The sequence below is a fragment of the Nerophis lumbriciformis genome, linkage group LG04 (genome assembly GCF_033978685.3).
Source record: "Nerophis lumbriciformis linkage group LG04, RoL_Nlum_v2.1, whole genome shotgun sequence".
Classification (NCBI taxonomy): Eukaryota; Metazoa; Chordata; class Actinopteri; order Syngnathiformes; family Syngnathidae; genus Nerophis; species Nerophis lumbriciformis.
Genome location: NC_084551.2, coordinates 24,618,800 through 24,877,500, shown reverse-complemented (window position 1 = coordinate 24,877,500; position 258,701 = coordinate 24,618,800). Strand labels below are relative to the sequence as shown.

The 258,701-nt window shown below is 39.6% G+C and overlaps 3 protein-coding genes across 5 annotated transcripts; all 3 read left to right on the top strand.

Annotated features, from left to right (window-relative positions):
• The first annotated feature begins 25,927 nt into the window (after positions 1-25,927).
• On the top strand, positions 25,928-138,999 carry adamts16 (ADAM metallopeptidase with thrombospondin type 1 motif, 16). The gene is made up of 24 exons (XM_061945085.1): positions 25,928-26,147; positions 26,303-26,381; positions 38,666-39,024; positions 56,911-57,328; positions 60,770-60,972; positions 71,942-72,025; positions 73,823-73,982; positions 75,203-75,308; positions 75,395-75,532; positions 83,681-83,834; positions 89,975-90,070; positions 104,660-104,808; positions 106,014-106,186; positions 108,745-108,875; positions 109,009-109,132; positions 110,829-111,073; positions 111,245-111,380; positions 114,501-114,627; positions 130,846-131,050; positions 133,561-133,755; positions 133,824-133,880; positions 133,962-134,165; positions 134,248-134,395; positions 137,850-138,999. Exons 1-24 carry the CDS (start codon positions 26,040-26,042, stop codon positions 137,963-137,965), a joined length of 3,915 nt encoding a protein of 1,304 aa, XP_061801069.1. The 5' UTR covers positions 25,928-26,039; the 3' UTR covers positions 137,966-138,999.
• A 14,755-nt stretch (positions 139,000-153,754) lies between these two features.
• Positions 153,755-171,014, top strand: ice1 (KIAA0947-like (H. sapiens)). 2 transcript variants are annotated; one of them, XM_061951068.1, is made up of 20 exons: positions 153,755-153,986; positions 154,106-154,164; positions 157,389-157,500; positions 158,134-158,210; positions 158,288-158,325; positions 158,403-158,485; positions 160,466-160,542; positions 160,725-160,762; positions 160,846-160,928; positions 161,014-161,050; positions 162,315-162,371; positions 162,450-162,533; positions 162,644-162,993; positions 163,080-165,422; positions 165,630-165,792; positions 166,038-166,198; positions 169,340-169,530; positions 169,703-169,803; positions 169,884-169,982; positions 170,077-171,014. In XM_061951068.1, exons 1-20 carry the CDS (start codon positions 153,897-153,899, stop codon positions 170,256-170,258), a joined length of 4,425 nt encoding a protein of 1,474 aa, XP_061807052.1. In that variant the 5' UTR covers positions 153,755-153,896; the 3' UTR covers positions 170,259-171,014. The 2 variants fall into 2 exon arrangements, with proteins under 2 accessions (XP_061807052.1, XP_061807055.1); XM_061951071.1 differs by lacking the exons at positions 169,340-169,530; positions 169,703-169,803; positions 169,884-169,982; positions 170,077-171,014 and adding an exon at positions 166,284-166,367.
• A 1,494-nt stretch (positions 171,015-172,508) lies between these two features.
• On the top strand, positions 172,509-194,828 carry LOC133598281 (terminal nucleotidyltransferase 4A-like). Of its 2 annotated transcripts, none has more exons than XM_061951067.1 (12): positions 172,509-173,447; positions 180,617-180,740; positions 184,833-184,879; positions 185,102-185,222; positions 185,308-185,415; positions 185,482-185,610; positions 189,941-190,151; positions 190,233-190,359; positions 190,463-190,566; positions 190,743-190,927; positions 191,072-191,194; positions 192,785-192,984. In XM_061951067.1, exons 1-12 carry the CDS (start codon positions 172,756-172,758, stop codon positions 192,788-192,790), a joined length of 1,977 nt encoding a protein of 658 aa, XP_061807051.1. In that variant the 5' UTR covers positions 172,509-172,755; the 3' UTR covers positions 192,791-192,984. The 2 variants fall into 2 exon arrangements, with proteins under 2 accessions (XP_061807051.1, XP_061807050.1); XM_061951066.1 differs by having other exon boundaries at positions 172,510-173,447; positions 192,837-194,828.
• Positions 194,829-258,701: the final 63,873 nt, after the last annotated feature.

The following is a 258,701-nucleotide window of genomic DNA, read 5'->3' as shown; positions in this document are numbered from 1 at the left end:
TTTTGAGTTTGTTGGTGTTTTCCTGTTTTGTGCTTTTATTTTCGTTGCACTTCCTATCACTGTGGTTATGCAGCACCTTTCCTTTTTTTTGCCAACAACACACCTGTTCCCTGTTTGCAGTCAAGACTAATTAAGTTCAGCTATTGCTGCTGGTTGCCGCTCATCTTCTGTTTTTTCTTAGATTAAATACCCTTTTAACTGCATGCTGTTTCCTGCTGGCTTCTGCACATTGGGATCATGACAACCACTATACGACTCCAGCGTCACAGAATGTTCTGACCAGAGAGTGATCCCGCGGCAGACTTCAGGAAATGAGGTATAGCGAGAGGAGAATTTTTCAGGGCATAGAGGCAGAGGCACAGCTTTACTCTCCAAAAGACTCAGAGACTATGACATACCGTATTTCCTTGAATTGCCGCCGGGTATATAATATGCGCCTGCCTAGAATTACCGCCGGGTGAAACTCGTTTCGCAAAATAATTAGCGCATGCTTAGCATTACCGCCGGGTCAGAATTACGGCCGGGTCAAACTCGTTTCGCAAAATATTATTTTTATTAGCGTATGTATAGAATTTCCGCCGGGTCAAACTCGTCACGTCACGAGTGACACTTCACCTGTCAACATTTTCAAAATGGAGGACACTGATTTCAATAATTTAAAATCACATAAAGGGAAGAAGATAAATAGCTATTCAGTAGGATTTAAGGTCCAAGCTATTGAATATGCTAAAAAGAAGAGTAAGCAGCTATGTTTTATTAATAAACCGTAGCTGCGTGTGTCAAATATGAGTCATTAAATGACTCCCACCTCCTGGTGGTAGAGGGCGCTAGTGATCCTTCTTGCGACTACTCGGCTGCAGAAGAAGTGACAACAAGCAGCAACAGTTAGCAGCGATCGTTTATTTTTTCCTCTCGCTTGCACTTTTAACATGGAGGATTATATATCTAAAATAAAACAGTTTTCTAAACTGGACTTTCAATCGAAGCAGGAGGTAATAATTAAAGGAGGATCTCCATCGAGACAGAGAAACTTTTAAAACTGAAGAAATATAAGGAAGACTTCCATAAACAAGTTATCGATGCTTTTGTTCAGAAGGAGCTGCGCATGGACTTCATTTATAAGTAAAGGTAAGACCATTATAACGTTTTTTTTATTAAATGTGCTTTTCATGATGGTATCCTTACATCACACTCAAATTTATAAGCGCAGGCCTAAATTTACCGCATGCCTTTGGTAAGCGCCGGAGTGAGAAGAGGTTTTAAAATAATTAGCGCATGCTTACATTTACCGCATGCCTTTGGTAAGCGCCGGAGTGAGAAGAGGTTTTAAATTAATTACCGTCCCGGCGCTAATTCAAGGAAATACGGTACACACCTTTTGGCCGAGTGCCTTTCTAGATGAAAGACAACCCCAGTGGCTTTTCCAAACAAACCTCCATGATGGCAGACTCAGGTGCGGACGTCTCCTCCTACCTCACCACCTCAACTTAAGTACGGTTATCTAAATGCACACACGTAGTGTCCGCCCTGAGATCGGTAGGTTGTGAGTTCAAACCCCGGCCGAGTCATACCAAAGACTATAAAAATGGGACGCATTACCTCCCTACTTGACACTCAGCATTAAGGGTTGGAAATGGGGGTTAAATCACCAAAAATGATTCCCGGGCGCGGCACCGCTGCTGCCCACTGCTCCCCTCACCTCCCAGGGGGTGAACAAGGGGATGGGTCAAATGCAGAGGACAAATTTCACCTCACCTAGTGTGTGTGTGACAATTATTGGTACTTTAACTTTAACTTTAACACGGTTATCCAGCGTGGTCAAGGCCCGAGGGAGCCAGCTGAAGCCTGGCCCCCGCTATTACTGCTTCCCCATAGCCCAGCCCCCACAAATACCAACACCCGACTTGTCAAAGTCCTGCCCACGCTAGTCCTAGTATCTCTGCTTCCCAAACCCTTGGCTTCTGCTCCCGCTGAGGTCGTGGGTCAAACGCTCCCCTCTCAAACCGTTACATTGCCGCCGCCGCCAGTCCTACATCCAGCGAGGCTGCACAGACGCCGCCGCCGCCAGTCCAACGTTTAGCCCGGCTGGCCGTTATGTCCTGCACTGCCGCTGACCCTACTGTACGTATGTATTAGGGCTGCGAATCTTTGGGTGTCCCACGATTCGATTCAATATCGATTCTTGGGGTCACGATTCAATTCAAAATCTATTTTTTTCCATTCAACGCGATTCTCGATTCAAAAATGATATTTTCCCGATTCAAAACGATTCTCTATTCATTCAATACATAGGATTTCAGCAGGATATACCCCAGTCTGCTGACATGCAAGCAGAGTTGTAGATTTTTGTAAAAAGCTTTTATAATTGTAAAGGACAATGTTTTATCAACTGATTGCAATAATGTAAATTTGTTTTAACTATGAAATGAACCAAAAATATGACTTATTTTATCTTTGTGAAAATATTGGACACAGTGTGTTGTCAAGCTTATGAGATGCAATGCAAGTGTAAGCCACTGTGACACTATTGTTCTATTTTTTTTTTTTATAAATGTCTAATGATAATGTCAATGAGGGATTTTTAATCACTGCTATGTTGAAATTGTAACTAATATTGATACTGTTGTTGATAATATTCATTTTTGTTTCACTACTTTTGGTTTGTTCTGTGTCGTGTTTGTGTCTCCTCAATTGCTCTGTTTATTGCAGTTCTGAGTGTTGCTGGGTCGGGTTTGGTTTTGGAATTGGATTGCATTGTTATGGTATTGCTGTGTATTGTTTTGTTGGATTGATTAAATAAAAAAATTAAAAAAAAAAAATAAAATAAAATAATGAAAAAATAAATACATTTTAAAAATAAATGATTTAAAAAAAATGAGAATCGATTCTGAATCGCACAACATGAGAATCACGATTCGAATTCGAATCGATTTTTTTCCCACACCCCTAGTATGTACAGTATGTATGTATATTTCTCAAGCCCCCAACTATATTCTTTTAACCCAATGTGGCCCTCGAGTCAAAAGGTTTGGGGGACCCCTGGTGTAGAGCTTCTTTTTTGTAAATAGCCCCTGCAAATTCTGCCATGTCTGGCTGAGGGAAATCCAACAAGTCAAGCTCCTCCAAGCCTAGTGCGCCTCCCGACGCAGATAGCATAGAGGAGCTTGTATATCTTCTTCTTGTTTGCACATTCGATTGAAGTAATGGGTTTTGATAGGCGGCTGTAATTAAAAATATGTTATTTTCATATTGCTCAAACGTTTACCTTAATGAATTTTATTTGTCAACAAGATGTCACATTTTTGGCGCCTACTGAGTTGTTTGTCATTGTAAAACAGGTGCCATGGTTTTTTGGGGGGAGGAGATGCTGTGGCACCCTGTTTAGAGGAATGCTTCTTTGAGAGCTTTGGGGTGGGGGGTTGACAGCTACTGTTTTTTTTTTCTTCTTTGCATCTGTCAAGTTTAATTTTTTTTGTTTTACCACAGACTTGCATTTTTGTATACTGTATACTTGCATTTATACTTTGCATCTTATTGCTAAGACTCAACCTAATCTAACAGCGGCATTAGGTTTACCAGTTTTAATTGTAAAGGTCCTAATAATCCTATAGAATGAAGTAAGATTTTACATTATGTCTGTCATCTGGGCACCCAGGTAATCTTCTTGCAGGAGCCTCATCTTAAACTTTCTGATGACTGGAGGCTGAGAAGAGGATGGATAGGACAGACTTACCACTCTTCATTTTCGGGCAAATCGGGGGAAGTTTCTATTTTGTTACATAAATTCAGTTTTGTAAATATCCCTAATTTGTCAACGTACTATTCAATACTAGGAGGAGGCTTTAACTGTTGGCTCGATCCCTAGCTTGATCGCTCATCACCCAAAACTTGCCCACCATCAAGGTCTTCTAAATTAATCCAGTCTTTTATGAAGGAATTCTCTGTTTCAGATATATTTTTTAAATCCCTCTAGAAGGCAATATTCTTTCTTTAACGTTCACAATACTTTCACCCGCATTGATTACTTTGTAGATGATAATAAATTACTCTCATCTATATCTATTTGCAAATATGATGCGATTGCTATCCCTGACCATGCTCCAATTTCAATGGATTAATCCTTAAAAAACGCATACTGTATCTCTGTTAGATAACTTGGACTGGACCTCTCAAAACCCAGACACTTATAAGGAAAGGCTCTCTCTACACACAGAACTTGATGTCCTTGCGACAGACAGTTCTACTGAACAAATGTCCTGTTCAAGATCTCCGTTTTATGAACATGGCGATACAGCTGGTAAACTATTTGCTCATCAACTATGCCAGATATCAGCATCCCATTAGATTAATTCCGAATCAAGTATAGTTACGGATGATCTTGAGATCAATAATGTATTCAATAATTTGTTTGCGTCCCTCTACTCATCTTCTCATAGTTTTACTCCTGAGCTTGATAATTATTTCACCAATTTGAACAACCCCTCGTTTGACCAGTCAGCTGCGGTAGAGTTAGAGCAGGCCCGGGCAATTATTTTGACTCGGGGGGCCAAATTTAGAGAAAAAAATGTGTCTGGGTGCCGATATTTTTGTCGGAACACTAATACAAAACCTCACAATAATGTCTGATTGAATACTAAAAACTTTATGACAGACTGCCTTAAAAACGGAATGGAATTTCAAATTTTTTTTACTGAATGAGACACCCAGAATGTACATGAAGATAAAGTATGTGACATTTACAATATTAACTATAAACGATAAAACACTGAATATTGACAACATTTGAACGTCACACCCCCTCTCCATCCACATATACAAACACAGCAAAATATGATCGCCAAGGGTAAAAAAAACCAAAAAAAACACCTACTATCTGATGTATCTGATACATCACTAAGCTGTAGAACTTTGTTGTAAAAATCTCCTTCCGCATCTGTCCCTGTCACCCACATTTCAGGCTCTGGAAACACTCAGTGGAAACGCTCCCCACCCACACTGCTTGGTGCCTCGTCTGAGCTGCTGTGACTTCGATTACCATGTAACTAGTATATCATGCAAAAGTGCAGATTCCAACCATTGAAATACTTTGTATCGTTCAAGACTTACGGTCATTAGAAAACATGACTGCACATCATAACGGCCGGTACACTTTCCAGCTTAAAGATCTAAAAAAATTATTTGAGAATGTCCGGCGGGCCAGATTGAAAAGCTTAACGGGCCGCATGTGGCCCCCGGGCCTTAATTTTCCCAGGTCTGAGTTAGAGGTAACAAATACTGCTGCGGAATTAAATGATGCAGCGTTATCGCTACAAAACGAAAAATCCCCAGGACCAGACAGCTATGCTCCCAAATTTTGCAAAAATTGTTGGCATAAACTAGCCCCCCTACTGTTGGACATGTACAATGAATCCTTTGAATCCGGCCGCCTTCCGGCAAACGCTCAATCAAGCTTCAGTTTCTCTACTCTTGAAAAAAGGACACGGGTCCTTTGTCGTGAAGTTCGTATCATCCTATTAGCCTGTTAAATGTGGACTTTAAATTTTTATACCAACCGCAAACGATGCTCTTTATTTTTTCTAACTGGAAAAAATTAGACTCAAATTGATTGGTTGTTCTGTTAAGTTAAGGAAAAAATGGGGTGGTTTCCTAAAATATGTAAAGGAGACTGATCTCCAGCTTGGCCTCGATTTGAGACGTGGTTAAATTGTGGTTGATTTATTTATTTGCTTTTCTCTAATGCTGCGCCATTCAGAAGTGCAGTTGACTGTGGCTTTAAAACAATATTTGCTTGTACTTAATTTTATTTTTTCGACTTTTTTTAATTCCCATTTTATATATATATTTTTTTGGGGGGGGGCATTTGATTTGTATTGTATTGTATTTATGTTAACTGTTTTGTCAAAAAAAATCTAACAAATGTGTTTCAAGAGATGTTTAAAAAAAAAAAGTTATGTTTTTGACTAAGACTTGCGCTTGGGGAATGAGAACGCAAATTGCAGCTGCAGTGTCTGCGATTCATGATAGCCCAATGTCTCAAGTATCAGTCTTTTGTTCCAGATATGGAAATATTTGCTGACAAAACAAATGAACCTATGTCACAAATAACGGCAAACGTCTCGTCTGGAACAAGGCAAAATTATTTCATAGGTATCGCCTACATGGGGATCCCAAATACACAAAAAAAGGCAAAAAAGGTGGGTTTTGCATAAAAGATGATTCCGTAATTTACGGTCTCAAAGCTGTTACTTTTTCATAACGCTTTGAACCATGCTCTGTAGACAAGGCTATTTTATAGCGTGTTACAAGCCCTGTATCTTGTTAAAATTGTGAATGAACACAAGCACCTGCGTAAATATTTCATATTTCAATGTGTCCACTTGCGGCTGATAGAGGTGTGTGGCCAATATACAGTATGTACAAAATAAATATTAGTCCAAAAATGTGGTGGGTGTGGTTTAGAATTGTACAGCTTTAAAGGCCGGAAATGACAGGAGATAGGTAGGTATACAGTAGCTTGAGTGTAAAAAAACACATGTGTTACACATCAAAATAATGAAAATACAAACATAAAAAAAGGACACTGGTTACATCTAAAAAAATATATATAAAAAAATGACCCCTTTAGGTTAGATTAACTGAATAACTGGGAAGTGGTCCAGCAGTGGCCCGAAGCCAAACTTTTTCACCATCTGCAAATATTTACATGAAACATTAGTCTTGAGTGGCTAAATCCACAGTGCATGTATGTCTGATAAGGTCAAAACGTGACAGTGAATGAATCACTGTTCTGAGACGGCCATCCCCGGCTTTGTGCGAAGCTCGGCTAAACCTGCAGTCGTCAAACTTACTGCCGTCTCCCTTTGCTCCGCTCTCACCTTCATCTTCCTCTCCCACCTCCCTTCACTCTTGCTCCCTGTCAGCTCACATCAGCCTCCCTTCTGTGAGGCTCTGAAAGGAATTTTACAGCTGCCGTCAGCGTACGCTACACACACACACACACACACACACACACACACACACGCACAAAAAGACCACAAACGTGTGAGCACGTGCATGTGCAGGTTCCCACTCCAACAATGCATGCGGGCACACATAGAAGTAATTCACTTATGTGTTGGAAGAAAAACCATTAAGACATACTGAAAAGCTTTAACCACCCTACTAGGGTTGTACGGTATACCGGTATTAGTATAGTACCGCGATACTAATGAATAATTTTCGGTACGATACCGCCTCTGAAACGTACCGGTCCCGGACCCCCCCTCGACCGCGTCGAAGTCACGTCGTGTCATTGCTGGTTTACGAGCAGACGAGCATGTTCGGCGGCACACAATCACGGAGTACTTACAAACAGACACAGTGTGTAGACAGAAAACGGACAATGGACGCATTTTGGCTTAAAAACTAAAGATAAAGGTGAAGTTATGACACTGAAACACCCTCAGGAAGAGGTGCTTTAAGACATGGCTAGCTAACTAGCGGCTAACGTCCTCCGTTGGCAGTGTTGTAGCGACTTCTAAATCACTAATCTTCACCTCCATGACGACAAATAAAGTATGTTTCTTACAAGTATCATCCCTGCAGGACCAGGAATAGCTGAACGTGCTTCACTACACACCGTAGCTCACCGGCGTCAAAATGTAAACAAACGCCATTGGTGGATCTACACCTAACATCCACTGTAATGATATCAAATATGTCAAGACTTGGTCCTTGGATTTTGTTTTTCCAGAAGGCAACGGGAAGTTGGCTCGGGCGAGACGGGAATGGGAGTACATATTTATTTTTACTATAACAAAAGAAACAAACGAAAGGCGCGCACAAGGCGGAAGTACAAACTTGACAAATGAAACAAATACTTGCACGTGGGCAAAAAACTAAGGACATGAACAAAAGTCGCTAACTGTGGCATGAATAGAAACAACTTACTTGGACATGGCATGCAGTGCGCAGAGGTAAACAAAGTGGGAAGTAGAGTGTCAGGGGTATGATGTCGCCAGAAAGACAAACTGAAAACAATGAACTTAAATACTACAGACATGATTAGCGAAAAGAGGTGCGTGACTCAAAATGTGAAATAGGTGCGTGACGTGACAGGTGAAAACTAATGGTTGCTATGGTGACAAAACAAGAGTGCACAATGAGTCCAAACGTGGAACAGGTGAAACTAATGGGTAACCATGGAAACAAGACAAGAGAGTGAAAAGCAGGAACAAAAAAGAGTCCAAAACCAGACAACACATGGCCAAACAAAAACATGATCAACACAGACATGACAAAATACAGGCGTGTATCTAGTCGATACTACTATGATTACGTTGATATTTTTTGGTATCACAACATCTTCTTTCGTTTTTTTTTAATGTATATTGTGTTTATAAACTCAGGAAATATGTCCCTGGACACATGAGGACTTTGAATATGACCAATGTATGATCCTGTAACTACTTGATATTGGATTGCTATCCAAATTTGTGGTATCATCCACAACTAATGTAAAGTATCAAACAACAGAAGAATAAGTAATTTTTACATTTTAACAGAAGTGTAGATAGAACATGTTAAAAGAGAAAAATAAGCAGATATGCAATAATAACCATATGTTTAATGTACCCTAAGATTTTTTTTTCAAATAAAGCCAATAAGGCAATTTTGTGTGGTCCTCTTTATTTAGAAAAGTACAGAAAAGTACCAAAATAATGTTAGTACCGGTACCGGTACCAAAATATTGGTATCGTTACAACACTACACTCTACTGTGAGACATGAATTTACTTCCATTTTTCTTAGTTAGCACGCAAGCCTTTTTATTTTATTTCATGAAAGCATGAAGTGAATGATTCTTTGATAAAAACAGATGCGCTGTGGAGAATATCATGAAATCCCTCAGCGTGCCAGCTCGTTCCCGTCGTGCGTCTCTAGATGAAAGACAGGCAGGCAGGCAGGGAAATGGTCAATCTGATAGCGGGGAGGGCAAACAGACAAGGCAGACTGGGAGGCATACGGCAGCTAAAGGGTTCATAGGTCAGATCTTTCACGGCAGTCACCACAGGACGTTTATCTATGCTCAGCCTTCTCAAATAACTATCTTGTCTTTTATTTCTCCCTCGTACTGTTTGCTTCCAGACAGACAACAAAGCATTCTGGGATGCGCCACTCCACAGCGCGCTTTAATTAAAAAATGTTTTGAAACTTTCAATCATCTTTGAATTTTTGACTTGAACTGAACGGACATACAGAACATCTTTTACCCACATTTATAAATAAGAGCGACACAATCCATGTTTTACGTGTGTGTGTGTGTGTGTGTGTGTGTGTGTGTGTGTGTGTGTGTGTGTGTGTGTGTGTGTGTGTGTGTGTGTGTTGCCAGAAATGTATGGGCTCATATATCTTGGGGTCATATATCTTCTGTGGCAGCTGCCACCCTGAGCTACCAAACATATGGTAAGAATTGGGAATTTATCACTAATGAAAGTCATGATTGGCAAACTAAAGAAAAAAGTTGGATCAGGTTTGGTATGAGAATCAATTTTACAGTCTGAGAACAAATTAGTCTAAGACTGACAGTGAGACGTAAACTCCAAGAAAAATTATTCCATTTACTATTCACAAAATGCTGATTTGATCTCGGTGTTCTACAAAACCCAAAACCAGTGAAGTTGGCACGTTATGTAATTTGTAACTATAAACAGAATACAATGATTTTTCAACTAATATTCAATTGAATAGATTGCAAAGACAAGATATTTAATGTTCGAACTGAGAAACCTTTATTTTGTATGCTAATAATCATTAACTTAGAATTTAATGGCAGCAACACATTGCAAAAAAGTTGGCACAGTGGCATTTTTACCACTCAGTAAACGTTTGGGAACTGAGGAGACCAATTTTTGAAGCTTTTCAGGTGGAATTATTTCCCATTCTTGCTTGGACAACAGGCAACCAGTATAGTACCCGCACCCTTTTACTATGAAGCCACGCTGTTGTAACACGTGGCTTGGCATTGTCTTGCTGAAATAAGCAGGGGCGTCCATGATAACGTTGCTTGGATGGCAACATATGTTGCTCCAAAACCTGTATGTACCTTTCAGCATTAATGGCGCCTTCAAAAATGCGTAAGTTGCCCATGCCTTGGGCACTAATAGACCCCCATACCATCACAGATGCTGGCTTTTGTACTTTGTGCCTATAACAATCCGGATAGTTCTTTTCCTCTTCCGGAGGACACGACGTCCACAGTTTCCAAAATCAATTTGAAATGTGGAATCATCAGACCACCGAACACTTTTCCACTTTGCATCAGTCCATCTTAGATGAGCTCGAGCCCAGCAAGCTGGCCGCGTTTCTGGGTGTTGTTGATAAATGGCTTTTGCTTTGCCTAGTAGATGTGTAACTTGCACTTACAGATGTAGTGACAAACTGTAGTTACTGACAGTGGTTTTCTGAAGTGTTCTTGAGCCCATGTGGTGATATCCTTTACACACTGATGTTGCTTTTTGATGCAGTACCGCCTGAGGGATCGAAGGTCTGTAATATCATCGCTTACGGGCAGATTTCTCCATATTTTCTGAATATTTTGATGATATTACGGACCGTAGATAGTGAAATCCCTAAATTCCTTGCAATAGCTGGTTGAGAAATGTTGTTCTTAAACTGTTTGACGATTTGCTCAAGCATTTGTTCACAAAGTGGTAACCCTCGCCCCATCCTTGTTTATGAATGACTGAGCATTTCATGGAAGCTACTTTTATACCCAATCATGGCACCCACCTGTTCTCAATTAGCCTGTTCACCTGTGGGATGTTCCGAATAAGTGTTTGATGAGCATTCCTCAACTTTCTCAGTCTTTTTTGCCACTTGTGCGAGCGGTTTGGAAACATGTTGCAGGCATCAAATTCCAAATGAGCTAATATTTGCAAAAAAAAAAAGTTTTCCAGGTCGAACGTTAAGTATCTTGTCTTTGCAGTCTATTCAATTGAATATAGGTTGAAAAGGATTTGCAAATAATTGTATTTTGTTTTAATTTACGAATTACACAACGTGCCAATTTTATTGGTTTTGGGGTTTGTAATATAAACTCTGATGTGTATAATTCTAGCTCAACTGTTCAAAAGGAATATCATCTAATTAGATGATGATCATACTATTTTTTTATCTAGTGTAATTAATTCACATTTTCATCCATTTATATTCTATTTGCGGGAACTATTCTATATATTAATTATATTTTCATCAGGTGGTCGGGTGGTACCTTATCATTTCCCCACCGTAAATATATGAATTTAAAAGTGAATTATCCTACCTAGTATGTGTAAACCTAAACTACGCTACTTTTAAAAATCCATTACAAAACAATGAACCAGAAAAGTGCAACCAAATGTCTCTAAGTTTCCATCTACCCGTGGTCATTTGTGAGTTTTTTTTAGTCGATGTGACTCCAATTTATTCGGGTGGCTTAAAAATGGCCCTCAATTGAACTGCAAATCGATTCTTATCGTTCACTTGTGAGAGCCTTTAAAAAAAAAAGCAGTATATGGGGAGCATTTTGATGCATTTTGTGCATTAAAGATACTAAAAAACAATACAATGTAGGTTAATTAATAAATGTAAGCTATCGGAACAAGACATTTACATCTTAGCTTTGTTTTACAGGAATCAAGGCTAATTAGTGTAACCCCCTTAAGATATTAAATGTATTCCTATTCCACATCGAGAGAAGCCAGATGAGGTGGTTCGGGCATCTGGTCAGGATGCCACCCGAACGCCTCCCGAGGGAGGTGTTTAGGACACGTCCGACCGGTAGGAGGCCACGGGGAAGACCCAGGACACGTTGGGAAGACTTTGTCTCCCGGCTGGCCTAGGAACGCCTCGGGATCCCCCGGCAGGAGCTGGACGAAGTAGCTGGGGAGAGGGATGTCTGGGCTTCCCTGCTTAGGCTGCTGCCCCCGCGACCCGACCTCGGATAAGCGGAAGAAAATGGATGGATGGATGGATATTATTCTTTACTAATAATAGAGATGGGAGTTCTGGCCTAAGATCTATATCATGCAGCCTCCTGCGTTAACGTTATATCCATTTGTCCATCCATCCATCCATTTCCTACTGCTCATGATATATTATTTTGTATATAAATGATAAAAGAACCATTTCAAAACCGGTTACAAAGGCTCTTAATTCGGCTGCTGACGTATGCAGTAACATATTACGTAATTTCTGGTTCGTCAAAACTAATACAAATCTTCTTGATAATTTACTGTTAATAGTTTGTTTTGTTGCAACATTATTTTTTTCTACACTTTTGTTCAAATTTGATAAGCGCTTTTTCTTCTGGTATTTGGATTCTTCATATTAATTTTTGGAGATACTACACATTTGGGTACCATATGATACTGACACTTCAAATTTCCAAGATCAATGAATGATTAATATTTTCATCACATTAACCATTAGACAAAAAGACAAGACATATACATTGTACACATGTCATCAGATCATCAAAGACCATATACAGTAAGACAGTAAGGTATGAGGGGTATTGGACTATATCAGGGGTCCCCAAACTACGGCCCCCCAGTATCCAAAATCCGGCCCGCGGGAAGTCCCAAGTTACATTTTTTATTTTTTATTTTTTATTTTTTATTTTTTTAATTTTTTAATTTTTTATTTTTTTCAAAGAAATGTATTTTACCATCGATAACGTGACATGCAGCAAGTGCGCTCTTTAAGTCAATTAGTGCGCGAGGAATATATATATATATATATATATATATATACATATATATACATATAAACACATATATATATACATATATATATACATCAGTGGTTCTTAACCTGGGTTCGATCGAACCCTAGGGGTTCGGTGAGTCGGGCTCAGGGGTTCGGCAGAGGTCAAGACCCACCCGACTCATCGTGTAAATACAAACTTCTCCCTATCGGCGTATTACGGATACGGCAACAGCAGAAGTCAGACTGATTTGCAGGTGTGTAATTTGTTGTGAGTTTATGCACTGTGTTAGTTTTGTTGTTTGAACAAAGTGATGTTCATGCACGGTTCATTTTGTGCACCAGTAAAAAAAAACATGGTAACACTTTAGTATGGGGAACATATTCACCATTAATTAGTTGCTTGTTAACATGCAAATTAGTAACATATTGGCTCTTAACTAGTCATTATTAAGTACTTATTAATGCCTTATTCGGCATGGCCTTATTATAACCCTAACCCTGGCCCTAACCCTCTAACCCTAACCAAATAACTCTAAATTAAGTCTTTGTTACTTAGAATATGTTCCCCATACTAAAGTGTTATCAAAAACATATAACTTTGTCTTGAATTTGAAAAACATAATTTTATTTTTCACTAAAGAAGGGTTCGGTGAATGCGCATATGAAACTGGTGGAGTTCGGAACCTCCAACAAGGTTAAGAACCACTGATATACATATATACACATACACATATACACTGTATATATACATGGACATATGGGCTTTGTACCGAGGATGTCGTTGTGGCTTGTGCAGCCCTTTGAGACACTTGTGATTTAGGGCTATATAAATAAAGATTGATTGATTGATTGATATACATATACATAGACATATACATATATAGACATTTACATATACATATACATATACACACACACACATTTACATATAATATATATATATGTATGTATGTATATATGTATATATATATATATATATATATATATATATATATATATATATATGTATATATATATATATATATATATGTGTATATATATATATATATTATATATATATATATATATATATATATATGTGTATGTATATATGTATGTATATATATATATATATATATATATATATATATATATATATATATATATATATATATATATAGCGCAGCCTCCAGCCAAATTGTTTTACCCCAATGCGGCCCCGGAGTCAAAAAGTTTGGGGACCCCTGGACTATATGGTTATTATTGTGGCTGGCGATTGCACTGGTGGACAGAACTGCATACTGACAAATGTTATATATTGGTTACCACACTTAGTTCCATGAGGGGAAGAAATATTCACACTTCTCCGTTATAATAAACATTTTGGTTGCCAATTCAACAATGTCAGTGTAAACTGTTTTTGCATGCAACTTGTGGATTGGATCTCGTAAGATTGTGCAGACGTACCTAATGTTGTGGCCCGTGAGTGGAAATTCCTTGCTGACTTTCCAATCTCTTTTAAGATTCCATTCCTTCCCATTGAGATCCTGAGCAGGCGTCAAAATGATCACACCGTAAACTATCAAACGTATCCCCTGCTGAGGTGCTGCAATCTCATCTGGTTTTCTTCGAGGAGGATGAAATGTTCCAGGAATATGAAATTTAAAATGTTCTGTCTCCCACACCCTTGAGCACTTTTGTGAGCACCGGTAGAGAATCAAAATGCTTTGGCAAGTTGCCTATCAGCACAGCTGCTGAATACAAGAGAGGAGTGAGCAATGATGAGCAGATTGAACGGGGTCAGAGTTTGAATTTCCTAAACTCATCACAAATGACCCACTGCATTGTGGGTGGAATCCACCTGATTTGTTTTAGGTTATAAGATCCAGACTGCTGGAAGTTTAACTTCATATGCTCGTACGACTGCAGTCTGTGACTTGGTAATGACCATAGAATGCAACAATGTAATGTCAATAAAGTTTACTAAATAAAGTTTAGTCAGGGTAATATACACTCACTGGACATTTCATTAGGTACAACAGTGCATCCGGGAAGCATTCACAGCGCTTCACCTTTTCCACATTTTGTTATATTATAGCCTTATTCCAAAATAGAATAAATTAAGGTTTGTTCTCAAAATTCTACAGATAATACCCCATAACGACAATGTGAAAATGTTTGTTGTTTTGTTTTTAATTGCAAATGTATTACAAATAAAAAAATATGATTTACTTAAGTATTCACAGCCTTTGCTCAATACTTTTTTGATGCACCTTTGGCAGCAATTACAGCCTCAAGTCTTTTTGAATAAAATGCCACTAGCACTTTGCCCCTCCATGTTCAAACTGCTCCCACAGTGGAGTGTTTTAAGTCTCGTCTTAAGACTTACTTTTATTCTTTGGCTTTTAACACTACGTGAGTTGTGTGGTCCTCTGTCCTCTGTGTTTAAAAAAAAAGATTTCTATTTACTGTTTTAATTGGTTTCACCCTTTAAAATCGTTTTTAATCATATTTATTTGTATATATTGTTTTTATATTGTTTTTATATTTATTTATTTTTTGTTTTTATTCAGTCTTTAGTGGAGCTAAGGATAATATTTGAATATTGTTTGTAATATTGTTGTGCAGCACTTTGGAAACATTTTTGTTGTTTAAATGTGCTATATAAATAAAGTGAAAAAAAAATAATAATAATTTGGAAAAAGTGAAGTGCTGTGTCGACTTGCTTGCTCCCTTCCCTATAAACAGCACCATTTTACACATGTGAAATGCCTTTAAAAAAACACAAAAAACTTTTAGATAAGAAATATTGTATAAAACACTACAATAGAATGTACAACTAACAACAACAATACATTTATGAAATAATGTAATAACAATGTACAGCATTTAACTTGAAGAATTTACCTTCCACGGTATCCCCTTCCAGCAGCTTCTCCGTCAAACACACCATCAGCTGCTTCTCCATATTTTCATGGTCCACCATTTCAATATTATCTTAGCATTCTTGGCTGGCGACTCATTCTGCTTCAGTATGGCGCAGACTAGTGGTAATACACTCCAACTGCTTCACCAAGTGGGCTACACGTGTTTTTTATGATTTCATTTATTCACATAATATCTTCATTTCAGCACTGTCCTTCACACTGAAATTCTTCCTTTACATGCTTGGATAAACTAATGATATCTATGTCTAGCTATATGTTAATGCTAGCGAGTAAAATCAGATTTTTTGGGGGAGTATCTTACGGGGGTGCACTGTGACATTTGCTACACCAACTAATGGCGGGGATGTTTGTAACTCAAATTTTTGCTTGTAACTTAATTATTGTAACATAATAATTAATCGAGAGACAGCTCTTATCTCAAAACACTCCTAAGTTGTATATATATATATATATATATATATATATATATATATATATATATGTGTGTATATATGTATATGTCAGTGACGTGCGGTGAGGTTGATGGCTGGTGAGGCACTGACTTCATCACAGTCAGATTTACAAACATATGAACCCTAAAGAGTATCTTATTCACCATTTGATTGGCAGCAGTTAACGGGTTATATTTAAAAGCTCATACCAGCATTCTTCCCTGCTTGGCACTCAGCATCAAGGGTTGGAATTGGGGGTTAAATCACCAAAATTGATTCCCAGGCGCGGCGCCGCTACTGCCCACTGCTCCCCTCACCTCCAAGGGGGTGATCAAGGGGATGGGTCAAATGCAGAGGACAAATTTCATTACACCTAGTGTGTGTGTGACAATCATTGGTACTTTAACTTAACTTTAACTTTACACATACAAACTGTAGCACACAAAAAAGCACATTTAATAAAAAAAACGTTATGGTCTTACCTTTACTTAAAAATTAAGTCCATGCGCCGCAACTAAAGCCCTCACTTAAACTTTCCACGTGCAAGATTGAATCTATTTAAAGAATGTAACCGAGGGTTTATAAATGTCGCCTATACTGTATGAAACTACAAAATAACAAACACTGTGTCAGAGTTTGTAGGTGACGAACCCCAAGATGCAGAGAAGGCGGAAGGCATTGTACGAGAAAACATGATTTAATTATACACTAAGGCAAAACAACAAACGAAAGGGTAACAAAAGGCGCGCACAAGGCGGAGAACAAACTTGGCTATGAACTAAAATAGCACAGAGGCTAACTGTGGACAAGAAACCAAAAACATTTACTGTGACACGAAGGAACTAGGACATGAGCAGAGTGAAACCAAAAGTAGACAGAGCTACAACGACAAGTATTAAGAACAACGACACGACAGGTAGGAACGACAATGATCCAGCAATGACTGGAGGAGAAGGCAGGTTTAAATAGTAGCTGGCTGATTGACACCAGGTGTGGCCAGGTGCCAATCAGCCACAGCTGAGGGGAAGCAGCACTCAGGGAGACACTCAGGAAATGAAGACAAAATAAAAGCGCTGACAGGAAACTAAGACAAACACAGAGAAAAAACTAAAACAGTCAAACTGTCAGGGACAAGCCTGACAGTAGCCCCCCTTCCTATAACGGATACCAGACGTTCTAGAACCCCCCCCCAAAAAGGTCCAAAGTCACGGGAGGGTGGAGGGAGGACAAGGAGGTGGGCCACCAGGCCAAGTGTCCCCGCAACCAGCGGGGAAGAGTTAGGTGGCAACGGCGAGTTGAACGCCGCCGCAATTGGCGAGGCGGCTCGACCGCCGGCATGGGAGGACCCACCGGAGACGATGGTGGCGCCCTCTGCTGGCCCACCGGAGAAGATGGTGGCGCCCTCTGCTGGCCCACCGGAGAAGATGGCGGTGGCGCCCTCTGCTGGCCCACCGGAGAAGATGGCGGTGGCGCCCTCTGCTGGCCCACCGGGGAGGATGGCGGTGGCGCCCTCTGCTGGCCCACCGGAGTGCATGGTGGCGGCGTCTGTTGGCTCACCGGAGAGGAGGATGGTGGCGCCCTCTGCTGCTGGCCCACCGGAGAAGAGGATGGTGGCGCCCTCTGCTGCTGGCCCACCGGAGAAGAGGATGGTGGCGCCCTCTGCTGCTGGCCCACCGGAGAAGAGGATGGTGGCGCCCTCTGCTGCTGGCCCACCGGAGAAGAGGATGGTGGCGCCCTCTGCTGCTGGCCCACCGGAGAGGAGGATGGTGGCGCCGTCTGCTGCTGGCCCACCGGAGAGGAGGATGGTGGCGCCGTCTGCTGCTGGCCCACCGGAGAGGAGGATGGTGGCGCCGTCTGCTGCTGGCCCACCGGAGAGGAGGATGGTGGCGCCGTCTGCTGCTGGCCCACCGGAGAGGAGGATGGTGGCGCCGTCTGCTGCTGGCCCACCGGAGAGGAGGATGGTGGCGCCGTCTGCTGCTGGCCCACCGGAGAGGAGGATGGTGGCGCCGTCTGCTGCTGGCCCACCGGAGAGGAGGATGGTGGCGCCGTTGGTTGTAGACCCACCGGAGTGCATTGGGGCGTCTGCCGGCCCACCGGACTGCATGGTGGCGTCTGCCGGCCCACCGGACTGCATGGTGGCGTCTGCCGGCCCACCGGACTGCATGGTGGCGTCTGCCGGCCCACCGGACTGCATGGTGGCGTCTGCCGGCCCACCGGACTGCATGGTGGCGTCTGCCGGCCCACCGGAGTGCATGGTGGCGCCGTAGGTTGCAGACCCACCGGAGATGATGACGCCGTCTCTTGCAGACCCACTGGGGCGAGAAGTAGCTGTGCCTCCCCAGCTGCACTGCTACTCATAGCCCCTCCCCCAAGGGACGGGTCCCAGACGTCCCCAGATAGGACCACAGACGACAGGGGTGGGAGGGAGAGGGCTTGAAAAGCGGCCGAACTTTTCTTCAGATTAGCCACTAAGTCCAAAACTTTGTTAAGCCTCTCCGCCATGGACATCTCTGCGAGATTCGAATTTGGCTGGATCATTATGTCAGAGTTTGTAGGTGACGAACCCCAAGATGCAGAGAAGGCGGAAGGCATTGTACGAGAAAACATGATTTAATTATACACTAAGGCAAAACAACAAACGAAAGGGTAACAAAAGGCGTGCACAAGGCGGAGAACAAACTTGGCTATGAACTAAAATAGCACAGAGGCTAACTGTGGACAAGAAACCAAAAACACTTACTGTGACACGAAGGAACTAGGACATGAGCAGAGTGAAACCAAAAGTAGACAGAGCTACAACGACAAGTATTAAGAACAACGACACGACAGGTAGGAACGACAATGATCCAGCAATGACTGGAGGAGAAGGCAGGTTTAAATAGTAGCTGGCTGATTGACACCAGGTGTGGCCAGGTGCCAATCAGCCACAGCTGAGGGGAAGCAGCACTCAGGGAGACACTCAGGAAATGAAGACAAAATAAAAGCGCTGACAGGAAACTAAGACAAACACAGAGAAAAAACTAAAACAGTCAAACTGTCAGGGACAAGCCTGACACACGGAGGCTCCAGTTTACACGAGGACCACTTTATTTACCTTCTTTCAAAAACCTCCGCAACGTGACATCACTTCCGCTCTTAGCGCCTTCAAAATAAGAGCTCAAGGCATATACTGTATAACAGCGCATAACAGGAACTTAACATCACAAAGAAGAAAGCCCATGAAAATAGGTTACAAAAGTTATTTAATAAGAAGCCAAAAAGTGAAAAAACAATAATGTTCGTGTTGGAGGAGTTGTGAATTAGGTACACCTGCAGTCTGCAGGTGTATCTCTAATGTTGTGTCCCTGCAGTCATTCACAACTCCTCCAACACCAACATTATTGTTTTTGCACTTTTTGGCTTCTTATGAAATATTTTTTTTAAACAGATTCAATCTTGCACGTGGAAAGTTTAAGTGTGGGCTTTAGTTGATATAACAAATCTACGGCGGGGGTGCAGGAGGCGAGCCTCAGCCAGTGCGTCTTTTGCAGCCGTTTTATGATCGCTCAGCACAAGAAATACTTTACACACATACAGTTGTTGACAAAATACACTGTACATTATATACCTCAGCTAACTAAACTATGGAAATGTATAATATAGTTCATATAGCAATACAGTCTCACTGCACAGCAGGCCAGCAGTTCGCCGAGTCATTGCGCAATCCATGTTGCGGCACTGAGTGACGTGCCTCAACTGGCTGCTGTTCACCGCACCGTCTCTTCTCAGTATTTGAACGGCAAATGTGAAAATTCAGCGATTTTGAATAAAAATAATCTAAAACTGGTGAAGTTAAATGGAAAATAACTTTATAGTATAATCACTGGATACATATAACAATTTAATTTTTTTTTTCTTTTTACATTTTTTTTCTTTCCATGATGGCAGGTGAGGCCCCTGCCTCTAGTGACTGCACGTCACTGGTATATATATATATATATATATATATATATATATATATATATATATATATATATATATATATATATATATATATATATAAATTCATAAAAGAACCAAACTTCATGAATGTTTTTTGTGACCAACAAGTATGTGTTCCAATCACTCTATCAGAAAAAAATAAGAGTTGTAGAAATTATTATGTTCTTTACAAGTGTATGTAAACTTTTGGCCACGACTGTATATACATATATATATATATATATATATATATATATATATATATATATATATATATATATATATATATATATATATATATATATATATATATATATATATATATATATATATATATATATATATAATTGGAGATGGGTACACTTTTTCATCATTATTAAGTGTACCCTCCATAGGTAATTTTCAGGGGGGGGTGGCTTCATATTGACAATGTTTTAACCTTCTCTATTAATTATTAAAATGTAATATTGAGCCTGGTAATCATTATGTAATTGAGGACTCGACCAGAACATGTAAACAAAGAATGTACACAATATTTTAGCGAGCCAGAAAAAATCCCCTCACCCCTCCCACCCCCATATTCCTAAACTGATGTACTCGCATTTATTTAGGTACAAATATCACCGAATAACTTTACAAAACATTTCTGACAAATCATGATCGTATAATGTAAGACATTTTTATTTTGTTAATGTCAGGGTTTCTCATATATTGCCAAAATACCTGTGGCGGTGGGGCGTGGTTAGGGGCGCGGTGGATATGACGTAATCGCATGATTTGCTATGACGCATTTATTCCTTAAAAAGGGATGTGGATATACATTTAAAAAGTATAGTATTAGCATATATATTTTTCTACATAATATCGTTTTCTTCTATTTTCCAATTGTTGCTGCTTATCTGTTGAGATTGTTTCTTTTTCTGTTAGATATATTGTTGGTGTTATTGGCGACTGTACTCGTATTTAGAGACTCTGTGTAGATCATTCTGTCGCGCCATGTCCGTGACGAAAAGGGCTGCGAGAGCCTGACGTCACGCTTGCTTTGCGTTGCTGGGAGCCTTTGTCTCATTAAAAGCCGTCAGTGTCATCTTAAATTGTGAAGATCGCTGTCTGCGGGTACATCTCGCATTTATTAAAGTACATCCACAGCGCAGACACGCTGCTGACAACCCCGCATATAGCTGGTGTTAATGTGTATGTTAGTGTGTTCTGGTGGTCCTTTTTCCCATGGTCTTTGAACACACCGTGTCAGCGGAGAATTAACAAGTGTTATGTGTCAAGGAGTGAAACACGGAGACAGACGTGTGTGCACAGAGGAAATACTTTGCAGGAATTAGGCCCGTTGTTATACAATTGGCCATCAAAGCTAAAGAGAGCGTCAGACTTTTTGTTTTCTTCTGGACGCTACAATACATTATATTACTTTATTTTGATAGGTGTGGCGGTTAATTTGAAGCCTGTACATTAAGGCGAAAATCTAAACGTAGTTAAACCGGATGTATAACGTAGTACTTTTATTTTGAAGCCGGAAAAGTGTGTGATTGGTTTGAGAAAGTGTCTTGACATGTTTTAATGTCGGATCGACTGATTGCAATAATAAAAAAAAAGTCTCCTTTCGACATCCTGTAATAAGTAACATTGATACTCATAAATCTGGAGCAACCTTGCTTGCTGTAACTGTCATTGATGCATAATGAAGAAGTATTGTGTAGTTGTGGCTACTAGCTAGCCTAGCGCTGCTAGCAGTGTTACCTGGGCTGCTGATGGTGTGTTAAGGTCAGTAATAAAGTTTAAAAAGAGTATCAAACTTCATTTGATTCAGTCAGGACGCTAAATGAAGTGAAGTGAATTATATGTATGTACTGCTTTTCTCTACAGACTCAAAGCGCTTTACATAGTGAAACCCATTGCCTACATCTTTAAGCTACATTCAAACCAGTGGGGGTGGCACTGGAGGTTGGTTAAGTCTCTTGCCCAAGGACACATTGGCAGTGACTGCAATGGCGGGAGTGGGGATCGAACCTGGAACCGAGCCCTCCCGCCCCAATACTACATCACTTACAAGAAGTGTTTGTTGCAGGTTGCTGAGTTTTCATTCATTTTAGCACCGAAATGAAACACGGATAGGTACTTTTTTCAGTGTTGTTATCATTGTTTACGTTAACATCGATGCCATTACAGAATAGGATTTCGGCATACAGCCAAAGAGTGTGTGTAACAAACTAGTCTATTTGCCCTGAAATATATTTGTGGAATTAAGTGCCCAAACAACGGTTGATTGTGAACACTGATCCTGGCTGCAACTGTCAAGTTGACCAATTTTTTACAGAACAACACACACCCGTGGTTTCTGCACATGGAAGCCCAGTTCTAACTTATAGTTATGTTGTGGCCGTGTTGTAGTGGCCAGGTGATGGCCATAGCAGTGATGCTTGGAGGATCCTTCAGGCTACCAGCGAATATTGTCATCTTGAGTAGAACACACTCAAGGCTTCTATGGGTGGAACGAGAGCAAAGGTGACTACAGTTATTTCATGTTAACACATCTAATATTGTTAAAAACAAAATTTAGAAGGTCGTAAACATTTTTCCCATCAGGGTTTTATCCTGCCAATTCTGATAATGATAATTCATGAGTGAGATCGGCCGATACCGATCACATGTAGCTGTTTTAGCTGCAAAGTTGGCACTTTGTGTAAATTGTAAATAAAAACAGAATACAATGATTTGCAAATCCTTTTCAACCTATATTCAATTGAATAGACTGCAAAGGCGAGCTACTTAACGTTGAGAAAGTTGAGGAATGCTCATCAAACACTTATTTGGAACATCCTACAGGTGAACAGGCTAATTGGGAACAGGTGGGTGCCATGATTGGGTATAAAAGCAGCTTCCATGAAATGCTCAGTCATTCACAAACAAGGATGGGTCGAGGGTCACCACTTTGTGAACAAATGCGTGAGCAAATTGTTTCAGAACAATATTTCTCAACCAGCTATTGCAAGGAATTTAGGGATTTCACCATCTACGGTCCGTAATATCATCAAAAGGTTCAGAGAATCTGGAGAAATCTGCCCGTAAGTGATGATATTACGGACCTTCAATCCCTCAGGCGGTACTGCATCAAAAAGCAACTTCATTGTGTAAAGGATATCACCAAATGGTTTCAGGAACACTTCAGAAAACCACTGTCAGTAACTACAGTTCGTCGCTACATCTATAAGTGCAAGTTAAAACTCTACTATGCAAAGCGAAAGCCATTTATCAACAACACCCAGAAACGCCGCAGGCTTCGCTGGGCCCGATCTCATCTAAGATGGACTGATGCAAAGTGAAAAAGTGTTTCTGGTCTCACAAGTCCACATTTCAAATTGTTTTATGAAACTGTGGACGTCATGTCCTCCGGAACAAAGAGTAAAAGAACCATCCGGATTGTTATAGGCGCAAAGTTGAAAAGCCAGCATCTGATTTGGTATGGGGGTGTATTAGTGCCCAACGCATGGGTAACTTACACATCTGTGAAGGCACCATTAATGCTGAAAGGTACATACAGGTTTTGGAGCAACATATGTTGCCATCCAAGCAACATTATCATGGACGCCCCTGCTTATTTCAGCAAGACAATGCCAAGCCACGTGTTACAACAGCGTGGTTTCATAGTAAAAAAGTGTGGGTACTTGGCTGGCTTGCCTGTAGTCCAGACCTGTCTCCCATTGAAAATGTGTGGCGCAATATTAAACCTAAAATACCACAACGGAGACCCCGGACTGCTGAACAACTTAAGCTGTACATCAAGCAAGAATGGGAAAGAATTCCACCTGAAAAGCTTAAAGAATTGGTTTCCTCAGTTCCCAAACCGTTACTGAGTGTTGTTAAAAGGAAAGGCCATGTAACACAGTGGTAAAAATGCCCCTGTGCCAACTTTTTTGCAATGTGTTGCTGCCATTAAATTTTAGGTTATGATTATTTGCAAAAAAAAAAACAAGTTTCTCAGTTCGAACATTAAATATCTTGTCTTTGCAGTTTATTCAATTGAATATAAGTTGAAAAGGATTTGCAAACCATTATATTCTGTTTTTGGTTTTTTTACGAATTACACAACGTGCCAGCTTCACTGGTTTTGGGTTTTGTACATACATAGGTTCATACGCACATACATAAATACATACGAACACATACACATAAATAAACACACACACGGTACATACATGCATACATACATACCCTTACTGCTAAAGCTTAACCGATTATACCATAACAATGTATAAGGTTAATATAGTCTGCTCCTCCAAAAGGGGGGGTAGCTTTCCAATCAGCTAAACAGACTCAATAACTCCACGGTGATGTTTTGGTGAATTTACGAAACTGAAACAATACAAGAAGAATGTAATTGTAAGTTAATACTGCTAACACAGATACTTGTAAACAGGTTAGCATGTACGCTAATGCTAACAACGCTAGCTTGATTACATTACAAATATGCATGAAAACACTCCTACAAACATCACACATGGGACGGTTTAGTCAGTGTGAATTGTTTGTTATATTGTAAAACTTACAAACGTTGACTGGAGTGATCAATGAAGAATTTTTCGAGCAATAGCGCTATGGACGAATACTGCCAGTTCAAGGAACAAAACAGGAAGTGTATTTTCAATCTGCAGCACCTGCAATGAGCGAACTCGTCCAAAAAATGACACCATAGCACAAACAATAACACAGTGTCTCTGTGTTTTATGAAAACTATTTGTTGAATACAAAACATTATGGCAATTGGCGAAGAAAAATCCATAAATTAGTTGCACTGTTTTATAAGCCGCAGGGTACAAAGCATAGGGAAAAAAATAGCAGCTTCTAGGCCGGAAAATACGGTATTTTTTATTTAAAACTGTGTGCATATCCCATCTCTATATATAGTGCTTTAATGTATAAATTCAACATTTTATTTTGTTGTACCTTTTTTATAAAATGCGCTTTTTGCTTTTATGTTGACTCAAAGACAACTCTGCACAATAATTCCAATGTACCTGAACTGTAACGATATGCATAAATGGCGGTGGCCAGGAAACAACCTTGAAACGTGTAAACCTTAATTAAGTTGTTGACTTTTTTAAGATGTGGTCTGTTTATTTAGACCATATCTAGAGAAGAGCGTAAATCATTTAATTTTGTTTTAAAAAGATGAATATATATGTTTCTATTTAAAAAAAAAAAAGCCAACAAATTCAATGTAAAGTGGCCAGAATATGAATTTAAACAATGTAATATGCCATTATTCACTTAAATGTATATGTTCCCTTTACTTCAGAGTGTAAAGTACAGAGATTATATGGTGCATATATGATTATCATAAGTGAATAATATTAATTATAATAATACATTATCATTATTTTGATTGTATTATCATTAGTGCATCTTCTATCTCCTCATGTCTTTAAAAACTAATGGAACCTCTATTTCTAACTCCATCCAGGGGCTTTGAACGCACCACAGTTATGAGCAACGGGACGCAAAAGTGAAGCCTGAAAAGCTTTCTCCTATGATTCGTTCCGCATACATACTGTATGTTTACATTTCTTCTATCACATCTGGTGGTGCATTGCTTGGACGCCGCTGCTGAAGATTATTCACTGATTACAGTGGGAGTCAAAAAGTGTCCGCGGGGGTAGCCTGAGAGAGAGAGAGAGAGAGAGAGAGAGAGAGAGAGAGAGAGAGAGAGAGAGAGAGAGAGAGAGAGAGAGAGACTTGCAGGGTGAGATTGAGAAGAGAGAGAGAGAGAGAGAGAGAGAGAGAGAGAGAGAGAGAGAGAGAGACTTGCAGGGTGAGATTGAGAAGCCAAGTCCTGGAAATGAAAGGGGGGACAAAGTGGCACAAGAGAAGAGCTCTTCGTATGAAAGCCACTGATGGTCTTCCTCACAAGTTCTGCAGATGTGTGGCGGTGTTTTTGAGAGAGAACTTTAAAACTTTGAATGAAGTGACTGCAAAGTGTGTTCATGCATCAGGAGACATATAAGGCTTTGTTCCGGACCTGTGCAGAAAGAATGGATCAGTTCTGGACGCCGTTCCTTTTCCTTTTGGCTTGCAGTGCTGCACTCAGTCAAGTAAGTGACTTGCATGCATTATTTCTGCACATGTATTATTAGTATATGTATGCAGAGATCATACTGTTATCAACACATCCATTACCAAGCGTATAGGATTGATATAGTGAATTTAAATTTATTACATTGCATTTATTATTTCTTATGCTTTCCAGGGAGCACATTTAAATACTGATGAATCTTCCAGCAGTACTTCAACTGTACTTCACTCGCTCGGTTTACCTCAGCACACAGGTATGTTCCATTTTAAATCATTATAGCTGGTATGATTATTATGATAGAAAGAGGTCACTTGTGCATATATTTATATTCAGTGTTTTTCATGGAATAAGCATTGAACCATTTTGTGAGCCATTCAGCATCTCACCATCTCACACACGATGTGTCGTGTCTCTCTTCACCGCTGTGGGGCGCTGCACACACTTACTGCAGTAGGCTGCTTTCAATGCATGATTGTCATGAGAAAACCTTGAACAATAATGTATCTATTGTTTTTAAAACATGCCTTTCTCCGTTATGTAAATTATATTATTTCCATTATTAGGTTCTAGCATATGTATTTTATAAATAAGCAGTTTTGTTAGATGGGGTGTATTAATGTTTTGTGATTTTTTTTGTGTCAGACTCGTTTTTAATTGAGGGCCACATTGCAGTTAGGTTGGCCCTCAGAGTGCCATTTGTAACAGTCAATACCTATGAATATACATTTACAACAGCATCGTTACACAATTTGCATAGGCAACTGATTTTGATTTCTGTATGTTTTACTGATAGATTGATGGGTAACTTGCTTTGAAATCATCGGTCAATGTGACCAGCAGATATTCAAATATAAAGGTCTGCATAAATGATGTGGCGGGTCACATAAAACGATGTGGCAAGCCATGTAAAATAAAGTGTCGAGCTATTGAAAATGATGTGGCGGGCCACATAAAATGATGTGGTGGGCTGCATAAATGATGTGGTGGGCCCTTATTTATTATTATTTTTTCTTTTGAGATAAAGATTATTTATGTATTGAATATTTGTTTACTTACTATAGTATATTATTCATGTATTATTTATTTATTCACTGTTATTTTACAGAGAAAAAAGAAATGGGATAAAATTGCTATGGAATGAATGAAATGAAATGGGGTAGGATTAAATAATCTCTGCTTCTTCTTACTCCTTTTCGGACGTGCTGTAATGAAACAACTGGAAATATGTTATGCATTACATTGTATCGTATGCATGCTCAAAATAAACTAAACGTGAACTGAACTGCACATAAATGATGTAGCTGGCCATTTAAAATGAAGTGGCAGGCCATATAAAAGATGTGATGGGCCACATAAAAAAATCGGGGGGACCCCTTTAGATGATGCGGTGGGCTGCATGAATGATGTGGCGGACCACATTAAATGATGTAGCGAGCCACATAAAATGAAGCGTCAAGCTACTTAACATGATGTGGCGTGCCACCTAAACAATGTAGCAGGCCACATTAAAGATGTGATGGGCCACGTAAATGATGTGGCAGTCTTTGAGTTTGACACCTGCACTGTATTGTGTTGTACTGTTTTCTATGTGAATATGTTAGGGGTGCCCAAAAATTTTCAGATTAATCCTGATTCTTATTTGTATCGAGTCTTATTCGATTAAAAAAAATAAAAAAAATAAAACATCTATTAAAAAAACTATATATATATATATATATATATATATATATATATATATATATATATATATATATATATATATATATATATATATATATATATATATATATATATATTCAATCTGTCCTGTCCAGCCACTCAGGCAAATCATATTGTTGATGTAGATGTCCATATTTGTTGTACAGATTTACTTTAGAAAAGAGAAGTTCTTCTCTTCTTACCTTATTTGTATTTTACTATAATTATTGTATGGGAAGTGTTTTATTAAACAAAAACAGTTTTAATGTTTGTAATATAGACATTTGTGAGAGCTGTTTATCTATTTTATGAAGAAATGCAATTAGTCATAGAACTGGCATCCAATGTTAATAAAAAAAAAAACGTATACATTTTGAATCGAGAATCGCTTTTAATCGAGAATCAATTCTGAATTGAATCGTTATCACAAAAAATCGAATCAAATCATGTGGTGCCAAAAGATTTACAGCTCTAGAATGTCTTTTTGTAAGCCATACGTTTATTGTTTTTAGGAGTGGAGTTATTTGTTTTCTCCAAAGTATGTTTTTTGTTAAGTGGTGTCAAAATTAACAATTACAACTGGAAATTAGCTGTTAAGTAAATATGGTGCACCCATTGATTTATTGTGAATAATGTCTACAAGCCACTACAAAATAAAATTATATTAATAGTTATGGGTGTTCAAAAAATAAATTCTCATCCGAATCTTGGTCGTTATTTTTATCCGATTCTAAATCGTTTCATAATTGATAATTGTAAAAAAAAAAAAAAAATTCTCAATACAATTTTATAAAGTCGTTTTTAGGTAATCTCTGCGCTTAGTCATGTATGTCGTACTTCAGCAGCCAAGTGGATATTTTTGTAACCTGTTTTTAAAAGGTTGTATTATAATTTTTTACTAAATAATATAATGCGAGAATTGATTCGAATCCAGAATCGATTCTTAACAGAATTGTTACCCCTCAAATTGGAGTTAAATTGTGAGTTGCTGTAAGATTTACATACCTAATAATAATGTCTTATATTTGCACCGAAAGGCATTGATTATGGAATAAGTTGCTATTGACAGTCATCTGTTTTTGTTTTTTAAGTGCAAATCATGTGGTTTGCTGCATCAGCAACTGTTTTGGCTATGCAGCTTCTATTCGATTCGACGCTTGTTTTTTTTGTTGTTTTTTTTCAGTTGGCGTGATAAGCAGAGACTGAGGCAAGTAAACTATTCAAAATCAGCCTTTAATGATGTGGTTAGAAAACTTTTGGCCAGTGATGATTTGTTAACACTCATACAACCTTGCAAAAGTGGGTTGGGAGAGAGGTCACTTGTCCAGTTTGTTAAAAGTAACCCACTGATGAGACCTCATATCAGTGGGTCTACTAATGGCACTCAGGAGCCACTAAACCAACAAACTAACCACTGCAGGATCTGGTCTCGGTCCATCAGACAAGATATGTGTGCTTGTGTGCTCAGTCCTGCAGACTCTTTGTTTGTATACTGTCAGACATGGGTCGCTGCAGATGGTTTTTGAGTTAAGGGGGGTGCGGGACAAACAAGAGTGGACTTGGGGGGGAAGGTGCATCAAGATAGGAAGGCATGTTCTGTGTTTTACCTAAGTGCCTTCATGTCTGCAAAGTAGACGCTTCAGACTTGGAAGCATTTGATTGCTCCTTGGGGTCTCTGTGGTTAGATCACAGGGTTAAAACACTTCAAGGGGCTGAAGATGGGCTCCACACTGTGACCACCCATGTTAAAAATGACAGCAGTGGTGCACAACGCTTCAAATAAATGTTCCCATTAATAAGCTTAAGTGATGCTGAGAGGATGTGCTGCATGTCAAGATACACCAAGTTAACACCATAGGCACACTGATGACACATTGTCTATCACTGCATGTGCTATATTTAGTCACTATTTTGGTTTTTTTAAACAGACCATAATATGCAGTAAGTGAAACTGGCTTTTGTTGACCGCGACACCAAGGTTGCTGCCATATTTACGTTGGCTTTTAGCTGATGATTCTACCATGTATGGCTTTCCTGCTGCAAGTCAACAATGAAACGGAATATGTTTGCTTGTTGGTGACTCACAGGCCCAAAGTTCATCAAGTGCATTAACGTTTTGATTGCTTCTAGTACCAGACACCCACCATTAACACTCCAGAATGGTTGATAACATCTCTCCAGGCATCAGTCACATCGATCTGTGCATGTAAGCATCTTAAAGACAAGCATTAGGTTTCTGGCTTTTCTTCTTACAATGTTACTATAGCATGGGGAGCAATGATGTCCACCTCTGGAAAAGTCATTTTGGAGTGGTCCGAAAGGTTAACTACACTTTTTGGTTTAATTACCGCGAGCCATTATATATGTAGCCTGTGACCATCTGTCTTTATGACCTGCAGTTACTTGACCCCAGCTATGGTAAAAACTGTAGTAAAACACTAAGTTAAACATGATCCACTCCCTGCTAAAGTGGCCCAGTTGGAACTGGTCTCAAACATTTCCTTTACTGACCCTTCCGGCAAAATTAGGCAGGACAGAACAGGAATAATTTTAAGAGTCAGTAAAGATGTCTGTGAATTCCTAACATAATAGAAAAGTATATTAGGGCTGCAACTGACCATTTTATAGTCGACTTGTCAGCGATTATTTTTTCGATAAGTCGAGTAGTCAAAAGATTATTGCCTACGATCTGCTTTACACGTTTTAAGTCTGACCTTGAGTCCGCGACTTGATTTTAACTCCGTTTTAAAACCTATACAAGTCAATTCAATTGTAACAAAAGAAACAAATTGTTGTGAAATGAATGTTTTTACTTTATTACACAAAGGGTCTGACCTGGTAAAAGCCAAATACTATGTGCTAAACAGTATGTGCAAACCATAAAATTGTGCATACTATTAGTGGGCATGATGCGTGCAATCTACTATGACTTTGTGTATGTACAACTGATAATTGGTGGAGACGGCCTTATTTATATTAGGTTTTGCATGCACTGTGCGGCTTTTACCATGGATACACTCATTTACTGCACATTCATGTGCAGTAAATGCACATGAATGCACATCCTCTTGCCTGTTTAGTTTTGCTATCTTTTGAAACAAGCAGCAGACATGAACTGTACCACTATTTATGTGCATTTTAGAAATAGTCCTGCAGTGCATCTACAATTGGATCCACTTTTTAGTGCTCAGAAGATGCGCTAATTAGAGATGCTGGCACTAACTGCGAGTGTTCCAAACTCAAGAAAATGCATATTGCAAAAATGTTTGTTTATAAATATGAAAAAACAAATGTCATTAAAAAAATACCAGCCGACAGTAAAATGCATCAATTGAATTTGTTTTAATCAGCCTCTTAAGTCATTCAGCAGCTATACAATTATAAAATGGTATTGCTGAATAGACATTATGTCTAATATTTTTATTTTTGACAGTCCGTATATGATCACAAGCATAAGTAGGACAGAGCTGCAGCGTAGTCACCTCCTTTCTCGCAGCGTAGTCACCTCCTTTCTCACAGCCATTTCTGTGTAACTGTCAGTTTGCACGTCCTTTCTAAACGTAATAAATATAGATGCTAAACAGCAGCCACATAACAGTTTTAGTCTTGATAAATCACACTGCATGAGCTAAATCATTATATTTGCATTTTCTCCTTCCAGCATTGTGGCCGTTTTAAAAATCAGCATATATTTTGCATATTCATGAAGACGGACACAATAAAAGCATTGCGTTCCTTATTTTGCTCACTTAAGAGAGGCAATCATCTGCGCACAAGCTCAGCAGATCATCTTTGCGTTTGCTATCAAGTTTGCACGTGTCTTAATACATGCAAATCTTTAGTAAACCAGGCCCAATGAAACGACTGGGTCGCATAGTGATGCGGGTGTGGTTCTCCCAAGGATGCAGACGGCTTCGGACACAGCTTGCAGGTAGGAAAATGATTTATTTTAAATATAAATCATATGATGGATAAACAAAAAACATGCATGTAGCACAAAAGGCAAAACAAAAGGACTAGCGTGGGAGCTAGCAGGAAAAAATAGCATAGCGTGAAAAGCTAGCGGGAATCTAAGTTGTCGTTATCAGTTGTATGGGAACAAACTACGAAGCCAGACAGAGTGAGGCCAGAGCAAAGACTAAATAGCCCTCTGATTAGTGCCCGGGCAACAGGTGCGCGTCCCGAACACTAACCAGAGGCAGGTGAAAGTAATCAGCTGACATGGCAACTGAACACAAACAAAATCAAATGTGCTGAAAACATATGTGACGAGAAACATAAACAAACTATGATCCGTGCAGCGGATCGTAACAGTACCCCCCCTTAAAGGACAGATTCCAGATGTCCCTTGACACTAAATAAAACTAGAACCCAAAAAACAAGAAATAGTTCGAGAGTCAAGGGAGGGTGGAGGGAGGATTTGGTGGTGGGTTGCCAGGCCACGTGTCCCCGAATCCACCGGGGAAGAGTCAGGTGGCGGCGGCGAGTGGAACGCCGCTGCCGCAGGCGAGGCGGGCGACCACGGAAAGGCCACATTCGTGGCTGCCGAGAAGGTGGGCGTGAGTGGCGCCAGAAGCTCAGCAGCCGGAGAGTTCTACGACTACGTCTCGGGTGTCGCTGCTGTTTGCGCCACTGGTGTCCATAAACAAACCTCCGAGAGCGCCGCTTGCGCAGCCAGACCACTCGAGGTCGCTGAGACGAAGACGAGGAGAGAGCAGACGTCGCCGTGGAGGCAGGAGGAGCCGACGTCGCCGTGGAGGCAGGAGGAGCCGACGTCGCCGTGGAGGCAGGAGGAGCCGACGTCGCCGTGGAGGCAGGAGGAGACGTCGTCGCCGTGGAAGCAGGTGCAGGTTCTGGTACCAGCCGTGGAGCAGGTGCAGGTTCTGGTACCAGCCGTGGAGCCGGCGCTGGTGTGGGTACCAGCCGTGGAGCCGGCGCTGGTGTGGGTACCAGCCGTGGAGCCGGCGCTGGTGTGGGTACCAGCCGTGGAGCCGGCGCTGGTGTGGGTACCAGCCGTGGAGCCGGCGCTGGTGTGGGTACCAGCCTTGGAGCCGGCGCTGGTGTGGGAACCAGCCGTGGAGCCGGCGCTGGTGTGGGTACCAGCCGTGGAGCCGGCGCTGGTGTGGGTACCAGCCGTGGAGCCGGCGCTGGTGTGGGTACCAGCCGTGGAGCCGGCGCTGGTGTGGGAACCAGCCGTGGAGCCGGCGCTGGTGTGGGAACCAGCCGTGGAGCCGGCGCTGGTGTGGGAACCAGCCTTGGAGCCGGCGCTGGTGTGGGAACCAGCCGAGGAACTTGGCATGGTGGAGCTTGGCGTGGTGGAGGTACTGGAGACGAAGCTTGGTGTGTCAGCCGAGGTGCAGGAACAGGTGCTAGCCGAGGTGCAGCTGGAGGTGGCCTAGCTGGCGGTTGTGGCTTAGCAGGACGAAGGACTGGTGGCGGTGGCCGTGCAGGAGGTTGCGGTTTAGCACGCCGGAAGACTGGTGGCGGTGGCCGTGCAGGAGGTTGCGGTTTAGCACGCCGAAAAACTGGTGGCGGTGGCCGTGCAGGAGGTTGCGGTTTAGCACGCCGAAAGACTGGTGGCGGTGGCCGTGCAGGAGGTTGCCGCTTAGCACGCCAAAAAACTGGTGGCGGTGGCCGTACAGGTGGTTGCGGCTTAGTACGCCGAAGTTGTGCCACCGCACTAGCACAGTTCCCAGTACTAGCCCCCCCCTCAAGACGCGGATACCAGACGCGCTCTTTGCGGTTTGGAACCGTCTTCAAGGGTGGGTGGGGGGAGGTATGGAGGGGGGTATACTCTTCTTTAAATTGTCCAAATTGACTTTTATTACTCCTCACTTGAGATTGGGTGGGAGCACAGGGGGAAAAAATATGTGCAGTGGGCGGAGCAATAGTCACTGGGGGCGGAACCAAATTCACTGGAGGTGGAGTCTGAAAATCAGAATGTGACTGACTAGACTTACACTTAATAAAAATGTCCTGATAATGTTTTATCTTGGAATAAAAGTCATTTGGAGGTGGCTGACTGAAAGAAGCAGATGATGGAAAAAAAATTTCTTGCTCAATGACGTCATCGGGAGTGGGCGGAGTTACCTCTTCGGGGGGCGCCAATGAAATGACATCATTGTTGGAAATGTCCATGTGACTGACAGCCCAATCAGAGAACTGTTTGGCGAAGTGGTCGATGGGGTTGCCAAACATCTGAGGAGGGGAAGTTTGGGCTGAATGTAGCTTGCTTCGGTCCGGGGGAGGAGTTTGCAGGAGCGGCGCGTCTTGGCGGCGAGGGAAAGACCTCCTGGCCGGCTTCCGTCTTTGACGGCGCGCACGGTACTGCGGTGTAGCGGCGATGTCTTCCGACCAGAGGGAATCGATGGGGATAAGAGAGCCTCCAGCTCCCCACATGAGATTCGACCTCTCCTCCGTCGAATAGCGAAGCGTCTCGGCTTCCATCGCTCGCAACACCATGAGCGTACCTTCGTCCAACTCCTCGTTAGCCGGTGCGGGAGAATTGTCTTCTGCTGGCTTCGTACTGAAACGACTGGGTCGCATAGTGATGCGGGTGTGGTTCTCCCAAGGATGCAGACGGCTTCGGACACAGCTTGCAGGTAGGAAAATGATTTATTTTAAATATAAATCATATGATGGATAAACAAAAAACATGCATGTAGCACAAAAGGCAAAACAAAAGGACTAGCGTGGGAGCTAGCAGGAAAAAATAGCATAGCGTGAAAAGCTAGCGGGAATCTAAGTTGTCGTTATCAGTTGTATGGGAACAAACTACGAAGCCAGACAGAGTGAGGCCAGAGCAAAGACTAAATAGCCCTCTGATTAGTGCCCGGGCAACAGGTGCGCGTCCCGAACACTAACCAGAGGCAGGTGAAAGTAATCAGCTGACATGGCAACTGAACACAAACAAAATCAAATGTGCTGAAAACATATGTGACGAGAAACATAAACAAACTATGATCCGTGCAGCGGATCGTAACACCCAAAGTATATTAGCACTGTAAAAAATTAATCAAAAGACTTAAAAAGTGCAACATGTCCTGTAAACATGACATTCAGTGCAAAACATGTTTTTATCCAGTGCTTTTAGGGTTATTTGGCTGGACTTATTTACCTCAAGGAATACAAGTGCCAACATGAACATTTCTCACTTTATTAATTCAATTTTAATAAAGCAACGAGCCGACAATAACACATCTCTGTCGATGAGTTTTTATAATTGATGTTGTCGATTATGTAGACTAATCGTTGCAACCCTTTAGTATATAATGTACATATAAAATGATTGTCTCAAAATGATTAGGTTATATTAAAAGTTTAATAAAGCATGTTAAATAGTTTAAAGACAGACTGCATTTGTCCCAATAAGTTGGAAGGAAAGAGACTAAACTGCTGACTCCCACAAATACCTGTATACCGAGCACAGAGGAAAGACTCTGATCACTGGACCATGACTATCTGAGCTAGTCAAGCACATCGGGTCATTACATAGCCGATAACAGTTGCAATATGTGCTTTAAGTATTTTGGCACACACCTGGGCCAAATGTTGGCTTAATCAATCTCAAGTTCTCTTTCTAAATTAACTCAAAACGTAAAAAACCCGTATATTTTTTCTAAAAAGTTGATGTATAGTCGTCCTTTGCTATATCCCGCTTTAAATATTTTGGCTTTACTATATCGCAGAATTTTAAAGGATATTTGACATATTTTTGGCCTAAATAGGTGTTAAAGTAAGTCCTATTTAAAGGGAAACTGCACTTTTTTTGAATTTTGCCTATCGTTCACAATCATTATGAAAGACATCACGACGGATGGATTTTTTTAATGCATTCTAACTTGTAAATAAACGTAAATAAAAGTCTGCTTACAGAGGAGCCAAAGGGAGGTCCTCTATTCCGCCCATAAAATCCAATAAATAACCATTCAAAAACCGGCAAAAATACACCATTTACATCTCATGACTTGAATATTAACCAAGTATTACTGATATTGTTATTATATGTGCTAACGCAGACGGACTACTTATAGCGGTGCCGTGATCACAAGCGTGTGTACAATTTCGACATGATCATCTGGCGAGGTGTTTCCCCGCTTCCTTTCTCCCTGGAAGTTTATTCTAGATCATCAATCATGCCTTTCACCTGGATAGAAGAAGGCGGAGGACATATTCATACAAGTTGGTACACTTTGACAGCCGATTAGGACCCGGAAATGTCGAGAACAACATGAAAAGACATGTGTGTGAGGATTATGAGTTATTCTTCATCTAAATGGGAATATATGGACATTCTAATGACAGCAGACATTCTACAGTATGTGATTATGTTTGTTGGCTCTCATGAAGTCTGCAGTGAGTAATAATCAGTGATGAAGAAAAGCTAAAAGCAAATGTGATGCGTTTTTTTAATTATTGCGCTACATATGCTTAAAATGATCAAAATATGTAAATATGAAATGTTATTATAAATGTCCTTGTTACTACATTACATATACATGTTTTATATACATATACATTATGTATATAAAACCTTAATGGAGGTTTTTGGATGTTTTTTTAAGGGCTTAATAGACAAAATAGAGTGGCCCCCCTCTGGCTTAATTGTAAGCTGACTTTTGATCGCATTTATTTAATATTTAGAATGCATAATAAAAAATAGAAACCTCCATCGTCATGTATTTAATGAAGATTGTGAACGATTGGCAAAATTGAAAAAAATTGGAGTTCCACTTGAAGTATAATATGTATTTTGACAAAACAACTTTTGATAGACTTCATCTTCAACTCCTGCGTCATTAAGGACACATCTTTACAATAGTGAGACTTTGACTCTAGTAGTGTCAGAACACAACGGAGTATCAATGTCGCCGCAGCACGACAAGCTAACAAGACTGCAATAAACTATTTGGAGCTGTCTGACCAAAGTGGAGATTACATTTTTTGTATGCACTTCATCTTCGACAGCTTTGGCAGCCAATCTTCACCCCTACCAGCGGGGTAATTGGTTCGGCCTTTTTTGTGAAATTATACAATTTGACTCAAACTTAAATTGAATGAAATGCGTGTTTTGGAGTAATGTACATAGGCATGTAAGGTCTGCTGCTTTACCGTAAAATGTAATGTAAAGAGTCTTGTCATGAAATAATTCCACTGACATTTCAGACTGTTTTGATTTACACGGTATTACGGGACAAAGTATGTCCCATTTATAGATTGATAATGGACTTGTACTGACAATTATGTTTTTCAAGGGACAATTGACAACCTTGGCAAGCATAGTTTCTTGTCCTTTGTTTGCTGCCCATGTAGCATTCATGCTAGCGGTACCATCTTCACGTTCATGTTTCTTTTAAAATGCTATTTTAAACTTGATGTGCACCGATAATAAGACAGTTTGTCCCTGCAATACTAACTAATTGCCTCAGTTTTATCTAAAGTTCTTTTGGAATTGGTTTTGAATGGCGCAGAGCACATCGCACACAATAATAAGAATTATTTTCTTGTCCTTATGATTTATTTTTGGTTTCTAAATTGATTGCATGCAAATAATTTGTACTTTTTGTTTCCGTAAACAATTGTATTTTTATGGCTATTGTGTTATCCTATATACTAGCATAATGTCGGTATTATTTACTTCTTATCCTTATCAATGTGGAGCCGTTTTTTTTATGTTTAATGTTGTGTTATATGCAATGTATGAATATGTGTGTATCCCCTTTTGCTTTAATGTAGTACATGTATAAAAGCGTTTTTGAAGTGTTAGACCCCAGGAATAATGTTGGCTGGTATTGCTCTAGCTAATTAACCTGACTCTTGCCAGATCCTTGTAGTTCGCTGAGCTCCACACAAGGATCTGGGCTCGAGGGCAATGCAATCTCCTTCAAGATAGCAAAAAATAACGAACCAATCAGGATCGCCGGGCGGGATTTCATAGATGTGACGTAGCGCCGAAGCAAAACAATGGCGGCACGCAGCGAGGAGTCGTGTGCTGACATTGATTCTGCTATTGCAACTGTTTGGTCGAATCTATCGGATATTAATTCTTTAAAAGATGAACAGAGAACTTTTCGCTCTGTCGTTATCCAATATGTCAGCTGTTCTGTTTTGGATTTCCCAGCGTCGCTCTCATCAGCGTCACGGGTTGATTTGGATGTGAGTGGTTGAAGTAGCACATCATTCAAGATAACGGACAAGTGGTTCATCCAATTACATACAATAATTTTTTTTTACAAGGCCCCCCCACCTGAAATACATCTCCCATTGAGAAGTCCCAGATCCTTGTGTGGAGCTCAGCGAACTACAAGGATCTGGTGAGAGTCAGGTTAGCAGCTAATGGGGATCTTAGTAAACAAACGAACAAAGAAACATGTAAAAATCGACAAAAATGATCAAATACAGTACTGTGTAAAATCTTTAAACCCCCTAGCTAATAGTAAGTATAAACAAAGATATTTAGCAGGATTACACAAACAATGCAAGTTGTTTTTTTTGCAAGGGTAACTACACACATGTCCCATAGGCCTTTGATGGACATCCGCACACGCCACAGACCCCACACAGCACACTTGAACCCTATCTATCATGTATTATGATATAACAGTATGTGACTGTAAACATCAATTTATTATTTTTAATATATATTTCTAAAAATGGTAGAACTGGAAATTATGTATGAGTGATAATAAGTATTATTGTTCACCAAGGTAACATTTAAAATATTATATTTGTTTTTCTTGATTTCACCAATAAATGTGATTATATACACCAGTATGACTGAACACATTTAATATGTGTGTAGACACGTCTGACACCATCTTCTTTTCTAATCCTGACCAGAATATGAGTTTGTAGCTCCATATGAGGTCGACCACCAAGGTGTGTACATCTCCCACAAGATTGCCCACCACCAACGCAGACGACGACGCAGATCGCTCTCTCCAGCTGCATCCTCGTCAAACGCTGATGGCGACAGTGAAACGACTCACATCCGCGTGAGCGGCTTGGGGCAAGACTTCCACATGGAGATGAAGGAGACCTCAAAGAGTCTGATTGCACCTGGCTTCATCATCCAGGTCCTGGGAATCAACGGCACCGAGAGCCTGAGGACTTACCACCAAGACGACCTCTGCTTTTACCAGGGGTCACTGAGGTCGAGGGTCAATTCGTCGGTGGCGCTGTCCACATGCACGGGGATGGTGAGTCTGAACGTGCCTGGGGTCGGATTGCAGGAAAGTTTGAATGAGAAGGCATCTGAGTGTTTTCACCAAAACTCCATGGTCAGTACATCTAAAGTATGCAAAGAATGTGCCAGCATTTATGTTGATCAACTCACCAGAGGTGATTATAATAGCCATACATTGTACTGTTACTTAAGAGCAGGTGTGCCCAAACGTTTGGCCTCAAAGGGCCAAGTGAAAATGTGCCAATGGTCCGTGGGTCAAATAATGATTTTTACCATGCAACAGCACCAACAGTGAGGAATTTAGCCTCATACCGCATATATAAATATGATATAAGTTTCATTTTCTGCAGATATCCAGGCGGTGTTCTGTAGCCAGTTCTTGCTAGATATTTTATGTGATTGTTTTCGATCTTTACGACATGGGCAAAGCGTGGCGACCAAGATTATCCTTTTCCATAGAGCGTGAACAAGTCCCAACTTTTCTGTAGAGCAGGGGTCTCAAATTTAAACACAACCAGTTAGCTTGTAAAAAAAATAACAAAAATAATCTATATATTTTACAATTAAAAAACCTGACAGTTCAGTCATCACCATTTTACCATAGAATTTATGGTGGTTTTTACACCAAATTACTGGAAATGGAAAAAACTTTGTTTTTACATTAAAATTCTAGTGTCTAACTAAGCTGCCATCTTTTCAAAGTGCATTACTATTAATTAAATAACAGTAACCCTGTTTTGTTTACAGCAAAATTCTGGAAACTAAGCTGCTTCTTTTTTTTACCATAAAATCAAATTTTATAGTGCATTACCGTTGATGGAAAAATGGTACCACTGTTGATTTTATTGTAAATTTCTGGCGACTAAACTGCCAGGTTTTTACATTAAAAATCTATTGACTTTCTTCAAGTGTAGCCTTGTGGACATGCCATCAGTGATTGTACAGCTTCAAAGAGGTCAGTATGAACATGAATTAAATTTGGTAGCCAAATTAAATGACACGGTGGGCCAAATTTGTCCTGCGTGCCCCACTTCGGACATCCCTGGTTTGGAGTAATAAGACTCAAGTAAAAAGTAGTCATCCAAATTATTACTTAAGAGTAAGAAATCATTGAAAAAAAGTTTGTGTGCGTGTGCGTGAGCATGTGTGTGTGTGTGTGTGCGTGCGCACAAAACAGAGAGAAACTATTACACCATGTACATGTACTATAAAAGATGCACCTTATATGATGTTATAACCTCACTTGTACTAGCATATTGTTAGCTAAAATATCTACAATTTACCGCAATGTTTTTGTCAATTTTGTCTAGTTGGAAATGTAATTATTGTAGGCTGAAATGTGAACATTTCTACTGACACAGATGACAGCACTTGATATAAACATCGGTTGTCCTAGTTTGTAAAGTAAACATTGAAAAGGGGTACTACTTCTTCTGCCATCATGTTACTTTTTACAGTGTGTAGTTAGTGTGGAGTCACATGACTGCCAGCCTCCATTTAATTGGTTAAATGGAATCAAAGGTCACTAGGGCTCACGTTGGATTGGTGACACAAAGTCATGTGACCGTGCCCACTGAAAGAAGCGTCTCCAACGAGGCAAATTAATTAATGTAATTCTGATGTAAATAAATACCCGCAATCAGAACTAAAGTCAATGTAACAAAATAAAAGTATTGTTTCCTCTTCACAAAAATACTCAAGTAAAAGTAAAATGTTGCATTAAAACTACTCTGATAAGTACAATTTATCCCAAAAGTAAAGCATTGCTACTGACCAAGTGATTTATAACTGAGCCTATTTGTTAAATTTGTCGCATCTTGGGACCACTGATAGTGTAAACACAGCATTAGATGTCCTGCTGTGTTGGAGAAAAAAGAAGCATGTGATCCTTTCACATTTATTAAAGCTCTAGATTCCCACAGACACAATATACGAAACATTTAGAATTTGGAGATATTTAGGAAATTACAAATCAGATGCTGAGTTGATTAGTTAGGGTATAAATATAAGGAAACTGGGATTTTAGTTTGGATATGTAAATAAATCCATAAGCTTTGATTCAATAGAGAAAGATTTCAAACCTATGCATTTCACTTGATTAAAATGCATGATTAATTTGGACAAAAGTGGATGCGCGAAACAGTGTAGTGGTGTGTGCGCGTAAGTGTGTGTGTGTGTGTGTGTGTGTGTGTGTGTGTGTGTGTGTGTGTGTACAGCTGATGCATTTGTAAGCTTATTGCTACCGAGACAAATCCTAGCCTCTATACCCTCGTTTTGTTCTGTGCAGACACTTGGCTGAATTTCAGTTCTTTTCTTGGTGGTCCTGTTTGCTGCATAAAAATAATGAGGGAATGACAATAATTGAGCTTAAGTGAAGCAGCTCCACCATAAGACCACAAGTTGCAATGCTAGTCCTCTTAGCATTCAAGAGAACAAAGGACTACATTAATACACGTGTAATCCGCTCAGCATTGAACTGACATTCACAGTAGGGAGATCAATTTCGCAGTTGTATTTTTTTCCAAGTTCAAATTGAAGTACAGAAGTCATTCCAATTATGTGTAGACAGTTTGAGCCAGTGTGACAACATTTCCATTTTGTTTTTGTTTTTTTTAATTGATTTTATTGCAGTGGTTTTCAATGGATTCCGTGCTGGTCTTTGGTAGTTTGGGATTATCAGTGGGAAAACCACTGCCATTGTTATTTCCCTCAATAACCACAGATAATAGCACTCCGGGGATGTGCTCTTTGTGTGTGTCAGCATTGAAAAACACTAACAGATTCAATCAAAAGGCAGATGATGTAAATAGTTCTGCGACTAGGTCTAGAGCAAAGTACTGCAAATATATTTTGACTTATTTAAAAGGTTATCTTTAAGATGTTTCTAAAATTACGAATGTTTAGCATTACATGATGAGCCTTTTTTTTTTTTTTTATTTATTTCAAACCTGCACAGTACAACACACTTTTTTTTTCTTTCTTTTTTTTTTTACATTTTGGCAGAGACATTTATGCAAGGTTTGAAAAGGGGTTGGATGAAGCAGATGCTTATAATATCCCAACCCCTCTCACTTATTCCACATTTAACATAAACAATATAATACAAGAACAATACTATACAAACAAAAACAAGAAAAGCTCCTGTATACTAACAATACAATAGTACCACTGTTACTATGAGACAAGACAAGACGAGACAAAACACACACACACACTCACACACACACACACACACACACACACACACACACACACACACACACACACACACACACACACACACACACACACACACACACACACACAGGCCCAAACACTCTGACCATACACCTCTATCCCATCACTCTGTGCTGAGGGCATCACTCTCTTTCCTCCTCGTACTTCTTCAGTACTTCTTTTTTAAACAGTCTTTTAAATTGAATCATGTTAGAACAGGTTTTTAACTCGATTCCTAAGTTGTTCCACAGAGTGACTTCACGCACTGAAATGCACATTGATTTTAAAGTTGTTCTAAATGTAGGCAAATATAATTTGTTGTTTCCTCTTAGACTGTAACTATGGTGAGCATCTCTATCCTGGAATAGGTTTTGTATATTGGATGGTAGAGAGTTTTGGGATGCCCTAAACATAATTTGAGCAGTTTTAAAGTTGATCACATCGTGAAGTTTAAGTTGCTTTAACTTCATGAATAGTGGATTTGAATGATGTCTGTAGTGAACATTGGACACAATCCTAATGGCCTTTTTCTGTGTCTAAAGGCTGTAGATGGGATTTATAACAATTCCCCCAGACTTCAACACAATAGTTTAAATATGACATAGTACATGAATGATACAATAACAGCAGAGCTTTGGTGTTCAATAAATGACATGATCTCCTCATCATTCCAACACATTTAGCAACTTTTGTAATCAGGTAATTTATATGAGGCTTCCATGAGATATTTTCATCTATTATTACTCCTAAGAATGAATTTTGTTGAACATATTCTATTGGTGTATCATCAATAACAATCCTGATGGGTATATTACTTTTGCGATTGCTAAAGAGCATGATTTTGGTCTTCTTTAAATTCAGAGACAATTTGTTGGTATTAAACCAAGTTTTTAACTTGATCATCTCCTCAGTTACAGAGGCCAGAAGTTGCTTCATGTCGTCACCTGCACATGTAATGGTTGTATCGTCAGCAAAGAGGATGAACTTCAGCAGTGTTGATACTTTACATATTTCGTTGATATACATTATAAATAGTGTGGGTCCTAGTATCGACCCCTGGGGGACTCCACAGGTTATGTTCATGAGTGTAGATTGATGTTGGTCGATCTGAACAATCTACTGTCTCTCATTCAAGTAGCTCTTCAGCCATTTCCCTGCCACTCCCCTTATGCCATAGTTTTCCAGTTTATTTACCAAAATCTGGTGGTCAATGGTATCGAAAGCCTTTTGCAGGTCAATAAAAATTCCTATAACAAATTTGTTCTTCTCGATACCATTAGTAATGTTTTCTATTAAATCACTTAAAGCTAATGAAGTTGACCTATTTTGACGAAACCCATATTGACAATCAGATAATAATTTGTGCTTTTCAATGAAGCCACGAAGTCTATTATCAAATAATTTTTCCAATATTTTTGACAACTGTGGCAGAAGGGAGATGGACCGGTAATTTGTGAAGTGGTGTTTGTCTCCAGATTTGAAGATGGGGATGACTTTTGAGAGTTTCATTTGTGAAGGAAATAGTCCAAGTTGAAGAGATAAATTGCAGATGTGTGTGAATGGTTTGATGATTTCTTCCGCTACGTTCCGGACCGTCCTCATGTCGAGGTCATAAATGTCACGTGATGTTTTGTTCTTGCTTTTCTGAATAACCTCCAATACTTCCTTTTCAACAGTCGGAGTAAGGAACATTGAATAAGGATTTTTTTTCAATCAGTTCCATGGGCTGTTCATCATTAATTGGGATTTTTGTTGTCAGCTCAGGCCCAATATTAACAAAAAACATATTGAAGCCATCAGCAATCATCTTCTTGTCACTTATGATTTGGTCGTTCTCAACAAAAAACTCCGGATAACAAGGACTGTTTAAACCATGCCCAATAATTGTATTTAATACCTTCCAAATTCCCTTTATATCATTTTTCTTTTGGATTAATAGTTTGGTGGTGTATTATTTTCTGCTTGCTCTTAATATGCTGGTTAATTTATTTTTATATGTTTTGTACTTTTGTTCTGTTTCTATGGTTTGATGCCGAAAAAAAGTCCTATATAAATAATTGTTCTTTTTGCAAGCGTTCGCAAGCCCCTTGGTTATCCATGGAGTTTTTGTGGAGTTAGTTATAGTGCATTTTTTGATGGGGCAATGTGTATCATAAAGTGAGAAAAAAATGTCATGAAAGAAATTATAAGCTGTATTTATATCTGGCGTTTGAAAAACAGAATCCCAGTTTTGTTTTATATACCACTTGTATTGTTTGGGATAGCTGGAGCCGACCCAAGCTGATTTTCAGCTGACTGATCACTAGTTATTTGAGTAGAGATGTGACGTTCACAGGCGAGTCAAGTCTTTTGAACGGATCTTTTAAGTGAAAGATGAGAACTGGGTTTGCAGTTGCGAGTCGTTTAAAAAAAAAAATCTCCAAGGCCTGACTGGAATAGAAAATGAGTCCGAGTCAAAGGAAAGAGGCATTTGATTTTTTTCTTTTTCATTTGATTTTTATTGACATCCAGCATCAGACATTCCTATCCATTACATCATATTCACATAAATCATGTATCTATTGTCTGCCCTAAATGTCAAAATATTTTTGTTTATATCCCACCCATACCACCCCCCGCCCCAAAAAAGAAAGAAACAAACAAAAAAACAAAAAAAGTAATATCTACAAATACATTGATTAAATGAACAAAGAAAAAAAAAAAAATACTAATAATACATTAATAATAATAATAATAATCAGAAATAAAATAAAATGTAAACAGATATATATATATATATATATATATATATATATATATATATATATATATATATATATATATATATATATATATATATATACTGTATATATATATATATATATATAGAGTATATATATATATATATATATATATATATATATATATATATATATATATATATATATATATATATATACATACATACATATACACATATAAGGAGTAATCCCTTTTCTTTCTTTTTTTTTGCAGTACAATCACTAATTCGAAAAATTTAAGTCAGGTTTATGGGGCGTGACATACTTGACCCAATTTTCCCAGTATGAAGTAAATTTCTCCAATTTTTAATTAATAAAGGCAGTTATCTTCTCCACTTTATATATGTCCATTGTTGTTTCCATCCACTGCTTCAAAGTTGGGCTCTCCTGGGATATCCATTTCCTAGTAATGGTCTTTTTACAAGTCACCAGTAGGATATTCATTAAGTGTTTATCTTTCTTCAGCCAGTCCTGAGGTACATGTCCAAAAAACAAAGTTTTACCTTCGAAGGGTATTTCACGTTTGAAAATATCCTGTAGAGCTTGGTGTATCTCTTTCCAATAGTCTTTTATGGTGGAGCAGTCCCAGAAAACATGGTAATGATTTGCATTTGAATTCCCACAATTTCTCCAGCAGGCAGGGGAGTTGTTATCATAGTGAGACTTCTGAGAAGGTGTAATAAAAAATCTGATCAAATGTTTCCACCCAAACTCCCTCCATTTGGGTGAGCTGGTACAAGTCCATTGATATTTCCATATTATTGTCCATTCTGTCTCAGATATAGTTATCCCTCCTTCCTTCTCCCATTTTGTTTTAATATATGAAGTTGAATATGATTTCATATTCAACAGACAACGGAAAGAGGCATTTGAAAACACATTTACGGTTAATTGTTCTGCTGTGGATTTGTAAAGTAGTTCAAATGTAAACACCAGCTACGGTAGAACTATTTTGCATTCACATTTTTAGCTTGTCCTAAATTGTATTTGAGTTTTGTTTATATTTCTATACACATACAGACATACTTATATTATTTATTTATATATGTTTGTGTATTGTTGATCCACAAAGTTTTAGAAATAGTGATTCCATTGTCAATGCACCAATAGTGTATGTATTTGTTTGAAATATTCTGATCCAAATCTTATAACTGCTGCCAGTAATTGTTTCTGTAATTGTTTTTCTTGATCTATAACTATGAGCCAGTCTTTTGAATGGCCCTTTGAAATAAATGGTTCCTTAGGATCCCGCCAACTCAAAAGAGCCATAATTCCCATCTCTACAGTTGAGTGGAATCTAACCGATACCAGCAGCATGAAACTCAGCGATGTGAACCACTAAACTATCAATAGCCCTTTATACGGTTTACCTTTAGTACAATACATTGCTACCATCTGTTTGGAAATAGTTTCTTTAGCTGGTCAAAAAAAAAGTTCACCAACCACAGCCTTGTACTTAAGTCAGGTAAATATTGACCAAAGTGTCCAAGACCAATATTGGTGTATGTGCAAATGTGCATACTCCTGACTTTCAAATTAAATGTGAGACCATTCAGGTGTCCTCTTTTTGTAATTAACTATGCAAATCGGTTTACCATAATATGGCACAGAATGGATGGAGGTCGTTTAGAGAATGTTGCATTGGCTTGAAACTGAAAACACAGTGCAGTCTGATTAATGTTTTTACAGACTGACTAATTGAAGGAGAAGGATTGGTCATTGTTAACCTGACTCTCGCCAGATTCTTGTCGTTCGCTGAGCTACACACAAGGATCTGGGACTTCTCAATAGGAGATGTATTTCAGAAGGCGGGGCCTTGTAAAAAAATCATTGTATGTGATTGGATAATCCACTTGTCCGTTATCTTGAATGACGTGTTACTTCAACCACTCACATAGAAATCAACCCGTGACACTGATGAGAGCGAAATCCAAAACAGAACAGCCGACATATTGAATAACGACAGAACGAAAAGTTCTCTGTTTATCTTTTAAATAATTAATATTCGATAGAGTCGACAAAACAGTTGCAATAGCAGAATCAATGTCAGCCCACGACTCCTCGCTGCGTGCCGCCATTGTTGTTTGAATCAAACAGTCGCTTCGGCGCTACGTCACATCTATGAAATCGCGTCCGGCGATCCTGATTGGTTCATTATTTTTTGCTATCTCGAAGGAGTTTGCATTGCCCTTGATCCCAGATCCTCAGCGAACTACAAGGATCTGGCGAGAGTCAGGTTAGGTCCTTGTTACTTCCTAGGGGCTTTTTTTTACTGCAGAAAATGATTTATAAAGGACTATTGTGTCGTAAAGTTAATGTATACTGTGCATTGCCTTTGCAACTGCACCATGCTGGGTTTATTTACGCTTTCATGAAAGTAAGGACTTTAACTGCAAAAGTTCTCACACTTAAAAGTGAAGAATGGATAGAATAAAATTGTCTAAAATAGTTGTCTATGGTGTGAACATGTGCAGCAGCTGACACTAGTACCAAATATCAATCATTTTATACGTCTATAACGGAAACCACTAATCACACTACCACTAATTACATGTTGGTGGAAAAGTTGAAAGATGCAGGCATTTTTGAATCTGTACCTTAAACCACGTCTAGTTAACTGGAGACTCGGGGGGCTAAATCCATCACAGGAATGACACCTCACCGGCCCCCAAGTTTAGTTCAAGACTTAAGAGAAAAAACATTTTTGCAGCAAATTCCCAAAAAAATCAAAAGAGTGCTCCTGATGCATACCGGAACTTTGACAACTGTAAACACATTGGCAGATCCTTACATTGACATTTTAACCTTGCTAGCAAACATAGAAGACTGGGGTCCCAACTTGTGATTTACATAACTTAGGTGTTCCTCAAGGCACCTCATTAAGTCCTCTTCTCTTTAGCAGTTACAATTTGTTTTATTTAACAACAGTAAGTTGATGCTGTTGCTTATTTACTTTAAATGCAGTCAGAAGTCGTTTGTTCAATTTCTTTAGTTTTACTCATAGTGTTTCTTAAGGTTAAATTTTAGGTCCTATCTTTTTCATCATATGGGCTATTTAACTGGCCAGCGAGTTCAGTTCAAAAACGTAAGCGAGACTCACATTTTTGCGGAACGTCCTTAAAAACAGCAGAGCACTCCTGTAACTCTGACAAAATAAATAGACCAAAATCAAATGTCTACCGTAGAGGAAGCTGGTTCTCCGGAATATACACAAGAAGATAAATAGTGAAGGGAGAAGTCTGGTCCCACAGTTCTGAGGTTTCTGAAAATATGGCGCCCCAAAACAATTTGGTTGAATATCCCTGTCTTGTGTAATTGGCTAAAGCTTTAAGTGGGCAAAGAGAGGTAAGAGACATGGACATTGTCTGTTTTATACATTTGAACAAAATACTGTATAAGTGCGTGTCTGTGACTTCTGGGTATGATCTGAGCAAGTGTTCCCCACATGGTAACTTTCATTTAAGTCTGAGCTGCTGACAAAATTCATGCATTGCTGTGGTTTTATTTCATTATTTACTTTGCTCTTTGGTGTCTTTTAATGATCCGAGTCGTATATTTGTTTTTATTGTTTTATATTTCAAAAGAAAGTGAGTCAATAATCGATAAAGACAGGATGTATGCAGTGGAAGATTAATGTTGTGCAGTATGTGAGATCACAACGGTCTCCACATTGTTTTTTTTATTTTCAGATGATAATTTACTTGCCTGACACAACATCCTTTGATGGGTTGACAACCTGGAAAGATGAAAAGAAGATAGTAAATAGTGCTTATAGTGGGGTAAGCTGTACAAATGTTTTAACCTAACATTTATTTGCCCCAAAATTTACATGAAAAATCCAGAATCACCAAGTTGTTTTTTATTCCTTCCTACAGCACAATACTATTCTGTGCCAAAAGATAAAGGCTAGGTGTCTTCCACAAATCACTTGTGCTTTCCTCTTGTAAAAGGACGGGTGTGTTTCTTGCTGCAGGGTTCATATTGGTCGTAATGTCGGAATGGTACGTGCTCTTTCATTGTCTAGGATTCCCAGGAATATTCACAATGAGCCTTATGAAGTGAGTGATACAGATTTGAAAATAAGAGGACTGACTGCTGCTGTCAATTCGCGAAACATGCACAATTAATCAAATGTTCTTAAAGTCAGTGGGAAACATTTGTTGATGGGTCTCCAAGTGGTCTAATGTGTTTTCAGGGGTGAGCCAACTATGGTGTATTGCACTGACATAAGCACAAAGCACTGTTAAAATGCATTAACTTTAATATTGTCAACTTTTATTATTGTTAATTTGTACCAGTTGTTCTGCAGAATATATCTGTCGTAATTATGTTCAAACAACTGTGGCACTTTCACTACCAGTTCAGCATGTTTTTGATGTATAGGGTATGACAAAAGAGAACGACACACATGGTCAGGTGCACATTTTAACACAATGAATACTTCCTTACTAAGTTCCGTTTTTTAGCAACCCTCCCACCCCTTCCTGTTGCTGCTTGTCTGGATGTGTCTGACTCCATAGAGTCCAGCTGTTTGTGCCCTCCCAAGTAGTGTTTCAGCATTTTATGACTGCTATTTGCACCTCGTAGAGCGCAGTGTGTAATCTGATGACTTTGCTATTTAAGAAAGGCAATGGAGTGACCTAATCTCTTAACATAGGGCCTTGGTTTGAGAAGAAGTGGATGCATGTTGTTTTGTAAAAGCCAGTGCTTAAACATAGTCTCAACATAGTAGGACTTCAGAACAATGTGCCTAGAAAAATACAATTGGTACTTACAGTTGTTTGCCCACTTGCTAACTTCCAAAAAAATAGATTTGTGGTGGTTGTTGACAAAAGAATCCCCAACGATACACTGTATAATGCAGAGGTGTGGATTTGAGTTGACATCAGTGACTCGGGACTTGACTCTGACTTTTGTCTGATGGCGGTAAAATACTTTACCGTGAATTCAGTATTTGCTCTTTCTACTATATACTTGTGTTGACATTTTTGACATGAATCGTATTCACGCAACAGAAAACTATGGTGGCTGAGAACACAACAACACAGCAACTTTAAGCCACAACTGTGTTAATGCCGCATGTCAGCTGTTGACGCAATCTCAAAATGCAGAGAAGGCAGGCAAAAGCAGGCAGGAGGTCCCTTTATTAGGTAGAAGGCAGAACAAAGGTAACAGGTCTAACAGGAACTCAGAAGACAACAGAACATGTTGGCATATAGAAGATAATGAACCAGCACTGAAAGAGGGAACACTACAGGAACCTTTACAGGAACTTTCCTATTTACTTGGGTAAATAAAGTTTCCCCTATGTTTCCCACAAAAATTACCAAGGTAGATTTAGTTTTTCAGATATTTTTCGAGGTTCCTGCCAGCTCGGTTGGACTTTTATAAGATTACTGGAACCTTATCGGGAGCGTTCCTAAAACATATTTTTCGAACACAGGACCGCCATTTACAGAATGCTACAAGACTTGATTATTTCCCATTGTTTGGGAATTTCCATTACAACAAACTTGACTACGGCGAGAAAGAAGAACGAAAGGAACTTTCGACTTGCAGGAATTTTTGCGTGGCATCTTTGTGCTGAAAAACGCTGATCAGTGGAAATATCTTGCGTTGTTTTTACTTAGCCGTAGTCTTTAAATTATATGCATTTTATTGTTTATTATTTTTCACAAACTTCATTTCAATAGGCAAAGCTACAAAAGGTTAACAGATTATTTTAAACATATTTATAGTGCAGTATGTCTATGAAAATTCTCATTCATCCAGGTCATTGTCATCTCAGGGCATTCAATCGATCGCAACTGGACTGTTTGGTTTGTCTCAGAAGACGTTTTGCCGCTCATCTGAGTAGGCTTCATCAGTTCGTGCTCATAGACTTAGATTGGCCAGATCTAGTTCTATAGACTTAGATTAGTCAGATTTAGTCCAACTAAGTCCAATCTGCCAATGAGTGGTCCTTTATTCCGCTCATAAAATCCAATAAATAACCATCCAAAGAGTGCCAACAATACTCCATTTACATTTTTGTGACTTGAATATTACCCAAATATTAGTGATATTGTTATGATAAGTGCTAATGCAGACGTACTATTAATAGCGGCGCCTTGATCACTACAATGTGTCCCTATGTTTACATCGAGTGTTTCCTCTCTTTCCTGCTCCCTGGAAGTTTATTGTTGATCATAAACCATGCATCTCACCTGAAAAGTAGATGCTGGATGTAATCCGACAAGTTGGTATACTTTGGCAGCCATTTAGAACCCGGAATTTGTGAGAACGACACAAAAAGACGCTTGGTCAAAGTAAAATGTGAGCTATTAATGGAAAAAATATTTAATGTAAAAACGATCCAAAAAACATTGATAAAAGCTTATTCCCAGGTTAAAGGAGAGTGTGGGAGTACTTCATGTTGTGTATAATTGTCATTTACATGCACATCTGTGCATAATTGCTAAAGTTGTGTTTTTATTGTTAACATGTATGCTGTTATTTGTTACCCTGCATATAAGTAGTTATTGTGTGTAAATATTTTACTTTCCTGTTTTCGCGCCATATTATTTATTTTAAACCATCAGTCTTGTGTCTAGTCACTCATAAATCAGTTCCTTTGCAATGATTACAAGATGAAAGCATGAACAATGACACATCTTCCTATGAGCAAGCAGTGCCTGGGGAATCTGTGGTGGGCTCTCCTATTTCTGAGGCTGAGGTTGCCGAGGTAGTTAAAAAGCTCCTTGGTGGCAAGGCCCAGGGGGTGGATGAGATCCGCTCAGAGTTCCTTAAGGCTCTGGATGCTGTGGGGCTGTCTTGATTGACAAGACTCTGCAGCATTGCATGGACATCGGGGGCAGTGCATCTGGATTGGCAGACCGGGGTGGTGGTTCCTCCCTTTAAGAAGGGTAACCGAAGGGTGTGTTCCAACTATCGTGGGGTCACACTCCTCAGCCTTCCCGGTAAGGTCTATTCAGGTATACTGGAGAGGAGACTACGCCGGATAGTCGAACTTCGGATTCAGGAGGAACAGTATGTTTTTTGTCTTGGTCGTGGAACTGTGGACCAGCTCTCTACTCTTGGCACTATAAATTAAAAAAAATATTTAAAAGACAAAACTGAATGTATTACTGTGAACGTTTCCCTCTGGTGTGGGTTCTCCTGGCCGACACATCTTCGGGAGACCGGTAGATCGTTTGAATCAAGTCTTTTTATTCTCATGCAGCGATTGCTTTCCAGCAATATATGTTTTTTCTTCTCAGTCTCGCGTCTCTCGCCCTCGCTCCAACTCCAACTCCCCTGTCTTGTCCCGGCTGCTGCTAATAAAGGCGACAGGTGATTAGATAACAAGGACCACCTGGGCCATCTACTCACCTGTCGCTGTTTTTGAGGCCGGTCCTTGCACACCCCGTTCCGCGGCAGGCCCGCAGGCCACGGCCCCCTCCACAATTACATTTTGGAATAGGGCTGTAACATAACATGTGGAAAAAGTGAAGCGCTGTGAATACTGTAGATCTCCCTACTCATCCATCTTAATGTGGATGTATTATGCAAAACTAACTTTTCCTACCTAATGGTACCTGCCTTTGCGTATTTGGGATCCCTATAACTCCAGAAAATTTGAAATAAACGGTGGAGGATTGCAAAAATATTTATAAAAATCATCTTGCCTTCCTTCCTGCTTCCTCCAAACGAGCCAATTCGCATTTGCCCTGCCCTGTGATTAAGCCGATATCTCAATATATGGTAGAAATTTGAAGTCCAACGTTGTGGTCAATAAGCTCATTTTTTTCTCTATCCTCTTGTGGGGAAGACTGACTTGTACTTGCACATGCAAAGTAACATAGAGTTCAAATGTATATATGTCAGCAGATTTGCTATTGAAGCTCTAAAAACGACAACATGGCTGGCAGGGAGAAGACACTGTCGAAGTGGAGGCACGTAAATAAGAAGTTGGTCTGTAAAACATAATCTCTGCAATATTTTGACCAAAGGACCGCAATTACATATTATGTAGACAACAAGAAAGTGTTTTAAATGTAAGTTTTTTTCTCACTGAATCTGGGTTCGGAATGGATTTGTCTTTGTTGCAATTTGACTGCTCTTGGTTTCACATGATTGATACTAAAACCCCTATTGTTGCATTTTGTTCTTCTTAAAGGGCCTCGAAGTTTGTAATCATCTGGTAAAGTACCGGGCCTGACAGTAAATATGTTTGTAAATATATTTCTTTGTCGCCATTATCTTTCGTCTGTCAAACACGACTACTGTATACTGGCAAATGATAATCATTATCTGACATGGAAATACTCTGAAACATGTAACTACTCTCCCATCATCTTATGGCACCCAAAGTATGGTGTAAAGGTCCTTGTATGGTCTTTACTATTGACACACATGCATGCCTTATTGATGCACAGTCTTTAGCATAGTATCCACTGTATGTACGAGGAATTATATTTGACTGCTTATATTTTCAGCCGACACAAAAAAGGGCAAGACCTCAAACAAGATACTGTATCTGATGCAGGCTACACAATTTTATTTTTTTCAACTATTTCCATATGTCCACAGACAGACGCTGACAGTCAATGTTCATTAAATGAGAGAAGTCAGTATCCAAAAATAGCAATACCCTGGCATGACTGACATATGACATCTTCAAACACTTGTGTATATCCACACATAGTAACATGCATACTATGCATACTAAGGTTTCTGCTGACCTGCAAACCCAGACATGCATGCTGTACGTACACACTGTAGGTCAGATGACAATTTTTTTGCTGCTACTATGGAAGGCTGTTACTCTTTTGATAAGGAATTCACACTTCACCCACAGATCAAGGTGGTAAAATGAGCTAGCATCCAAGTATAAGTATTTTCGAATAAAAACACTTGTGGAATTTCTTCATGTTACTTGATACAAAGTATCCTCAAAAACATGATATACTACTTAGTTTTTTTCAATCAGTGGGCATTTTTGTGTGATGTTATTTAAAGCAACTAAAGTCAACTTAGAACATATTACAGTTTAAGGATACGTACCACGCATCCTCCCATCAGTCTCTTTTTATCTGACAACCTTATTCCGATTTTGAGATACGGTCTAACCCTGAGCAGCAAAACAGATGTTGAACATGAAGAAACACAGCCAGTAATTGAGGCGCGCCAAGTTGAATCTTGACTAATTGCCGCCAGAGACAGATAGGGAGGTTAGAGGAATAGCTGGAGAAGGTTGGTATGTTTGTGGGGAATATATGACTGTTGGCCTTTAGGCTACTTTCCAGGCCTGGTTGGAGATGTAGGACGCTTGTGTTTTAAAAAGTCATAAATATAAGATCATTAGGATTGGGATATTCTTATGTCTTCACTGTATGTCAGGTGTGTCGAAAATGGGGCCATTCTCCGCCTACCATTTATTTCATAATGCAATTCAGCAGAATTAATTGATAATTGATAGGTTATATTAGGATCAGAGTTTACATTATGCTGCCGACTCCAATCACCCATAAATGAGATCGTTCGATACCAATACCAATCAAATGTATTAACTGTACATTTTTAAATGTATTCATAGTGAGTGGTATTGACAGTATAACAATATTAACAAATTATTCAAACAAGTTCCTTATTATCAATTTTTTCATACAATTGTTTGAGCCAAACAAAGTCAATACTACACTATAACTAAACAAAAGCAAAAACTACCATCTACTACTCATTTAAATCCATGGGGTTTTGCCCTCAGAGGTCATCATGTGTACAGGGACTTGTTCCCTGAATTTGTAAACATGAACAGAAACAAAAAACCTGATTTTGAGAAAATAAAATTATGATTCTAAATCACTTTATTATCGATTATATACTTCTTTTGGTCTCGACATCACCAATTTATGGATCAATCCGCCCTTCCCTGACGTGTTGTCTACTTCTGCTGTGACAATGCTGACATATGGTTGTTGTTATATTATCCTCTATGAAGACTCTTATTTATCTACTTGCTAATTTTCTGTTAATATCTGATGGCTTTTTACTGTAACGCGGTTCCATTTACACTTCTTACACTTAACTAAGCATTTATTTCTTGGTGTTGTTTAAAGGGGAAATGCACTTTTTTTTTTTTGCAATTTTGCCTAGCGTTCACAATCATTATGAGAGATGGATGTTATTTTTTTTAATGCATTATAAATATTAAATAAATGCGATCAAAAGTGTGCTTACAATGGAGCATATGGGAGCCGCTCAATTCTGCCTATAAGGCCCTTAAAAAACATCCAAACACCTCCATTGAGGTTTTATATACATGATGTAAGTATATATGTAATGTAGCAACATGCACAGTTATAATAACACTTACTGTTGATGTACTTTGATAATTTTAAGCAAAAAATGCATGACTATGTTTGCGTTTTTGTTTCTTCATCACTGATTATTTCTCGCTGCAGACTTGATGAGAGGCAACAAACATAATAAAACATCACTTACTGTACAAGGTCTGCTCACAATAGGATGCTGACTGCTGGGCTGTTCATATATTCCCATTTAGGTGAAGAATGTGGAATTAAGCGTTTTTTCTTGTCGTTCTTGCCATTTCCGTGTCTAAATTGGCTGTCAAAATGTACCAACCTGTCGGATTACATCCTCAGCCATCTACTTTCCAGGTGACAGGCAAGATTCAATAAACTTCCAAGGAGCAAGGAAAGAAGGAAAGAGCATACCACTCGATGATGTAAACATCACACGGTAGTGATCATGGTGCTGCTATAAATTGTTTGTTTACAGTAGTGCTTATAATAACAATATTATTAACATTTGGTTAATATTTAAGTCACGAAATGTAAATGGAGTATTATTGGCGCTTTTGGATGGTTATTTCTTGGATTTTTATGGGCAGAATAGAGGATGTCCCATTGGCTCCGCTGTAAGCTGACTTTTATTGACGTTTATTTAATATTTAGAATGCATTAAACAAAATCCACCCGTCGTCATGTCTTTCATAATTATTGTAAACGATGGGCGAAATTCCCAAAAAAGTGTTGTTCCCCTTTAAAGCTAGCTTTGCTATTAGCATACCTGCTCCTGGCTTGCTATCAGTGTGTAACGTGTTTATCTTGTTTCTCCAGTAATAATAATACTTGATCATGATTATTGATATACTGTATTTTTCGGACTATAAGTCGCAGTTTCTTTTCATAGTTTGGCCGGGCTCCAGTGCGACTTATATATGTTTTTTTCCTTTTTTATTATGCATTTTCGGCAGGTGCGACTTATACTCCGGTGCGACTTATACTCCGAAAAATACGGTACTAACAATTGCAGTTAATTTGCCACAATGGAAGTGATTATTAGATTATTATTAATTTAGGGGAGCGGCTCTACACTGTGCATATACATAATTAGCTCCGAGCTTGTCAATAAATAGTCAGTCAGAGGGATCAGGGTTTGTGATTGACATTAAAAGGCATCAATCCGCAATAGCAGTGTGCACGCTTTGAGTCTCTAGAAAAAAGTGCTGTATAATTATAATGAATTATTATTATAATTATTATTATTAATAACAGCAATCACATACTTTTTCATGAAATCGTCCATTACTGATTGGTGGCCGATGGAACGGCACACCCGTAATAATATAATGATATTATTAGATGTTACACAAATGTGTCACATATAACATAAAGCTAAAATGTCGCTGTTTGTTGAAATTGCTGAGAATATATTGACCTACGTTTTTGTATTTTAGATGCACAAACTGTATCGAAGTGACTTCCTGTATCCTTTTTCTGCATGCGGCCCTTGTGTAAAACCCTGCTGTACATAGTCACCAGACACAACCTTAGGTACACTTGCCGGTTAAAGAGCTATTCCTCTTAGGATAACTGGACTTTGCCTCTTGCCCCCAGACAGGTTTGATCCGCACTCAGGATGCAGACTACTTCCTGAGGCCAGTATCCCGCGACATTGCCCATAGAGAGAACTTCACAGCACCTCCCAGCCACCAGCCACACATCCTTTACAAGAATGACGGGAACACTCGCAAAGAGGACAGAGGCCATCACTCTCGGGTGCTTCAGAAGAGATCCCCAGATTCAGCTGCTCACAAGTCAGATCGGAACTTAACTACTAAAAGCCAAAACGACTCACAGACAAATGAAGACCTGCAGGGAAACCAGCAAAGTGAACCTCTCAGCAGTAATGACAGACATGATCAGCAGCAGGACCAACATGCCGGAAGTGATTACCATAATGGCCATTGGCAAGATGATGACTACACGCACAAAGACAGGCAGAGGCAGCACTTCTGCGGAAGACGGAAGAAATGTATGTAAGGGAATTTTTTTCATTATATTAAGTGACAACATTTTAACACATTTTTATTGAAGTAATAGTTGCCGTATAATATTTGAAAAATAAATTTTGTCAGTATTAACAGTTTAAGGGGATGGAATCTTTACTGTGCCCTTGCTTAGCCTGCTCAGTGGCCTTGTGGTTTGAGTTTTCGCCCTGAGATCGGGAGGTTGTGAGTTCAAACCCCGGCCGAGTCATACCAAACACTGTAAAAATGGGACCCATTACCTCCCTGCTTGGCACTCAGCATCAAGGGTTGGAATTGGGGGTTAAATCACCAAAATGATTCCCGAGCGCGGCCACCGCTGCTGCTCACTGCTCCCCTCACCTCTGAGGGGTTGGAACAAGGGGATGGGTCAAATGCAGAGGGTAATTTCACCACACCTAGTGTGTTTGTGACTATCAGTGGTACTTTAACTGAAATGAATAGTGTCAATGCCCAATAAGAGACTGGCCTCTTTTAAAGGGGAACTGCACATTTTTGGGGAATTGTGCCCATCTCTCACAAACCTTTTGTGAGACAAGATCACACATGTTTTTCACTTTTCTGTTTTTGAATTGTGAAAAACTGCTAGCAAGCAGAACTGGCGCTGCGGGATGAACTGATCAAAACGTTGACTGCATTGCCCCATTACGGCAATGCAGGTAATGGGGAGCCTTCTATTCTGCCCTCTATAAAAACATCAAACAATTGCCAATAAAGCACCAATTACACACTGTGATCTGCATATTAACTAAGCTGTAGCGACATTGTTATTGTAAGAAATAATGTGGAGGAACTGCTTTTAGTAACACAGCGCCTTGTTCACATAGAGGTAAGCGTGCTACTAAACTACTGAGCTGCTGCTGCTGAATCACCTCTGAGTTGGTAAAAGTTTGTGTAAGATTATACATCATGCTTTGTACTTGTATAGTACGTAAGTAGAAGGTTGTTTGTCATACGTCGAGTCGTTGGTCAACATTGAAATTCAACTTAGACATTGCTGGGAAAACGCGGCAAAATGCTCATTTCATTCCAGCATATTTTACCTGAGGAGTGAGGATTATGATGAATTTGTCATCTAAATGGGGAGCACAAGTCTTTTGCTGAATGAGAATGAGTCGGCATCCCAGTGAGAGCAAATATTGTAAGTGGCTGTCTATGGATTTTCTCATTCGTGTAGTTCAATGCATTCTTAGCGCATTCAATCGACCGCAAATGGACTGTTCGGTTGGTCTTTTAAGGGGTTTCGCTTCTCATCCAAGTTGGCCTCATCACTTCATGCTCATATACTTAAATTGGTCAGATCTACTTGGAAGTGGCTGTTTTGTTATGCTTGTATTTTATATTTCTAGTTTAGTACTTAGCGCAAGTGCTACAAGATGGTTTAGCGTTTCACTATAGCTGGATCTGAGAATGAGTCGGCATCTTCAAAAACGTGTAGCTCATCCTCTGTAGATTCAAGCTTAAAAAGATAAGGTTCATCATTTATCCCAAAATTAGTCGCTGTTGGCTCTCACTGAGTCTGCCTTGATTCGTAGTAGTTGTCAGCGGAACAAGTGATTGTTGCTATCCGCTCTGTGAAATCAATGCGCCCAGAATTGAAGTTTGCGTAATACTTAAAATGAACAAAATAATGTAAATATTACATGTTATTATGAATGTGCATATTACAACTTTACATATAGACTTCCAGCCTGTATACAAAACATTGATAGAGGTTTTTACGAGGGCTTTGTAGGCGGAAAAGATTGTATCTCCGTAGCCTGTATTGATAGCTACCTTGTTCAAGCTATTTTTTTTACTATTTATAATGCACAGAAAAGAAAAATGCATGTTTTCTTGTCTCACATAAAGATTGTGGATAAAAAAAATGGCAATACCCCTTTAAGTAACCCAGAGTTAACACAAAAAATACAAAGAAAAAGTAAAACATACAAAGTGAAGTAAATCCTTCAGTCTCAAGAGATGTAAAATAGTATTGAGGGATTTGACGTTAAGCATGATGATGGTTCGACCGTGGTAGGTTTCTAAATTGTACAACCTTAGAGACATTGAAATTTGAAGGTTCCATTGTATCTAAATTAGGGCAATTGGGAGGATAATGGTTCACATAGCTGACTTCTAGCTGAAGGGCAAGGGTGTAGTCTGCCTTTCGTCCCAATTTTGCTCGTATAAGAAAATAAAAAAGAAATTGATCGATAAATGTTAAAAAAAATTAAATTAAAGAAATTATCTGAAAGAGCTATAGAATCCCTGTGATAACCCATTGCTAAATATAACATAAAAAGTAAAGACCTGTTGGTTTTTGTTCATATTTTAATAGTCCCTTTTGAGTTGAAGAAACAATAGGTTACCTTCTATACAACCTGTGGGAAAACAAACACTATTGCATGTGATGACCGGTTTCTGCCAAGTGCAACTATCTCCATTTATGTTTAAATGACCTGTGGAAAGTTATGGGAACTATATAGATTAAGTTAAATATTCAATACACACCATGATTAATGTTTTTACTCGAGAAATGACCTCAATATCCGTTAACATTGGCTGTGTCATAGAAACCTGAACGGGTACCACCACCATTAACCCGCAGAACTCCAGCTGGCTGTCTCTGGTGAAAACACACAGTTTGTTTTCATTCCCTCAGGGTGACATCAGTGAACACCTGTGCTGTACTTTAGCTACAAAATTGTCTGCTCACCTGTCCACCGTCTAAATATAAGTAACAACTTTCAAGCCAGGCAGTGTTGGGTGATAATTGTAAAAACTAGAAATAACCAAGAGACTATAGGGAATAAGCTGTATTTTTTTTAAGCTACAATTTGTATTAGTAAGTGAAGCAGTTGTGCTCATCAGGTGATGATAAAACGGGAAGGTTGTTCCCAGACTTATATTTAAAGCACATGTCTCTCTTGAGTATTGTTATCTTTCAAACATGTGACCTCTGTCCCTTTCCACACCCGTTTAGTGTCCATTATCACATTGTAATCAAATAATGTGAACCCCCTTGTGTATTGTAGTATGCATAATGGAAGTTAAACATACACTAGAGGTTGCCAGATACAACACAGTTATGAAGTTAATCAATGAGAGATGTCAACGAAAAGAACACTAACCTTATACTTCATACATCACACAATCTAATGAGATTCAACACAGGAGCGGTATCATTTTACGGTGTCACTAAATAAGTTTAGCAACTTTTGCGCAAACACCTTTAACTTCTTTATCACTGCAAAGTATAACCGCAATAACATAATATTCAGCAAAATTGAAATATTTCAGTATATATTTATAATTGTAAAGTTTGTTACACTTTGATGACAAATATTACTAATTCTTAAAACTTTTTATAATTAAATCCAAATTGTTTCGTAGGAACTTCCACTTTCTTTACTTGGCTAATTAATTTGTATACATGTTTTTCCCAGACATGCCCAAACCTCCAATGGAGGATCTCTTCATGCTTCCAGATGAGTACAAGTTCATTCCCAGGAACAGGAGAGCAGTTTTTATGAAGAACCAAAGTGACCAAAAGCTCAATGTGGAAACGCTGGTGGTTGTCGACAGGAAGATGATGGACAACCATGGCCATGAGAACATTACCACTTATGTTTTAACTGTTCTCAATATGGTGAGAGGAATTATTTTACAAAAATGCTTTGCTTCAATAGGAAGTTTGTTGATCACACTGTGAATAACTGCCAGGTACTCATACAGTCCATAGAGTGACATATATTTACATGTTTTTAGTTTAGTAATAGTAGTTCAAAATTCATATCAGTTATCCATCAACTTATGACAATTTTTCTAAATGGCATTATTTTACTTTGTCAAGACAAAAGCCTTTGTGGTTTTAAATGGTCGAGATCCAAGTTGCTTGAGGTAATAGCTGGTGTCAGAGATCACGATGTTGCATGTTTTTTTTCAGCGCTCAAGCAGTTGCAACTTTAAGAGATTATCCGAGCGTCTTACTGATTACAGGCTATCATCTGCCAATTTTCTAGTTTTCGAATCAAATCAAATCTAACTTTATTTATAAAGCGCTTTTCATACATAAAATAAATGCAACACACAGTGTTTTACAGACTTAGAAACAATACACTGATGACCTAGATCCCCCATTATCGCACACACACAAATATCAAACACAAACACACACACATACACGCATATGCACATTTATGAACAAATGATAAAACACATTTGTGACATAAATAGTATTGTGTCACTAATATTAAAATTTTTTGGCATTATTCTTAAGCTTGTATTAAAGGAGAGCTGCATTTTATTTGGGGGGAGGCATATTTCACAATCCCTTCATGAGACAAGAACACATATCTTCTTATTTTTTGTGCATTCTAGATAGTAAAATCATGCTTGCAAGAGGTGGCTAACAATGCAGGTAATGGAGCATCGTCTATTCGACTTATAAAGCCCTCTGAAACACATCGAAAAACCACCAACAATGCTTCATTTACATGCTGGAACCTGCATATTAACCAAGCTATATCAACATTGTTGCTTTCACAAAGTCTGCCATGTTTAGTGGCAGTTGGTTAGTTGTCGCTGTTGTTAAAGGAAATATCAATCAATCAATCAATCAATCTTTATTTATATAGCCCTAAATCACAAGTGTCTCAAAGGGCTGCACAAGCCACAACGACATCCTCGGTACAAAGCCCACATACGGGCAAGGAAAAACTCACCCCAGTGGGACGTCGATGTGAATGACTATGAGAAACCTTGGAGAGGACCGCATATGTGGGTAACCCCCCCCCTCTAGGGGAGACCGAAAGCAATGGATGTCGAGTGGGTCTGACATAATATTGTGAGAGTCCAGTCCATAGTGGATCCAACATAATAGTAAGAGTCCAGTCCATAGTGGGGCCAGCAGGACACCATCCCGAGCGGAGACGGGTCAGCAGCGCAGAGATGTGCCCAGCCGATGCACAGGCGAGCGGTCCACCCCGGGTCCCGACTCTGGACAGCCAGCACTTCATCCATGGCCACCGGACCTGTGCCCCCCCCCCCTCAAGGAAAAGGGGAGCAGAGGAGAAAAGAAAAGAAACGGCAGATCAACTGGTCTAACAGGGGGGCTATTTAAAGGCTAGAGTATACAAATGAGTTTTAAGATGGGACTTAAATGCTTCTACTGAGGTAGCATCTCTAATTGTTACCGGGAGGGCATTCCATAGTACTGGAGCCCGAATAGAAAACGCTCTATAGCCCGCAGACTTTTTTTGGGCTCTGGGAATCACTAATAAGCCGGAGTTCTTTGAACGCAGATTTCTTGCCGGGACATATGGTACAATGCAATCGACAAGATAGGCTGGAGCTAGACCGTGTAGTATTTTATACGTAAGTAGTAAAACCTTAAAGTCACATCTTAAGTGCACAGGAAGCCAGTGCAGGTGAGCCAGTATAGGCGTAATATGATCAAACTTTCTTGTTCTTGTCAAAAGTCTAGCAGCCGCATTTTGTACCAACTGTAATTTTTTAATGCTAGACATAGGGAGACCCGAAAATAATACGTTACAGTAGTCGAGACGAGACGTAACGAACGCATGAATAATGATCTCAGCGCCGCTAGTGGATAAAATAGAACGAATTTTAGCGATATTACGGAGATGAAAGAAGGCCGTTTTAGTAACACTCTTAATGTGTGATTCAAACGAGAGAGTTGGGTCGAAGATAATACCCAGATTCTTTACTGATTCGCCTTGTGTAATTGTTTGGTTGTCAAATGTTAAGGTGGTATTATTAAATAAATGTCAGTGTTTAGCAGGACCGATAATCAGCATTTCCGTTTTCTTGGCGTTGAGTTGCAAGAAGTTAGCGGACATCCATTGTTTAATTTCATTAAGACACGCCTCCAGCTGACTACAATCCGGCGTGTTGGTCAGCTTTAGGGGCATGTAGAGTTGGGTGTCATCAGCATAACAATGAAAGCTAACACCGTATTTGCGTATGATGTCGCCTAGCGGCAGCATGTAAATACTAAAGAGTGCAGGGCCAAGAACCGAACCCTGAGGAACTCCGCACGTTACCTTAACATAGTCCGAGGTCACATTATTATGGGAGACGCATTGCATCCTGTCAGTAAGATAAGAGTTAAACCACGACAAAGCTAAGTCTGACATACCAATACGTGTTTTGATACGCTCTAATAAAATATTATGATCGACGGTATCGAAAGCAGCGCTAAGATCAAGAAGCAGCAACATAGATGACGCATCAGAATCCATCGTTAGCAGTAGATCATTAGTCATTTTTGCGAGGGCTGTCTCCGTAGAGTGATTTGCCCTGAAACCGGATTGAAAAGGTTCACAGAGATTGTTAGACATTAAGTGTTCATTTAGCTGCTGTGCGACAATTTTTTCGAGGATTTTCGAAATAAAGGGAAGGTGGGACACCGGTCGGTAGTTTACCATGAGGTCAGGATCAAGGTTAGGTCTTTTGAGCAGAGGATGAATTGTTACGCCTTTGAGGCATTGTGATGCCGGAGGTCGTCTTTTCAAGATGCAGAGGGATGTCAGGAAGCGGCTTGCAGGTGAGAATAAATGATTTATTCTGATTGCAGAACAAAATGCTGCGCGGTGCACCACGGCACGGAAAACAAGAGGGTAGCAAAGATGCTAATATCAAAAATGTAAACTATGAGCGAAACTAGGAGCGTAACTTGTTGCGTAGGAGCAAACAAAACCAACAGACCGAGTGAGGCCAGCGCGTGAACTAAATAGCCCTCTGATTAGTGCCCCGGCAACAGGTGCGCGTCCGGAACACTAACCAGAGGCAGGTGACGATAATCTGCCGTCATGGCAACAGAAACAAACTCAAGAGGTGATGAAAACACAAGTGACTTGAAAACAATAACAAAAATATGATCCGGGTAGCGGATCATAACAGTACCCCCCCCCTTAAGGGACAGATTCCAGATGTCCCCTGGCAAAACTAAACCCCCCCCGACTATAACAAAGTTCAAGAGTCAAGGGAGGGTGGAGGGAGGATTTGGCGGAGGGTCGCCAGGCCACGTGTCCCCGAATCCACCGGGGACGAGTCAGGTGGCGGCGGCGAATGGAACGCCGCTCCCGGAGGCGAGGCGGGCGACCACGGAAAGGCCACATTCGTGGCTGCCGAGAAGGTGGGCGTGAGTGGCGCCAGAAGTTCAGCAGCCGGAGAGTTCTGCGACTACGTCTCGGGTGTTGCTGCTGTTTGCGCCACTGGCGTCCATATACTAACCTCCGAGAGCGCCGCTTGCGCAGCCAGACCACTCGAGGTCGCTGAGACGACGATGAGGGCGAGAGAGCAGACGTCGCCGTGGAAGCAGGAGGAGTCGTCGTCGCCGTGGAAGCAGGAGGAGTCGTCGTCGCCGTGGAAGCAGGAGGAGTCGTCGTCGCCGTGGAAACAGGAAGCGTCGTCGCCGTGGAAACAGGAAGCGTCGTCGCCGTGGAAACAGGAAGCGTCGTCGCCGTGGAAACAGGAAGCGTCGTCGCCGTGGAAACAGGAGTCGACGTCGCCGTGGAAGCAGGAGGCAGCGTCTCTGTCGGCGTGGGCGGAGCAGGCGGCTCGTCTGCCGGCGTGGGCGGAGCCAGAGGCGGAGCAGGCGGCTCGTCTGCCGGCGTGGGCGGAGCCAGAGGGGGAGCAGGCGGCTCGTCTGCCGGCGTGGGCGGAGCCAGAGGCGGAGCAGGCGGCTCGTCTGCCGGCGTGGGCGGAGCAGGCGGCTCGTCTGCCGGCGTGGGCGGAGCAGGCGGCTCGTCTGCCGGCATGGGCGGAGCCAGAGGCGGAGCAGGCGGCTCGTCTGCCGGCGTGGGCGGAGCAGGCGTCCGGGCTGTCGACGTGGGCGGAGCAGGCGTCCGGGCTGTCGACGTGGGCGGAGCAGGCGGCTCGTCTGCCGGCGTGGGCGGAGCAGGTGCTGGTGTGGGAACCAGACTTGGAGCTGGTGCTGGTGTGGGAACCAGACTTGGAGCTGGTGTTGGTGTGGGAACCAGACTTGGAGCTGGTGCTGGTGTGGGAACCAAACTTGGAGCTCGTGCTGGTGTGGGAACCAGACTTGGAGCTGGTGCTGGTGTGGGAACCAGACTTGGAGCAGGTGCTGGTGTGGGAACCAGACTTGGAGCAGGTGCTGGTGTGGGAACCAGACTTGGAGCAGTTGCTGGTGTGGGAACTAGACTTGGAGCAGTTGCTGGTGTGGGAACCAGACTTGGAGCAGTTGCTGGTCGTGACTTTGGCGGAGGTGGCCTGGCCGGGGGTTGCGGCTTAGCACGCCAAAGAACTGGTGGTGGCGGCCGAGCAGGAGGTTGCGGCTTAGCATGCCGGAGAACTGGTGGCGGAGGCCGGCATGGAGGTTTGGGCTTGGCTGGGCGCAGCTGTGCCTGCCCACTAGCAAAGCACCCAGTACTAGCCCCCCCCTCAAGAAGCGGATCCCAGACGCGTCTTGTGCAGTCTGGAACAGTCTTTAGGGGTGGGAGGGAGGAGGTGAGGAGGGGGGTAGGCTCCTCCCCTTTTGATTGTCCAAATTCTCTATTCTGCTCTTCAATAGCATGCAGAGTGTCCTTTGCCGCTTGGGATTGTTCCTCAAGTCTTAGTTCAATCAGTACCTTCCGGTACCACTCATCCACCCAAGCAGGACTGTACTTCTCGAGGGGTGTCTCGGAAGATGACTGGGCTGGAACAGGAAGTGGAGAAGGCAGAGCAGCATGTGGCACAGCAGACAGAGGAGTGGGTGGAGCTTGAGCCTTAGGGGGTGGGGCCAAAGTAATTGGGGGCTGAGCTTGAAAGTCAGAAGGTGAGTGGGACTGACTAGACCTAGAATTAACAAAAATGTCCTGATAGTGTTTAATTGTCAAATTAAAGTCATTAGGAAGTGGCTGACAGTAAGAATTAACAGAATGCAAAAAATGTCTTTTTCTATGACGTCATCAAAAGTGGACGGGGGCGTGTCCTCGGGGGGCGACAACGGAATGACGTCATAGCTGCAATCCCAGTGATTGACAGGCCAGTCGGAGGAATCTTTGAAAATATGGTCATTATAATTACCAACTATTTGAGGAGAATCCTGGGCTGCTTGTAGCTGGCTGTGCTCCGGAGGGAAAAGTTGTGGGATAGGTGCGTCTTTGCCGCGAGCCGAAGTCTTCTTGGCTGACTTCCGCTTTCGCTGACGCGTTCGGGCTGGCTGTGAGCGGACATCCCCGGGCCAGATGGAGTCGATATGGACCAACGAACCGTCAGGCCCCCACAAAAGGTCTTCGCGCTCCAAAGGGGAATACTGGAGAGTCTCTCTCTCCATCGCCTTTAAGACCAGCCACGTCCCGTAGCCGGAATCCTCCACGCCCTCTTCGAAAAGACTGTCTGCTGTTGGTTTTCTGTTACGCCTTTGAGGCATTGTGATGCCGGAGGTCGTCTTTTCAAGATGCAGAGGGATGTCAGGAAGCGGCTTGCAGGTGAGAATAAATGATTTATTCTGATTGCAGAACAAAATGCTGCGCGGTGCACCACGGCACGGAAAACAAGAGGGTAGCAAAGATGCTAATATCAAAAATGTAAACTATGAGCGAAACTAGGAGCGTAACTTGTTGCGTAGGAGCAAACAAAACCAACAGACCGAGTGAGGTCAGCGCGTGAACTAAATAGCCCTCTGATTAGTGCCCCGGCAACAGGTGCGCGTCCGGAACACTAATCAGAGGCAGGTGACGATAATCTGCCGTCATGGCAACAGAAACAAACTCAAGAGGTGATGAAAACACAAGTGACTTGAAAACAATAACAAAAATATGATCCGGGTAGCGGATCATAACATGAATAACCGCTTTCTTGAATGCTAGAGGAACAGTGCCAGAGGAAAGTGATAAGTTTATAATATTTAGCACTGATGGACCTAATAATACAAAAAGCTCCTTGATAAGTTTCCCAGGAAGTGGGTCAAGTAAACATGTTGTTTGTTTTATCCCACTTACACGCTGTAATAGTTCCTCTAATGTTATTTCATCAAAAAGAGAGAGACTATTTTGTATTGCAGTATCCGTCGTAGATACAGTTGTATCTGTGTTCATAGAACCCAGTTGTAGCTGGGATGCGTTGTCTTTAATCTCCTTTCTAATGAGTTCAATTTTCTTATTAAAGAAATTCATAAAGTCATCTGCCGGGTGGGTGGAGCTATTGGGAGGAGTCCCTTGTTGGGTTAGCGATGCTACTGTACTAAACAAAAATTTAGGGTCGTTTTTGTTGAGGCGGATGAGATTTGAGTAATATTTAGCTTTAGCTAAGGTAAGCATGCGTTTATATGATATTAAACTATCACTCCATGCTTGATGGAAAACCTCAAGCTTGGTCGCGCGCCATTTGCGTTCCAACTTTCTACATGATAATTTATGAGCTCTGGTTTCCTCTGTAAACCATGGGGTGCGCCTTTTAGGGGCCCTTGTTTGTTTTAGCGGTGCTATACTATCAATGGTTTTGCGCAGGGCATTGGCAAAGTTGTTAGTGAGGTTATCAATAGAGCCGACATAATTTGGGAATGGTGCCATTACCGAAGGCAGTAGGTCAGCAAGAGTCATCGTTGTGGCGGCATTAATGTTGCGGCTGCTATAGCAGTTATTATTATTATTAGTTTGTTGACAATGAGTCAGAACTTCGAATTTTATAAGGTAATGATCGGACATTACTTTAGTATACGGGAGTACCATAACTTTGGAGGTGGTGACACCCCTGACCAGCACTAGATCTATCGTATTGCCGTTGCGATGCGTAGGTTCATTTATTATTTGTGTAAGACCACAGCTATCAATTATAGTCTGGAGCGCCACGCACTGAGGGTCCGATGGGGTATTCATATGGATATTAAAGTCCCCCATTATGATTATATTGTCTGCGTGCGTCACTAGATCAGCAACGAACTCTGAGAATTTATTAATAAAGTCCGAGTAGGGCCCTGGGGGGCGGTAGATAACAGCCATATCGAGAGGCAGCGGTGCGACCGACCTCATAGTAAGCACCTCAAACGATTTGTATTTATTATTTAGGTTAGGGGTAAGGTTAAAGTTTTCATTGTATATTAGTGCGACCCCCCCACCCCTTTTAAGGGGACGGGCAATATGCGCATTCGTATAGTTAGGAGGAGATGCCTCATTTAGCGCAAAAAATTCGTCTGGTTTGAGCCAGGTTTCGCTAAGACCAATGACGTTAAGATTGTTGTCTCTAATGACCTCATTAACTAATAACGTTTTGGGAGACAATGATCTTATGTTTAAAAAGCCCATATTATAAGTATTGGGCTGTTTTGACGAGTTTTTGTTTAAATTATCCGTAGTAGAAATATTAATAATGTTGCGTTTATTATACGTAGTGCACTTTAAATAGTTTCGACCATATCTAGGAATTGATACGACGGGAATTTTCAGATTGTTTGCTTGATGCTGCGATCGACTGAACGCATCATGATTTGCCACCTCAGTAGAATGCATATCTACCCCGGACACATTCACAACAGAAAACACATTATGTGAGTTGTGTGTTATTCTAAGAAAATTGCTATGCGTACAGGAATTATCCAGCCTGGTGCTGGCTAGTTCTAGCTTAACTGACTCCTCACCCGGACTAGCAGGCTCTGTAATTGCCTGTGACCGGGCTTGCTCTAGTGTAGTTAGTCAAATGTGACTTAAACAGTAGTCTATATTCTTAGACAGGATGATGGCGCCTTCCTGGTTAGGGTGAAGGCCGTCCCTCATCAGCAAGCCTGGTTTGCCCCAGAAAGAGGGACAATTATCAATAAACGTTAGTCCCTGTTGTCTACAGAAGCTAGCCAGCCACTTGTTAAGCGAGACTAATCTGCTATATCTCTCATCATTGCCTCCCGCAGGCAGGGGGCCAGAGACAATTACTCGATGCCTGGACATCTTTCTAGCGAGATCACAAGTCCTGGCTATGTTTCTCTTTGTAATCTCTGACTGTCTCATTCTAGTGTCATTGGAGCCAACGTGTACAACTATATTCGCATAACTAGTGGTGCGATTAGCCTGTCGGACGTGTTTACTAGGCCTGTTGCGAGTTAGCTCCCTAAAATTAGCCTCAATGTCAGGTGCTTAATAACGTTCATTGCTATGCACTGGTGAAATCAATGCGACCAGAAAAGTTCCGGTAATGCCTAAAATGACCAAAATACTTTAAACATTACATACTATTATGAATTTTCCTTTTACTACATTGTATACATATTTACAGTATGTATATCAACGTTGTTGGAGGTTTTTTAGAGTGTTTTTTTTTCTAGGGAAAATAGGTCAATCTCCATTACATGCATTGTTAGCCGCCTCTTGCTCACAGTGTTTCATTATTTAGAACACACAAAAAACAGAAATATGCGTGTTATTTTCTTACATAGGGGTGGTGAATGAAATTCCTGAAAAAAATGCAGTTCCCCTTTAAAGGTTCCAATCATTGTTTTCAATTATTTTCAGCTCAGCATCAGCGTCTCATATATCCACATTCAATTTCTAAAAGGATTTTAATTTGTAGTTTGAAATTTAAAAATGATACATGTCACCATGTTAACTCTTGTTTGTTTTATAGTTTGGGGCAAGTGGACAACCTTATGTACTTGTGACTCTAATTTGAGGTTAAGTGACTGCCATTCTCACTTATCAGAGAGAACCCATCTAAAAACATGACACTGATACCAGGGTGAGCTCATGACTGCAGAGCTCAAAGTGTCCCTCCGTCACCCTCAGCTGATCTGCAAACAAATTCCATCACGCTCATTTCGCTTCTTAATGACTGACTGACAAATCCAAAGATAATCCGTCTATTTTGAAAACATGGCTCCCACGTCTATACCCAGTACCACCCAAACACAGTATGTATGGAGTTTCAGAGGAAAAAATCCCACCAGCTCCCATGGTTCTCTCTAAAAGCGTATCAATTTATATAATCCATTCCCTCCTTTGCAAAGTTAATATCCTCTTGAGAACCAGCGTCCTCTGCAGTGGACATTTCTTCAGTATTTATTTTATCAAAGTTTCAGATTTCGGGAAAAAAAAAAGTCCTTTTATGCATAACATGGGATGCTGGTTCTCAGTATTATAAATATGTGTGATTGTAAGGGTGGACACACTTGATTAGATGTACTTACATTTTGAAATTAGCTTTAAAATATTGAAGACTAACATTAGCCATTAATTGATTATTTCTTGATGCGGTGAACTGAGTGAAAATGTGATTCACTGTAGCCCTTTTAGGAATTTGACAATCTATCTTTTGTTTCTGAAGATCGCAGCTTAAGGTAAATGCTTTTGATCGCCCCTTTGACTTCAGAGTTTTTGCTTCAGTTCTGGAACAAATCACAGCCCTAAGTGAGCCCTTATGTCGGGGCAGGAAAAAAACCAAACATTAGGAACAAAGGAAAGAATGAGAGTTCCACGATGAGCTAAAAACAGAGTAACAGGTGCCTATGGTATTAACTCAACCTAATTGAAAGACAAGGTGAGCTAGCGCACAAGATCTAGAGACAAGTACGGCTTTAAATGAGGGCCACATACCTGTACACTTCAGTGTCCAACAGTAGGTTCCACTGTCAAATTTGCTGGGTATTCATTTGAGAAAAGGAGGAGTATGATATCAGCCATAATACATCTTTTTTTGTTTGGATGTGCTTTTGATTTAGCAACTGTTTGTACTTAACGGCTGTTTTCGGCCAAGTCTGAGGGCATTTCCACTTGAACACAGATATTTTCAAAGATGCTCATTTCCACCACCCCGGTATTGAGAAACTCTCCATCCAAACACATTCTCAGATTGTCAGGCACGTTTTTTCCCATCAGAAGCCTGAATAATCAACCCTCCTGACTTAGTCGTATTAGAGCTTTCATCAATACAGTGATATTTATTGGATGCACAATAATATATATTATCCTTATAATCAGTGAACAGATTGAGAACAGGCAGTGAACAAAAGTGTTAGCAGTTGCTTTGTAACGGAAAAGGAGTAGGATTAAATAAGCCCTGCCCTGCGATATGGCTGTTAGATTGATGAAATAGAATCAAACGTCACTGGTGCTGAGTTGGATTCGTGAAACAGAGTCCTGTTACAGTGCCCGCTGGAAGAAGTCTCTGTAACGTAATGTAATGTGTCTTTGCAAGATGTGATCAATAGATCATAAATTGATAAGGTGATGATATAAATAAATGTAGTGATCAGAATGAAAGTCAAGGTAACTTGTATGTAACAATGTAGGAATGTAACTAACAAAGTAAAAGCAGCAATGCTTCTCCCCCAAAAAAAATTAAAAGCAAAAAGTATGTTGCATTAAAACTACCGGTACTCTGAAAAGTACAATTTATTCAAGAAGTTACTAAAGTAAATGTAGTGCGTTTCTACCCACCTATGCTTACAACACTAACCAGAAAGCTCAGTTTTACGCACACATGCCGAAGCTGAAGTTTTTGGGAATAAAACCCCATGTGTGGACCAAAAACACACAGCAAAAAATGTGTGTTTTTAGAATATGTATTCTCATAATTATCTTAATACTTCATATGTTTATGCCAAAGTCACTGTGTATATGATATGTAATTTACTTTTTTCTAACTGATGACTGCATGTATTATAGGTGTCCAGTCTCTTTAAAGATGGAACCATAGGAGGAAGCATCAACATTGTAATAGTGGGACTTGTGCTTCTAGATGAAGAGCAGGTGAGAACACTTTGAAGAAAACATGTTCTTAAACTGAGCACCAAAACCCTGTCAGCTAAACATTTATTTAACAGCGTCAGCAGAAAGAAGCCGATTTAGGTTTTCATTCATAGTTATTCTAAAATGATTTACTCTAACCTAGCAACTGCAAAATCTAGTGAGCTAGAAGACATACAATCTACCTCCACAAAGATACATAGTTGGGATCAGTTTTGGTGTCAGAGTTATTAGTTTACCAATATGTTTATAAAAGTGAAGCTAGTTTGCAAGGGTGACAACCTACGCTATTTTATTTTTGTTACAATATTTAGCCGCTTGAACTGCTGCGCAAAACTGACCTAATCTGTTTTTAATAGCATCATTTTGATAACCACATTCCCTCTATTCCTGATCTTTTTAGATGCTGCAGATGTACTGTCCTGCACTGACCTTTTTGTTGTACCTCTTAAGGCCTGAGCTACTAAAGGTTTGCGTGTATTAAAACACATGCAAACTAAATTGTGTCTCCGAAATTAGCAAAATAGCGAGTGAAGTCAATTTAGGCTGTCTGAGTTCATGCATATGCTGGGAGAAGAAGATGCAAATGTAATCATTTATCGCACGCAATGTGATTTATCAAGACTGTTCTGAAACTGCTGTTTTCCGTCTATATTTAGCGCCTCTCGAAAGTATGTGCAAACTGGCACAGTTACGCACAAATGGTTGTGAAAACAGGAGACAATCACACTGCAAGCACAGTTCAACATATTTGAACTGTCAGAAATAAAAATATTAAACATTGTCTATTCAGCTACATCATTTTAGAATTTTACAGCTGCTGGGTGACTTAAGGGGCTTATTAAAACACATTAAATTGATTTGTTTTGGTGTCTGCTGGCAACCTACTCAGTGGCCTAGTGGTTAGAGTGTCCGTCCTGAGATCGGTAGGTTGGGAGTTCAAATCCCGGCCGAGTCATACCAAAGACTATAAAAATGGGACCCATTACCTCCCTGCTTGGCACTCAGCATCAAGGGTTGGAATTGGGGGTTAAATCACCAAAATGATTCCCGGGCGCAGCCACCGCTGCTGCCCACTGCTCCCCTCACCTCCCAGGGGGTGATCAAGGGTGATGGGTCAAATGCAGAGAATAATTTCGCCACACCTAGTGTGTGTGTGACAATCATTGGTACTTTAACTTTAACTTTAACTTTAATTTTTTTGTATTGTGTTATAGTGTTGGTTTATTCATATGCCTATCTACATACATTCATATACACACATACATATGTATATAACTATATATATATATATATATATATATATATATAATATACTGTATTAGTATATATATATACTGTATTATTACTGTATACAAATATATGAGAAAACTTCTGGCAATATGCTTTTTCTTGGGCAGCACCATCACAACACTCACGCCTCTCAGAGCACACCTTTGGCATGCTTAAAAATAGGTTATCTTGTCTTGATCGCGCTTTTATATTGCCCAAAAAGGAAGGTTCATATTATATCTGTCTGCTGCATGTTCCACAACATAACGAAACAGCAGGGGTTGGACTGCTGGACCATATGATGTCATGAATGTGGAGAGTCGTAGTAGGCTACACGCAAAAACCTCATTTAAATAGGGTGGTCTCCTCCGCTTCTGCTCCTGTTATCAATTGTACACAGAGTCTCAGTCGATCATCTGCAACACGCCCACTAATAGTATTCGCCATTCTTTACTTTTCTGACGCTATTTAGCACTTATTTGGACCTTAGTAGACCTTGTCTTACCTCTCATAACCCTTATGTCACAGGACGGATTGGTGATCAGTCACCATGCAGACCACACACTGAACAGTTTCTGCCAGTGGCAGTCCACGCTTGGAGGCCGGGAGGGTCAGCGCCATGACCACGCCATTCTTCTTACTGGACTTGACATCTGCTCCTGGAAAAATGAACCATGTGACACCCTGGGTACGTAATGTACTCTGACAATACTTAAAAGAAATAATACATTTGAATGCAGCTGTGAAAGTAAGATAATTTGGCACAAAGGCTTGTTATGATAAGGTTGCATGAACATCAATTCTCCTTATGTATTTATTTATTTATTTTATTTTTTAAATCGATTTTACAATAAAAAAAAACCCACAAGCAATCATTCATTCTGATCTCTTCTCTCTGGGAAGATGCTCCTGTCCTTTGTCAGATGGTGTATCACACAAAAACAGATGCTGAAAATTGTTGCTGCTTTCTATAATGCCGTAAAAAAGATCTGAAGCTGAATTTCACCCCAACTATTGAGATACCTAATTAGTTCCAGACCTTTGCAGAATAATGCACACTAGTGCTATTAAATCAATAGAGGGTTCATAAAAAACATATCTATTATTATTCTTCAATGTTTTCTGCTGTTTTCTACAACTTATTATGTTCACACACAATGTCACAGTCATGAGTGTGTGGTGTCTAACAAAAAAGCAACAGCTTGTTTGCGGTAATGACAATCCTACCACATTGTTGTCCTCGACACTGTGAGAAAATAGTCTATGTAGTGTTTCTGGGAGGCTGTGATGCTTGTGTACACGCAAAAACACACATGCACACTTATTCAGTTTGGACTTCAAAGTGTTGAGACTAGCAGTGTCCTGAGAAGAAAAGTTCAAAGGTGTTGGTCTGTGTGTGTAAAAAAAAAAAAAAAAAAGTTAATTCCGGCATATGGCATTCTTGAACGTAAAAATCACATGCTCATTTAAAGAAAAATGTACTGCGGTTGCAAAAAATAGAAGGTTTAAACGTCAATTCCCATGATAAAATAACCTACTGATTTTAAATGTCCAAATTCAAAATAATAATGCACATGAGAACATTTTTATTTTAATGGTTTTGCCATCTGTATGCTTTAAAGTTCCAAAATAACAGAACACAAAGCTAAATTCCACCCGAGAGATTCCGCCTCTTGGAGATAAAAGCATGAATTAAGCCTCTGAGGATAGTTTTGACCCTCAGCCAAACGTGCTGTATATGCATCTATGGACAAATGGATAGTGGACACTGATCCATACAAATAGGTTAAGGTTGCACTGTTAAAGACAGGGTCAACAATAATGTCAACAATAATTTGTAGTTTGTCAGAAGAGAACACAATTACAATGTGTAATTGTAATGCAAATGTGTGTTACTGTTTTTTGAAGGTTTTGCTCCAATCAGCGGCATGTGCAGCAAGTACAGGAGCTGCACCATTAATGAGGACACTGGTCTCGGCTTGGCATTCACTATTGCCCATGAATCTGGACACAAGTAAGAATGTCCATCTCTGTCATGATAACAACAATAATGCTTTCTGACTTTGGGACTCTTTATAACTTTGTGTTTAAATTCCTCAGTTTTGGAATGGTCCATGACGGTGAAGGAAACATTTGTAAGAAATCAGAAGGCAACATCATGTCTCCCACATTAGCAGGTCACAACGGTATCTTCTCATGGTCCGCATGCAGCCGCCAGTACCTCAGCCGCTTTCTCAAGTAAGAAAACAAAGCTTTATTGTTATTAGTGATATATATACACATATACCGCATTTTTCGGAGTATAAGTCGCACCAGAGTATAAGTCGCACCTGCCGAAAATGCATAGTAAAAAGGAAAAAAACATATATAAGTCGCACTGGAGCCCGGCCAAACTATGAAAAAAACTGCGACTTACAGTCCGAAAAATACGGTACATACTGTACTTGTTGAAGGATTCCAGCAAAATTATTACGAATGGCACTTCTTGTTGATATAGCAAGCTTACGGAGCCTAATATGAACGATGAGTGAATCAATATGCCCAGGAAAATAAAGATATTATTTAATGTATATGCAAGCCGATGAACCAAGAATGTGAGATTGAAACATCTTCTGAAAAACAACAACAATATTGTCAAGATACTTAAGAGTGAATGTGCACAAAAGCTGCCGCTGTGTTTGTGCAGTAACTTTTTCACGCATGCAGCCTGCTCAACCAAGCAAGAAAGTATGCATCACAGGCATTGCGTCTATGTGTCTGGCTATGCGTGCGTGTGTGTCTGAGGGAGAGAGAATAAGTGTGCTTGAAACCAGATAGCCACAAAGCTAGTGTCCCGACTAAATTTACCCTTGTGTTAACTGAACCTTTGCAGTGTTGGAGACGCACACTGTTTGTCACCCCGTTATTAGAGTTGGGTTGATGTCACCCTCGTTATGTCTGTCGGCCTTATATTAAGCACCACCTGAGATCATTGGGCTGCCTGGGGTCATTTCCCATTTATTTTCCCAATTGCATTTTTCCCAATTGGTGTGCAGATATACTGTAGATGCGTTGTATTGAGAGACTCTTGAATGGCTCCATCGTCTTCAATTCAAAGAAGCTTTGCGCAATCTGTACTCATTCTGACCCTTCACATCCTCACTCAGCAATGACAGAGAAATCTGTGCCAACACTCAGTCAGGCCTAAAAATGACAGACAGCTAGCATGACAGACACAGTCTACTTAAAGGACACTTACAAATGTTTTTCTTGGCATAGCCATGGGTTTTAAGCCCCCTGTCATCCATAGAAGATGGAAAATTCTTACCTCTCAGTATGTAGACACTCATCGGACACTTCATTAAGAACATCTAATTATTTCAATACTCTAACTATATTGTATATAAAAAAAAAAATACATCCTATTATGTAGCCAGGGATGTAACAGTCATCATTTTTATCAATGTTCATTATAACCACTGTATCATTGTGTGTGCTGAAAAAGTACTTATACACATACTTAAGTGTTTTAACCAAGTTTTATTTTAGTACATACAATATATAATCCGTCTATTTTGAAAACATGGCTCCCACGTCTATACCCAGTTTGAGCGATCAGAGTCTGCCTTACAATCACCCAAACAGTATGGATGGAGTTTCAGAGAAAAAAATCCCACCAGCTTCCATGGGTCTCTCTAAAAGCGGATCAATTTATAAAATCCATTCCCTCAATTGCAAAGTTAATATCCTGTTGAGAACCAGCGTCCTCTGCAGTGGACATTTATTCACTTTTTTTTTTTTTTTTTAAATCAAAGTCATCTAGAAAAAATGTGAGATTCTTACCTCTCCGTATGTACAAACTCATCGGACACTTCATTAGGAACATGTAATTATTTCAGTACTATAACTGTATTGTATAAAATATGTATATATATTACATCCTATTATTTAGCCAGGGATGTAACGGTCATCATTTGTATACAATTTAATTATTACCACGGTATCGTTGTGTGTGCTCAAAAAGTACTTATACACATACTTAAGTATTTTTACCAAGTTTTATTTTAGCGCATACAATATACTTTCCTTGGCAGAGGAAACATTGTATATTGTTCTTGCTTCTTAATTGAGAACTGCACTCTTTGTAATGTTGCCAATCATCCACAATCTATTTATGTGAGACAAGAACACACAACTTGCCCTTTTACGTGCATTCTAAATAGTACAAAACTGCTGGTAGAAGGCAGCTAACACTGCAGATTAATGGTGTTTCATCTATTCTGCCTATATAGCGCTCTTAAAAAATGTCCAAAACCCCGCCAACAACGCCTTATTTACAAGCTTTGACCTGCATATTAACCAAGCTATAGCGACATTGTTTTTGTAAAAGCAAACATCGAAGAACTACTTTTCTGCCGTTGTGACACATCGCCTTTCTCACACTGCTCGTTCAACCACTAGCGAGTAGCCAGCTAGTAGCTAGCTTGAGCTGCTAATAACATTGGTTATGACCCGCCATAAAATAAGGTAGAAGAAGGAGCTTGAGCTGCTTCTGCTAATGCTAGGTTATAAATCATGACTCACTTGTATAATAGAGGGTTGTGACGCCAAGCCAGGAAGTTGGTCAACTTTGAAAATCCACACTTCACCAACATGGCTCTCAACAAATGGATCACAACCTAAAACCATTGCAACATGGCTGGGAAGCATTTTTTTTTATCCGAAGAGTGAAGATTATTCCGAATTTAACAGCTCAAAGATAGTACAAGTTCTAAAAGATAAAACATCCCGTCAGTCGGCATCCCAGTGAGAGCTATTGTAAATCACTGATTTATGTTCTTATTTAAACGTTTAGCAATAAAACTAACGCTTCAAGGCTGTCACAAAGTCTGCTATTAGTGGTAGCAAACACAGAAAGTGCTCCTGATGTTGTTGACAATCGTTTGTTGCTATGCGTTCTGTGAAAATAATATGCCCAGCTTAAGAAGTTACATGAATGCTTAAAATTACCAAAATATTGTAAGATATTACATGTTATCATGAATATACCTGTTACTACATTACATACATACCTAAAGCATGTATATAAAATAATGTTGGGAGGTTTTTGGATGTTTTTTAGAGGGCTTTATAGGCGAAATAGATTGTATCCCCATTACTTGCATCGTTAACTGCCTCTTACTTGCAGTTTTTGACAAGTTAGAATGCACATTAGAGGGAAAAACGCGTGTTCTTGTGTTACATAAGGATTGTGGTTAATTCCCAAAAAGTGCAGTTCTTCCTTTAAGAGCCATATTGTTGTTATTTGAGTGATTAAATATGTCTATCTTTGTCTGTTTTAATTTGAAAAGGTTTTAGAGTGTTTCACAATAATACGTCCAGTTTATGTGATGTCACACGGGTTTACTTCCTGTTTTAGGCACGTCTGTGTATGGATTTTCCAAATCTATCACTCTGTCATAAAAGCACATTCTGTTAATCCAATGTGCACAACGCTGAATTGATCAGACAGGTTTATACAAGTTTAGATTGGTATATGACGTTTATAACAGGGAAATATATATCAATATATCTTGTTTTCATGTTTGCGTTTAAGCCAGCGACCAGTTAGGGCAGTAGCTGCTTTTCCAGGTAATGAGCATTATCATCATGAGTTTTTCAGTGTGGTAATCAATCACAGTATTACAATCATTTTAAATGGTAATATTACCCGTGTGTAATTTTAGCACGGTTTATCATTATTCGGGTAATCGTTACATCTCTACTCGCAGCTTAAACCGAAATTTTAGCAACTTATTTGTGTTGATGATCTGCTTAATACTGCAGAAATACTTAATGCAATTAAGTCAATGTGTAATAAGAAGAAAGCAGTATAGTTAGTCAAATGAGTAGAAGCTATTGCTGACATTATCAGAACTGGCTTAGTGTGTCAAACTTTGCATGTAACCAGTGTTAATCAGCGTTTCTCCACTTTCTGCGCATTTTACCATGTCAGTCTCGCTTGACGTTACTTAAACTTTATTTTTCCTTTTCTTTGACGCACTGCCATCAGAAGACTCTGCCTCACGCTTGGGAGACTTAATGAAGGGAAAAAAGTTAACTAAAAAGTACAAAAGGCATGTTGTCCTTGCTCAATATAATGCACAAAACTTGTTATTTTTTTCTTTATTCACAGTAGCGTTGTCCTGATACCAATAATTTGGTACCAGTACCAAAATGTATATCGATACTTTTCCAAATAAAGGGAACTACGAAAAATGTCAATAGTGGCTTTATTTTAACATAAAAAATTACACTACATTAAACACTCACATTCAAAGAACAATTTTACAAGGTTAAAATATGAATTAAAAGGCATTGAATTGCCATCTACTCCGAAGGGAACGTCTTCCCTGTGCTCCTCGACTGCGGTCTGCATTGGAGGCGAACAGCAGGACAGGTGTAACAACTACATTATTACCTGTCACTTTTTATAACTCCTTGTGCAGATCTGAAGGCTTATTATTTAAATGTTTATCTAAGTTTGAAGCAAATGTAGTAATACTAATCGGCACATTTGGTGAGGCGTGTTTTAAAGCAGCTGTTGTGAGAGTGGCGTATGTATGTGTGTGCTCCTTTATGTGGGGTGAGTGACGTGAGTAGTTGAGTGGGCAAGTTAGGAGAGGTAGCAGTAGCATGTGCAGGAGTGTCAGTAGCATGGTGGATATCCGGGTGTGCCCTGTGGAAATAATAAATAAAGTGACCAAGTTGAAACTAATCGACGGCCTTGTCATTCCAACCAAAGAGCGTAGCCTTATGGGTAAAGTGAAGGGTGTTACCCCCGACAAAACATCAGCCCTGGAGGAAACGTCTCCCCTGCGCTCCCCGACCACGGTCTGGGAGCCGACAAGCAGGAACGCGGCGCTTCCCTGTTTAAAGCGTCACCTTTATTGTTAGTTTTGAAACCCAAATAGCTCCATATTGCGCTTCACGTACACTCTTTATTAACCAGTAGAATTACCGTTTTTTGCCATTCTTCTCCACCATGGTGTTATTGATTGTATGCCCTTTGTGTGTGCGTTTTGACACACTGAACATCATGTGCATCAGCTCTGTAGTCACCGCTGCACAGCTGCCTTCAAATGAAAGAATGGTACTGGTATTTTTCAAAGGTGGTATAGTACTGATTTCAATTGATTAGTACCGCGATACTTTATTAGTACAGGTATACCCTACAACCCTAATTCACAGTGTTTATAGGAGTGTGTCCATAACCACAAAACGTTGGAACACAAGGGCCGCCTGTAAATAAGTGTATAAATATAAAGACCAACTAACATCTGACCCAGACATAGTATTCACCAGCTGGTACGATGTGAATGGATGCAATCTCATGTGAATATGTAACAACTGCCTTTAAAATGCAGAATAAGGATGAGTGTCTGCACTCGTCTAACCTTACTTGTTGACGTGTGTATCCTGTAATGTCTTTTTCAGAAACTTTATTATGTGAACAATGAAGGATATCCAGACATTGAACAGCAATTGTTTTCTATTGGCACATAAGAAACACAAGCATATGTTCACGCACACACACACACGCACACACACACGTACACACACGCACACACACACACACACAAGTTTCCACACGTACATTCTCTGCTCCATCCAATAAGGCCACTGCAATGAACTTGTCCAAAATAGTGTGTCTTTTCATGTTCTTTCAGCCCTACTTTTGAACTGTATTCCCCAGACCGCGGTCTTTTAAGTTTTCCGTATGAGAATCGGTGATCACTTAATACTGGAAATCCCCCACTTGTCTGTGGACACAGGTGACATGGCTTTTTTGCTCAAAATGGAGTGTGGAGTACATTAAAACATGTCGCTTAGGATATAAGTTTGGCAGACTGTTATGTTCCCATAGCAACATCTCTAACTTGGAGAACAATGGATCATCTTTAAATCAGACTTGTTTTTTCCATTTCATTTGCATGGTATTGTTTTATTCTGTTACATGTGACAGTAATTACAGTCTTGACAATTTTGCACCCGCAATTGTTTTTCTTCAGCTTAACCAGCTGGTTATTCTCTGCTGTGAAGTGGTTCCTATCAGCCTTCTGTTGAAATGTACAAAGCATGTATTATTTTCTTGTTTCACTACTTCACAACCGAGCTATCTTAGCGCCGCGGTTTGGCGTAGCTTGTCTTCTCCTCCTGCTTCTTCTGTGTGTGTCCCCGCTAACCCTCCTAACAAATCAAATTAAAAGAATGGTAGCTTGTGGTTCTCCTTTGGTTAGTTAGAGCCAACCCTAGAACTAATGTTTAGAGAACATTAGCATTAATGCCGCATTTTAGAACCGTCTGTATTACTTTATTTAATATACGTAAATAATCAACGTTTGGACATTTGTCCATCGAGCCAGGAATCGTCCACATACTATTTGTAATGCATCGTAGACTGGATTATTGTTCCCACCTCAATTGACAGTCAGACTGCAATGGTAAAATGTAGTTTTGATTCAATATACCAGTGTTTTTCAACCTTTTTTGAGCCAAGGCACATTTTTTGCGTTGGAAAAATCCGGAGTCACACCACCAGCAGAAATCATTAAAAAACAAAACTCAGTTGACAGTAAAAAGTCGTTGTAGCAATTGTTGGATATGTCTTTAAACCATAACCAACCATACATCACTATAGCTCTTGTCTCAAAGTAAGTTTACTGTCACGACCTGTTACATCACGCCGTGACTTATTTTTAGTTTTTAGCTGTTTTCCTGTGTGTAGTGTTTTAGTTCTTGTCTAGCACTCCTATTTTGGTGGCTTTTTTTCTTTTTTTGGTATTTTCCTGTAGCAGTTTCATGTCTTCCTTTGAGCGATATTTCCCGCAGCTACTCTGTTTTAGCTATCAAGAATATTTCAGTTGTTTTTATCCTTCTTTGTGAGGACATTGTTGATTGTCATGTCATGTTCGGATGTACAATGTGGACGCCGTCTTTGCTCCACAGTAAGTATTTGCTGTCGTCCAGTATTCTGTTTTTGTTTACTTTGTAGCCAGTTCAGTTTTAGTTTTGTTCTGCATAGCCTTCCCTAAGCTTCAATGCCTTTTTTTATTTTTTATTATCAACATTGCAATTGCTTCAAATGCACCAATACATAAATGTAATAGATAATTGAATTACAAAATAAAGCAGATAAAGAAGAGGGAAGAAAAAAGTGTGCACTGTATTAACCTTGTAGATTGTTATGGTAATAATAGGTTAAGCTTTAGCAGTGTGTCGCGTTTCTACCCAGTTTTCCTTGGGGGGACGACAACATTAGTATATGTTTGATGAAACATGGTTATATGCATGAATGAATTATGTAAATGTGCATGTGTATGTACAGTGTGTATGAATATTTGAACAGTCAATGTACATGTATACAGTATGTGCCGTGTGTGTATATATGTGGGTGCATATGTACCTATGTATGTATGACTGTACGTATGTATAAATATATGTATGTATGTATGTTTGCATGTACAATATATTTGTTTCCAAATATGTGCGGGAGCCAAAGTACGATCCTAGCCATTAAGAAAACCAAACCCAAAACAGCAAGTGCGGTGCCCAAGAAACTAGAGACCACCAGCCCCACGCAGGGAGGCCGGCCAGCGACATGACCCCCAGGACCGGACCCTACATGCCCCCGGGATGGCCAGCGGCAGGCCGTATACAGATGCGCCCGGCCAAGGACAAGGCACGGGAGAAGCAGGAGACGACTAGACCCCAAACCAGCGAGAGACCACATCCCACGTGAGCAGAACGATGGGACGCCCTGCTCCGAGGAGCCCAGAGACTCCCTGCAGTCGACGGAAAGATCACCCCATCCAACAAGCAACTGGGCCCCAACGAGTCCAATCCCCCCCGCCTCCAGGAGAGCACGGCGGGGGACATTGAGAGCCAGCTCAGGCCGCCCCACTTAAGTCGACTGCAGCAAGACCGCCCAGCACGGAGCCACGGGAATCACCCACCCCCTGCAGGGACCCCAACGATGGAGATGGGACATCCAACAATTACCCTGGCGGAGCCCACCTCTGTGGAAAAACGAAAATAAAAAAGGAGGAGATCACAGACATGCTGACACCCCCAGCCCCAATTTCGATCAGGGCAAAATGTAACAACTCAAAGTTAATTAGCGAATCAATGCATCGACATGATCTCAACGGTTAATTTGTGACAACCTGGTTACAAATCAAACAGTTAAATAGTATATTGCAATTGTTTAATTAAGTTGTAAATGTTACTTTTCTTTTTGAAGTCACTATATACTCTTTGGCAATGCTACATTAATTTCATAATTTATTATTTTTTTCTGCATGCATCATAGCCACAAATGCAAACGGACATCATCCATTTATTCCGCTCTTCTGTTCTATCCATCAGCTCGGCCCAGGCTTTGTGCCTATCGGATGAACCCCAAGGAGTCAAGGAGTATCATTACCCTGAGAAGCTGCCAGGCGAGCTCTATGATGCAGACACACAATGCAAATGGCAGTTTGGGGAAAAGGCCAAGCTCTGCACCCTTGATTTTAAGAAGGTAAAATTGTTTTTTTGATAAGTCATGAAATCCCCCACGGGTCTAAAAAAAAATAAATAATGAAAATGCCCTGCTATTGTTATGATTCATTCACATTTTCTCAGCTCACTTCCTCGAACCTGAGAGCTTTGGGAATCTATTTATTTTAAAGTATGGAAGTGTGATTGAGGGAATGGGGTCAAGGAAGGAGGAGAAGAGTGAAACTGATTTAGAAATCTCAGGCCTGCTTGCGCTCGTCTGCATGCATGCATACTCTCTCTCTCTCTCTCTCTCTCTCTCTCTCTCTCTCTCTCTCTCTCTCTCTCTCTCTGTCTCTCTCTCTCTCTCTCTCTCTCTCTCTCTCTCTCTCTCTCTCTCTCTCTCGCTCACACACACATACGCATACACACGCAAAACAAACAAAGAGATCTACAATGCTGCCCATGAAATACTCACTGGGATCTATGACTATATATACACTGGAGCATTGCCAATGGGAATTGTTCCTCGTTACTGTCACATTGTCGCATTACTGCTGATGTCGCTGTTGGACATAGTGTGTCTGATTTTAGATTCTTTCATTTGTAAATTGACAAAAATATATACATTCACCAGAAACAATATTGTCTAAGGCACTTCCAGAGGCACATTTTTTTTGTATTGAATCTAATGAAACTGTGATGGTGCACGAAATAGAGGGGCCTTTCATTCATAATCCTTATGTAAGACAAGCACACGTATGTCTTCTCTTGTATTATAAATAGCAAAAAAACACTAGATAGAGGTGGCTAACATTCTAGCTTATGGTATTCATTTATTCTGCCTGTAAAGCCCTCCAAAAATACATTCAAAACTGCCAACTCCATGTGCATGCCGTGACCTGCATATTAAGCAAGTATTTTTAGCGACATTGTTATTGTAAGTAGTCACGCCGAGGAACTACTCTTAGGTAAGGTAACTATTGCAGCTTGACATACTAAGCTGCTGCACAGCCTGCGTTGGTGAAAGTTTGTGCAAGTTTATAAATCATGCCTCGCTGAGAGGAACACTCGAGATGTTGGTCAATTTGGGTATGCAGACATCCCTAGAAAGACGCAATAATATGTATGTATGCAATAATATACCTTTTTTTGTTTTTTACCTAAGTGAGGATTATGATGAATTCATCCTCTAAACGGGAAACGAGTCTTGTGCTAAAAGAAATAAACATCTCATCAGCCGCCATCCCATTAAAACAGATCTTATACAGTCAGTGATTGTTTTATTATGTTAGAGATTTGTATTTTCTTAGCACTGAGCAATACTGCTGCATGATGCTTAGTGTTTTACTAGAGCTGGATCTGCTAAGCATTCAGCTTCTAAAAATCATCGCTCATCCCCCTTATTTTCAGGCTCAAAAATATAAGGTTCTTGATCATCATTCACCCCAAAGTAGTCATTGTTGGCTTTCACAAAGTTTGCCAGGATTTGTTGTTATTGTTGATGGAAATCACAAACATTGCAATGTGCTCTGTGAAATCAATGCGCCGCCAACATTTTCCGGTAATGCTTAAGATTACCAAAATGCGGTAAATATTAAATGTTATTAAAGATGTGTCTGTTACTACATTACATATTAACTTACAGCATGTATATAAAAAGTTGATGGAGGTTTTTGGATGTTTTTCAGAGGGCTTTGTAGGCGGAATAGATTGAATCCCCATTGCCTGCATTCTTAGCCACCTCTTGCTAGCATTTCTTTTTACGATTTAGAATGCTTAAAAAAGAGATAGACATATGTGTTCTTGTCTCACATAAGAATTGTGGATGGTAGGCAAAATTCTCCAAAAAGTGCAGTTCCCCTTTAAGTTTCACAGTAATCAGGTGACAATATTATCATAAATAGTATACTCAACATAAAATCTAACAGCCCATCCAAAAAAGTAGCCAGTGTCTATGTGAACAACGAGGATAAACTTTTGCCCTCAGCTTTTTGTCGGTCCTGCATGTCTGTATACATTTCAACCATGAGAAATAAATATTTCTAAATGTATTAATAACCAATGTTTTTTTCATTGTATATTTTTATTTCTGATCGGGCAATGAACAGGGAATGAGAAAGATGAGTTATCCTAAAATAACTGCGTGTGTGTGTGTGTGTGTGTGTGTGTGTGTGTGTGTGTGTGTGTGTGTGTGTGTGTGTGTGTGTGTGTGTGTGTGTGTGTAAGAGAAAGAGAAAACCGTTTGATTTATTTCAGACAATCAGCTCGGCTTGCTACAATTAATCTAGTAAATCAATTAATTTGATTACAAAAAAGCTTTGATTTGTATTATTTTCTTTTTGATTAATTGTTTAATGAGCCTAACCAATACAAATTGATCAAATACGGACTGCAGTGAATGCCTGGAACCTGGCCGCTGCAATAGAGTGCAGTGTGTTGTGTGGGTGCCATGATCTGTGTGGCAACGGACAGCAGATTTTTTTTTTTGCATACATGTTAAAAGCGCAATTTCAATGTTGATATGTGCATTTATCAAAAATGAATAAAGGTTATATCAAGTGGAAATATAGTTATAGTCAAATATTTTCCCTAAAGTACGCATTGAGGCTGTAAAGGGTGTTCTATCCGATTACGCGATTAATCAAATACACTAATCAATAGTTATAGCCATACAATAAGCATATATTGATGATTGTATGAGGAAAAATATCAGTGAAAGATAATTAAAATGTGTAATTTAGTATCTAAAAGTAAAAATATATATCACAAGATCCTTATTATAATTGTATATGAAACATACAGCATGTTAGGTTAAAATGTATAATTTCCAAGTATTTAAACAGGTGTTTCTTAGAGGGTTACATCACACTGTCTAGTTAAATGAAGTTTAGCATACAAGCTTTGTACGACATGTGGAAGAATGACAGTAAAAGCATGAATACGTTTGAAAAAACAAGCTTCAGACTCCCCTATTACATAAACACGTCATTGTCCTGAACATGCTCGTCTAAACACCCGAACATTTCATTACCTAAACCTGATTTCAGCTATAAAATATTCAACAAGTGCTCTCTCGTGGATTCGTTCTTACAATATGTCTTTTGGACGACACTTGTGCACCTGGTAGCATCGGAGTGAACGGCAGCCCAGAGTCTCTTAGCAGCACTTAAAATCATAGCCTTTCCAGATATTTCTCTCTAATTAAACAAAACATCAACCTCTCAGCTGCAGTTGATTGTACATGTCAATGTATAACCCTTTTTGGCAAGCAATTTTAAACCTCCCTCATGGTAAGACTGTAGGGTTCAAAATGTGTGGTCTACCTTCATAAAACACCCAAGATCAGATATTATAGGGTATGGTTATTGTGTGTTGTCCTATATTTCAATTTCCTGTCTAACTGTTTGCCTCTTTTTATTATATTTTCATGCCTCACTTCCTCTCTTTGGCATTTTTTTTCTAGAACAGTTTTAAACAAGCTACAGTATGTTGGACAACTCAGGTTTGGGATGGAATTCAAAATGGCTCTTTTGGAGCTCAGCGCCGACTCCAAGGTTCCTGTCAGCATCTGTGCTGACTTGTCAAGCTCAGTCAGATGCAGTCATTCAGATAGTAAGAGGATGGAAATGCTTAAAAGTAGTAGACTGTGTTTTTCTGGCAACATGATCATGGAAACCACACAGTGCTCCCATCCCATTTTTTTCAGACCACTGCTGAGAATCCCGTCTGCGAGATCATGTGAATTGAGTTTGGCAGTCGTGCCCTATTATTCTTGTGATTGCAGCTTATTTTCTATTTCTTTCAATGCATATTTGTACCTGTCAGTTTAAATCATACCTCATAAGTTTACAAACAAAAAAATCATATCACAGCCAACACAGTTGGGTGCATGTTTTTCTACACCCCTGCTGGCCTGATGTACTAAAGGCTTGCGTGTATTAAAACACGTGCAAACTTGACAGCGCACGTAACGCTGATCGATTAAGCTTGTGTGCAGAGGACAGCAAATCTAGCGCCATCTACTTACCATGTCTTTCTTCATGTGTATGCTGAATATATGATGATTACTAGAATTCCCACAATAGTAAGATAAGGAGATGCAAATATAATCATTTTGCACACGTAATGTGATTTGTCAAGCCTAAAACTGTTCTGCGACTGCTGTTGTGCGTCTTTATTTATTATGTCTGGATTGTACGTGCAAACTGGCACACAAAAATGGCCTTGCCGCGGTCAGAAGGAGGTGATTGCTGCAACAAGATGTTTTCTGAGGTGGCACTTGGTGAAAAAAGTTTGCGAACACTGTCCTATACGATCAAACTTTTTACAACATGCATTTTTTGCCTATCACAGTTATTGCCGGTGTTGTAGCAAAGGTACCTGTCATGCAGTCTCCAAGAGCACCCTTAGTTTAGACGTACTAAAAATAGGTTCTGTTTTCTAAATTGCGATTCTATATTGCAGAAAAGGTGGTACCAATTATAGATGTGTGCTGCGTGGTCACTAACATTGCAAAACACCACAGGTTGGAGCCAATGATAACATGAGGAGGGAAATAAGTGTGTCCATGGCGACAGCCTGTATAGTAATGTAAAATCCTCATTTAAAAAGTCTGATATATACCACTTTTTTTACAAATCAATTGGCTTAGTAAATGACCTGCAAAACACCCATTAATAGTACACACAATTTTGTTTTCACACTATTTAGCACTTGTTATTTAGATCTTAGTAGATCAGGCCCGAGTGCAGCACGGTGTTACAGGGGTTAGTACATGTGCCTCACAATACGGTCCTGGGTTTGATCCTGGGCTCAGGTTCTTTATGTGTGGAGTTTGCATGTTCTTCCCGCTACTGCAACACTAAATTGGCCCTAGTGTGTGAATGTGAGTGTGATTGTTGTCTGTCTATCTGTGTTGGCCCTGCCATGAGGTGGCGACGTGTCCAGGATGTACCCAGCCTTCCGCCCATGTGCAGCTGGGATAGGCTCCAGCACCCCCTGCCACCTCGTAAGGGACAAGTGGTAGAAAATGAATGGATGGATACATCAGGCCCTGTGTTTAACGGTTCAGAAAGTTACTCCACTGCTCTTCTATTTTTTGCTATTGAACGTTTCTGTATCAGTATTGTTAACCAGATCCTAATCAAAATATAACATAAATTAATAACAACGTTTTGGGAAAATTGCAAGTTGCAGGTTGTGTTTTTTGTTTTTTGTTTTTAAATAAAATCCTCCTAAATGTGTGTGTTTGATTTACTGTTACAATGTTTGAAATAACAGCATTACAAAGTAACAGGGTTACTTTTTTGTGGTAACAGGTATTCTAAATAATTATTACACTGCAACGCCGTCACCGTCATGGCCCAATATTAGTGTGGCGATCATGAACCAACATGAAGTGGTCAGAACACTGTCTTCATTCATTGTACAACAGAAATATTAGCAGGGCGTGAAATAGGTCATTAAAACACAGACACAAGAGCTGAGCACAACACAGCCGTGAGCATACAAAATGAACAGAGGGAGACGTGAGAAGGTGAAAGAACGGTGCTACATAATTTGAGACTCCACGCTGGAATGGTTAGGAAAATAAGCGGCAGTAAACAAAAACCGAGGCACTTTGTGTTCCTGAATGTGAATCTCAGTTAAAGACTATACTCTCTCGCTAGCTGGCGTCACTCTTTTAAAGGCAAACATTCAAAGTCACAGATATTACATAATGTTCGCTAATGTCATGAAACATTTCTCAACAAAGTGTGAAGGTTTTTCAAAAAGTACCTCAACAATGACTTATTTTGCTTGCGACACAAGTCTTTTAACTAATTACATTTATTCAGGAGGAATTCTGTTTGTAATTCAATTACCTTTTTGGAAAGTACGTTAAGTAGGTAAGTACCTTTTACGTTGTCAAAACAACTGTTGTGATAAGTGTCATTAAAACAACAGAACTTGTGATGGCCTCACTCACACCATGTTTGTTATGTATATTTCTGTTATTGTTCATGAAACTGCTTGTTTCTAAATCGTTCTCCAGACAGCAATGTGTTTTTTCTTCACATTGCTGTAGTACAATACAGTTTTTAGGCAGTTGTAGCAGTCATCACATTTCTATTTGGAGAAGAAACAAAAACGCCGCAGGGGTGAAATGCAATGCAAATTATTTTTTGTTATTTTTCCTAGGATATCTGCAAAGCTCTTTGGTGCCACCGTGTTGGGAGGAAGTGCGAGACCAAGTTCATGCCAGCAGCAGAAGGCTCGGCCTGTGGACCTGACATGGTGACTTAGCATACGCTTTTGGTGTGTGTGTGTGTGTGTGTGTGTGTGTGTGTGTGTGTGTGTGTGTGTGTGTGTGTGTGTGTGTGTGTGTGTGTGTGTGTGTGTGTGTGTGTGTGTGTGTGTGAGAAAGTGTAACGTGATAATGCTTAGGATGTTTGTCACCTTAACAGTGGCATCACATGACATGTTGGACCTAAGAGCCTGTCTACACAGGAATGTTTAGGTCAGAACAGTAAAGTGTTGTATCGTTTTGGCATTTCATCCACAAGGCAACTGCGTTTTGAGTGCCCCGAAAGAATATTTTTTAAGAACGACTTTGAGTGTGGAAAAATTTGATAATGCCATTCATTATGAGTCTTTGTACAATTATTAGCAAATTATTGTGAGTACCGTATTTTTCGGAGTATAAGTCGCTCCGGAGTATAAGTCACACCGGCCGAAAATGCATAATAAAGAAGGGAAAAAACATATATAAGTCGCACTGGAGTATAAGTCGCATTTTTGGGGGAAATGTATTTGATAAAACCCAACACCAAGAATAGACATTTGAAAGGCAATTTAAAATAAATAAAGAATAGTGAACAACAGGCTGAATAAGTATACGTTATATGACGCATAAATAACCAACTGAGAACGTGCCTGGTATGTTAAAGTAACATATTATGGTAAGAGTCATTCAAATAACTATGACATATAGAACATGCTATACGTTTACCAAACAATCTGTCACTCCTACTAGCTTAATCCCATGAAATCTTATACGTTTAGTCTTTTACGTGAATGAGCTAAATAATATTATTTGATATTTTACGGTAATGTGTTAATAATTTCACACATAAGTCGCTCCTGAGTATAAGTCGCACCCCCGGCCAAACTATGAAAAAAAACTGCGACTTATAGTCCGAAAAATACGGTAATCGTACATGTCTTTGAAATTATTTGATTGTGCCTGTTTAGCAGCACGGTGTTACAGGGGTTAGTGCATGTGCCTCACAATACGAAGGTCCTGTGTTCGATCCTGGGCTCAGGATCTTTCTGTGTGGAGTTTGCATGTTCTCCTCGTGACTGCGTGGGTTCCCTCCGGGTACTCCGGCTTCCTCCCACCTCCAAAGACATGCTCCTGGGGATAGGTTGATTGGCAACACTAAATTGGCCCTAGTGTGTGAATGTGAGTGTGAATGTTGTCTGTCTATCTGTGTTGGCCCTGCGATGAGGTGGTGACTTGTCGCCCCGCGGGACAAGCGGTAAACAATGCATGGATGGATGGTGTGTTGCAGAAACACATGAAATTGTTGAAAACAAGTTGATCGAACAGCGGGACAAGATTATCTTCCGCGTCAGACATGGGAAATGCAGACATTGAAAATAACCCTTCTAACACGTCTATCTTTGTTCTTACCCCAAGTCTACCTGTTTGAATACATATTTGTACGTGTACGTGAGTTTCGTTTCACTGCACTGTTACTCTATGGGAGTGTCACTTAAAACATCAATTACTTCCAGTGGGCAGTTGACATGAGCGGACCTTACGTGTTACTAGATTAACTTGTATCGTGCTGCCAGAACACATGTTTATTTCCAGAATTATTGTTCTAAACAGGTAAAGGTGTAGACAAAGCATCGTGGGTGTAAATGTATTAGTTTGCATCACAGGTTTGAAACCTTTTTTTGCTTATTTTTCATTATATTTTCTTGCAACAGACCACACATTGTAAACTTGGTGGTAAATAGATTTTGGTTATTTGACTACTTGGGCACTTAAACAATTTAGGCCCTATTCGCCCATGTGCTTCAATGAAAAAATGTGCACAACTTCACAGATTCTGGCCCCTTCAACCCGGGGTAAATCCCACCTAACCTTATCCTTTGTCCACATACACACAATGGTCGTTTAAGACCCCCTCCCCCCCTCCGTCCGCCGGCGCAACCCGACCGAGTACACATGCACAGAAAATGTGCACGTCATAGTCACCTCCAGTACTGTTTTGTGTGCAAGTTTCTAAATAAAATTTAACTTATCTGAACAATATCCAGTGTTGGGGTATTTCAATTAACTGGAATCCAGTGTGCTGTGGAGCCCTATTGTAGTGAATCACACCTGAGCCATCATAAATTAATCAAATCTTTAATGGACATGTAAAGGTAAACAGTGTGACAAAGAACATTTGACAGCAATCAATCTAGGGATTTAGATATCTGGACAGGACACTCCTCCTCCTTTTGGTGACTTTATATACTCTGGACCTAGACGTTGAGTCCGCGACATACATGGCGGACAATAACTGATGCAATCTGCTTTGCCAGTCCAAATGCATTTGATGTTTTCCGTAGTCTTCACTCGACGGCCAGGTATTAGAAAGCACACGCTACCTTTTTTTTATCACATCCACGGGAGCCCGCATTCTCGTTGTCTCTCCTTCGACAAATGGACAAAGTTTTTCGGTAAGTAGAATCCCAGCTCACCTGGACATTGGAAAGTTCTCTTGCCGTTTGAGATGTGTTATATCCGAAATAGCTGCAATCGCGCGTTTCTTTCACTTAAGGTATTCATGTGTGATTTCCACAAGCGTCTGTACATGTAGAAGAATGACAAACACGGGCATGTCTGGATGACTCGCCTCCATCTTTCCAGTGGTTAGCTACGGTTGTTCTGACGCTGGCTGTGGCACGTTCTTTCTGACGTCACTTCCTGTGTGGGGTGCGGTCTTTCTGACTTCACTTCCGCTCCGAACTCAGTTTGTAAACGATCAATGAGTCCATACAAAGCTAAGAGCCGGAGACTCAAGAAATACACGGCGCACTTACCCATGTAAAAAATTATCCAAGGAGGGTTACCTTAAAGGGGAACATTATCACAATTTCAGAAGGGTTAAAACCATTAAAAATCAGTTCCCAGTGGCTTATTTTATTTTTCAAAGTTTTTTTCAAAATTTTGCCCATCATGCAATATCCCTAAAAAAAGCTTCAAAGTGCCTGATTTTAACCATCGTTATATACACCCGTCCATTTTCCTGTGACGTCACATAGTGATGCCAATACAAACAAACATGGCAGATAGAACAGCAAGGTAGCGACATTAGCTCGGATTCAGACTCGGATTTCAGCGGCTTAAGCGAAATTGAAGAAGAAACTGAAGCTATTGAGCCATATCGGTTTGAACCGTATGCAAGCGAAACCGACGAAAACGACACGACAGCCAGCGACACGGGAGAAAGCGAGGACAAATTCGGCGATCGCCTTCTAACCAACGATTGGTATGTGTTTGTTTTTAAGTGTTGTAATGTTTTTAAGCTAAATTATTGGTAAACACAGTTTATGTATAATAATTTACGTAAAACCGCGAGTAATGAATAAAGTTTTCATCAATTAATATATTCTGTAGACATACCCTCATCCGCTCTCTTTTCCTGAAAGCTGATCTGTCCAGTTTTGGAGTTGATGTCAGCAGGCCAGGGAAGCTAGGGTCGATATTCTTCTCTTGATCATCTTCGGTGGCATAAGGGACGGTGTGAGCCAAGACATCCAGGGGGTTTAGCTCGCTCGTCTGCGGGAACAAACTGCTGCCATTGCTTGCCGTGCTACCGAGGTCCTTTGTCCCTGAATTGCTCACACACTCCGGCAGATTCAATGGGGGTCTGGCGGCAGATTTCTTTGACTTTATCGTTGAAAATGCATCTGCTTTGAGTGTCGCAGGATAGCCACACATTCTTGCCATCTCTGTCGTAGCATAGCTTTCGTCGATAAAGTGTGCGGAACAAACGACTGACCATTTTTGTCGGCTTTCCCCACATCCTCGTATTTTGAACAAATTTCGTCCAATTTCTTGCCACTTTCGCATCTTTGGGCCACTGGTGCGACTTGAATCCGTCCCTGTTCGTGTTGTTACACCCTCCGACAACACACCGACGAGGCATGATGTCTCCAAGGTACGGAAAACAGTTGAAAAAACAGAAAATAACAGAGCTGATTTGATTCGGTGTTTGTAATGTGTTTGAGAAAATGGCGAATTGCTTCCCGATGTGACGTCACGTTGTGACGTCATCGCTCCGAGAGCGAATAATAGAAAGGCGTTTAATTCGCCAAAATTCACCCATTTAGAGTTCGGAAATTGGTTAAAAAAATATATGGTCTTTATTCTGCAACATCAAGGTATATATTGACACTTACATAGGTCTGGTGATAATGTTCCCCTTTAAACGATGGTTTAGTGTGGCTGACACGATGTTTAGGCTAAATAATTATTCGTTTAAGGGGCTTAGTGTAGACATCGTTTGTTTATGTGCGCCTTAATCGTAGATTTGCACTTTGGGTGCGAAAATCTGTTCATCTTTCAAATCTGGCCTTCTGAGTATTCTTCCATAGACTCAAGTATGTTTGCTGTTAAGTGCCTCTGATGCTGGAATAAGTCCAGTGCCCCGGAAAGGTGAAACATGATATTGCACTTGAAGTTTGGATGCAGTGTACACCACACATAATAAATGATAAAGAAACTTCCTAAAAACGATCAGATTTAATCTGATCGCTTCAATTAAGACACCTGGAAACAACCATTAAAATGAGAATAAAATCACCATAATGCCACTTAAAAATAAATATCAAAATTCAACGATGTGCAAATGTACATCTTTATCTCTTGAGTGCGACCACAGCAGAAGAAAACGACACATATATCCGCCGTGATTGAACATCCTGGCACTAATGGATGTTCAATGCATCTGGACCATCCATCCATCCATTTTTTAACACTTGTCCCTTTCTTGGTCACATGGGGAGCTCACTCGGGGGATAGGAAGCGTACACCCTGGACAAGTCGCCACCTCATCGCAGGGCCAACACAGTTAGACAACATTCACACTCACATTCACACACCAGGGACCATTTAGTGTTGCCAATCAGCCTATACACAGGTACATGTCTTTGGAGGTGGGAGGAATCCGGAGTCCCTGGAGAGAACCCAGGCAGTCATGCAAATTCCACACAGAAAGACCCCAAGCCCAAGAATCGAACCCAGGGCATTCTCGCTGTGAGGCACGACCGTGCTGCCCACTACTAGGCTATTTAGTAGAAAATACATATATAATGTAGCATCTATCAATTAATTTAATTAATTATTTTTACAGGTAATGTCAAAATTTCAGCTGTAACTCTCTGACTTGCGCAAACACACGAAAACACACACAAAAACTAAGCTGTCTACTAAGCCCCTCTGACATGTCACGGCTTCACAAACTTTTTTCTAAAACATTACTTTTTAACATCACAAATACCATCAGAGTGGTTATAATGATAAGTAAATAACGTTTCAGCTACACATTCACATCGAGCCAGGAAGAAGAAGCTGTTTTAGCGTGCATACACACACTTTTACAATGGTGACACATTCACTGCCTGTATTGATCTGGCTTTTTTAAATGCAAAGTGTTATCTTCAATGACATCCACAAGTGTTAATAAAACTTAATCCACCATGATTTTCACACAACCAAGAAAAAATAATATATTATTATCATTAATAATGAGCCCGCCTTCATTCACGACTTAAGCACTTGTGTGGAACTTACACAGGGTGGCTGTTTCCGCAGGCTGGATGGTAGAATACAACTAAGAAGAACATGCATTACTTTGAGCCTAAAAAAAGCACTTAAGCGAAAATGGAGAATAGGGTCCTTAGAGCAGGGGTCCCCAACCTTTTTTTGCGGCAGTAACCGATTTAATCCCAGGACACGTTGGGAAGACAATGTCTCCTGGCTGGCATGGGAATGCCTCGGGATCCCCCGGGAAGAGCTGGAAGAAGTGGCTGGGGAGAGGGAAGTCTGGGCTTCCCTGCTTAGGCTGCTTCCCCCGCGACCCGACCTCGGATAAGCGGAAGAAGATGGATGGATGGATAACCGATTTAATGTAGGCAATATTTTCACAGACAGGCCTTCCAAGGGTGCTAGATAAAATACAGCAAAATTAAGTGCATGGAAAATACAACCCACCATAACGCTGAATTAGGAAGCCCTGGGCTTGTTTCTTTGCGATGAGATTGTCAGGTTCCATCCATCCATTTTCTACTGCTTACCCCTTTTGGGGTCGCGGGGGGCGCTGGAGCCTATCTCAGCTACAATCGGGCGGAAGGCGGCGTACACCCTGGACAAGTCGCCACCTCATCGCAGGGCCAACACAGATAGACAGACAACATTCACACTCACATTCACACACTAGGGCCAATTTAGTGTTGCCAATCAACCTATCCCCAGGTGCATGTCTTTGGCGGAGGGAGGAAGCCGGAGTACCCGGAGGGAACCCACGCAGTCACGGGGATAACATGCAAACTCCACACAGAAAGATCCCGAGCCCGGGATTGAACCCAGGACTCCTCAGGACCTTCGTATTGTGAGGCAGACGCACTAACCCCTCTTCCACCGTGATGCCCAGATTGTCAGGTTGATATACTATATACCAGTGGTCCCCAACCTTTTTTGCACCACGGACCGGATTAATGTCGGCATTATTTTCAGGGACAGTCTTTCCACTTGTGCCAGATAAATACAGCAAAAATAAGTGCATGAAAAATACAAGTCACTATAACGCTGAATTCGTGGGAGCTTGTTTCTTTGCAATGAGATGCAGATGGAAATCAGCCTTTGGCTACAATCTGTCACATTTATATTTGATATGTTCATGAATGGACCAGTTTGTCTTGGGAGACCCTACCAGGGGGCATAAAGCCCCCGGACAACATAGCTCCTAGGATCATTGGGACACGCAAACTCCTCTACCACGTTAAGGTGGCAGCTCAGAGAGGAGCTACTGGTCCTAGGTGAGGGATGAGACAAAGAGCAGCTCGAAGACCTTTATGAAGAAAACAAACAAGGAACCCAGATTTCCCTTGCCCGGACGCGGGTCACCGGGGCCCCCCTCTGGAGCCAGGCCCGGAGGTGGGGCACGATTGCGAGCGCCTGGTGGCCGGGCCTGTCCCCATGGGGCCCGGCCGGTCACAGCCCGAAGAGGCAAAGTGGGTCCCCCCTCCAATGGGCTCACCACCCATAGCAGGGGTCATAGAGGTCGGGTGCGATGTGAGCTGGGCGGCAGCCGAGGGCAGGGCACTTGGCGGTCCGATCCTCGGCTACAGAAGCTAGCTCTTGGGACGTGGAACGTCACCTCGCTGGGGGAGAAGGAGCCTGAGCTAGTGCGCGAGGTGGAGAAGTTCCGGCTAGATATAGTCGGACTCACTTCGACGCACAGCAAGGGCTCTGGAACCAGTTCTCTCGAAAGGGGCTGGACTCTCTTCCACTCTGGCGTTGCCGGCAGTGAGAGGCGACGGGCTGGGGTGGCAATTCTTGTTTCCCCCCGGCTCAGAGCCTGTACGTTGGAGTTCAACCCGGTGGACGAGAGGGTAGCTTCCCTCCGCCTTCGGGTGGGGGAACGGGTCCTGACTGTGGTTTGCGCTTACGCGCCAAACCGCAGCTCAGAGTACCCACCCTTTTTGGATTCACTCGAGGGAGTACTTGAGAGTGCTTCCCCGGGTGATTCCCTCGTTCTACTGGGGGACTTCAATGCTCATGTTGGCAGCGACAGTGAAACCTGGAGAGGCGTGATTGGGAAGAATGGCTGCCCGGATCTGAACCCGAGCGGTGTTTTGTTATTGGACTTTTGTGCCCGTCACAGATTGTCCATAACGAACACCATGTTCAAACATAAGGGTGTCCATATGTGCACTTGGCACCAGGACACCCTAGGCCGCAGTTCCATGATCGACTTTGTAGTTGTGTCATCGGATTTGCGGACTCATGTTTTGGACACTCGGGTGAAGAGAGGGGCGGAGCTTTCTACCGATCACCACCTGGTGGTGAGTTGGCTGCGATGGTGGGGGAGGATGCCGGACAGACCTGGCAGGCCCAAACGCATTGTGAGGGTTTGCTGGGAACGTCTGGCAGAGTCTCCTGTCAGAGAGAGTTTCCATTCCCACCTCCGGAAGAACTTTGAACATGTCACGAGGGAGGTGCTGGACATTGAGTCCGAATGGACCATGTTCCGCGCCTCTATTGTCGAGGCGGCTGATTGGAGCTGTGGCCGCAAGGTAGTTGGTGCTTGTCGTGGCGGTAATCCTAGAACCCGTTGGTGGACACCGGCGGTGAGGGATGCCGTCAAGCTGAAGAAGGAGTCCTATCGGGTTCTTTTGGCTCATAGGACTCCTGAGGCAGCGGACAAGTACCGACAGGCCAAGCGGTGTGCGGCTTCAGTGGTCGCAGAGGCAAAAACTCGGACATGGGAGGAGTTTGGTGAGGCCATGGAAAACGACTTCCGGACGGCTTCGAAGCAATTCTGGACCACCATCCGCCGCCTCAGGAAGGGGAAGCAGTGCACTATCAACACCGTGTATGGCGAGGATGGTGTTCTGCTGACCTCGACTGCGGATGTTGTGGATCGGTGGAGGGAATACTTCGAAGACCTCCTCAATCCCACCAACACGTCTTCCTATGAGGAAGCAGTGCCTGGGGAGTCTGTGGTGGGCTCTCCTATTTCTGGGGCTGAGGTTGCTGAGGTAGTTAAAAAGCTCCTCGGTGGCAAGGCCCCGGGGGTGGATGAGAGCCGCCCGGAGTTCCTTAAGGCTCTGGATGCTGTGGGGCTGTCTTGGTTGACAAGACTCTGCAGCATCGCGTGGACATCGGGGGCGGTACCACTGGATTGGCAGACCGGGGTGGTGGTTCATCTCTTTAAGAAGGGGAATCGGAGGGTGTGTTCTAACTATCGTGGGATCCCACTCCTCAGCCTTCCCGGTAAGGTCTATTCAGGTGTACTGGAGAGGAGGCTACGCCGGATAGTCGAACCTCGGATTCAGGAGGAACAGTGTGGTTTTCGTCCTGGTCGTGGAACTGTGGACCAGCTCTATACTCGGCAGGGTCCTTGAGGGTGCATGGGAGTTTGCCCAACCAGTCTACATGTGTTTTGTGGACTTGGAGAAGGCATTCGACCGTGTCCCTCGGGAAGTCCTGTGGGGAGTGCTCAGAGAGTACGGGGTATCGGACTGTCTGATTGGGGAGGTCCGCTCCCTGTATGATCAGTGCCAGAGCTTGGTCCGCATTGCCGGTAGTAAGTCGGACACGTTTCCAGTGAGGGTTGGACTCCGCCAAGGCTGCCCTTTGTCACCGATTCTGTTCATAACTTTTATGGACAGAATTTCTAGGCGCAGTCAAGGCGTTGAGGGGATCTGGTTTGGTGGCTGCAGGATTAGGTCTCTGCTTTTTGCAGATGATGTGGTCCTGATGGCTTCATCTGGCCAGGATCTTCAGCTCTCACTGGATCAGTTCGCAGCTGAGTGTGAAGCGACTGGGATGAGAATCAGCACCTCCAAGTCCGAGTCCATGTTTCTCGCCCGGAAAAGGGTGGAGTGCCATCTCCGGGTTGGGGAGGAGATCTTGCCCCAAGTGGAGGAGTTCAAGTACCTCGGAGTCTTGTTCACGAGTGAGGGAAGAGTGGATCATGAGATGGACAGGCGGATTGGTGCGGCGTCTTCAGTAATGCGGACGCTGTATCGATCCGTTGTGGTGAAGAAGGAGCTGAGCCGGAAGGCAAAGCTCTCAATTTACCGGTCGATCTACGTTCCCATCCTCACCTATGGTCATGAGCTTTGGGTTCTGACCGAAAGGACAAGATCACGGGTACAAGCGGCCGAAATGAGTTTCCTCCGCCGGGTGGCGGGGCTCTCCCTTAGAGATAGGGTGAGAAGCTCTGCCATCCGGGAGGAGCTCAAAGTAAAGCCGCTGCTCCTCCACATCGAGAGGAGCCAGATGAGGTGGTTCGGGCATCTAGTCAGGATGCCACCCGAACGCCTCCCTAGGGAGGTGTTTAGGGCACGTCCGACCGGTAGGAGGCCGCGGGGAAGACCCAGGACACGTTGGGAAGACTATGTCTCCCGGCTGGCCTGGAAACGCCTCGGGGTCCCACAGGAAGAGCTGGACAAAGTGGCTGGGGAGAGGGAAGTCTGGGCTTCCCTGCTTAGGCTGCTGCCCCCGCGACCCGACCTCGGATAAGCGGAAGAAGATGGATGGATGGATGGATGGATGTTCATGAATGTGCATTGTATCATGTCACAAAGTCAAAACAAATATAACAACTTCCTATGAGGAGTTTTATTATACATCTATAAACCAGCTTATTGGTGTGTTAAGTGGGACAGGCCAAAGTTAAATCGGAGATAATGCAGTCCTTTATAAATAATTTCATGTTTCTCTGCGGCCCGGTAGCTAATGCGGCCCGGTAGCTAATGCGTCACGGACCGGTCCCGGTCCCCGGATGGTTGGTTGGGGACCACTGCTATATACCATCAACCTGCCAGGGAACTCTAGATTGAAATTATCATTTGGCTGCAATCTGGCATATTTACATTTGATATAAAAAAGATATAACAAAGATATAACAAATATAATAAATGGTGACTTCCTATCAGCAAGCTGATTGGTGTCACTGGTGGGACAAGCAAAAAGTTAAGTCGGAGAAAATGTGGTCGTTTATAAATTAATGAATGTTTCTGTGCTGCTCAGTAGCAAATATGTCACAGAGCAGTACTGGGTGACTACTACCTTCGAGCATTTATATGAAGCAGTGTGAAGAAACAACAAATCTGTATGAACAGAAAGATGAGTCAACCTAACTTCCACAACTAGAATTGGGAGCTAGTTGAACTGTACCATCTGAAGGCCTTTAGAGTTGCAGTAATCTGCGCTTTAGCAATGTTATTGTGAGGAAAGACTTTCTAGTAGCTCTGTTTTTTATGTACAGCGCCACATACAGCTGAGGCTTATGTATTGCATAGTTTTTTACTCAGTGGTGCGTTCCTGTCTGAAAGTGACTATTGTTGATCCAACGTGTGTGGACGTGTTTTTTTTCAACCCAGCAAAAGAAGAAAAAAATCACAAAAGTTCCAGTGTAGACAAGGGTGTAAATGTTAGTGCCAATTTGAGCAGTCTTACTAAAAATGTTTGGCTTCTGTAGTCATCTTTTGGAGGAGAAATGTAGTCCCACTGTAGCCACTCGTGCCAACAGGCATTTGTATGTGTGGGGGGGGAAAAAAGTTGTTTATGTGTGCAAATCTGGTTAATTAAAACAAGCATATGGCACCATGGCAACATCATAACAAATAAATACAGTACAATATAGATACAAAAAAACACAAAACTGGAGCTTTGAGACTAGAATACCTCAAATAGACTACGAAGTTTCAAAAGACTTAAGCGACTGAAATGTAGAGGGGGTTTTCCCTTTAACACATTAGTGGTGCCAGACTTACATTCTTCCTTGAAGGGGGTTACAGATCACTGAAGGATTAAATATCATATGAGACAAATAGTGAGCAGGATTCACAATGAAAATACAGTTATGGAGACATATGGAGAGTTGAATAATCAGGATTTTTTACTTTTGACAATTCTATGCTTCCAACTTCAGCAGTTTTGACAAGGCAAATTTTGGATTCGAGCATGACTGTACCACAGTGCACAATGCTAAGTCTAAAAAGGCAAGATTGGATGAGTTTGATGCCGAAAAACCTGAGAGCCTTGACCTAAATCTTATCAAATTGAGGACACACATTTGGGATGAGCTACAGCAAACATTGTAATCTTTTTACATTACAAATTATTCCAAAGATACACCAACATCCTGGAGAAGTATTCTCAGAAGTGCGAAGGTTGTCATTTTTACAAAGCAACAACCAACTCCGTTATACCTTCCTAGTTCAGTATTTGTTTGTGCAAGGACAGTGCATTTTAAAACTTTTGCAGAGCAACATACATTGACCAATAGAGCACAGAACAGTAGCTGATATATTTCATGAAATTCCCTGACACAGCAGTTTAAAGTGCTGGCCCAGGACCATCAGCTAATTTTCGTTTTGATTATAAGTAAAACGTTTGGATGACCTTGACTATAAATTAGATTTGAGCTAATTCAAGTGCAATGACGATACAATATTCTTCTTCAGGGAGCAACTGCAACTGCTTTGTTGCTGATGTAGCAAAAAATGGGTTCTTGGGATCTATGCCAGAAAGCAATCTGTGCTCTTTATTTATTGTTTCTTTCCTTCGTTCTTTTAAAATGATTCTCCCTAAGGGGCTCATTCCCTCTCTCAGCCTCTCTCCAACCGCCCGACCGTCCCTCATAGGCATTTGGTACTCGATCTATTGAACCTGATGGCTTAATCCCATCCTTTCCCTCCACGGGACAATTAACAGAACACAAACAATGACAAGCTTACTTAGAAATCTGTGTCTCTCGGTCAGGGAACAACTTCAGGGGAAATCAGCTGTTCCAGTTCTTAGTAGAGAACCGCAAGATAAGTCAGAGACGTGTATGTGTGTGGGGGGGGGATTCGTGCAGAGGCATGAAAACTTGGTGAGAACGAGAACAGCTGTGCATGTGCCCCAACTATCAACATGGATCATTCCAAAAGGAAGTTTCCTGCAACATGCCTGATGTCATCTGAACACAAAGAGATCCAGTTCATGATAAAAACCGCTTGTGACACGAGTCTGAATTTCAGACTATCATCTCACATTACATTCAGGGATTTGGAGCCAGGTCATGGTCCCTTTGAACTATGTCATTGGGTCATAAACTGGTTAAGTGCTATGTTTTCGTTTTGCCGTGTAATTATGATTAAATCAAAATTAGCATGCGTTCAGCCTTACTTTCATCAATCATACATTGCATAATTTTTTGGACTAAATATATTTACCAACCTAATCGACCATCCTTTTTGTACATTAGTTAGCTGGCTGGATCGCATGTGAACGTGTTTGGAAATGGGCCCGATGCAGAGAATGAGGGTAATTTTGAACCCAAGTGAGACCTGACCTCACTTGTACTTGATCATTTTAAGCGCAAAACCAAATGTATTTTTGACGAGTGCTGGAGTAAAACAGGAATTTGTCTTTGCAATTCAGGAGACGAAAGACCCCCAGAGCAGCCCTCCATGTTTTCTTTACTGAGGAAGAAAGTTATAAAGCATACTATAATTGATTTATGCATTGTGTTCAGCAGTATTTCTAGTTTCATTGTTTTCAAAGTATCAGTATCTGCTGAAATAAATATATCTGGAGAATGCAATATAATTTTCAGGCATTTTCTGCATGTGGTTTAGCTCTCTTAATTAAACTGTTAGGAGAGGCAGTCTAAAAGTAGCACATGTGGGTAAATTTAAAGTTATACACACTAAACAATGCTGGACTATTTCGATAACCCAATTTATGAGTTGCGAGTGTTGGGTTCAATTTTGTAGTTATTTGTATGAAGACCAATCCATTTTTTGGGTTTTAAGGGTATTATTTTAACTAAATTTCTGTGTTTTCAAAACTATGAACCATTTTGGGGTTGTTTTTCCAATGAGTAAAGCATTTTTGGGTAAAAGGCTTTTTTTCTTAAAAAGGTACTTTTTTCTTTAAGGGAATTTTATTAAGGATTAATCTCATTAACATTATTTACAATCACACATCTTATGTACATGAAAATATTTGAGCATGCTGTATAGAACAGCTATTGTCATGAGCTGCTGCCCGGATCATGTTTGTTTAGTTTTTGACTCCCTCAGTTCCTGTTTTGAGCACCCCTGGGTTTGTGTTTTATTTGCCATGACTGCAGATTGTTTTAACCTGCCTCTGTTTAGTGTTCGGGACGCTCACCTGCTCCTGGGCAGTAACCAGAGAGACACGTAGTACCTGCTTTTCGCCACACTCAGTCTGGCTTTCTTATTTGCTTCCATGCAACAGTTACGACGGCTACTAATTTGATTCCTGAGCTAAGCGTCGCGTTTTTGTTTGCCTGTTTACATGCCAAGCTTTTCTTGTTCGCTATTCCGTTAGCTTCCTGTGCTACAGGCACACTGGCACACTGGTAATTTCGATCAGTTGTTGGGAAGGAGTAGGACAAACCAGCAGTAACATGTATAATTTTTAACCAACTATTGGGTCAAGGAGCGCTAAATTGCGCAACCCAATAGTTGGGTTTGGAATAACCCAACATTGTAGTGAGCATAATTCAGTTTTTGTGTAAAATAAATTCAACCCAGTAGTTGGGTTATGAATCAACCAACATTGAGTTAGCATAACTCAACTTTTGAGTTAAATAATTCAACCCAATAGTTTGGTTGGGAATAACCCAACATTAAGTTATCATTACTCAACTTTTTGGTTAAATGTTTCAACGCAAAAGTTGGGTTGAAAACATTAACCCAAAATGTTGAATTAAAATAACTCAAATAAGGCGTTTTGTCCTTTTCTTAACCAGCAGTTGGATTAAAATTGGGTTATTTTTTAACCCAACATTTTTTAGTGTGTACAATACTTTGAATACTTCGAAAAAGATAGCTGTCATTTAAATCGATTGTGTTCATCTTGTCTTCTTACATATATGTTCACAATTCTTGTGTTCAGACAAATATTTTTGTGTAAGAAAGTTTTCTTACCTGCTGACAGTTTTGGCTAACACTTCAGCCTTCGTCAGAGAATTTTGAACATATAACTGTCATTTATTTAAAGCACATGGTGCACTTTTGTGTTTCTGATGCTTTTATGACTGACCATATGCATGTTGCCATTCTCTTATCCAGTGGTGTCGAAGGGGGCAGTGTGTGAAACAGGGCGATGAGGGTCCAAGGCCCCAGCATGGCCAGTGGTCAGAGTGGTCGTCTTGGTCCGTCTGCTCGCGAAGCTGCGAGAGTGGTGTCACCTATCGTGAGAGGCACTGCATTAAACCAAGGTGGAGAATAACATACATATCATTGCAAATGCAGTATATAGTTTTTGGACTCTTTTCAATGTGTGTGAATTATGTTGTTGCATCTAGCACTTTGAAGCACACATTGCTGGATAGTCTTATTAAAAAGAAAGTTTTTTTGTACAATATCCAAGTCATATACATTGCAATGGCCTTTAGCAAGAGTACTGTACATTAATTAGACCATTTGAAGCCACACTTTAAAGTGAAAAGTGTAACCAGTTAAAGAAATATGAGATTACGTTTGTACTAGGGAGCCGTGCAGTGGCCCAGTCTGGAGATCTGGGTTTGAATGTCCATTTGAACGTCGCAGTTTAGCGTTTGTGTTTTCTCTGTGTACAGTATTCTAACTTTGTTCCACATTCCAAAAACATTCACGATAGGCTAGTTGGAGGGTATAACTCAAGGGTGTACCCACCCTCTGGCCATAAGTCAGCTGGGCTCGGCACCAGCTCAATGCCCACGACCCTGATGAAAACAAGCCTTATAGAAAATGGACGGATAGATGGAGGTTGCATGTACAAGGCCAGTCAATCAATGCAAGTTGCACTTTGGGTTTTGGATCTAAAATAACTGAACAACCCAATGAATTCCACCTCTTGGGATTTTTAAACTCATTGTAATTTTGGGGTCTGTCATCATACTATTTGCTACTGTGTTGGGAACGTGACTCAACCGCATCATGTCTTATCTGTTCACTTATTCCCTCTCTCATAAATCACTTGAGAATATTTGCATAGCCAGTCAGCCCTGGTGCCTTCTATCAAAATCTGGGGCTCCTCTCTATCAGGTCTTGCCAAGTTCTTGACAAATGGTGGGCTAAAGTAGACATAGAGGGGAGGGAAGGAGGTGAAAGGGGGCATTGGAAAGAAGACAGAGATAGGCAATGATAGAGAAGCTTAGCAGGTGAGAAAAAGGCTAACAGAGAAATGTTTTTTGAGACAGTCAAAGCAGGAAACATGAGAAGTAAATTTGAGAGGAAAGAAATTAGCTACATGACAGTGGCTTAAATAGTGATCACCTGCCTGCGGATATACACTGAGAACCCTTCACAAAATAGTATCTCCCGGTTCCATACAAGACAAACACTTTTTCAGTACAAATATGGCCAACCATTGAATTGAAGATTGCAAATGCTCATCAGATGATACTGACATGTTTTGTAACAATGTTGATTTTTGTTGCAGACCTGCTTATGGAGGAAAGTTCTGTGAAGGCTCCTCCAGGTCCTATAAGTTGTGCAACACTCAGGATTGTCCCCTGAATGCCGTTGATTACAGAACACAGCAATGTGCTGAGTTTAACAGTAAACAGTTCAGAGGATGGCACTACACCTGGAGTCCATACACAAGAGTGGATGGTGAGACAACAATTTGGACACACATCTATGAATTAATAGTTTCCCAATTTCCCCCTTTTTCATCTTACCAATAGGGGGGTTATGGTTAGTGGTCAGAATTACTGTTAGGATTTGGGGGTTATATTCAATGCTACCAATTTTGTGGAAACAGGTTGGTGTCACAGTGCTCACAGCAATATCCATGAAGCCACAGTTGAATGAAGAAGTTGAATTTAGCATCAGTGACCTTTGAGCATAATATTCTTCTTCTGGATAAAATTCCCACAGGAAGTCCACTCCAACATAATTCAATTTATCCAGAAGGAGATGATGCTACAAGGTGTGTGTGTGTGTGTGTGTGTTGGGGGGGGGGGGGGGCTGGTGGGGGGGGTGTATTTTGTAGCGTCCAGGAAGAGTTAGTGCTGCAAAGGGTTCTGGGTATTTGTTCTGTTGTGTTTATGTTGTGTTACGGTGTGGATGTTCTCCCGAAATGTGTTTGTCATTCTTGTTTGGTGTGGATTCACAGTGTGGCGTATATTTCTAACAGTGTTAAAGTTGTTTATTCGGCCACCCTCAGTGTAACCTGTATCGCTGTTGATCAAGTATGCCTTGCATTCATGTGTGTGTGCGTACAGAAGCCGCACATATCTTGTGACTGGGCCGGCACGTTGTTAGAATGGATGAAAAGCGGACGTGACGACAGCTGGTAGAGGGCCATAAAGGCAGTTGTTAAAGGTTTTGTTCAGTTTTAAATTTTGGCCCACTCTGTATTTGAGTTTGACACCCCTGTCCTAGATGATTTGAATGGGTTGGTGTTAGAATTTTTCAAAATCGTTGAAAGATGTTAACATAATAAGAGTTCTGATTTAAATAGGTATTTTGGAATTCCTGGAATTTCGTGAAAACAGGGAATTTATAGAAAAAGAAAAATTATAGTGTTGTTGTCCCAGTTAAGAATAATCTTTTGAAGGTGGAATGTTCAAAAACAGTTGAAAAATGTAGATTGTGAAAACTTTCCAGGAAGAGGTGAAAATAGGACTTTGGAAAATCAGGAATTCTGGGACTTATGGAGGTTAATTTGTGTCTTTAATACAAAAGCTTTTTTTTGACACTGAATGTATATGTAACTTAATTTTTTGCGTTTAAATTTTGTGAAATCAAATTATGCTGACAATTTTGTTGAAAATAACTTCAGTGTATAAAAATTCAGTGTGTAAAAATTCTGTGTGAAAAAATTCAATGTATAAAAATTCAGTGTAAAAAAATTCAATGTATTAAATTTCAGTGTATAAAAATTCTGTGTAAAAAAATTCAGTGTCGAAAAATTGGCTGCATCAAAATGCAAGACTCACTTCTGGTAAATTAAGACAGAAGTAATCGATCCTGTCTCAGAACCAGCCAATGAGGTGTCAAATTTGAAGTCATGTGACATGGGTATTGCAAAACAGCATAAAAAAAGCAGTTAACTGAGCTATCTTGGCATAGTACAACATAATTAACATTTTAATGCGGCCCGCTGGATATTTTCAAACTATAGAAATGATTCCAATTGTTAAAACTTTAGTGAAAAATAAAACGAGTGACACACCGTTTTTACTTAATGATGTGCAGCTAAACTGACTGTGATACAAAATGTGACCAGTGGTGCTGGATAATTCAGGTAAACGTAACAGACATGTTTGGATGCTTTCATGGAGGGAGGAATACGTGTTTGAGCGTAAGCTCATTGTGCACAAGACAAAGGTTGGTCATTAATAGATAAACAACACACTACGGTGACCATAGAACAGTGATATTATATCGAATAAGTGGATGTTTTTCATCCTTTTGCCTTTATTTCTCGCCATGTTTGTTGCATATTTGTTGCATTTGCTCAATTATAAAAGATGTCGATCAAGGAGGTGGTCTGCATTAGAGTAGCAACGGTCATATATTTTAAATATTCAGTGTTTTATTGTTCATAGTTAGTATTATAAATCCCACATTCTGTATTTTCATGTACATTCGAGTGTCTTTTTCAGTAAAAAAATAAACAGACCATCTCAAAAACGGAATTAATTTAGTTATTTTGCTGAATTATATGACAGTTAAATAAAACCTCTGCCTTGTTTTTAATTAATGTTTCGGCCTACTACGCTACTGTATATTAATATTGGTCATTATGGTGGTACTTGAATAGCCTAGTGTTTTTGAGGTGGTAGCTACTTGATAAAAAAGTTTGAGAACCACTGGTTTGGATTGTACTTCAGCCAAAATAAGGTGGTTTGCGCTGTATATTTCACAACAGACAAAACAACACAGGTTGAAATTGTAGGAACCTTGGACACAGCATGTAGTACGGGCAAAAACCTAATTTATAAACAACATTCTGCACCAGTTTTGCACTTGTTATCAATTGCGCACATAATCTTCGTAAATCACCCGCAACACGCCCACTAATAGGACAAACAATTTCAAAGTTTGCACACTGGTATTTTGCTCTTAGTAGATCAGGCCCCATATGTGTATGAAGTATTGAACTTTATAATTAGAAATGATCAAAACATGTCTTAAGAGCTCAATTTCTCTCCTCCATGCAGATCAAGATATATGCAAGCTTTACTGCTTTGCTGAAGGCTATGATTTCTTCTTTGCCCTTGCAAGCAAAGTCAAGGATGGGACACTTTGTTCACAGGACAGTTCTAATGTCTGTATTGACGGCCTTTGTGAGGTAATAAGGTTTTATTTTAAATGTTAAGCACTTAAATTTGTCACAACATACTGTTTTTGCATGGTTTGAATGTCCAAATGAAAGGCACTTGTCTCTGGTGAACTCAAGGCAGTTGTCCTATTTTGTCACACAGAGAGTGGGCTGTGACCGCGTGCTGGGCTCCACGGCTGGACTCGATGTTTGCGGCGTGTGTAAAGGAGACAACTCCACCTGCAAGACCTACAAAGGGCAATATGCGAAGCAGCATCATTCTAACCGTAGGTCACTTTTAGTACATGGACAAATATATTATATATTTCTCAGAACTGTAAAAATATTTTTCATTTGTCATACAATTATTTATTACATCAACATTTTGTGATTTTATGTTTTTATTGACCTCACAATTTTAAATGGACTTTAGTTAAGGTACTTTTTAGTGGCAAACTACATACAAATATACATACTCGGGGCATGGCATACATACAATAAATGCAACTTTATTAGACTATAATGTAGCCTGTAATAGCATCCAATTAACATTAAAAGTAGTAAATAATAGGGGTACTCAAAAAAAATCAATTCACGTCCAAATCACGATTTTAATTTATTTAGATCCTAAATCGGTTCATAATTTTCAAATGATTAAAAAGCGGTCATATGATGATTTTTTTCCTACATTTTGAAACACTTCTTTGCGGCCTACGTAACATCTAATGGTGTTTTGTTTTTGTTTTTGGTTCAAATTTTGCATATATTATGTTTTACAGACCATCTTAAAGCTGCTTTCTGACCGTCTCTTTAGAATGCAACGTTTTGTCGGTGGTCTTATTTACGCGCTTCCACTCCGCCATGTTGTACTTTTTAACGTCTCCATGTCGTGTCTACTGACAGATATGAAGTCAAATTACATGCTACTTTGTAAAAGAAATGGCAACAGCGGAAGATGCATGTGCATGTACGAGCCGGTCGGCCCCAGAATAAGATAGAGAAAAGGAAGGAACTTATTGACTACTACGTCCGACCACAATGGCAGACTTGCACAAACCTCTTCATGTAAAACCTTGCCGTTCATGTAGATATCTGCTGATATCACCAATGGGAAAAATGGCACAAATCAAGCAAATTCCAAACGGCTCGTTTGGAGGAAGTATGAATGAAACTGGTTTGAATTAACATTTCCGGGACGTATGGAGATTACAATTTACAAAAACAGGTACTAATAGGTAAGACAAATTGGTTTTGCATAACAGTTCCCCTAAAAAACATTAAAAAATATATGTTTTTGTTTTGTTTTTAATAATACATTTTTGGATTAAAATAATTAAACAACTATTATTGATATTACTATAATTATTGATACTGTTGCATTTATTAAATGTTGGTTGTCCTTTTTTAGTATAGTATTTAATAAATATTGTACTTATGTCTTCTCAATTGCTTTGTACATTTATATCCAAAGTATTGTAAAGCTGGGATTGGGTTGGAGTTGGGGTTGCTCTATTTTCTTTTATTAGATTGATTAACAAATTATGATTTTTATAATTACAACTTTTTAAATATATCAATAAAAAACTTTTTTTTAGGCCAACACTGTGCGCTTAAGTCGTACTTCAGCCGCCAAGAGGAGCTTTTGAAACCTGTAACCTGTTTTGAAATTGTTTTATTATAATCCATGCACCAAATATTATATTACGAGAATTGTGTTGAATCGTGAATCGATTTTGAATCAAATCGTAACCCAAACAATCAGAATTGAATTGAATCGTGAGGTGCCCAATGGTTCCCACCTACAGTACAAAAAAGGAAAAAAATAAATTAAAATTATTTATTGTAAAACAATAGGAAAAAAGTTTCTCAATCTATGTTTAATTTAATGTTTTTATATTACTGCAGTTCATATTATAATGTATGTTTACTGTATTTAATGTTGTCCATTCTACTGACAGTAACTAATTGTTTTGTTTTTATCAGAGTACTATGGTGTGGTCGTCATCCCAGCAGGTGCTCGAAGTATACGGATTCTAGAACTGAATACTTCAAGCTCTTACTTGGCTGTCAGGGACACCCGGAGGCGTTACTTCTTGAATGGACATTGGACGGTGGACTGGCCAGGCAGACATCCTATTGCGGGAGCAATTTTTGAATATAAGAGACCTTACAACAGACCAGAAAGCCTCTTATCATTTGGCCCCACTAATGAGACGCTTGTTATAGAGGTACTTTTGATTGGTTTGATATATCTCTGCAAGTTTTAATGCATTATAAGTGCCTTTTTCAACAATTTTCAGCTGTTGTTTTTATATTCTTATTATTTATTTTCTTTTAACACTGCATACATTTTTTGTACTTTTATCCCATTGGTGTCACTAGATGTTACTATATTTCAGATACTGTTGCAAGGTTTGAACCCAGGGGTACTTTGGGAATACACCCTCAATAAAGCCGATGATGGAAGGAATCAAATAAAACACAATTATACTTGGGCCGTCATACGCTCCAAGTGCTCAGCATCATGTGCCGGAGGTATGTTTACTAATCTTCACCCTCACAAACTTCTTAATATGTAGTATACAGCGCTAACTCAACTCATAAATATATTGAGTTACAAGCTGTGTCTTGGATTTTTATTGTGCTTTCAATTTTAAGTACAAATTTAAGTTACGAGCCTTCCCACTGCTAGTTGGCGTACCAATTGTCAGAATGAAACCCCTTAGATCCGGGAAATATACGGTTTTACTCGCTAACAAAAACTCATTGTTAGAGATCGACATAACTTTGTACCCCACCCATTGGAACGAAGAAAGTGAGTGTGGAGGAGAGCAATTAAAAGAAGAAGTGAATGATAATTATTGGATTAATGACATTAATCAACAAAAACATAACCAGCTGTCTGGCCGACATAGCGATGCAGTTCCAGTGTAGCACTAGTTTGCACCTTACAGAAGCATGGGCCAGTTTTTGTCCCAGCCAAGGATGTTGAAATAATATCTAAACCTCAGACATTTATCAGAGAAAATATGGAAAATCTGCTGATGAGAAGCGGAGAAGCAGCTCGAAGGAGATACTGTAGACATCTGTTATCCTAAGTATAAACGACCACGGTTCAGAGCGGCACTTCTCGCATGAGCTCCCTGTTCCGATACAGAGCAGTCTGGTCACAGTACGGGTGAACTGCGGCTGTAGCTAAGGAGGTAAATATGAAACAACATGAAACCAACTTCACTGCGATCGGTCTCCAAGGTAAATACTTTATAAAATGATTGTAGTTTTTTGTAGTACGTTAAATAATATATCTTATCTAAAAGTTAGTTTTTCTTTCTGGTCAAATACAACTACTGTGCAGACAAAGACAGTATGATGAAAAATAACCTACCAGCTTTAATTATTTATTTGAACTACGTAATGTGGGTTAAAGACGAAGAGGACAGTTTGGAGATGAAAGAACAAACACAAAGTTCACTCAAGCTTCTGTGACCTCTAATAAGGTCTTTAACTGCAGCTTAATTGGAGAAGTCGCACTTCCCAACATTACTCTGAGTCCATTAGCTGCTCTTGGTTGTCTTATTGTTTACACACAGACTTACTCACAGCTCCACTGAGATTTGCACTAACAAGCAAGCACACACATGCATAGCTTGACCACTGGCTTTTGTTCTGTAGTGGCCCACTATTAAGATCACAGACTTGCACACAGAGAGCCACATGTAAAGCGTGCTCTAATCACCTATGCCAAGTGATCTGTGGCAAAAGGTCACTGTGCAAAAGTGTGTACGTGTGCCATGTGTTTATTAGTCATACTACACATTTCTCTTTGTGTGTTTGTGCATGCGCACGTGCTTGCTTTTGTGAATGTGAACAAAGCCCCCCAGTGTAGAGTTCCCATTAATTGACCCCAAAGGTTGAAGTTCCTCACCCTGGTCTGTTGCAGTCCATCCTAACCAGCTCCACCTCTTTTGTGTCCTGGTTGTAGACCACTGGATTGCGGCCTTTTGCTTTATTCAAGAGTGTGACTGACAAAGACTATGTTTACACTACAGGTCAACGTGGCCCGAATCTGAATTATTCTAAATCTGATTTTTCCCCCTGACTGTTTACACTGCAAGTAAAATCAGACTTCAGTATAAACGCGCTCAGGCCCCAATGTGGCCTCGACGTCACTTGCATGCAGAGTTCGATAACGTGAAAACAAAGTACCGGTAAGTTGACCAGATACCTTAAATGAACAAGGAAGTTGATATGACTACTACAAAATAAAATAAAAGTTGCCACACCTTAAAATAGTGTTTTTTTATGTGAAAATAAATTGAAGTAATGTAATGTATGAATTTACATATATATATATATATATATATATATATATATATATATATATATATGGGTTGGTGGTAGCGGGGCTTGTATTTTGTAGCGTCCCGGAAGAGTTAGTGCTGCAAAGGGTTCTGGGTATTTGTTCTGTTGTGTTTATGTTGTGTTACGGTGCGGATGTTCTCCCGAAATGTGTTTGTCATTCTTGTTTGGTGTGGATTCACAGTGTGGCGTATATTTCTAACAGTGTTAAAGTTGTTTATACGGCCACCCTCAGTGTAACCTGTATCGCTGTTGATCAAGTATGCGTTGCATTCACGTGTGTGTGCGTACAGAAGCCGCACATATCTTGTGACTGGGCCAGCACTCGTTAGACTGGATGAAAAGCGAACGTGACAACAGCTCGTAGAGGACGTTAAAGGCAGTGCCTTTAAGGCACGCCCCCAAGACTGTGGTCCGGGTGGACTACGAGATATAATGACTGATGAACACCTTTGTTCGATAATGAAGGTTGCCTCAGCTCAAAGCCTGAGCCCCGACATTAATGAACTAGCATCCAAGAAAAGATGCCAGGTATCTGGCTTGGGCACATCAGATTAGATCAGTGTGTTGCAAACTGAGCAGTTTAAAGTTCTGAATGGTTGGTTTATTCATTGTTATTTTATTTTCAAATTTATTAGCCTGTGGAAAAAGTTAATGTTGATATTTACCTCAGAAGGCTGCAAATAGAAAAGAGGCATTACATTTTTATTTAAATTGTATGTGATATGCCATTGATATTTTTTAATTATTATTATTATTTGAAACTCGATTTTGCATGTCACTATAAAGTTATATAAGCCTTGCTTGTTCAATATTCAATGCAAAACTTGTTTGGGTCCCTATTAAAAGGTTAATTTGTTCAACCTTGGCCCGCGGCTTTGTTCAGTTTTAAATTTTGGCCCACTCTGTATTTGAGTTTGACACCCCTGGTTTAGACTATTTGGTGTGCAGTGCAAACGGCCTCTCTGACCGGTATGGGACAAATAGCAAACTAAGGATCAAGTTACAGACAAATCAAATCAATTAATATCAATACTGACATATATGTGGTTGGAGAGGCAGGGCGGATCATCATGTTTCAGGAATGGCAATCTATTGTTTTGTACAGAGCCCCTTTTGAGCATTAGAGGCTAATCATACCTTTGCGTTTATCATTTTCCAAATTGGACTTCGCTTTCCTGTTATACCTGTGCTTTAATTTGATAGCATTCCAGCATCAATTTTGGTAACTGCATCATTTTCATTTTGTGCAAGTTTATATGACTACTTGATTATTGTTTATTATTCTTCACACAGGCCATATGGACACCAAGCCCGCATGTTACAAAAACATGCAAGTGCAAGTTAATACGTCATACTGTAATCCCAGATCAAGACCAGCTACAGGAGTGATGCCCTGCAACACCCAGCCATGCCCGGCCAGGTGAGTTTTTACATTATATGAGAAAAACGTGAAAAAGATGTTGTTTTGAAGGAGACAATACATTAAAAAAAACTCGTTATTTTCTTTCAATCACACATTGACAATTAGCACTGCATGATATCCATATCCAAACACAAGGCAGGTCAATATAAATTCAACAGGTGGAATGTTAGTCGTTTTTACCTTTATCCTCTCTCACAGTGACATCCACCCTTTATTTGGTATTACAGTCTTTAGTTAACCTTACAGTATGTCCATGTTGTCTTACTTCTCCCACATACATTTTAACTGCTGCTGTGTAATTGGCCTACAATAGCCACACATCTGCACAATAGGTGCACACAAGGTTAAAAAGAAATGTTTATTGGTTGAACAAATTTTTCCAGACTTCACACAACCTCCTCATTATAAAGATAATATGTCAAGCAGAGATTCTCCACCCTTTCCCAGTCCAGTAAAGCACCTGTTGTATAATGACACAATCTTTCCTCTCACATAGTATAAAAAAACAATTTGTATTATAGCCAAAACATGCATGTGAGGAAAGGGAAATTTAACTGGATGTTATGTTTATGGCTTCATCCAGTTCAGTATGATACCTCACAAACTGTCAGGACTTGTTATAACATGTGTTTGTTTTGAACAACAGAGTGAGGACAAAGTCACAACCCAAAACTTATAACAAAACAAAAGTTCTATCAGGATCCACCGCAAACATTGTTTTATGTTGGATATGATGTTAATGAAAGGATGAGGTTAAACAAAATCCACTGCTAGGTTGATTACTTACAGACAATGCCAACTCTTGCGGTGTATTCATAAGACTCCCGGATAATGCCCTTGTGTACCTACATCCCAACTGAAGTTACGAATCTCCCGGATTGTGATGTTTTTGTGTGGATATAAAATGAAAAACAAAACGAAAGAACACACACACCAAAACATTTACAACGATCTCATTTAAAGGGGTCATAGTATGTTTTTTTTCTGCATTAAAAACACTTCCTTGTGGTCGACATTACATGTAATGATGGTTCTTTGGTAAAAATGTTGCATAATTATGTTTAACAGACCATCTTCAAGCCACTTACTGACCACCTCTTCAGGATGCGCCGTTTTGTGGGCGGTCCACATTATCAGCCACGTTGTAGTTTTTAGCGCTTCCATTTGGAGTCCACTGACAGATATATTTGGAGTCCACTGACAGATATTAGTTCAAACTATATGCTACTTTGTATTAGAAATGGCAACAGCGGAGGATGCATGTACATATACGAGCCAGTCTGCCCCACAACAAGAGGATGGAGAAAAAGAATGAACTTATTGACTACAGCGTCAGACTACAATGGCAGACTAGCGTGAAGCTCTTCGGGTAAAACTTTACCATATATGGATATAGCCACGAACATTACCAATGGGAAAAACATCACAAGTACGTGAACATTCCATACGGCTCATTTGGAGGAAGTATGAAGGAAGGCAAAATTGTTTAATTAATCTCACCGCCGTGCCTCCATGGTTTGATTTCAAATTTTAAGGACTTATGCAGATCTTAAATATACCAAAACTAGGGACGCCAATAGGTAAGAAAAGTTGGTTTTGCGTAGAAGGCCCCTTTTAAAGTGTATACTTTCCCTACCGTTTTCCTCTTGCTCATCCAATCAATTAGTTTTACCATATCTGAGTTACTGTGTAGAAATATGGGGAAACAATTACAAATGTGCGCTTCATTCACTAACTGTGTTACAAAAAACATCAATTAGAATAATACATAATGTTGGATATAGAGAACATATAAACCCTTTATTTATTAAATCGCAATTATTGAAATTCAACGATTAGGTGCATTTGCAAACAGCTAAAATAATGTATAAAGCAAACTATAACCTGTACAACAATCAATAAAAGAGGAGAAATAGAACCTTAGAGGAAAATCTAATTTAAAACATTTGTATGCTAGTATATCAGTATGTGGAATTAAATTATGGAATGAATTAACCAAAGAAATCAAACAAACACCAATATCATTCAGTTTAAGAGACTGTTCAAACTACAAGTGTTCACAAAGTACACAGAACAATAATTATGATGAACATCTTGAAACCTTTTTTTTTTCTTTTTTTTTTTTTTATTGAGACAAAGATTATTTATGTATTTAATATTTGTATGCTTGCTGCGGTATATTGTTTATTATTTATTTGTTCACTGTTCTGTTACAGAGAACAAGGACATTTAATAAAATTGCTATGGTATGAAAAGGGTTAGGATTAAATAAGCTGTGCTGTAATGAAACAACTGGAAATGTGTGATGCATTACATTGCATGTTCGAAAAAAATTGAAACTGAAATGAACTGAACTTAACAGTCAGGATGGATTCAGTGACTCTCAAACTGTCGGAAAATACAACGCTAAATAAGAATGAACAACAACAACAACAACAAAGTACGCACTTCCTCCATACAATGTTAAAAAAAATGTCCATCAATGCGAATGGAGTCTCCTCACATGAAAATACATTCACCGGCTGTTATGCGCATTTTGACCTGCCAGAAAAAACGATGACTGGAACATAACACCTTTTTTTCATCAATATAGTGATACACTAGATGTGCAGTGGCTTGTACGATATTAAAATCATCGCATAGGAGTCGTCTCACAAATGAACACCTGCAAACCATCAATCCAAGAGTCCCAACAGCACAGAACCTTACCTCTAATATTAATAAAGTTGTTGCCAACTACCAAGCTTAGACAAAAGTGCATGGAAGGAGGTCTACTGGATTGCAAACACCAAATTTTGGCAGCTCTATATTTATTTTAGAATAAATCTATTTAAAAATGTGATAAACTCAAAAATTGTGGAACCACTAAGATTGTAAACAAGCCCTTCTGGAGTGCTGGATGACCACTTATTTGTTCAAGAATCAAAGTTTTCTTTTCTATTGCTAATAATTAAAGATTTAAGAACAAATTCATACAAAATGTCATGCACTGTATTGCACAATCTATTCATCGATATGCATGGTGCAAGAACAATAATCCATATTTGACCATGCTTATTGTTTTATACAAATGTATAACTAATATTAGCAAAAATACTTTATTTGTTCTAATCTACAAATATAGATGATGAGTGGGTCTGAAAGATAAGATGGTTTCGTCACTGTCTTTGGCATTCAATATGCACATTACATATGTGCATAAAGACACAACGTGACTGGCAAATATCCATACTTTTGTCAGTTTTTGCTCTGCACAGTATCATAAAGAGCCAGACTACAGGAGAAAATCAGTGAATGACACACCTGGGATAACGCTAATGGGAAAATAACTTGAAGTTATGTTTATGATTAACATGTTTGGGAATATTGTTTTTCAAGACAGATGCATGACATTAAAAACAATTCTCAAAGGTATTGCAAAATAGATTAATTACGGAAATAGTTGGTAATTAATGTATACAGTTTTTACGGTAGAATAGTTTGTGCAGCTGTGGTGCATGTGTTACTCCCTTCATGCATGCCAACCTGTTTGTTTTGCACGATATCTCTAACACAGATATACAGTACAAGACATTTATGTTGAATCTTTTAACAGCTGTTGTTGAAGCATCAATTTCTATGGAGCCCAACTCGAAGTACTGGGTATTCCCATGAAGTCTTTTAGCTGTGGTATGAAATATTAGCCACATACAGTACTTGCTAATAAAAGTAGACACAGTTGACAAGGCTGTTATAGGTTTGGAGGGATTTAACTAAGAAACTAAACTAATGTTAGTGCATATTTTCTGTGGATGTCTGGAAAGAGTCCTCAGCTACAATTGTATATCATGTTGTATCAAAAGTCAAACACTTTCAAAAGTTTGTTGGGACCTCGGATTTTGTAAATTAGTGTGAGAATGAAATAAGAAATAATTTGACAATATTTAAGCAGATTAATTTTTGGGACATTTTCCAAATAAATACATACTATACTTCAAAAACATGACATACACAAAGTGCAAACAATTTTTTAGGGTTTCTGGGTAAGGGAACTTTGTATATGTTTATGAATAATAACTACCCCCCAAAATGTAAATGTAAATGGGTTATACCTGTATAGCGCTTTTCTACCTTCAAGGTACTCAAAGCGCTTTGATATTATTTCCACATTCACACACACATTCACACGCTGATGGTGGGAGCTGCCATGCAAGGCCCTAACCATGACCCATCAGGAGCAAGGGTGACGTGTCTTTCTCAAGGACACAACGGACGTGACGGGGTTGGTAGAAGGTGGGGATCGAACCAGGAACCCTCAGGTTGCTGGCACGGCCACTCTCCCAACAGCACCACGCCAATGACATGCATGGTTTTGAAGAACTTTTAAATAATATTGTATCTATGTTTTACAATGTATCTACTATTAATATAGGATTTAGTTACTTCCTAATGCTGTAAGAGCGGCACTGGACATTGTTTTAACACCTTTGAGTTGTTAGCTGGGCTTCACGGTGGCAGAGGGGTTAGTGCATCTGCCTCACAATACGAAGGTCCTGAGTAGTCTTGGGTTCAATCCCGGGCTCGGGATCTTTCTGTGTGGAGTTTGCATGTCCTCCCCGTGACTGCGTGGGTTCCCTCCGAGTACTCCGGCTTCCTCCCACTTCCAAAGACATGCACCTGGGGATAAGTTGATTGGCAACACTAAATTGGCCCTACTGTGTGGATGTGAGTGTGAATGTTGTCTGTCTATCTGTGTTGGCCCTGCGATGAGGTGGCGACTTGTCCAGGGTGTACCCCGCCTTTCGCCCGATTGTAGCTGAGATAGGCTCCAGCGCCCCCCGCGACCCCAAAGGGAATAAGCGGTAGAAAATGGATGGATGGATGGAGTTGTTAGCTCAGGGCTGAACTTAATTTTATTGTTATGGAGATGTGTGGTCATTGGTTAGAGCCCAAGGCAGGACAGAGTGGATGACCGCAATGTTTGACCATGTGATAACTGAGATAGTGCACAAAGAACGAAACACATTTTTGGCAGCAATTTTAATCTAAAACTAAGGTACCACTACAATATAAAAGTAGTTGTTGCTTTTAGAATCTGATATTTAAAAGATATGTATGTATGTATGTATGTGTGTGTATATATATATATATATATATATATATATATATATATATATATATATATATATATATATATATATATATATATGTATATATATATATATATATATATATATATATATATATACATACATACATACATATATTTTACAGGTGAATCAGGTTGTTATGTCATGGTTTTACTTTATTGTTATCTCTAACTCGCACACGCCTTGACCATTGTTTACTGTTTTGAAGAACTGAATGTGTTGTGTAGAACAGTTGTGTGCGTATATTTTCTAAATAGATTAAGTTGACTAGACGAAACATAAATCATTTCCAATGATAATGTCTGTTATGGGGCATAAGTCAAAGTTGAATTCAGGGTTAATATGAACATCATAAGTGCAGAGTGTATTGTAAATGATATAAAATGGCATTTTTAAGTTCAAATGTAAATTGTGTTTCTGAGTGAAAAAGAGCACTAGTTGCTAACAATGCAATCTTTTTTTTGCACGTTTAACTACCAGACTACTCTGACACGGATGTTATTTGCATCAGATGTGGGATTTACAGGTATATAACGTAAATGCGAGCAAGGAGATGTGTATGGTGTTATAGTTAATTTGTATATCATGCTTTGGAATGTAAACCGAACTGAAACATGTCCCAGTCTCTCTATGTTCATGTGAAAAACTATATTCCACCACACTTCAGTTCTTAGTCACTCAGCTGTATTTACAATAGCTTATGACTATGTTGCTTTACCTAATTACAGCCTAAAAAGCAAATGGCTAGAGTCATTAGCAAAAGGTAAAGTAATATTAAATCCAGTCACAATATGTATTAGTTAGAACCTTGATACCCTCACAAGCAAACACATAGAAGACAACTAGGTCACTTTAACACTGTCTGTACTGTATATAAAACTCAACACCACTTTCCCAATGTTTATTGGCCCTGCTTGTGCATAAACTGTCAGCTCAGGCAAATTACCAATAAAAATCTTCAAAATGATTATCTGCTGTTGACGATAGTCCATCTCTGCATGGTCATTCTAATCTAAGGCCGACAGGTATTCACTTCAAATTTTAAATTGAATGAAGGAGGGATTACATCATTGAACAGGGGATCTGATGTCCCCTCACCTGCAGACAATGATATCATTCAGTCTTCCAGTGTGAAATACACACTGATACTAACACACACACACACATACATATATAAGCAAGTATGGGGATTCCCATTCTGCAACTCACCTAATTGATGCTCCCAGTAGGAATCTAGACTGTGTCATTGAGACCAGAAGCAAGTTTTATATACAGTACAGACAGTGTTAAAGTGACCCAGTTGTCTTCTATTTGTTTGCTTGTGAGGGTACCAAGGTTCTAACTAATACATATTGTGACTGGACTTAATATTACTTTACCTTTTGCTAATGACTCTAGCCATTTGCTTTTTAGGCTGTAATTAGGTAAAGCAACATAGTCATAAGCTATTGTAAATACAGCTGAGTGACTAAGAACTGAAGTGTGGTGAAATATAGTCTGTAAGGAAGTTATATGACCACTACAAGCCAAGTTAACACTTTACAGGAAATTATTTAACCACTAAAATATTTATGGAAAAATACAAATACAAAAATCCAGGGTTGAGTTTACAAGTAAGAGTAACTAATTAAGTGTAACATGTCCAAATATGTCTTGGCTCTGGAAAGATATGATGGGGCTCTAAATTTAATCAGCATTTTAGATGGTCCTCATTGGTGCTCTAAAATATTATGTCTCAGCCAAAGACTAATGTAGTCATCCTGTGTGCATGATATTGATCACACTACGAGGTTTGCATTGTTTAGATACACTCGCCGCATCATTAGACACTTTTGCCATTGGTACAATGAAGTGGCTCACATAGCATTTGCAAAAAGTGAGTAAAAACATCAAAAGCAAAACAAATGTGTTTAGAAGTACAATACAAACAAACTTTATTCTGTCACTATTATTTTTGTCTTAGTTTTACAGTGATTACCTTGTTTACCGTCAATAATTGGTTCCAGACATGACCGCGATTAATTAATTTCCGCCAAGTAGGAATCATTCATTTTCATATCTAAAGCATAAAAACCTGTTTACAACCTATTAAATTTGTTTGCATTATACAAGCCCTCTTGACCATAAATAACACCCTTTAGTCACCTTTACACTCTTTTAATCCAATATATTAATGCTGCCTGAGGCTGAGCCAATAAGTGGCCATGATACTGAAAAGCGTGCTCTGATTGGTTTAGTCTCCTCTAGTGGCTAATACTGTAGTATTAACTGTTCTACTTTTTTTTCAATCAATCCATCAATCAAAGTTTACTTATACAGCCCTAAATCACGAGTGTCTCAAAGGGCTGCACAAGCCACAACGACATCCTCGGCTCAGATTTTTAGCAATTTGTATGCTTGAAAATGCTTAATTTAGGCCAAAGAATTGTGATATATGCCTATTTGATAAGGGACAACCGTATGTCACAAAACATATCCGTGCTTTTAGATATGGGTATAAGGCATAAATAAGCATTGATTTCTATGTAGCAGCTGAATAAAAATAAATAGGGATATCTAGCTCAACTTTAATGGGTCACAGAACAAGATTTAGGCATATTAAACTATATTGCAGTGATAGAAAAACCTGCTCCTCATGTGACATGATTTTGACCCAGTAAGCAATTATTTGGGTCTAAGAATTTTAAGACCGTACAGCTTGCAACACATTTGTTAAGAGGCTTAACAAAATATGAAGTAATAAAAGCCATATGAGATGTATGTTTGGTTCTAGTAGAGATGAGTGCAGACGTGAAGGTTTAGGTTACAGTCAAAAAGCTCTGAGTTTGGGTTGTTTTAACTTGCTCTGAAGCCAGCCAGCCATGAATACATGTCTAACACTTTAGCAAGTTAAGCCTGAGGGTCATACCACTTACAGTGTGTCAGGTGTCAATGATAAAAGGAGACTGACAAAGTCTGGTGGTTACAGTTATGGATTATCATTCTTGTCTCGGCTCTACCATTTTTCTTTAAACATTCACAAGATTATTGTTTGGTGTCGAGGGAAGAACGTGTGGGTTGAGTTGAGGTTCTGTGTCTGAGTTTTTGTCTTTCCCACAGTCCGAAAACATTTAAATGAAGATGCAACATTATCCGTAGGTGCGAATGTGAGTGTCGATAGGTCAGTTCTCAAAAAACATGGATGGACGAACTTGGAAGGATAGCTAAAGCAAAGTAGCTGATAAAAAAAAAAATCCGTTATACCAGTCCCTTTTTTCTATTGTATCTTTTGGCTCTGACCATCAAGGATCACTGCCAGTTTTGAATTATTTGTTCAGTTTTACCACTGAATTACCTTTTTGGTATAACCACCACATTGGTAGCAGTACTGGAGCGATACTTGTTGGGAAATGTCCGAGAGTTCTGCTGCCTGCTTAAAAGGCAGCAAATTGTACTACACCAGTACCCAATCACAATCCATCCATCCATCCATTTTGTACCACTTGTCCCTTGTCGGGGTCAACAAATTTAATTCAAATCTTCATCTCCTGAACTATATTTGGAATGATTTTTCTTTGACAAATTAGCCGGAAACTAGCCTGCTCAGTGGCCTTGTGGTTAGAGGATTCACCATACTTGCCAACCTTGAGACCTCCAATTTCGGGAGGTGGGGGGCGGGGAGGGGGCGTGGTTGGGGGAGGGGCGTGGTTGGGGACGTGGTTAAGAGGGGAGGAGTATATTTACAGCTAGGATTCACCAAGTCAAGTATTTCATATATATATATAAGATATATATATAAATAAATAAAATAAATACTTGAATTTCAGTGTTCATTTATTTACACATATACACACACATAACACTCATCTACTCATTGTTGAGTTAAGGGTTGAATTGTCCATCCTTGTTCTATTTGTCACTATTTTTCTAACCATGCTGAACGCCCTCTGATGATGCATTGCTGTGTGGCACGCAAAAAGTGCTTTCATCAAATGCACTAGATGGCAGTATTGTCCAGTTTAAGAGTGTCACAACATTGCTGTTTACGGCAGACGAACTGCTTTACAGTAGACAAAAACGTGACTGCTGTTGTTGTGTGGTGTTACCGCGCTGAGAGGACGTTAATGAAACTGCCTAACAATAAACCCACATAAGAAACCAAGAACTCGCCCTCGATCATTCTACAGTTATAACGTCATATTGTGTGCCTGAATTTCGGGAAATTTTCGGGAGAAAATTTGTCCCGGGAGGTTTTCGGGAGAGGCGCTGAATTTCGGGAGTCTCCCGGAAAATCCGGGAGGGTTGGCAAGTATGGGATTTACCCTGAGATCGGTAGGTTGTGAGTTCAAACCCCGGCCGGGTCTTACCAAAGACTATAAAAATGGGACCCATTACCTCCCTGCTTAGCACTCAGCATCAATGGTTGGAATTGGGGGTTAAATCACCAAAAATGTTTCCCGAGAGCGGCCACAGCTGCTGTTCACTGCTCCTCTCACCTCCCAGGGGTCAAATGCAGAGGTTAATTTCACCACACCTAGTGTGTGTGTGACTATCAGTGGTATTTTAACTTTAACTTTAACTTTAAACTACAGCTGCAGAAATGATAGTCCCGCCACAATTTCGCAGGCTTGTTAGTGATTTTGTAGCAGTTTTTTAAAAAACATTGTGGCAAAAGTTATGTTTTCAGGGTTTATTTTTTCATTAAAATTCCATCCCCTTGCGATTTTATGAATGTATAACGTTTCAAAAAACACTGATTTTCAATAAATCGAACAAAATGTGCATCCTAAATTAAACGTTTGTGAACATTGACAGAAATGTATAAGTCCCCCCCCACTCCCCGGATCTCGTGGGATGTTTTTTGAGATGTGTGTATTTGAAGAAGTTCTTCCCAAAAATTGCAATGTAAAATGCAGTTTTCTCTAGGTGTTTTTTGTCTTAAGTAGGGAATATACTCTCGCGTCACATAACTCGTGTAAGCGACACGTCTTGCTCCTCCCCTGCAGACCTTCTCGCAGACCTTAACCAAAAAAAATCAAGCTTGGTGTTACCGGTGACACAGACCGCAGAGCTGTGATTGATCAGCTTGTAACTACTTAATTTCATCTTAGAAGAAATAAAATGTTTTACATGTATGGCGTAGTGGGTAGAGCGGCCGTGCCAGAAACCTGAGTGTTGCAGGCTCGCTCCCCGCCTCTTGCTATCCAAAATTACTACCGTTGTGTCCTTGGGCAGGACACTTCACCCTTGCTCCCAGTGCCGCTCACACTGGTGAATGAATGATGAATGATAGGTGGTGGTCGGAGGGGCCGTAGGCGCAAACTGGCAGCCAAGTAGCTTACCACCACCAGGTGTGAATGAATGATGGGTTCTCACTTCTGTGAAGCGCTTTGAGTGTCTAGAAAAGCGCTATATAAATCGAATCCATTAATATAATAACTGCACCAGACTTTAAAGTAGAACTGCACTTTTTTGGGAATGTTGCTTATCATTCACAATCCTTATATAAGACACATATGTTTTTTCTTCTTTTCTTGCATTCTAAATATTAAATAAATGCGATCAAAAGTCTGCCTGAAATGGAGCCTATACGAGTCGCTCTATTCTGCCTATAAAAGCCCTTAAAAAACATCCAAACACCTCCATTAGAGTTTTATATAGATGATGTAATCATATATGTAATGGAGTAACAGGCACATTTATAATAACATTTTATATTTACGTATTTTGATCATTTCATACGCAGAGCATTAATTTCAAAAGTGCATCACAATGTACGCTTTTTTTTCCGCTACATCACTGATTATTACTCACTGCAGACTTTATGAGGGCCAACAAACATAATAAAACATCACTTAGTATGTTGTCATTAGGATGCCAACTGATGAATCTTGTTAAATTCCCGTTTTAGATGAAAAATTACAAAGAAAAGGGGAGGGGAGCCAAGCGTCTTTTCATGTCATTCTTGCCCATTCTGGGTCTAAATAGGCTGTCAAAGTGTACCAACATGTCGGATTACATCCTCATTCTTCTACTATCAAGGCGATAGCTCTCCAATCAGCTAAACAGACTCAATAACTCTATTGTAAAATGTTGGTGAATTTACAAAACTGAAACAATACAAAAAGAATGCCATTGTAAGTTAATAATACTACCACAGGCATTTGTAAATGTGTTAGCATATTCACTAATACTAACGACGCTATCTTAATTAGATTACAAACATGCATGAAATAACTCCAAGAGATATCGCACATGGGACGGTGTAGTAATGATGAATGAAGAACCCATTCGAGCATGAACAGTTGTACTTCCGGCTCAAGGCACTAAACAGAAAATACATGTTCAACACACAGCCCTTGCAGTTAGCGCCCAAATAGCATAACACATAGCACAAACAATAACACACTTTTTCAGTGTCTTGAACTATTTGTAGTGTACAAAATATTATGGCTGTTAGCGAAAATAAATCCATAAATTACCCACACCATTTAAGAAGCCGTAGGGTTCAAAGCATTGGAAAAAAATGGTGCTTTATAGTCCGGAAAATACAGTAGTTCCAGCTCAAACATTCAAGTGAGTGTCGCTTCAGACGCCATTGTTTACTACAACCACTACTACACACAGAAAGCGCTCCCTCTCAAGAAGCTAGTCAACAAGAGTTGTGGTTATTCATGCAGGAAAACACTGCCCTTTAGGGTTCATGCTGTAAAACACTGCCCTTTAGGGTTTTGGGAGAGAATTGCAAGTCATTCACCAGCCCCCGCGGAAGAGCTTTAAACAAACTAAGATGCTGTCAGAGGGGTTGCAAGCTACATGGCGCGAGAGTATATTCCAGATTTTATTGTCTGATACCTGCTGTGTCGTCCACAAGTTGCACACGTTATTGTGCACATTTTGTGGTTGAACGTTGATCGTAAACTTTTGTATGTAGTTTATTTGCACTTTAATGAGAACATTGGGTAACTGTTAAAAGCAATCGATAGCGGTGAATTTTGTTGGAAATACAACAGTAATAATAAATTAATGAAAAAAAATCTTTAGATTTTACTCCAAAAAACTGGCAGCTGAGTCCAGTCTTTTTCTTTTTTCTTTTTTTTTTACAGAATATTACTGTTAATGGAATGGAAAAACAGTAACATTGTTTATTATAGTAAAATTCATGCAACAGAGCTGCCAGTTGTTTATCTTAAAATCTACAGTTGTCGTTATTAATAGTGTAACAATGTATATGGAAAAACAGTGCCAAAGTTGTTTGGACGGTAGAAGTAGCAGCACCAAAATGTGTGTGTGTGGGTGTGTGTGTGTGTGTGTGTATGTGTGTGTGTGTGTGTGTGTGTGTGTGTGCGTGTGTGTGTGTGTGTGTGTGTGTGTGTGTGTGTGTGTGTGTGTGTGTGTATAAATGTATATATATATATGTATATATATATATATATATATATACACACACACACACACACAGTAGAGGCCAAAAGTTTGGACACACCTTCTCATTCAATGCGTTTTTTTCTTTTTTTATGACTATTTACATTGTAGATTGTCACTGAAGTCATCAAAACTATGAATGAACACATGTGGAGTTATGTACTTAACAAAAAAAGGTGAAATAACTGAAAACATGTTTTATATTCTAGTTTTTTCAAAATAGCCACCCTTTGCTCAGGTGACTACCACTTCAGGTAGTCACCTGAAAAGGTTTTCACTTAACATGTGTGCTTGAAGCTCATCGAGAGAATGCCAAGAGTGTGCAGCAGTAATCAGAACAAAGGGGGGTTTATTTTGAAGAAACTAGAATATAAAACATGTTTTCAGTTATTTCACATTTGTTTGTTAAGTACATAACTCCACATGTGTTCATTCATAGTTTCGATGCCTTCAGTGACAATCTACAATGTAAATAGTCATGAAAATAAAGAATACGCAGTGAATGAGGAGAAGGTGTGTCCAAACTTTTGACCTGTACTGTATACTTGCATTGAAATCATAAGTCAAGCAGATATTTAAGTATTTATTTCTATTTCAACAAAAAGTGTTTTGGAATGTATTACAATATAAATGTTGTTGCATTATTAGATACAATCAAAGTTTAAAAGATATACATTGCATGCAGCACATGTATTTTTTAATGTCAAAATGGAATGATATACTGTACATTTAGTAAGAAAAGATAAAGTACTTTACTAACCGATATTATTTGTAGGCTTTCGCAGGCCACATGAAATGATGTGGGAGGCCAGATCTAGCCACCGAGCTTTGAGTTTGACAAAGGTGGGTTAGACAGTTACCTTGCATTTAAGTGTTGCTTGGACAAATTCGACTGGCAAAAATGTCAATTATTAGCCAAAAATTTGCATGGAAATTGCGGGGATTGGACAAAGTTGCAAGGCTGCATATAATTCGTCGGTAATGTTTGAATTTGCCTGATTTTGTGTGAATTGGCGAGATCGCATCATCACAAAATCTTGGAGGCACTAGTGATAAAAGTAATTTACAAGCCAGGCTAGTACTACATAGATACTTTCTCAATTGTATCCTTATATTTGACTTACATAATGTGGGAGTAACCAATCAATCAATCAATCAATCAATGTTTATTTATATAGCCCTAAATCACAAGTGTCTCAAAGGGCTGCACAAGCCACAACGACATCCTCGGTACAAAGCCCACATAAGGGCAAGGAAAAACTCACCCCAGTGGGACGTCGATGTGAATGACTATGAGAAACCTTGGAGAGGACCGCATATGTGGGGGGGGGGGGGGGGGGGGGGGGTTTACCCACGTGTCTTTGATTGTCACTGTATGCATTACTGTACATACACATTGCCAGAGTAGCATTATCTAGCTCAGGGTTGTCAAACTCATTTTAGATCGGGCGCCACATGGAGAAAAATCTACTCCCAAGTGGGCCGGACTGGTAAAACCACGGCACGATAACTTAAAAACAAAGACAACTTTAGATTGTTTTCTTTGTTTAAAAATAGAACTAGCACATTCTGAAATTGTACAAATCATAATGTTGTTGGGTTTTTTTTACACTTACATGTTGCGGTTAACAGTATTCTATCTTTATTTGTCTTTATTTATATTTTCTGCATAAATTATGTGATAATGTTCAGTCAACTCATTAGTGTTAGTTTTCAATCTATTAAGATCAAAAATTATATCAAAATCAAATTACAGGATGTTATTTATTTAGTTTGCTCATTTTCCTCGACTGACGTACCAACATCATGAGGATTATTTTGTACATATGTAGCTCGGTTGGTAGAGCGGCCGTGCCAGCAACTTGAGGGTTCCAGGTTCGATCCCCGCTTCCACCAACCTAGTTACTGCCGTTGTGTCCTTGGGCAAGACACTTTACCCACCTGCTCCCAGTGCCACCCACACTGGTTTAAATGTAACTTAGATATTGGGTTTCACTATGTAAAAGCGCTTTGAGTCACTAGAGAAAAGCGCTATATAAATATAATTTACTTCACACTTCACTTCACATATATAGCATCATCTACAAAGATACATTGTATAAAACCTGTTTGCGAGCCTGATCCGGCCCTCGGGCTGTACGTTCGACACCCCTGATCTAGTTCATTCTCTTGAGTGGCACATACAAACGCAGCCATGTATTCCGTCATGGATGTTTTGAATGTAACAATGTATTCCCGCCAATGAAAATCAGCAATCGTCAGTGTTTAGACGGGAATTATAACACAACCAAACATTTTACAAAAACCTCAACTTTGAGGCCGTTTTTCTAAAGTTTGAGTTGTCATTCTCCTTAATGATTGCAAAACAATATACGTATACCTTTTAATTCAGAATGATTTTGTGAATACGATATCATTTTGTGACACATACCCACTATTGCCAATCACGGCTTCATCAGATGAATAAAATCCACCAATGTCATTAATTCTCCCTTCATGAGGCTACAGTGTTTTGATTTCATTCTGGAGAACCTTTGTCACTAAAACGTGGGTCAGCAACCCGTGGCTCTTTAGTGCCGCCTTCGTGGCTCCCTGGAGCATTTTTGAAAAAAGTATTGAAAATGGAAATAATTGTTTTGTTTTAATATGTTTTTTGTTTGAGGACAAACATGACAAAAAACTTCCTAATTGTTAGAAAGCTCACTGTTTTAATATGTTTGTATGTATGCTTCACTGATGAGAGTATGTTGGCGGTTCTTGAACTCACCACAGTGTGGACTGTGACGCAACAGTTTGTTTACATGTAAAATCTTTCACTCCTTCTTTGTCTCATTTTGTCCACCAAAAGTTTCATGCTGTGCATGAATGCACAAAGGTGCACTTTGTTGATGTTATTGACTTGTTGGAGTGCTAATCAGGCATATTTGGTCAGTGCATGACTGCAAGCTAATCAATGCTAACATGCTGTGTAGGCTAGCTGTATGTACATATTGCATCATTATGCCTCATTTGTAGATATATTTGAGCTCATTTAATATCCTTTACTTTTATTTTCTTTGGATATAATTTAGTTTTGCATGTCTCATGACACATTATCTGTATGTTATATTGGCTGCATTTCAGATAGTTGTTGGTGTGCCATGTTGTTCCAGACCACAGCAAACATTACCCAGCTTGCCAAAGATTGTAATACATCTATTAAAGGCCTGCTGTTTCCTTTAACTTGGACACACACATCTATACATTTGGCCATTAAAAGCCAGTCATTTCCAGGAGTTATCTCACCTTCTGAGTTGCCTCTGATTTACTAATGGTTTCTAATATTGTAAAAATGTGTAGAATAAATATTAAATTTCAACTTTTCTGTCAAGGAAGATTTGCATCAGCCTGCGACACATAGTCATCTTGATAGTAGGCTATTATAGCTAATATAGACACTTGCGTCATGTGTTGCCTTCAGACAGATTTGTTTTTTGTATTTTTGGTCCAATATGGCTCCTTCAATGCTTTTGTTTGGCCACCCCTGCACTAAAACAAGGGAGGGGAGGTGTAAAGTTGTGATTTGGGAAGGTCTTAAAAATGTGTACAGTTATCACACTGTCATTTGTGAAATCCAGCCATGTGAATAAGGGTTTGGGAGGCCGGACTTATTGACTCAGGAGTCCATGTTGTGTTTTCCCAGCTGGTCTGAAGGGGCATGGGGGGCGTGCAGTCAGAGCTGCGGAGGAGGGGAGCAGACGCGGCAAATCCAGTGTGTTCAAAGAAGCAGTCCGACCAAAGAAGACACCATTGCTGACTCTCACTGTTCTCAGTCGACCCCAACCAGGAGGCAGGCCTGCAGCACCCACAGTTGTCCACCAGTTTGGAACTCGGGCCCATGGTCACAGGTAAGCATATGTGAAAGAACAGGAACGTTCCTTAGCGACAGAGGTTTAGTGTGCTTACACTAATGGAAGAGTGAAATGATGATGTGATGCAACAGTAAAAACGAACAAAACATTTCCCTAAGCAAAAACCCATTTCCTGTACAAGCGACACACATCCTGGTCTTGAGACGGCTAACACTGCTGCATGTTTTGGCTGATCTCCATAGCTTTAAAAATCTTAATGAGCCCACTGAGAATTATCCTCTAGGTTCTTTGTCCAAACCCTATACAAAGTTCCGTAAGTCCAAGTGATGTTTCTTCCGCTCTGATGCACTCTGCCTCTAACAATGACTAATACACTTGAATATGCCACAACTCTTTCAATATGTGGATGGAGGCTATGTCACCTACCATGTACTTTGTATTAAAATGAATATTGAGGGAGTTAAAGGACTTTATCACAGAATATTTTGAAGAAGCGAAGCGCAATAGGTCACTCTTTAGAGCTGGGTTTTTCAATGTTTTCCAGACCAAGAAACCCCAAACTAGGTTTGCAGCTATCGATTAGTTTAACAATCAAATAATCTATGTATTATTTTGTCCGATTAATCCGGTAATGGGATAAAACACATTTTATAACCTCAATGCGTATTTTAGGGAAAATAGTTTAACTAAACAATGATGTTTTTGCTTGCTATAACCTTGATTCATTTTTTTTGTAATAAATGCACATCATGAACATTGATATTGCATTGCATGAATAAAAACATTTGAAAACCACCACCACTTCCATGTTAGCTCCATTGCAGTGGCCGTGCGAAAACTATGTTCACACATTCAAAGTTCCGAGCACTACATGCGATCTGGATTTGATCAGTTTATACACTCATTAAATGATTAATCAAAGCAACATAATATAAACCAACATCTTTTTGTAATCAAATTAATTGTTTTAAGCTAGCTCCTACTTTATAAAAACTAAATATTTTAATTTAAAAAAAGTGGATGGCTTGATAAACTGGCCCTAAAATGTATTGTGTTAACCCTCTGAGGTTGTGGGTAGACTTATCTGTTTTTTGTTATTGTTGTGTTACAAAACGACCTATTTTTCCCATCTAAACCCTTAAAATAAACTCGCTGCTAGCTGAGAATGGACTTGTTGGAAGAACTGGTGAATAAAACAGGTGCCTTGCTTAAAAGAGTTCCTGTGTGTTGCAAAATGTGTGCATTACTGACCGAAAGACATCTTCTGCCTCCGTTTTATCTGTTCACTATGTGAGGTGGATCAATACTATTGTGTATGTGTATGTTTTGTATTGTGTGTGTTTTGTGTATTATTGAGAATATTTGCCCTACTAGTTCGTTTTCACAGTGTTTTTGTTTTAATGCCATCTGGGATTAATTATAACCACCAAGCAATATAGGCTATTGCATGCATTTTAATTGGGGCCGTGTACAATACAACGCTCACTAAATCTGCACCCACAAATCTCTGTTTAAAAGCTGGATTCATAAAAGACAGTGGTTTTTGTTTTTTCCCAAAAGTTGTTTTAAGTTGTCACCGCTACCTTAAAGGGGTCATAATATGACTTATATTCTATTCAATTCTAGATTTAAAGTACTTTCTTGTGGTCTACATCAGTGGTCCCCAACGATGCTACCGGGCCGCAGAGAAACATTAAATAATTTATAAAGGACTGCATTTTCTCCGACTCAACTTTCGCCTGTCCCACGAGGCACACCAATAAGCTTGTTTATAGATGTACAATAAAACTCCTCATAGGAATTTTCCATTTGTTATATTTTTTATAACTTTGTGACATGATACAATGCACATTAATGAGTATATAAGATATAAATGTGACAGATTGTAGCCAAAGGCTGATTTCCATCTGCATGTCATTGCAAAGAAACAGGTCCAGGGCCCCCACTAATTCAGCGTTATAGTAAGTTGTATTTTTCATTCACTCATTTTTGCTGTATTTATCTGGCACAAGTGGAAAGCCCGTCCCTGAAAACAATGCCTACATTAAACCGGTCCGTGGTGCAAAAAGATTGGGGCCCACTGGTCTACATAACACGTAATGGTGGTTCGTTGGCCAACATGTTGCATGGATTAAGTTTTATACCCCATGCTTTCTGGATGCTTCAGGATGCGCCGTTTTGTGGGCGGTCTTATTTATGTGGCTCCATTTAAAACTGTCTTCTCCCGGTCAGCCATGTTGTAGTTTTTAGCGCTTCCATATCGAGTCTACTCACATACAGTATATACGTTTGAACTATACGCTACTTTGTATTAGAAAGCGCAACAGCGTAGGATGCACGTGCATGTGCGAGCCAAAAGCAGGTACCCATAAGTAAGAAAAGTTGGTTTCGCATAATAGGTCCCCTTTAAGTTCTGAAGTGAATTCTTACTGACTGTAATCATTTGCAACTGGGCTCTCATTAGAATAATTGTTTGTCTTGACATTTGACAAACATGTCATGTATTAATAATGAAATAATAACTACTATTCTTTTGTATATGACAGTGTTCTCGCAAGTGTGGCAATGGCTTGAGGAAAAGGACAGTGCTGTGTACAAGACCCAACATAAGTGCGCAGTCACACAGGCTGGCGGACAGTTTTTGTGCAGGCCTGCCGAAACCTGCCAGTCAAGAATCCTGCTTTATAAAACGTTGCCAGAAACAACGCAAAGTCCAGTGGTTTGTTTCAACGTGGCAAGAGGTACACTACTTTGTGATGATGTAATATATATTACATATATAATATGCTCGTTATTCTTGATTTTCCAGTGTTCAGTAACATGTGGTCGTGGCTATCAAGCCCGTTTCATCAAGTGCGCAGAAAAGGTATGTATGAAACATGTTGACAAATTCTTATGTGGTGACAGGTTGGACTTAATTTCATTTTTTCTGGTTCCCCGACAAAAGGACACAGCAGGCAAATACAGAGAGCTCGCAGCCAAAAAGTGCCACCATATACCCAGACCTATCGTCGAGCTGCAAAGGCACTGCATCTTCGCGGAGTGTCCAGTCCGAACTACCCCATCAGTCCAGCGATGGAACGCACATCACTACACTCATGCGCCTCTGCCTCTCCCACGACCAGAATGGCGCACGACTCCTTGGTCTCAGGTAAGGGACAACAGCGAGTAATAGTAAGCATCACTCTTTTGGCCTATGCCATCATAAAGCCAACTTTGTTTGTGCTACTCAGTGTACAGTGACATGTGGAGGTGGCGTGCAAGCCAGGACAGTCCAGTGTCTTGCACAGGGCAAGCCTTTTCCTGGCTGTGCCCACCATCTGAAACCCTCAATGTCCCAGGCCTGCAATACCAACTTCTGCCCGCAACCTGACAAAAAAGGTACTGGACTTAATCTGTGATTGTGATCTGATACGCGGAACAGTATCAAGTATCAAGTTTGGTTTTGCCATCTTGCTGTTGATTCTCTGCATGGAGTGAGAAGAGCAACAAAAAATGAGTGCTGCAGAGAGCAAATAAATAGTTGATGAAACAGGAAAAGTCACCCCGACTGAGTCGACTGTATGGCAGTTTTTTGGATTATTTCAAAACGACAGTAGTCCTTCACAGCGCTCATTTATTTTCTTTTCAACCCTTGTCCGTTCCTTATTCAGACATACAGGAACAACAGGTAGGAACTTAAGTGCTGGACTGTATAAACAATATAAATAATATAACAAATAAGGTACTTCAAAATAATCATTTGGTTCAATAGTATTTAAAAAGTAATTACTGCATAAATTAATTAATTTCCATAGTTAAATTATTGAATTATATTGTTTATGTTAAATGTGGAATGAGTGAGAGGGGTTCGGATATTATAAGCATCTGCTTCATCCAACCCCTTTTCAAGCCTTGCATAAATGTCCCTGCCAAAGTGTATAAAAAAAAAATGTGTGTGTTATTGTACTGTGCAGGTTTGAAATAAATAATTAAATCAATCAATCAGAATACCAGACCAAATTAAATAATACACAGACCATGTGACTTCCTGGCAGTAAACCTGCAAACATGTTCTTCTAAGGTTTCTTTATGTTTACATTTTCACCATTTACACTATTGTGTTACACTTTTTAACACTTAATTTAAAGAGGTTATTGTTAAGTGTTTATAGTGATTTTTGAATTTTGTTTACCCGTATTTTTCGGAGTATAAGTCGCACCGGAGTATAAGTCGCACCTGCCGAAAATGCATAGTAAAAAAGGAAAAAAACATATATAAGTCGCACTGGAGCCCGGCCAAACTATGTAAAAGGTACATTGAGTGTTTTCCATGGATATTTTTGACATTTCCTTTTCTTCCGCCTTGGTAGCTGAGGGGATTATAATCATAGGAAAGTTACATTTGAAACAAAACTGTGAAGATGTATATTTTTCTCCTCGTCCATATTTTCCATAGGTCATAAAAGATATCAATAATTATCTTTATCGATCAATGTAAGAAAATGTATATCGTGATACAGTTTTCAGCCATATCGCCCAGCTAATAGTTCAGTGATGGTACACACTTAAAGAGAATTTATGATGATTTTAATCTACATCTAAAACACTTTCTTGTGGTCTACATAATATGTATTGGATATGCTTTGTTGTAAATTTTGTTGCAACGTCACATTTAAAACCCACTTCCTGCATATGTCTGCAAGATGTTCATTTGTGGAGGCCTTTGTTACGCTCAAGAAATAATTGGACCCCGTAAGCAGAGAGAGAGACATAGTGGCAGTTAAAGAAAACTTTTTTTTTTTTTCCCAAAAATAGGGAATAAACAAAAAACAGTGGCACCACAGAAAAACTGAGAGTACAAAGTAGCAACATAAAGAGCTCGCTGTAAGAAGGCGAGGAAGGCACTGAACACAAAAACAAAGTAATACAAAAACACTAACTATACTTTCGAGCAAGAGTCCACATAGTAGTCGGCATGGTCTGACAGTGTCTAGAACACAAGGGAAAGATGTGCAGTTATAAGTAGGCAAAGGTGATTTCTGGCCTTCCCGCCCTCCTCTGCTGCCGTGGTAACTGGAGAGAGAGAAAAAACAGAGCGAGAGCAGGGCTGCAAAGGAAAAGCACACAGGAGGAAAACAGGAATGTAACAGCGTTCCCAGATTGCAAATGAAACCACGACCCACCCTCTCCAAAAGTATCAATTTATTTTTTGGCAATGTACACCAGGGGTCCCCAAACTTTTTGACTCGGGGGCCGCATTGGGTTAAAACAATTTGGCCGGGGGCCGGGTTTTGTGTATATATATATATATATGTATATATATATATATATATATATATATATATATATATATATATATATATATATATATAGCGCACTTTCCGCGTGCGCGATGATGTCACATTATCGATGAGAAAATGCATTTTTAGACAATATGATTTGCCTGAGCGGCTAGGAGACACCGTGAGTAGCAAGCGGTAGAAAGTGGATAAGAAAAGACAGAATTTATTTATTTTTTATTTGTTTTATTTATTTATTTATTTATTTGTTATATACTTGGGACTTCCCGCGGGCCTGATTTTGGACGCTGGCAGGCCCTGATGTACACTGTTTAAGTCAGGGGTGTCAAACATAGGCCCGCAAACAGTTTTTTTCCGGCCCGCGGGATGAGTTTGCTAAGTATAAAAATGAACCTGAAATTTTTGAATGAAAGAAACAGCTGTTCTAAATGTGTCCACTGGATGTCGCAATAGCAATTATTTGTATCTTTGTAGATGATGCTACATACAGTATGTACAAAATTAACCACATGATGTTAATACATCAGTCGTGGAAAATGATCAAACTACATAAATAACATCCTGTAATTTGATTTTGATATTATTTTGTTTATCTTGATGGATTGAAAATTAACACCAATGAGTTGACTGCTGAACATTATCACATAATTAATTCAGAAAATCTAAATAACGACAAATAAAGATAGAATACTATTAACCGCAACATGTAAGTGTTAAAAACATCAACAACAGTATGATTTGTACAATTTCAGAATGTGCTTGTTCTATTTTTAAACAAAGAAAACCATCTGAAGTTGTCTTTATTTTTAAGTTATCGGGCCGTGATTTTACCAGTCCGGCCCACTTGGGAGTAGATTTTTCTCCATGTGGCCCCCGATCTAAAATGACTTTGACACCTCTGGTTTAAGTATTTATCATAAAGACGAACATCACTGCTATTTTATTTTTATCGATACAGAATTTCATTTTTAAAAAGCTGTTTTTACCATTATTTATGTCACTGCATGTCACAGGTGGGTCTTATTATGCACTTGCCGCGATGAGATGAAAATAATACTTATTGCACTTATCTTGTTTTCTCAAACCAAGTGTTCTTGTTGCCGTCTTTTTACGTCTTGAGTTCAGCGATCCAGTCCAATAGAGCTAGTGGGAGGGGATTAGACGAGAATGAGTAACACGCAAGTTTGAGGCAGCAATCTCCTAGTCTGTGAATTATAGGGGGAGGAGCTCTGTGGGCTGCATATTAGAAGTGCCTACATTACATCTGTCAATCAGTGTCGTCGCTGATTCCACACTGTTAAAAAACAACAACAACTCCAAAACCCTGCAGAGAGAGGTATCCAAAACTGTGTGCAAGCTCACGCCCCAATGCATGAAATTTATGATTTGACACTTTGGGATCGTTTTTAACACAAGTATCCAACATTGTAACAAGATTTCTAAGTCAGAAAAGACCAAATTTATCATAGACACACTTTAAATTAAATAATAAATGAAAAGCAAATATGTTGTATGATATTTGAATTAATAGAATTTACCCTTTTCCTCCCACAGATCTGGCATGCCGGGATTATTTCAACTGGTGCTATTTGGTGCCGCAGCATGGAGTGTGCAACCATAAATTTTATGGCAAACAGTGCTGTCAGTCCTGTTCCAGGTCAAACTTATAGTGACAGAAGAATGACTTTGTCAGCGACAGACAGGAAGGTGAAAAAGACTATACTTGATGCTTTTGCTTGAAAAGTTGTGTTTGTGCATTACACATGTAAAGAAGCACTGACACACAAAAATAAATTTCTAGTGGGAGTAACAGAGAGCCATGACGTTACCTTTTACTCTCCTTGCGGTGCGGGACATCTGACTACATGGACTTCATACTGAGTGTGCTACACAGGAATACGATCAGGACAGTGAAATAAGAAGACCGTTTGGAAGAACAAACAATTTGGGAAGGTCCAAATAATGCATCAATGAAAATTGCAAAAACTCCCAGTGAAATACAGGAGAGGTTCCAACATATGAAGCATCGTAGTTGGCGCTACAATGCGTGATGATTAAGGAATAAAGAAAAGGGACGTAGCAAAAAAGTCAATTGTACTGTAAAACTTGAAGAAAAAGTCCAAAGTGGATTTTGTAATAACACGATCCTCTATATTGGAAAGGTTAAAGAAAATGCAACCTTTGAATGACTGAGTACACTTAATCTTTACTCAGCGGTGCTACAATGCTGCAATGTGACATCCTCACTTTTCATAATTGAACAAATTAATGTTGTGACCCATGTACAGTACTGTTTGTGTTATTTATTGGCTTTACAATACAGCATTGCTGGAAGACTGTATTAATAAGCACTATAACTGTGACCTTTTATTACTCTCCGCTTAGCCCATTTATACTTTGTATCCTGTTTTATAAGAGCCTGACAAACAGCGCCATTTAATTTTTTTTTAAATTATATTTTTGTAGAATAAATAAAAAACAATGATTTTTGACCACAGTACCCGATGTGACAAATTATTATGGAGTGTGATTAGAGAGTATATGGTTTAATATGAATGGTAACTTTTTTTTTAATAGAACTTACTTTTTTACTTTAAATCCCACAGTTCCAGATAGAAAGTAAGGAAACATATTGCGTTAATGCATTAATACAGGCCCAGAAATACTGTATTATACTTTGGCCATATTTGAAAGAACTGACAGCTAATGGCTTGTGCAATGTTACAGTGATGTTTACAATGTCAATAAAATAATAAATGTGCACCACATCTGCATGTCACTTGTTACAGTCTGGGCTGTATTCCTTCCGGGTCACAGTTATTATGACCACCGGCTTGTGACACTTAAACAGTGAAATGTATGACACTGTATATGTCCTCAATAAGCATATGTAATATGCATAGTGTTGCTGTGAGAGATGTTGTCCTAGTCAACCATCACTCCAGAGTTGATGCATCTGTGTGTGCTCTGCAGTGTCTTTTATGATGATCATAGACAAGAGAAAATGCTTAATTTATGCCATCTGCTGAGGAATAAAACACACACACACACTGTCAGATTGAAGTTTGTGGAATGTCCTGTCTGCACACCAGTCAAGTTAGAACTTGATTTAATTGTATATGGCAAGAAGAAAGAACAATGAAGTCTTGGTGATGCTGCTCAAAGGTCATATTGTTTGGCTTTGAAAATGTTTTTTCCAGATTTTAACAAGACTAGAAGTAGAAAGAGGGCTAGGGATAAAGTATTTTCTGTTTATACAACAATGGCTTTCAGACAGTGGCTTCCTGTAAACAGTCCAGTGTGATCAAGATAAATGTGGCAACTGGAAAAGTGTTCCCTAAACCAGGTCTTACTTAGCCCAGTTCAAAACCTTACTATCTCTGACTGCATCTGTTTAAAAATAGTTGTAAGCTTTTTTTTGCCTGGAAGCTACACTCAGGTAGTCTACTTGAAGTTACAGAGTTATCTTTTTATCAGGATGCACCCACAGCACCTTTGGTTGTGTGAAACCAACTGATGAACGACAACGATACCAATACCAGATCAGAACTAATAACCAATATGTACTGTATGTATATGTACAAAACCCAAAACCAGTGAAGTTGGCACGTTGTGTAATCCGTAAATAAAAACAGAATACAATGATTTGCAAATCCTTTTCAACTTATATTCAATTGAATAGACTGCAAAGACAAGATATTTAATGTTCGAACTGAGAAACTTATTTTTTTGTTTGCAAATAATCATTAACTTAGAATTTAATGGCAACAAGGGGTATTTTTACCACTGTCTTACATGGCCTTTCCTTTTAACAACACTCAGTAAACGTTTGGGAACTGAGGAGATACATTTTTGAAGCTTTCCAGGTGGAATTCTTTCCCATTCTTGCTTGATGTACAGCTTAAGTTGTTCAACAGTCCGGGGTCTCTGTTGTGGTATTTTAGGCTTCATAATGCGCCACACATTTTCAATGGGAGACAGGTCTGGACTACAGGCGGGCCAGTCTAGTACCCGCACTCTTTTACTACAAAGCCACGCTGTTGTAACATTTGGCTTGGCATTTTTTTGCTGAAATAAGCAGGGGCGTCCATGATAACGGTGCTTGGATGGCAACATATGTTGCTCCAAAACCTGTATGTACCTTTCAGCATTAATTGTGCCTTCATAGATATGTATTTTACACATGCCTTGAGCACTAATACAACCCCCATACCATCACAGATGCTGGCTTTTGAGCTTTGCGCCTATAACATTCTGGATGTTTCTTTTCCTGTCAGCATCGCAAGGCACAACAAAGCCAACGACAAACAGGTAATATGCTTTTATTATTATTGGCGAATTTCATCGATTGATTTTCCATTATTGAATTTATCATGTGACGTCATAATTTCCATTTTTTCTCGATATCGGGCATCCCTAATCTCATTACCAAACATCAAATAATTATTTTACAGCATACTCGTACTAAGCCAGAAGTGGGCTCTACAGCCTCTTTGCTGTGGCTCCCTTTGCACATACTTGCCAACCCTCCCGGATTTTCCGGGAGACTCCCGAAATTCAGCGCCTCTCCCGAAAACCTCCCGAGACAAATTTTATCCCGAAAATCTCCCGAAATTCAGGCGGAGCTGGAGGGGGCCTCCAGCTCCATGCGGACCTGAGTCCGCTTTCCCACAATATAAAGAACGTCTACAGTAAAGCAGTCCGTCTGCCGTAAACAGCAATGTTGTGACACTCTTAAACAGGACAATACTGCCATCTAGTGCATTTGATGAAAGCACTTTTGTGCGTGCCACACAGCAATGCATAATCAGAGAGGGTGTTCAGCATGGTTAGAAAGATAGTGACAGAGAATAGAACAAGGATGGACAATTCAACCCTTAACTCAATAATGAGTAGATGAGTGTTATGTGTGTGTTTATGAGTAAATAAAGGAACACTGAAATTCAAGTATTTCTTTCATTTATATACATATATATACAGAGGTGGGTAGAGTAGCCAGAAATTGTACTCAAGTAAGAGTACTGTTACTTTAGAGATTTATTACTCAAGTAAAAGTAAGGAGTAGTCACCCAAATATTTACTTGAGTAAAAGTAAAAAGTATGTTGTGAAAAAACTACTCAAGTACTGAGTAACTGATGAGTAACATACACACTCATATCATATATATATATATATATATATATATATATATGTATATATATATATATATATATATATATATATATACATACATACATATACATTGATATATACAGTATATAATTTATAAGTATTTATTTTGCTGTTTTTGTTTACATGTTAAAGGTGTTTTAATGAATATACATGCATGTTTAACATATAGATTCCTTTCTTTAATGAAGACTAGAATATAAGTTGGTGTATTACCTGATTCTGATGACTTGCGTTGATTGTAATCAGACAGTCGTGATGATAACGTCCACGTTTTCAAATGGAGGAGAAGAAAAGTTCCTCCTTTCTGTCTAATACCACATGAAAGTGGTGGGTTTTTGGCATCCTATTTGTCCAGCTTCCATATTCGTTTTTATACACTTTACAAGAAATATATTGGTGTCAAACTCCGTAGCTTGCTAGCTTGTTTACGCTGGCTTTCGGAGACTCTTGTTTTGAAAGCGCAGGCGCGATGGCACGGCACTTTTATTGTGAAGACAGGAACGTCCTCATGTGCGGTCAGTCTTGAGGCTTTTGACGGTACGGTTGAAATAAAACAAGTATCTTTTTTCCTTCACACTTTTGATTGATTGATTTGAACTTTTATTATTAGATTGCACAGTACAGTACATATTCCGTACAATTGACCACTAAATGGTAACACCCCAATAAGTTTTTCAACTTGTTTAAGTCAGGTCATGTGACCACCTGGCTCTGTTTGATTGGTCCAACGTCTCCAGTGACTGCATCTGATTGGTGGAACGAAGTGAAACGTCACCAGTAAGGCAGGCACTTTGAAGGTCTGTCTGACAGACCAAAACAAACAAAGCATGCATTAACAGATCGATAAAAATTAGTAGCGAGTAGCGAGCTGAATGTAGATAAAAGTAGCGGAGTAAAAGTAGCGGAGTAAAAGTAGCGGAGTAAAAGTAGCGTTCCTTCTCTATAAATATACTTAAGTAAAAGTAAAAGTATGTTGCATTAAAACTACTCTTAGAAGTACAATTTATCCCAAAAGTTACTCAAGTAGATGTAACGGAGTAAATGTAGCGCGTTACTACCCACCTCTGTGTATATATATATATATATATATATATATATATATATATATATATACATAGCTAGAATTCACTGAAAGTAAATTATTTCTTATCTATATATATATACATATATATATATATATATATATCCATCCATCCATTTTCTACCGCTTATTCCCTTCGGGGTTGCGGGGATATATATATATATATATATATATATATATATATATATATATATATATATATATATATATATATATATATATATATATATATATATATATATATATATATATATATATATATATATATATATATATATATATATATATATATATATATATATATACATGTGAAATACTTGACTTGGTGAATACTTGGGCGGTATAGCTCGGTTGGTAGAGCGGCCGTGCCAGCAACTTGAGGGTTGCAGGTTCGATCCCCGCTTCCGCCATCCTAGTCACTGCCGTTGTGTCCTTGGGCAAGACACTTTACCCACCTGCTCCCAGTGCCACCCACACTGGTTTAAATGTAACTTAGATATTGGGTTTCACAATGTAAAGCGCTTTGAGTCACTTGAGAAAAAGCGCTATATAAATGTAATTCACTTCACTTCACACTTCAATTCTAGCTGTAAATATACTCCTCCCCTCTTAGCCACGCCCCCGCCCCAACCACGCCCCCCGCACCCACCCCCCACCTCCCGAAATTGGAGGTCTCAAGGTTGGCAAGTATGCCTTTGCAGAGACTTTTTTTTAACACCGGCGTGTTAGAAATGTGTATTATTTTTAAGAGTGGTATAATTTCCAACTGCCTGTAAGGCTATTAACCTATACAAGCTGAGTTCTGACTCGTGATTGGATGAATGCAAGAAAAGCAAAGTAAAAAGTAGGGCCTGTGTCAGCTTTTTCATCATGCGAGCGCTGCCAAGAGCTAACTTAGAATACACTTGAATCTAGAACATTTGCATAACGGGAAACATTTTAACAATAGTAAATTCAGAAAAAAAGAGTGATCAATTATTTTAGTAATCGAGCAATCTATCGATTAGTTTGTTGGGTTAATCGAGTAATCGGATAAAACACACTTTACAGTCTGTGTACTTTAGGAAAAAATTATAAAAAAAATGTTCTGCTTGACATTATCTTCATTCTTTTTTTCTAATAACTGCACATCTTCAACATTGAAATTGCACTTTTAACATGTGTACAATAGTAAATACAGTTCACACATAACTGTGGAACTGTATGCCTTTGTTGAGTGGCCTTCTTTGAGTACAGTATGTGCCGATATACCCATTGAATGACTTTGGTTTAGAAGTCTCTTCTTGCCTTTACTCCATCCTATTTACGCTCTCTCCTGCAAAGAAACCCACAGTCATTATGGCCTACGTTCTAGTAGTGACATTTAAAGTTAACGTTAAAGTCCCAATGATAGTCACAGACACACTAGGTGTGGCGAAATTATCCTCTGCATTTCACCCATCCCCATGTTCACCCCCTGAGAGGTGAGGGGAGCAGTGAGCAGCAGCGGTGGCCGCGCTCGGGAATCATTTTGGTCATTTAACCCCCAAGTCCAACCCTTGATGAGACATGGAGGCAATGGCAATTGTCTCCCTGTCTCCAGGGCAGTCCCTAACCACAAAGCCACTGAGCAGTTGGCCAATTCATCACTTGGTTCCCACGAGTTCAGACCGATTTTGGAAATTGGGATTTTATTCAATATATTCAGTATTTTTGAAAGTATAGTCACTTAAAAATAATATGTTCTGTAAAACCACTAATGGTAACATAAGCTAAAGCCGGTGGTGTTCTCATTATATTTTCTGCTTTGAAAAATGTAACTGTCCGCAAGTTGCAAATGTGTCCTTTAAAAAATGTATTTCTTTGTATATATATATATATTTTTTTTAATGTAGCATTAAACTCGAGGTGGTGGTATGGTATGATTTGCTTATAATTAACAATTGTATTAATTTATGTTGAAAATGTATCTGAAATAAACAAAATTCCAAATCTGAAAAGACAAAACAGTCATGGGAGGCATGACTTACAAAACTGTAATAAAATAGCATTTTGTGGCAACATACTGTAAATAGCGGCACAATGAATTCCTAAAATTTCACAGAAAACAAGTAGTACCAAAAAAAAAACGTAATAAAAGTGCTGATTTTAGCACATTAACAATATATGTTCCTGCTTTGTTGTGAGTTGTGAAAATGTAGCAGTACATGAAATTGTCATCTGAAAAGTGCAGACATTTGTATGTGGTAATGAGGCACAGCTTGAGAAAAGTTCACTTTTGACCGAGGAAGATGCAGAAGGTAGATGTACTTATTTTGCATCGGGTGCAGTAAAGGACGCTGAAGTGCGTAAGGCAATTTGTACAGAAGGCAATTAATTCAAAGTGCTTTACAGAAAATGAAAAGAAGGAAAGATAATTCAAATTGAAATCAGAAAATACAGTCATCATAAAAACAATCATAATTAATTTAAATCAATTAGATGCAGCTCGGTGGCAGAGGGGTTAGTGCATCTGCCTCACAATACGAAGGTCCTGAGTAGTCTTGGGTTCAATCCCGGGCTCGGGATCTTTCTGTGTGGAGTTTGCATGTCCTCCCCGTGACTGCGTGGGTTCCCTCCGGGTACTCCGGCTTCCTCCCACTTCCAAAGACATGCACCTGGGGATAAGTTGATTGGCAACACTAAATTGGCCCTAGTGTGTGAATGTGAGTGTGAATGTTGTCTGTCTATCTGTGTTGGCCCTGCGATGAGGTTGCGACTTGTCCAGGGTGTACCCCGCCTTCCGCCCGATTGTAGCTGAGATAGGCTCCAGCGCCCCCCGCGACCCCAAAGGGAATAAGCGGTAGAAAATGGATGGATGGCAATTAGATGCTGTAGTTAAAATACTTTCAGTTGTCATATGCACAAGTAAATAAATAAAAAAATCAGTCTGGATTTGATCATTGCCAATGTTGAGGCCTGTCTCACATCTTCAGGAAGACTATTGCAGATCTTAGGAGCATAAAACTGAAACATAGTTTCACCATGTTTGATCCTGACTCTGGGCACCAGCAGGAGACCACTCCCTGGGGCTCTTAGAGCTCAAGATGGTTCATATGGCTCTAACATGTCAGAGATGTACTTTGGCACAAGACCTGCAAATAATAGTTTATCTTGGCTTCTGTGGGCCAAAGACAATAGTTTATGTTTTGTTTGAGTTTAGCCGAAGAAAATTGTTATGCATCCAAACACTGATCTGTTTGTCAGTGACACTTATATCTGAGTGTCATCTGCATAGTTGTGGTAGGACACATTAAAGCTGTGCATTGGCTGATTTAGTGGGAGCATATGAACACGAGTGGTCCCACATTCAAGCCCTAAGGAATCCCACAGGTCAGAAACACAGGTATCAATTTCAACAAAGTATGTCATGTGATCGAGATAGGACTTGAACCATTTAAGAACAAAACCAGATATTCCCACCCAGTTTCTAACCTCTGTATTAAAATAGTATGGTCAACTGTGTCAAAGGGGGCAGCACGGTGGAAGAGGGGTTAGTGCATCTGCCTCACAATACAAAGGTCCTGAGTAGTCTTGGGTTCAATCCCGGGCTCGTGATCTTTCTGTGTGGAGTTTGCATGTTCTCCCCGTGACTGCGTGGGTTCCCTCCGGGTACTCCGGCTTCCTCCCACTTCCAAAGACATGCACCTGGGGATAGGTTGATTGGCAACACTAAATTGACCCTAGTGTGTGAATGTGAGTGTGAATGTTGTCTGTCTATCTGTGTTGGCCCTGTGATGAGGTGGCGACTTGTCCAGGCTGTACCCCGCCTTCCGCCCGATTGTAGCTGAGATAAGCTCCAGCGCCCCCCGCGACCCCAAAGGGAATAAGCGCTAGAAAATGGATGGATGGAACTGTGTCAAAGGCAGCGCTCAGGTCCAGCAGAACCAAGACTGAGACTTTTCCTGCATCTGTATTCAGGGGGATATCATTTGTCACCTTGATCAGAGCTGACTCAGTGCTGTGGTGGGGCCTAAAGCCTGATTGGAAAGTATCAAAACACATTGTTAAACAGGAAAAAGTCACTAAGCTGTTGGTATACAACTTTTTCTAGGACTTTGCCCAAAAATGACAGGTTTTATACAGGCCGATAGTTGTTCAGTACTGTGGCATCAAGTCTACTCTTCTTTAAGAGGGGCTTATTGACAGCAGTTTTTAAGGCCTTTGGAAATGTTCCAGTCTAAATTGAGATGTTAACTAGAAGAGCGAATTGTGGTACAAAACTGCTCAGCACAGCCTTCTCAAAATCCAGTGGATAACAGATCAAGGCAGAACGTTGATAGACTCAGACTGGATGATTTCTTCAACTGTTTTGTCAGTAGTGAGATGTGCCAGCTTAGACAAGCTGGCTGCAGAGTAGCTATTTGTTTCCCAGGAATTATTGCATTTTTAATGTATTGGACTTTATCATGAAATAATATTGCAAAATCTTTGCACTTTGACATAGAAATGAGTTCTACTGGAAGTGAAATTGAAGACACAAGGGTTGTTACTACAGTTTGTGAAGATTTCAGAAATATAATTTTCCCTTGTTATAAGCAAAGACTGGTTCAACACATTTTGTTTTTCTTTGTAAATCAAATAATGAGCTTGGAGCTTTGATTTGTGCCATTTCCGTTCGGCTCTGCAGCACCTCCTTTTCTGTGTCCAGACCAAGTCTTTATTTCTCCATGGCAGCTTTTGCATATTTTTAATAATTTTAACCTTGACAGGACTAATGGTGTCCAAAACATTTACAACACTTGATGTATATGAGTTCAACACATCATCAGCATTAGCATATAGTATGGGGAGCTTTCAAACCTAAATATTTCCATAAACTGTGTCCATGTGCTATCATTTATAAGTCTTCCCATAACAGCCGCAGACCTAACTGCTGGTTTGGGTCTAATAGACAAGTTGAAGAAAACAAAGAAATTATCTGATAAAGCAACATTGATAAAATTCACATTTGAAATAGCAAGATCCTTAGTAATGATCAAATCAAGAGTGTGGCTTCTGCTGTGGGTGGGCTCGTGTACTTGCTGAGTTAGATCAAACATTTCAAGGACAGCACTGAGTTCTTTAGCATGCCTGTCAGTGGCTACATCTACATGCACATTTAAGTCCCCTGTGATGATCAAACAGTTAAAAGTCAGCGCATACAACTGAAAGTAATTCTATAAAATCATCAATAAATGAATTTGAATTATGTGGTGGTTTGTGGCTAGTGATATAAATTATGGATGCTTGTTTTACCTCCATTTTGAATGACACATGCTCAAATGATGGAGAAAGCCCAAATGATCATTTGTGGGTGCGGATATTTTCCTTGAATACACCCCCAGCCCCTCTGGTTTTGTCGTGTCTCAAACAAATAGTTAAAGGAAGTGGGCGAGTTTCAACCAGAACTGCATTTGCTGTGTTTATGAGGAGACATGTCTCAGTTAAAATCCAGATTGTAAGAGGAAATAAAATCCATCCATCCATCCATTTTCTTCAGCTTATCCGAGGTCGGGTCGCAGTAGCAGCAGCCTAAGCAGAGAAGCCCAGTCTTCCCTTTCCCCAGCCACTTCACCCAGCTCCTTCCGGGGGATCCCGAGGCGTTCCCAGGCCAGCCTGGAGACATAGTCTTCCCAACGTGTCCTGGGTCTTCCCCGTGGCCTCCTACCGGTCGGATGTGCCCTAAACACCTCCCTAGGGAGGCGTTCGGGTGGCATCCTGACCAGATGTCCGAACCACCTCATCTGACTCCTCTCAATGTGGAGGAGCAGCAGCTTTACTTTGAGCTCCTCCCGGATGACAGAGCTTCTCACCCTATCTCTAAGGGAGAGACCCGCCACCCCTCGGGGGAAACTAATTTCGGCCGCTTGTACCCGTGATCTTGTCCTTTCGGTCATGACCCAAAGCTCATGACCATAGGTGAGGATGGGAACGTAGATCGACCGGTACATCGAGAGCTTTGCCTTCCGGCTCAGCTCCTTCTTCACCACAACGGATCGATACACCGTCCGCATTACTGAAGACGCCTTACCGATCCGCCTGTCGATCTCACGATTCACTCTTCCTTCACTCGTGAACAAGACTCAGAGGTACATGAACTCCTCCACAAGGGGCAAGATCTCTTCCCCAACTCGGAGATGGCACTCCACCCTTTTCCGGGCGTGAACCATGGACTCTGACTTGGAGGTGCTGATTCTCATCCCAGTCGCTTCACAAAATTATTAATTAAAAATGTTGCCTAAAGATCTGACATTGACTACTGCTTGTTTGAGATTAGCTAGAGTTGTCCTAGACATTGTGTTCTTCAAAGGAATGTGACTTAAATTTCTCTGATCAGAAAATCTAACTGTGTCTTAACTAATAAATGTGCTTATTGATTTAGAAGAGATAACTTACTTATTGGGCCTCTGGTTGCCCTTAGGAACCTAGACAACAGCATTGACGCTGTTGGGAATAACAGCTACTGGGGCAGCTTTGGTTAATTATAAATGCAGAGGAGGAAGAGGGACACAATATTAATTTGATGACAGAATCCTTGATTGCGCCATGTCCAAACTAAGGGGAATCATTTTAATCCCTGGTACCAAGCCTTCAAAATGGTCAGGAAGTCTCATGGGTGACGGTGGAGAGGAGAAAGGCAGTGAAACATCTCTGGAGGGTGTAGATGCAGCAGGTGGGATCCAGGTTTGTGGTGAGGGCCGTAATGAAGGTAATGATGATGGAGGAGTTGCTGCATCAGAACCCTGTATTCAGTATACAGGAGATGCTGCTGTGGTTACTGTGGTTGAGTCCTTTGCTGGGTTCTGAGGTGGCAGCACAGGATTCCACCCAGGCCTATTCTGATGCCTCAGAGCGTGGAGGAGGTTATTCGTCAGTCGTCTCACTTCACCTATGTTCAGGTGCGGACTTTCTCTTGAAACAGATCTTCTCTTTGCCAGAAGTTCAGCTAAAACAGCCTGCTGAATTTTATTATCCTCCTGTCGATGTTTGAGAGAGGTTCACTGATAAATGTAGATATTTCCACTTTAACAACACTCAAATAGTTTATTACAGTATTTGTTTAGGATTTCAGACTGTTGGTTGCTGACGTCCACGGCACCCACATATGCACAATCAGCTGTTTGATCCCTTTGTGTTTAGCCAAAACCTCAGGTTTTTTGGGGGTTTTTTCCAAGATGGCGCCGCTGTAGTGGCTGCTGTTGGCAGGAGCTCTGTGCTCTTGTATCATCCTTTTGTGTTCCTGGTGTTTCCCCCTTGTTTTCATGAGGGTTTTTTTTTGTTGCCTTTTGGTTCAGGACCCTTTGGGACTGTGCGACAAGGGGTGGCACTTTTGTGACTTCTGCGGGGCTTTTTTGTGAACTTCTGGATCTGCCTCCCCGGAGCCTTTTGGCCATGGAGACCAGCTGCTGGGTCTCTGCCACACCAGGGTCCCTTTGGAAAGACTGGAGGAGATGCGGATGAAGAGCAAGGGCTGCGGAGCTAGCACTGAGCGCCGGGACGGACAAGCTTCACAGTGTCTTGACTGAATGAGCAAGTATCGGACACCTCGGTCTACTTAGATGCATCCACTCATCCATGCAAACTGGACACTGGCCGAGAGTTGGTGGGCGGCCAAGGGTGGAGACAGCTCTCTTGGTTGCTTTGTTGGGCCCGCTCCTGTCTCTGGCCATGCTCACCCCACCCCAGCAGACGATGGCGTGGAACACTGCAGAGGCCACCACAGTGTATATGTTTTGTTGTTGTTGTTGTTGTTGTCTTTGTTTTACTTTTGTAGCTGTATGTAGAAATGACTGAATACATCAGCTCTTCTCTTTTAATGTTGTTGATGGCCTTTGTGTTCTTTGATGTTTGATGTTTACTAGAGATGTCCGATAAATGCGTTAAAATGTGAAATCGGAAATTATCGGTATCGTTTTTTTTATTATCAATTTATTTTTTTTATTATCAGTTTATTTTATTTTTTTATTTTTTTTATTAAATCCCGATTGTAGCTGAGATAGGCTCCAGCGCCCCCCGCGACCCCAAAGGGAATAAGCGGTAGAAAATGGATGGATGGGGATGGAACATAAAAAACACAAGATACACTTACAATTAGTGCACCAACCCAAAAAAACTCCCTCCCCCATTTACACTCATTCACACTCATTCACACAAAAGGGTTGTTTCTTTCTGTTATTAATATTCTGGTTCCTACATTATATATCAATATATATCAATACAGTCTGCAAGGGATACAGTCCGTAAGCACACATGATTGTGCGTGCTGCTGGTCCACTAACAGTACTAACCTTTAACAGTTAATTTTACACATTTTCATTAATTACTAGTTTCTATGTAACTGTTTTTATATTATTTTACTTTCTTTTTTATTCAAGAAAATGTTTTTAATTTATTTATCTTATTTTATTAATTTTTTTAAAAAGTACCTTATCTTCACCATACCTGGTTGTCCAAATTAGGCATAATAATGTGTTAATTCCACGACTGCATATATCGGTTGATATCGGTATCGGTTGATATCGGTATCGGTAATTAAAGAGTTGGACAATATCGATATCGTCAAAAAGCCATTATCGGACATCCCTAATGTTTACCTCTTATTACCTCTTATTATGCCTCATTTGTAGGTATATTTGAGCTCATTTAATTCCCTTTACTTATGTCCTCTGTGTATTTAATCTATATTTACATGTGTCATGACACATTATCTGTATGTAATATTGGCTGCATTTCTCATAGTTGTTTGTGTGCAATGTTGTTCCAGACCACAGCAAACGTTACCCAGCTTGCTAAGATTGTAATAAATCCACTAGAAGAAGACAGTCTGCCCTTTCCTTAAACTTGGACACACACATCTATTCCTTTGGCCATTCTGAGCCAGTAATTTACAGAAGTTATCTCATCCTGTTAGAAGCCTCCATTTTATAATGATTTCCAATGTTGCAAAAATGTGTAGAATAAAAGTTAAAATACAACATTTGTGTCAACAAAGATTTGTGTCAGCCTTTGATAGTAGGCTAATATAAACACTTACATTATGTGTTGTTTTCATTATAACACTTACACAAGGCTTTTAATTTTTTGCGGCTCGAGACAGATGTTTTATTAATTTTTTGGTCAGATAGATAGATAGATAGATTGATAGATAGATAGATGGTACTTTATTGATTCCTTCAGGGGAGTTCCCTCAGGAAAATTAAAATATGGCTCTTTCAACATTTTGGGTTGCCGACCCCTGCCCTAAACGTTAAAACACCATGGACATGAAAGAGCACAACATGGAGCGGTGGAAACGTGGGTTCATTTACTCTCAAGTTTGTGTCTTTAATTGTTGAAATGAAATCCGCTGTGACTGGATAGCTGTTGGGCAGCAGCTTAACTAGCGTGTCGCGAGAGCGGCACACCTGCGTGCAGGTGATTCTGTGTGCGCTTAGCAGATGCACACAGGGTTGTAACAGCGCATAACTGGTCTGCTGACAACAAAGTGTATTTTGCTCGTTACTGTGATTTCAATACATGAGTTGTTGTTCATAATCTATCATTTTTTTAATGGTAAAAAAAATAAGTGCGTCCCTAGGATGCACGATTGTGAGTTTAGTATACATATTTTTAGATTTAATTTCAATGTGTCAGACAGAGACGCTTAAGGCGTACCTAGCAATATCACTACGTGTACTGTATTGGCCCATCCATCCATCCATCCATCCATTTTCTACCGCTTGTCCCATTCAGGCGAGTGCATGTAATCAAGCTCAGTGTTGCAAACCTAGCAAACTGTCGTTAGGGTTGCTCAACAAAATCAATTCACTTCTAAATCGTGATTTGTATTTATTTCCATTCTACATTGATCTACAATGTTCGAGAATCGATAAGAAATATAAAAAAAATTAATTAAATATTTTATTTGTACAAATTTGTTTGTGTTGTATTTTATAAGTATTGCATTTATATGTATTATCAGTTGCTTTTTAAATGTATATGCAAAGTATTGTAAAGCTGGGATTGTGCTGGAGTTGATATATTTTCTTTTATGAGATTGATTACCCTTGCTCCTGATGGGTGCTGGTTAGCGCCTTGCATGGCAGCTCCCTCCATCAGTGTGTGAATGTGTGTGTGAATGGGTAAATGTGGAAGTAGTGTTAAAGCGCTTTGAGTACCTTGAAGGTAGAAAAGCGCTATACAAGTACAACCCATTTATTTATTTATTTATGATTAACTAAGATTTGTGTAAAAAAAATCAACATTTATATATATATATATATATATATATATATATATATATATATATCACCTGGTGGCCTAGTGGTTAGAGTGTCCGCCCTGAGATCGGTAGGTTGTGAGTTCAAACCCCGGCCGAGTCATACCAAAGACTATAAAAAATGGGACCTATTACCTCCCTGCTTGGCACTCAGCATCAAGGGTTGGAATTGGGGGTTAAATCACCAAAAATGATTCCCGGGCGCGGCCACTGCTGCTGCTCACTGCTCCCCTCACTTCCCAGGGGGTGACCAAGGGGATGAGTCAAATGCACAGGACACATTTCACCACATCTAGTGTGTGTGTGACAATCATTGGTACTTTAACTTAAATGTTGATCATATGAAAAGGAGACGAGAACTGCGCTTGTTCTATAATAATGTGTACAACAGCACCATCTGCTGGTGTTATCAACACACACGCGGAGACGAACATGAATTAATTAAACAGTGTCTAATATTTCATTTATTAATAGTATTTAATTTCTAACTGTTGGAGTGGCAGAGGTCTTTCGATGTCGGGGTTAGCAATGATGTTTTCAGGAGAGCAGGGTTCAGTAAAGCGACACATTCTTAACACCAGGGAGCGCTGTAGAAATGTGTTTTCTATTATTTTACACATATATGCCACGAGAAACATTTTTGTATTTCAATTGAATTGTGTGTACCTTACTATCAATTGATTATTTCTAAAGAAGTCTGACGATTTAAAAAAAATGTTTGAATGACACATTTGGTGTGTAGTCTTTTTATTAGTAGTCTGACATGAATGCCTGAACAAAATTATTTGTGGAGTGAAATGTACATACAAAAATAATGGTTAAAATACAACACATTGAAGATAAATAAATGATAAGCTATCACGTGGTGTGTATTTGAATTATAAATGGAGTATTGATTACTTAAGCTGTACCCCTTAAACAGACGGCATTACCGGAAGGTACTTTGTATGGGTCCTGACTTGGGTCTTTTGTAAGCGTGGTAGAAACGAAAGTGTGTGTTTGTTTTGAACCTTTACGGGTAGTCAAGATCGCTATACATGGTCTCTGCCCTTTGTGGAGTCATAATATTGGTGTTAGTTTTTTATAACCATGATGCCAGGAGACAGCCATTCCAAAACTTTATCAATCGCCGCGGTTGCAACGCCTGGAAACTGTCAGAACTGCTCCGTTTTGCACCAGGTATAACCCCTCCTAGTCTTGTACAGGCATGGTAGTTTCCTTTGTTATCGGTCTGGTCTGTTTAAAATGATTAACATTTGCAATGGATGTTTGTTCATCTATGTTATTTTATTATACAGAATTTGACAGACTATGTGTCGTCATTGCTGGTACTCAAACAGAAGATCACCGTTTCAGAGTGAGTATTGACCAGTGAAACTTAGCACATGTACGTTGTTTACAGAACAATGTTTAGTCTTTATGAAGTGCAGTAAATTGGTTGAAATGGTGAATTAATTTCAGCAACGTAGGAATTATTCATTATAAATAGGGATGATGTTTGATAAGAAATTATCGAGTTCGAGCCTATTATCGAATCCTCTTATCGAACCGATTCCTTATCGATTCTCTTATCGAGTCCAGATAGGTTGTTGTATATGGAAAAAAACACACAATATTTGGTTTAACAAATCACTTCACATTCTCTACTGCTCGCTACTATAGTTTTACCATGTCTGAGTTATTGTGCAGAAATGTGGGGAAATAACTACAAATGTGCGCTACATTCCTTAACCGTGTTACAAAAAAATAATAATTGGACTGATACATAATGTTGGATGTAGAGAACATACAAACACTTTATTTATTGAGTCAAAAATATTAACGTTCGATGATTTGGTAAAATTGCAAACAGCTAAAATGATGTGGAATTAAATGATGGAATGGATTAAGTAAAGAAGTTAAACATTGTACTGATATGATCCAGTTTAAGAGGTTGTTCAAATGAATAGTGCTTACAAAGTACAAAGAAGAAGAATGACGAGAAATACTTTCAACCTTATTGGAAATAAGATATTCTTCATCTCAGTATATTAATAATGACTATATTAATTAATTACATATTACAAAACTGTTGTATATACTAATTCACAGGTATTTTATTATAAAAAGGTCAGTAAATGATGTATATATTTGTAAACGCTATGAAGTGGGAAAGGGGTAGGATTAAATAAGCTTTACTTCTTCCTACTCCTGTAAAGTGAAATTATATGACACTGTGATGTATTATACTGTAAGTGTGTTCATGTTCCAAATAAACTAAAGAAATAAAGAAAGCACTAATTTATTAGACAGACTTGCAAACTGTGTCGTGGTGTAGGCTACAAGATAACGTTAACGTTATCAAACACATACAAAAAGGCTCACGTTAACGTTACCATTAGCTGCTCACTATGCTTAGGTAACGTTAGTCTAGCTAACATTACTGCAGTCCTGGTTGACATAAGAGGTAACGTTACTACAAGTGAGCAGATATGGAAATTAACCGGCAACAGTTAACGTTAGTTACTCACCGGCGTCACCGCCACTGTAGCTGGGACAAGGGGAAGCTGGCAGAAGAAGAGGGGCGTTCTTCGTTGTCTCTGTCGCTGCTTCGAAGATACGACACGCTTGTTGTACTTCCCCCGCTTACACGAGAGCGAAGCCTGGCAATAATTGCATGTTGCCGCTTCCTTGTTTTTTTGGTGAATTGAAGCCATGCCTTGGAGCGCTTTTTCCGGTCCATTTTTTTCCTGCTTTCCCCATCTGCGCCTAATGACTGAGCTACGTGACGTCATTTCTTGTGATGTCCCACGGGGCATTTCTTGTCGGGACGGGATTCGTTCCCAGGAATTCGAATAAAGAACCAACTCTTTTTCTTTACTATAGTGGTCTCGATAACGGGTACCGGTTCTCAAAAAGGGATTAGAGTCCGAGGACTCTGTTCTTTTCTTATCGAACAACCGGGAAAACCGGTTTCGAGCATCATCCCTAATTATAAATACAAAAAAATCACATCTAGAGCATTATAAACTGTTTATGTACGGTTTATAATATTATGACTGCCCCCTAGACATAAAATAACACCCCCGTGTTCACCATCTCCAAGTTGGGGAGGAGATCTTGCCCCATGTGGAGGAGTTCAAGTACCCCGGAGTCTTGTCCACGAGTGAGGGAAGAGTGGATTGTGAGATCGACAGGTGGATCGGTGCGGCGTCTTCGGTTATGCGGACGCTGTGTCGATCCGTTGTGGTGAAGAAGGAGCTGAGCCGGAAGGCAAAGCTCTCAATTTACCGGTCGGTCTACGTTCCCATCCTCACCTATGGTCATGAGCTTTGGGTTATGACCGAAAGGACAAGATCACGGGTACAAGCGGCCGAAATGAGTTTCCTCCGCCGGGTGGCGGGGCTCTCCCTTAGAGATAGGGTGAGAAGCTCTGTCATCCGGGAGGAGCTCAAAGTAAAGCCGCTGCTCGTCCGCATTGAGAGTAACCAGATGAGGTGGTTCGGGCATCTGGTCAGGATGCCACGAGAACGGCTCCCTAGGTAGGTGTTTAGGGCACGTCCGATCGGCAGAATGCCACGGGGAACACCCAGGACACCTTGGGAAGACTAGGTCTCCTGGCCGGCCTGGGAACGCCTGGGGATCCCCCGGGAGGAGCTGGACGAAGTGGCTGGGAAGAGGGAAGTCTGGGGTTCCCTGCTTAGGCTGCTGCCCTCGCGACCCGACCTCGGATAAGCGGAGGAAAATGGATGGATGAATGGTGTTCACCTTTACACTCGTTTATTCCAGTGTATTCATGTTGTCATTAGCCACGATATCATCTATTTGCCATTGCTATTGTAGTATTGCTATTTTTTTGTTATTTTAACAATTTGTATGCTTGAAAATGCTTAATTTAGACCAAAAATACACACACATGTTTGGATTTTTTTCCCACCAAATGAATCTGTGACATAGAAAACTAATCTTTGAAGCGCAGTATGGTAAAGGACGTCAGAAATGAACACCAGTGTTTCTCCCAAGTTTGCTGTCCCATTAAGCTGCTTGGGGTGCAGTCGCGCGAAAACGTCATCTTCTAATTTGCTAATTTTGACAGGGACTCGAAAAATAGGCGTCAAGTAAGGCAAATCTTAAAGCGTCACAAACTTACATCAGCAGTGACTTCTGCATCGATTGAAGCTACAGATCGTAACATTAAAAAAAAGTTTTAAAGTAAAAGGTTTCGAAATAACAGGCATGTGATAGTACTCAATCTTTTTATGGAAGGTGACATTCATCAATGGTGAGCTGCTACTAAGAAATGAATGTATTGGAAACACTGCACACATATGCCCGCCCATCAATCCGTTTTCCATTGCTTGTCCCTTTTGGGGATCGCGCGGGGGCTGGAACCTATCCCAGCTGCACTTGGGCGGAAGGCAGTGTACACTCTGGATAAGTCGCCACCTCATTGCAGGGCCAATACAGCTAGATAAACATTCATACGCTCGGGCCAATTTTAGTGTTACCAATCAGCCTCTCCCCAAGTACATGTCTTTGGAGGAGGGAGGGTGCTTGTTTATTAATTGTTTGTCAATTGTACGTTTGGCATTTCTGCTTCAGTGACACAACCCGGCTGAAAGAACAACTGGAGGAGCTTCAGATCCAATTTATTACTTTGGAGAAAAAGACGAAAGATTATGAATCTTTGCAAGCTGAGTTGGAAGGACAAAAGGTATGTGCTCTGCAGAATCTTTTAATATTCCCTTAGCTGTTTATGTTGATATGGAGCCAGAACTCCGACAGTAAGTTTTGGCATTGTAAAAAATAATTTGACATTTTCTGAAAAAGTTGTATTGCCACTGAATCACGCATTGGGATTATAAAATTTTGAATTAAACAATAAAATAGACATTATTTTTTTTTGTATCATAAGATGTTTTTTTTTTTTAAATACACTAATTTTGTTAAGTGCCACAGGTTTTTATTTTCAACTTGGTGTTTCCCCTATAGTATTTGCCCAAAATAATAGTATCAAATCTATGTTGCCGATAACAACCTGAATATTACTCTGAAAATCAGTGGTATCGCACATCACAGAGAGGTGTTTAAAAATATCTACAGTTTAAATAGCTTCATAATAATGTAGTGTTTTAATAGTATATAACTAAACTATGTGTATGAAACAAATGTGTTTTTTATAAGCTAACCATTTCAAGCACATGTCCGTATGATGCAGTGTCATCTGTTGTACATGTGTAATTATATACAGTAGGTAGTGAGTATGTGTGTAATGTGTATTTAAGCAAAATATTGTATTTTAAAATGCCTTGCTTGACATTTAATATTCTAACTTGCCTTAATACAGAAGATTATTCAAGACTATGAACACATCTCGAAGGAAGTGGAGATGTTGAAGCAAGAAAACAAAAATACACTGTCTGAGTAAGTAGTTGTAACAATATGCTTCATTTGATCAAAGTCTTCATCATAATTACATCAATATATGTCCTATCCCTCAGGAATCGAAACCTTGGTAACCAGCTAAAGGATGCAAAAGGTACTTGGTAACAATACTCTAAAAAACAACTTTCAATCACTGACAATTTGTAAATATTTTTTCTTTCAAATGTTTAGAGCTCCTTGAAACTCAATCTTTTGAGCATGCACTACTTAAGAGGGAAAATACCTCGCTAGAAAACGATCTACTAAAAGCACAAGTAAGTTGTGTGCGTGCGTGTGTGTGTGTGTGTGTGTGTGTGTGTGTGTTTGTGTTTGTGTTTGTGTGTGTTATGTACAGTCATGGCCAAAAAATGGCACCCCTGCATTTTTGTCAGATAATGCACCACTTCTCCCAGAAAATTGTTGAAATTACAAATGCTTTGGTATTCACATGTTTATTTCTTTTGTTTGCATTGGAACAAAAAAAAAAGAAGCCCAGTGTGATATTATTTTACACAGAACTCCAAAAATGGACTGGACAAAAGTATTGGCACCTTTTCAAAATTGTAAGAAATAGTTCTTCTTTAAGCATGTAATGCTCCTTTAATTTGTAATTAAACTCACCTGTCGCAAGTAACAGGTGCTGGCAATATAGAAATCACACTTGCAGCCAGTTAAAATGGAGAAACGTTGTCTCAACCTTAATGTTGTGTGTACCACTCTGAGCATGGAGAAAAGAAAGAAGAGCAAAGAACTCTCAGAAGATTTTAGAACTAAGATTGTGGAAAAGCATGGACAATCTCCAGGCTACAAGTCCATCTCCAGAGATCTAAATGTTCCTGTGTCTACTGTGCGCAATGTCATCAAGAAGTTTAAAGGCCATGGCACTGTAGCTAACCTCCCTGGATGTGGACGGAAGAGAAAAATTGATAAAAGACTACAACGAAGGATTGTTAGAATTGTGGATATAGAACCTCGATCCACTTCCAAACAAATTCAAGCTGACCTGCAGACACAGGGTACAACAGTGTCAGCTCGCACTATACGTCGTCATCTCAATGAAAAGGGACGCTATGGTAGGAGACCCAGGAGGATCCCGCTGCTGACACCAAGACATAAAAAAGCAAGACTGGAGTGTGCAAAAACTTACCTGAGGAAGCCAAAATCCTTTTGGGAGAACGTCCTGTGGACAGATGAGACTAAAGTGGAGCTTTTTGGTAAAGCACATCATCACACTGTTTACAGAAAACAAAATGAGGCCTTCAAAGAAAAGAACACCATTCCTACAGTCAAACATTGTAGAGGTTCACTGATGTTTTGGGGTTGCTTTGCTGCTTCTGGTACCGGATGCCTTGACTGTGTGCATGGCATCATGAAATCAGAGGACTACCAAAGAATTTTGGGGCATAATGTAGGGCCCAGTGTCAGAAAGCTGGGTCTCCGTCAGAGGTCATGTGTCTTCCAGCAGGACAACGGCTCAAAGCATACTTCAAAAAGCACACAAAAAGGGCTTAAAAGCGCTGCAAAGTTCTGAAGTGGCCATCAACGAGTCCAGATCTAAATATAGAATATCTGTGGCGAGATCTAAAAACAGCAGTTGGGAGAAGACACCCTTCAAATCTGAGAGACCTGAAGCAGTTTGCAAAAGAAGTGTGGTCCAAAATTCCAGTAGCAAGGTGTAAGAAACTCATTGATGGTTACAGGAAGCGATTGATTTCAGTTATTTTTTCCAAAAGGTGTGCTACCTAATATTAAGTCTTGTCCTGTCCATTTTTGGAGTTCTGTGTAAAATAATATCAGATTTGACTTTTTTTTTTGTTCCAATTCAAACAAAAGAAATAAACATGTGAATACCAAAGCATCTGTAATTTGAACAATTTTTCTGGGAGAAGTGGTGCATTATCTGACAGAAATGCAGGGCTGCCAATATTTTGGCCATGACTGTATGTGTGTGTGTGTGTGTGTGTGTGTGTGTGTGTGTGTGTGTGTGTGTGTGTGTGTGTGTGTGTGTGTGTGTGTGTGTGTGTGTGTGTGTGTGTGTGTGTGTGTGTGTGTGTGTGTGTGTGTGTGTGTGTGTGTGTGTGTGTGTGTGTGTGTGTGTGTGTGTGTGTGTGTGTGTGTGTGTGTGTATATGTATATGTATATATATATATATATATATATATATATATATACATATACACGTGTGTGTGTGTGCGTGTGTTTGATGCTCATTCTGCATCTGGTGAACTCAAAATAAAACAATCTTTTCTTTTCAGTCATCCTTGGACACATCTAAAAAAAAGGCTGAACAACTCAAACAACTAAAAGAGGATCATGCCAAGACAACGAGCATGTAAGAAACAGTGATTGTTTAATTCAAGATGTATTTTGATCATTCTTACCACCAAAGCCCTCAATAGAAAATTAAATTAACAAACTGCTGCAGTTATGTTTTTTTTTTTTTTTTTAATTCATGAACCTTTTAGCTGCCTGAATTTTGTTCCTGAAAACCTGTTTTGTTTTGCCCGTCAACAGAAAAGACAACCTTGCAAATAAACTTGCACAGCTTGAAGGTTTGTATTTAATAACTTTTTCTATTTTGGTCACAAATATGCCTTAAATTTGTACAACAATACCTGTTTTCCCCCCTTTGCAGAATCTGTTTCCCAAAAGAATAATGAAATAACGCAGCTTACTAAACAGAAGAGACTGCTGGAGAGAAACATTTCTGACTTTCAGGTGCAGTACCTTTGTGAATCCTTAATAGAAAGGTTATGGTATGGCAAGATAAATTAATTTAAATTTAATGTTGTGATAATTACAGGTAAGACTTTTAAAACTGGAGCGAGAAAGAAATAAAGGTAAGAGCATTTGAAATATATGTATGTTTTGTTGAAAGTATTATATTTATTATATATAACAGTGGTCCTCAATCCTTGGTCCAGGTTCGTACTGGGCTGCCAATTTTTTTCTCAGGATATTTTAGTTCGAAAGAATCCACACGTCTGCCCATGTGTTATCACACGTGACACATCGAAGTACACCTTTACATTTACAGTAAGCAAGGCCGGACTTACTTTTAGGCAGTTGCATGGGGCACTGAGATTTCCAGGGCCCCCAAAATGTATCATAACAAATGTTAAATAGAGTTTTCTTCTACTTAAAACGTTTTTTGTGCTCTTCAGAATATATTAAAATGCTTAATCAATCATGAACATTTGTGACAGCTTGGGGAGCTTTCTCACGTAATGCACTATTCCATGCTCAGACTTGATTCCGGAAGGCTGACCAAAACAAACCTGTTATTAGAGGTTTTTATAAAGATGTAGCAGAGATACCCAAGTAGAGCGGAGAAGGTGAGAAGAAAGCAAACCGTTTTTGGTAAAACTACCCCAAGTGAACTTCTTAGTGACACTGAATATATTTGATCAACACAACTCAAGCTACTGTCGGTGCAGGATGCAAGTTGAGAATTACACTTTTTATCACAAATATGTGAGTATTAAAGCACTCGAAATGGCAGGCTATTGTAACAGAGGGTCTGGTCAGATGTAGTGGAAGCTCAGCAGGTAGGAACTTGTGAGGCACTCAAGACCTCTCTTTTTCCTGTCAGTCACACACTAACGATCTAGCGCTACACGTCAATAAGGATCTCTAAATATGGCTTACACTTTGCTAAATGTTGATTTTTGTCCCTCACTTACTATCAGTTACAGAAAAAGTTTTGGGATCAGTCATACTGAATGCACATCTCACCAAGCTTTAATGTGCAGCCTTGGACTTTTTGTTATGTGGAGGGCCCAATTGACTAGGTTTGCTTTAGGCCCCAAAATAACTAAATATGCCTCCGATGGTAAGCTAGCAAAATGAGTTGCAGTAAACAAGGACCGGACACTGGTTTTGCATTAATTTATTTTGGTGTGGCAGTACTACAGTAATTTGAGTGATATATGTAAAGTAAACTGTTATTGTTTTTTCCCCCTTTATTCATATTACATGATTAAGACCCCTTTACCCTACAAAGACTCAAAAAGGTGTGGGGACCACTGATATATATAGTACTGTATATATAAGTTTAAAACCTGCACACGAGTTGCACAATTAGTCTTGTTGTTTCTCGTTTAGAATGCAAGAGTGCATCAACTCAAGTAAAAACACCTACAGAACATAGAGTTGACAAAGGTAAACTATTGAAAAATTTTATGGAGAGCATAAACAAGTTTTAAATGTGAATATATTGTGTGGATGGTATTTTTACAGACAAGGTTCAGATGCTTCTAAAACAATTGTGGGCTTGTGTGGAACCTGAACACCAGGAATCCGCTAACTCGTTGCACTTACACGGTGAGTCCGCTTGATATTTGCTCCTTTCATTTAGAAGACTGACTGTAGACCATTTAACAATGTTGATCTCTGTTATTTATATGCCTCCTTATTTGTTCTTGTAATTTCAGAAGTCTACTCCAATGCTAAGCAGTTCTTTACCACTTCTCACCAAAGCACTTACACTCAGAAGGTCGAATCCCAGACCCCTTTCAAGAGTAACAGAAACATCCAAAAGTCCCCCATCCAGACAACTTTGACTTACACAAACTTAAAAGCCCCACGGCATGCACAGAAAACCACAAAACAAGCATCTCCACAGATCACAAAAGACACAAAGCAAACACAAGAACCCTTTTTAACAAACAAGCACTCACCTAAGCAAGACATACCAAAGGAGCCTTCTGACACAGCCAGTCCTTATGAGATATTGGACTGGTTTAAGCCATTGCAACCATGCCTATCTCCACTACCTGATACTGTAAGAATGTATTGAATTATGCACTGACAAAAATGTTTATTTTTATTTTTCTCATAGTAATAAAATGTGTTGCGTGTTTCTTTCAGGAAAAAGAAACCGAGCCTATGGAGACTGCAAAAAGAGAAACGGAAAACAAAGTCCTACCTGGCAATCACAACATTCATTCTAATCAAGACAAGTTAGACCTTTTAACATCATATTCAGACCATTCTCCGAAACCTCATTCACCCATAGTTGGTGCAAATGCATGCTTGTGTGATGTCTCAACACATGAAATTGATTGCTCTTCCAGTCTACCAGAGTCTACTATTACCACAGATTTGAAGGATGAAAGGCATTGTAAATATGGTGCAGAAATGCAGATTGAAGAGGATAGTGTGAAGCAATTGGCATCCTTTTCTTCATCAGAAACCACACTTCCTGTTCAGGAACCCTTGTCAAACACAGTTAGTAAGAAGCCGAGCTGTGTGGAACCTGTAAGTAGCTGTGCTGCAGGTATCATCCAAGAAACTGTACACTGTAATTCTACAGATTCTGAAGTAGAGCCAAACAAAGATGACTCAGCAACTATTACAGAGATGGGCATTAACAAAGTATTTGATACCAAAACCCATCCCAGTATTTGTGAGGAATCTCCCAAAGAAATGGTGGTCAACAAGGAAGTGGCTCTGCAGTCAGTTACTTGCGTCATTTATGGGCAGACACAAGATAATTCCAACAAGAAACATGCATCTGAATATGGGAATAGCAACCATGATTCAAGTGGCTATGCACTGGGAGCTGAAAATGCCAGAGTCCTAAATCCCCAGGAGAATGCAGATCACAAAGGAAAAGACTCAGAAATGCGAGACGACAAACCGTGTATATTGAACTGTGACGCCAGTAGTAATGTTGCATATACACAAAGTGAAGACATAAAAGAAAAGGAGTCATTCTATCATACAGACAAAATGGAGGAAGCCCAGGAAACTGCCAAGGGTAATGGAGCAGTTTCTCCAAACAATCCAAGTAGCATTACACTTCCAATGTCAAGGATTGAGGATATAGATGAAACTATTGCCCGTCATATACCTTGTGTTACAACAACGGCAATGACTGATCCAAAGGACACGTTGATGAGTGACAAACAAGCTGATCTTGGAATTTCTCTTCCAGACACGACATTCAACTCTAAATCTTCTAAAGAAAATATGCATTTGCTCTGCAGTCAGCTCAGGCTTTCTCATTTAACCCCTAATTCAATCACCGCAAAACCAGAAGAAATTCACCTTGGTGTAAATGGCAATTCAAATAAAACACCCACAGAGGCATTGATACATTTAGAGAAAGAAGATGTTGTAGGAGAGGTTGTTGTCAAAGACTCAACTCAGGACGTTTCTTGTGATGGCCAACCAGTTAGCACTCTCAAACAGACCACTGCAGATGTGAATGGACCAGATACATCTGATTTCTCTACTGAAGTGCCTGATGAACAATATGACTTAATCAGAGGAGTAGATTATACAGCTGATATGGTCACAAATGCAGCTACTGAACCACCTTTGTCGTCAGAGTCTATAGGTGAAGTTCGCACTGAAATTGGTCCTCCGCTCCCTCCGATCATCACCCCTCTAAGGACACCTTCAAAAGAAAGCAAACCAATCAATCCAAGGCATGCAATTGGAAAGCTTTTATTCCCCTCTCCAATGGGTAGCTTGCCGTCCCCTTCCACTCCAGTTCAGACCCCTTTAACTCCCAATAGTCAAACAATGAGTTCTAATGGAGTACTACCTTCATCACCTCTTCAGTTTGGCTCTGCCACCCCAAAACATGCGGTGCCTGTCCCAGGTCGTTTGCCAGCTACAGTGAATTCTTCACACTCTGCAGCCCCCTGCCCATCTCAGGAAAATTCAATGACTATTCTGGATAGCATGTACCCAGAACTCTCTGCACGTGCCCGCACACTGAGCATTCTTAGAGGGAATCTCAGCATTAGTTCTTCGGAAAGCGGAACCTCACCTCCAACAACTGACACTCAGATGTCAAGTTTTAAAACGGTCTCTTCCACATCAACCGCTTTCACCAATGAGATAAGAGGAGAAAAACGACCTGCCACTGACTTGACTCAGCCTAAAAACCGTAAGTGTTTTCGGCAAGACAGCAGCTCTCCAGGAGCCGTCTACAAAGTGACCAACGGTGGCGATGAGTCAGCATCGCCTCAGACTCTGAAGATCACTCAGAATGATAAAAAGAAAACTGTTCCATCACTAGAGGGTGAAGAACCTGTTGAGCAAAATGTCATTGTCCGACTTTTGAAAAGAATTGAACACCAAGCTTTTGACATCCTGCTTGTGATCCAGAGCCAAGTGTATGTTGGTAACTTCTCAAAAAAACCTGTCCTGAGAGATGAGGAGCACGAAGTCCTCTCTGAGATTTGTCAGAGCAACTTGGTTAGTATGCCTATTTAATGTTTTCATTTTTTTGTTATTTATTAGCAAAAAGACTAGTTCAAATGAAAAACATGCCTGTGCAGTATTTAATTAAGACTTGAAGAACTTCACCTTACTGAGGGAAAATATGTAAGATAAATGATTACAGTTAGTACTCTGCGTCCATGTGAACTTATGTATTTGTGTATGTTTTGTCTTGACCTAAAGGCAGACGATATGATGTTGGCCATCTTGAACAAATTGAAAACAGAGAAGAGAGACTTGTGCAAAAATTATATGCAGGCCCTGTGCAGAGTCTACACGGCCATCTGTCGACAGAAGAGAGACTTTGAAAAGGCTCATATCCTGGCTTATAGCTTGCTTGTGGAAGGTTTGTGGTATTCGTCATATTTCTGTTATTACTTGGATGCCATCTTAAGACATAAAGTTGTGACTGTATTGTTTATTCAGGTGCTCTTATTTTTGAAGACTATATTTTCTATGTAGACAGGTATACTGACGCAAAGGAGCAAGATTTGCTCCCTAAATTATGAACACTTTCGAATATTGGACTAAATTTGGCACCACATATGCTTTAAATTCTATGTATCTTTGATCCGGTTTTTCCTGCTCCAGATTTCCCGGATTGCTCCAAGCTGATTTTATTTATGGTGACAACATGGCCCACTGTTTTGTCTCATAGCAGCCTCCTATGCCAAGCTATACACACAGTCACCCAACTTAAAGCAACTTGTGAAGTCTTCAAGTGCCTCTCAGCATACCTTGAATGGGAAAAGGTATAAAGTCAAGGTTTCGGTTTATATCATTTTGTTATGTCGGCCTCATGTCTTTGTGCTCATTTAGTGCTTTGCTTCCATTCAGGTTTATATGTGCACTGAATGGGCACATCCATGTAAACTGACCACTTGAATAAGATTTGATAAAAGGTATGGGTGTTCTGATCAGATATTGGTATCAGATATCGGCAAAAAAAAAAAAACAAGTGTCGGATGATACCGGCTTGCATCTAAAATCTCTGATACAAGCAGTCCTGCAGCATGTTTACTTGTGCAAAGCTGGACAAAGAGTTAACATCTAAATATTGTCCAATAAGCACACAAGTTTGATCGTTCCTTGAATTGTAGTGAAGTAATTTACAAAAGGTAAACATGGCAGGCTATTAAGGGCTAACAGCTACACAACAGCTAAGCACACAGGCTAGACATATACATAATAATTGTCATTAACTGAACAAGATTGCAGTCTAAAACACAACGTTTATCAATATAAACAAGTACCATATATTTTTGTTGCATATTACTTAGGGATACAACATCTCCAAGACAAGCATATTGGAAAGTATCCTCTAAAAAATGTGTCTGGATTATTTAATTTACTCAACATGCACTAAATTTAATGAATTTTTGTGACCACTAGTTGTTGCCAAAAACAAATTAACACTCCACTTAAATATCATAAATCTGTTTTACTGATAGTGATTTTTATACCCACCACTGCTCTCTCAGTAATTTCACTTGATCAAGCCTTTTCTAGCATTCCACACTACAAAATTATGTATTTTTTTAGTTTATTTCTTCGGTCAGTGGTCAACAAAATAAAGAAACAACTGTACATCCATGAATTCATAAGTTGACAATTTTACAGACCAAAAAGGTTTAGGCTGAAGTTAAACACCTATTTCGCCTAACCCTATTAAAAAACTCAAATGTAAGATGTCGTAAAACCAGGAGACATCGCACTCTGATTTTGAGCTTAATAGACATGTAAAATTTCCTTTACACAACATATTACAAATACACCTACACAGCATACATACACACTGTTCTAATAGATACACAGTAAAGACATAGACAAACAGTTGTGAAATATCCTTGTACACTCATACATGTTGGTTAAACATTTGTAGCAATAATATACTATATACAAACACTTATATTTCCATTATTATTGATGTCCCACATTTAATTTTGTGATTAAAATGTATAATAGTATTAACTAGTGGTGTTTATTCAAGAGCGATATATTTTTGTAAGACTTTGGTCTGAAAGTTTTTTTTAAATGTGTGAATGGAACTGGTAAATTTTAAGGCATCACCCGAGCTGTTCCATAGATGAACCCCCCTGACAGAAACACATCTACTTTTTAAACTAGTTCTCATGTTTGCTTTCTGAAAGACAGATGAACCTCTGAGGTCGTAGGGACTCTCCCTGGGTTTGAACCTCTCCTGTAGACACTGAGGCAGCATGCGGTTATTAGCTTTATACGTCACAATAGCAGTGTTGAGGTCAACAAGATCATGTAGTTTTAACGTTTTTAATTTAATGAAAAGAGCATTGGTATGAGCATAATAATCCGCATAATTTACAATTCTAATGGCTTTCTTTTAAAGTACGGTAAGAACATTGAGTTGATGTTTAATTTATAATTATTACCCCAGATTTCAACACAATAATTGAGATAAGGAAGTACGAAATAATTGTATAACATGTTAAGAGCATTTTGATTTACAGAGTTTTTAAGTTTATATAACAAATCAATAATTTGTGCCATCTTTGTCATGAGTATAATTTTGTGCAGTTTCCAATTTAATTTGTCATCTATATAGATTTCCAAAAATGTTTTTGAATACACCCTTTCTATTTCCATATCATCAATCCTTATGTGACACGGTATGTTAATTTTCTTATTTCCAAAAAGTATATATTTTGTTTTATTTAAGTTGATTGATAGTATATTAGCATCAATCCTTTGCTTTAAAATTAAGAGTTCACTCTCTACGGTCTCTAGGAGCTGGCCAAGATCTTGCTCAGAACAGGACAGGCTTGTATCATCAGCAAAGATAATACAGTTTAGTTTTTCAAAGATTTTACAGATATCATTAATATACAACATAAACAATTGTGGTCCCAGTACAGAACCTTGGGGTACTCCATGTGTTAAAATATTTTTCTCTGAATTAAAATGTTTCATATGCACATACAGTTCTCTGCCACCAAGATAACTTTTCAACCAATAATGAGGAAGACCTCATCAAACATTCATCAAACATTTTGTTCAAAAGTAATGTGTGATCAATGGTGTCAAAGGCCTTGCTCAGGTCAATAAAAACGCCAACAGTGAACTCCTTATCAATTGTAATGGTTACCTCAACTATTTCAATCACTGCCATGGAAGTGAACCTGTTTAATCGAAAACCATAAGTTGTTCACTTAGCAAGCGGTGCTTATCAATAAAACTGTAATCTTGATACGAATAATTTTTCAAGGACTTTTGAAAATGGTGGGAGTAAAGATGCCTATAGTTTGTAAACTGATGCTCATCTCCACTTTGGAAGATGGGAATAACTTGCCATTTTCATTTTCATTGGAAATACATCTTTTATAAAAAGAAATATTACATATATAGGTGAAGGAAACAGCTATATAATCAACAATTTCTTTGATCAGAGAGATGTCTAAATCATAGCAGTCTGTTGACTTATTGTTTTTTAAGGAATTTACAGTTTTTGTGATTTTACTTTCATGAACAGGAGAAATGAAAAATGATTCAAAGTTGTTTTGAATGATTTGTTCATTAAATTTGACAATGTTTTCTAATTGTACAATTTAATTTGCTAAATTGGGTTCAACATTGACAAAGAACGTGTTAAATGCATGATTCTCTTAGGGTTATTTATAGGTAGATTATTTGTTTAGTATGCACTATGATTTGCGTTGATATTGTATAGGATTAATATCAGTATCGTCCAATACTCAAGGCTCCAATATCTGTATTGTATCAGAAGTGGAAAAAGTTGTATCAGGACACCCCGAGTAAAAGTCAGAAATGCCTTTTAGAAAAATTACTGTAGTTTAGATTTGAAGTCACTGTTCCAATTGAGAAAATTAATGAAACCAAAACATCCTGTGCCCCTTCAGACTTCCCCCTGTGATATCGACGTTCTAATTGCCAGGACACTCTCTGAGATGCGGTCAAATTTAGGGTCCTTTTTCGCAAAACACAGTCGATACGGTGACGACTTGGGAACAGAGGCTTGGGAACAGGTGTTCACTATGCACCTTCTCTGTGCACACAAGTCCTGGGAGTGGAGCTATGATCATATCTTGAGGTAGGGATCATTCACCAAAATGCTAAAACTGCATTCCATGTAGTTAAAGAAATGTTTTAAAATACAATTGTATATTTGAGCAAAAAGACAGCATTGATTTTCTTTTTTGGAATTTGCTGAATAGAACAGTTACATTATTTGTATGATAAAATGTGTTTTTGTGCACTGACAGTAAAGAGTTGTGGCCAATGATGAACACATGGGTGTCACAGTCCCGAGACCAGCAGGTGCCCATCTCAAACATGACGGTGGCAGCTGTCCTGCGGCTCATTGGTCAGTTGTTGTTGATGTATTTGGTATCCACCTTCTTTCACACCTGAATGCTTAATTGTATTTTTACTTTTCCTAAACAGGGCGCCTTGGCCAGCTGGGAATCAAAGAAAATAACATTTCTTCAGTGTTATCAGTCGCCAATGTCATCAATACATTTGGTAGGCAGAGCCAGAGTGAAGGTACGTAATCAAGAGAGCACTATCTGTTAAAGGTGGCTGGGTTTGGATTTTCAATGAGCAAGACATGTAATTTTATAATGAACGTGCCGTCCAGGTGTGCCATGGCAGGTGCAGTTAGCAGCCGTGTACTGCATCTTCGACCTGTCGCCATGCAACCCAAAAGAAGCCCTGGACGCGCTTGCAGAGTGGCGAATGGAAGCATCACAGAGCGTTCCCCCTGCTGTCATGAGCTGCATTAACCAGCTGGCCTCGATCTGCAGGCACTCCATAAAATAGAGCACACATCCTTAGGGAAGTGCAATTATGTTGCGCTTCTCCAAAATGTGATTTACACTATTTCAATTTTAAGATCCCAACTAAATCATCTTTGCCATCCCTGGTGAAGCCAGAAAAGAGCATTTGCTTTTATTTGACCTATAACTGTGACCTGAGGCATGCCTTACCACTTTACTCAGACACACCCGCTTACAGTCATGTCTGGACATTGTGTTGATTTAGGAATGTATTGTTATGTGTGTGTCTACTCTTACAGGAATGAGGAAAGTTAAGTGGCAAATACAAAACTTTTTTTTAAATGATTATGGCTGAGGTATTTTAACTATTCCCACTCTGTTACAAGTGGAGGCACACAGATATTACAATATGCTCAGGTAATATTTTAAAGTACTCTTAATGGGCATGTGTTTTAGTTTGACTGTGGTGCTATACTTTGTGGCTTGTAAATACAAATGGTTGTACATCATGGAAAAAATATACCACACCATAGTAAATGTATGTACAGTTTCAGAGATAATTTATTTTTACTATTAAAAAATTCTACATATTAAATATAATCTCTGCCTTCTGGTGTCCCTCACTATGACTTTGTGCAGCATGTTAAAAGTCTAATAAATCGTGATTATCTGACATTGAAACTGATAAAAAGGTGTCTGACGTTCATCGCATTTATGGCTGCCTTTAAAGGGTGACTTGTAACTTTGAATATAAATGTATAATTGCCCAATAGTATTACACAATTGCCAAGCATTTGGTTATTAGACTTTTTTTTTTTACATATAAATTAATGGAAAAGTTAAGTTTGACTCTTTACAAGAAAATGTACTATGGTAAATAATGTAAAAATGTAAAAGATGTATTTTCATGCAGTACATTTATTTTGTCATAAAAACGAAAATGTATGAATATATATTTATATATACTGTATTGTTATTCATTTAATATTGGACACATTTTAAAAGATGCAATTTAATGGATCATATATAGTACATGCTTTCTTTTGAAATACGTTTATTATAACATATTTATGGTTGTATATAAAACATTATTAATACAATTATATGTTTATTAATATTGGACACATTGTTTCCAGGCTTTTGTGGGCCACATACATTGAGATGACGAGCCAGATCTGGCCCCTGTGCCTTGAATTTGACAATAGTGAATTAGAACGCAAATTATGTGTGAGGGTACTGTTATCTCAGCATGACTCAGTGTAGTGTTTGTACCACAAGAAACGAAGTACAGTATAGCAAGTTTTTGGTACCACTACTACTTGATCATGCGTTGGGTTTTTCTGGTTTCTGCTTTTGCACCCCGATTCAGTTTTGACCTTCAAAGTAAAATCCGCTACCACAATAATTTAAAAAGCCTCCATAAGAAACATTGTCATTGACAAGAATCATACATCTGTAAATATTTAGAAATACATTTATTATAACATATAACCTACTCAGTGGCCCAGTGGTTAGAGTGTCCGCCCTGAGATCGGTAGGTTGTGGGTTCAAACCCCGGCCGAGTCATACCAAAGACTATAAAAAAAATGGGACCCATTACCTCCCTGCTTGGCACTCAACATCGTTGGAATTGGGGGTTAAATCACCAAAAATGATTCCCGGGCGCGGCACCGCTGCTGCCCACTGCTCCCCTCACCTCCCAGGGGGTGATCAAGGGGATGGGTCAAATGCAGAACACAAGTTTCACCACACCTAGTGTGTGTATGACAATCATTGGTACTTTAACTTTAAATATTTATTTATGGTTGTATATTATTAATACAATTATATGTTTATTAATATTGGATATTATTTCCAGGCTTTTGTGGGCCACATACATTGAGGTGGCGGGCCAGATCTGGCCCCTGTGCCTTGAGTTTGACACCTGTGAATTAGAATGCAAATTAAGTGTGAGGGTACTGTTATCACAGCAATTGTACCACAAGAAATACAGCAATAAAGTACAGTATAGCAAGTTTTGGGGTTTTTTCTGGTTTCTGCTTTTGCGCCCCGATTCAGTTTTGACCTTCAAAGTAAAATCCGCTACCACAATAATTTAAAAAGCCTCCATAAGAAACGTTGTCATTGACGAGGATGATGCATCGGTAAATATTTTGTTCTAAATATTTCTAAGAGATATCGCAGATTTCTGCAAACGTTTTCCAAAGTGACGCTATGTACATTTAACTTCCGGTGGTATGTGTATTACATATTAGCTTGATGCACCTCACCGTGTTGAGGGGGTGTTCAAACATTTAAATCCCTCGCACATGCGTAGTTGGCGAAGAGTGCTGCTGGGTGCGCCATTTTTGCTTACATGGGGAACGGAGTTGGGAAAGCCGTTTTTTAAAAACCACACCAGTTTCCGGGACATGAAGTACTCCGAGGATAACAAGTAAACCAGAGCGGTAGGAAAACAGTCGTTTGTCAAAAGTGTTAAATTTGCCTTTTTGCTTGTAAATTTTTTCCCGTTGAGCGGTTGTCGGTCAAACTCGAGCCCAATGGATCACAGGACTGCTTGGATCCAGCCGGAACAGAAAGGACCTGCCAGCTCTCTCTGGATGCACATTTGGAAAACGTCTCAGGGATTCGCCAATAGTTCCGCCATCGACAACCGCGCTCAGTACCCCCGTGGCCATGTAACGTCAAACGTCCCGACGGGATCTAACAGCGAGTACTGTAAAAGTGTAGCGCCGCCGCTTGGTGCCGCCGTCTTCGGGAAAGTGTCGAAGCGAGACGGCGGCGGTGGAGAGAGGGCGAGCGCCCGGAGGAAGGGTTCCTTGTCACCGTCCTCCTCCTCTCTGGACTCGGAGGCCGAGAGCTCATCTCCCTCCGGCTCCTCCCTCCAAATAGACAATTTGAACGTCGTCGAAGAAGCCAGCAGGTTTTTACACTGCGGCGAACGCGAGCTGAACGAGAACGTGAGGCAGCAACACCCCGCTGCGCCTCTCCACGCTGCTCCCCAACACTGTTGCAGCACGCAACCATCCGGCGGCCACACCCCCGCCAGGATGAAGAACCAGCACGGGATCAAGCAGCAGCATTATCAGTCATCGGGCCGCAGGAGGTATCTGAATCGTGCCAACACGTTCCACGGCCTCAACCCGCTGCTGGCCCGCGGGTGCAGTGGACACCACGCGGACTCCTCCTGCAGCCTGTGGAAGACAAGGCGCTATAGCCCAGGTGTCAATGGGTAGGTGCAGAGGTCACAAAAGACCTAATTTTCAAGTTCATTTGGGTTTTGTGCACTCCTTGTCTATGATATGAGGTAGACCTGCACCATAATTTAAACCAGTGTTTTTCAACCAATGTGCCGCGGCACACTAGTGTGCATTGAGATACAGTCTGGTGTGCTGTGGGAGCCAAGGCACATTTTTTGCGTTGGAAAAATCCGGAGGCACACCACCGGCAGAAATCATTAAAAAACTAAACTCGGTTGACAGTAAAAAGTCGTTGTCGCAATTGTTTGATATGACTTTAAACCATAACCAACCATACATCACTATAGCTTTTGTCTCAAAGTAGGTGTACTGTCACGACCTGTCACATCCCGCCATGACTTATTTTGAGTTTTTTGCAGTTTTTCTGTGTGTAGCGTTTTAGTTCTTGTCTTGCGCTCCTATTTTGGTGGCTTTTTCTATATTTTTGGTATTTTCCTTTAGCAGTTTCATGTCTTCCTTTTGAGCGATATTTCCCGCATCTACTTTGTTTTAGCAATCAAGGATATTTTAGTTGTTTTTATTCTTCTTTGTGGGGACATTGTTGATTGTCATGTCATGTTCGGATGTACATTGTGGACGCCGTCTTTGCTCCACGGTAAGTCTTTACTGTCGTCCAGCATTCTGTTTTTGTTTACTTTGTAGCCAGTTCAGTTTTAGTTTCGTTCTGCATAGCCTTCCCTAAGCTTCAATGCCTATTCTTAGGGGCACTCACCTTTTATGTTTATTTTTGGTTTAAGCAATAGACACCTTTTTACCTGCACACTGCCTCCCGCTGTTTCCGAAATCTACAGAGCAATTAGCAACTGGCTGCCACCTACTGATATGGAAGAGTATTACACGGTTACTCTGCCGAGCTCTAGACAGCATCGACATTCAACAACACATCATTTGCAGACTATAATTACTGGTTTGCAAAAAATATTTTTAACCCAAATAGGTGAAATTAGATAATCTCCCACGGCATACCAGACTGTATCTCAGTGGTTGTAAAACACAGATCTAATTTCACCTATTTGGGTTAAAAATATTTTTTGCAAACCAGTAATTATAGTCTGCAAATGATGTGTTGTTGTTGAGTGTCGGTGCTGTCTAGAGCTCGGCAGATTAACCATGTAATAATATTAGCTAATTGCTTTGTAGATGTCGGAAACAGCGGGAGGCAGCGTGCAGGTAAAAAGGTATCTAATGCTTAAACCAAAAATAAACAAAAGGTGAGTGCCCCTAAGAAAAGGCATTGAAGCTTAGAGAAGGCTATGCAGAACTAAACTAAAACTGAACTGGCTAATAAGTAGGGGTGTAACGGTACACACAAATTTCGGTTCGGTACGTACCTTGGTTTAGAGGTCAGGGTTCGGTTCATTTTTGGTACAGTAAGAAAACAACAAAATATAAATGTTTTGGTTATTTATTTACCAAATTTGTAAACAATGGCTTTGTCCTTTTAACATTGGGAACACTATAATAATTCTGCCCACGTTAATAAACATTAAACTGCCTCAAGTTGTTGCTCAGATTAAATAAAATGACAAAACTTTTCTTATACATATAAAAAGTGCAACATTAAACAGTTACAAGTCAACTCATCATGCTTAATTTATTACAGCATTTGGGAAGCCTGTAGTTGATTTTTATTATGTAAATGTTATATTTTTATCAACATGTGATAGTAGGGACCCTGCCATTCAAAACCAGGCTGCTGCATTACTAATGATTAATGTAACTATAGCTGAAAAAATGGTACAATAGCAATAGGAGAGACTATTCATTCCTGAACACCATGGAGTTCATGTAGGCTTTATGATGCAGTTACATTATTATATCAACTATCAGAGACAGAAACTCTTCATTTAACATAATGTCCTTTTTTGCTGCTGCAACACAGTTCAATCAACACAGAAAAAGGTCAAGTGAAATAACAGACAGACAGGGCTTTGCTGTCCGTAACACACACACGCACACACACACACCGCAAAATTAGCTAATGTTACGCTAAAAGCGAATTAGCCTTCACCCCAAGCCAGGACTGCGAGCGAGCTGAGCTACCTTTTATATTTCTAGAACGTCAACGGGCGCATAGTGATGTTACTAGTAGTTGACTAGGCGGTGTTTATTATAATTTGGGGCGAGTCCGCAGCCTGGTGCTTACCTGCTAAACGCTAAGCATTGACTACATGTGCTCTGAATACGCACTGCTGATTGGCTTTTACCACTCTGAATACGCACTGCTGATTGGCTGTTACCGCTCTGTTTGTAACCAATCAGATGGTTGTGTGGGTGGGACAATGCTGGGTGCTGTGTAGAGTACTGACAGAGACAGAGGCAGGTACACCTCCGAACCGAACCGAAAACGGTTCAATACAAATACACGTATCTGAGTTATTGTGCAGAAATATGGGGAAATAATTACAAAAGTACACTTCATTCATTAACGGTGTTACAAAAAAGATCAGTTAGAATAATACATAATGTTGGATATAGAGAACACACAAATCCTTTATTTATTGAATCAAAGATTCTGAAATTCTACGACATAGTGAATTTGCAAACAGCTAAAATTATACACAAAGCAAACTATAACCTGCTACCCAAGAATATACAACAATTCTTCTCAAAAAAAGAGGAGAAATATAATCTTAGAGAGAAATGTAATTTAAAACATTTGTATGCACGTACAACACTTAAGACCTTCAGTATATCAGTATGTGGAATTAAATTATGGAATGGATTAAGCAAAGCAATCAAACAATGTACTAATATGATCCACTTCAAGAAACTCTTCAAACTTAAAGTGTTTACAAAGTACAAAGAAGAAGAACCATGATAAACATTCTGAATTTATTTAACTCATCCATTCTTTCATTCTTTCACTCACAAAATAATCTTACTTATCTCAACATATGAAATGTAACTTACTTCACCAATTATTATTTATTTACTTATTTTATTGTGATTACTTATGGAGTATATTGTGAATAAATTGAGAACAGGAAGTGAACAAAAGTTTTAGCAACTGTCATGTAAAAGAAAAGGGGTAGGATTAAATAAGCTTTGCTTCTTCCTACTCCTTTTCGAACATGTTGAAAAGAGAAACTGGAGATTGTGATGTATCATGTTGTATACTTGCATGTTCGAAATAAACTCAAACTCAAACTCAAACTCAAACGTACCGTTACACCCCTACTAATAAGTATACAAAAACAGAAGACTGGACGACAGCAAAGACTTACAGTGGAGCAAAACGGCAACAATCAACAATGTCCCCACAAAGAAGGATTAAAAAAATCTGAAATATTCTTGATTGCTAAAACAGAGTAGATGCAGGAAATATCGCTCAAAGACAGACATGGAACTGCTACAGGAAAATACCAAAAAAAGAGAAAAAGCCACCAAAATAAGAGCTCAAGACAAGATCTAAAACACTACACACAGGAAAACTCAAAATAAGTCACGTTGGGATGTGACAGGTCGTGACAGTACACCTACTTTGAGACAAGAGCTATATTGATGCATGGTTGGTTATGGTTTGAAGTCATATCCAACAATTGCGACAACGACTTTTTACTGTAAACTGAGTTTCGTTTTTTAATGATTTCTGCTGGTGGTGTGCCTCCAAATTTTTCCAATGCAAAACATGTACAATGGCTTAAAATAAGTTGAAAAACACTGATCTAAACCTCTGTCTTAACGAATATGCTTACATTTTGATTTACAATGTCTCATGTATTCATATTAACATGTCGTTTATTTGTAGCTTCTAAATATGACGCATTGCCTTTCTACACACCTGTAAACTAATTGCATACCCCTATGGCTGCTTGGTGTCCTCAAAAATGTTTTTTTTAAGGGCAGGTATTATATATACACTCGGCCTGAGCAATATGGAGTAAAAATAAAATCTCAGATTCTTTTAACAAAAAATATGATTTACTATTTTCCCCCATACTTATTAAAGAAACAAATTAATACAAACGACAGAGGTGATTCAAAACAAACATTTCTTATATTGATCAAAAACTAATGGGATGACAATGTATACACTGAATCGTACTCGTAGCAACACTTTGAATTGTATGGTGTTATTTTTAGACAGGATTTTAATTGTACTTTTTATGGAATCATTTTCAAATAACTAAATTAAGACCTTCTTCTGGTAGGCAATACTTATGATAACAAAAATGTAGCATTGCACATTGCATGCAAATAAATACTGATGTCCAACATTGAAATGAATAATGTGCCAACTTAAAACTGCTGTTTTGAATAAAATACTTATGTAAATAAAAATGTAGTGTTGTACATTGTATACAAATGAATAATCTAGTAAAACATTTAGAGGACTATCGTTTTATTAAGTGGACAAAAACAGGCTTTTAATTGTATGTGCACCACATCTTGGCACCACTGTGCCTCTTTCTCATCATACATCGTACTTTGTGTTAATGATTCCACCACCATAAGCTGCTTTTTAGCGGGAGTTAATGTTCTTTTTCGCCTCGTAAAGAGTTGCATTTCCAGCACTCGGCTCTATGCTTTGGTTTTAGGTGCTGGAATTAGTTTGTTGTGCTGCTGCCTTTTTTTGAACAAACTTTGAAGCGTGCAGTCATTTGTTCCATGCCTGTTGCTGCAAAACCAAACTACTGACAACACTCTTTATTTGTATTTTTTATTTGTATTTGTGAAAAAAAACGTCTCACTCTGGTTTGTGCTAGCATTAGCCATGTTTTTTCCTCGGTGTATGAATCTTCGTTAAGGAAATGAGAGTGGAAGCTATGGAAATTCCTGCGAGCAAAAACTATGCCATAGCAAGAGGAGAAAAAAAAATATTTTTTTGTTTTTTAAATCGGCAAACGAAATTCGAAGTTATCAATAAAATCAATATATCGCCCAGGCCTAATGTACACATATATACTGTGGTACCTCAACTTAAAATGATTTGAAATAAGAGCTGTCTCCCTGCAAATTGTTATTCCTTAAGTTGCAACCAAAAATTTGAGTTACAAGCAAACTAACCACTAGTTGGGGTAGTAAATGTCACAGTGAACCCTGTAAAATACGTCCAAAACATTTGGTCTTACTCGCGAGCATTAGTTTATAGCTATCGATGGGCATAATCCTGTTTTCCAACTTTGAGAAGAAAAAATAAATTTAGTGTAAAAGGCAGTGCTGAGAACAAGTGGATGATATTCATTGAATTAAAGAAATCATCAAAATCATGACAGAGCATGTAGTCAACTTGGTGAAGCAATCCAAACGTATTGATGCTAGTCTGCACCATACCGAAGCAAAATGAGTCTAATGCCAGCTAAGAATAACAAAATATCCAAACGGCATACGTTTATCCATTAAAATATAGAAACACTGCTAATAGTGTGTTGGACAGAGAAGCACCTGGAAGGAGGTACCGTAGAAGTCCACTCTCTAAGCTAAATTCTGTACATTATGACATTGCTTCATAAAACTGCTGTAGTTCATTCGATTGTATTGTTTTCAAACAATATTATCTAAGTTAGTGTTTCTTTTTAAAAAGCATTCCCTATGTTAAAATTGTGCATTTTGGGGTTGGGGGTGGCAAGCACCAATTCAATTGTTTTCCATTCATTTCAATGGGAGATGTTGATTGGAGATACAAGTGTTAAAAGCTTCATCACAAGCTCATAAGTTGAGGCACAGCAGTATATTAGGGCTGTCAAATATCCATTAACTCATGCAACTAATCACAAAAAATGGTTGCATTAATCATGTAAAAACACAGATTAATCGTACAATTTATTCTGAGCACACATGCTCCCTTACCTTAACTGTGGATGGTTACTGAAAAGTGTAGGTTATTGTACGGTTAGTGTTCATATCAGTCATTGCAAAGATGAGTGGGGGGGGACTAACTGGTGTGCTCCTCTCTGCCAAATTTCACTTTAAATTACACGCCGACTGAACTTTAGATAAAATAGTGTACAAGTTTTTAGCAAATACATGATATGCATTCAAGTACCGTATTTTCCGCACTATTAAGGTGCACTGGATTATAAGGCGCACCTTCAATGAATGGCCTATTTTAAAACGTTGTTCATATATAAGGCGCACCGCATTATAAGGCGCATAGAATAGACGCTACAGTAGAGGCTGGGGTTACGTTATGCATCCATTAGATGGAGCTGCGCTAAAGGGAATGTCAACAAAACAAATAGTGATTGTACTGACACTTCTACTTGCTGCTCTCTGTTCAACAACCCACTGTTCGAGTTTGTCCTCCAACTGTAGCCATCTCGCTTTGTTCCCTCGGAAACTCTGTTTAGTCTTCTTTACTTGGCGCAGGTCATCATGTTGCTTCCTTCACTTCCGCACCATTGATTCGTTAATGTTAAATTCTCTCGCTGCTGCTCTATTCCCGTTTTCTACTGCGTGACTGATCGCGTTGAGTTTAAACTCTGCGTCGTAAGCGTGTCTCTTAATAGGAGCCATTTTTGGGTCTTTACATAAAGTCATAAAGTTTAGGTCTCGCAACTACGGTAAGCAGCCGCCGACTTCATTTTCCCTTGTAGAAGAAGAAGCGCTTCTTCTACGGTAAGCAGCCGCCGACTTCATTTAGGTTACATTTTCGCATATATATACATACATTCATTTAGGTTACATTTTCGCATATAAACATGCAAAATGAAGTCGGCGGCTGCTCACCGTAGTTGCAAGACCTGTTGTGGCTCAATATTGGTCCATATATAAGGCGTACTGTCAGCTTTTGAGAAAATTGGAGGTTTTTAGGTTTGCCTTATAGTGCAGAATATACGGTAACACATTTAAAATGGTTCTGTGTCAAAATACAGTATCTAGGTATTTTTCTAATTTAATTTATATTGTACAAGTAATTTACTGTGATTAATCTAAAAACACAAGTGTGATTAATCTCATATAGTTTGACATACACTAATATCTACACTGTACATATATGCAGCTCATTACTGTAATCATTCCGGTATACCTAATGAATGCAAGTGAATCCACAGGCTTGTCTGCTGTGGAATGCAATCACGGTTTTTTTTTTTCTTGTTTTTCTTTTTCTTTTTACAATTCCAAGTTATGGCTAATCAAATAATCACAGTAGTTTAAATGAACTGTATATAACACATGTTTCTGTGCTACCATGTAGTCTCCATGAAGAAATAGTGGACTTTTTTAACTTCATGTCACCGTGTCCCGAAGAGGAGGCCATGAGAAGAGATGTTGTGAAACGGATCGAGAGCGTCATCAAGGAACTGTGGCCCACAGCTCGGGTGAGCTACTGCAGTATTGTCACAAGTTTTGCCCTACCAAATGGTTATAGGATCATCTGCTTCCTTTTAGTTGTGCTGTTGTCAACCGGATGATTAGTCCTCTTGCACACCGGTTTGATTTTTTTATCCACTGGTTGTCTTCATTAGGGTCACAGTTGAGCTGGAGTCTATAACTGCTGTCGGCAGTCAATCGCAAGGCACAAATAGACAAACGACCATTCACATTCACACCTAGTATTTGCAATTTACAGTCTCCAATTAGCCCAACATGCTCAAAGTACCCACATGAAGCACTACCGAGATTAGATTCACAGTTTTCTAAGGTGGGCTTAGGTCGCAGCCGCAGCAAGCATGGCTTTTTAACAAAACTTTAAATATCCATAATTTATGCAAATATGCAATCATTTATTTGAATATCCAAATGTGTCTGTGTTTCAATAGTTGAGTTTTGGATAACAGGCTGGTGGATATCCCTTTTGTTTGTATACAGCTGGGGAATGTTTATGATTACTAGAGCTGCAGCTATCGAATATTTTTGTAATTGAGTATTCTATCGAATATCCTGATCGATTAATCGAGTAATTGATAAACCATATTTTTGCTTAATTAAGATTTAGTTATACATGTTAAGATGTGCCCTCAATTATTGCGTTTGTCCTAATTGTCTTTTCTTTCCTAAACGGCTCTTTTTGATTTTCGTTATTGAAGGCTAACACGTGCAGCTAAAATGCATCCGTGGTTGATTGTGCCAATTTGTGTGTGCTAATAAAAACAGGTGCGCTCACAACCCTATGTACTGTGTGATGTAACCGCATTAACAAAGTTCTTGTCTCTCGTGCGTTTTTGATGATTATTATATGGTGCTGTTTAAGTGGTGGTTTCCCTACGCAAATCCGCTGAGCTGTTTTCAACCTGCCAACAATACATGAACAATATAAAAAAATAAACCACTTAATAATGACAATACAGTTCATTGCATTCATTACATGAAAAGTAGTAATAATCAATGTTCATTTTGTCAACGTGTTTGAGATGAAAACACAAATATAAATACAATTAGTTCAAAATTAATATTCTTTGAGAAAGTTAAAATAAAAATATATATTCTTAGTATCAAAAATAAAACAAGAACAGTTTTCATTATATCAAACATAGAATGTGGATTAGGTAGTGCCTTTTGTACTGTATTTGAAATGTGCAACTTCATATTCAGAATCAATATGGCTGACAGGAACTTGGCACACAAGTGCTACCACTGTGAACAAGGACTAAGGATTCTTACATTCTACAGAGACTATAGTGAGTTAAAGCGCAAGCTATCCAAGTAGCATGTGGTTGCATGACTTGAATAACTTTGCTCGACTGCTTTCGCACGGTTATTAATGAAAGACTACATGAACACGACAGCTCGGATAGCGTTGATAGTTTTCAACACCTTTTGGTGGCATTTGATGACTTTGCGGGAGTGAGAGAACACATCCTGGTTATCATAATGAATAACATTTATTTTACTAACACAACTTTTGCGTTTACATTTGATAATAGATGATTTACCTCGCCTCTAGATGTCCCTCAATCGGATGCTTTCTCGACAGGTGCTGCAGCATCAAACTTGTGGTATGCGAGCTCCACTTTGCAATGTTTGCATACTACTGCGTTTTCTTTCGATTTTAGTGTGAAATGTTCCCACACCTTAGACAACTTTTGTCTCTTCTTAATTCCCTCGTTTTGCTATGGCTCTTGTCCACTGCTTTCTGCGGCGTCTGCCATTGTGAGTTATATCGGCGAACACGTTTTCCAAACTCAAGTGTATTTAAAAGACCGGTGTTGGGCAGTGCAGAGGGCGTATGATCTGTGACGTAAACACGCTTTGAAACACTTAAACAGTCCGTGCGAAACGTGAGCTTTGACTACTGTTTATTAAACGATGCCGTAAAAAACAACTAAACTAGGCCCCGAGGCATCGAAAATTCCTCGAATATATTTTTAAATCGAATTACTCGAGGAATTGTTTCAGCTCTAATGATTACCATTTACCGTATTTGAATTGTTGCTTCATTGCGTTGTCAATGCTGGGCTGTTGTATAAACTACTTGGCCACAATAGGTTGTATTCACCTGAAGTCACGTCTGGCTCATTAAATATGTGAGACTCGAAGTGCTGGGTCAGCGAGTGTCTATTCTCAGCGTTTGAGGCGGCTTTTTGCCTTTATCGAAGAAAAATGCGCCATGCTTGCGTTGTTTTAGGCTGTTGGAACAGTTCAAAACGCGAAAAGGATAAACGTTTCTTCAGACCTCCTCGGAAGGTAATCAAGAAAGGCAAACGAGTGCAAGATTTGCAAAAAAACGACAAAAGTGGCACGCACTCCATTCTGAGGGAGCAGATCGAGTCGAACGCACGAGTTTGCAGGGATCACTTTGTTAAAGGTTTGTTTGATATACTTTTACTGTTTAGTAATTCCCATTTAACTATTATCTTGATATTATTTGTATTTTATCTTGTTTTGGAGTTCTTAAAACGCATTTTTGCTACGACTCAGCGAGTCTAAACAAAAGAAAGCAACTGTGAGCAAAATCTAAAGACTTGAGGTTTTACCAAAGGCAGCAATCATAAATGAGAATTTCAGCACATACAGAACACTGAGGACTATAATTATAATTTGATAAAGACGGGGAAAAATACGCGCACTCCTATACGACGCGTGCAACAAACATGGCTGTAGACAAAGTTGAATCATGAAATGCAACCTTACCCGAGCAAAAACAATGCATGGTTTATCCGGGAACGTTTTCATATTCATTTCCTTGACGCAGTCACACACAAATAAGTTGTAGACTGCCATGCTTTTCCAAGTTTTTTTTAATCTGTTTTGATGTGTAGAATGATGTCTGGAGCACGAGATAGTTAACATGTCTGATAACATGGCCGACTGATAATCCTTGGGATCATTCAACAAATAGTTTTTTTTGATAATGTATAGAGATCTATTTCATTGCATAGTTTGATTTTTTTTTGCTCTTATCTGCTTTTAATGATAAGATTTAGGCCTCTTGTGTACTCCGATAGTTCCACTCTGTGCGTTGCAATGTAGCCATATTGGTTTGGTGGTCCACCATATCGTTTATTTATTTTCAAAAGGCACGTGACAGGATACAACCTACTGGCATAGTCTTCTGGTTTGGTTTCAGCCCTGTAGAAATTATTTTCATCTTTTTGGGGGGAATTGTAATTGCATATAACTTACAAACTACAGATAAGTATTCTAGTTCATTTGTTTTCATATTTAATGTTTTAAAAAAATATTTAGAAAACTAGCCTGGAAAGAGTCATATAAAAGACTATAAAGAGTCATACCAAAGACTGTAAAAATGAGACCCATTGCCTCCCTGCTTGGCACTCAGCATCAAGGGTTTGAATTGGGGGTTAAATCACCAAAATGATTCCCAAGCGCGGCCTCCGCTGCTGCTCACTGCTCCCCTCACCTCCCAGGGGGTGAACATGGGGATGGGTCAAATGCAAAGGATAATTTCACCACACCTAGTGTGTTTGTGACTATCAGTGGTACTTTTACTTTAACTTAACATTTTAAGCTAGTAGTCTTTAGCCTTTTTTAGAGAAATTTGTTTTTTTCCCTGCCTTTTTATATCCCATTGTTTTCATCTACATTATTTGAATACAAAACAATAATAAGCAGTTCCTAGCTATCCAATATATGTGCATCTTAATAGTGACCAGCCTAATCCCTCACTTTCAAGTTAGGATATTAACACAAGAATACCGTCTTTAAAATAAACTTGCAATAAAGTTAATATTTTTGCACTCTTTAAAATAAACTTGCAATAGAGTTAATATTTTTGCACTCTTGAGCATGGTTCATCAGACCAATTGGTAGGATGCAGCTCCTTTTTATAGTAAGTCAACTCACTGATGATATAAAAAATATATCATGTCTCTTTTGGTCTGCTATTTTCAGTGTGTGTGTTAGTTGTGGGTCTAACGTCTTGTTGCATTTATTTGTCTTTTCTCCCCTCAATTTTGCTTAGGTTTCATTTTGTACAAGTCTTAAGTGTTTGGTAAATGTGTCTTCCCTAGGTGGAGATATTTGGCAGCTTCAGTACAGGACTCTACCTTCCAACCAGGTAATGTTTGCTTTTGGCATTACTTGTCAGATTTTTGTTTTGGCTTGATATGATAAGCTGTTTGTGGATTATGGTGTGGTTTGCAAAATATGTTGAAGCTCTAGTCTTAATCATTGTAAAGTTTGCACCGTGTAGTTCAAATCAACAAATTCAGCCTTGATGTTGTCTTGATTTTGCACCATTTTTTTAAGAAGTTTAATTTTATCTTTTTGGTTTTGTCAGTGACATTGACCTTGTCGTGTTTGGCAAGTGGGACCATCCACCACTGCAGGAACTGGAGCAAGCACTCAAAAGACACAACGTGTCAGGCCCGTATCCCATTAAAGTCCTTGACAAAGCTACTGTGCGTCACCTGGTCCAGCATGGGATTTTGTTTGTTTGGGTAATTACGGTGAATAGAGGTGCATTGATTCCAGCTGTCTCTCCAGGTGCCCATCATCAAGCTGACTGACCATGAAACAAAGGTCAAAGTTGACATCAGCTTCAATGTGGAGACTGCTGTAAAAGCAGCACAGTTCATTAAGAGCTACCTTAAGGTAAAATCTTTTTACCGCTTCAATTTTGTCATGGTTGTTTACGTGCAATGTCTGCCTGTTTTGTAGAAATACACTGTTCTGCCACCACTGATCTTCGTTTTAAAGCAGTTCCTACTCCAGAGGGATCTGAATGAAGTCTTTACTGGAGGCATCAGTTCCTACAGTCTTATACTGATGGCCATCAGTTTCCTACAGGTCAGTAGTAATTTAATTGACTAATAATTTTTGTCTGAGTTATCAAGGACCTATTTTTCCCTGACTAAAATAGAAGATAACTAATCAAAACAAATGCACAGTGACAATGATAAAATCAACTGACCGTTTAAACAATGAATAAAATGTTGAAACAAAATCAATCATATTTAATTTGGTCAGGACAATTTTGGAGTACCGTATTTTTCGGAGTATAAGTCGCACCGGAGTATAAGTCGCACCTGCCGAAAATGCATAATAAAGAAGGAAAAAAACATGTATAAATCGCACTGGAGCCCGGCCAAACTATGAAAAAAAACTGCAACTTATAGTCCGAAAAATACGGTATATCCAACCATAGCTCTTTAACGGCATATGAGCTTTTAAGGTAAATTAAGGAAGTTGGATTTTTCACAACCAAAACAATACTATATCTATTTAACAAGTTTCACATTGTAATATGTGTACACTTGTGAGAAAGGGTAGAATACGACATTTCACTTCTGACTCCATCAACAGGCGAGTCATTGTGACTTCTACACAACTGTAAGTTGGCCTATGCTAATACTACCATATTAGTATTACTATATAAACTACTGGTATGATTTGCTAAATTTAAACACCTTTGCTGTGCTAATTAGGAGATTTAAAACTACACAATAGTTGATCTGGCAAAATATTGACGTTACAGAGGAGCTCAGATGACCGTGTACCACAACAATGCCAATACACTATATCTTCAACTCTTTTAAATGCCATAACTGATTGTACAGCAAATTAGAGGTGGGGAATATAATCGATTTTTCGATTCATTGCAATTATAAAATGGATTAGTAAACATCTATAATCGATTTATTTATTGTAAATAAAGTAATGCAGACAGTTCTAAAATTTGGCTGACTGCAGCGAGCCACCTCAGAGAGATCCGACCAGCTCTTTTATTTTAGGGCTCTTACGTTCTAGTTTTGCACACATTTTCATGCATTTAATAAATGTGGGAATTAATTTAACTGTTTCTTTTTACAAAGGCACTTTTTTTTTTAAAGTTGCAAGAGAGAAATGCTTATTTATTCAAACGAAAAGAAATGATAATATTTGAGGACTTTATTATGATGAAAACTTGAAAAAAGGTATTTTAAAGATATTTACTGACATTGACATTTGAACAAAAAAATTATTAACCACATCACTCCTGACTTTAAGCCCAAGCTGTTTCTGTGTTTAACACATGGTTTGCAGGTCACCTTAAATAAAGGTGCTTTCAAGGACACCTAAATATACTTTATATTTTGTACTTGAAAGTTTTCGTCGACTAAATTTTACTTTAATGTTGGCCAACTAAAATGTTGTGAAATGTATTCAACTAAAACTGAATCACTTTAAATGACTAAAGTTTGACTAAAACTAAAGATATTAATATGAAAAACGGACTACCTGCTGTCAAAATGAACACTGCTGCAGGTACACATTCATATCAGTGACATGTAGGGCTGGGCCGTTATTGAATAAGTTAATTGACCTACGATAAGTGAAAATTAAGTCGGTAAGTTTTCCAGTGTAGGTAAATCGCAATGTACATGCTTCAAGAGCATTCACGCTTTTCATCAGTTTCAGCAGCTGCACGGGCTTGCCATAGCGAAAAGAAGGGTGTGAGTTAGGACTGAGCGATTTTGAGGAAAAAACCTAAATGCGATTTTTCTCTCCAAAATTGCAATTTGATTTACGATGTTTATATTTTATACATAAAAATGCAAAAATAATGAGTGAAGGAAGACATGTTACTTTTAGACTGTCAAGCAACATATTTGTGTCTCAAGGTCCCACACATTAAAACATGCGATGATTGACTTAAAAAAATATTTGGCTTTATGCAGACAAACTCAGAGCTTCTGTCTATATCATGCTGAAGAAATAATCGATAAAAACTAAACGGTATTCATAACATAAAGTTATTTGTCATTACTGTAAAATTATTTACCACTGTACTGTATTTGGAAGGTAAATACCTTTTTTGCTATCCTAAATAAAACAAAAAGTAAAATGGACAAATGTATGTATGCGAAAATGTAACCTAAATAGATATTGACCATCAAAAGTGCTTTTTTTCCCGAATTTGGTCTAAAAAAATAACGGCAATGATATCGTTTATCGGCAATTTGTAGATCAATATATCGTCGAGCAAAATTTGTTATCAGCCCAGGCCTAGTGACAAGCAATAAGGTTTATGTCTGGTGAAGCACTGGCTCTTTTGGCATCACGTTTACACCCCATGTGTGCTTCACCTCATAACTTTTCACAGCAGTTTATTACCGATCAGCAAGATTGAAGTCACAAATTACATTAGACATTGATACAGGCTGTAGAAAGTCAAGGCATACAATACATCTTTCTGGATTGTATCTGCCACCATGCTAAGAAACAAGCACATGCCACACAATTCAGTTTGAGTGATAAGGTCCTGGGTTCAATCCTGCGCTCGGGATCTTTCTGTGTGGAGTTTGCATATTCTCCCCGTGACTGCGTGGGTTCCCTCCGGGTACTCCGGCTTCCTCCCACCTCCAAAGACATGCACCTGGGGATAGGTTGCTTGACAACACTAAATTGACCCTAGAGTGTGAATGTGAGTGTGAATGTTGTCTGTATCTGTGTTGGCCCTGTGATGAGGTGGCGACTTGTCCAGGGTGTACCCGCCTTCCGCCCGAATGCAGCTGAGATAGGCTCCAGCACCCTCCGCGACCCCGAATGGGACAAGCGGTAGAAAATGGATGGATGATTGGACATTCAGAGGTGATGCTCACCGCTGCCTCTCCTGGTTTCTGACCAATATTTGCTTGTGAAATGTGCACATTTAGCAAATGCTTCCTAAAATGTTAGATTTGAAATCCTGCACAAATACATTCATGACACATATCAGTAGACGCATATTAATTGTGTGTCCTTTTCATGACTGGTGCGCTGCCACCCCTAGACCGCACGTCACTGGTTCATACATAACATTTTTTTTCAAAGTGCAAAAAAGAAGCACACAATTCTGCCACCTAGTTAAACATTCATTTTTGTGTCAAAATATCAGTCCTGTGTTTAAAAAAAAAAAAAAAAAAAAAAAAAAAAGATTCAAAAACCATTTGTTGAACGCTCACCTCAGTTGCAAGGTACTCGCTGTTCCTATTGCCTAAACATCACACTGAGTTGCAGGACACAGAGATGATCTCAGGAGCACCAAAACAAGCTTGCTAGTTAGCGTAGTTAGGATTATCTAGCTAGCGGTTCCGTTCGTTCTTCGAGCCACAACGTTGACTGCTGTCTACTTTGCTGCTAATCATATTTGGATGGTTACAATCAGAAAACTCTTAGTTCTGAACCAGTTGTAGTTTTACAGCAGGGGTTCTCAAACGTTTTTCATCAAGTACCACCTCAGAAAACAGGTGGCCCTCCAAGTGCCACCATAATTACCAAAATTAAATTACAGTAGGCGTAAGTATTAAAACCAAGGCAGAGGTTTTATTTAACATGTATATTTAATGTTTGGCTACTGTAACATTACACACAGTTTGAACAGTAACAGTGTTGTAATATTTAATTGATTCGTTGGCGTACCACGATATGAAGCCCAGGTAACACGTTCAGGGAAAAGGTATATTTTTGACGCGACTGATTGATTGTAAACAGAGGTCAGAAACACCGGAAATATATTATCTGAGGGAACGTGGCTACAAGATACAGTTGCCAAATGGTAAATGTTGTCTAGTTCTTTGCATGAATGTTATATAATTTTACATTACATCTTCAATGATGATAATGTCAGTAACTTATCTACTAAAAAACAAAAAATAATGTGGTACATTACATAATGTAAGTATCAAAAAGACAGCCAAAAGAGGTTGGTAGATGAAAATAAATCTAAAGATAAAATTCAGTGTCGAAATTCATCCAATTGCATGAAATGTAGTCGTGATTTTCAAAACTTTCTTGTCGGGGTTTGTGTGGCAGCACTACATGCCAATAGAAATGTTCCTAATCTTTTTCTCAAAGGGTGCTCACAAACTGTATCTGGTAGTCACAGTTCTTGTATTTAAACTAAAAAAAACAGCTGCTCCCAAGAAAGCAACTTAACTGCTATTTTGCTTTGAGGTGGATGTTGGAAGCATGGTGACAGTATTTTGTCTATAAATGCCCATGGCTGACAACCAGTCCATGGCGTACCCTGCTTCTTGCTAGCTGTAATAAGCTCTAGCTCACTTATGAACCTGAACAGTAAAAGCGGTAGAAAATGAATGAGATGGAAGTTTGTCACAAATCTACAGTTGAGCTTTCCCTATTTTGTCCATCACAGTTGCACCCTCGCATTGACACGCGGCGTTCCAACATCAACTTGGGCATCCTGCTGATTGAGTTCTTCGAGCTGTACGGCCGCGATTTCAACTACATGAAGACGGGCATCCGAGTGAACAATGCGGCATACTTGTCGAAGGAGGAGATGCTCAATGCCATGGGGAATGGAAACCGGTCATCCATGCTCTGTATTGAAGACCCAATTCAGCCAGGTCAGAACTTGTTTAGGGCTACATTGTTGCCAGCTTCATCTTATGAACAGAACATTTATTGGAGGTGGTTATTGTGTACAGGTAACGATGTCGGCCGAAGTTCATATGGTGTCTTGCAAGTGAAACAGGTGTTTGACTTTGCTTACATGGTGCTCAGTCATGGTGTCTCCCCTCTTGCTCGGGCATACCCCAACAAAGAGTATGAAAGGTTGGGCATCCATTTTCACTAGAATATTTATTTTATGGCCAACAACCCAGTGTTTTTGTTGCTTGGTTTGTGCGAAAGATGAACAATACCCACTCTCTTGCAGTACTTTGGGACGAATTATCAAGGTTTGCCCAGAAGTGCTGGCCTACAGAGACTGGACCGTAAAGAAGTGGGGAGCTAAGCAGTATGTCAACCGGGAGAATCCTGGTGTGTAGTTGATTTAGAGCCTGCAATACTGTCTATTAAAATGTCAAACCTTTCAGTCAAGTTTATGTGGTCTTGGTAACCCCTGATGATTTATTTTCATAATACACTTACAGCACGAGAGTTATTCTGCCAGATAATTTTGAGTATTGCCTGAGCAGTTTTCTGTTGGCTTTCAGATGTAAAGACCTGTGAGCAGGACTTTGCCAGGCTGATGCTGGTTTCTGTGGAGGATCAGCGAGACACGGCCTCCCCCCTCAGCACAGACTCCCTCTCACCATCTCCAGTCTTCCTCAACAGCCCGAAGCACCATTCGTCATCATCCCCATGCTCGAACTCGTCTTCCTCCTCTGGAAGTGACATTGTAAGACCAACTGATGGGTTTTGTCTTACGTGTGAATCATTATTTTTCAGAGTTCAACTTACTGAAAGCCTTGTTCAGTTTTGTTGCTAATGATCCTTATTTCCTCCTCCTAACTTAAATTGGCATTTGTATTTTTTTCCCCAGGAGTCTGACCTTCCTCTAAGCACCAATGATGCAATCCATCTCCACTCTCTCAACCTGGCATCAGTCCACTCCCTAATGCAGATGGCAACACAGCCAACAGGCTTCATGCATACCACACCTCAGGTTGGGGTTTTATTTACACATCTTAAACTCTTTGTAACCTAGTACTATTAAAATAATAATGAGGAAAGAGAGGTGGGGACAAATCAAATGCAGAGAATAATTTCGCCACACGTAGGGTGTGTGTGACAGTCATTGGTACTTTAACTTTTTTCTTTATCGATGCTTAAAAGATACACAAACTTACAGCTAGGTGGCAGCAATGCTCCTCCAATCAACAGGCTGACTATTCAACCTAGTAGAAGTGTACAGAGAAGTTTCTGACAGGGAAAAAAAGGAAAAACGGAGTAGGCAAGGAAAGAAAGATTTGGGTTTACCATGAATAAGGTAAGAAATAGGGAATGAGCACACTAGTGTGTGTGCTGCCTAAAACTCTGGCAGCGGAAACCATGCAACCAAACAACTCAAAGTGTTGAATGTGTTTTGAAGTCCATAAAAATGCACATTCCAGACAATCGTGTACATTTTGTTGAGCTTGTTTGATAATTACATGATTATATGCAGAATGCTGTTAGCAATAACTAGTGCCAGTGGTTTGTACAAATTAATACATATTAATGGTACCTCAAATTACGAGTATTTTGAGATTTTAGTGGTATTTTTGTTAAGCTTTAAGTTGCGAGCATAATTTGAGTCACAAGTGTTCTTGCCGCTGGCAGCCATTGTCCACAGCACACACCAGAAATCGACACAATCCTGCCCTGTAGCCACCGGAACTGAGAACATTGGAGAGAACAAATCATTATAATAATGTTCTATAGTGAAGCAGCTTGACTGTAGCGCTGTCAATCTACACCTTTCCGAAACATATGTTTAACTTTAGCTTCAAAGCAAAGTCCACACAGCAGACATTTGTCCAATAGAATATAATAAAAGAGACACCACATTTGTCCTATCCCCAAGAAAATGGTGTACAGTAATATTACATTATTTCATAAAAGTATTGTACTGGTTTGTAGTATTTTCTATTGTATTGATTTTCAAACAAAATATTTCCCATTAAAAAGTGTTTCTATTTTTAAAAAGCATGTTGGATCACCAATTAAATTGATTTAAACCATTTTCAAAGGGTTAGGCTGATTTGAAATACAAGCTTAGTCAGGTACTACTGTATCAGGTTGTCCAGAGCAATTCAGTTCCAGGGCATGACAGAATTTCTTTTTTTTTTTTTAACCAGTCGTGTAACATGGGTCGCCGTGGCTCAGATGATAGAACACCCGTGCCATCAACATAAGGGTTCTAGGTTCGATTCCAGCTTCTGCCATTGTAGTCACAGCCATTGTGTTCTTTGGCAAGACAGTTCACCCACCTTTCTCCCAGTTCCATTCACACTGTTGTATGAATGTTTGGTGGTGGTCAGAGGGGCAGCCACGCTTCTGTCGGTCTACCCAGCCAGGGCAGCTGTGGCTACAAATGTAGCTTAACATCAATGAGTGAATGTATGGGGAATGAACGATGGGTTCTCAGTTCTCTGTGAAGCGCTTTGACTGTCTAGAAAAGCGCTATACAAATCAAATCCATTATTATTGTTGTCCCCCTTGATTTGCAACAAGGGAAAACAGTTTAGGTTACATTTTATGCCTTTCTTTTCAGTTTTAGGTGTCCCTTCCTGAAACCCTAACCATACCATCTGTCTGATTGCCAGTTCTACCATGAGAATCTACCATCTATCAATATGGTGCACCGCAACATGACACAAGCAGTGGCCTCCCAGCACTCCAACCCCACAAGCCCCCTACCCAGTCCCCTACACCGACTCTACCACCCCCAGATGGGAGGGCAGTACCAGCACATGTACACTGTGAGACTTGACTCCCAAGACCCTTTTGAGCCTCACAAATTTGGCTTTAAGCACAACCAAGGCAGTGGCCCACGTGGTCAAAGTCCCTCCCAAGGTAGCTTCAGTCCCCAGCGGCGGTTTGTTCCTCAAGGCCACAACGCAGCCCCTGGCCTGAGGAACCAGCAGCAATATAACCGCAACACCTGGCGACGCAGAAAGAAGGACAATCTCCCAGCTCTGAATCAGGGCAGATGAAGGACTGAACCACTGAATATGTTCTACTGCTGTTTCAAGACCTTTCTGTGGCTGTCAGTTTGTCTTGGAACAAACCTTCACCCGGTAAGACAATTCAGATGGTCTCTAATTGTTTAAAGTGCTCAATCTGTGCTTCTCTACTGCAAGCACAAGACAATGTTACAAACGTCTTCTTCTACGTGGTTTTGGCCCTCAAACTCTCACACTTCTGAAGCACACCAGCACTATTTGAGGAATTGCCAACCCAGACGGGGTCTTTACCAGTGTGACTAGCATGAAACTACTCAGAAAGCAAAGTCATGTGCCATAGTACTGAATGAGCCCCGAATGCTTAGCCCTTCTACACTCCAATTGGGCCTTTGTTTGGATCTGCTTTTTTCCTGACTGTTGTTACACTGAATGCATCATTCCTTTCGCTGCGTTCTCACAGCTTGAACGCCGTTTTTTTTTTTTCTCGACTGAAGCGACGCACTACCTTCTAGCTATGCAGCACAATGCTGACTTGATGTGTTCAGTGTGATGGCACAAAAGCAGACCTTGTCTCAAGTGCTTAAACTGTGATGACTTGTTTGAATGTACTGAACGTTTATTTTTGTGTGTGGAACGTTTCTTTTGTTCGCTCGTATTTGTCACTGAGGGATTTTTTCTTTCATTCACATTGGCACTTTATTTTTGTTGCATTCATGTGCAATAATAAGTTGCTTTTATTTAATTTATTTCACATTTTACTTTTTTCTTTTTAGTATTTTGTCCTCCCACACCCACTTTTTTTTTCTTCCCTCCCGTGACCCATGCAATATAAGGATTTTTAAGGGCTTTGAAGGAAAGTTCCGCTTTGCAACTGAGGGGGTGCTATGCTATAGCTACATAAAAAATGTGCCAAAAATCTCCTGTTTACCATCACACTAGAATCACTTACCAACCGCTTGTCCAGATATTTATTGTCACCGCTAGTTCTCATTTTTAATCTGTCACATCTGTTTGAGTTTTGTTTTGTTGTTGTCATTCTGTGGAATGTTGACTTCAGCATCTTTTTTTGTCACTTCAAAACTATTTGGTGCTACTTCTACCAGCTAAGTGCTTATGTTCTGGCTTATGTCTGATTTAAGTCTGAAACAAAAGGGCCCCACTGCCTTCTTGAGTGACCAAATTCTGCCATGCATAGCCAAACATTTCAAATTTAGTTAATGTGAGCATTATGGCACCAGTCAGTTTACATGATACTTGGCCCGTCAGCCTTTTTTTCCTCTCTAAAAGTATGCCAGGCAACTCTACATCACTTAAAAGGAATCCATATGATGGTTAGGTTAAGGAAGTTGTTTGGTTTGAAATTGAGCCATGAACAAAACAACCATTTGCAATGCTGTTTCAGCATCAAGTTCATCCTAACTGATGGACTCAGACTTGATACTGAAAGGGCAGTTTTGTCTTAAGTGCAGCCTTTTGTTAAGATAATCAGCGAATGGTTACATGTTTATACACCAAACCAAATCCCCAGCTTGTATCTATGTAATTAAGGATGTGTAAATGACTGACTTATAGATATATTCTCTTTTTTAAGTCTTATGTTTTTCTATTTTTTTAATAAACATTTTAAATGCCTTTTTACTGTTGTATTCTGTGTTTGTTCTGCATGTTGATCTTCTTTGAGACTAGGAGAAAAGTCACATTTCAAAGGCAAAATGTTTTCACCTTAAATTATCAATGGAAATCCTTGCCAGTAAGCTTTAGATAATGTCATGCAGGTGTAAATTAATTTTTGCTTTTGGACAAGCGGTAGAAATGGATGGATGAAAAGTCAGATTTATAAAAAAAAAAATTGCTCCTTCAATTTGAAATTGTTACTGTGCTATGGCTTGAAAAAAAAAAGACTGTGCGTGTATGCAGAAGTTACATTTGTTACCTGTGTAAAAAAAAAGAAGACACTATTACAACAAATGTGGACATTTGCATATTAAACCACAATGTTCTGTGTGTAACTGAGGAAAGGAGGTTGCAAGCCCATGCCAATTAAATATGACTAACAGCACACAATATTAACACTCAAAAAAAAAAAAAGAATTATTTTTCCTCCTGTCATTCTTGTAGCCTACAGCAGGGAGCACTGCAAGATCATTATTTTAATATTCATGTCTGGAAGAGACTACTCCAATAAAATATCTCTTATCTCTACTCAATGATCAGAAAGCCTACAATATTTTCACATTTGTCTTTTTTTCATCTAGCATTCAACTCAGAGGCGTCATTAGGCCTTTAAAGGTTTCCTAACATTTCCTTAAACCCTCTTAAATTACTTTAGTTTTATCTTTAAGTTTTGAACTTTTTCTTTTTCTACAAAATTGTGCAGACAAAAATATAAAATAGCCAGGATGTGATATTTAATAACGGTATTATAATACATAATAGTCATAATTCCCTTGAAATTGGCTATAAATCAAGTTTCCCTTTTTTGCTTCATAGGGTAAAGTATACATTTTCTGATTCATGTAGGATTATCCTTAGCGGATACTGGATACATATAAATATTATTGTTAGTGCATCTACAGGGAGTTAAGCCTCCCTTAAAAAATTAGTGATGTCTCTGTTGTGAACTTTGCTCTCGGTTACTTGAATCCACCACAGTTATGTGCTAAGAGATGCAAAAGTAAAACTGAAACTTATCTTTGTCCGATGCTGCCATAAATACATTTATGATATATGTCTTCTATAACCTCGTTGTGGTTGCCAAATGTTGACTCTGTGTGTTTATATATGCATATAAAGATGAGCTTTGATGACATCTGTGTTGAGTTAACAGTTGAAGTGTTCCACAATGTGTTATTAAACTTTGACAGCAAAATATATTTTATCTAAACTTCCATGATGTTGTATTTCAGAACTGATTAATTTAAATGGAAGAAACACATCGTTAAATCTTTACAAAAGCTTGAGCCATGACCATGGTCATCATCACACACTGCAGTGTCAAACCCAATTGTTTAAACATGCAAAATTGAGTAAAGCAGAATGCTTGAAAGCCTTTGGGAAAACAAGTTATGAGATTAGCTGAGACATCTAATATACTCTCAAATGTGGTAATTCGATACTTTTATTTGAAAAGCATATGCATTGGTTAAGTGACACATACAAGTGGCATGGTCTGCATCCTAATGAGGCCTTTATCTCGTAAGTTCAGGTTTGCCGTCTTGTTTCTGTTAGTGCTTCGTGATTGCACGCAGCTTTGTCTGGTGGCTAAGACGGAGCACCGAGACAGGTGGATAACGTCTGCAATCAGAGTCATTCATTAAAGTTCTCCATCCCTACCAAGAAGATGGCAGCTTGTTCTTCTGCGTCTGTCGTACCACTTTCATGTCAACTTCATCCTTAACTTCCAGTTTCCACCCTGTGATTATTAGGTTTCTTTCTTTCTGAAGCCCGTTGCCATTTTCCGTGGCGTCTTCGTGAACTGCCTGGCTGTTCTGCTCCAGTTTTTCTTCCGGGCTTTGAGCTGTGATTTACCGACTTGGACAGTTGGAATTCTCTTCTTTTTCCTAGTTCTAGTATTTTCACTTCAGATCTGTCGGACACTTTCAGTTATTTATTTATTTTTTTTGACACTATTGTCTGTAGCTTTTGTTTTTGATTGCATTTTTTCAGAACTATGTGCTTGCTAATATTTAGCATTTTTTTATAAATTTTTTTACATTCTACCACAACTCCTGTTTTCTGCATGGGACCTAACTGTCCGTCATCACAAGACCAGAAGTCAGAGACGTAGGTGAGAAAAGAACATTTTATTTACAAGTAACAAATCCTGATACCACAATGCGCTCTTTGTTGCTAATAAATATAATTTTTTATCCTTCAATGTAATTTAAAAAGCTTTGCAAGTAGATAAACATGTTATGGCTGTAATGTAATAAACTCGGTACACTGCAAAAACTGAAATCTAAGATTACATATCTCATAAGGGTGATATTTGCTTATTTTCTGTCTGATAAGATAATTTTTCTCACGAAGCAGATTTTATGTTAGTGTTTTACTTATTTTAAAGGTTTTGGTCCTAAATTATCTCAGTAAGATATTACAGCTTGTTGCTGAGATTGTATGACCTATATTGAGTAAAACATGCTTAAAACTAGAATATCATCTGATGCAAAGCTGTGTCATTAACACTCACAAGTAGGGATGTCCGATAATGGCTTTTTGCCGATATTTGATATTCCGATATTGTCCAACTCTTTAATTACCGATACCGATATCAACCGATATATGCAGTCGTGGAATTAACACATTATTATGCCTAATTTGGACAACCAGGTATGGTGAAGATAAGGTACTTTTTAAAAAAAAATCATAAAATAAGATAAATAAATTAAAAACATTTTCTTGAATAAAAAAGAAAGTAAAACAATATAAAAACAGTTACATAGAAACTAGTAATTAATGAAAATGAGTAAAATTAACTGTTAAAGGTTAGTACTATTAGTGGACCAGCAGCACGCACAATCATGTGTGCTTACGGACTGTATCCATTGCAGACTGTATTGATATATATTGATATATAATGTAGGAACCAGAAATATTAATAACAGAAAGAAACAACCCTTTTGTGTGAATGAGTGTAAATGGGAGAGGAATGTTTTTTGGGTTGGTGCACTGACTGTAAGTGTATCTTGTGTTTTTTATGTTGATTTAATAAAAAACAAACAAAAAAAAAACCTGATACTGATAATAAAAAAAACGATACCGATAATTTCCGATATTACATTTTAACGCATTTATCGGCCGATAATATCGGCAGGCCGATGTTATCGGTCATCTCTACTCACAAGTATAAAACTAATTTCTTACTTCAAGCATGAAAAAAAAAATCATGATGCCGAGCACATATCAAGATAATGGCACTAGCATTTACTTAATTTAAGAATATTTTTCAACATATTGAGCAAAAAGGTCTCATTTTTTTTCTACCCTAGAAAAGTGCAGTTATTAGTGAGAATATACTTATTTTAAGGTATTTTTGGGTTCATTGAGGTTAGCTAATTTTACTTGTTTTGGAAAGTCTTGACAAGCTGAATTTTCTTGTTCTATTGGCAGATAATGTTGCTTAGTTCGAATAAAATACCCCTAATTTTTATTTTTATTTTTTCTTGTTTTTGAACACTGACTTTTTGCAGGTGATAACGAAAACCTGATGTCTCTAAAACTGTCAACAAGTTTTCTACTACAAAGGTTAGTGCAAGATTTACACTTTTGTATTTACAGTAATGGCAATTCTTTGACAGTAACAATGACAATACTGTGAGAAAAGATGTCACTGCTCCACCCAACAGATTGATTTAGATGCAGCAATCCAAACAATCATTATCACCTATGGTGCAAAAGAAAAACAAAACAAAAAAACCATAAGGCAGCACAAAGGCTGGTAATGGTAATGTTCCCACTGAACCATGTCGACATTATAAAAACATCTAAGCACCATACACATGTCAAAAATTAAACCCGTCTAATGTCACAACAAAGCATGATGGGTAATATGCGAAACACACACACACTTCCCCAAGTTTGGCACATATTAACTGTGTATGATGTTTCTGGTCACATGCAAAATGTTATGGTGTGTCAGGGAACTTACAGTAGTGAAGAAAGTTGGAATCTGACCTTTACATACTTTTCATTTTTAATGTTGTATATTTTGTCACTATCTGATATAGGACTTGTAAATAACCGTTAAAAGTTGTGTTGTTCTTCAGTAACTTGCTTTAATAGCTTAGCAAGCTGAAGTGTCTCAAACAATTTCCTGATAATATAGTAAAAACTTACATTCACTTACAGATAACAGGCTTTTTCCTTTCCGTTATATGCAGAGTGAAGGGTTTAAAAAAAAAAAAAAAAAAAAAAAACTGTAAAAGTGTCCCCTTTTACTAATGGTATTTAGTCGATTGACCGATCCCACACCTTTCTTGTACTCACTACCTTCAAGTCTGGTAGAATGACATCATCTTTTCACATTCTGAATAAGTATGCAAGATTTAATTGTACAGTTTTTTGTCGTAATGCTGTTGGATACACTGCAATTTTATTTTATTTTTTTAGGGGGGTAACAACAGTCAATATTTTTTTTTCTTCTTATAAAATAAAAGTGAGCTTTTGTTAACCAAATATTGTGTTTTTTTCCAAATACAACAACCTATCTGGATTCGATAAGAGAATCGATAAGGAATCGGTTCGATAAGAGGGTTCGATAATGGGCTCGAACATGATAATTTCTTATCAAACATCATCCCTAATTATGAGTCATTCTTCATCTAAATGGGAATGTATAAACATCCTAGGAGTCGGCATCCCAATGATAGCAGACGTTGTACTGTAGGTGATGTTTAATGATGTTTGTTGTCTCTCATGAAGTCTGCAGTGAGCAATAATCGGTGATGTTGTCAAAGGAAAAAGTTGTAATGCGTTTTTAAAATGAGCAAAATACGTAAAAATGACATGTTGTTATGAACATGCCTGTTCCTACATTATATATATATATGCAGTACTTACAGAAAGTATATGAAACTTCGATAGAAGTATTTAGATGTTTTGTTAAGCCCTTTCTAGGTAGAATAGAGCTACTCCCATGGGCTCCATTGTAAGCGGACTTTTGATCGCATTTATTTACTATTTTGAATGCATAAAAAAGAAAAAAACATATGTTCTTGTTGTACATAAGGATAGTGAATGATAGGCTAAAATTGGGAAAAAGTGCAGTTCCTCTTTGAGAACCCCTGACGTAAAATATTTTAAAATATATGTGTCATGACTTTTTACTCTTCTGCCTTGGAGACTTTGAATCTGTAATATGCAACTATAAATATTTGATTATTGTTTATATTGACAAATGTGCTCTTTTAGACAGCAATAATGTTCAATTAAGGACAGACAACACATTCAGGTACACTATATTGCCAAAAGTGTTTGGCCACTTGCCTTGACTCTCATACAGTATGAACTTGAAGTGCAGTCCCATTCCTAACCCATAGGGTTCAATATGATGTCTGTCCACCTTTTGCAGCTATTACAGCTTCAACTCTTCTGGGAAGGCTGTCCACAAGGTTGTGGAGTGTGTTGATAGGAATTTTCGACCATTCTTCCAAAAGCGCATTGGTGAGGTCACACACTGATGTTGGTCGAGAAGGCCTGGCTCTCAGTCCCTGTTCTAAATCATCCCAAAGTTGTTCTATCGGGTTCAGGTCAGGACTCTGTGCAGGCCAGTCAAGTTCATCCACACCAGACTCTGTCATCCACGTCTTTATGGACATTGCTTTGTGCACTGGTGCACAGTCATGTTGGAAGAGGAAGGGGCCCGTTCCAAACTGTTCACACAAGGTTGGGAGCTTGGAATTGTCCAAAATGTTTTGGTATCCTGAAACATTCAAAGTGTCTTTCACTGGAACTAAGGGGCCAAGCCCAACTCCCGATAAACAACCCCACACCCTAATTCCTCCTCCACCAAATTTCACACTCGGCACAATGCAGTCCAAAATGTACCGTTCTCCTGCTAGATGGAAAAGTGTGACTCATCACTCCAGAGAAGGCGTCTCCACTGCTCTAGCCTTCCTCTTGTGTTAGCTTTCTGTTACCATCTCTTATGTTAACGGGTCGGTTATGACCCGTGTCTTAAATCAGCTGTAAAATACACTAAAAACAATTATCTATCATCCAATTTGCTTCTCATCTCTTGGTTACCTTGTTAGGCTTCCTTATCCATGAAAATATTGTTTTTAATATTTTTGGTGCGGGCCATTGGGCCTTTTTTTTTGTCAGTATACCCCTCGATTTCAATTTTAAAAAATGGTAAAATGAACCTCAAGAGAATCATATAAATAAGTAAAAGGTTGTTGTGTTACCTGACTATTACTGAGGGGTATTAGAACATATCTCTTAAATATTTTTTTTTAATTTATTTTTTAATTTTAATAATTTTAACTATAGTAACATTTATGGTGTTACGGGTCAATTTCGACCCATATATATTTACTTCAAGAAAAAGGCTAAAATGTATTTTTTTCAGCAACAGAACTTCAAGGTCAAACAAACAACAACCAATCAAGCAAATCAAACCAATAGAAATAGATTACTAGTTCCAAAACTAATAAAAAAACCAAATCAGAGTAAAAGTCTCTGTGTGCAAGAACTTGCATGTGTATGTGTGTGTGTTTAGATGCATGTGTGGCAAAAAGTGACACTTTTAGTGTGTTCTTTGCAGAGATATTTCTTGCAGTTGAAGCACAATATGTTTGTCTTTCTGTCCTTACTGCTTGGGCAGACCTGACACCTCTTTCTTTGAGAATCAGGTGGCCCGAGTGGGGTTGTGGTAGTGGCTGTTTTGGTTGATGTTGAGGCAGAGCTGGCTGAGGAGGATTGCTCTTTGTGTTGCTGATGAAGTTGACGGAGTGCTAGGCGAGCTCTGCAGCAGTCTGACCAAGGCTGCAGTGTCTGCGTCTCGGGGCACCCGGACCCTTTGCTCAATGTGTGGCTTGACAAGGGAATTTCCCAGCTCCTCAAGAAACATGCTCCGCTTGTTTTTTTTGGTCGAGTTCCACCCTTGGTGGATGTCCACAACACAAATGCATTACATGCAGACACATCGAGGATGTTGTAAAACACAACCATTGGCCATCTCCTGGTCATTCGCTGGCAAGTGTAAGTGGCAAACAGCTTGTCCAGGTTGTCCACTCCTCCTTTGTTTTTGTTATAGTCGAGGATAATTGTGGACTTTTTGTCACTTCCGGACGACACAGCTGCATCTTTGTGAAGAGTAGACATAAGTATCACATTCCGTTTGTTTTTTTTGGACAATATGAGTAGGGATGATGTTTGATAAGAAATTATCGAGTTCGAGCCCATTATAGAATCCTCTTATAGAACCGATTCTTTATCGATTCTCTTATCGAATCCAGATAGGTTGTTGTATATGGAAAACAACACAATATTTGGTTTAACAAAAGCTCACTTTTATTTTATAAGAAAAAAATAAAATAAAATAAATAAATAAATATTGACTGTTACCCCCCTAAAAAAATAAAATAATAATAATATTGACTGTTGTTACCCAAAGTATATTAAGTGGGATTTTTCAGAAAAACAAATATATACAGTAACACAAAAATCACCTGTCTCTGTGATCACTATAGGTGAATAGCCATGCCTTGAGGCCTTTTTTCCGGTCCATTATTTTTGCTGCTTGTGTGACATCACAGGAAATGACGTAGCTCAGTCTAATAACTAAGCTACGTCATTTCCTGTGATGTCCCACAGGGCATTTCTTGTGGGACGGGATTTGTTCCCAGGGATTCGAATAAAGAACCAACTCTTTTTCTTTACTATAGTGGCCTCGATAACGGGAACCGGTTCTCAAAAAGGGATTCGAGTCCATATCGAACGGTTCTTTTCTTATCGAACAACCGGGAGAACCGGTTTCGAACATCCTCCCTAAATATGAGACAACAGTGGCGGTGTCTGTAAAAGCAAACTTTGAGGAAAGCAGAGCCCTGTCCTTCACTTGCAAGATTTCAGCAGGCAGCTCAGGTTTATTTTTCTTCACTGTGCCCACCATGGTAAGTTTCCTCCTGAGAAGTTATTGTCCTTCTTCTCACCACCGGTGGCCTCCTCATCAGACTAATCAGATGTGTCTGTGTCTTCTGGATGATACTCCACATAGTCTTCCTCCTCAGAAACCTGTTCATCCGTATCACTATGCTGCTCTGTGTCCTCTACCTCATTTTCACCAAAAATGTTATCCAGAACTTCTCTCACTGTAAATCTTTTTTTCCGTTTTTGCATGCTGCAAATTGGAGATGTGCACTCTGCAAGTCACCAAATCTATACTGAATTGACCTCCCATGTATGGACATGCCCGTCTTTGTTTGTTTTTGTACTGGATAACAAGGTAAAATGAGAATCCCCTAAAGCTCACATGATTGGGAGAGGAGCTGGCTGTCAGTGTGTTCAGTTTTGGCTCTAATTATTGCTTTACAATCTTATTTTTATAACTGGGTCGAAAGCGACCCCAACAACACCAAGGTCATAATTTCAACCAGAGCATTTTATAATTTAGTGAAAAAAAAAAAAAGTTGTATTTTGTTGAAATAGAAGTTCTTGACAAAGTCAAAAAGCCTTGATGCAAAAAAATAAATATATGTGGTTCTTTTATGCATTTAAAAACTAAAACGGGTCGGTGCCGACCCTAACACAAGACGAAGGCTAGAGTCCAGAGCTCTAGAGACGTGCTTTACACCACTGCATCCGACGCTTTGCATTGGACTTGGTGATGTATGGTTTAGATGCAGCTGCTCGGCTAAGAAAACCCATTCCATGAAGCTCTCTGCGTACTGTACGTGGGCTAATTGGAAGGTCACATGAAGTTTGGAGCTCTGTAGCAACTGACTGTGCAGAAAGTCTTTGCACTATGCGCTTCAGCATCCGCTGACCCCTCTCTGTCAGTTTACGTGGCCTACCACTTCGTGGCTGAGTTGCTGTTGTTCCCAAACTCTTCCATTTTCTTATAATAAAGCCGACAGTTGACTTTGGAATATTTAGGAGCGAGGACATTTCACGACTGGATTTGTTGCACACGTGGCATCCTATGACAGTTCCACGCTGGAAATCATTGAGCTACTGAGAGCAGCCCATTCTTTCACAAATGTTTGTAGAAACAGTCTCCATGCCTACATGCTTGATTTTATACACCTCTGGCCGGGCCAAGTGATTAGGTTACCTGATTCTGATCATTTAGATGGGTGGCCAAATACTTTTGGCAATATAGTGTATGTCTCACTTGTGTGCTATTGTGTGCTTAGCTGTTGTGTATCTGCTAGCTCATTGTAGCTTAAACTACTTCACCAAAATACAAGGAATGATCCAACTTGTGTGCTTATTAAGGACTTTAGTCCATCTTTGAAGAAGTAAACACTGTCAAGACTTGGACTTTGGAGTTTTTATTTTCCCGAGATGCAAGTGAACTTGGATCGGACATGGCTTGAAGGTGGGTACATGATTTATTTTAAACACTAACAAACTACAAACAGAAGCAAACAAAAGGCGCGCACAATGGCGGAGGTAAAAAACTTGGCGAATGAAAACAAAACTTGCACAAAGGCAGAAACTGTGAACACGAAACAAAAACACTTACTGTAGCATGGGACTGTGAACATGGCTTGATACGAGAGGATAGCAGGGTTAGAAAGGATATGACACCAGGACGAACAACAGAAAATGAAAAGCTTAAATAACACAGACATGATTAACAACAGGTGCGTGACTCAAAACAGGTGCGTGACATGACAGGTGAAAACTAATGGGTTGCTATGGAAACAAAACAATGGAGCGTAAACAGAAACTGAAGAGTCCAATAACTAAACAAAACAAAACATGACTAAAACAAAACATGATTACACAGACATGACAAACACGCTGCAGGACTGCTTGTATTGGAGCTTTTATCTGAGATTTTAGATGCAAGCCGATATCATCCAATACTGTACTTGTTTTATATCAATAACGGATAGGGATACCTGTAATCGATGCATAGTTAAATTTTTAGTGAGACAATTAATGCCAACACTGCCATGTTTCCAGGCTTTTTTCAAATATATGAGATAGGCTCCAGCACCCCCGCGACCCCAAAAGGGACAAGCGGTAGAAAATAGATGGATGGATGTTGCATTATAAGTCGTTTATGTGTTTTTGGCACTGGTTAGCTAAAGTAACAAACAGTATATGTATTATGTAAAAGAAACCTTACATTACTACTTAATATCATACTTCGCTCGCATGTTATATTCTCTAGCTTCAAGACTGCTGAGGCAGGGTATATTTCCCACCTTGGGAAACAGCTTATTTCTGCCTATCCCCACTAATAACGTCACTCCAGTAATGACCCACACGCAGAAGTAACATTTTTCCTAACTGTTTTACTTGAAACCATTAAAGCAGAGTGGAGCAGATGTTAGTTACCACTTATTACTTCCATATTTGCTCTTTCACTCCGGTGGCTTGATGGAGGAAAGTGCCCAAGCTGCTACTCCGAGAAAATTAATTTAATAAATGTGTCGACAAACACCGCAAGATGAGTCACAGCGGTGAGGCATGGCCTTCAGCGACAAGATAAACATGCTGGTTGTTAGGTGAACATTTCCGTCATTCGTTTTGTTGCAAAGTTGCTTTGAATTACACTTCAACACAGTATGAATGATTCAGCTGCAAGGCTGAGCTATGAAAAGACATGTCGCTTCTATTAAAAAATAAATAAATTCATTGATAAAACAGGAGCATTACTGAGTCTAATAAAACTAACACTGTAGCAATTAGGTGAAAATTAATAAATGTGAAATTGTTATTACATGCATAAAGAAGACATAACATTTATCGTTCGACAATGAGGCCATCACATGACACTCACAGTATGACCATCGATAGAGTGCAGGGTCACCTTTTTCCCACCTTTTTTAAGGAGCGCCGTAAGTGGCTGATCCGTTGGCGGTCCCGTCTTGTCCCCTTGTAATGTATGTCTGCTCTTAGTGGGACTGTGCCGGAAATGAAATTTCAGTTCTTATGTGCCTTGTACATGTTAAAGAATGGACAACAATAAAGCATCTTGAATCTAGAATCTTGAATCTTAAATGAAATTATTATTATTATTATTATTATTATTATTATTATTATTATTATTATTTATCTTACGGTATATCAAAAATAATTTGAGCAAAATGTAATTGAAATATTGTCAGTGTGGCCCTCCAGCAGTGCTCAGGTTGTTCATGCGGCCCCCGGTAAAAATGAATTGCCCACCTCTGATCTAGATGTATATTTAGAATTTATATCTATATTTAACATTTGGATTTAACATTTACATTGACCATTTGCTATTTAGATTTAGCATTTATATTTATATTTAACTTTAACTGAATATTAACTAGGGCAGCACGGTGGAAGAGGGGTTAGTGCAGCGTTTCTCAAAGTGTGGGGCGCGCCCCACTGGTGGGGAATAGAGACATGACAGGTGGGGCGCGAGGAACGGGAGGACATTTCACTTTAATTATTTTTTTTTAAATTATATTCTTAGATTTTTTTTTTTACTATGCTTTCATTTTCTATACACACTGTAAATCACTTTGTGATTCTGTCTGTGGAATCCGCTATATAAATAAATGTAAATTACTTATTTTTCCTGTAGGCTTTAAATTTTTCGGTAGGAGCGAAAGTTTGACAGACATAGCAACAGTAACTAATGGGGGCGGGGCTAAGCGGATCAAACTTTCGCGCGGATGGGTAGCAGGCTAATGTGTGGACCACAATTACACAAAATGGATACATTTGTGACTGGCACCTCAAAGGTCGTCGAACCAGAGCCAGAGCCAGCGCCTGCAGAAAAACAAAAATCTGACGGGCCTAATCAACCATAAAGCCAACCGAAAAGAAAATATGATGAAGGGTATCTTGCTCTTGGATTCACGGCAGTGGTTGTGGAGGCAGAGGAGAGACCCCTGTGTGTTCTGTGTCTAAAAGCGCTAGCAGCAGACAGCATGAGACCCAACAAATTAAAGAGACACCTCGAGACCACACACCCCAATCACGTCAATAAGCCACTTGATTTCTTTCAAAGAAAACTGACAGAGTACCGTCAACAGGAGAAGCGCATGGTAAAAGCTACATCAGTAAACAGTAACGCTTAAATGGCTTCATATAGAGTTGCATACAGAATTGCACAATGCAAAAAAACACATGTTATGTCCTCGGTTTCACCTATGTGCTTATTTAGGGGTCTTAATTTAATAATAATCAGGCAACACGTTTCAACTCAATGACTCGGATCGCTCCCGTTTATTAACAACTTCGAGAGTACTAACTCTCCCTCCCTCCCGTGACGTCACACACTGAACACATGCTACGGTGGCTCGGACATGACAAAACAGTACATGACACCTCACACAATTGCTGAGCAGCTCATTCTCCCCGCTGCAATAGACCTGGTGTCAGTCATGCTTAGTTATTTTATTTATTATTGAACGTGATGCAAGTTATACCACAGCTGCACAGTTATTTTATTTATTATTGAACTTGATGTTATGTTATGTTATTGAGTTTGAATGTATACAACTTGATGTTACTTGATGTTCAATAAATTTGAAAATGTTAAGCTTGGCATTAGCGTTCTGTTGGGGCAATGGGGGCAGGTGGGGCTTGAAAACCCCCCCTTGTCCAAAGTGGGGGATGACAAAAAAAGTTTGAGAACCACTGGGTTAGTGCGTCTGCCTCACAATACGAAGGTCCTGAGTAGTCCTGGGTTCGATCCCGGGCCGGGCTCGAGATCTTTCTGTGTGACGTTTGCATGTTCTCCCCATGACTGCGTGGGTTCCCTCCGGGTACTCCGGCTTCCTCCCACCTCCAAAGACATGCACCTGGGGATAGGTTGATTGGCAACACTAAATTGGCCCTAGTGTGTGAATGTTGTTTGTCTATCTGTGTTGGCCCTGCGATGAGGTGGCGACTTGTCCAGGGTGTACCCCGCCTACCGCCCGATTGTAGCTGAGATAGGCTCCAGCGCCCCCCGCGACCCCGAAGGGAATACGCGGTAGAAAATGGATGGATGGATAAATATTAACTAAATATTAAAACTTAACTAAATTAACTAAATATTAAAAAATATATAAGATTGATTTAATTTTACATTTGGCACCCTGTATTTTTGATCCAAACCCACTGGTGGCAATATTCATTACACTGAAAAACAGTCGCTTTACACCCATTGATTCACTTTTTTCACCAAGTACCACCTATGAAAAAACTTGGCCACCGTAATTACCAACATTAAAATACAGTAGCGTAGTAGGCCTAAGTATTCATTAAAAACAAGAGTTTTATTTAACAAGTATATTTAATATTTTTGGCCACTGTAAAATTACACACAGCTTGAACAGTGACACTGTGTTTTGAATAAAGGAAAATAAAACACTGTACTTTAATCAAGTGATTATCTGGTTTACTACTAAATGGAGCCCACATACCACAGTTTGAGAACCACAGCTCTAGATTATCCAAGACTTTACCATATTTATAGATCATAAAACGTATCTGATGAAGTGGAAAACAAAAATATTCATCATCACAATCATTACACAAAAAAGACTGCAGCAATTTATTTTAGTTATATGCAGTAGAGGACATTTCATGCAGCAACAGTGTGTGTATCCTATGCCACCTATAAATAGTAACAATGGCGGTATTGCATCACACAAGGACTTTTCATTTCTTGAAGTACCTTGATACGTTTTCCTCCACATGCAATTTCCACTACAGATGGACTACTAAGTCGGTGCTCAATACAGCAGTGTATTATAGGTATTTATAGAAAAAAGGAACCAAAGCACACTCTTCAGAGAAGATCTGGGTACCTCGGTGAGGCAAGTGATTGGAAAGATATTGATTAAAAATAAAAACAAACACTGCCTATATATGTTATAATAAAAATAGGCCTGTCAAACAATTGACAATGAATCAAATTAATCACAGGGCTCTCGTGGAATGATTTTGATTAATCAGGATCAAATATCATTACATTTTAATGTTTTCATTTTGCATAAAATAAGGTAATATATACAGTATATGAACATAACATGAAACACCTTTTAAAAGTGAACTGCACTATTTTTGTTTTTAAGTTTTGCCTATTGTTGATGACATGACGGCGGATGGATTTTTTTATTGCAATAAATATTAAAGGTGACTTTGTAATAATTTCCTGTCAAGTCATCATCAAATGGCCCTGATATGTCAAAAGGCATGAATAAATCATGATATTTTTGAATACCTCTATAACTGGTAACAGTAGTTTAGCTGGGATATATTCATTTCAGAATTAGATTTAGACCCCCGAAATCTTGTTATTGTTTTCATTTCGATGACCCACCCTCCACCGTTTGACCAATTAGAAAGTGAGTGAGTGTGTCACATCCAGGTTGCCAGTTACACACCACCCTCTTCGTCTGGCTACTGCCACTGGTAAAGTTACTAAACATGTCAGACATTAGTAAATTTAAAAGGCCTTGTTACGATTCTAAATGTATTCTTGTAAAGCTAGGAACAAAACGAGGATTTTGTATCAGGGATGCCTTTGAAAGATGGAGATGATTGAAAGCATAGAAGAGTTTTTCATCTGAAGCCAAACTTGCTCATTTCCTTCTTGATAGGTAAGTCAGGCATTTATGTTTTCCTATTACTTGGAAATGGACATTTTGTATGTAAACTATATTGTCCAATACAGTCTATGATCTTGTCTAACAAAGCCAGAATGTTTGTCCAACGAATGCTTAGCATGCTAGCGGTCAATGACACATCAACATATAGGCTAACGGGGGAAATATATGCCCATTAGCCTGTATGTGGATGTGTCATCCAACTGACAGGTTTTAATTGTCGAAAATATACTTTTCCCTATGTGATTATGGGTAGTGTCAGTTCCTATATCGTTCTCAATATGCTGATACGCTGAGGAAACAGTCTCCAACATTAGCACGGCTAATTGCGGTTTCTGGTACTGTATGTGCATCAGGCACATATGGGTTGGTATTTGCTTGGCGCAATATAATGCATTACATGTAATGATGTTCTACTTTGTGTATGGACATGGCAGTAGGCTATATGATTCATGCGTAACGTGATTTATAACGTGGGTTGGTTCATAGAATTGCACTCTGCACTGAAAGATGGTGATGTGTGTACATGGAAGAGAATGCAGTGCATCAGGTTGGATGCAATGTGGAGTTATGCTGAATGAAATGTGACGGTAATTTTACTGTTGGCCTTGGCTTGCTATCAATAGGCCTATGCGATATATCATTTATTATATATAATTATTTCGATGGTGGTCCATGCGGTCGAACTAGACATTTCAGCAAGGTAATGCCAACAATCTGTCCCGACTCCCGATTAAAATGTTGCTGTGTAACTTTACAAATACATTTGGCTAATGGACATCAGTCAAATGTGGCATAATGACTTAGTAAACCATCTTGCAAGAAGGATAAACAAGAGAAACCTACCGCGTAGGACTTGTCGATTACCATATGAAGTTCCTTGGAGTAGGATTCTGATTCGGCTGCGTACCTGGCAAAATTCCTAAAAAAAAAAGTGCAGTTCCCCTTTAACATCATGTTCATGCTAAGAAAATGTTGTCATGCTGCTTCTACAGTGTTTCAGTTTTCAATTACTTTGTCTTAAGTGCCTTGTATTGAACTTTATTTATTTTTTTTATTTTTTTTACTCTGGGTACTTTTGTCCTCTTACTTTTGTTTTTTGTTTTTGTTTTGAGTGACAGCAGGGGTAGGGGATTAAGAGGGTTTGAATTTGTTGTTAATGTAAATGTGAAATCAATAAAAAGAACTATGAAGAAAATGTTTTATGTTTTTCTCAACAAACATTTATCCACATTTTTGTGAAGCTGTTACCCCTTTGGCGCGGGAAACACCGAGGCCACCCCTGCTTACCATGCCAGACGATCATAGTTTTGACAATCTAAAAAAATGACATACTTTTTATTGCAGTAACTTTTCTCTAAAACACAAAATTCCGTCACATTTTTCTCTCATCACACCCCTAATTAAATTTTAGGGCTGTGAAACTTTGGGCACCACACAATTCAAATCAATTCGTTTCTTGTTGGTAACGATTTTATTCAGAATCGATTCTCGATTCATAATCAATACTTTTTTTTAATAACATTGGGTGCCAGCTCTATGATTAACTACATTCTTCCATAAAATATATAAGCAGCTCTAGTAAATGTCTATTTTACTTAAAAGTTGTGTTACTTAAAACTTTAGTTTAAAAACAATTGTACCCAAACATTTAATAAAGTCAAATACAAACAGGCAAGATAAGTATTCCACACTTAAATCGATTTTTTTTTAAATTCAAAAATATTTTTTTTTGGCACTCTCAGTTAATTGTGTTAATAAAACAGATAAGTAATAATGATAATTAATGTGTATATTTTGACAGTCTTATTTCAAATCAGACAATTAGACAGTATCTCAGTGGGACAATGAAAGTGAGGACAACCCTCACATTTCAGCAACCATTTTTCTTTATTTTTCAACTTTAAGTAAGACAATTGTAGATATGGTTCCAGTGTGTTTTTTGGTTTTAATAAAGTGATTGTTGTTCGACCACCTCTTTGTCATCCATTCGACATTTGGTCAAAAGCTACAATATTTTAAATACACACAAAAACATCACAACCCAGGAGATACGTAATGTCAGTTGTTATGCCAATAGACAATTGCAATTTCCGGCAGTCTTCCAGAGAATCCGGAAGAGTTGGCAGGTCTGCTAAACAATCTGTACAGTTCATTATGTTTTATTATTTAAAGTTGCCAGCAGTTGGTGTATTAAAACAAAGGAACAGAAATTATAACTATTCTTGCTGATGTTTATTTTTAGAACAGTATATGAAACGTTTGTGTTTGTAGCGTCCTTTCTCCAACAGTACTGGCTTAAAAAAGGTGTTGTTTATCACTGCACTCACCGTTGTACTGGCTTTGTTCCAGTTTCTGTGACAACTGATATTAATAGTTTTTTTGTCAACGCTTCAGGGCCACCTAAGACATCAAGAAATGCTTGTCAAATAGCTTTATTAATATATATATATATATATATATATATATATATATATACAGTTGTGGTCAAAAAGTTTACATACACTTGTAAAGAACATAATGTCATGGCTGTCTTGAGTTTCCAATCATTTCTACAACTCAAATTTTTGGTGATAGAGTGATTGGAGCACAAAAAACATTCATGAAGTTTAGTTCTTTTATGAATTTATTATGGGTCTACTGACAATGTGACCAAATCTGCTAGAACAAAAGTATACATACGGCAATGTTAATATTTGGTTACATGTCCCTTGGCAAGTTTCACTGCAATAAGGCGCTTTTGGTAGCCATCTAGAAGCTTCTGGCAAGCCTTTGGTTGAATTTTTGACCACTCCTCTTGACAAAATTGGTGCAGTTCAGCTAAATTTGTTGGTTTTCTTGACATGGACTTGTTTCTTCAGCATTGTCCACACATTTAAGTTAAGACCTTGGGAAGGCCATTCTAAAATCTTAATTCTAGCCTGATTTAGCCAGTCCTTTACCACTTCTGACGTGTGTTTGGGGGTCATTGTCCTGTTGGAACACCCAACTGCGCCTAAGACCCAACCTTCAGGCTGATGATTTTAGGTTGTCCTGAAGAATTTGGAAGTAATCCTCCTTTTTCATTGTCCCATTTACTCTCAGGTAAAGCACAAGTTCCATTGGCAGCAAAACAGACCCAGAGCATAATACTACCACCACCATGCTTGACGATAGGGTTGGTGTTCCTGGGATTAAAGGCCTCACCTTTTCTCCTCCAAAAATATTGCTGGGGATTGAGGCCAAACAGCTCAATTTTTGTTTAATCTCAAACTGTTATCATCATGATTATCTTTTCATTTTAAATATCATGATGATATTCTTAACAGTCATACAGATGGAAAGAGATGTCAAATAAAACAAAAATGGAGAACTACTCACCCTTTCGAATCAACTTAAAAACAGAGAATGGAGAGGGAACAGGAGTTATTGCTTGCGGAGCAGTATATAATTTTTTTTAATCACTTTTTTGTTTTTTGTGCATACAGAAACTGCTTGTGTCTTACAAAAGAGAACCAATGGAATGAAATGGTTTACTGCTAGTATCATGCGGGCGAAAAAAACCTCTTAATACATTTGAAAGAAAAGAACAAAGCACATATAGGACAACTTCAAGTACCAGCAACAATTCGTAGTTTGTGAACCCGTTCTCAAACAATGGCAATAAAACATACTTGCCAACCTTGAGACCTCCGATTTCGGGAGGTGGGGGGAGGCGGTGGGGGTGGGCGTGGTCGGGGTGGGACGGGGGCGTGGTTGGGGGCGTGGCTAAAAGGGGAGGAGTATATTTACAGCTAGAATTCACCAAGTCAAGTATTTCATATATATATATATATATATATATAAGAAATAGTCAAGTATTTCATATATATATATATATATATATACATATATATATATATATATATGTGTATATATATATAAGAAATACTTGATGTTCAGTGAATTCTAGCTATATATATATATATATATATATATATATATATATATATATATATATATATATAAATAAAATAAATACTTGAATTTCAGTGTTCATTTATTTACACATATACACACACATAACACTCATCTACTCATTGTTGAGTTAAGGGTTGAATTGTCCATCCTTGTTCTATTCTCTGACACTATTTTTCGAACCATGCTAAACACCCTCTCTGATGATGCATTGATGTGTGGCACGCACAAAAGTGCTTTCATCAAATGCACTAGATGGCAGTATTGTCCTGTTTAAGTGTGTCACAACATTGCTGTTTACGGCAGACGAACTGCTTTACGGTATACAAAAAAGTGACCGCTGTTGTTGTGTGTTGTTGCCACGCTGGGAGGACGTTAATGAAACTGCCTAAAAATTTGTCCCGGGAGGTTTTCGGGAGAGGCGTTGAATTTCGGGAGTCTCCCGGAAAATCCGGAAGGGTTGGCAAGTATGCAATACAACTATTTTGATTTTGATTCTTATTCTGATTCTTGGAAGATGAGTGATGTTACCCAAGTGACAAATGTTTGTTGACTTGCTGTTTGAAAGATTGGAGACTGTCACTCTCAATTTTTCTTACCACGGTGTCTGGCAGGACGTTCCAAATCTTAATACAGGATGAAGGAAGGTTCTGTCCAGTGTAGACTTTTTAGCATGAGGCATGGTCACAGCATGAACAAACATAAATTAGCCGGCACGAGTCGTTTTGCGAGATGTGTATCGACTTAGCAGCAATGCAAGAAGATCTTTAGGACAGTGACTGGTGTGCATTTTATAAAGCACTGTGACAGCTGCATAAGAGGCTGGTGATGGCCAGATCCCTACAGGCTTTTGCTTGATCCCATCCAATGATTCAGAGAGCTTTCTCCTGAAGTAAATCAAGTTGGTGTAAGACTGTTTGTGAAGTAGTCATCCATGATACAAAGGCATGTTCCATTATGCAGAGCATTTGGGCTTTGTAGATCATCGCTCTTCCTACAATATCCAGTTTTTTTTTTACTTTTTAAAAAAAGTGCCCGAGTAGTCTTTGGACCATAGAAGCTTGTTGTAGATTGTGACGCCGAGAAAACTGAGGTCTTTGTCTGGTTGGCTGGTTTTGTGATTCCAAAGTGCAAACAGGAATTGACGGGGTCCTTTTTCTTGACAGAATCAAAGCCTTACATTTTTTGGGTTCAGGTAACCTTTCAATTGGAGACCCTGTCGTCATTTTCTCAAGATTTCTGTTAAGATAGCCAGAAACACTTGCCTTCTCGTTTATAGCTGGTTTTCGCATTTCTCCATTAAGTCTTTGATGAAGACAGAAAATGGACAAGGGCCAGGTATGGAGCCTTGTGGTACTGAGGCATTGATGGGTGAAGCATCAGATGATTGGCCAGAAAGAACAACCTTGATGGACCTTCCATGAAGATAGCTCTGCAACCATGTGAGAAGCATACCCAACACTCCTTTTGATTTCGGTTTGGTAAGAAGACCATTGTGCCACACCTTTGTAAAAAGGCAACTTTAATATTGCAAGCAATGATGCATACTTTTCCCTCTATGTCGAGAGATGCATTCCAAGTCCACACAGGGATGGTTAGATGGTTGGCTGTGCTATGATGTGGAGCTGAATAGTCTGCCAGAAAACAGCTTATTGTTGAACAGGTGGTACTGAAATGGTTTGTTGACCACAACTTCCATCACTTTGCTAATGGTGCTCAGCCAGGAAATTGTTTGGTACTTAGTTCGATGAGACTTGGAATCTGTTGAGTTGAAAGAGACAATATAATATATTGATAATGTCTTTTGGCTTAAAGACTATTTTGTCCAAAAACACTGGAGGCTGCGTTGTAGCTTTTTGGGGTTGATGATGCCATTTACGAGTATGCATTTCTCTGTAAAGATTTCACACGAGAGATTGGCTTTGTATTTAGCGCTTATGTACGCATTGCCAGAATTCATGATACCCCACCACTTTTTACTCTTCAGAACTATATCAGCAAGGTAATTGATTAGTTTCATGCTGTAGTTTCATTTGGTGTTTCTTTCAGCCTGAATAAAAAGCTTTTTTTCACTTGCAGAAAGGTGTCCTTATTTTCCGGGGTGCTAACCCTTTTAGCTTTGTGGTAGATACGTATTTTCCATTTTGCAATCTTCTGCACTTGTCCTCAAACTATGTTTCATTCCCTGTTTTCCTGGTAACCGATTCACTTGGGATATAAGCATCCATAGCATCACAGATGACATCAGTGATCTATAAACTAGGTGTGGTGAAATTTGTCCTCTGCGTTTGACCCATCCCCTTGTTCACCCCCTGGGAGGTGAGGGGAGCAGTGAGCAGCAGCGGTGGCCGCGCCTGGAAATCATTTTTGGTGATTTAACCTCCAATTCCAGCCCTTGATGCTAAGTGCATTTTTATAGTCTTTGGTATAACTCAGGGCGGACACTCTAACCACAAGGCCACTGAGCAGGAATTTCTCAGGATTAATGTCATAATTCCTGAAGGGTGCTGACCAGTCAGTTGATGAAAGATATTCGCTCATGTCTCAAAAGCTGGCTTTTTTATAGCACCAAACTTTCATCTTGAGTTGCTTGTCTCGAGATGCTGATATTTCCAGCTGAATGAGTATAGGGTTGTGATCAAAGGAGCCTATGTTGGTACCAGTGGCAGAAAGATCTATCAGGACAATATCCAATTTTTTTTTAGTCAAGTCTTTGTCAATCTTTTGTAGACCCAGATTATTTGAAAGCTGTCCAGTGTGGTGACCAGGATTGTCAGTTGTTCTGCTACTTAGCCAGTCTTAGTGATGGACATTAACATTTCCAAAGAGCAAGACAGACTCTGCACCACATTCTGTCATTTAATGAAAGAAGTTAACATGTAGGTATTCAAAATGTCAGTCTTGGCCAATTATAGTCTGGAGACAGCACCTATCAGTAGTTTCTGTGATTGAAGGACTACTTTAAAGCAGATACGCTCTACGTCTTGTGGATCTCCTCTTGGGTGATGATGTCCTGCTATCCCTCCAAGCAGTCAACAGCATTGTCTCCGCCTGTAGCACCGAGTCTGTCTTTACGACAACAGAGACAGCACTCTGGATCGATTATGAAGTCGTCCCCATCATGCACAGTTGGGTCAAGGAAGGTCTCTATGACTACTACAATAGAAGGCTACTTCATGTTGGCAACGGTTGGCTGGTTCTTCTATGTGTGAGTGAATTGTTACTCTTAGCTATGGAGATGAATATTCAATGACCAACATGAAACCAACTTCGCTTTGGACCGCAGTTGCTATCCAAGGCAAATGCTGTACATTTTTACAATACTTCATAAAACTACTTTAGTTGTTTGTAGTACAGTTCATTGTATCGTATTGTTTTTAATACAATGTTTCTTATTTAAAAAAAATGTTTCATGTTACATATCATGTATTGGGCAATGTCAATTTGAGATATGAGTGTTTTGAGTTATGAGTTAGGTCATAGAACCAGTTGAGCTCGTAAGTTGAGGTACTACAGTACATACATTTATTTATTTTCTACCACTTGTCTCTTTTGGGGTCGCGGGGGTGCTGGAACCTATCCCAGCATTCTAGCAGAAATAAGTAACTTTTCGAACTTCATAACAAATTTTCATACGTTTTGGGATGATACATTGACTTACAACTAGTTGAATGACACCTCTGTCATGGCCTGATGGGGTCTGTATTGCTTTTGCTGACATTTAACGATATTGAGAAGGGTGGTAAGAACCCTGCCACACAAAAAACAAAAGTGCTGACTTGCTTTACGGAATATGTCACTCCCCCTTTCCCCATTCGTTAAAAAGACGGAAGTCGATGCGAACGCCAATGTGCCTTTGCTTAGGGAGCAAGAAAAATGACCAGCCTAAGTACACCAGTTAGTTAGTTAAACTATTTTCTGCAAGATGTTAGTTAGTTAGTAGTCCCAGATTGCAAATGAAACCACGCCACACCCTCTCCAAAAGTTTCCAAATTTATCTTACGAAAATCTACACTGTTTAAAGGGGAACATTATCACAATTTCAGAAGGGTTAAAACCATTAAAAATCAGTTCCCAGTGGCTTATTTTATTTTTCAAAGTTGTTTTCAAAATTTTACCCATCACGCAATATCCCTAAAAAAAGCTTCAAAGTGCCTGATTTTAACCATCGTTATATACACCCGTCCATTTTCCTGTGACGTCACACAGTGATGCCAATACAAACAAACATGGCGGAAAGAACAGCAAGCTATAGCGACATTAGCTCGGATTCAGACTCGGATTTCAGCGGCTTAAGCGATTCAACAGATTACGCATGTATTGAAACGGATGGTTGCAGTGTGGAGGCAGGTAGCGAAAACGAAATTGAAGAAGAAACTGAAGCTATTGAGCCATATCGGTTTGAACCGTATGCAAGCGAAACCGACGAAAACGACACGACAGCCAGCGACACGGGAGAAAGCGAGGACGAATTCGGCGATCGCCTTCTAACCAACGATTGGTATGTGTTTGTTTGGCATTAAAGGAAACTAACAACTATGAACTAGGTTTACAGCATATGAAATACATTTGGCAACAACATGCACTTTGAGAGTGCAGACAGCCCATTTCAGGCGCGCTAAGAACATATATTTTTCCACAATTTCAGCACTCAGGTTAATCATACCTAAATAGACACAAAATACTGCATTACACAAGACTACCCGAATGTACTCGAATGATTGAAAAAAATAAATGTTTTTAAGCTAAATTATTGGTAAACACAGTTTATGTATAATAATTTACGTAAAACCGCAAGTAATGAATAAAGTTTTCATCAATTAATATATTCTGTAGACATACCCTCATCCGCTCTCTTTTCCTGAAAGCTGATCTGTCCAGTTTTGGAGTTGATGTCAGCATCTGCTTTGAGTGTCGCAGGATATCCACACATTCTTGCCATCTCTGTCGTAGCATAGCTTTCGTCGGTAAAGTGTGCGGAACAAACGACTGACCATTTCGTCGGCTTTCCCCACAGCCTCGTATTTTGAACAAATTTCGTCCAAATTCTTGCCACTTTCGCATCTTTGGGCCACTGGTGCAACTTGAATCCGTCCCTGTTTGTGTTGTTACACCCTCCAACAACACACCGACGAAAATGAGAAAATGGCGGATTGCTTTGTTGTGACGTCATCGCTCCGAGAGCGAATAATAGAAAGGCGTTTAATTCGCCAAAATTCACCCATTTAGAGTTCGGAAATCGGTTAAAAAAATATATGGTCTTTTTTCTGCAACATCAAGGTATATATTGACGCTTACATAGGTCTGGTGATAATGTTCCCCTTTAAATAAATATGTTGGATACAAACTTTATCGCTATTTTTTTAAGACACTATCAAATATAAACTTCGTAAACAATATATAGATTTACCGGTCACAACATTAGGCACACCTGCACCCTTTCAGATGGATACTAAGTGACATAAAAAAAAGCTGCTTTTACTAGCATATATGTCATTGCATGTCGCACATCGGTGTTATTATGCACATGCCACGATTAGATGAAGATAAGCTGATCCAATTTCATACTGGTCCTTTTTGACAAAACAGTCCCCTGTAAAATGTCGTAAAGACAAATCTGAGCGCCCACATATCTTAAATTGGTCTCAAGAAAGTGGTAGTGAGTAACATGTCATGTGGACAATGGGCCTGATCTATTAAGATCTAAATACCACGTGCTAAACTGTGTGTGCAAACTATGCTTGCGCTATTAGTGGGTGTGTTGCGTGTAATCTACTAAGACAATTGATAACTGGAGCAGACCGCCCGATTTATAAATTAGTTTTTTTGCAAGTTTGACGCGGCTTTCATCATGGAGACAGTCAATTACTGCACATTCATGTTACCATGCTCCTACCTGTGCTGTTTTGCTATGTTTTGAATAATGCAACAGACACATTTTTACCACTTTTTCTGGGCATTTTAGATGCGGTCTTGCAGTGCATCGAGAACGGAACCCACTTTTTCAGTGTGCTGAAATAGTACTTACGGAAGACGCTGGCACAAACTGCAAGATGTTCCAAACGCAAGAAAATGCATATTGCAAGAAGTTTTTTTTTTCATAGAGGAGAAACATATGAAAAAACTAAAGTCGTTAAACGCCAGGAGATACCAAAACGCATCAATTTAATTTGTTTTAATCAGCCCTTTGAGTCATCTATCAGCTAAAAAAATATACTATGATATTGCAGACGGTATGTCTAATATCTTTCTTTTTGCCAGTCCACATATGTTACCAAGCACAAGTAAGACGGAGCTACAGTGCAATAGCCTTCTTTCTCACATCCATTTCTGCCAATTTGCTCATTCTCTGTAGACATTATTAAATATAGACGAAAAACTGCAGCCGCACAATGGTTTCAGCCTTTATAAATCACACTTAGTGTGTTAAATAATTATATCTGTATTTTCTCCTCCCAGTGACGTGGGCGTTCTGATGATCAGCAAACCACTAATCAGGCCTGTGTGGTATAGTGGCCAGACGGATGCCATTTCTTAGTAAAAAGTTCAGACTCTCAGAGTAAAACAACATTCTCTGGTCTGGTGAGATAAAGATTGAACTTATTTGCGTGAATGTCAGGCATCATGAATGGAGGTAACCAGGCACCGCTCATCACCAGGCCAATACCATCCCTACAGTGAAGCTTTGTGGTGGCAGCATCATGCTGTGGGGATGTTTTTCAGCAGCAGGAACCAGTAGACTAATCAGGAAAGATGAATACATTAATGTACAGAGACATCCTGGATGAAAACCAACACTTTCCATTCAACCTGATGGAGCTTGAGAGGTGCTGCAAAGAGGAATGGGCAAAGATAAATGGGTGAAACTGCCCAAAGATAGGTGTGCCAAGCTTGTGGCATGTTGTTAAAAACGATTTGAGGCTATAATTGCTGCCAAAGGTGCATCAACAGAGTATTGAGCAAAGGCTGTGAATACTTATGTTCATGTGAGTTTTTAATAAATGTGCAAGGTTTTTCAAAAGAAAAACTTCACATTGTCATTAAGGGGTAGTGTCTGTAGAATTTTGAGGACAAACTTGAATGTATTCTAATTTGATATAAGGCTGTAACATAACACAATGTAAAAAAAAGTGACGCGCTGTGGATACTTTCGGATGCACTGTATGTATAGTCCACAATGTTAAAGTAAATCACAATGACAACCCAGAACTTGTCCAAGCTTTTATAGATGCAGAGTTTTTATGATTAAATACCTTTTTGTCTATTCTTTTAATTCTCTCATGATTCAAAATAGGTCAACAATATCTCTCAGGTCAATATGCAGAAACATCTATATTATTGATAAATCCTTAAATAACAGAGTTCTTGCACTGAAAAATAAAGAAAATATGCCTTTTAGGTAGATTTTAGTTTCAGTTACTAGTGTCCTATTAGTTTTTGATTCCAGATTCAGTGGGCTAAAGAAACCTAGTGAGCATATAGATCAACTGGTTACGGATATTAAATCTGCCTTTTACAATGCCGCTTTCATCATTTTATCTTTTCATCTGTTTCTATAAACTAGGCAAAGTTGCAAAACGAAGCAATTAAAAGTAAGTTACTGCTGTCAGGAAAACTTTATAGGGGATGTTTGAGGAGGACTTGGATCTTTGCCATACAAAATTAATCATTCGACGGTCAATTTACCTGTCACTCCCTCCTCTTGTAGCACATCGCTGTGGGCCATGTTTAGCCCGCTCGTCAAAGTGAAATACAATGCCAAAGCCGTCTCTATTTCACACTATCGTGCCTTTCATCTCATCTTAGAAGCCAATGGGTTTAGATTGTTGTAATAAACACTGGTTGTATAGCTGACATAATTTACTGCTAATGCAAAACTACTGTGTATTATTTCTAAACATTCTATATTGCTAGTTATGATTGTTAATGCTGAATGCTGTGTTGTAATTTTGATTTTGACTAACCAATTGTTTATTACTCCTTTGAAAGCACACTTGAAGTCATGCCTTTGGCGTGATAATTGAACCATAACCGTAATTTGTGCAATTTGCACAACCTGCCACTAAACGCAGAGTGATGTATTTTTGAAGCCAGGAAGCTGTTATCTGAAATGTTTGTAGATTTAATTTGCTGATAGCGTGGCAATTGTGTTGTTAATAGAAGTGAATGAAAAACAACTAATTATAGTTTGATAAGGCTTTTGAATCAAGTTAGAGGTCAGAGCATGTAGTGCAATGTGATAAGCCACGAACAATCGAGGCATACCATTTCATATTCAAGATTGAACAATGACTGGGGATCTTCAACATTACTGTAAGGCAGTGTTTTTCAACCTTTTTTGAGCTAAGGCGCATTTTTTTTATTGAAAAAATCCGGAGGCACACCACCTGCAGAAATCATTAAAAAATGAAACTCAGTAGACAATAAAAAGTCGTCGTCGCAATTGTTGGATATGACTTTAAACCATAACCGACCATGCATCACTATAGCTCTTGTCTCAAAGTAGGTGTACTGTCACGACCTGTCACATCACGCCATGACTTATTTGGAGTTTTTTGGTGTTTTCTTGTGTGTAGCGTTTTAGTTCTTGTCTTGCAGTTTCATGTCTTCCTTTGAGCGCTATTCCGCACACTTGCTGTGTTTTAGCGATCACGATTATTTAAAGGGGAGCATTATCACAATTTCAGAAGAGTTAAAACCATTAAAAATCAGTTCCCAGTGGCTTATTTTATTTTACGAAGTTTTTTTCAAAATTTTACCCATCATGCAATATCCCTAAAAAAAGCTTCAAAGTGCCTGATTTTAACCATCGTTATATACACCCGTCCATTTTCCTGTGACGTCACATAGTGAAGCCAACACAAACAAACATGGCGCATAGAACAGCAAGCTATAGCGACATTAGCTCGGATTCAGACTCGGATTTCAGCGGCTTAAGCGATTCAACAGATTACGCATGTATTGAAACGGATGGTTGTAGTGTGGAGGCAGGTAGCGAAAACGAAATTGAAGAAGAAACTGAAGCTATTGAGCCATATCGGTTTGAACCGTATGCAAGCGAAACCGACGAAAACGACACGACAGCCAGCAACACGGGAGAAAGTGAGGACGAATTCGGCGATCGCCTTCTAACCAACGATTGGTATGTGTTTGTTTGGCATTAAAGGAAACTAACAACTATGAACTAGGTTTACAGCATATGAAATACATTTGGCAACAACATGCACTTTGAGAGTGCAGACAGCCCAATTTTCATCAATTAATATATTCTGTAGACATACCCTCATCCGCTCTCTTTTCCTGAAAGCTGATCTGTCCAGTTTTGGAGTTGATGTCAGCAGGCCAGGGAAGCTAGGGTCAATATTCTTCTCTTGATCATCTTCGGTGGCATAAGGGACGGTGTGAGCCAAGACATCCAAGGGGTTTAGCTCGCTCGTCTGCGGGAACAAACTGCCGCCATTACTTGCCGTGCTACCGAGGTCCTTTGTCCCTGAATTGCTCACACACTCCGGCAGATTCAATGGGGGTCTGGCGGCAGATTTCTTTGACTTTATCGTTGGAAATGCATCTGCTTTGAGTGTCGCAGGATATCCACACATTCTTGCCTTCTCTGTCATAGCATAGCTTTCGTTGCTAAAGTGTGCGGAACAAACGTCCAATACCTTGCCACTTTCGCATCTTTGGGCCACTGGTGCAACTTGAATCCGTCCCTGTTCGTGTTGTTACACCCTCCGACAACACACCGACGAGGCATGATGGCAAGGTACGGAAAACAGTCGAAAAAACGGAAAATAACAGAGCTGATTTGACTCGGTGTTTGAGAAAATGGCGGATTGCTTCCCGATGTGACGTCACGTTGTGACGTCATCGCTCCGAGAGCGAATATTAGAAAGGCGTTTAATTCGCCAAAATGCACCCATTTAGAGTTCGGAAATCGGTTAAAAAAATATATGGTCTTTTTTCTGCAACATCAAGGTATATATTGACGCTTACATAGGTCTGGTGATAATGTTCCCCTTTAAGTTGTTGCTATCTTTTTTTGTGTGGACATTGTTGTCATGTCATGTACGGATGTACTTTGTGGACGCCGTCTCTGCTCCACACGCTGTAAGTTTTTGCTGTCGTCCAGCATTCTGTTTTCGTTTAATTTGTAGCCAGTTCCGTTTTAGTTTCGTTCTACATAGCCATTCCTAAGCTTTAATGCCTTCTCTTAGGGGCACTCACCTTTTGTTTATTTTTGGTTTAAGCATAAGACACCTTTTTACCTGCACGCTGCCTCCCGCTGTCGTCCGCATATTGTGATCATGACAAACTATCGTTCCCGACATCTACAAAGCAATTAGCTACCGGCTTCCACCTACTGATATGGTATGGTATAACATGGTTACTATACCGAGCTCTAGACAGCACATACACTCAACAACGGCACATTATTTGCAGATTACTGGTTTGCAAAAAATAATTTTAACCCAAATAGGTGAAACTTCATAATCCCCCACGGCACACCAGACTGTATCTCACAGCACACTAGTGTGTCGTGGCACAGTGGTTGAAAAACACTGCTGTAAAGTATAAATAAGGAGGATCACAAATATTACAATCTTGTCATGAACGAAGGCATGTACTGTAGACCTACAGTATTTCCTTTATAGACTCTCTGCAGAGAAATTAGTGTCTCTGACTCCTGTTTCCTGCGCATGTAGGTGGTCTTTTAACATACATGCCACACATGAACGTTTCCAAGGAAACTAGTACAGTATATCAAGAATTTGACCTGAATATTACACAACATCTCCAATATAATGATGAAGATACGAGCAATATTATCCTACAAAGAAAGCAAGTAGACATCTATCAGGCGTTTTTGGAAGCAACGGCTTCGTAGAGGAAATTAGTAAGAAACTGTACAAATAGAATTGCTACCTCAACTGTAACACCGTTTGTAGTCCAACCCGGATTTTTGGAGAAAATATACCTATTTTTTCCCAAAATTAAAGCATCATATTGCATGATGTCAGTACTTGGTTCCACTAGCATCTAGCGTACTTCAATAAGCCTTATTTCAGATGGTTAACTATTTACCTAGTTTTGCTTTTTGTCAAAGATGAACCAGCCTCAGCAAGTGGTCATAAAGTACCATTGTTTCCAATGTAAATTATTGCACACTAAACTGGAGCTCATTATGAATGTAAATTTAGAAGAGGTCTAGATAATATGTGGGCTACTGGGTAAGCGTAGGTGTAACTTTTGCTCACTTTTTAACCTGTCTGCAAAATGTTCGTTTGTGGAGGCGTTCCCTGATTGCAAATTACCAGATTTTCCGGGCTATAGAGGGCACCGATATATTCAAGCCGCACGCACCAAATTTGAGAATAAATTAATATGTTTACATATATTATCTGCAGCGGACTATAAGCCACAGACATATACCAGTACAAAATATTTTGTAAGTGTTTATTTACATATCTTAATTGTTTCCAATCGTTGCCTGCCACGTGGCAGTAAAACGACTGATCAAACAAAACAGAAGTCTTTGTCACAAACCCACTAGCAGAAAAAAGCTCTCCAATCAGCGAAAACAGACTCAATAAGTCCATGGTGATGTTTTGGGGAATTTACGAAACTGAAACAATACAAAACGAATGCCATTGTAACTTAATAAAACCAACACAAGCACATGTAAACTTGTTAGCATATTCGCTAATGCCAACAATGCTAGCTTCATTAAATTATGATAGCGCGTACAATTATGCATAAAACACTCCTACAGCCATCACGCATGGGATGGTTCAGTAAATATGAATTGTTTTAGTTATATTGTAAAATGTACAAACGTTGCTTGGAGTGATGAATGAAGAATACTTTTGAGCAGAAACGATATGGACTAATATTTCCACTTCAATGAACGAAACAGGAGGTACATTTTCAACCCCAGCAGTCGGCAGTGAGCCAACTTGTCCAAATGATTGCGCCATAGCACAAACAATCACATACCGTTTCAGCATCTCTGTAGTTGTTGTATGAAAACTATTTGTTGACTACAAAACATTATGGCCGTTAGCAAAGAAACATCTATGAATTAGCCGCACCAATTTTTAAGCCGCATGGTTGAAAGCGTGGGAAAAAACAGTGATTTATAGTTCGGAAAATACGGTAAACCAGTGGTCCCCAACCTTATTTTGCATCACGGACCGGTTTAATGTAGGCATTATTTTCAGGGACCAGCTTTCCACTTGTGCCAGATAAATACAGCAAAAATAAGTGCATGAAAAATACAACTCACTATAACGTTGAATTAGAAAATGGACGGGTTGATAGTGGGAGCCCTTGGCTTGTTTCTTTTCAATTAAATGCAGATGGAATTCAGCCTTTGGCTACAATCTGTCACATTTATATGTTATATGTTCATTGATGATGTGCATTGTCTCATGTCACAAAGTTACAACAAATATAACAAACGGCAACTTCCTATCAGGAGTTTTATTGTACATCTACAGTATAAACAAGCTTATTTATTGGTGTGTCTAGTGGGACAGGCAAAACTAGTTAAGTCGGAGAAAATGCAGTCGTTTATAAATTATTTAATGTATCCCTGCGGCCCGGTAGGAAATGTGTCACGGACCGGTACCGGTGTTTGGGACCACTGCGGTAAACCACGCCCTTCCCGCTCCAAAAGTACCAACATTTATGATTTGAAAATGCGCAGTTTACATCTTAAAGACAAACGTCAGATATGGTTGAACATTTTTTTTTTATGAACATTATAAAGATTCACCAGTCACAAAATGAGGTACACCTGCCCAATTTCAGATTTTAAAGACATAATAAAGTATTTCCCCTTTACAATCTGAACTTGTATAAAGACATCACTGTATCGGCAACTAAACTAATTGATTATGCACGTTGAAAGTACAGCTCTTTTAGCACAGAATGACAGCTGTGAAGGTCCATAAAAAGTAACAGATTAGTCTACAAAAATTAAAACGGAAGAAGATAAACACATTTAAACACTCAAATAATATGTATATGAAGAAGCCAGAACAATATTTAATGTTTCTTCCTGCCAATGAAAGTATATTGTGTATATGTTTTACTTTTTGAGCACATTCAACAATACAGTGATAACATTAATTGATAATATTGGTCACAATAACCATGATATTACATTTTCATAGCTTTATATCCCACTGGTTATCTCTGTTTCACACTTGTGTGCGAGTTCAAATCTGATTGAAAATAAAGCTTGAAGTTTGAAGTAGAACAAATGAGACATTGACTAGTGTCAATTTGGTTTGGTCTTTTTTGTGTACAGTGTGTACTCACAGTGATAAGCAGTACAACAAATATGCTTTGGCGTGACACCATTGTCCCCACAGCCCTTTGTTTCAGGGTCATCGGATTGCCTTTGCTGTAGGAATTTTGCAGCCACATAAAAATGAAAAAGTATCACAGGGTAATCTTTATGGAGATTGTGTGTGACTGTGGAGGCAAATTGATCCGTCTCTTAATAACAGTTTTTGGTTCAGTGCAGTTTCAAATCATGTCCTCCTCCTAAGAATATTTCAGATTAGATTTGCTAAATCACATGTATTTTAGAAATGCTTTATTTGGCTATTGACAATACAGAGATCAACCTCACAATATATGATACATTCTTAAATCAAATACACCACAAAATTCAGAAAAGACAAAGCAGGAATATTAAACCAGGGATACTGAGGGAAGGTAAATACACTACATTGCCAAAAGTATTTGGCCACCTACCTTGACTCTCATATGAACTTGAAGTGCCATCCCATTCCTAACCCATAGGATTCAATATAATGTCGCTCCACCTTTTGATGCTATTACAGCTTCAACTATTCTGGGAAAGCTGTCCACAAGGTTGCGGAGTGTGTTTATAGGAAACGCATTGGTGAGGTCACACACTGATGTTGGTCGAGAAGGCCTGGCTCTCAGTCTCCGCTCTAATTCATCCCAAAGGTGTTCTATCGGTCGGGTTCAGGTCAGGACTCTGTGCAGGCCAGTCAAGTTCATCCACACCAGACTCTGTCATCCATGTCTTTATGGACCTTGCTTTGTGCACTGGTGCACAGTCATGTTGGAAGAGGAAGGTTGGGAGCATGGAATTGTCAAAAATGTTTTGGTATCCTGGAGCATTCAAAGTTCCTTTCACTGGAACTAAGGGGCCAAGCCCAACTCCTGAAAAACAACCCCACACCATAATTCCTCCTACACCAAATTTCACACTCGGCACAATGCAGTCTGAAATGTACCGTTTTGATTGATTGATTGAGACTTTTATTAGTAGGTTGCACAGTGAAGTACATATTCCGTACAATTGACCACTAAATGGTAACACCCAAATAAGTTTTTCAACTTGTTTAAGTCAGGGTCCACTTAAATTGATTCATGATACAGATATATACTATCATATATACTATCATCATAATACAGTCATCACACAAGATAATCATCAGGGTGTGTATATTGAATTATTTACATTGTTTACAATTCTCCTGGCAACCTCTAAACCCAGACTTGTCCATCAGATTGCCAAATGGAAAAGCGTGATTCATCACTCCAGAGAAGGCGTCTCCAAGCCTAAGTGCTTGATTTTATACACCTGTGGTCGTGCCAAGTGATTAGGACACCTGATTCTGATCATTTGGATGGGTGGCCAAATACAAATAGCATTTGGCAATATAGTGAATGAAGGGTGATGGTGAAAATACTGTAGGGATCAGTAGTTGATTGATTCAAAACTCATCTCAACATTATTTTATTAAGAATGAGTGAATAAAAAGGTGACTCGTAAAATACCATAACAGGTTTTGAATTGACCTCTTAAATGATGAGTAATTGAAGTTGTTTTCGTTAAAGAAATAGAATATCTGGCTTTTTCACACATTTCAAAACCATGCAAGAAGAAAACATTTCACCCCCGCCCGCCCCACTCTCAGCCGCAACTATAAATAGTATCATGTTATAAGTACCGTATTTTCCGCACTATAAGGCGCACCTAAAAACCACAAATTTTCTCAAAAGCTGACAGTGCGCCTTATAACCCGGTGCACTTTATATATGGATTAATATTACGATTCATTTTCATAAAGTTTCGATCTCGCAACTACGGTAAACAGCCGCCATCTTTTTTCCCGGTAGAACAGGAAGCGCTTCTTCTTCTACGCAAGCAACCGCCAAGGTAAGCACCCGCCCCCATAGAACAGGAAGCGCTTCTTCTTCTACTGTAAGCAACCACCCGCCCGCGTAGAAGAAGAAAAAGCGCGCGGATATTACCGTACGTTTCATTTCCTTTGTGTGTTTACATCTGTAAAGACCACAAAATGGCTCCTACTAAGCGACAGGGATCCGGTTCATGAAAAGACGCAATCTCTCCATCCGCACACGGATTACTATTTCACAGCAACTGATATTCCTGTGAACCGCACTGTGGATACAACGGGAGCACGTACGGTGAATATTCGCACCACAGGGAATGAGAAGTCATCCTTCACTGTGGTTCTAGCTTGCCATGCTAATGGCCAGAAACTTCCACCCATGGTGATATTCAAAAGGAAGACCTTGCCAAAAGAGACCTTTCCAGCCGGCGTCATCATAAAAGCTAACTCGAAGGGATGGATGAAGAAAAGATGAGCGAGTGGTTAAGGTAAGTTTAAGTTTACGCGAAGAGGCCGGGTGGCTTTTGTCACGCAGCTCCGTCCATGTTGATATACGATTCCATGCGCGCCCACATCACGCTGGTTTTAATATATTATTAAAGTTTGACTGACCTATTTGACTGTTTTTTTGACATTCCTTTAGCGCAGTTAGATGCGGCTTACAACACGGGGCGGCTTATAGGTGGACAAAGTTTTGAAATATGCCGTTCATTGAAGGCGCGGCTTATAACCCAGGGCGCCTTATGGTGCGGAAAATACGGTACACTTCTGCATAACATTAGATCCTTATTAACATTGAAGAACAGAAAACAAAAAAGAATAAAGAAAGAAATGTAGATCAACTTACAACAAATAATAACTATTAGCATTGTTTTTTAGTCTGTTACAGAAAACATTTAAAGTGCACCAATTTACCTGAAATAAAACACAAATCTTTATTTAAACTAATAACATTTTGACCAACTTGAACCATTGGATACTGAAATATAAAAATAAATAAACTCAATAAGTAATAATACATTTTGCATGTTTTCCCTATGACTGCGTGGGTTCCCTCCAAGTACTCCGGCTTCCTTCCACCTCCAAAGACATACACCTGGGGATAGGCTGATTGGCAACAATTAATAGGTGTGTGATTGTGAGTGTCCAGGGTGTAATGCCCGAGTGAAGCTGGAATAAGCTCCCGCCCCCCCATGACCCTGAGAGGGACAAGCAGTAGAACATGGATGGATGGATGCATTGATCAGCAACATTAACTCAGAGGTATAATATGTAAAACACTTAAACATACAGAACAAAAAGTACCGTATTTTTCGGACTATAAGTCGCAGTGTTTTTCATAGTTTGACCGGGCTCCAGTGCGACTTATATATGTTTTTTTCCTTTTTTATTATGCATTTTCGGCAGTTGCGACTTATACTCCGGTGCGACTTATACTCCGAAAAATACGGTAATAATAAATTTAGGCAGATTTTTTCGAAGAGGGGTTTGAAGCATGATACTGATAAAGCATGTTCCCCCGGGGTCGCACTTGTCACCCTCCTGTCATTGCCCTATTTGAGAAGAACTCGATTAATTGGAGAATGTAAATCAAGGTCTCAAACTGGCGGTCCACAAGCCCATATTTTGTGGCCCTCTACTTAACTTCATAGTTTAGTGTAATTGCAGCCCACACACCATAATAGATACATATTATGGTAATCTTAAATCCCACTAGACACTTACTACAATAACGATGCAAACACAAAAATGACATCACAACAAACACACATTGGGCAAAATAAAAAGTAAGCAAGCGGAATTGTCCCTAAAAATGTCCTAGGGAACTCAATGGTTTTTAAAATATTACATTTTTACATTCAATTTTACATTTACAATTAAACTATAAGCTGCTGCTAGAAGTAGTTAACACATTTATTATGTCCATATATGTAAATGTGAGTAATTGTTTGTCCATATGTACCCCGTGATTAACTGGTGACCAGTCCATCTTTGACCCTTTTGAGGACAAGCAGTATGGAAAATGCTCGGACGTTAATAGTATGAAAAAAAATGTATGATTTACTGTCATGACAGGTTGGTACTATTTCTCCTGTCTGGGCACTGGCTTCCTCACCTGTCCCTGATTGGCAATCAGGACACACCTGTTCCTTGTTGCCAATTAAGATGCTTTAAATGCCAGCCCTGTCCTCTGGGCCATTGTTTGTGTTTTGCTTGCAAGTCTGCTTGGTTATTGTTCCTCAAAGTGTTGCTTTGTTTCGTAAAGCCATGCATAGCTTTCTGTATGCTTCCTGACTGTGCACTCCCCTCTTCCACACACAAGTGAGGTGGTGAAGCAGCACCGCACGCTTTTTCTGCAAATTTTGTGATCTTTAATCAAGTAAATGTTAAAAAGCTGTTTTAATTATGCAGAAAATATTAATATTTTGTGCACATTTTGTGATCTTTACTCAAGTAAATGTTAAAAAGCGGTTTTAATTATACAGAAAATATTTTTATTATTTGTTTTTTTTGCACATCATGACAAGTGAGGCAACACCCTGACCACATATCCTTGTAACAGATACATTTGAGTAGATGTTGCAGAAGAAATAGTATACACGTCATCTGTTACGCACTAAACCAAAGTGGAACGGATGCAAAACATCTGAATGCAATTCATAAGGCACAGGGATTTTTTTTTCTTTAGACTAGACTTCCTTTTTATTGTCATTCAAATTTGAACTTTACATAAGCTCATGGTAGTGCAGGATAAAAAAGCAATAAGGTGCATATATATATATATATATATATATATATATATATATATATATATATATATATATATATATATATAATAAATAAATATATATATATAAAATAAATAAATATATATAAATATATGTAAATAAATAAATAGATTACTGTACAGATAAATATACTGCACTTTTTCACATGCGTCCACGTTTATGGATGTATGTTATATTGTCTTTTATATTCCAGCGAGTTAATCCATTTTGGGGGGAGTTGAGGGGATAATTTAATTATGATGCGTTCAAGAGTCTTACGGCTTGAGGGAAGAAGCTGTTACAGAACCTGGAGGTTCTGCTTCGGAGGCTGCGGAACCTCTTTCTAGAGTCCAGCAGTGAAAACAGTCCTTGGTGGGGGTGGGAGGAGTCTTTGCAGATTTTCTGAGCCCTGGTCAGGCAGCGGCTTTTTGCGATCTCCTGGATAGGAGGAAGAGGAGTCCTGATGATCTTTTCCGCTGTCCTCACCACTCTCTGGAGAGACTTCCAGTCTGAGGCTTTGCAGGCTCCAGTCCAGACAGAGATGCTGTTGGTCAGCAGGCTCTCTATAGTGCCTCTGTAGAATGTGGTGAGAATGGAATGCACTATGTGTTCCAACTGTCAAAACGGGAAAACAACTACCGTATTTTTTGGACTATAAGTAGCAGTTTTTTTCATAGTTTGGCCGGGCTCCAGTGCGACTTATATATGTTTTTTTCCTTCTTTATTATGCATTTTTGGCAGGTGCGACTTATACTCCAGTGCAACTTATACTCCGAAAAATACGGTAATTGAATGTAGAATAGCTAATCATGAACTAAACCAAATGAAAATTATATCCTCTACATTTTGTCTTTTTGTTGTAGTCTTACATCTTACTTCCTCCCATTTCAAGGAGCCCAAGCCTCTTCCAAGACGTGCTCCACCTCGCTCCCTAGGGTTCTTCCATGTTTGGAGCTCGACTTCAATCCCTTGACCTCTCATCCAGTCATCGCCTTAATCCGATCTTTTTGACCCTTCATCCCACCAACCACATGCCTCCTCCTCCCACGCTTTCATCCTATCTCCTTGACTCTCTCCCATCTCCTACCCTTTAAAAATGCTCATTAATAATCTACCTCACTTCACTACACACAGGTATTTGTTGTACGAATGATTCATTATAGTGAAAAGCGTAATTAGGTCTGCCTGATGCTGGAAGAAAGAATGTGAATCTCAATTGAGATTGAGTTTCTTTGGAATGAGTTTTTCACACACAAGCATGAAAAAAGGGCAGTTGACGGGGGACTTCTTTTGATAAAAAATGTATACATATGATGAAATCGCTTACCCAGCAGCACATTCATGCACATAAGGCTTGCTGTGTGACAAGTGACTCACCTGCTTCTGACTGCACGTCACACCACAAAATGAGGTACTACTGCGCAACCTCCTCCCTCTTAATCCAAGATCCAATACAGTGCATGTGCTGTATTGACAAATATACACCTTGCATAATTGTGGTTATTGCAGAATGAGGAAGTGTTGTGAAAGTGTTGGATACGTATGGTGTGCGAGAGAACAAGAAGGTAAGCCGCTTGTGTTGTATTTTGTGTCCTCCTTTCCAAATGCTTGAAGAAATGCTGAAAGAGCACGAGAAAACACAGGCTGTAGTGTCTATGGTAGAGGACATGGAAGTGCAGGGAAGTCCGGAAATTGCTTTGAAGTAATCATGGACCAGAGCGACAAAAACAGTCAATTCAATCAATCAATCAAAGTATATTTATATAGCTCTTATTCACAAGTGTCTCAAAGGGTTGCACAAGTCACAACGACATCCTCAGCTCAGATCCCACATCAGGGCAAGGAAAAACTCAACCCAATGGGCTACAATGAGAAACTTTGAAGGGGACCCCCAATTCCAACCCTTGATGCTGAGTGCCAAGCAGGGAGGTTATGGGTCCCATTTGTGTAGTCTTTGGTATGACTCGGCCAGGGTTTGAACTCACAACCTACCGATCTCAGGGCGGACACTCTAACCACTAGGCATCTTAATGCTAAGAAAACGGAAATGCTGATTATCGGTCCTGCTAGACACCGACACCTATTTAATAATACCACCTTAACATTTGACAACCAAACAACTCGGTAAAGAATCTAGGTATTATTTTAAACCCAACTCTCTCGTTTGAGTCACACATTAAGAGTGTTACTAAAATGGCCTTCTTTCATCTCCATAATATTGTTAAAATTTGTCCCATTTTGTCCACCACCGACGCTGAGATCATTATTCATGCGTTCGTAAAGCCTTGTCTCGATTACTGTAAAGTATTATTTTCGGGCCTCCCTATGTCTAGCATTAAAAGATTACAGTTGGTACAAAATGGGGCTGCTAGATTTTTGACAAGAACATGAAAGTTTGATCATATTACGCCTATACTGGCTCACCTGCACTGGCTTCCTGTGCACTTAAGATGTGACTTTAAGGTTTTACTACTTACGTATAAAATACTAAACAGTCTCGCTCCATCCTATCTTGCTGATTGTATTGTACCATATGTCCCGGCAAGAAATCTGCGTTCAAAGAACTCCGGCTTATTAGTGATTCCCAGAGCCCCAAAAAAGTCTGCGGGCTTTAGAGCGTTTTCTATTCGGGCTCCAATACTCTGGAATGCCCTACCGGTAACAGTTAGAGATGCTACCTCAGTAGAAGCATTTAAGTCACATGTTTAAAAAAAGTTGTAAAAATCTGAAATACTTTATTAATCAGAAATACTTTATTAATCCCCAAGGGGAAAGTAACATTTTCAGCACAACCCCATTCAAGATCAGATGAACATTACAGGGAGACAGAACAGGATCGCTGACGGGTCTGCCAATTTCCGGCGCCCCTTACAAAGAAGTTGAGTTACAGGTAAACAATTGCGGGAGGGGGGAAACGGTCTAAGCCTGGGCGCCTCTAGAGGGGGTCCAGACTGAGGCCAAGGGAAAAAACAACTCATAGCCATAGCACACATCCCTCTTACATGTGTGTAAGAGGGAAACATCAAATAACACAACAGACATTAAAGACATTAAAAGAGCAGAGCTGATGCAACCAGCCACTTCTACATACAGATATGAATAAAAAGTAAAATAAAACATATACACTGTGGTGGCCTCTGCGGTGTTCCACGCCATTGTCTGCTGAGGTGGAGGGAGCATGGCCAGAGACAGAGCAGACCCAACAAAGCAACCAAGAGAGCTGATTCCACCCTCGGTCGCCCACTAACTCGGCCAGTGTCCAGTCCGCATGGATGAGAGAGGAAGCTTCTAAGGAGACTGAGGTGTCCGATACCTGTTCATTCAGCCAAGACACTGTGAAGTCTGTCCTTCCCGGGGCTCAGTGCTAGCTCCGCAGCTCTGTCTCTTCATCCGCATCTCCTCCAGTCTCTCCAAAGGGACTCTGGTGTGGCAGAGACCCAGCAGCTGGTCTCCATGGCCAAAAGGCTCCCGGGAGGCAGATCTGGCGTGGCGCAGTTTGGAGAGTGGCCGTACCAGCAACCTGAGGGTTCCTGGTTCAATCCCCACCTTCTACCAACCTCGTCACGTCCGTTGTGTCCTTGAGCAAGACACTTCACCCTTGCTCCTGATGGGTAGTGGTTAGGGCCTTGCATGGCAGCTCCCGCCATCAGTGTGTGAATGTGTGTGTGAATGGGTGAATGTGGAAATAGTGTCAAAGCGATTTGCGTACCTTGAAGGTAGAAATGCGCTATACAAGTATGACCCATTTACCATTTATCCAGAAGTCCACAAAAAGAAGAACAAAAAGAAAGTGCCACCCCTTGTCACACAGTCCCAAAGGGTCCCGAACCATTATATATATATATATATATATATATATATATATATATATATATATATATATATATATATATATATATATATATATATATATATATATATAATAACACATGAAAACAAGAGGGAAACACAAAAGGATGACACAAGAGCACAGAGCTCCTGCCAACAGCAGCCACTACAGCGGCGTCATCTTGGAAAAAGGTTTTAGGAAAAAATAAACCCATTTTTAAACCAGTTGATCTGCTGTCTCTCTTTTGTGCTCTGCCTCCTCTCCTGCGTGGAATGGTTATCAGGTGACCACGGATCAGCCTCCACGGATGAGGCGCGAGCTGTTCAAAGTCGGGACCCAGGATGGACCACTCCTCTTTGCATCAGTTGGTTACGTCTCTGCGCTGCTGACTTGTTTCCATTCAAGATGATCCCCTGCTGGCCCCACTATGGACTGGACTCTCACGTTATTAACTGTATCCACTCAGTATCCATTGCACCGGTCATCCAGGGGTGTCCCCACATCTGCGGTCCCTTTCAAGATTTCTCTTTGTTCCCATTGGATTGAGTTTTTTTCTTGCCCTGATGTGGGATCTAAGCTGAATATGTTGTTGTGGCTTTGGAGCCCTAAAAGACATATGTGATTAAGGGCTATATAAGTAAACTTTGATTGATTGATATCATACAGCACAATGTCACAAATGTCGCAAGTTTGAAGGGAGTGTGCAGTTGGCATCCTTAATGCAGGAATGTCCACCAGAGCTGTTGCCCTTGAATTGAATATCAATTTCTCTATCATAAGCCGTTTCCAAAGGCGTTTCTGAGAATTTGGCAGTACATTCAACCGGCCTCACAACTGCAGACCACGTGTAACTACACCAGCCCAGGACCTCCACATCCAGCTGGTGCACGTCCATTATCGTCTGAAACCAGCCACCCGGACAGCTGCTGCAGCAAATGGTTTGCATTACCAAATAATTTCTGCACAAACTGTGAGAAAAAGTCTCAGGGAAGCTCATCTGCATGCTCGTCGTCGTCACCGAGGTCTTGACCTGACTGCAGTTAGTCGTCGTAACCGATTGGGGTAGGCAAATGCTCACATATGATGGTGTCTGGCATGTTGTTGAGGTGTTCTCTTCACGGATGTTTCCCGGTTTTCACTTTTCAGGGCAGATGGCAGACAGCATGTGTGCTGCAGGTGAGAGAGCGGTTTGCAGATGTCAATGTTGTGAATCGAATAGCCCATGGTGGGGGTGGGGGTATGGTATGGGCAGGCCTATGTAATGGACAACGAACACAAGTGCATTTTATTGATAGCATTTTGAATCCACAAAGATACCATAATGAGATCCTGAGGCCCATTGTTATGCCATTCACCTGAGACCATCACCTTATGTTGCAGCATGACAATGCACACCTCCATATTGCAAGGATCTGTACACAATCCCAGAAAGCTGAAAACATTGGGATGCTGTGGATCTGCTTATACAACAGCGTGTTCCAGTTCCTGCCAATATCAAGCAACTTGGCACAGCCATTGAAGAGGAGTGAACCAACATTTCAACAACCTGATCAACTCTATGCAAAGAAGTGTTGCACTGCGTGAGGCAAACAGTGGTCACACCAGATACTGACTGCTTTTCTGACCCCCACCAGACCCCCAATAAAGCAAAATTGCACATTTCAGACTGGCCTTTTATTGTGGGCAGCGTAAGGCACACCTGTGCAATAATCCTGCAGTTTAATCAGCATCTTGATATGCCACACCTGTGAGGTGGGATGGATTATCTTGGCAAAGAAAAAAATGCTCACTAACACAGATTTAGACAGATTTGTGAGCAATATTTGAGAGGAATAGGTCTTTAGTGTAAATAGTAAAAGTTTTAGATCTTTGAGTTCAACTCATGAAAAATGGTAGCAAAAACCAAAGTGTTCAGATTATATTTTTGTTCAGTATATTTCTTATACAATACACTCCAAACGACTGGTTGTTAGTTTCTGATTAGATGAAGTTGTTAAATCTAATGTGGTCAAATTTTGGGAAGAATAGCCTCCCTCCAGCTGTTAAAGTTAAAATACCACTGATAGTCACACACAGTAGGTGTGGTGAAATTACTCTCTGACCCATCCCCACCCCTTGGGGGGTGAGGGAAGCAGTGAGCAGCAGCGGTGACCGTGCTCGGGAATCATTTTGGTGATTTAACCCCCAATTCCAACCCTTGATGTTGAGTGCCAAGCAGGGAGGTAATGGGTCCCATTTGTATAGTCTTTAGTATGACTCGCCCGGGGTTTGAACTCACGACCTACCAATCTCAGGGCAGACACTCTAACCACAAGGCCACTGAGCAGGCTGTTTGTAATTAACACTCTGCCCTCTTGGTGCTTTATATAAACATATGATTTATATATATATATATATATATATATATATATATGACAAAGTACCGCTTAAGGCATAATGTGTTTGTACTGTATGTAGAATTAAATGTTGAATTCACCCGATTAACTTCAACATCCTTTCAAAGAGTAGCACCAGCCATTGATTCAATCAACCGATTGCAATCAATTGAATTTATAGACTGGAAAGGCTAAGCAGATTCAGTTAGTAGTGCAAAACAAGTTATGATAATTTATTCCATTGACTATGCACAGATAATGTGCATACTGCTACTAAATATTAAGTTATGCCAGATGAAATCCAGAGACAAAAATAGAACGCCCTGTTTCCCTATAGATGGATAATAATAACTGGGATTTATATAGCGCTTTTCTAAGTACCCAAAGTCACTTTACATGTAGAAGGATGGATTCAAATACAGCAAACATGCTGCTTACCCTGGGATTAGAACAGAACAGTTCCTGTGTGGCATATGAGTTGTTCATAAAAATGGCAAAACAGTTGTTCCTGCTGTTTTGCTGATGGAAGCAAGAGTGCAAAGTAGCCGTGATGACTGCAAAGTATGTTCAATCAATCATCTAATGGCTGCCAACAACAATACAGTGACCATGCCTATAGGCATCCCACTGTTCAGAGTTTGATTTCAATGCAAATGGAAATATTTCCTTTCTTTTCCACACCATTAACATAAAGTGCTGCTCTTTCATTGCAGTATGTGCTATTACGAAGAGGCAATATTATGGATACAACCACAGTAAAGACACATTGGGGCGGTATAGTTCGGTTGGTAGAGCGGCCGTGCCAGCAACTTGAGGGTTGCAGATTCGATCCCCGCTTCCGCCTTCCTAGTCACTGCCGTAGTGTCTTTGGGCAAGACACTTTACCCACCTGCTCCCAGGGCCACCTACACTGGTTTAAATGTAACTTAGATATTGGGTTTCACTATGTAAAGCGCTTTGAGTCACTTGAGAAAATGTGCTATATAAATATAATTCACTTCACTTCACTTCACTTAAACAGGACCTATGATGATTTGAATCTAGATTCAAAACACTTCCTTGTGGTCGAGATATGAATTATTAAACTTACTTTAGTGTAAATTTTGCATACATTTTACTTTTATAACCCATTTATTCACTCTGTTTACAAGATATTTGCTTGTGGAGGCGTTCCCACCCTCTCCAAAAGTACCATAATTAATATTTTTTAAATACACAGTGTTTAAATATATTTTGAAGTTGTCACTGCTTTTTTTCCCCAGACACAGTCAAAAATAAACTTCATAAACATAATATAGCTTCAGAAACATAATATAGATTCACCCGGTCACAAAATTAGCTACATGCTCTGCGTTCGATTAGGACTCTGCATAAAAAAGCAGTGTATAGCTGTTTTTAGTCACCGCATGTTGCACGTCGATGTTATGCACATACCAAAATTATATGGGAAAAAATATTTTTTTTACAATTTTGTGTTTCCCCATGGCCTTAAATTGAGAGCTTTACTTAATGTCTAAATACAGTCGTCCCTCGCCACATCGCACTTCAAATATTGCGGCTTCATCTTGTTGCAGAATTTTGGGGGTTTTAAAAAACATATAATTAAGCATAATCTTCAAACATGTTTGCCCTAAATTAAGCAACTTTAAAGGGGAACATTATCACAATTTCAGAAGGGTTAAAACCATTACAAATCAGTTCCCAGTGGCTTATTTTATTTTTCGAAGTTTTTTTCAAAATTTTACCCATCGCGCAATATTCCTAAAAAAAGCTTCAAAGTGCCTGATTTTAACCATCGTTATATACACCCGTCCATTTTCCTGTGACGTCACATAGTGATGCCGATACAAACAAACATGGCGGAAAGAACAGCAAGGTATAGCGACATTAGCTCGGATTCAAACTCGTATTTCAGCGGCTTAAGCGATTCAACAGATTACGCATGTATTGAAACGGATGGTTGTAGTGTGGAGGCAGGTAGCGAAAACGAAATTGAAGAAGAAACTGAAGCTATTGAGCCATATCGGTTTGAACCGTATGCAAGCGAAACCGACGAAAACGACACGACAGCCAGCGACACGGGAGAAAGCGAGGACGAATTCGGCGATCGCCTTCTAACCAACGATTGGTATGTGTTTGTTTGGCATTAAAGGAAACTAACAACTATGAACTAGGTTTACAGCATATGAAATACATTTGGCAACAACATGCACTTTGAGAGTGCAGACAGCCCAATTTTCATCAATTAATATATTCTGTAGACATACCCTCATCCGCTCTCTTTTCCTGGGGGTCTGGCGGCAGATTTCTTTGACTTTATCGTTGGAAATGCATCTGCTTTGAGTGTCGCAGGATATCCACACATTCTTGCCATCTCTGTCGTAGCATAGCTTTCGTCGGTAAAGTGTGCGGAACAAACGTCCAATTTCTTGCCACTTTCACATCTTTGGGCCACTGGTGCAACTTGAATCCGTCCCTGTTCGTGTTGTTACACCCTCCGACAACACACCGACGAGGCATGATGTCTCCAAGGTACGGAAAACAGTCGAAAAAACAGAAAATAACAGAGCTGATTTGACTCGGTGTTTGTAATGTGTTTGAGAAAATGGCGGATTGCTTCCCGATGTGACGTCACGTTGTGACGTCATCGCCCCGAGAGCGAATAATAGAAAGGCGTTTAATTCGCCAAAATTCACCCATTTAGAGTTCGGAAATCGGTTAAAAAAAGATATGGTCTTTTTTCTGCAACATCAAGGTATATATTGACGCTTACATAGGTCTGGTGATAATGTTCCCCTTTAAGCATGAACATTGGTGAATCCGGTAAAAATCTCAATACTACAGTGGTATTGATAAATGTGACCAAACCAATTGGGGCACGCTGTTCAGTATCATGGCCACTGATTGGCTCAGCCTCCGACAGCATTACGGTATCATATTAAAAATGTGTAAAGTTAACTAAAGGGCGTGACTTCATGTACTGTATAATGTTGAAAAATGTATTTAGAAGGTATAGTAAACCATTTTTATACTTAAGCTATGAATATATTTAATATATGATTAATAATTCCTATACTTCACAGCGCGGTCATGTATGGAACCAATTACCAGCAATAAACGAGGTATTACTATATTACTATAAGTGCTTCCACCTCGCGGTGACATCACAACGTAGCCAGACTGCAAAACTCTGCGAACAGTGGCTCCACAACTGCGTGCACGCTCACACCAAAATGCATGAACCTTATGATTTGACGCTTTGGCATTACTTCATACAAGTATCCAATATCCAGTATTTAAAAGTAAAAAAAGACAAAACTCATCAGAGGTCCCCTTTAAACCTAGCTATTTTTTTTATCCAAACATTGCATGGCACAGTGATGACAAATGGATTTCAGATTGGCAAACTGAAGCCGTTTAGCAAGAAATCAATACATCTGGCTTTTTAATTGTGTGCAGGTGTGTAGATGGATACACGCTAAGTGTGAGAGGCGCGCATTTAAAACACCCCATCGGGAAAAGAAGCAGCGTTTGTTTTTCCTCAACCTTCACTTAACCCCGGACAGGTCAATATCTGCCAGTCGCTTCATTACCTGTTGTCTTTATGTGTGAATCAAGACCAGCTCCTTGCCCACCATGCAGGCTATTTCTGTCACCTGAGGGGATGAGAACGTTGTAAATTAGATAACGTAAACCAGGCATCATTTTAAGAAGTTCCCTCTGTTTGTCTCTCATTTTAGAGTGACAGTTATCTGTAATTAATTTGTGTGCCAGCAGAGTTTCATCCATTGTTGATTATGCGTGTTTATTTTAAACTGAGGGATATTTTCTGATTGATAGACTAAAGTGAGGTCATACAACTAATGTAACAACATTTTAAAACTTAGATCAGCTGAGATAGGCTCCAGCACTACCGTGACCCTGAAAGGGACAAGCGGTAGTAAATGGATGGATGGATGGATGTTCTGCACCAGGGCTATTCAACTGGCGGCCCAGGGGCCAAATCCGGCCCGGAAATTACGCCATATCGGCCCCTGAGTTTAGTTCAAAACTTGGAAGGCAAACATTTTTGCAGGAAATTTCTAAAACCATTGGAGTGCACCTGTTGTATAGAGCAGTGGTCCCCAACCACCGAGCTGATTGGTACCGGGCTGCACAAGAAATGTAATATTAAAAAAAATAAAAATAAATAAAAATAAAAATAAATAAATAAATAAATCTGGAATTTGATGCCTGCAACATGTTTCAAAAAAGCTGGCACAAGTGGCAAAAAAGACTGAGAAAGTTGAGGAATGCTCCTCAAAAACATATTTGGAACATCCCTCAGGTGAACAGGCTAATTGGGAACAGGTGGGTATAAAAGCAGCTTCCATGAAATGCTCAGTCATTCACAAACAAGGATGGGGCGAGGGTCACCATTTTGTGAACAAATGCGTGAGCAAATTGTCGAACAGTTTCTCAACCAGCTATCCCAAGGAATTTAGGGATTTCACCATTAGGGTCCGTAATATCATCAAAAGGTTCAGAGAATCTGGAGAAATCACTGCATGTAAGCGATGATATTACCGACCTTCGATCCCTCAGGCGGCACTGCATCAAAAAGCGACATCAGTGTGTAAAGGATATCACCACATGGGCTCAGGAACACTTCAGAAATCCATTGTCAGTAACTACAGTTTGTCGCTACATCTGTAAGGGCAAGTTGAAACTCTACTATGCAAAGCGAAAGCCATTTATCAACAACACCCAGAAACTCTGCCGGCTTTGCTGGGCCCGAGCTCATCTAAGATGGACTGATGCAAAGTGGAAAAGTGTTCTGTGGTCTGACGAGTCCACATTTCAAAATGTTTTTGGAAACTGTGGACATCGTGTCCTCCGGACCAAAGAGGAAAAGAACCATCCATACTGTTATAGGCGCAAAGTTCAAAAGCTAGCCTCTGTGATGGTATGGGGTGTATTAGTGCCCAAGACATGGGTAACTTACACATCTGTGAAGGCGCCATTAATGCTGAAAGGTACATACAGGTTTTGAAGCAACATATGTTGCCATCCAAGCAATGTTATCATGGACGCCCCTTCTTATTTCAGCCAGACAATGCCAAGCCACGTGTTACAACAGCGTGACTTCATAGTAAAAGAGTGCGGGTACTAGACTGGCCTGCCTGTAGTCCAGACCTGTCTCCCATTGAAAATGTGTGGCGCATTATGAAGCCTAAAATACCACAACGGAGACCCCGGACTGTTGTACAACTTAAACTGTACATCAAGCAAAAATGGGAAAGAATTCCACCTGAAAAGCTCCAAAAAATTGGTCTCCTCAGTTCCCGAACGTTTACTGAGTGTTGTTAAAAGGAAAGGCCATGTAACATAGTGGTAAAAATTCCCCTGTGCCAACTTTTTTGTACTGTGTTGCTGCCTTAAAATTCTAAGTTGAATAATATTTGCAAAAAAAAACAAAAAAACATTAAATATCTTGTCTTTGCAGTGTATTCAATTGAATATAAGTTGAAAATTATTTGCAAATCATTGTATTCTGTTTTTTTTTAACGAATTACACAACGTGCCAACTTCACTGGTTTTGGGTTTTGTAGTTGAATATTTGTACACTAGTCTACACTCTATTGAGGCCAGTACTTCTCAATTATTTTCTGTTATGCCCCCCCAACACTATTTGAGAAGGACTGGTCGAGGCTAAGGTGACACAGATTGCCCTAGAGTACAGTATGTGTCGTTTTGAGAGAGAGATTGAGCGTTGACTAGAGTTAATCAATGAGCAGCCTTGTGTGAATTTAGTTTTTATTAAGTGGTAGACCATGAGGACACGCTCTAGTGCACAAGCGATTGACTCACAATGGCGACCCTTGAAAGTGAAATAACATTAACAGTTATGTGAGGAACAAACCTTAAAGGGAAGTGCACATTATTTGGTATTGTGCCAATCGTCTACACATCTTATGTGAGACGAACACGTCGTTGTCTTTATTTGCATTGTAAATATTGAAAAACTGGTAATGGGGATACAATCTATTCCCCCTGTAAAGCCCTCTTAAAAGCCTCAAACATCGCTTTACAGTGCATATATTATATACAGTATATATTATAAGGCACACTGAGGATGAGCGAGTCTATTCAGGTCTATTTTCGTAAACAAGGCGCACCAGATTACAAGACACATTAAAGGGGTCATGTTATGATTTTTTTAAACATTTAAAACACTTCCTTGTGGTCTACATAACATGTTATGGTGCTTTGGTCTAAATATTCCGCGGGTCATTTTTTCCAGACCGTCTTCAAGCCGCTTTCTGACCGTCTCTTCAGTCTTTTTAGTGCTTGCATACTAACGGATATAAGTTAGAACTGTATGCTACCTTATTTTAGAAATGGCAACAGCGGAGGATGAATGCCCCACGACAATAGGACAGAGGAGAAATAGAAGCTTATTGACTACGGCGCGCAAATTTTTTAGCACTTATGCACCAATAAGTAAGACTGACCAATAAGTAAGAAATATAACTGCTTAATAGGTCGAAAAAAACCCCCCGCCAGATTACGTATCCTATAGTTGCCATTTTGGAGTCCTTATACACACACCATAATAATATCCGGTTGTTGAACCACTCGTCTGACTACAGTAGCTGCAATACTTTGACAATCCACCAAGCGGTGCGGGTTTGTAGCTTGCCAAAATCATACTAAAACATTTTGACAGATTTTTGAGCACAGTGTGTAATGTTCTATATTCTTAATGAAACATCAACGTTTTGGTGCTGCTTGCTTACTGGTACTTGCTAGCGTCATTTATTGAACAGCCGTCACCCTGCATTCCAAATGTATCTCTTATATGCGACTGACACCTACTCGTCACACTTATCATTACACCATGTACTACATAAGATTGCTTCAAGGTCAGTACGCACAACATTACATCAGCTGCTCCGGGTTATGAGGCGCACTGACAATTTTTGAGAAAATGAAAGGGTTTTAAGTGCGCCTTATAGTCTGAAAAATATGGTACATGCTGTAAACATGTATAATTCAGTAACAAGCACATTCATGATAAGGTGTAATGTTTACACTGTATTGGCCATTTTAGGCAAAAACATACTAAAACATATTTTCCTGGGAACATTGATTTCACAGAGCGCTAAACTTTTGTGTGACTTAAAATGTTCGCTTTTCATGGGATGTTTATTGATGGGATGTTGTATCTTTTTTGAGAAGCTAAATTCAGAATAATCTTCACTCTTAATATTGAAAAAAATTTTTAAAAAAATGCTATGATTCACTTGTTGGGAGCCATATAAAGTAGTATCAAGTTGGTAGTGTGTACACTTTTGAAGGATACCAACTTCCCAGCTTGTTTCACTATTTACAAACGTATAATCGAGCATTACGTTTCCTAACGCAAAGGCAATACTGCTGCAGCTGAAGCAGCTCAAGATCCTTGTTCCCCTTTTGTTTATGGCGGGTCGCACCCAACGTTATTAGCAGGTCAAACTAGCAAGTACTCGCTAGTAGCCGGAGCAAAGCGGTGTGTCACCAGAAAAGTGCTTCCTCTGTGTTAGCTCACAATAGCATTGTCACATAATATTAACTATCGACAAAGCATGCTTGGTATCAGGAAGTAACGCTCCAGTAAAAAGAGTGTAGTCTCCATATGAAACGGCTTTTAGAATATTTTGTTGCGAATTAGTATATATATATATATATATATATATATATATATATATATATATATATATATATTTTGTATAATTTCAATACAGAAATGAAATCAACAAGATGTGTCGCTAAGCACACACTTTTTTCAAGCGTGGCAAGTCACACTATATTAGGAGAGGAAAGAAAATGTTGTGTTTTATCATTATCCTGCCTTCTCCTTTGTTGTGATGTCTGCACCTGTGTATTCAGTCATTCATCCTCGGCGAGAGGCGGACTTTGAGGCACACCTGCTAGCAATTAGCCCGCCAGTATTTAGGCTCATCACTGACAGCTTGGCCTTGCCGGTTAATGTCTCCTGAACCTCTCTCGTGCATGCGCCTGCTTCACCTCGCCAGACCTGGTACGTTGTCGTTCCTTAGTCCTGAATTCCCTAATCTCTTTTGTGTTTGTTTCCTAGCCTCCCTGAGGTAAAGAGGATTCTTTTGTTGGACTTTTGCCCTGCTCAGTGCGCCCTGGCCATTTCTCGTGCTGACCACTGAGGAACCTATTTTGTCCATGTTACATGGTGTGCGCTTCTGCCCCATTGCCCTTAGTTATCCCTTTTGACTAATTCAATGTTTTCCTTTTTGTAATTCTACCTTGTCTCCCGTCTCTGCATCCTGGGGTCACCCTCTTGACCAAGACTGTAACAGAAAAGTTATGAAGACAATGCAGTTTTATTTATTCAGCCTTAAAGGTAGACAACAATTCTTGTCAATTTACGCATTTTATCAAATATATCGACTTTATGTACAGTAATTTAGCCATCCACCATCAAACAAAATAATTCACCCAAAAAAATCTGTGCAAGGCCTGTGCAATAAATGTGTTTTTTTTCCCAATACAGAAATGACTTATTTCATGAACACTGCCTATTTTTAGGCACCGTTTGCTTGCATGCATATGTGAAATGTGGCTGCTGTGAAGTGTGAATTGAGTATAATTGATTTTCTTAGTATTTATTGATTTATACATTTATTCACCTTGTGCTTTGAATGACATTTTATTGTATGTTTTTACAATGACAATAAATGAATTTATCTACTTTTGAATTAAACCATGTTATCTAAGTTATGTAATAATATAGACATTAACACAATGTCATTTATAATAATAAATAATGTACCTTATATTATGTATAAATACATATTTGTTTTATTCAATATAACATTCTACATTTTGCAACACAAACATATAATACATTTACAACATAATTCAATATATAATAAGTTATGGCACTGCCAGTTTGCAGCACAAGTCACACAATAAAAACTTGTGTATCGTCTTTATTGAACGCAGCTGCCTGAGGCTTGGCTTGGTCCCATCTTACAGGACACGCAACCCGCTTTTGACCCACTTCTACAACGCTATTGATTTTATTCTTGCAGACCTCCAGTACTGCGTGGCTTAACTGCTACTTTACACCGGAATCTTGAAAAATACACATCAGCAAAATAACTATTAACGTGTCGTTATAATTGCTACATTTTTAGTGAATTACAATTACTGTCCATCAATACTTTGACATTTTAACGTTGCCAAACAAACTGTATTAGATGCGAAAGGAGAAAAAGTAAGGTACACGAAGAGAATGACAGAGGTTAGAGGAAATGATGTCAAGGTAAAATGTTGGCGGGATAATGTGTGAATGAAATAAGAAGCAAAAGTTGGAAGTGAAAGATGAGAGAACCGAGGTGATAAAAAGGGCACAGCAGAGTGCTGAGAAGGGATGATGAAAGAGAGCACAGTGCTTTGTGCTGAAAGCGGAAGAAGATTGCTTTAACTTCTACCCTAGAGTCATATGCATCAACTCACAACATCCATCCATCCATTTTCTACCGCTTGTCCCTCTCTGGCTCGCAAGGGGTGCTGGAGCCTATCCCAGGTGCTTTCGGGCAGAAGGCGGCGTATCAGTATGAATGAAATGAAATGAATGAATGAATGAAATAAGTTTATTTCCGTCATATAATCAACCATCAACCATTTTGTGTGACCAGATTAACAGTACAGATTAGACATATTTAACAATCAAAACATTTACACACAAAAACAAAAGAAAAGAAAAAGAATGACCGAAAAAGGAATAGGCTGAAGCCAAAGCTTATATTTGCCTATCCTATACATTCACTGAAAATTAGATTGCCTGGAACATCAACGTTAAAAAAAAATCAATGGGATGAAAGTAATTGTTACTATATTTTATAATTTTCAATTATTTCTCCTTTCAAGGTTTTCTTAAACCTTAACAAAGAAGTACATGTCTTTAGCTCATCACTGAGCTTGTTCCACCATCCATCCATTTTCTACCGCTTATTCCCTTCGGGGTCGCGGGGGGTGCTGGAGCCTATCTCAGCTACAATCGTTTAACTCCTAAAACTGAAATACATTTGTATTTTATATTCGTTCTTACTTTATTTATTTCAAAAATCAAAATCCCCCGTAAATGATAGTTTTCTCCTCTTAATTTAAATAACCTAAGAATACAAGCTGGATAGCTGTTGTTCTTTACTCGAAACATAAATTCCATTGTTTTTAAAAACACAATATCTGAACATTTTAACACATTAGAACTTATAAATAATGGATTGGTATGTGCATAGTAGCACGCTTTGTGTATTATTCTAATGACCCTTTTTTGAAGTTTAATTATTGGGTCTATGTTTGTTTTATAGACATTTCCCCAAACTTCAACACAATATGTTAAATATGGAAAAATAGAATAATAATATAACATGTGCAGACATTTCTTATTCAGCATGTGTTTGACTTTATAAAGAATAGCAACGGATTTGGATATGTTTCCCTTTATATATTCAATATGCGATTTCCAACATAATTTATGATCAATTATTATTCTCAAGAATTTAGTTTCATATACTCTATCAATTTCCACTAGATTTAATTTTAATTTTTGCTTCACAATTTGTCCTTGCGCCACTAAACACCATACCATTTTTTTAGCTGAAACAACTCAACCTCTATTATCCTCAACACTTCCTTCAAGTCTTCTCCTGAACAATATACAATTGTATCATCTGCAAACATAAAACATTTCAATGTATTATATACTGAACAAATATAATTTAAATAAAGTATAAATAACTTAGGTCCCAATACCGAGCCTTGTGGAACCCCACAAGTTACTCTTCTTGGCTGTGATTTAGTCTTATTAATTTACACATATTGAGATCTATTACTTAAATAACTACTTAACCACTGTTGTGAAACACCTCTTTTGCCATAGTTTTCCATTTTTTGCAGAAGTAAGGAATGATCGATTGTGTCAAAAGCTTTACATAAGTCATTAAATACTTTTTTCTATTGCTGTAGCTATCTTTTCTACACATCCATCACCGCTAGGGATGTAGATCGATTTCTCCTGAACCCATACTGATGGTCATTCAGTAGCTCATGTTTGTCAATGAACTTATCAAGTCTATTTACAAATAATGTCACAGCCTTGCGCTCTGATTGTCTCACCTCGGGACACGCCCACGGCCGCTCACATCCAGGGACGCGCCGCGCACGTCTCCGCCCTGCAGCAGCCGCCAGCTGCAATCATTCACCGACAATCAGCGCACCTGCCTGTGATGATCAAGCTGCCTTCATAAGCCTGCACAACCTGGCATGCTGGCGCCGGAATATAGTCTTCTGTACAGTAAGCCGATACCCAGCTTTATGCTCTCTCTCTGTCCTGATCTCTCCGTGTTTCCCCCCCCCCCCCGTGTTTCATTGTTCTTCCTTGTCTTTCCAGCGTCTGCCCTTGTTCCTGTGTTGGCGAGCTGTGTGTCTCGTCACCTTTTTGTCCCCTTGGTTCCCTGACTGCCCTTTTTGGATTCTCGACCCCCTCGCATGGACTCGGACTCTGACGCTTCTCTCTCGCCCGGATCACTTGTCTGTCTTATGGACTTCTGTGTTTATATTATATTGTTTGATTATATATATATATATATATATATATATATATATATATATATATATATATATATATATATACATATATATAAACAAAGTTTGTTTATATATATATATATATATATATATATATATATATATATATATATATATATATATATATACAAACTTTGTGTATATATATATATATATATATATATATATATATATATATATATATATATATATATATATATATATATATATATATATATATAGGTTGATTGGCAACACTAAATTGGCCCTAGTGTGTGAATGTGAGTGTGAATGTTGTCTGTCTATCTGTGTTGGCCCTGCGATGAGGTGGCGACTTGTCCAGGGTGTACCCCGCCTTCCGCCCGATTGTAGCTGAGATAGGCTCCAGCGCCCCCCGCGACCCCAAAAGGGAATAAGCGGTAGAAAATGGATGGATGGATATATATATATATATATATATATATATATATATATATATATATATATATATATATATATATATATATATATATATAGAGAGAGAGAGAGAGAGAGAGAGAGAGAATATATATAATAAATCTATAGAGCTACATCGCCCCCTGTTGTCTGAGCCGGCATCTTCCCCAGTTAAACCATAATTGTATATTCCGGCCAAATTAAATATAAGAACCTGACGGCACAGTTTTTCTTTAGCTCCGCCCCCAGTAAAAAATGTTTTTTTTTTTGCATGCCCCTCTCAGGATGTCTTTTTCTTTTACCTCCACCCTGGACAATTTTTCTAGCCCTCCTCAACACTCCTTCAAGGGACTGTTTATTTACCCGCCGCCTGGCCACCCACCTCCCACCCTTAGTGACTGTTCCTCAGTCAGCTGGAAGAGTCTGGCATCCGCGTTCAGTGGGGGGGTAGTACTGGTGGCTGTGCTGATGTGGTGGTACAGCTGCATCCAGCCAGGTTACCCCTTGCCAGACCAATACCATCTCTCTTCCATTTTAGTACTGGTGGCTGTGCTGACGTGGTAGCACAGCTGCACACAGACAGGCTTCCACCTGCCAGACAAATACCACCTGTCTTCTGCTTTTCCGCTAGCCTCCGAGCTAGCACTAGTCCCCGGGCTAGCCTCCAAGCTAGCACCAGTCCCCGGGCTAGCCTTCGAGCTAGCACTAGTTCCCAGGCTAGCCTCGGAGCTAGCACCAGTACCCAGGCTAGCCTCCGAGCTAGCACCAGTCCCACCAGCTTCCAGGCTGACCCCCGTGTCTCCACCAGCTTCCAGGCTGAACCCCGCGTCTCCACCAGCTTCCAGGCTGGCCCCCGCATCTCCACCAGCTTCCAGGCTGGCCCCCGCGTCTCCACCAGCTCCCAGGCTGGCCCCCGCGTCTCCACCAGCTCCCAGGCTGGCCCTGACCTCTGCCCCTGGGCCAGCAGCACCGACCTCTGCCCCTGGGCCAGCAGCAGTGGCTTCAGCACCTCGGCCAGCTTCTCATCTGCCCTCCTCGTCTTTGGCTTTGATGACGTCTGCTGCTGCTTCCACGCCTCAGACGACGTCTGCTGCTGCTTCCACACCTCAGACGACGTCTGCTGCTGCTTCCACGCCTCCGACGTCATCCTCTTTGCCTCCGACGTCTCCTCCTCGTTTCCGGCGAGACGCACCATGGCGCCACTAGCGTCCGCCTTCCCGGCGGCCAATATGGTGGCCGTTTCTTGGTCGCCCGCCTCGCCGGCCTCAGCGGCGTTCTACTCGCTGCCGCCACCAGACTCGTCCTCGGTGGATTCAGGGACACTTGGGCCAGCGACCCACCTCCAGTTCGCCCTCTCCGCCCTCCCTTGACTTTTGCCAATCCTGATTTAAAAGATCAGCCTTGAATGCCTTAACTGCTTCTGGTGATTTTATTCTAACAAAGTTATTTTTTTGTCTTTTTGTTTGTAAATTTCACTCCTTGTTCATTTCAATCACTGTAAAGACAGGCAAGTGATCACTTACATCAATCTCTAAGAGTCCACTTTTTCTCTTCCCATCAAATACATTTATAAAAATATTGTCAATCAGTTTTATGCTTTCCTTTGTTGTTCTGCTAGGTTTTACAATTAGTGGAAATAAACTCAAGCTAAACATAAGATTAACAAAATCAGTGGTTTTCATGTGATCATTAAATTTCATCACATCAATGTTGAAGTCACCACAAATCAAGATCACCTTATCATTATGTCTTTCATGTAACTCAAAAATTGTCTCAATAAATTGATCAATGCATGTTCCTGCAGTTCTATAAATACAACTAATTAGTCTGTTTTTGGATCTTTCAACACTGATTTCAATAGTTACACATTCCATCAGATTGTCAATAGCATTTGTCATGTCAGCAATCACCCTACATTTGAGAGAGGACATCACAAACAATACAACACCCCCTCCCCTTTTGTTCAACCTGTTTTGCCAAAACATTTCATATCCCTCTAATCCATCCAGTAATTCCTTACTATCACTCAACCAAGTCCCTGAAATTGCTATTATGGTAAACCTTTGCTGTATTTGTTTAAGATGCTCTTTAATTTTGGAAAAGTTACTGTAAAGACTCCTGCTGTTGAAATTAATCACTGAAAAGCCTTCCATTTTAAAATTTGAATGAAACTGTTCTTCAGTATAATACTCACAGTCCAAATTAGAGTCCTGATAGAAGTGAATATCTGGGTCAATGTTATTTTCTAACTCATAGCATTTATGATCATGAAAGTCAAAAGACTTGCATTTTGTGCAGCTCATTTGTTCTTCCATCATGTTGGTTGTACACACTGTTTCTCTGCACACAGTACACAGTCAACAAGGAACATTTCCCCACTGTTCCACTTGTTTATCATCATCATCTTTTTCATTTATATTGTTCAAGGTCCTTCAGGTCTCTCACCACTAATACCCTTGCTTGTTCTGGTGGACCATTCAATCTGATCATTACTTTACAGTTCCTTGTCCATGTGTCCTGGATTCGCTTTCCCTTTTTCAAGATCCTGACTTGTCTTGCAATTGCTGCGTTTCTCTTTGTGAGATGCTCATTTACATACACTCTGGTGCCTTTCAAATTTTTACCCAGCTTAAGCATTTCAATTTTATGTTTTCTACTCACAAAACGGATGATGATGTTGGATCTGTTGTTTTGTTTCAGTGGAATGGTGTGGCATGTACATACTTGCCAACCTTGAGACCTCCGATTTCGGGAGGTGGGGGGGGGGGCGTGGTTGGGAGGGGGCGTGGTTGGGGGCGTGGTTACGAGGGGAGGAGTATATTTACAGCTAGAATTCACCAAGTCAAGTATTTCATATATATATATAAGAAATACTTGACTTTCAGTGAATTCTAGCTATATATATGTGTGTATATATATATATATATATATATATATATATATATATATATATAAGAGAAATACTTGAATTTCAGTGTTCATTTATTGACACATATACACACACATAACACTCATCTACTCATTGTTGAGTTAAGGGTTGAATTGTCCATCCTTGTTCTATTTTCTGTCACTATTTTTCTAACCATGCTGAACACCCTCTCTGATGATGCATTCTGCTTCGTCTCCTTGTTGTGTGCGCAGTTGTGCACTGCACTCTCTAAAAGCCCTAGATGTTATTGTCACATATGCATGCACAGTAGATGGCAGTATTGTCCTGTTTAAGAGTGTCACAACATTGCTGTTTACGGCAGACGAACTGCTTTACGGTAGACGAAAACGTGACTGCTGTTGTTGTGTGTTGTTGCCGCGCTGGGAGGACGTTAATGAAACTGCCTAACAATAAACCCACATAAGAAACCAAGAACTCGCCCTCAATCATTCTACAGTTATAACGTGATTGGGCAGGCACGCTGTTTATATTGTGGGAAAGCGGACGTGAAAACAGGCTGTCGACACGTCACTCAGGTCCGCCTGAATTTCGGGAGATTTTCGGGAGAAAATTTGCCCCGGGAGGTTTTCGGGAGAGGCGCTGAATTTCGGGAGTCTCCCGGAAAATCAGGGAGGGTTGGCAAGTATGGGCATGCAGCTATACTTGAACTGCATATCGGGATTCCTTTGTTGTTGAAAAAGTTGATGACTTGCTGCTCAAGCGTGTGCAGTTCACCTCTCGGTGCATCTTCTCCCTCCTTGTCACCTGCTGTGATCCGAGCATAGGAGCGGTGGCTTGTCTCAAGCCCAGAAATCACCAGGTCATCCATCCTCGAGTACTGCTCTAGATCTTCCACTCTTCTTTCAAGCTCTTCAATCTTCTTGTCTTTGTATTTGATTATTCCCTACAGCTGCTTAAGTTCATCAATTAAATCCAGAAGGCCCATTTGCTCTTTTGCTACTTTGCTCAGTTCCTCTGACATGAAATTCAAAGACTTTTTCACCTCCTCCATTTCTTCTGCTAACTTCTTAGTCGCCATTCTTTAGTGAAGAAAGTACTTTCCGAATACAGGTGATCTTTCAGAATACTTTCAGATTCCAGGCAATCCAGTATTGATGGCGTGTCAGTGCATTGAAGCACATGTCATCAAAAAGTCTCCTACAAGTCCAAAAGCCCAAAAATGATCCGGCAGTTTGATGTTTATCTTCCTCATAAACATGAAGATGTTGCTCTGCTGGATGGATGTCAACTTATTTTCAAGCTTTTTCATGGATTGTTAGAGCTGTGTGACCCAGTGCATCTAGCCGGCAGCCATCAAAATATCAAAATCAAAATCACATCTCTAAACCAATGTACTATATCAAGTTAATGTCTCACTTTGTCTGACAAGTGATTGAGACGAAGGGCCTGATTTACTAGGATTCAAATACCAAGCGCTAAACAGCGTGCGCAAACATTAACAATTATGTTTATTATTAATGTGTGTGTTGCGTGTGATCTACTAAGACTGCACCTGCAAATGAAAAGTGAGACCGCCTAATTTAAATGAGGTTTTTGCATTCACTCTACGAGGCTTTCACCATGGAGACACTCGATCATTTCACTGCACATCATGTTATCGTGCTTCTGCGTGTTGCGTTGTGCTATGTTTTCAAACAAGCTGAAGACATGTGCCACTTTTTATGGGCATTTTAGAAACAGTCCTGCGATACATCTACAATGTAAACCATTTTGATTTGGGAGAGGAACTGTTTCTCATAGGATATATGTTGATGACAATCCATCAAGCGGTGCGGCTTCGTAGCTTGCCAAAGTCGTATAAAATATTTTGACAGATTTTTGAGTGTCGTGTGTAATGTTCTATATTCTGAATTGAACATTCAAGTTTTGGTCTCGCTTGCTAGCCTCAATTATTGAACAACAAGTGTCAACCTGCAGTCCACACATATATTTTATGTGTGACTGCCATCTACTGGTCACACTCACCATGTACCACATAACATTGGTTTGAGATCAGTAAGCACAACCATAATTAATACATACATAAGACACACAGGGTTATAAGGCACACTGTCGATTTTTGAGACAATAAAGAAGATTTTAGGTGCGCTTTATTGTCCAAAAATATGGTAATCACTCTTTTCTTCTATATCTATAATTGATGTATTAAAAGAAATGTTCATAAACCAGATTTAGAATCAGAATCAGAAGTAATTTATTAATCCCCGGGGGAAATTAAGATTTTCAGCACAATCCCATTCAAGAGCAGACAAACATTACAGGGAGACAGAACAGGATCGCTGATGGGTCAGCCAACTTCCGGCGCCCCTTACAAAAAAGGTAAGAAACAGGTAAACGCTAGGGGCTGGGGGTGGGGGGAGTTCAGTCTAAGCCTGGGCCCCTGGCGAGGGGGTCCAGACTGAGGCGGCGGGAATCAATATTTGACACGGAATCAGTTTTTGGTGCAACACTGAAAGTGTTACGTACGGCGGGGGAAGGAGACGACACGACAGCAGGAACCAGTTCAATAGGTTTATTGAATCTGATGATATGCTGGGGTGTGTATGCTACTATAAGTGAATGGTGCAAGACGATGTGTAGTATTAGCAATGTGAATGTCACCAGTGGGTGTTGTGCGTGCGTGTTGGATGAATCCTTCAGAAGTCCAGAGGGGCAAGGCAAGAAGACAGTCCGTGCGTGGGCAAGCGAGAGATCGGGCACTGGAAAGAGGCGACGATGTACGTGTCCATGAGAGGGTCGAGGATCGAGGGAAGCAGTCCAAAGTCCGGAGAGGAGTCGAGGCGCACAGCTCGATCACAGGATACAGAGGGATCACTGTGAGAAACACAGAGGACATAAGACACTGGCAGAAGGAAAGCACAGAGAGAGCAGGTACGAGGCGGGAAGCCAGAGATGGGATGCTTACTACGGGGAGTGAACTACGTTCCGGCACTGGATCTTCGTGTAACCCAGGTGTCAAATCCATACCTTTTGCAGTGACTGGTATTATCTTGCTTTCTATTTACTCTTTGCGCTCTTCCTAGTCACGTGACCGCCATGGTCCAATTAGCTGTGCTTATAGCAGGAAGTGGCCAGTAGACAGAACTTGAGGGGAAACCGATTGTATTTCTGCTCGAGGTAGGTTTTTATTCTCGTTTTCACCTGAAATATTGTGCTGACTGAGTCTAAACTAAAATGCCTATTTGTAACTTTATAGAGCCGACTACCAGAGATGGAGTTTTTTGTCATTAAGCTGTGTGTGACTGTAGAAGAGTTGGTGAGTCCATATTTATGAACATAGCACCTTTAGCATTAATATTTCTTCGATTGGTTCATTGCAACAGTCTTTGTGGCATATTCTCAATCGTCCATATACAAAGTTTATGATTTTAACCTTTGATAACTATTTGTGTATTGAATGTACTTTTAAATGTGTTTTGATAATAAGCACGTTTAGTGCACTGACTGCTCTGTATAGGTCATATTTATGCTGCTAATAGTTATTTTAGCATTTTATTGCATATTGGGATTCTAAGATGTTTATTGATTTATATTGTACAATATTGAGGAAATAACTAGAACATATTCTGAATACTTTATAATACAATTAGTGTTATTTAATGAAGATATTTGGTGTACACATGGATTTATAAGAATGGTCCTGGCTCTTACACAGGCAAGGCATCTCTTTTTGATGGCGAGCTAAGGAAAAGAAGCATCTAGTCCAAGGATCGTTCTTGGAAGATTCCAGCTAGGAACCCCACCACCTGTTCTGTCTGGGCGGGAATGAGGCTCTCGAGCCGACCCTTTACAATTTTCATCCTTAACCTGCAGTACATGGACTGTACTGCCATCCTTTTCTTTTCAAGAACTCTATTATGTCTGAACTGAGATTTATTCAAGAGACACTAATTAATGGAATTAGAATTATATATAGTACATAGTAACTGTGTTGTTTTTCAAATTACTTTCATGTTGACTGGCCATTCAACTCATTGTTGTCTATATATCTGCTGTCCATCACAAATTCTCTAATACACTGGGTCAACCAAACTGCAATTTAAGCTCTGCCTCTCTCTCCGAATCGAAACCCTAGTCTTCTGTTCCTAGCCCATAACAACCCATATATATATTGCATTGATTTGTAGCACGTATAGGTTACATTCGAGTCCGCTGGTCTTTATGCCGTCTGCCCTCATCAGACCCAGGTGCACAGATTGATGATTGCCTGCAGCCGTGCATGCGCGTGGGCGTGATGCGGGATGAGCAAGCAGGGGCGTGTCCCGGCGCGCTCCTAGCGGAGCTGCCAGTTGCGCTTGCTGCAGATGGCAAGAGGGATTGCGCATGCGCCGTGACAAAAGCAGAAAATAATATATCTGACTTACAGTTGTGTCGATGTCAGAATCGATGACTCGCCTGCTGATAGCATCAAAGCAGTAAAAATAAAATGTGTCCTGTTCACTATCTTCCTGGTGTACAAATATTACATGGTAAAATCACACATATTGGTTTTGGCGGTGACTTCCTTATACCGCAAGGAAAATAATGTGATTGTTTCTCGTTCATACCTAACCCCCATCCTCTTTCAATGTACGCCATTTAAGAGCTGTGATTGGATATATTACGAATTTGTCCCACCCATTGACAAGACGAAATTAAATATGATTGGATTTTGTTCCTGTCAACCTCTTTGTCATGTATAACTACTTTTACTAACATGTCAATTACTTGTTTTATCGTCTTAGTCAATGTACCTTTGTTTTGATTATTGATCATCTTATTTTCACCTGCTGCGACATAAAAAATAAATAAATAAAATAAAATAAACAGCTTCTAGCCCAGGGCGTGGGCGTGCCAATGTTGCCAGGACTGACTCTGCCTCTCGCAGAAAGTCAGCTGGGAGAGGCTCCAGCTCAAACGTGACCCGAATCGGGACACGCGGCATAGAAAATGGATGAATGGATATTTTAACTCAGTAATTTTGAAATGTACCTGCACAACTAAATGAGGGAGTCTACAATTTTAAATAGAAAGTGTAGTAACAGTCTTAGAAATTGTAGCAGTCATTTGATTATTTGCTCTGATTAGGTTAGAAATGCTTGGATGCTGCTCTGAGCTGCATCGAAGCTGTAATTTAATCTCAACTGTCAAAATAGATGTGCATGAATTAAATTAATCTGCAAGTCACAGTTTTCTTCATCACTATAAAAGTTGCACTTCTGCCAGCAGTGCGTCTTTTTTTGGCTCGCTTCTCTGCGCGTAGGGTATTTTCCATGTGTGCCTTTTATGGTTGAGTGCATGCAGTATTTGGGCAATGTCATGTTTTATTAATCTCTTCTCTCAGAGAGGCTTTCTCATCCAGCAAAAAAACGGAGGAGTCATGTGTTGGAGATGGCTCATTTATGACACAAAGTACAATATGTGTTTGGATCACTTCCTCACACTGGTGGGAAATGTATTTCTGCGTCTTCCTCTGGATGAGTTGGGGTAGCTGTGTCCATGAATCTGGTATCTAGCATGTGGGTTATTAAAAAAAAATTGGCAGACACTAGGAACATGCCTCTCACCCAAAAGGTAAAGGTGTGTAGAAGTGGTTTGAGATTCTTTTTTTAATGTGCAATGTATTGATTCATTTATTGTCTGCAGCCTTGGAATAAACATTGCAGAAGTAAATGTCTTTAACTGCCACACAGGTGGATGAAGATGTGTCCTCCTCGGCCATGTCGCCCTGGCTCCCGCAACACAAAGTTTTCACCCTGGCAAGGGGCTACCAGAGTTCTGGCAGAGTTACCCAGTTTTGTGGTTCCAGCACATCAAGTTGGTTTTCCAATTGAGACAGTCCGGGCCAGTGTTTTTCAACCTTTTTTGAGCCAAGGCACATTTTTGACCTTGAAAAAATCCGGAGGCACACAACCAGCAGAAATCATTGAAAAACAAAACTCAGTTGTCAGTAAAAAGTCGTTGTCGCAATTGTTGGATATGACTTTAAACCATAACCAACCCATGCATCAATATAGCTCTTGTCCCAAGTAGGTGTACTGTCACTGTCAGGTTCAAATACAGGACATCTGTTACACAAGACAAAAGGCAAGGAATCAAACAGAGACAGAATTCAATTTGGACTCAATTGAGGAGAGACGGCTTCAACCTGTAACCTCTTACAGTGTCTT

What these genes read in the sequence shown, in the direction of transcription:
- LOC133598281 (XM_061951066.1), top strand. Translation starts at nt 172,756, where the DNA reads ATGGATCACAGGACTGCTTGGATCCAGCCGGAACAGAAAGGACCTGCC. An exon ending in TATAGCCCAGGTGTCAATGG is followed by an intron (nt 173,448 to 180,616) that starts GTAGGTGCAGAG and finishes GCTACCATGTAG; the next exon opens with TCTCCATGAAGAAATAGTGG. An exon ending in AACTGTGGCCCACAGCTCGG is followed by an intron (nt 180,741 to 184,832) that starts GTGAGCTACTGC and finishes TGTCTTCCCTAG; the next exon opens with GTGGAGATATTTGGCAGCTT.
- adamts16 (XM_061945085.1), top strand. Translation starts at nt 26,040, where the DNA reads ATGCATCAGGAGACATATAAGGCTTTGTTCCGGACCTGTGCAGAAAGA. An exon ending in ACCCAGCCATGCCCGGCCAG is followed by an intron (nt 114,628 to 130,845) that starts GTGAGTTTTTAC and finishes GTGTTTTCCCAG; the next exon opens with CTGGTCTGAAGGGGCATGGG. An exon ending in GCACGACTCCTTGGTCTCAG is followed by an intron (nt 134,166 to 134,247) that starts GTAAGGGACAAC and finishes TGTGCTACTCAG; the next exon opens with TGTACAGTGACATGTGGAGG.
- ice1 (XM_061951068.1), top strand. Translation starts at nt 153,897, where the DNA reads ATGATGCCAGGAGACAGCCATTCCAAAACTTTATCAATCGCCGCGGTT. An exon ending in TATCTCCACTACCTGATACT is followed by an intron (nt 162,994 to 163,079) that starts GTAAGAATGTAT and finishes TGTTTCTTTCAG; the next exon opens with GAAAAAGAAACCGAGCCTAT. An exon ending in TAGGCAGAGCCAGAGTGAAG is followed by an intron (nt 169,983 to 170,076) that starts GTACGTAATCAA and finishes CGTGCCGTCCAG; the next exon opens with GTGTGCCATGGCAGGTGCAG.